Below are 227,864 nucleotides of genomic sequence, written 5' to 3' on the forward strand. Positions count from 1 at the left end.
TTCTCTGCCTCCCCATCCTACCACTCCTAAAACACCGAGAAAACAGAAAACCATCACCCACAGAGTTCACAGGATTCTTGGGGCCACAAATAATAATCCACTCGAGCTAAAACTGCTGCTTGCACATAGAAAAATCAATACTCTGCATGTGCAAGTCCTCATGGCACTGAAGTAGGTCATTCCCATGGCACTGCCAGGGAATGCTCCAGCCCTCCCCTCTATCCCAGGGGATACCAAAGGAAGGGATCAGCTCTACCTGGGTGCAACTGCAGCACAGCTCAGCAGACAACACAGTCCTCCCAGCCTCATTCAATAAGTTAAAAGCCCACCACGCCTGCAACTCCCAAACCCAGTAGATAACCCTGTAGCAATGACCAAGCAGAGAGCAGGTGCTGAACATCTGCCTCCCTCGGACAAAACCCCTGCGAGCGAGCAGAGGCAGAAATAAGCGCTTTCCCTCTGAGCATCCCCTCAGCATCCCTTCCCCAGAGCCCCAGCTTGGACCCTCACTCCCCCTCCACCCCGGAACAGGTTTATTTTCGGGCGCAGAACACTCACGCAGGCTCTGGCAAGCGCATCTCCCCGTGCTCAGCCCCAGATCCGCCGGAGGAGCGGGCATCGCCTCCCGCCCCGCCGGCTGCCAGCGGCAGCACCCAGCAGGGCAGCGGGCAGGCACTGGGTGCCCGGCAGAGCTGGGCGCCCCGAGCACTGACCCCCCAGGAATGTGGAGGGAGGCGGCAGCGCCTCAGAGCCAGCCTCAATCCCAGCTTTGTCCAGTGGCATTCCAGCAGCCTCCAACCTGCCTTAACCCCGTGGCTGCCCCCAAAGCACAAGGGGGGCAGAGATCTGCCCACTGCAGGGCAACCCCGCGTGGGACATCAGGTGTGTCATTGCTCTGGGCACTGGGGAAGATGCATCCCTGCAAGGGCATGGCAAAGGGGATGACCAGCAGAGACCTTGGCTCAGATGCTGGAGCACATACAGAGCAGACAGGGGGTGTTTGCCAGGGAAGAGATTTATCTAGGAAATTATCCCATCAAGTCTCAGTGAACCAGAAGGTAAATCGGTTCTTGAGATCTAATCCCAAAAAAGTCAAAGATGCCCTTGTTGTCCCCCACGTGCTCCAGCACAGTGTTGGGTACCAGCAGATGTTCATGCCAGCCTGGACCAAGTGCAAATAGTTTCTTTTTGCCAGAAAGCTCTGGGCTGGCTTCTTGTGTCCCCCACAGTCCTGACGCCCAGAATTTTTATCATGCTCTCTTCCACCTACAGGGAGGGAAAGAAAAGCTCCCAGTATCTCTCCCTCTCTTCCCCTCCTTCCTTGCCTGCACATCTGACGGGTGCTGTCCCTCCCTGTGGGACCAGCACAGCCAGCTCCTCTCCTCACCACCTCTCGGCTCCAACAGATGGGAGAGCAGCTGCCAGACTGGAGGAGGGGGCTTCAGTGAGGCCGGGACACCGCTAAGAATGGGCTGTCTGCAGCCTGCCAAGAGCTTTCAGGACTAGCATGGACAAGAGAGGGAGGCTCTTTCCTAGGTGGTAACAGCAGAACCTTCAAACGAGGTGGACTGTCATTAACACTGCTCCGACTCCTGCTCCCCTTCTCTCTCCCAGCAAATCCCAAAGGGCTCTGATCCCCTCACAGAGGCTTGGGCTGCTCAGGCAGGTCAGGAAAGACATTTCCCTGCTCACCTTGTTCTACCCCTCTCCCTCCCCACTTCATTTGCTGGGCTGTTTATCAACCACCCGTGCACTGGCCCAGCGGCAGCGTTGTAACAGCCACCCTGGGGCCAATAAACCCTGACTCAGCCACCAAGAGCCTGCCCCCTGCCTCATTCTTGCATGCTGGAGCCTCTCCAGAGACAGCTCTGCCTTCCTCCCGCAGCTCCCTGAGGCTGGAGGGATCGAGGCTGATGGTCAGCCACAGTAGGGAGAAACGTCAGGCTCAGCCTTTGCTTTTCATGCTCAGCCTTTGCTTTTCATGCTGGAAGCACACCGAAAAAGGAAAAGGCAGAGCTGGGACCTCACTTGTCCTGGGAAGAACACTGCCAGTGCCCAAAGGAACCTTTGGCACTGTCCATCAGTCTCCAGTCAGGTGAGAGGTACCCTGGGACCAGCAGCTACAGGCAAAGAGGGATCCACAGCCTGGCAGAGCCAAGGCAGCATTTCCCCACCCTAAAGGTGCTAAACCAGCTCCTGACAGCTCAGTGAGAGTGCAGGCAGCTTTGCAGACAGTTTCCAGCACACCTTTCTGCTCTTCACTCTGCTCTGCTATTTACCCGAGGTCCCCAGACCTTCCTTCCCCTCTGGTGAGGAACCTGGCCTGAGGCTCAGAGACCCTGGGGCAAGGAGGAGGGAGACCAAGATCTGTCCCTCAAGAGAACGAGATTAGAAAGAGGTCAGACTCCTTCTCTGCCTTACAGCATCCACCAGGGGCTTATTTCCAAGCTCTTCTCTGCAACCAGGAAGAGCAGAAACCTACATTTTCACCAAAAGCTGACATTCTTCCAAGTTTCCAGGGAAAAAAAAACCAAAAAACAACCAAATACACAAGAGCTGTTAACAGTAGCCTCTCGCTCTTTATTGTGAAAGAGGCTTGAAATCCAGCCCTGCAGGTTGTCTCTCCTCCCCTGCTTTGGGAAACACGTTGCAGCCGGAGCGCTGGAGGAGAGCGCCCGCTCTCATTAAGTGCAGCCGACGGCGGGGCTGGGGCTGGCAGCCTTCCCTGCCACCAGAGAGCCTGGTGTGCCCCACAGAAATCTGCAACCTCTGCCAAAAGCTGCCACGAGAAAGACTCCCAGAGCCCAGCTCTTACCTGAGACAGCGGGCGGGCAGTGCTGCTGTGCTGCGCCTGGTCCGGGATGTGCCACTCAGGACATCGCGGGAGGACGTAGAGCCATTCCTGCATCACCAGGGGCTGCATTAGAACTGATGGTCATGGGGATGGAGCACCTGAAAAGCAGCGTTAGAGTCCCTGGGTCAGCTTGCACCTCCTCATGGAGCTGACCCCCTTCCCAGCTGCCCGGAGCGCTGCTGCCACGGCAGCTGGAGACTAAAAGGAAGCATTTTTAATTTAATATACTTCTACTGGTGTTGCAATCTTGTTTCATCTAAACATCCAACTCTTTTTTTGCACCTGGTTATGCAATTTGCTGTATTGACATGCTGTTAGTAAGTCCCACAGACTATAGTGTATTTTTGGAAAGGGTTGGGTTTCTTGAACGGTAGGAGATGCCCATGGTTTAAAGGGAGGGAGAGGGGCTATCACTGTCATGACCACTGTGCTAGCTTTGGTTGAGATAACATTCATGTTCTTCCTAGCAGGTGGTACAGCATGGTTTTTAATCCAGAACAACTTATGTTTAGGCAGAACAGACATATCCCCATAACAGACAACATTTTCAAACATATTTTTTCCTTTTCTATTCAGAAGGGAAATTGCCTAGAGCCCCAGCCTCATGTATCTCATACTGTGAGCTAGCTTTTTATGAGTTTTTACTCATTATGAGCTATAAAATTCCCTTCATTATCCCCATTTTTTGAACTGTATGACCTGTAAAGCCAGTTAGCAGTGGCCCCTTGACTATTCTATAGATCAGAAATGCGACCTCTGGTCACAGTGCTGCTGGGTTTTGTTGTTTGGACTCTAAATGAGCTAAAATAGGGATTTATCTCACTGCCAGCACCATCTCGGCTTTACAGAAAGCCATGAGAAATAAAGCTCAGAGAAAACTTGGTGAGTGCTTTCCTACTTTTAGAAGGTAAAAGAATCACCTGCTCCAGCAGCCAGAGCTCACGTCTGTGTGGAGATGAGGCTGCTTTCAGGGGAATGAATGATGCTGATGGAAGAAGGTTGTTGGCTCCTTCACACCCAGCTCAGCTGGACAGCTGGGAATCTTCCTGCTTGGTCCTGGCAGGGCAGGAGCAGGCAGCACATCCTGCACTGACAGCAGCCACACTGGACAGACGGCTGAGGAGAAATCCCCCCGGCCCTGCGCACGCTGCCCGTCTCTGACACTTTCACATCCCTCACGCCCCTGCCTGAGCTTTCACTGCCTCTCTCCCCTCCATTACACACATTAAGAGAAGAGATTATCCTGTTATGACTTTTTTTTTTAATCTCTTAACGATTTTTACAGCCATAATTCTCTCCCTTTCCAGCAGAACAGCCTGTGCTGAGCTCTCCAGCATGCTGACAATCCAAGGTCTTGTCCTCTCCCTCTCCTGCCCATGAGCACCAATGAACACTGCAGGCTGTGCATCCCTGCTCCTTTCCCCATGCAGGCAGGGGATTATAAGGGGATTATGAGACCCACATTAATAATTAGGAATTTCAGGGTCTTCAAAGCCCCCCAGCCCCCTGGGGCAAATTCACCTTACCCAACTCCAAGAGTATAGGAGATTTCTGACAGAAGGTAACACCACCTCCTCTTCCTCCAGTGCTTGTGCCATTTGGTCTCTGTTCTTCTAAATGACCTCTGAATGACACAATCTAGCAGAGCTACAATTCCCAGGGTGGGAAAAGGTATTTTTCCTCAAAGCCTCTAACAGAGGAATGCCACTGAGCTCTTCCCCAGGACTGGGAAATCCATGGCTTTTGCCAGTGAGGCTCTGTGGTGTCTCACTGGAGCTGCCATCCTGAGGCCTGGGTTTTTCTGCAGCACAGGGCAGTGAAACTGCAGTGATGTGTGCTGGCCAGACGAGTTCAGCCAGCCCTCCAACACCACACACAGGGGCTCTCTGCTCCCAGTCCTCCCAGCACAGCCTGGCCCCTTGTTCCTGCCACCAGCACTGCAGAACAGGAGCAGTACTGGGAAGGTGACGAGCTCTGCTGTGACTGTGTTTTCTCAGTGACAGATCTGCACGCACTTGCAGGTGCGGTTCTGAGACAGGGGTGGGTAACCCCTGCCCTGCAGGTCCCCATGTGCAGGACGTGGAGGGTTTCCAGGCTCCCTGCCAGCATCATGGAAACAAGAACAGCCATTGCTGCACCTCCTGAGTGCTGGGCTCCTTCAACTCCTCCAGGGATGACAAGGCCCATCAGGTCACAGATGGCACAGGGAACTAAAGCCTGTCCAAGGCAGCAGTCACACAACAAGCTGAGTGCCAAGCAAAGGGCAGTACCCAGTCACGTCCTGCCACGAACACCAGTGCAGGGTGGAGGGCAGTGGCTCAGCCGCCCCTTGCCACTCTGCAAGAGCAAAGACAAAGCCCAGAGGTGGAGAACCCAGATAACGTGGAACTAACTGAGCTGCACAGCAGCCAGCACAAAGGAGGACATTCAGGGGGAGAGAGAGACAACCAGATGGAGAGGCACGTCTGCAGGCAAGCCAACAGCTCCGTATGACCCCTTGCCAAATTCCCTGCTATTGCTGGAACCAGGAAAGGAGAAATGCTCTTGATCTGCTCTGCTTCTCTGCTGAAGCACACAAAACAGCTCCAGTTGTGGCACTTCTACTTTAGTGCTTCCACACAGCTCTGTGTCTGGGCGCTGCACCATGTGGAGTAGAGATTCTGTGGATGCTTCCTGGCTAAATTCCTATTGCCTGATGCCTGCGCCTGTCAAGAGCCAAACCTGTGATCCACTTTGCCTCTCCCACACCACCATTCAGCTTCTGCACTCTGCTTTAGGTTGGTGCTGGAGACCCAGCAAACGACAGCCAAGGTTCAACACCACACAAATCAGATTTAAAGTGCTGACAACAAAAGCTGATCATCCCCACAGCCTACTCCAAACCTCTACTGGAAAAGGAGTTGAGAGATCCTCCCTTGGAGGACTCGGGGAACAAAGTGGTCAGGCTGTTCAAACAGATATAAAGTGAGCTTGGTCCCCTGGGCACACTTCTGTGCAAGCAGAACAATCATCAAGGCCCAGGTGAGCAGAAGCAGGTGAGAATTTCCACAGGTGGACACCACAAGAAGCAGTTGTAGAGTCACCATGGAGCAGGACTGGGGCACTCCCCTCACACAGTGGAGACAGCAAGGAGGGAAACCTCTTCCACTGGTGCCTCTCACCTGGTCTTTGCTGGAGGTCCCACAGAGGTGGTCAGAGCAGTTCTCAGAAGGATCAGGTACAACCTCGTTGCCTTGCACTGTTTTGCATCCTCCCACATGAAAAGCACCCAACACTTGCCTCTGCTCCCAGTACACCCTAAGAAATGAAGCAGTGCATGTTCCACAGTGCCGTGTTACAGCTTCCAAACACTTTAGTACCCAAGCCACTACCACAGTTGAGACGTTGATAATCCTCTAGTTGAAAAATAAGAAAGCCAAAAATCTTGATATTACATTTCAACGGCCGAATGCTTGGGCATTAGGGTGTATTAAAACCAAAATAATTCCCTTTTCCCTCTTCCTACATGAGCTGTACCTGTTACAAATTCAGCACTGGAGAGCATGTCCCACTCCCTGCTCTCCAGGCAGTCCGACAAAGGCAGCTGGAATGGCCTTTGCTCAACCAGTTCTGCTTCAGCTCTGTCACCCAACTCTCTGCTCCACTCAAGGATCTCTGTGCTCTCTCTGCCTTACAGACCTGCTGCAGCAGCATCCCTGGCTGGCAGGAGAGGCTCTGTCCCAGCTCCTGCAGCACCTCTTCTCCATCCCAGCCAAAAGGAAGGTGACAGCTTACCACCAGCACACATGGTGCACAGTATTCTGCAATTTTGCTGCATTTGCTTAAAATCCTCCTGATACAAACCCATATCCAAACTCTCCCCAGCATCAAGGGAATTCACACTGCAGATGATCTCCATGGCTAAAAGCAACCCCCAGGATCAGGAACCTGTCACAGGAAGCAGAGTGTAATGTCAGGTGTTGAATTTCCAGCTCTCTACCACATATAACAGCAGCAAGTACAGCATATAGGTCAAGAGGTCTCTCAATCACACAATTTATGCTTTGAATTGCTAATTCCCTCCAAAACATTCTTTCCTGAAACTTTCCACTTCAGATCTTGGCCTATAAGGAAAAAAATATGGGAACATCTTGAGGCAAGGCAGCTCAGCTCAGCTTTTATTCCATGAGGAGAGTGGAAATACAAACATGTTCCCTGCTGCTGGAAATGTTAATGACTTTGTTGTTGTTTAACTTACTGTACAGAGAAGTAATAACATTTCAGCTCAGCATGTTCAGCGTCCTTTAAGGGGAAAGGTGGGAGGCTTGTGGATATTTCAGAGTTCAGCTCCCATGTAGATGCTAACAAAGGCAGTATTCCCAGGCTGTCAGACAGCAGGACTCCCTCGACAGCTTAACAACACATCCTGTTTCAGCAAAAATTGTTTTCTGCACTTGTAAGTAAATAATTTAAGCCTGAGATCAAGGGCCAGACGACCTACTTCCCAGGACCCCACTGGTCAAGGTCTGGTGAGAGAGAGGAAACCTTTGTCCTGCTGGGATCAACATAAAAACAACACAGTTCCCTCTCAGAGCGTGGGCCCTTAATCTCCATCTCTTTACAAACCAGGAATAGATACCCAAACACACTCCCACAAAAAAATCATCCCAGCATTCTCCTGGTTGTTATATGCTCCTGTGTACCACAAAAGGGGACTATCAGCAATCTTCCACATGTGGGAGCATTTTCAACCCCATCAAGTGAGGGCTAAAAAATCCCAGATGCCAAAGGTGCCACCGGGCTTCATGCTGCTCTTCAACCAAAGAACCTGGTTCCCTTTTTTAATTAAAATGAAGGGTGCTTCAATTAAGCACCTGTCCATAAGAAGTAACATAAAACCTCTGTTGTACCTGGTAGTGAGCAAGCAGCACAGAAGATGTGTTACTCACTGAGGGTGGGCCAAGTGGGGACTCTCACACCTAATGAGCTGCTTTCTTAAATGGCCACTTGGACTCTGAGCTCATAACCAAAACGTTATTTTCATTCAGTGGATAAACAGGTGCCACACATCTTAATAAAGAAGCAGCATCCCTTCCCCTGGCTCACTCACTCTCCATTTTCCCAAGCAACAGAACATACACATTCACACAATCTCAAACAGAAAAATTTCACCAGTTGGCTTTGCACTAGGAAACTGTGATGATGATGTCCCCACCTCACCAGGTGAGTGTGGGTGTATGCCCACAACATGGTCATGCAAAACTGACTACCCCTCTCTCTGCTCAAAAATAACTTACGGGAATTTTTTAAGGACGATTGAAAAACCTAAATTTCTTTTGCATGTCATTTCAGGCTCCCAGCTGGGTTTTAAGTTGCTCCCTCCAAAGCTCACTTTTCCTAGGAACTCTTCCCATCTCTTAGCAGATTAAAGTACTGAAATAATGACTCAAGCAGGCAGAGGACCCAGCTGTGAGCCCACAGCCCTGCTGTGCTGGACACAGAGAAGCTGCTGCCTGATAGACCTGGCAGACAGAAGGAGCAGGAGAAGGGGAAGCAGCAACTTCTCAAAAGGGACAGCAGGGTAGGGGGGAAATCACTTGCTTAATGACTGAAAGAAGGTCACACCAAGCATAAAAATTGAACCCGCTTCTTCAGCAACTTGGCTCCAGTAGCCCTGAAAACTGCTGATTTAAACCAGTAAAAACCTCAAGTCTTGTCTTTGTCTTTCTCCTCTAAACACCTGAACTTTCCCTTCCTGGCTGCTGAAGGCAGGAGACAAGTTTTGCTGCATTGTGAAAAGCACATCACCCATTTGCCACGCTGTGTAACTGATCAACAACAGTGGGAAGAGCACACCCACACTCAGTTATGATGGCCAAGGCAATTCTGTTGACTCCTGGCTTCCTTGGCACTCTGCTTCTCATTCTCACTGTAAAGCTGGCACCTGTTTCTCTAAAATGAATACTCTGCCTTGCCCCCAAGGTTGTCTTTATAATAAACTCCCTGCCAAAGCACAAGGTTCTCTGGCCTTCTGAGGCCATGAATTTTATGACCAGGCTGTGTGCCCCATGAAGCCACATTTCCTTTCCCTGCTTGAGATGTCTCAGAGTGATCTTATTCTTATGCAAAGGGAAACAGCAAAGGAAAATGGGATGGAGCTATTTTGGCTCAATTCTGAAAAGATTGGTTTCATATTTATATACCTATAAAAATGAGGGGTTTTTGAAGACTGAATTCTTTCTGGTCAGTATGTCTTATTTCATGAGACTTATAATTCCTCTTTCATGCTTTTATCATAGACATCCAAGCTAGAGTGGAAGCCTTGAATATATTTCTCAAAACATTATTATATTCAGAAATTCACCATATGTCTCCAGAACTCAGGGCTTTTGCTTGAGCCCATTCATCATTCATTTAATCCCTTCCCTGTCTCACTTTGGTTAGTTTTGCAAAGAGCCACTCCAACCTGAGCAGCCCCATTCACAGCTACAGTCCCAGCCAGTTTTAGAGAGCAGCACTGATCTGCCTCAGGTATTAACCCAGAGACAGGGTCCTCCCCTCAGCTCCTCCAGCTGACAGACAGGACCTGAACACAGCATCACATCACAGCACCCACTCCAACGCTTCCCCTCCCAGCACTCCGGGCACCCACATTCCTGGACACTGCTACAAAATGAGACTATGGTCCAGGTCCTTTCCAGAGTGCCACCACGTCCTTGCTGTCTCCAGAGCCCTGCCCAGCCAACTCCCACAGCAGCAGAGAAAGCAGCTTTCAGCACGGGGAGCTGGCAGGGGATGGTGTGAGATGGCACCAGAGCCACGGCGGGCACACGAGCCACGCATGGGTGCCAGGAGAACAGAAACTCTCCCGGCACAACTGAACCTTGTGGCTGGGACCTCACACAGCTTCCTCAACAAGAGCCCTGTGGTCGGGCAGGAAAGGCCATTAAAGAGAATAATCAAGCAAGAACTCTCACGGATCCAGACAGAGGTGAGCAGCAGCAGGAGAGGTGTGAGGGACCCTGGATTTAGGGCACATGGAAAACAAACTGACAAAAAAATCGACTAGACTTTTTCTTCTCCAACACTAAAACCCAAAATACAAACAAACATTGGTTTCTCCCGGAGAAAGCATGGTATTTAAGGGCGTGGGAGTAATTGCTCCACACCCCTGTCACTGCACATGGGCAATCTCAGCATTGAGACCCCACAAATACAACGCTGGCACATCCACCAGTGGACCTCCACAGCTGTGTGATGCTGTGCTGGAGGGAAGGCTGAAGGAAACAGGCTGGACTGGAGACCTGTAAAAATCTGTGGCACTAAATCTTGAGGAACCACAGCCCAGGCTGTCCTGTCTGGCAGGGAGAGGGAGGCAGAGTGCTGAGCCCTGGGGAGCAGGAAAGGTCCTGTGCTTCCTGCAGGCGATTCTGCAGTCGGTCAGGGCTGCCTGCATCCAAGGGAAGGTCAGTGGTGGCAACAGAAGACCTTGAGAGCCGAGGAGGAACGATGAGTGAAAGGGGTTGGGGAGAAGCTGGGGGAGGGGAGGGCAGACACATAAAGGAGCAAGGCTGGACCGTGTAAGGTAGTGAATGAAAAGGGCAGACCTGGGAATGTGGGCTGATCCTTGCTTACTACGTGAGGAATATTTGGGTCCCTGCCTTGCCCCGCTGCCTAATCCTCCCAGGAAGATGCTAGAAGGCCACCACGCACCCTGCCCGGAGCAGCCCTTCAGCCCAGGCGGAAACACTGCCAGGGTTAATAAGCCTTCAATGTGCAAAGCATCAGAGCCGGTGAAACCGGGATGTTGTCTGCCTCGGGAATCCGCATCCCGAACTGGTCCCTAGCCTCTCCCTTGTGGAAATGGTCTTGGCAACCTCTCTTGCTCTCACCCTGACACCCCTTCTTTTCTTCTCTGCAAGTTTCCTCACCCGCACATGCATGGGCAGCGCTGCTGCGAAGGGACACACACACGCACACCCCCAAAGAGCGCATTTCCGAGCTTAGCCATCTGTCCAAATTCTCCCGTTTTTCCAGCCCAGCCAGGATCTGAGTGGGAAACAAATTTTGTCATGGCCTACCTTCCGAGTCCGCCAGGTCTGAGACGCAGGGGCAGCGGGCTTCGGGAGCAATGAGAGGGGCTGTGTGTGTGAATCAGCAGAGGAGTCCCTGTGACAGGGATGCATGCTGAGGCTGAGCACCGCTGCCGCACGCTGCCTCTCCTCCTCCACCGCCCCGGCTGCTGTGTTGCTATGCAATCACATCACCACGAGCAGCATCTCGCCGAGCCTCCAAAGAGACACCCTTGACTCGGCAAAACACAGCGGGGAACAAGGACGAGCCCACCGAGTGCCCGGCCCTGTGGAGATCTCGGCCGGCGATCGATCCGGAGGAGGGGAGGGAGAAGAGTGGAGATGCAAAGACAGGCACGCACGGGAGGAGGAGGAGACAAAATACACATGGAAAGGGGGAAAGAAAAGGGAGGAGGGGAGAGGTACAAACACACAGAAAGCGCCGTGGTCTGACCTCTGGAGACCTGACACGAGCTGCTGGGCTCAGACACGCTTCCCACTCCTCGCCGACATCTCCCACCGCCTCTCGGGGCTGGCGTCTCTCATTTTAGGTTAGATATGGCCACGCGTGTGCTGGAAAATGCCAGACACATTCGCCTCCTTCCTTACCCAAATTGTGGTTATCTGACACAAGATTTTATAATTTAAGAATAGCCCATTTTAAAATTAAAGGAGCAAAAATAGGATTATCGCTTAATTTTGGATGTGCTTCCTATTCTTCTTAGAAAAGAAAAAGAAGTAAAGGAAGGAGCCAATTCTCCAGGCTGGGGAGATCTTTTAAATGTCAGGGTATCTTGTCTCAGCTCACAAGAAACAAGGATTTGAGCTGCTAGCTTGGATGAGGACACAAACAGACACAGAGTTGGGATTTTGGTCCATAGATAAGAGTTTAGAGTTCTTCAGATCATTCCACCCAAGGATTTCAAACCGCTCAAGTCACCACTGATGTTATTCTCATACAACACAAAAAGAAACAGAATTAAATTACTTGGTAAGAAAGAGGATTCAAATCTAATCCCAGCTCTGTGTTTTAAGCACTAGACTGTGTCAGCCTCTCCATGGGAAAATTAAAACTCGGGAAATATAATTTTCCTGGTCCTTGTCAGAACAATCTTTAATGAGCCTTACAGCCCTTTTTTCCCCAGAGTTGACAGACTAAAGATGTTAATTTTCTGCTCATACAGTCATGTTATCCAGAAATATCAGTGCTGTTTGTAAACATTTTCCATTTTCATACATTTATTCCCCATCTCAGGTGTATCCTAAAATGCAGCTTCACTTGGCTCACTCAGACCCAGCTGTGTAACAGCTTCACAAATCCACTACATTCCTGAAAAATCACTTCTGGCCAAGCCAGCAATGGAAATAACAGCTGGCAAACTCCCTGCAGCATCACAAGGCTTCCTGTGAGCTGAGGGACGATGGTCAGGAAATGGTGCTGCCCAGAGGGACAGGACCCAACCTGCTCCAGGGCTGTGCCCAGCAGGGTGGGAAGCCCACAGCCACCTGTCAGCCAGTTTGGGCACCTTACAGAGCAAAACTTTAGTACCACACCATGGGGATGTGAGCAGATCAAAAGCTTTTCCAGGCCACCTGTTTAAACCTGGAGAAGTTTTAAAACTCAAAATATAGCTGATCTTGTGTAAAATATGTTTGAGAGAGTCCTCAAGAAACCAGTGAGCTCCTTGTGATGGTACCAGCTAGAACCTGCAGCAGGTGGGCTGCTGACCCTAATGAAGTTCTCCCTTCCTCCTGGATGGGTGCACCAGGAGTCAGGAGCAGAGCAAAGTGGGGCACAGAAAACTCATGGAACTACACTGAAAGATTTTTAAATAGCAGCCTCCATATCGTTGGTTCCAAAAGGAGCAACACTGAACACTTCCAGTACCGACCCAAGAATACTTATTCACTCCACACCTTCTGCTCTTAAAAGCTTCTTCAGTAGCTTCTGCTTCCACAACAGCTGTACTGGTGTAACAAAATCCCTCCTGGAAAGCTCTATTTAGACAAAAAAAAACCAACCCAGATATGGATCAGAAGACAAAAATGAGCAGAGACTGTGCTGGGCTATTTTTGTGCACACACACAAATAATAAGTCCTGGGTTAAATTAGGAGAGTGAGGGGGGAAATAACAACAGAGTCTGTCCAGGCAACTCCAAAGCCACCATTCTCCAGAGAGACATGGCCAAATCGATGGCAGCATGTGTCTGTCACCACCAGCATCTGTCAGGGACATGGCAACATGGATAAACATATCAAGCCAAGTTACACATTCACACAAGACGGACATCAGCACAGAGATGTGAACAGACAGCATGAACCACAAAAACAAGGTGCTTTGCAGTACAAGCATCCTAAATTATTGATTGTTTAAGGACAGCAAAATGCACTAGAGAAAAAAAAAATCTCTTGTGTCAGTTTAGTTTAAATTATGAGGCAAAGCAGAATTTCTGCTGGGAGAGTTGCTTCCAGGGCTGGGAACATCTTCCCAAGTCTCCCAATACTTTCTGTTTTAAGGATATAATTAGGGCAAAGAGAAGAGGAATTCAGAACTCAAAAGGGAATGAGAGAGACCAGCTCGGATGTGTCATAATCGCAGTTTTCACATAAGCACTACAACTTTTTAAAGTGTATGGGAAGGTTTTTGAGCTGAGAGGCTAAATTTGGTGTGCTATGAGTTCTGAAGAGAATTTAAGCCAAAAAAAATCTCCCAAGGAACTCCAAGAGCTGAGCTTCCAGAAGATACAGTGGAACCTACCTCATGTCTTCCCCCTAATAAAACATTTCAGGCATTTTATGTTTTATGAAACAGCAAATATGTACCTTGTAAGGAAAACTAACAATGTCCACCCACCCAACAGGGTGGCACAGTGCTAAATACAGTGTACAATCATACAATAGGTAAAAATTAAGACAGGTTTTATAAGGCTTGAACATAAAATTGACATATATATATAGAGAGAGACTGACAGTATTTTTAGTTTGAAAATTTTAAAAGCTAGAAATAAGGGCTGTGTCTGCTTTCAGGCTAAATTGTTTCACATTCTCCATATACAAAGCCATTATTAATCACTTGTAAACTGGAACATCCATCACACTAATTATTCTTGCATTACCAACCAAATAAAAACATTAACTAAAATTCTGGCATTCACATTTTCAACACAAAACTTCAGGGTTCAATATAATGAAAGGCTATTACTTTTATATTTTTCTTCCCATAAGTTCCTATCAATTAACTTTATCTTCTAAAATAGTCCTTGTCACAGGGAATTGGTTCCCAAAATGTGCAGTTGCTCTTCCCTCCTTTGAAACATCAAATCTCCTGAAAGAAAAGGAACATCCCCTAGTACAGAAGGGGAAGTATTGCTATCATCCTTTGGAAACTTTGGTACATTCTTTCCCTTTTGGAGTAAAGCTCAAATTTATCAATTCATCCCAATTAAAGTATTTTAGAGAATGATGCTTTACCCAGGAACAGAATGTAGACTTATCCTTGTTAAAAGGAGAATACAGGCAGACACCAAGAAGAGGAGCACTTTCCCTGGAGCCATACACCCACAGCCCTTCCGGATCCATCTGCTGAAGAAGAGTTTGGTGAAAGGCTTGTGAGACAGGACAAGGTCCCTTATGGCTTGAGGAAATGAAGTTTCTCCCCAAGAGCCTACAAATCCCTGTTTTCCTGAGACATGGGGCTCCCTCCTCCAGGTTTCCTCCTAATTAAAGCATCAGACAGGGCTGGGTTCTCTCACAGCTGTCCACATCCAAAGAGCTGTAGCTCTGTTTTGATGCAGGATCATGGATCTCAGTGGTTGTGCTGTGCCTACCTGTGAAGGGGAAGCCATAGGAACAGATCTTGCACAAAGGGACAGACCTGCCCATCAATTCCAGTACATTAGACAGGCCAGCAGGCTTGGGAGCAGAGCATAAAGAGCCTTTCTTCAACAAGAAGGAACAAAACTAGAATTAGGGCCCTAAGAAAAGAATTTAGTTGACTGGATATTGTACCATCCTGGGGGGCTTTTTTGTTTGTTTTGTTTAAATAACTGATATAAAATAAATAACGATACCTCTTTTGCTAGCATCAATAAGCACAAAAACCTTCCCAGAGCAGATTCTATCCTGCTGAAAGCATTTAGAAAAACAGCAGGGTACTTTCTAAACACATGGTACCTGGGGTGAGAGAGAAGAATGGGCAGAGAACTGATACAGGCAGACAGCTGTCATGCACTCAGAAACAGAATGAATCCCCCTTTTCATTTGTTCCCACACAGGCACTGAAACAATCCCCCCAAATGAGAAATAGAGGCTAAAGGGGAGAGAGGAAATCTTTTCAGAGCAGCAAGAAAAAGAAAAAAAAAGAAAGAGGGGTGGGTATCAAAACAGCGTAAAAGAATTTGGGGGAAGAGATGGAGAAAGAAAAGAGAAAAGAGAAAATGGTAGAAAAGAAAGCAAAACCATGCAGGAGAAGAGGGTAAGGCAGACAAGGCAGTTTTCAGGGGCTGTTTTGTTCTTCAAAAGCTGTCAACACGTTTACAACGTGCTTTCCACCCCCCCTCCTTATTTACTGGGCCGTGCACACAAAGGAGCAGGAAAGCAATCACACAGGAGCTGCTGAAGATTCACTTTGACACAGAACAGAGGTGCCCTAAGAGAAAGGAAACTGCTTAGTGATCCGTGTACAGCAAACCATGATGGGGATGTTACAGGCCTAGAGACTCTGGAGAGAGGGCTGGGAGGAAACCTGCAGAGAGCAGCCTCTTCCTGCAGAGATCACACTCACAGGCAGCACAGACACTGGAGCAGAGCGAGTCAAACTGCACGGGGAGACAGCTGCACATAAAAAGATCCGTTCACAGGAGAAGCTTATCCCTGAATTCTTCAAAGAGCCCAAAGGATTTGGGCAGAGAGTAAAATTTTTCAAAGTATTTGTTGCAATTTGCAACCTAAATCCAGTGCCTGAAGCTCAGGAGCTCAGCCACGTTACAGTGACTTAAATATCCCATGACTGAGGCTGTGCTGGAACAGCCCATCCTGTGTCACGTTTCTGGCAGGTACCACAGCTTGCCTGATGCATGTTCACTCATTAAACTGCAGAACGGGATCACGCCTCAGCCTACAGATTTCTAAACATTGCCAAGGTTAAAATGGTATTTAGTGCCTGTGTAGGTACCTGCAGCTTTTTTTTTTTTTTTTTTGAAGATCAACTGTTTCAGTTTCTACATTTGTGCAAGGGCGAGCCTGCAGATTAAAGCCTTTTAAAAAAAAAAAATCTTACCCTCTGTTATGCAGACGTTTTACTCCTACAAGGCAGGAAGCTGAGGGGCAGAGGCATCCTCACAAGATACACACCTTGCAGAACGTTATTTATGTACTTCAACACCTCCCTTGCCAACTCTAATTACCTGGACAGGTCTAACAAGTCTACATACAGTTCTTGGGAATCCTGTGCCCAAAACCACATCACCAAATGCTAAGGACATAAAAGGCATTCTTGGTCAAAAGCAGGGTTTGGTGAAATCCAACCTTCATCTGACCATAATTGTTGCTTCCATTTTAAAAAGCAGAGCTGTAATGAGGGAAACCCATCAGTACAACATAAATCATCTTTCCTGGAAGAAAATACCTGAAGACTTTGTTCTTTCTAGATATTCATCATCCAGAGCAAGCTTTTTACCAATATCTGTTGGTTTTCATCCAGACTAGATGCATCCTCTGACTAAAGAGCACATAAAGAGCTCCCTCACACACTCATTCAGGAGCCACAGAGCTACAAATCAGCCCAGTGTGCATTATTAATGACAAGTTATCAGAAGATCTAGGACAACAGCCAGGCAGGAGTTTCACTGTGCTGTGATTCTGTGGAGAAAATGAACCCTTTGCCAGGTCAGATGCCACAGTTTCCCTTGTTCCTGTCTCCCCTGTGCACAGATTTGTGATAAGCCATTTTGTCACAGCAGCCAGGAGGTGATTACCCTGCCCTAGAGGGCTTACAACTGAGCTTTGCCTAAAAGACAAAGGCAACCAAGTGAGGAGACACTGGGTAGAGGCACAAACATCTTAAACATTATAGAAAAACAGGCAAAGTGAATTTTGTTTTGGTAGCAGTTAAATGCTATTAGAAGAGTTCAGGAGCACCCATATTGGCAGTTGTTAGAGCTGCAGCACAAGCCTCACAGATTCAATTTTCTGAGTGGTTACAGCTGTACCACCTTCTAAATCCTTGGGTCCTGATTTATTCATGGCATTAGGAATGCAAAATGCAAGCAGAGGGAAGTAGGCCAACAAAAGAATAGAAAGCAGGGATACAGAGGAACCAGTTTCTTCATTCCAGCTGAAAACAGGTTGAAATTATTAACTCTTTCAGAACAAGCTCTCTCAGAAAGGGCAATAGACTCTGATGCACGAAGATGCACAAATGAGTGTCCCACCACAAAATAAAAATGATGAAAAGAAACACGAAGCAAACATGGCTTCAAAAGAAGAATTTGGATTAACTCTAGCCTAAGGCATTTGGATTTTCAGATGCAGAATGCTCACTGTGTCTGACAAGGAGGGGTTAATGGCTTTGGTTGTGTGAACTGGGGACCAGATGTTCAGCTGGTGCAACTCAACACAGATCCATTAGAAATTAGTGGAGCTGTGCCTGCTTACCCCAGACAGGATTCTGGCCCAGTACTTTGAAATCCTATTTAATACCCACTCAGAGATTGTTCCAAAGGGAGAGGCCTCACTTTTTGAAATCAGCTAAAAGGCTACTAGCAATGCTCCAGGATGTGGTTAAACTGAAATGGCCACTGCCATGGCCTCCTTATGATATTACAAAACCCCTACATCAAAAGCCTATAGAAGCCTTGTGACAACTAACACCACAGCACAAAAAACAAAAGTTGTTTTTGTTACAGTTTCATAGTGTCCACCTACCTTACAATGGGCAGAAACAGGCACGAGAGGTAAATCATTCATTTGTCACTTACCAGGACATGGATGGGTCTTGACTATGTCCATTTTAGTCCTCAGAGCAGCTGTGGTCAGCCAAGTCTTTGAGCATATGCTTTTAACAGATAATGGTCTGCAAAATTTGCTGTGATGACTCAAATGCAAAGAGCAAGCAGGAAAATAAAAAGATAAGAAAATAGAAAAGGTAGAGTAGGACATTCCTCCCTAAAAGGGCCATTCTTCCACTCAAGTGCAATGCTAGTCAGAGAGAGGGGGGGAAAAAAAAAGAGAAGAAAAATGTCCAAATGTCAAAAAAGACAAGTTACCAGAGCATAAAGAGGCTAAAAGTTATCTCTAGTGCCCAGTAACACAAGGCACATCTTTGCTGCATGGGATAGATTTTAAACAGGCATCTTGTCCAACAACAACAACAAAAAAAGAAAGAAAAAAAAAAAAAAAAGCTGAGATTAAAATCAAGTCATCTGTCCTATTGATGTAGTTCTACAAGTGCCCAGCCTGTGCACTTGAATGTCAAAACTGTGCACAGTCTGCTTAAATACTTTCACAACACAGAGTATAATAAAAGACCTGTGATGCTGCAAGTCTTCCATAAAACAATTCTGTGTTTTCTCAACCAAACACCAACCCCAAGGGAAAACTGATCTCAGGGACCAGTAACTGTAAAATATTCAGTATATCCTAAAGGATTCTGCTATAAGCTCCTTTAAATTCATTTACACACATCACACAAACTCTTTAAGAACCTGGGCATCTTTCACAAGTGAAATGAAGCCTCTGGCAGCACCTGCCAGTGTGACAGGAATGCCAGAGAGCTCTGCACCTTCCACAAACTCCAAACAGCACCCAGGCAAGAGGAAGCCTTGTCTTCCTGGCTATTGCTCCTTTGAGATGCTCTGCACCTGCTCCTTTCCTGTCAGTGGGCCCAGGTAATCACTCCAGCCTTGCTGCTGTACAGCATCCCAGGGTGGCAGTGCAAGTCTGGTCAGCAGCTGAAGAAATCTGCATGGTCTAAGGACAAAGGTAAGGATGAAGCTGTCCTTAGGGACTGCAGCACACAGGCTTTCCAGCATAAGTGGAAATGACATTTCCAACACCAATAACATTTTGAACCTTGTGAAGCTTTGTAGGGAAATTGTAAAACTCATTATATGTTAGGGTCACCTCTTGAAACATATCCACTTGGAGGAATTTTATATTTAATTTAATAGAGTTTCTCCTGTTGAAAAAATATAATCAGGGTTTTGAAGATCTGTTTCTTTTGACAAAAATTAGCAAGCAGCACGTATTCTACTTGGGATAACACAGATGAATGAGAAGGGCAATACTTTAGACATATTAACCAGATGTACTTGAGCTGAGAACTGTGGTACTCAAGCAGTCTGATTTTGAGGGGATGAAGAAAGCAAACATCTTTAGTGGCTCCAGTTGCTCTCAGGACTGATTCCTTTACTGAACCAAAGTACAGCTTCACAATGCAAAATTCAATATAATCTAACCCAATTCTCAAATGGTTACAACCTTGTTGTACAGCAGAGAAATACAGTTCATTCAAATTTTGGAAACTTCAGCTTCTCTCAACTTCTACTCAGACTTAAAATGAAATGACAGCAGAAGATTCATTTTGTAGAAGAGTTTTTTCAAAACAACACATTAGAAACGTTTTAAAGAATATAAATTATACATATGTACACAAAATATACAACACCTACAGAGCTAAAAACACAAAAAGGAAAGCTACATTTGCACTTATCAATATAGAAAATGGTGAGCTGGTGGCAACACTGTAAAAGTGCTCGAATCAATAAACCATCAACTGAACACCGAATTTTCCAGCTGCACTAGGACATCATCATAACCAAAGTTAGCAAAAAGTCTGTTCTGTAAGCCCCAAAATGAAAATTAATTTCAGGAAGGTCCGCTTGGTCAGCCTGTTAAAAGTCAGTATATAGAGGGTACAACAGGGGATTGGGAAACTCACATTGCTCCAATCCAATACACACACACACCCTGAAAGGCTGGTTAAGTTGTTTCTCATTATGTGCTGCTGAAGAAGGCAAAGCAGGTCGGGGTCAACATTACCTATAAATGAAGCACCACTACTTGCTGCAATTTTGAGATGGAAAATGTTTGTTTCTCAATCAAAACAGATACTCCAACAGGGAAACACTTAGGGTGAAAAAGGTGGATGTTACATAACACAGAGCTCATCAGCCTCAGACCAGAGAAGTTTAGCAGGGACAAGAGGGGGTTCAGTGTTAGTGAACCAAGCCAGCCTAAACACTCCTTCTGTGCCTTCACTTTCACAAGAGAGATGTCAGTACAAGAGTGCAGGTAAGAGTAATTGCTCTGTTTCTTTCCTCTGAGGAAGGAAGAATTAGTGACACAGTCCTGTAGAGTCTGTTAGTCTGCTCCAGATGACAGAAGAATTCCAGTGAGTCCCAGGGTCACACTTCCACACTTGCTGCTTTGCTGTGAGAGGCCTGGGAAACACGACGGATGCTGCTCTCAATAAAGACCTTCAGCCCCTTCAAACCTTGGGAGTAGAGATATTCCAGATACCAGTCCCACCTCTTCCCCTGTAAACCAGAAAAAAAGAGTCAGATGTGCAGAACAAAGCTTTACCTTTCTTAAGCCAATTTGAAAAGGTCTGCAAACCCTGCCTTCCTGTGGGACATCCACATGTTGTGTGACATCTGTAACTACCCACAGGTGTACAGGCTCATCTGCTGTTCTCAAATGCCCACAATTACACAATTCACATTCTTAGACTGAATCACGATCTTTCTTTAATACTGAAGGTTTTGATAAATCCCAGTTCCAGAAAGAGCAAAGTCTATTGGATCAATGGAGTATGTCAGGAACTAAATGAACATGGATATTAAAGCCTTCCTTCCATCACTAGTGGTGATTCCTCCAGGTCAGGGTTGAAGTACACCGTGATACAGGAAAGGATACCAACTGCCACTCTATTTGCTCAGTGGAGGATTCCTGTTCAAAGCTGTAACAAAGCTACACATCTGTCTCAGAAATATAATATGAAGCAGAATTTGCATTATCTGAGAGCTTTAAGCGCATCAAAAACGTAACTTTTTCTGGAGCCTGCAGAGAGCAATAAACAGCCCTGTCCTGACACTGCACTGAGTCATGGAGGAAATACATAAAATCTCAAATCACTAGCCACAGATATATAACTTCTCAGGTGTTGATGTCCTCGTGTTTGGCCGTGTTAAGAGACTGAACCAAAGCCTACAGCTGGAATTTTTCCCCTTCCAAAATTTTTCTACAATTGTGAGTTTGGTGAATATTATAACTTCATCGTCTTCAACACAGCTGCTGAAAATTGCCTGCTTTATTTACTAAACCAAGAAATCTTACCTTAATTAATTTGAAGTTGAAGGTGGTATCATCAGGACAAATCTTAAGGAAAGGGAATAAAACAATAAAACAATAAAAAGTATGTCCAGAGTTGCTGGGTCTCTGCTAAGTCCCCCCCTAAATAAGGAATTGCAGGCATGCAAAGAAATTCAGATTTTTAATCCTGCTTCAGAGGGGGCTTCCAGCATCAAACTCTGTGCATAAGTGGCAAGGCAACATCTGGACCCTCTTGCCCTGTGCTGCAGCATTACAGGATTGCAACAGGGAATATTCACAGGTATCTTTACCATTGTCTCTCTACAGTGTAAAAGATTCATTTTCAAAACATTCACAACGATGAGAAAGAGCAAGAAGAGAGAACTGACACCGAGGTCAGTGCTTGTGTTCCCCCAGTGCTGCAGAGCAGTGCCCTCTGGTGCTCAGCACTGCTGAGGAAAACGTGTCCCTGCAGCTCAACATCATTTCCTCCTGCCTTAAAACACATTTGTCATAGCTGCTAAGCAAAATCTCTCCTAGTTCTACAGTAGGAAGAGAATGCAAGAATTCCCCACTAGAAGGTTTGGGTTTTTTTTTTTTTTTAAGGGATTTTGAGGTTGGGTGGGTTTTGGTTTCGTTTTGGTTTCGTTTTATGGTTGTTGGTTTGTAGTTTGGGGTTTATTTAAATGTCCAAACCTACAAAGAATTAGGAATCTGTGTCAGGGAAGGTTTAGGTTGGATATTAGGAAAAGGTTCTTCCCACCGAGGGCAACTGGGCACTGGAACAGGCTCCTCAGGGAAGTGGTCACAGCACGAAGCCAGACAGAATGTAAGAAGTGTTTGGAAAACACTCTCAGGCACTGGGTGGGATTCTTGGGCTGTCCTGCAGAGGCAGGAGTGGGACTCTATGACTTTTGTGGGTCCCTTCCACTGCAGGGTATTCCATGACTCTAAGAAGCCTCAGAACAAAAATTATGTGGACAAAAGATATGAGATATATACAACTTCTTTTCCTTGGTCTAACAAAACCAAAATAGCCTCCTTCAGCAAAGACAAAATCTGAGTTTAATCAGCAGGAAGACACAAACTAGCTAGATTTAGGACACTGAGCACATAACAAAGGCAAATTTGTCAAGCGTTCCTAACCAGCATTCTTTGCTTCAACTTCTCAGGTGCCCCTTGCTGCATTCCAGGAGTCACACCTACGCTTGCCTCGAGCTTGCCAGCATTTCTCACAGCAAACTGGCATCTTTGTGCAGCCCTTGGACAGCCTGGTTTCTTGGAGCAGCACACACATGTTGGGACAGTAACAGCTCTGGCAAACTGCTCCCTCCACTCTTCAGCAGCTGCACTGAACACTTGAGGGCACCCACAGTTCAAGAGAATTCCTGGCAGAACTCACAGCAGATAATGCAAGACAGCACCACGTTATCTTACCTCTGTACTTGAAGCAGCTACTTGTATTTCTATTTTAATAAGCCAAAAAAGCTACCACAAGAGCCAGAAAGCACTGCTAACAAATTCTAACATGAACCATATATTTCTTGAGAGTTTAAATATTTAGATCACACTGCCTATTTTGTGGGGCAGAACGCACCTCTGGTAAGCTTTTACTGAAGTGTCATTTATTTCATTAATTAGTTATTTTAGTTCTATCTCAAAATTACCAAAGTACAAATTTCACATCCAAAACTGCTACATTCATACATTCAACTGCTTTCATACCACACAAAGACTCTTCAAATTGTGCCATTAATCTGACACAAACACAGAATGCCACAGCAGCTTTTGAAAGTTCAGTTGCATCTACAAGTCAGCTAAGACAGAGACACTTCTCTAGAGAAACAGAGAAGACAGAACATCTGGTGCCATGAAAAACCCAAATCTTGGCCTGCATCATTACCTGCTGCAGGAATTGAATAGAGTAGCCCATCATGGCTGGATGATTGACAATGTTAAAGCTGGTTTTTAATTCCTTCACTGCAGTTTTCCTCAGCAGTTCATCATCCATACGAAGACCTTGAGGATGAATATCCTTCTCAAATACACTGGATGTCCACAGACATCCCACCATAGCTATTATGTACTGGTTGTACTCTTGGTATGTCTGGCTACTGAACTTGAACTGCAGTATTTTCTGAGGGGGAAAAAAAAAAAAAAATCAATAAATAACATCCTCAAAGCAACTGTGTGCTCCCTCCAGTCCTTAAGAGATGGTCATTAGAACACCTTCCCTCCACTCAGCCCAATTCCTTGCTGAAGTCTGTTCTAGCACATAACAGATGTGTCCACAATACCTTTTTACTCAGCTCATTTTCTTTTGCAGCCACCAAGTTGGTTCGATATCTGGGAAAAAAAAAAAAAAAAGAAAAAGTTAGAGGCCTGTAAATTTTTACTATATGCCTGTGTTGAAAAAAGCTGGAGGAATGTATCAAGAAAACTTATTTCCACCATGAGAAAGATCATCAAACTTTATTGTTTAAAGGAGAGAGACATGAAAAAGAATTCAAAGGGACTTTATCACTTGGCAGAGTAGGGACACATCTAATAAGATTAGTCTCTTAAATGATTCACACATGACCAGTTTGCCTGGGACAGTCACCTTCACAAATGCAACACACAAGAATGGACAACCAGCCTTAAAATCAGCAGAGAAATGCAGTGTGTTTTTAAGAAAGGAGACTTTCATTCACTAAGCAAAGAAACAGAAGCCACTGGAAGTGGAAGTAATGCAACTTGACAGTTGTTCTATATAATAAGCACTAGCTCCTCTTATTTCCTAGAGACCTTCCTGTCATGTTAATTACCCTGCAGATTCCTTAGAGAAGAAGCCACATGGAGAGCCCTGCACCAGCTGTCAGCTATTGGCTATTTTTCTCCTCAGATGCAGCCACTGGAACTAACAAGGCCAAGAAGTGCAGCTTTGGTGGTGGATCCTGCAGAGCAATAAACAGTGCTGTCTTTGGCCTTGCCAGCAGCACAAGGCAGTCCCAAATTCCTGGAGTGTGGAGGTGGAAGAAGTGTTTCCTACTCAGCACATGACAGAATTTGTAAGGTAAAGCTCAAGCGTAGTAGCCTAAGTATAGGAGTGAGAAGTTTCATAGTTACTACTGTTAATTCCAGCTGGCTGACTTTAGTTCTCTCAAAGCAATAGAGGAACTTCCTCCTTCACCCATCAAAGATATGGAAATAACACCCAGGAAAGAGGTCAGAATCCCGCTATTTTGGATAACAGATTGAAAAAAAAAAAAAAAAAATAGTAGGAACTATAGCTATAAAATCCTTTATCATGAAAGCTGGACACAAGTGGAATTTTCACCTTTGCCTTGCACAGCAAGAAGTAGATTCCAGGTTTTTACAACAAAGTAATTTCATTTCCAAATGACTGAACGAGAAGACAAGGAGTCCCTGCAGCCCACACCTGTTGTAGTACCTGTACATAATGTGGCAGAGCTGATTCAAGTTGACAGAATCCATGGTGAGCAGTGCTGGGTAGAAAACCCCAGCAGGAGGCATTATCAGCAAAGGCAGGTTGTACTTCAGGTACATGTCACACACCTGCAGGAATGAAGCACATCCAGGCTGATTATCACTGCCAAAGTAATGATTCTTACAAACTCTCAAGGAGGTAAGAGCAACAGAGAGCATGACACTGCATTCCAGCCATATCCATCAACTTCATCCAAAAGGAAGGCCAGGGTGTCTTATGCAACTGTTGTTACCCATTAGTTTTGTGCATTTTTAATGGACAATTCAGTTACAAATAAATTCCAGAACTATCATTGCTTTTTAACTACTCCCAATCTAAATTGTAGGAGCTGTTGCTGCTGTTACAGCATGGCTGGAGCTCACAGTAAGCACAACTACAGAGAGGACATGAGGAAGCTGGAGAATAGACTTAAGGCTATCTGATGCTGTTTAGCTTGCCTACAGCACAAACTAGGAAAAAAAACCCACATTTTTAAGGAAACATTTAAGAAAAGAAAAAAGATTTGTTGTTTGAAATTGAACGATCATTGTTCTTTTCTTTAAGTCAGCATTAAAAAAGCATGTTACAGCCTCCTGTTACTTCTCCTTCCTCAGTTCACCTCTGACTTAAGAGCAACCACTTTCTAGCAGCATATTTAGTACTGCCTATGGATGCAACAACAGCAGCCTTCACCTGTAGATCTACCAAGTATTTGGAATATTCTTGCATTTAATCACAAAGTTCTGTAAATTAGAATGAGGAAGATGTTTTTATGCTCTAGCTTAAAAAATGCAAACAGCCTTAGGAGTACTTCAAAAGGAAGACAAAAGGACTGGGATACACACAATGCCATAGAAATCCAGAATGAAGTAGAGCAAAAACGTGGAATTGTTTTCCAGACGCAGAGCAGCAGTAGAGATCCGTCCCACAAAGTGGACCAGTTCAGCCACCACGTTCACTAGCCCAGAGAGGGTGGTGTTCCTGCAGCAATGACATGGCACAACATTACAGATAGCTCTTTGCAAACAGCAACATGGAAAATGGCAAAACAAAACTGAAGTTTATGCTTTTGCCCCATCAAACACTCAGCAACAGACACTTGTTCTTCAATACATTGTTATCAGCACCAGTATAAACACCCAGCTGTCAGTGTTATGAGGATTTTGGATTCTGGGCATTTCAATTTCCACTGTCAGAAATACTTCTAAAAAAAGACACAGAACAGGACTGACAAGGTAGCTTACAATATAGCAGAATCATAATAGCATTATTAACCTTCTGGCCAGTCTTTATGCTGGGTGTTAGGGCTAGAATATATATCCAAGTACACTGGCGAGCAATGCACAGAACGTGGTTTGCATTTTTTAAAGACAAACTTACAAAGAAGAAAACTCCAAATCCTCTTGAATCACATTGCAATTTAACCAGTTCTGCAACAGCTCTTTCAGGCTCTCAAGAACACTGCACTGCAATAGGCAAAAAGAAATCAGGTTGGTGACAATTTATGCAAGCAAATAATTCTAAACAAGAATACCTTGAGAACTGGCAACGAGAGGCAGCAGGAGTTTCTCATGAGCAGTGATGTAGTTGCATGTCCCCTAGAACTGAATGTATGTGTTATATAGAACTGAATGTATGTGTTGTCTCTTTCCTGAAGAAAGTGAATTTCAAGTAATGAGTGAAGTCAAAACTACAATAAGACAAATGAACTATTGTGTTGTGTGCTATCAGTTCTTTTTATCTCCAGTGCCCCAGCTTAATTCCAGTCAAAAAAGAAAGAAGATATCTTAAAGGCACCAATTTCCTAAAGAAGTTAAACTGTAAGTATGTATTTTACCCTGTTTGGGCACAGACTTCTCAAAAAGAAGTTCCCTACAGAGTCCCTCAGACTGCTACACCTAACACAAGTACAGATAGCAGTAGAAGATAGAAGATAGAAGTAAACAGCCATTGTATTCCTTAAATTACCTTAAAGTAAATGGATGATGTGAAAAAGAGCTGTGCCAGGGGATCATAGAGATATGACTTAATATCTGAAACAAATGAGAAAGCAGCATGGTATCAGTGCACAAATTCTATGCCCTGAGATATCCCCACTGTCCAACCTCACCCAAAGGATCTGCAGCACCTACCAGAGACACTGCTGAGGGGGATCCAACTCACGAGACTGAGGACTTCTGACTGGCAGCAGGAGCCATCCCAGAGAGGAAGGGTCTTATAAAGGAACTCTTCACAGGCAGAAAAGCCCTCCTGCAAAGCAGAAGAGAAACATTCAAAAATTCATCTGACTGCAACTTGCCAGCTCACATCACTCTCAAGAAAGAGAGAGGCTTACGCCTCCTTCCTGCCATACAACTTGCCAGGACATTCAAATTATCATTCTTAGATTATTTTTCCTGCAGAAAACAAGGCCATTTCCATAATATTGACTTGCCATAGGTAAAGGTAATTTTATTAATTGAGTCACTGTCTCAGAAATACTACAGGAAACAGGCAAGCTCCAGAAGTTCTTTACAGGAAGACTTTGTGAAATCCTTGGCTTCCACAAAACGTGCACTTACTTGCAAGAAACATTCTGCCTTGTAGATAGTTTTCAGGAAGCTCTTGAATTCTTCTTTAGATGGGTTATCAACCACACACCAGGTGCATTCTGAACAGGAAAGAATACTGCACTTGAATACGAGCACAGCAAGAACAAGCACAATGAGAAACCAAATTCAGTTCTCCTCCAGTGGCTGTTTTAGCACCAGTAACTGTAGTTCTCCTCCAGTAGCTGTTATCACCATAAATCTGAATAGCAAAGTACCATTACTGAAAAGTGAAAAGCCTCAGACATCCTTTACCCCTCTACCTCACAAGATAATACTAAAGTTCCTACCTTCCTGGAGCATCTGGCCCATCCAATAGTAGAGCCTCAGGTAAACAGATTCATCTTTCACACAGTTCATGTAGTGAAGCAATAAGGGGTTTGTTAGCACTGAACCCATCCGGGAAGGAAACTGCAAGAAAAAAAGAAAAGAAAAGAATCATTCAGTACTTACATCAATAAACTGCCAGAGGATCTCATGTCCAATCTTTTTACCAGCAACAAGACCATTTCCAGGACTCATCCACCATCCTCAGCTAGGACTAGATGCTGTTAGAATTAGATAGCCCACACACTACTCACGTATAAACAGGGTGTAGAGGAATGTCCTTTGATCTCCCAAAACATTCACCAAGACCTTCCTGAAACTCACCTCTAGACAGTGAATATTTTGTAGGAGCTGAGGGAATGTCCGCAGCTGCTCCACTGGAAACGACTCATTTGAGTTGTACAAATTAACACGGTTCTTATCCTTGTCCTCTTCTAAATTATTTGTGTTTGTGCTGCTTGCAGGTATAACCAACTGGGCATTCCATTTCTGTAGAAAAGAAACACAAAGGATTAGCAATGACTCAGCTTCCAATGCAGTTGGGTGCACTCATCAACAGCGTTCCCAGAAAGACCCAATTTTACAAAAAAGTTATCCAGGCTTTCATTAAAATAGATTGCAGCATTTCTTTACAGCTACCCCACCTTCCCAGTGCTGAAATAAAGCCAGAATCTCATTATTTGCCAACATTCATAATGAAAACCACTACTTGGCACCTTCTAGGGTGTGTCTCAGACCCATAACGTACCCTTTTTCGTGACTGAGGTTGACATATGCCTAAAAACACTGTCTGGGAGAGGGGAGAGGTCCCCTGGTTTCTTTGCCTTACTGCAGTGATTGCTGCTTTCCACGGGCCATCTGAATTCTTGAAGTAAGTCTGGAAACAGAAATCAGACATTCATGCAAGAAGCCAAGCTAAGAAAAAGCAACAGAAAGATCAGTTTCTATTCTGATAAATGTCACCACAGACACTCAACCCTGCTTGACAGATGTAAATTCTTCAACAGATAACTGTGCAGCACAATGCAAAGTATAAGCGTATAGAACAATATAAAGTCACAAGCAGATTGAAGCAAAACAAATTTTATTTTATCGAAACTCAACTTCCCTGCACATAAATTAAACGTCTGTTCTAAAAAAACAACAAAAATTCAAACTTTTAAGGCTATCCCATTGAAAGAAAATTTTGTTGCACAATTTAGGTCTCACCTGCTGCTCTTTTCTGTTATCTATCTGGTTCTGCTACATGTTTCTACGTGGTCAAAAGGCTGAGCACACACATAGGCCTCTCTAAAAGGGGAGTCATTTTTTGCTGTTCCTTGCAGCTCTGACAAATCAGTTTCCTACATTTTCTATCTGCTTTTTCTCTCTCCTATGACACAGACTTTCCAAGTGCAAAGCTACTTACTGACTCCCATTGTCATTTTTACTTCAGAATATCAGCAGTTAGAACAATGCCTTGACAAATTAGTTTGTTTCCTGCAGAACTTAATATTGTGTGAAACAAGTCAAATCCAGCAAAAAAAGGATTAAAGTAATCCTCATAAAATAAAGGTAGATGTCATTCCATACCAAATCATCTCATTATGCTGAAGAGGAAACAAAACAAAGGCAAGGAATCCTCATCCAAACGTGATTTTACTCAGTGAAAAGAGGAAATAGAATTAATCTTCACCAGTAAATCCTGCTATAGCTTAAATAGAAAGCTCCAAATACTGTAGTAAATCCTGGTTTCAAATTGACTAAATCTAATTCCTTACCTTCATTTTCCCAGGAAGGGTTATGGTCACCAGTTCTGGGCAGAAAAGTTTGTAAAGGGATAGTAGAGCTTGCAGATGAGACTGCATTCCCTGTCAAATAACAAGAGAGAAAACATGTGGGGTATGTTTTTAATATAGAAACTGAATACTGTATTTCAGAACAAAAAACCCCAGTGATCAGTAAAAGCTAAATTTCTACAGCTGTATGTCACCAAGTAACCACAGATAAACTGAAAGTGACAGAAACAACAGAAACTGGGACAATGAAATAACCATAGGAAGAGGAATGAAGACCTTTCTGCAGTCATAACTAATCAAAAGGAATTTAACAATCAAAGTATAAAAAAATAGTCTTCTGCTGTCTAAAAAACAGCAATTTTTTTTTCTTAAAAAGGAGCAAGGTCCTCTACAATCTTACATTTTTCAGTCATTTTTGGTACCACTTGAAAAAGGATGATGAATAGAAAATTAAAGGCTGTAACAGATAAATGAAGCTGCCCCTTGCTTCAGAGATTTCACCATACCTGGTCACAAAACATCGAGCTTTGTGCATATCATTGCATGTGCTCACAAAACACGCATGAAAATTAGGGATGCACATGCAAGAGAGAAACTTTAATGCTAGAGACTAAAACCTACAATTCCAAGTCCAGCCACTCTTCTCCACTGTGTAAGGACACCAGTCTTACAAAGTGCATTATTAACCATAGTTCAAACTACAAGATCTGAAATCAACTCACCATTTTTGCTTGGAGGTTAAGCAGTCTCCTAATCCGAAAAGGCTTGACTGGAAATACAATTAAGAATATAAAGGATTTAAAAAACACCATGTCAGACATTTAAGCAAAAATTATGTAAGTAACATTTCTATTATAAAGTCATGACAAAGCAAGCAGAACCAATAATTCTTATTTCTAGGGTAATAGAGAGGTTTCCAATTCAGCAAGTGTTACACAAAATTTTGCCTGAACTACCACTCATGCTTCCTTTGCCTTAAAAGCACAATATTGGCTAACCATTGTATTAGCTGCATTGGAAGAAAAGGCAGTACCAGCAAACAGAAGCAGAAACAAGATGGTATTTCAGCTCACACAGATGAGACTCACCATTTTCTCTCCTGGTCAGCAGGTAGAGCAGGTGGCAGACGTAGGGGCACTGCAAAGCAAAGGCAGCAATGAGCTCTCCTGCTGCTGCAGACACACAGGCAGGACACACAAAAAGCAGCACAAGAGACAGTCCCAAATATCAACTTCATTTAAAATTTATCTGCACTGTGAGCAGTCCTGACAGTAACCAAGCTATTTAATTAACTTGGATCATTTCTTTTGGAATGTGGTCTAGAAATCACAAGAGTCAGCAGTGAAAGTGCAATTACATTTTCAAAAGGAAAGGCATCTTTGAACTAATATACTTTTTTAGAGCTTCTAACTGCAGCTGACGCTGTAAAGGATCTTAAATTAGTTTCAAACCAACTCTGGTGCACTTTCCAACTGACCCATCATCCCTGAAAAAGCTATTTTAAACATTAAGAATTTAAATCCAGTTTTATGGAAAGATTATAACTAAAATTAATCAAAACCCATTAAAAACATTACAAGAAATATAACTCAGAACTTTGGGAACTTGTCTTGACCACAAAATATCCTAAGCTGAAAGAATATTAACAATTTAATACCTAACATGACTGCCAAGATCATCTTAATATGCACTGAATCCAAACACTTCAAAATTCCTGGATTTTACAGCTGCCATATGGCAGAAATTGCCTGAATGCTTGTTCTCTTTCAAGCTGTATTTCAAATCAGTTAAGTAGAATAGCAATTAGTTTCTCACCCTTAAATAAACACTGCTCCAAAAAGTTTTTTTTTTCTTTTTGCCCAAGGTATACAAGTCACTTTCTGCCGAGGAGCAGGAGACTTTAGCTGCTGATATCTGAAAATCCCAGAGACTGCTGCACCACTGTTTTTCTTGGGAATTTAGATAGACTGTAGGGTCACACTCTCTGTGAGACAGCATAGCAATTCTTTGAAGCATGTTTAAGCAAACAGACCACAGCAACCTTACCTTATTTGCCTGTTTATGGATCTAAATTACCCAGCAATCTTATAATGCAAAGTGAAAATATAAGAAAAGAAATTTCAGCCATCATAAAATGGTTTCTAAACAACACCTACTCCAGACTAATTCTAGCATTAATATGCATACTACTAATGAACATTTAGGTTTATTTTGTCAGTTCCATATGTTCTTCATGTCTCCTTACCATCTTCTCATCTTGCAGGAAGAAGAAGAAGATACCATAGAGGGCATGAAGTTGTTCCTTGCAATCAATGAAGTCAAACATTGTGATCAGCCACCTTAAAAAAAGCAGCTGCAAACAGGAAAAAAAACCATGTTACATTAAGTGATGGGCAAAAGCAAGGCAGAGGAATCAGAAGCCAGCTCCAGAGACACAATCAGTAAGGATACACACCATTCTCAAGGATGACTAGAGAGCTACAGGCAAACAGTTCAGGGGCAATTCAGATGAAGAAAGTCTGCCAAGGGATTCCACTGGTAAACAACTGGCCCCACCACTACTGCTGGCAACTGGGTTTTGGTTTCTATAACCATGGGACCCTGTTTGTGTATCAGTGGTGATTGGGAGAGGGAATCCAATGAATTGGGCACATGTGGGCTCAGCCTGGAGAAAAGGAGGCTCAGGGGGGACCTTCTCACTCTTTACAACTCCCTGAAAGGAAGCTGAAGTGAGGTGGGGGTCGGTCTCTTCTCCAAAGTAATAAAGTGATAGGTCAAGAAGAAACAAGCTATAAAAGTTGTGCCAAGGAGGTTGAGATTGGATATCAGGACAAATTTCATCACTGAAAGGGCTGTCAAGCACTGGAACAGCCTGCTCAGGGAAGCGGTCAAATCACCATCCCTGGAAGGATTTAAAAGATGTACAGATGTGGCTCTTGGGGACATGGTTGGCTTGGCAGCATTTGGTTAATGGTTGGATTCTGTGGTCATAATCTTTTCCAATCTAAATGATTCTATCACATAAACCTTTAAGCAGACCATGTGAACATGAAAAAGACTCTTTTGCTAACGTTAAGTCACGTCACCACAACCAAGGTGCACATAACCTAAGGGATACCTCACTGAAGGATGCCTCACATAGCAGAAGTATTTCACAGAAATGTAGGTGGAGACACCATTCCTGAGGAGTTCAAAGGTACAAGACAAGCAGGAACCAAATCTCCACTGACACTTATAAGGTGTATCTTGGTTCCCATTGCCATTCCAGCAATGGGCATCTCTGCCAATCTTGGTAAATGACAGTATCTTGTGTAAGACCTTGTACATTAAAACCTCAGGATTTTTGATTCCTCAACCTAACCTGTTCTTATGGCTCCTGTGCAGAAGCAATAACTACTGTAAACACTTACTAAGTTACCTGGATGTTGCCTGAGCATTTGCTGACACAGAGCCAAGACACAGCCTTAACTACAGAACATTCTGGTATCACTGAGGCAGGAATCAGGCTCTTCAATAAACGAGTATTCACCGTATCAGCTGGAAAAAAAACCAATTCAAATAAGGTGGTGCTCATGTACTAGGTTCTTCAATGTTGTTTTGCAGCTTAGGTCAAAATTCCCTCTGGAAAAAATTATTTAGAGCTTCCTTGCTCAAAGTAACAGTGTATAAGAATATAGTAAGGACTTACTTATACCTCAAAATGATGACAAATAATTCATTCCAGCTCAACAAAAGAAAATGGAAACTACACCAAAGAGCGCCAGAAAAATTAATTTTATGCTACAGTACCCACCAGTACCATAAACACATTATCTCAGCAGGTTTGATTAGAGGGGAAAGACACGTTCACAGAAGATACACCAGCAGTATACAAATGCTGTACCAAATTTGCCACTGAGCACCACGTTCAGCAGTATCTCAAACCCTTCAGGGGGCAGCCCTTGTTTCAGGGCAGTGCTTTCCACAGCATCCAGGTGTTTCTGCAGAACACTGTTCTTCAGCACAACATGGTCTTGAACTAGGAAAAACAAACAGGGCAAGAAGAGGATGAAATAACTTCTGAACAGAAATTAACTTACAGCTTATCTGAACTGTCCCTTCATATACTCCTTTTCTTGACATAGTAACAAAGCAGAAAAACTTTTAAGACATTAAAGAAACATTACATAGCTCAGGGATTAAAGAGGGAAAACAGAAGTAAAAGTCTTCTAAAATTATTAATATTTTAATAAGACATATGTAAAGAGACTTCTTACAAGAGCATGTAGTGACAGGACAAGAGGAATGGCTTCAGACTGAAGGAGGTTTAGATGGGATATTGGGATAAAATTGTTTACTGTGAGGGTGATGAGGCCCTGCCACAGGTTGCCCAGAGAAGCTGTGGCTGCCCCATCCCTAAAAGTATTCAAGGCCAGGCTGGATGGGGCCCTCAGTAACTTGATCTACTGGAAGGTGTCCCTGCCCATGGCAGGGGGGTTTTGTCCTTCCAAACCAAACCATTCTATGCTATTCCTTTTTCTTTACATAGTAGTAACAGAAAACTTCTAAGACATTAAAGAAATAATACATAGCTCAGGCATTAAAGAGGGACAACAGGTGTGAATTAGAGTTTCTTTTTTAATTAAGAATGTAGTTATTATCTTCTCAATCCGAGACAGCCACCCTAAAAATGCTCTTACCTGTCTCCAAGTAGCTCAAAGCTTGCTCTAGAGACACTTCCTGGCTATCATATTTCTGATCATTAGCAGATTGATGACTCTGCAAAGGTTTTTCAGAGTCAATTCTCCCTCCTTTTCGCCACGCAGAGAGATCAGTTTGGCTTTTACGGCGAATGTGCAGAGGCTGCTTTGGGGTTTTGTGACTCTGTCTTCGCTGCATCTTTTCAGACTCCCAGCTGAGACTGGAGAATTTTACTCATTTGTCATGTGAGAGCCAATCCTTCATTAGGCAAGAAAAGAGATCAGCTGAGGAACATCCAAGAGCTGGTTCCCTGCAAGGAAAAAAACCATTTATTTTCCTGACAAGAAGATTTTAGAGGCATCCTGCATAACACAAGAGTAAATTCAGAAGAAATAATTTAGAGCTGACTGCTCCCCAAAAGATCAGACAAGATCCTCAAAGATGCACAGACATCAGTGTATCAAAACTTTCATCTTACATTGAAAAAGAAAGAAAAAAATTCCCAAGTACATATTAACACAAGCTCCTTTCAAGTTAAAAATTATCTGATACAATCTTATACAGCCTTTTGGGAAAAAAAAAAAAATCAACATAACCAGAAACTTAGCAAAACACAATCAGGTTTTCTTCTGAGTTAATTTTGTACATTATTATTTTCCTTACTTGTATTGTGTACGCCAATATAACCAGTCAACAAGCCATGATTCTCTGCAAGGTTATGTACAGATGTTAGAGGATCATAACACTTTTCTTCCTAATTTCACAACAATTAGATTCTTCTGCAGCCTTCCAACTAACCAGCTAGGATTGGAAAAATTAAGCAATTTTGGTAAATTTCCAAATGAGGCACAAGAGCTACCAACAGTGCCAAACTGCACAGCTCTGGGTGAAATACAGCCATAAAAAGTGGGATATTCTCTTCAATATGCTGGAGAGATCAACCTTTTACCTACAAAATAGGAAACTTTGCTACAATTTCCTGGACTTGGTAGAGTGTGCACCCCTGTCCCTGGATTGCTGGAGCCTATCTTTCCTGACACAATAAACCAGAATGATTTTCAATTCATACTCCCTCTCCAGCTCTCATTTCCTCATGAGGTTAGAATCATCACTATCTCCTTATAGCTTTGTTTGTCATTTTCCTGTGCAGCAAAGCTCGGTGACCACACTCTGGAGTACAGCAACAGCTTTCTCTCAGCTTCCTCAGCACCTTCTCTACATGTGTTTTGCTTTCTTTTGTCCTGCAGGAGTTCTACCAGAAAGGTTTGGGGAAGAACAGAGCAGCAGTACCAGGCCGGAAGGGCAGTTTTGGCTGACAGCGAGCCCAGCCCTGCGCAGCCCCTCGGTGCCGACACGGGAGCGTGGCACCAGCGCCCCTCACCCTCCGGCCCACTCATCCCTTCCCCTGCAGCCCCCACCTGGGGCGACTCCCCCAGGGCCGCCCGGTGCACCGCGTGGGGACCGATGGGGCGACACCTTCCCAGCCCAGCACAGCGACCCCGGTGCCCTCAGAGCACCGGAGGGGCCCCCCGGCCCTCAGCAGCGCGCCGGGCCGGGGGAAGGGAGGAGTCACTGACCACCCCTACCCACGGCCACTGACCCTCCCGCTGCCCTGGGCACTGACCATTCCAGGGCAACTGGCCCTCCTGCTTGCCTAGGGCTCTCCGCTGACTATCCCACGGACGCTGACCCTCCACGGCCGCTTCCCGCCAGCTCCAACCGTCCCCGCGTTCAAACCCCGCCGCCACCGCCCCGCGCATGCGCGCTGGCCGCAGCCGCCCCTCCCGCCCTCATCCGCGCATGCGCAGCGCCGCCACCGCGCGCCGCGGGCGGGAACGATGGCGGTACTTCCGCCCTTCCTGCGCCGGGCGCCTCTGAGCATGCGCGGCGCGTGAGGGGCGGGAATTGCGCGTGCGGGGGAGCTCTGCCTCCCCTCAGGTGTGTCCGCGGCGGAACGTCAGGCTAAGATTACGTTTTAAAAAATGAGAGAGGGGGGAAAAAAGGCACATATAAAGCGAGGCACTAACCCCGAGGCTCTACACAGTGGTGCCTGGATGAGGGCGACCGAAATGAAATTCGCGGCGTGGAGATAAGATAGAAAAGCGCATGGGGGAAAAAACAGAAAGAAGGCATTTAAAAAAAAAAAAAAAAAAAAAAAGAGTGAATTGTGAATTAGGATCGAGACCTTGCAAAAGGAGTGGATCTGTTCTTGTCACTTCTAGCGAGCACAGATGGCTGGAAGCGTCCAAAAATAGCTGCTTAATGCTGGGGGGGCAGTGATAGAGGTCAGCCCGCTAAGATAAATACAGAATTCTTGTTACTGGGCTCCAAGATGAGTTGTCTCGCTCGGTAACAAAGAACACGCAGCCACCGCTGCGGGTCAGTTGTTCATATCCCTGCAAATGTGAAAAAAGGGGATTTTGGAGTATTCACTGAACAGTGTGAAGCTTTTACAGACCTAGGCTTTGCTCCGTGAGATGCTTTATTATTGTCATCTCCACAAGCCTCAGTGGGGAATGTTACAAAAGATAAACGCAACAATCGTTCCCAAAGGCTTCCTGGGCTGGATGCACAGGTGAAAGGGCTGCAGCAGTCCAGTTGTGGTGTGGGTTTGTAGGAAATACACATGGTGTGGGTTTGAGTTGGTGGTGATTTTATTTGGTTTTGAATTAAAACACAATTAGTAACTCCAGCTGGGGCATGGTGGTTAAAGTGTCTTTCAGAAAGTAAAGGAAATTCTGTATATATATTTTGGATGACCTGGAGCTAGTCTTTGAAGATGAGATTGTCTAACAGAGGTGGCCTGTTGGTTCCTTTGCTCAGGGTGCACATCGGATAAGAGACCATCTGGAGCTCTGCGAGGAGGCTTTTTCAGCATATTTATTTATATTTTTATATATATTTATATAGGGCTGCATCTGTTTTAGCAGCAAACATCAGGAGAAAACTGCTTATGAACATCCATCATCAATTTCTGTAGATAAAATGCTGACAGTTTACTGGAGTTAACTTTTCTCACTGCTGCGTTGAACTGTAGCAGAAATTTATTTGAGACTCTTTCAGTAAAATACCCAAATGTCTCTTTTAAATATCTGTGGCTATTAATATATAACCAAGTAGAGTTTATCTGACTTCCACTCTGCATCATCTTGTCTCTCAAATTGCCTGACATGATTCTGCCCATTTTAGGTGGAGTGTTTGACCAAAGGAAAGTGTTTTCAGACACGTCTCTCAAATAAGAAATTTGTTTCTGTAGAGACATTTTTCTCCAAATTTCAAAAATTTTATTTTTGTGAATAGTTAAAAAAAAAAAAAAGAAGAAAAACTGAAAACAGACAAACATTAAGAAAACCAGACAAATAATTCAAAGGTAACACATGCTCCTTATGACACTCTAAGGTTTCAGATACAACACAGGGATTCAGGCTCTGGTAACAGGACTTATCCCAGCTCACTGAGGCTGTATGTGGGATGAGCAGTGAGGTACCTGCAACTGTACCCTCATCTACCAGAAATAAACAACAATTCTATAAAGTCACAGTAGCTGTGGGGGGAAAAAAAAGGAACCTGCAAGGAACTGGGGAGCATGATGCTACTTGCCAACATCGGAGAGATATTTTGGAGATCTTTGGGCAGTTCCACTCCCCTTCCCCTCTCCAGGGACCCTTACTCTCTGCCAAGAAGGGTAAAGAGATGCCACTGCCTCGTGTGAAGCAGACAAAAAACTGTTTTCAGGCCATTGTCCCAGTTTTGGAGCCTCAGCACGAAAATCAAGGAAGATGTAAACAGAGCATCCCATGTTTTCTCTGGATAACCATTCCATAGAAAGGACTGGGCACGGAGGCAGCAAAGCCCAAGGAATCCCTCTCTCCAACACAAGAAACAGCAGGTTTTTTGGTAACAGGGTCCCTTTTACCCCTTGCCCATGGAATGGGAAATGCAGATGTGTGTGTGGGGCTGCACAGGCCAGCACAGGGACACTGCTCGTGTCCTGCCCAGCCACTGTTCCAGGCAGCAGCAGTGCACCAAGGCTGGCTCTGCTACCGTGGGGCTCAGGGCTGGTGCTCAGGGGCCGATGTCCCCGCTGCAGCAGTGCCAGCGTGGCCTGACTGCCCACCCAGGTCTCTGCCCAGGGTCTCAGGCTGGTTTTGCAGCTCCTGCTGAGGCCAGCACTGCTCCAGCCAGGTTGCTGACTGCCTCCAAGCTGTCCCTGTGGAAGCTAGCTTGTGTTTTTCTACATTACAGGGCAGCAGCAAAAGCAAGACTACAGTGTAGACATACCTTGTATCTCTCAGACCCCAAGTGCAACTTTATTGAGACAGACAAAAAAAAAATGCAAGTAGGTAAATAAAAACCAAATTTTCTGGGTGATTTTGGAGAGAGCTGCCTCGAGGGTCCGTGTTTCCTCACATGCACTCAACTAGGATACCTTCATTTTGCCTTTCTCGGGAGCTGCTTCATGGATGAGTGGCTGCTCATCCCCGTTCACCGACAGCATCCTCTTCTCGGGCGGCAGCTCCTCGGGCTGGCGGGCAATCAGCAGGCGGCAGGTGAGCAGGATCCCAAAGACCAGGGCGTGGGCATAACGCTTGAGGGGGTCCCCCACGAGCTGGTGGAAAAAGAGCACAGCCAGCACGAGGAGGAGGAGGAGGAAGTTGGCCACGTCTTTGGGGCGACCAGGCACCAGTGTCATGACAATGCCGCACGCCACTTCCAGGGCGCCGATGCTCTTGCGGAGGAGGATGGAGCTGACTCCCATCTTCTTGAGCATGGGCAGGGCCCGCACGTAGCTTTTGTATGCTCGTTTCTGGAAACAAGCAGCCAAGGACATCATGTGAGAAAGTGAAGGCAAAGGTGACTTCCATTGAAACAGATTGATGTGCAACACGACCTAAAAATCATTTCAATCATCACAGACCCCTCTGGCACAATACCCAATCTGTAAAGCTTCTGTTCGGGGGGATATTAAAGCATCAATCTGCAATTCCCCCTTTATAAGCTGTTGTCTCCTCGCTGGAAAAGAGTTTTGCAACCTCGCATCCGTCTTTGGAACTACAACCAGGCCAGATGTACCTTACCCTGAAATCTGAGGTTCTGGTTGCTAGAATTAGCAGTGCAGAACCATGTTGTTAAAACAAACAAACAAACCTCTCTCTAAGAGTAGCTTGTCCTTTAAAATAATACACCAAATTGCAAAGCCAAGGCACGGGAGGTAAATACAAGTCTCTTTCTGCCCCAAAGCAACTTGCAATATCCCAGAACAACTTACTGTAGTGTTTATGGGCAGTGCAGTCTTAGGGTGGGACTGTACATCAAAGCTGAGATTCACCAGTCCTATCCTGTGCTTACATACCTTTATAATCCTTTCTTTCCTCAGGTGACAGCAAGCTGACATCTGACATTATTTGCTCCCTCGTTTATGCTGGATTTGGAAGCAGTGTCAGTTGCAAGACTCAGCCTGCTTACACAGCTGCCTCATTTTTGGGGGGAAAGAAACAACCTTTGTCCTTACACACATCCAGGTTCTTGCATTTGAACATTAGGTGCTGGTGGCCTTACTGTTTTGTTTGGGTTTTTTTTTTCTTTTTTCCTTTTGCATTCAAGTATTTCCTTTTATATATGTATATTTTAATAAGGCTCCTAGTTATGTGACACACTGAAATTATTTCCACTTACACTTGAGTATAATATCCCTGAAGACATTCATGCCATGGTGTTCTCTGTTTTCTAATCAGTATGGGGGAAATGGAAGCCAAGTCTCAGGTGCAGGATTGTTCAGCTCTCACAGGCACTGATCAGACTGTGGATTTACTTCCATACGGTTTTGGAAACCTACATTACAGACATACAGAACTTTCCCACGTCTCTGTAGATTTTGATGCTTCCTTCTGAGAGGATCTGATGCTTCACACGTGGTTAAAAAATATCCAGCACTGTCATTTTTGCTACAAAGTAATTGAAGATCTCACAACACATTTACTCCAAGTGTTTGTATTGTAAGGATGTATTTTAAACCATCGGTGACTAAAAGCTCAGAGCAGAGTATTTTTAAACAGTTGTGAAAAATACAACATTTTAAAGAAATGTACTATAAGTATATCCTAGAGTACTCTGGTATTTTAGGTATTTTAATAGACAATCTTAGGTGGTTTTTGCTGAATGAAAAACTACAAGTTTGGTGTTTTCAGTAGATAACAGAGGTTCTCTGTTTCCTGGGGGCAAAAAGCCACCCTTACGGATTAGCAAGGTCAGGTTTTTCCTAATTGTCTGCATGACCTGACAGACCACTACAGTATGTAGCACAGAAAGGCAGGAGAGCCCAGCGAGCCATGAATATGTAACAATATGGACTATGAAGAATAATGGTGCTGTGCAATACCTGCTTTCTTCTGATAAAACCAGAGATCCTACCTGCCTGTAGACCTGACTCTTGGTAAAGCAGAAAGGGACACAGAAGTGAAATATTTTACAGAGCAAGCATTTTGCAATGCTCCTAAAGTCTCTGTGCTTTTTTTGTTTTTTTCTGTAGCAGAAGCTGAAGAGCTTTGTTTTCTAGGGGTTTTACCTCATGTGTCTTCTGCCCCTGAGTTACTTCTTGGGGATTTTCCTCTCTGAGATCCCTGTGCTGGGCTGCAGACTAGGCACTGCAATTCAGTTGTTATTTGAGAGCTAAGGAAAAGCAGCTGGGCAGGTGGAGCAAAGGGAGAGAACAGAATGTGCTGGAAACTTCCAGCACTATTTTTTTAGGGGCACAAAAATTATACCAATCTTTTCAACCACCACAATAAATAACTGGGGAGGCAGTAAGTGGGGGGGGGGGGTAAGAGAATAAATAAAAACAGATGAGGAAGCAAAATGTGGCAGCCAGTCCCCCATCTGCCTGCAGCTCGCAGCTGGCAAAGCCCTGCAGCAGGGCCGGCCCTGAACAGAGAGGAGCATAAACCAGTTCACCAGGTGAGAAATGCACACAGTGACTTCTCCGTCCTCTCCTCACCCCTTTCCTTTTAGGCAGGAGCGGGAGAGGCTCATTTCCCAGGCCAAAGAGAATAAGAAGAAGACTACTAATAATACCTTCCTCTGCCAGCTAAGAATCTCAGAGCATTTCACAATCATTAATTAATCCCTGCACAAGTCTGGTGAGGTGGGGACAGTCAGTATCATTATCCTTGCTTTAAAGCATAGAATTTTGAGGATGAACATCTGCCAAGGCAGGCATGTGTTTTCCTACCCCCCATCCAGTGGATAGGTTTCCCCTTGGGGATCAGCTTGTTCCTGCCTGCTGCATATCTGGTACTTCTGCAGGCCTTGGTTTTAGAGATCCTTGTGTTCCCCATCTCTTGCAGGCTGTGTGTGCTGTGCTACCCCATCCTCCCTGCCTCCCATCCTCATCCACCAAGAGGTTTCTCCATGGATAGGCTCAGCTGCCGGGATATCCTGGGCACTGCGTATTATTGGCTTCTCTCCATGTCTATCAAGTAAAGAGTCAGATAAGCTTCTTCCCTCTCCTGCCCCTCTCTCGGGGCTCCAGGGCAGTTACCCCCTGTGTCCCCCACCGCTCCTGCCGCAAGGCAGGAGAGCCCTAAAGCACCTCCTTCCGTGCTGCCCGACTCACCATCTCATTGTAGGCATCCCTGCTGAGCCGGGGGGTCAGTTTGATGGTCCCCATAAAGACGAAGAAGAGCCCCAGGGCCACCGAGAGGGCGACGATGGTGATGGTCCTGGGAGATGCCATAGAGCCGCAGGGATCCGGTCCTAGCGAGGCCTTGTGGCTCTGGCTGCCAGCCCGGGCGGGAGGGAGTCCGTCACCATTGAAGGCTGTAGGAATAAAGCTGCAGAGGCAGGAGGATGACAGCAGGAGGGGATTCAGCCTCCTCCACTCAGCAACCCCTGGGTCCTAAAGCCCTGCAGCCAGAGCCAGGCAGCTCCAGCACCGGACTGCAAGAGGAGCTCATCGTTTCCTTGCGTGTTCCGTAAATCGCCCACAGGAAGCCGAAACGGAGTCAATTCTAGGGATGTGGGATGGCAGCCAAAGGCAGAGCACAGTTGCTCATTAGTGGGAAAACAAGGACATGTTAGCAGAGGGCACAGGAGTAACGTGCTGTGGAGGAGAAATGGGCAAGGGTCTCTTGTACACAGAGAGCTTTCAGTTTCAGATATTCAGATGCTCGTACATAGCAAACAACATATTGCTTCATTTATTTGTGCCGGGAAAGAAAAAGAAATGTTTTGTCCCTGTGGCTCTCCTGGAACCTGATGCTCAAAAAGGAAGATGAAGCCACTTGTGTCACCCACCCCCACTGCAGATAAAACATATCCTGTATGTTGAGCTCTCCAGAGGCTAGTGGAAAGGTTTTATGATCCTCTATTAGTTTCTGATTTAAAGTCATTGTCTGCCATGCAATTAATGTGACAAATTTCCTTTTGACCAAAACCTAGAAGAAATCTACTCAGATCTCACGGTGAGAAACCAAGGTATAATTACACAAAAAAGAACAGCTGGAATACTGCATCCTTTGGTATAAAATGAAAACAAGAGGCTGCAACAGTGTGTGAAAACCTACACCCATGGGATAGTGCAAGGGTAACACTTCCTATGCCTGTCAGGAATCTCATCATCACTCCCTTTATGGTGTAGTAATTCTCAAGTCCTAAACACATGTATTTTGAGGCCCCATGGCTTGAGAACTGGCTGTTGTTATTATTCAAATCTCGGGACTGGAATTGAAAGTCTGAAAAATACAGGCAACTCTCCCAGTTTCCTTGGGAGTTTATTAGCCTTGATTCGAAACATTCTGAGACTCACACAACACAAGGGAACTCTGCTCACTCAGACTCCCCGTTACAGCAGCTCCATCTCTGGAAGAGCTGGAGGAATATAACAACACTGTGAGAAGGACAGGACACATACAAAACAGAAGAAAAACTTTAATTAGCTGTTGCAGAACATCCTGAAGAGGAAAAATATTGCAGCTGACATTTTCACAGGGCACTTCATATTTAGGCATCAGCAATCATTAGTGGAGAAGGGGGAGACAGGTGTGGAAAGAGAGACACTGTTCTCTTCATTTCATTTTATAGAAAAATCTCATTGCCGAAGCTGGTGCCTCCTCCGGGCAGGGATCCCAACAAAGGAATCCCTGGGCTTTCTTACTCTTCCATCCTAAATCTCCCACCCCTTGCACAACAGTTCTGACCAGTGGAGAATTAGAGTCTGGTGTCTTCTCATTGTTCATTGGTTTGTGCAGAAAGCACCCACCCCCAGCCAGCGATGAAGTCCCGTGTCCTTTGTTAGGCACAAGGTCAGCGCCCATTCACGGCTCCTTGCCTGGGGCTCCAGCGATTTCCCTCTATCCAGGGCACAATTTGCAGCTGGAACACCGAGCTACTGGCCCTGGGCATATTCCTCAACACAGGGAGAGTATTTTCCAGGCTGCTTTAACCAGCAGCCCAAGGTTTGCAGGGGAAGGAAGGGTGATGAAATGCTACAGAGAACCTTTTCACCCCAGAAATCCAAGTAGTTCTTTACAGAACAGTGTTGCTAGGCAACCCAAAGTAAGAGAAAAACCAAAATTTTTTGTTTTTATACAACTTTCCAGGAAATAAGTTAAAAACCTAACTACATTGGCTCTTCAGGACAGCAGGAGGTTGCTTCCCAGGCTCTCAGAGCTCATACCCGCCTCCTTGTCAGCGGGTGAATAGCAGCACCAGCTCACAATGCACAGTGTGAGGAAACATGTCAAAAGGAACAGCCAACACGGGGGCAAATGGTTCCCCTGCCAGCTTCTTCCGTGGGTCAGGTGGGCAGCACAGCCTGTGGAAAGCAAAGAGCATCCTTTAGACCAGAAGCAGAAGCCTTCCCACCACTGGTACCACAATCCAAGGGGGATCTGCAAAGGAGGTATCCTGTGTTTGACTAACAGAGTCTGCAGCTGACACTGGCTGAGGTGTGGAACCATCAATATTGAATCCCAAACCAGCTCTGACAAGCTGAACAGTCAGTGGCAAGTTTAAAGCTCCCTTTCTCACAAGCCATCCCAGCTGAAAGACACTCAGTTTTCGGTTTTGCACTGCCTTCATGGCTACCTGCAGACAGATTTATCACCTGGGTCTACCCCAGATAAAGGCTGACCAGATAAAGCTACATGATTAACCCCTAAGCAGGTGACAAATCCCCTTGGCTTCGCTTTCTTGGCTAGGGGCCAACCTTCCTGCAGTGAACCCAATGGACTCTGTATCCCACATCCAGATGGGCTTGTTTTTGGAGAAGGATGCACAGTGTCATTGTGCTACATTTGCATTATTTGCTATTCCTCACTGATGCCTTGTCTGGACTTAACAGGGTCTGTCACTAAGGTCAGTAAAAAGGAGGAGAGTGCTCACTCGAGGAAGTTCCTCATGGCTTCACCCTCTGGCTTGCAGGAGATGTAGAGCAGCCTGCGGATGGACCTGCAGTTCCGGATGGCTCGTACAACCCTGTCATCTGCAAAAACAGACACCCTGCTTTCCCAAGGACCCACCAGCACCTGAGCTCTCCAGAAGGAATGGCTGCACAGCATCACAGAACTGCACTGAACTGTCAAAGATACAGATGCATATTTTGCCATGTCCTGTCTCAGATGCAGTCTCTCAGGAGGCCAAGGGTGTGACCCACACCGCTGACAGCTTAGCCAATTTGGCCGGTAGGGAAGAGCAATGGGAGAAGTCCCTCTGCTTCCCATGGGGATGGAGGATGAGAGAAAAAAATTTAAGCAAAGGCACATAAAACCTTCCACACACACTTGTGAGAGTGCATCTGGGCACCAGCACCAGTGTGTGACTTCCCAGTATACACTGGAGGGAGTCCAGGGGAGACCACTGAGACAGTATGAGGGCTGGGTTATTCAGCCTGGGGAAGAGAAGGTAAGCAAGGATCCATTTGCTATCTTCAGGGACCTCATGGGAGATTACTGACAACTGAGAATCTTCTCAGAGGGGCATGAGAAGGGGATGAGAAGCAATAGATGTATGGCAGCAAGGAAAAATTCTGATTAAATATTTTAGGGAAAACATTTTGAGGAGAGGGGAGACACCCTTGGACACATTCAAACCTCAGCTAGGCTTTATAGCCCTTTGCAACTTTATAAAACTCTGAAGTTGGCCTTGCTATAGTTGGGAGATTGCACCACAGACCTCCAGAGGTCCCTTCTCTCCTAAATAATTGTGTAAGCTTGTGAAAGATGGAAAGAAAATTAGGAAAAAAAAAGAGAAAGCATGATGAAGGCACTGAAAACAGCAGGCTCTATGGGATTTTAGCTGCTGTCAGCAACAAGAAACTAGAGACTAAGCAAGGAAAGGGTTTGGAGCCAGCATAACAGGTCTCACAGAACTTATTCAAAACTCTCTGTTTACAAGATGAAAATAAATAGCATTTTCTCTCACGTAGGCCAGCCTGAGAGGGGTTCACCACAGCAACAAGCGGTTGGGCATCCTCCCACGATCCCAGGAGTTGTGGCAACACAGCCTCTGCCTTTCCACTGTGAAACTCACAGTTTGAGATCCTGTGAAACAAAAATGCAACCACGTGAACTGAGTCTCACCAAGAGTTAGGTATAACGTGAACCACCCTTTGCTGTGTGGAGGTAACTGCTTAGGGTCCCTCTGCTCACTTCTACTCCGATTTTTCAGCATTTAGTTTGAAACTTTTTGCCACAGCAGTTTGAACTCACCATTGAATGCTGCATTCCACTCAGCATCCTCTATTGCCTTCTCCACCACCTCAACAACAATAACCTTGGACACTTGGTGAGCCAGAGAGAGAGCAATTGTACCTGGAAACACGGGAAACAAAAATACTCCATACACTCATGCTGAAGAAACAGGCCTTTACCTAGTGAGGATCAGCTCTGGAATGCAAAGCTGTGGGAGCCCAGGAACCCACCTGTTCCACAGCAGATGTCAAGGAGGACGGTGTCCCCAGTAGCCTGGCAGAGCTCCCTGACTGCCTGGTACAGAACTTCTGCTCCAGCCGTGTTGACCTGGTAAAAGGCATCTGGAGAGATGCAGAACTTCAGGCCAAGCAGTTCTTCAAAGATGTGCGGTGCTCCATGGAGGAGCTGGAAGGAGGACTGCTCGTGGGAGCAGCGGGTCATGGTGCTGGCAAATCACACAAAAAAAAAGCTGTTAGAAGGCAGCAGAGAGGAGCTGGTTTCCATTCCCAGGGTGCTCATGGGCAGCAAAGGATGGTTCTTCCCCTCAGCAACTTTTACTTCATGTGAGCCTTTCAACAAGATTAAAGAATTTTGATTCTTTTTAAGAGATCTGTGACTTGCACAGCCTAAATGTCATTAAAAGGATCAAAGTGACTTAGCAGAAGGCAGCATTCCTCAGGCCTATTCCCCCTATTTTGCCATTTACGTGATTTACTGTCTTGGGATAGTCACTGGAAGTTTTTTCTTTAGTTTCCCAGACTCGTAATTCCCATGAGGTAGAGCCACAGTGTCTTCAAATATTTCAAGTCTGGAAAAATAAAAGATGAGGCCATATAAAGCCACATCTTCAGGAAAGATCCAAACATCTGTCATTCTCTTCCAGCACTCCCTGAACTGGTGGAATTTGAATTTGGTCAGGGAGGGGGTAGAAGAAGGAGGTGGCTTTGTTTCCACTCATTCCCCCATCGAGGCAGTTACCTCTCTTGGAAATAAAGTGAAGTCAAGGCACAGACTGCTCCAGGCCCACACATGAAGAACTCCTTCAGCAATGCTTTCTGAGTAGCCAGTGCCTCCTGTCAAGAGTGAGGAAGGAAAAGTAACCTGATTAGACCCCTCTCCCCAGCAATACACCCAGCAGGCCAGATGTCTGCTGTGCCTCTTGCCCTGTCCCCCACGTGCTCACCTGGCCCAGCTCCTGGGGGTGGAAGGTGATGATGGCCATGGTGTGGCCACAGCTGGCGGTGCGAACCACGAGCTCCCGCCAGTGTCCTCCTTCATGGAAGAGGATGCAGGAGTCCAGGGGGGAGCGACAGATGAACTCCTCATAGCACTGAGCCGAGGGGAAATGGCACCTTTAGTACCATGAAGACAACTGCCCTGCTCTTGGCCCCCCAGACAGGCAGCCCTTCCACCACTGTGATCTGCTTTTTCTGTTTGATTTCAATACACTGAGTGAAAGCTCCTTCCAGGCTCTTGAAAGAGAACACATTTCAATAATTTCAATTTGCAGTTCTTATGTATTTTAATAGACCAGCAGGAAATAATTGTCACTTGATTAACTTCTTTACTCAGGACAGTTTAGGGGCTGCAATATTAACATGTGAGTTTTTATAAAAGTATTTATCCACCAACTAGAATCAGGCATGAAACTTTTCAGAACATAAAAATCGACTTGAAAACACAGCATAATTAAAATTACAGTGTTCTCCCAATTAAGACTGATTGGAGTCTCTCTATTCCACAGTCAAGGGACAGACATGACATTTATTTACCTGGGCTACTTGTTTATGTTTTGAGGGTATGTTCTCCACATGGTTGGCTTTCACACAGACAATATTTCTTTCTGGAGAGAGATGGACAGGTATTTAATTGCTCTGGTTCAGGGCACATAAACCATCTGACATGACAAACTGTGGACCTTTCCCTTGTGGACCTAAAGATTGGTCTTTCCATATTTTTACTAACACCCACTCCCCTGGATGGATGTTATGGATTTTAAAGTCTAAAGGTGTGGTTTGAGGGATTATCCTTTTGAACTGCAAATCTTCAAGGGTCCTTGCAATTGTGTTGACATATTCTTTAACACTCATTCCCCTAATTCATAGGTAGCAGTTTCATTTTGGGCGTTCAAAAAGGGTAACCCAATGTCCTGGGTTGTGGTGTATTCTGTTACCATTCCCATCAGCCGTTGAAATCAGGTGGGGCAGTGTTTCCTTGCCTCCTCCCCCCAGACTATCTTGCTGTTAATTGCCCATCATTGTCCTGCTGCATGACTCATAGGTAACTCCCTCTGGACTATCTTCTGTTAATGAGCCTAATCAACACTTGGCCTCATGACTCATTACCCCATTGTGAGATGCTCCACCCAGAGGGAGGAACCAAGCATCCCATCGTGGATATAAGCTGAGGCTGAACACCAGAGACAATGCCTTTCCACTGGATTTCCAGAGGACAGGAGCTACACAGCCACCACTGGAACTTCTGAGGAGGAGCAGACCCTTCTTTTTCTACAGGATCACCACTTCGGGAGGACTGCAGCCACCACCCTGACTAACAGGGACTCAGGTTGTATCCTAACTCTGTCAGTTTAACCCAGTGTTATCTGCTTTTATTGTTTTTTTCTTTCCCCCTCCTTTTATTTCCCTATTAAATTGTTATTCTGACTTGGTGTCTCCCACTAGTTTGTTTTCAAACTAGTACACCCAAACTATAGGAAAAGGGTTCATGAAGGATGTCTGGACTTCAGGCAGCTCTCTTGAAAGCTGTTTATTGCGTAGGCCAAGTCCCAGCATTTCAGGGAGTGGGTATCCAGAGCCAGCCCCACAGCTGCCAGCCACAGCTTGTAGGCATAACTGAAGCCGCTTTCTGTTCAAGAGAGCATTGTACACCTTTCTTTGTTGAGTATCCCAAGACATAACAACCAACAAGCACCATACACAACACCTTGACATTTGCCTATAGTCTATCTTAGCTACTACCACCACCATACCATACATATCCTATAGAACCCCAGAGTCACCACCATCCACTCACAAGAGCAAGCAAGCTACAATTCAAGCTCACAATGGAACACTCTCAGACCTCTCTTCTTCCTGCCACATCAACATTCCTTGTCTGCCTGCCATAGCTCTCTTCCTGGCAAAAACATGTTTTCTATTTACTTCTGCTCTTCCTGGGACCCACCCACCTGGTGAAAAACATGTCCTTATTTGCAGTCACATACCTCTGTCCTAACCACAAAAATCTCCTTCCAACTCATCTCCAACCTTTGTCCTCTCACCCATTCAGTGATCAATGTTTCAGCAAACATCTTCCACTCTACATCAAAACCTGCTTCCATTTCTGTCCCATCCTCAGGCTCCACACTCAGAGATCTCTCCGCCAAGCCCACACATCTGTGAAACTTTCTTACCAAACTTTCATCTTCAACACCAACCATCATTTCGTAAGGTGACACTCTCAGGTCTGACCTGGTTGTGTCTGAACTCTCAATAAAGCCAGAGGTTGGCATTTTACCCATGACATTTGAGTTTCAATTATTAATTCAGTTAAGGTTCTCTTTAAAGTTTGTTTCATCCTCTCTACCCGTCCTGAACTCTGTGGGTGCCATGGGGTATGGAGCTGTCATTTTATTCTTAAGGCTAGAGTTAGTTGCTGTAAAACTTTTGATGTAAAGTGTGTCTATCTTAGTAATCATTCCATACCTAGGAATAATTTATTCTAAGAGGGTTTTACATTCTACACTGGCTGTGGCTCTGACACTGGGAACAGCTTCCACCCAATGGGGAAGATGGTCTGTTATTACTAACATGAATTTCCACCTCTGCACTTGGGGGAGTTCAGTAAAGTCCACTTGGATACTTTGCAATGGTCGGAGAGCCAACTCACGACCTCCTGAAGTTGTTTTTCTCATCACCTTCTTATTTACTTTTTGGCAAACCATACATCTTTCAGTTATTTGTTTAGCCAACCCATAAATTCCAATGCACCCATAATTCCTTAGAAAGTGATCACACAAAGCCTTAGTACCCCAATGAGTTTTTTGATGCACGTTTTCTAATATTTTTCTGGTGAGTGACTTATGAAGTAACTGCCTTCCGTCAGGAAGTTTCCATTTTCCACATTCGTCTTGGCTTTCCCCCCCTCTTACTTAATTCTTTCTCCTCTGTTTCACTGAATTTTGGAGTCTCCAATTTTTCGCTCTTTCTGGTCAAAATTAACACAACCCTTTTTATCTCATTCTCTGCAGCATCCTCAGCCTCCCCGATCTGCCAAACTCCCTCCTCCCATCTCTGAGGCCATCCCCCCTGCTGTCCCCCCATATGTACCACAGCTCTCTCTTCAGGCAATTCCAATGCCTCTAAAACCTCCAAAACAAGTCTCCCATGCATCAGCCCCTCTCCCTCTGAACCAAGCAATCCCCTTTCTTCCCAGATTTTCCCAAAGGCGTGCACCCCTCCAAAAGTGTACCTTGAATCAGTGGATGTATTTCCTTTCTTGTGTGCTAAATATTCCAGTGTGCATAGTCCCCCCATCAATTAAAGCCTACCCTGACATTCTTTTTCCTTGGACACATCTGGAAGAACCGTCTACAGCTATTATTTCCTTCGGAAAGGGCTCGTTCCTCGAGCTGGAACTTTGGTGTTTTGCTTCTCCTTTCAGAGGAGCAGCAGAATCGGTCGGTGCCAGGGGAACGGTGCAGGCGAGGGAGGGAGGGGGGGGTAGGAGGTGGGGATCCTCTCGGAGGCCGATTCCTCCAGGAGCGGGGGAGCAAAGGCGGAGGCTGCTGCCGGCACCGCCAAGGGCAGAGCAGCTCTTGGGGCCGGTACCAGAGGCTGGCGTGGAGCCTCTGCACGGGTCCGCAGCAGCCACGGCGCCAGGAGGCCGAGCTGCCGGTGAGCCCAGCGCGGCCCGCGGGGCCGAAGCCGGGTTCAATGGAGCCGCGGCAGAGAACGCAGCGGGGGCAGGGGCTGCTGGAACGGCCGCGGACATCGGGAGCGGGGCCGGGGCCGGGGCGGGGCTGGGGCGGGCCCCAAAAGCGGCGGGGTGGGCTGGTGTGGAGCGGAGAGCCGGGCTAGGGACGGGCACAGGGACACCGAAAGCGGCGGGCTGGGCTGGTGTGGAGCGGAGAGCCGGGCTGGGGACGGGCACAGGGACACCGAAAGCGGCGGGCTGGGCTGGGCTGGTGTGGAGCGGAGAGCCGGGCTGGGGACGGGCACAGGGACACCGAAAGCGGCGGGGTGGGCTGGTGTGGAGCGGAGAGCCGGGCTGGGGACGGGCACAGGGACACCGAAAGCGGCGGGCTGGGCTGGGCTGGTGTGGAGCGGAGAGCCGGGCTGGGGACGGGCACAGGGACACCGAAAGCGGCGGGGTGGGCTGGTGTGGAGCGGAGAGCCGGGCTAGGGACGGGCACAGGGACACCGAAAGCAGTGGGCTGGGCTGGTGTGGAGCGGAGAGCCGGGCTAGGGACGGGCACAGGGACACCGAAAGCGGCGGGCTGGGCTACCGCTGGAGCCGCAGGGGCTGCAGGGGGCGGCGGGAACAGCGGGGCTACCGGCGGAGCCGCCGCCGCCGGGACCAGCGCTGGAGCCGCGGGCGGTGCCTGAGAGCCGGCACAGGCGCGACCTCGGGCTCCGGGAGCGGCGCTGCGGCTGCGAGCGGCGCCACAGGAGCCTGGGCTTGGGGCGAGGCAGGCGGGAATGGAGGGGCCGATGCTGCCAGGGGCTCCCAGCCCTTCTCTTTCTTGCTTTCCCTTTGCTCCTTTCCTTGGGTCTCGGACAACTTTAAAATTCTTATCCCTTCAGGCTCTATGCTTTTCATCCAGCATGAAGCGTACTTGCTTTCTTCTGTGTTAACGAGTTCTTTTGAATTTACAAATCCTTGTAAAGCCTGACAGACCCAGACTTCAAGAGCCATGTCTGGGCCAGAAGACACGGTCGGATCTTATTTCCTTCTCGGCCCAACCAAACATACAAAACTGGATCATTTTGACTTTGCTCTTTTCCTTTTGTTATAAATGTACTGTGATGTTGGCTTTTCGCGTGTTCCATAATTGTTATGAATGGATTGTGATGTTGTTTTTTTCATGTTCCTTAATGTGAGAAAAGCTTTGCCTGGGTTCTGTAATGTAATGCTGTAGAATGTCTGTAGTTGGGGTGCTCAGTTTGGGAAGGATGGGGGGGGGTCTTCACATTCCTGGAAAATCTTATCAGAAGAAAAAAAAACCCCGAAACCAGACGGAATGGAGCCAAGGAAAAAGATAAGGCTGATAAGTGGATACTCAGCAATTCCAAAGAATTAATGAATGATGCATGATGGTGATGAATAAAAACACGCCATGTACTTTTAAAGCCGATCTTTTGGATGTACAGGTGCGCCTTTCGCTCTCTGCCGAAGCACCCGGCCGTACCGCCCTTTGTGCTGTTCTCTCCTAATTTTATTAAACTTTTATTAAACTGTCCCTTTTCTTCAACTTTCCTTCAAATTCTCCAAAGTGAAGCTCGTTTTGGCAGCTGCGCGTGCGCGGATCAGTGCGCATGCGCGGGAGGGAATACATCACCGCTGATCCCTCCGCGGGCAGGACCGCATCACAAATAGTCCCTCCTGGCGGATCACTCCGCGCCGGGACGCATCACCGCTGATTCTTCCGCGGGCAGGACCGCATCACAAATAGTCCCTCCTGGCGGATCACTCCGCCTGCGCATGCGCATCACCGCTGATCCCTCTGTTCTGAACGGGATTGTGATGTTGGTTTTTTGCACGTTCCATCGTTGTTAGGAATGGATTGTGATGTTGGTTTTTTCACGGTCCTTAATGTGAGAGAAGCTTTGCCTGGGTTCTGTAATGTAATGCTGTAGAATGTCTGCAGTTTGGGTGCTCAGTTTGGGAAGGATGGGGGGGGGTCTTCACATTCCTGGAAAATTTTATCAGAAGAACCCGAAACCAGACGGAATGGAGCTAAGGAAAAATATAAGACTGATAAGATGATACTCAGCAACTTAAAAGACTTAATGAATGATGCATGATGGTGATGAATAAAAATAAGCGATGTACTTTTAAAGCCGATCTTTTGGATGTACAGGTGCGCCTTTGGCTCTCTGCCGGAGCACCCGGCCGTGCCGCCCTTTGTGCTGTTGTCTCCTAATTGTCCCTTTTCTTAAACTTCCCTTCAAATTTTACAAATAGCGAGCCTCGTGTTTCACAATTCGGTGCCCGTACGGGGATAAAGGCTCAGCTCTGGGATCTCCCGGGGAACCCAGAGCAGGGGGTGCCCCCGCCTCGCTTTGTGCTTCCCGGCGGGGTCAGGGGCGTTTGCAGTCAAACACCCGGAGGGCAAGAGAGGAGACAAAGCAACAAGAAAGGAAAGAAAAGGCTCCCTGAGGTACCGCGGTAATTAAACACGTAAAATCTTGTGCACCAAGACTCCGAGAAAGGTGAGTATTTTTTCTTACCTCTTTTTGGGGGGATAAGGGGGATGAAAGTGTGTGCGTGAGACGCGGGCTGGTTACCCCAGAGCTGCGAAGCGAGTGTGGAGCCTCTGAGGCTGCGGCTCTGCTCTGCCGCGAGGGAAGCAGTCAGTAAAGAGGCGAAGCCAAAGATAAAAGGAGAGAAGCCCCGGTTTAACTGGGACGGGCTTTCAGGGAAGCGACGGGAGCGGCGGGGCCGCCCCCCGCAAGCCGGAAGCAGCGCTGCTCCGGGCGCGCAGTGCGCAGGCGCGGGGCCAGAAGCGACCAACGGCAGGCGGCGGCGCGGCGGTGACGTCACAGGGGCTGTGAGGGCGGCGGGCGGAAGGGGCGCGGGGAGAGCCGGGCGGTGCTGGCGGGGCAGGGACCGGGCTGTTATAAATAAAGTATATAATCCGTGCTGTTATGTAGAAAACTGAAATGTAATAAAACCATGCAGAGACAGAGTTTTAAATCCCTCCCCGCCCTCCTCCCCCCCCCCCCCCACCAACCTGGCTGAGAGGAAAATTTCACAACACTAAAGCAGTTGAACAAGAAGTTTTTTTAAGCACAGATGTAATCCATAGGTGAGGATTCCACCCCAGGTGGGGTTGGATCTTATCACCGGGACAGTAACACTATGATGACTTGATCACTATCTTCTGATATCTACATCTCAGCTGATAAGGAATTGGACATTCCTGGAACTAAAAATAACTGTTCCAGGAACCAGAGATGGCCCATCCATCATCCAGGATGGACAGATAATCAGACCCAGGAAAGGCTTTGTGCAGCCCAACTTCGGGACAAGAAAACATCATGAATATGCTAAATTGCGAGAAGAATAAAATTAATTCGGACTCTGCCAAAAAAATGTATAAGAAGGGACCAGCTGAAGCAGCATTTGTGAACTTGGGAGGTCTGATGCGATAGAGGTCAGATCTATGCGTGTTCACCCAGCTCCGACCCCGGGCTTGCTGCTGCTTTTCTCGATCGTGGTTTTTGAGACCGATATTTTGGTCACATAATAAATGTTATTTCTTTATAAATTTTGATTGGGCAATTCTGTTTATCTTACGGGCGGTGCTGGGGAGGGCTGAGCTTTCACTTCGACTGCTGGGACACGGGTAGCCAAGTGTCTCAGCAACCGCGTGGCTGCGCTGGGCTGGCCTGGGAGAGACTGCAAGCTCAGTGCCACCTGGCACCGAGCCTGCCCGATGGGATGCTCAGGAATGCCGAGAGAGCAGGAGGGAAGTCCGGCTGCCGTGTCACCTGGGCTCGCAGCGTGGGTGCATTTGGGTACATGCGGTCATACGGACAGGAGTGCAAGAACAGCCTCTCCCAGCCTCCAGGCCGTGACTCCAGCAGATGCTCAGGGAAAAGCAAGGAGCAGGCAAGCACACGTGGTCCCATGCTCACTTAATCTCTCCATCACGAAATATTTGAAGCGCTGGAGATTTCCCGGGTCAGACGTGGTTTATCTAGACGCCAAGGGTTCTCTTGTCCAAGTGTTCACCTGTCACCCTTTGATGTCACCTAAAATTCCATTCCTAAAAGGATGTGCTGCCACACGTCCTTGGCCAGGAGGCTCACCCACCCACCTGCTACCATTTGGGAGAACTGCTCTTGTGTGAACCTGGCTGCTGCCGTTACCCCCAACAGCTCCAGAGCCTGGTACGCTCCCCGCCCGCTCCCGCTCCCGCTCCCGGTCCCGCTCCCGCTCCTCGTCCCGGTGGGACCGGAGCAGGAGCAGGAGCGCAGGTCCTCCCGTCCGCAAGGGGGCGCAACACAGTTTAGGCCAGCTGCGTGCCCGGGGCGGTGCTCTCCGTGTTTGGCCACGCCCCGTGGGCGGGACCCGCGTCGTGTGGCCACGCCCATCGCGGGCAGTGACGTCCGGGACGCGCTGTCTGCAGTGGCCGCGCTCTCGCCACGCCCCACTGGTCACGAGACGCCGGCGCGGGCGCTGATTGGTCGGCGGCGCGGGGCGGGGCGGGCGCTGATTGGGCGGCGGAGCGCGACCCGGCGCGGCCCCTCAGTTCCGTGCTGGGCCCGCGATGCTGTCGGCGGGCGGCGGCTCCGGCCCCGCCGGGGCGGGCGGCTCCGGGCCGGGGCTCGGCGGGGACGGCGATTTCCTGTCGCGGTACCGGCTGGTGTCGGCCAAGCTGCGGCGGCGGTTCCTGCGGAAGCCGAACGTGGCGGAGGCGGCGGAGCAGTTCGCGGCGCTGGCGCGGGAGCTGCGCGCCCAGGAGAGCCTGCCCTACGCCGCCTGGTGCCAGCTGGCAGTGGCGCGCTGCGCCCAGAGCCTGTTCCACGGCCCTGCCGAGGCGGCCGCGCTGGCCGAGGCCGCGCGGCTCTTCCTGCGCCAGGAGCGGGACCTGCGGCAGCGCCTGGGGTTGCGCGGTGGCTTCGGCGAGCACGTGGCGGCGGCGCAGAGCTGCGGGGCCTTCGCCGCCCGCCTGCACCTGGAGCGGGGGCAGCCCGCGCTGGCGGCCGGGCCGTGCCTGGAGCTGGCGGCGGCGCTCCGCGACACGGGACAGCCCGCCCACGCCGCCGCGCCCCTGCAGCGGGCGGCGGAGCTGCTGACGGCCGGGCGGCTGCCGCTGCAGGCTCTGCGCTGCCTGGCCGAGCGCGCGTCCTGCCTGCTGCTGGCCCGCGACTACGCCGGGGCGCTGGCCACGCTGACGCGGGCGCAGGCGCTGGCCGGGGCCGGGCTGGGTGGTGCGGCCGGGGCCGGGGCTGCGGCCGGCGGCGCCTTCCTGGATGTGCTGGCGCGGTGTGAGGTGTCGCGGGTGCTGCTGCTGCTCCTGCTGCAGCCGCCGCCCGCCAAGCTGCTGCCCGAGCACGCCCGCACGCTGGAGCAGTACTGCTGGGAGGCGCCCGACGGCGGACCGGGCACCGGCAGCGGGAGCGGCACCGGGACGGGCGGGGGCCTGCCGCCAGCCGCCAGCTACCTGCCGGCCGAGCTGTTCCTGCTGCTGCAGTCGGCAGTGCTGGCGTGCCAGGAGAAGGACGCGGAGGCGCTGAAGGCGCTGCAGGCCGAGCTGTGGCCGCTGCTGAGCGCCGAACAGAACCATCTGCTGCACCTGGTGCTGCAGGAGATGCTGAGCCCTGCCGGACAGGGGCTCTGAGCGCCACCGCCCGCAGGGACAGGTCGGACTGGTCGCTTCAGGTGGTGCCAGCACAGACTCTATTCCGTTATTTATTTTTAATACGAGTTCTGTAACACAATGAAGTAATGGTTGATGAGAGAATATGTTCATCTACACGTTTGCCTTGTGTCACAGTAAACTACTCACTGTATGTACTGGAAGTTGTCATGCTTGAAAAAAGTGTAACTTTAAAGAAGAAAGGCCGTTTCAGGGCAGAAGGAAGCTGTTCATTAAAAGACTGGCTGCAATTTGCATGTGTTGGAGGATTTGGGTATCTAGGAATCAAATGTTGTTACAGTTGCTTTTTCTAAACAAAAAAAACCCAAACCAAACCACCAAAAAGAAACCCACATAAAAATAAGATTTAAATTTTTCCCCTTCCTGAAAACAACAGACACTGCAGCCAACACGAGGCCTTGAGTTTTGTGGTGGACAAAAGGAGTTGTTGGTCACTGACCTGCAAGTGATTCCCGGGGTGATGGTGGCCTGACTCCAGTCTCTGTAGCAGCTGCTAACCTAGAGAACTGAGCCTGCACGATGGCAAATCCACTGCAGCTGAGGGAATTTGAGGATCAAATTAGTGGTGAAGGTGGTGAAGTTATAGGAGTTATTGGAATGTGGACTATTTGCTTAATTCTCAGCTCTTATCCGTCTGCTCTTGGGCACTTCTGTCTCTTGCTTTCTGCTTCTTGAGGCCTTTAGGTGAAGGCAGCTGGTCTTTAGATGACAAAAGACCCTGCTGTCTTTGGTGCACTCAGCTGTTGGGTATAGGCCTTGCTAAATTCCAGCAGTGCTAAGATACAACCTCAAGCAGGGCAGGCTTTATCCTGGAAGCGGGAAACACCCTGAGAGTGCACATGTTGAGTGAATAAAGAGCAATTCTAGTGCACCCAGCGAATGGTCAATGAAACAAACTCTCAGCCAGCACTTCCAGAAACCCTGCAGAGGCTGAGGTTTTCCTGTTGGTACACCTGGGAGAGAAGCCAGAGTTAAGAGGTAATTCTGTTAAGCAGTGGTATTACATCTGATTTTAACATTTGGATCTGGAAGCAGCAGTTTTTTTCAAATGTTTTTCAAGTGTTTTTCACCTTCCACACTTAAATAATGAAGAACTTGCCGTTTTCCTCTCTGAAACACAAACAGGGAAGCTGCTAATTTTAGAAGCCTTAATTACCACAAGCCTCTTTTTGATAAGGTCAAATAGTAGTCGAGACAGGCTCGGATCCAAACTGGATATTATTTCATGGCTAAATTAGCCGTGAACGTGCCAGGCCTGGAAGCAAAACTAAAAACCCATGCGGCGAAATCACATACGCCCTTGTCCTTTTAAAATCCCAACAGATGAAAACTCTTTACTAGAACTGTAACTAGACGACGGTGCCAAGGATGGGTGGTACCGGGGGCGGTCCGAAGGCGGCTGCCGGGCGGCGGAAGGGGCGGGCGGGCGGTGCCGGTGACGCGGCGGCGCGGGGCGCGTCGGGACGGGGCGGGCGCTGCGCTCCGAGCGGCGGGGACAGCACGCGGCGCGGCCATGGCGGACGGGGACGGTGCGCAGCGGTGGGGACCGGCGGGGGCGCGGGGAGGGCTCGGGGCCGGCGTGGCCCCGCTCGGGGAAGGGTCTGCAGGCGGCTTTGCCCCCTCCCTCCCCCCGGGCCTTTGCCCCTCTCCCCTCCCGGCCCTGCCGCGCTCCCGGCGCTCACTCCTGGCGTGTCGCTCCCGCAGGTTCCAGCGTGAAGAAGCGGCGGAAGAAGGAGAAGCGGGCGCTTGCGGATGATGATGTAGCGGTGAGCGCGGGGGGGTGGCTCGGGGGGCTCCTTCAGCCCCAGACGTGGGGACGCGCTCCGGGGGCCGTGTGCAGGGTTGGGACGGGCTCCGGGGGCCGTGGGCAGGGTTGGGACGGGCTCCCCCATCACTATCCATGGGGACGGGCTCCCCCATCACTATCCGTGGGGACGCGCTCCGGGGGCCGTGGGCAGGGCTGGGACGGGCTCCGGGGGCCGTGGGCAGGGCTGGGATGGGCTCCCCCATCTCTGCCCGTGGGGACGCGCTCCGGGGGCCGTGGGCAGGGTTGGGACGGGCTCCGGGGGCCGTGGGCAGGGTTGGGACGGGCTCCCCTCGCCCCATCCCCGGCGGGAGCGCGCCCGCCCCGCGTGGCGGCAGCGGAGCCTCCCCGGCCACGTGGAGAAGGCGCGTGTGGGGCGGCGGGAGCGCGGCCCGCCGGGTTCCCCCTCTCTGATCGAGCTGAACTTCACCCCCCGCCAGGACATTCAGCACACCGAGGACTTTCTCATCAAGCCCGAGTCGCGGGTGGCGCAGCTGGACACGTCGCAGTGGCCCTTGCTGCTGAAGGTAGGGCGGCTTCTGCTCAACCTCGTGGCCCGTCCGTGTTCCCGCTCCTTTTGTCCTCTCCCCCTGGAGCTGTTACCGTCTGTGTAAGCCCGACTCGTGGGCAGCAGCACACGTGGTGCTCTGCATGCAGAAATCGTGTTACAAAGTCTCTCCAGCAGTAACATTTAAGTTTTGTACGTTTCCCGTGCTTTGTCGAGATCCCGCCATATTTTTTAGTTTTTTTACTTGGGTCTGCCCATGGCCTGTAATCTGTGTAGATTTCCAGGTTGCTTCTGCTGAGTTTCTGGGGCATATTGGATTTATCCTGCACTGTAAATGTGTATATTGTGCTGCTTTCCCATCTCCTTCAGTCCAGGATTTCTATTTTTCTCTATTTTTGTAAAATTTTATCGTGGTTTCATTGTTGGGCCATTTTCATTTTGGAAGCGGCTCTATCACTTAAATGTACAAATCAGACCTGGTGTGCCTGGGGGAATGTACTGCAGCACAGCAACACTGAAATCAAGGGAGCTTAAGAAGACATGTAACTTCTGCTTGGATTTTGTAGAACTTTGACAAGTTAAATGTGAGGACAGCACACTACACACCTCTTCCTTCCGGTGCTAATCCCCTGAAGAGAGAGATTTCTGACTATGTTAGGTGAGTGCAATACAGGCCCAGAGTGGTTTATTTTTCTTGCACAGTTAATACCTTTAAAATATTTTCTGTCTGGGTTCCCCTTGTACCTTTCTGCTTGACTCAGTGCCTTGCCATAATCAGTAAATATTTAAGTAGGACCCACTGATCTCTCCCTGTAAAGTTTTCTTTATTCTGGGCTTGCTGCAGGTCTGTGGATGAACATGCAAACCACCTGAGGAATTCTCTGGGGTTTTTGGAAAAGTCCCTTGGCCTGCTGGGCTTTGAAACTGCTCGGAGCTTGTAGAGTTTGGGGGGTTTTAAGTGCAGAGTAGTGTTAAGCAGGCGGGGGAGAAGAGAATTCCTTGATTATATCACCTGTTGTGCGTGGAGCAGATCACTCTGGGCTCACCGAGAGCTGTGTATCGGGCTGTATAGAAATACATTTCTCTGCAGCCCTGACAAGTATTTCAAAGGTGCTGCACTGTTGCTGTGCTTGCCCTGGTGCTTAGCTCCCATTCCCTGCCATTTTGCACTATAGGTCTGGCTTTATTAACCTCGACAAACCCTCCAACCCATCCTCTCACGAGGTGGTTGCGTGGATCCGGCGCATCCTGCGAGTGGAGAAGACGGGGCACAGTGGCACCCTGGACCCCAAGGTGACTGGGTGCCTCATTGTGTGCATCGAGAGGGCCACACGGCTGGTCAAATCTCAGCAGAGTGCAGGTGTGTTTGTTGCCCAGGACCATTTACAGTGACTAGGGATGTGTGAAATGCTTTTGGAGACAAAATGGAGATTTCTAAAACTTAAAAAAGTCTATCTTAAGTCTTCAGTGCCATGACCTTAAGGGTTGCATGTTACTCCAAGCCCCTGAGGACACATCCATGTTGTCTCAGGTGGTTTTTTCTTTGCTCCTCTGTGCTTGGGCTGTTATAAGTCAGTGAAAACACTTCTGACATGGTTTTATGTACCAGTTGAACTTAGGGCCTCAGCCTCTAGCAGTCCAGAGAAGAAATAAACATCGTTTAGATTTATTTCCCTGGAAGAAAAACCAACTCTGTAATAAACCATGCCCATTTCCTAGAAGAGGTGGTTGTTAGGATTTCAGGTGTCTGGGGACGTGTGGCTGTGAAGCAGGGTGGACCTTGAGGTCAACAGCAAATGCAAGTGGCCGCTCCTGACTGCTCTTGTCATTCTTTCAGGCAAAGAGTATGTGGGAATTGTTCGGCTGCACAATGCCATTGAAAGTGAGGCTCAGCTGGCCAGGGTAAGTCTCAGGTGCTCTTAGCCATGCTGGCATCTGGCATGCAGAGTGCTGGGCACTGGTGGGAGATGAGGGGCCAGGAATGGAGCTCAGGTGTGCTGTGTGTGAGGTGATGACACAGTTTATCCATTCTCTGAGTGCAGTGGAGCTGCCCTCCTGCAGCACCCCAGCTCCTGTTCTAGGGTCTGGGTGCTGTGCGGCCTCCAGACATCCTGCAGCGTCCCAGTGTCCTACTGGGGGCTGCTGTGGTGTGTGGCTGGCTGCCTGCAGGAGGGGAGCAGTGCTGGCAGGGTTGGAGCCCCTCCTCGGGGGGGGTTCCATCCTCACTGGGACGAGGGATGGTGTCTGATCACATGCTGCCATCTGATGGCAAAATCCTGGCTGTGCTCACTGCCATCTTGACCTCATCACTGGCTTGGATTTGCTTTATTAAATATGGCATCACCAAATCAGGATAAACCTTGTGGTTTCTCACTCTTGGAAGTGGTCACAGTTGCTGGAGACTCCAAGGTGCTCCTGCATTAGGGCACAGGTGTGAACTCTTTCTTCTCCTTCCTCCCTCAGGCCATAGAAACCCTGACAGGTGCCCTGTTTCAGCGGCCACCCCTCATTGCTGCTGTCAAACGACAACTCAGAGTCAGAACCATCTACGAGAGCAAGCTGGTGGAGTATGACCCTGAGAGAAGATTAGGTAAAACAGGGCTTTCCTGCCTTATTCCTATAAAGCTGAAAACTGATTAGATTTTCTATGAAATGGGCTTTTTTTGGCAGATGTCTTAAGACCTCAATCCTCCCATTATCCAGCAGTAACTGCTTCATGCATTGCTTTGGTGTGCTGGGGAGCAAACCCCATCTTTTTTTTGTACTGCTGCACCCTTTGTGGAAGAGCCAAATGATGTCAATTAGATGGCATTAGCTCTCAGGGCAAAGATGACCTTCATCTATCACCCCATGCTGATGGCTCTGGGAAGGGCTGGGCATACAGCTTCTCGTGAAGGATGTGGTTTATTTTCTGCTTAAAAACTCTCTATCCTGTCGTGCCTTTCAGGTATCTTCTGGGTGAGCTGTGAAGCAGGCACGTACATCCGGACACTCTGCGTTCACCTGGGGTTGCTGCTGGGCGTGGGGGGCCAGATGCAAGAGCTCCGCAGAGTCCGCTCAGGCATCCTGGGAGAGATGGTACAGTGGCACCTCAGACTATAACCAGCCCATTTGAAATTGTCAGGATGGCAAGAGTTCCTTGGGACTTTGTGAGTTTTGCAGTGTTAGTAGGAGGTTTAGGCTCTGGGAGGAGTTTTGTGAATAGCCCCCAAACAGTGTGAGCTCTTGCCGTAGATGGTCTGTAACCAAAGTGTTGAGTTCAGTTCAGGATGTTGCTCCTGTTCTGGTAATTAAACTTTGGAACAGTGAGTGACTGGGAAGTGCACTGTGGTGGCTGAAAGTTTGTTTTCTGTCACCTGTGTTTCTCAGCCTACAGACCCCAGCATCCCACAAGTTCAGGAGTGTGAAGTGACTGCTTGGCGTCAGCACAGCTCAGGGAACATGGTTCATTGGAATGAGCCTAGAAGATGCAGTGTTGTGTTATCTTGGACACTTGTACAGTCTTTTCACCCTGGTCATTGACAGATCCTGCTGCTGGTCCAAACTCCAGAATGAATTTCTATTTTTGCAGAGCAGCAGTGTCAGAGTGCAAGTGCTTCCCCACCCATCTGTGCTCTTAGCACAGCTGTAATCACTGGGTCATTTGTGAATTCCAGGTGTTGGGTGCTCACAGCTGCTTCAGAATTTACTCCATGTCATGGATTGAAGAGCTGGTTAATTTACACTTCTGCTCACTAACCTTTGTCTAGGAGTCCCAGGAACTTAAGTTAGGTCATATTTAAAAGTTTCGTGTGGACAGACCTTAGACCCTAGATCCAAGTGCTGTCTGAGATGAGGAGGGTGGAGGTCTGGTAGTCCAAGTCAGGCTGACCTCAGGCCGGTGATGGAAAGTATTCTTGCCTCTTCTATGTTGTATTTTTATGCTTGTGATTGCCATCTGTTTTTACTCCCTTTTTCAAACACTATTTGCTGCTGGACTTTAGCTGGTCTCTTGTGTGTGTTCCAAGTTGGTGGCTGGTGGGAGAGTTTAGGGCGGTTTTGTCTTTGCAGGACAACATGGTGACCATGCACGACGTGCTGGACGCCCAGTGGCAGTATGACAACAACAAGGACGACAGCTACCTGCGAAGGGTCATCCTGCCCCTGGAGAAGCTGCTGACCTCACACAAGAGGCTCGTCATGAAAGACAGCGCGGTGAGTTCCTGAGGCAGTGCTGGGGGACAGACAGACACTGCAAAGTGTCCTCCTGACTTGTACAGCTGATGGAATATACAGGGGATCAGGAACCATGTGATATCTGGTGCTGTCCTGATGGTGACTTGTGTAGGATCTCATATGGGCTGCTGCCACATCACCACGAAGATGCAAGAGCCATGAATTCAGTGACAGAGAATCTGCTCTCCTCACTTGGGGAGGATGCTGAGATCTGCCTCTCCCATTCTTTGCTGTGATAGGGGCTTTGCTTTCTTCTTCCAGAGCTCCCAAATTTTATATAGTGGACAAAAATGAATAGATACTTAGGGATGATATTGCTGGGATGGTAATGGCAGTGGGAAGCTAAAAATTAGAGGCACTTCATACTTTAATTCTTGTAATAGCTTCTCAGCCCTCCCATTCCCTACATTTCCAGGTTAATGCCATTTGCTATGGAGCCAAGATCATGCTGCCTGGTGTTCTGCGGTATGAGGATGGTATTGAGCTTAACCAGGAGATTGTTGTCATCACCACAAAAGGAGAAGCCATCTGCCTAGGTATGAAATGCCTCCTTCTCCTTGTGCCCAGCTACCTGCAGAAACAACAGACTGTGTGACAGTAAAGTCACAACACAAATGAGTCCCCATGCACAGAAGGTTTAATTAGTGCTTCCTGATGGGGAACGTGGGCCCAAGGCAGCTGGCTTTGGGCAGGATGTTAAGAAGCAGTGGCTGCATCAGTCCTGGGCAAGCTGTGAGGGGTTCAGCAGCTGTGTGATGCTCAGGTGTCTGTGTGTGAGGTGATGACACAGTTTATCCATTCTCTGAGTGCAGTGGAGCTGCCCTCCTGCAGCACCCCAGCTCCTGTTCTAGGGTCTGGGTGCTGTGTGGCCTCCAGACATCCTGCAGTGTCCCAGTGTCCTACTGGGGGCTGTTGTGGTGTGTGGCTGGCTGCCTGCAGGAGGGGAGCAGTGCTGGCAGGGTTGGAGCCCCTCCTCGGGGGGGTTCCATCCTCACTGGGACGAGGGATGGTGTCTGATCACATGCTGCCACCAGGCACATCACACCTGCTGGTAGATCAGTGCAAAGGGACTCCAGCCCAGTTCTAACCAGGGTCTTCAGAGCAGCTGTGTGGCAGTGCCAGTGAGTCCTTGGGGTGGCATTGGTGGGGGGTGTTGGTCTTCTTTGTGTGGACAGAGGCAGAATAGGCTGTCAAAGTTCTGCTCTTCAAGAGTTGCTGACCTCCCTGCCTGCTTCTGCAGCCATTGCCTTGATGACCACAGCAGTCATTTCTACGTGTGACCATGGCATCGTGGCAAAGATCAAGAGAGTGATCATGGAGAGAGATACATATCCCCGGAAATGGGGGCTGGGTCCCAAGGTAAGTGCTGTGGGCATGGGGTCACTCCCAGGGCAGTGGTGGGAGCCCAGCTGTTGGGATGTGGGACTCTGGGACCCTTGGGCAGAGCTGTGCCTGTGTCTTCTTCAGGGCCTTGGTGTAATTCTGCTGTGGCCTCCTGGAGCCACGATGGTGGCAATTCCCAGTGATGGGGCTTTGGCAGCCCAGTGCTGGTGGGAGTGAGGCTTTCCCTCCCAAAAGAGCCTGGGGGCCACTGCTGGTGTTCAGGCATGGGCTCCTCAGGTCTGTACAGCACCAGCCCTCCTTTGGTAAAGAGCCAAATGATGTGAAGTGGATGGCATTAGCACTCTGTGCAAAGATGACCTTCATCCATCACCCCATGCTGATGGCTCTAGAGGGGCTGGACAAGGAGCTTCTTTTCCTTCTGCTGCAGCACTGCTTAAATCCACACTGTGAGACACTAACCTGTGCCTGAAGGACAGGAGCAGTGGGAACACCTATTGTTGGGTTCCTTTCTCACCTCAGGCATGTGGTAGTAGCTTAACTACAGCCAGGCTGGCCTGATGCAGGTTGGACTCAAAACCCAGTGTCAAGTTGCTGTGGCTCATTCCATTCCTGTGGTTCAGGTGGAAGTTATGGGGATGCCTGCACCTTTGTCTCACAGCAAAGGTGGGGTAATACAGGGCAGTTTGAGCATTTTGGAGTCCTTTGCAAAATCTTGCAAACAAGTGGTTCAGCTCAAATGCTGCAGGTTGTTAAGCTGGAAAAGCCCAGTCAAAGATCCAAGGTCCATGATGTGCAGTTGTATTACTGTTGCTTTGACTCCCCCCTCAAATTAGCCCTTATTTACTGATAAAGATGCCTCTTGTCTGAGATTTAGGCTGCTGTGCAGGGGATGTTTTGTCTCATTTGTTTTAAGGTCCTTGGAACAGTGGTAGATAGGTTAAGGCTGTAGTTGTTGGCTTGGCTTGTTCCTGGATTCCCTCCTCCTATCTTGAGGGAGGATTTTTCCTGCCTGGAGCTGCAGTTTGACTTGTTGCACTTTGCTTTCAGGCCAGTCAGAAGAAGATGATGATCCAGAAAGGTCTGCTGGACAAGCATGGAAAGCCCAATGAGAGCACACCAGAGTCCTGGAAGAAGGAGTATGTGGATTACAGGTGGGTACTGGGTGTGTGACTCCCACAGGGTTGTTCAGAGGGGAGCACTGTGCAGCAAGGGCTGGGCTGGATGCTGCTGTTTGTGCATGGATCATGCTAGGCTTGGCCCAAAGCTGTCTGGACCTGTGGGATGCAGTTGGGTTTCTTGGAGTGTGTTGCTGTTGGGCAATGTTGGAAGGAAAGGCCCTGAGCAGACAGTTATCCCTTTTTAGCCTGTTGTGGTTTTAGAGGGAGTCAGTCTGCTAAATCAAATGGGGGAGGCCGTGCTGTTGCCCAGCCCAGCTGGCCCTGGTGCAGGCTGCAGGTCTCCCCCACACCAATGTCCCCACCCAGCTCCTGGGGTGGGCTACAGGGGACAGGAATTTCTACCTGTCCAGAGCAGCTGAGGCAACAACTGTCCTGTGCAACCTGGGGTTGTTTTCTTTCAGGGACACTTCCAGGAAAGAAGCAGCTGCTGATCACCGAGCTGTCTCAGAGGTGGACAGGGCTGCAAAAGTGAGTTTTGCCAGTGCTCTCTGGCTCTTACTCGATGCCCCTGCTATTCCCATGATCTGCCCACACTTTGCACCTGCCTTTTGGTCCAATGAGGATTTTTAGTCCAGGGTCTTCCATGCCCTTTGTTAGGCACAAGGTCAGTCCCCATTCATGCCTCCTTGCCTGGAGCTCCAGCCATTTCCCACCAGGCCAATTTGCAACTCAAACACCAGGCTGTACCAGCCCTGGGCATATTCTTCTTCAACACAGCACAAGAAAATATACTGTATGGAGCCACAACAGAGATTTGTTGTGCCAGAGAACCTTTTTGGAGACTACAGAGAGTTGCAGAAGTGTCCATGGTAGAGTTGCAGCTAAAATTCCCTAATTCAGGGCTTTTGCATGCCTTTGGAAAGGTGCAGTGGTGTTTTAAACTTAATATTTGGAGTACAGGAAACACTGAAAAATACAGGGGACAGTTCTGGCAGAAGCAAATCCTAGACAGTGTATGCTGGACTGAACCACTTACAGTCTGCAGGTCACCCTGCCTGCTCAAAGCATTGTTAAATGAAGTTGTATTGAATCAGGCCATCAGTTTTCCCCTCAGCTGAGCTCTTTTGGAAGGTGTTGGTATGTCTGACAGTGTGTTCCCCTAACAGAGGAAGCGAGACTCAGAGAGTGAAAGTGATGAAGCTGTGACCCCACCGTCCCCTGCCACCCCACCACCAGAGGAGCTGAGCAAAAAGGAAAAGAAAAAGAAGAAGAAAGAGAAGAAGGCCAAAGAGGCAGCTGAGAGTGGGGGAGAACAAATAGAAGTGGTATGTAATTGCATACTGCCAGGGTATAGTCCAAACACGGGAGAGATTGCTGTCTGTCCCTAATTAACTCCAGGATTAATGCATCAGCAGCCTGCTGCTCCCTGCAGCAGAGGAGGAGGTATTAGAGGTGCATTTTAAACTGAGCTGGCTGAGGGTGGTGGGAGATAGGGCAGGTGCCCTAGGACACTTTTGGTGGGTTCCTGCCAGGCCACCTCTGTGCCCTGGTGCCCTGTCGTGGGTCCCTGTGGGAGGATGGTGCTGGCATTCAGTCTGTGCTGGAGTGACGTGTGCTGGTGGTGAAGGAGCACTGCAGCCATGGGGAGGGAGCCTGCCCTGCTCCTGGGGTGGAGCTGTTCCTCCTGAAACGAGCAGTGGGGGTGGGATTCCTTTCTGATGGCTTCCTGACCTGTCCAACCTCTCCACAGACCAGTCAGACCAGCACCAAGAAGAAAAAGAAGAAACAAAAGGAGGTAGAAGAGAGCTCGGAGTAAACAACTGGATCTGTCCAAAGCAGGCAACCTCATCAATAAGGAGGGAGGAGTTCTAGGCCTTGAGAGGAGGAGGACTGGCTGTGTGGCAGAGGAGCCAGCAAGTTCCAAGTTCTTTTCTGCTGTTTATATGAGTGGGTGTTTGACCTGCTCAGGTGCCCCTCTTCATCCTGTTTTAAGGGTTGCCAGAGGAGCGGGGTGCCTCACTGTCCCTGCACTGGATTGATCTCTAAAGCTGAGCACCATGATGCCAACAGAAGTGGTATCTTCAGGGAGACTAGCTTCTGGCTCTTCTTTGGTCTCTGTTTTCACCTAGAGAGGGTGGAATCATCTTTCTGCCCCCTCATGTACTGCCTCTTTCTTCCTCTTCTCACAAGGCTGAAGCTGTTACCTGGCAGTTAAAGAATGCTGCCTGGAGGAGTGGCTTTGTCACAGCCCATGTGAATGGGTTTGCATGGGGACAGTCAGATCAGTTATTTTTGAGGGACTGTGTTTTGTTTTAACCTGGCCACACACTTGGCTTGACCTTCGGTTAAATGAGAACAAATAGTCCACCCAGATTATTCTTCACTCCTTTTTTTCTCCCTATATCATAAAAGGATTAGAAAATTTCATTCCTCCTTTTTGCTTTATAGCACAAGGACATGCCTGTTCATGGTGTGCTGATCCCCGGTGCCCCAGTGACCAGGGCAGTGTGTCCCTCTGGCTGGCTCCCTGCTCTTTTCTACCCGTTTGTTGGAATGGCACTGCAGAGCTTTTGGTTGCCTTGCCTGGTTCTGATGCCCAGTGTACTCTGAAAGTGGGGATGTGGCTTGGGGGGGCACAAGGTGACCAGGAGGTGACCAGCCAACACGTTTTTCATGCTGCTGGGACTGGAATCCTTGTGAGGAAAAGCTTGCTCAGAGGCAGCTCTGCCAAGGGGCATTGGGTGTGGGCTTAAACGGTTTCAGATAGATTTGTTGCTAACTTCCTTATCTGGAATGACTTGCTGGGGGCAGAAGGTCTCTCCTCTGTCACAGGGGTAGTGCTGAGCCAGGATTTAGCTCCTTTTAATGGTGAAGGACCCCAGGCTGTTTTGTTCTGAGTTCCATCCCTGCAGAGATTCTGTTAACTGTTGGTTTAACCTCGTGCATTGCTTTTGTCTTAACAGTCTATCCTCCCCTCCAGTGCTGGAGATACATGCAGGCAGTGGGGACAGCAGCTGGTGGGTGTTAGAACCTGAGCAGGAAAAAAAAAAAGGTCCATTTTTATTTACTCTTTTTTACAAAAAAGAAATAAAACTTCTGGTTTTGAACAGGTGATTTTCTTGCTTCTCCTGAAAGGTCAGTGCTGTTCATGGGGCAGGGGGGCAGCTTTTACCACGTGCCCAGCATCTGTGCTCCTCTCCTGAAGACTCTGCTGGTGCAGAGAAATGGTCATGTTGCTGAGGACCATCACTAGAAGGGCCTTTGGCGTTGCTTTGTCAGTGCCCAGCCCGAGAGGTAAAACACCAGCCACAGCAATGTTTCAGCGCACATTTATTGCTGCTCATTGTTTCCCTGCAGTGGATCAGAACGAAGGTCCCTATTGCACATAGATTTTTATTTTTGGCATCCTTAAAAAAAATTGCACAAGACTTTTTAACCACCTTCCCCTTGCCCCTATAGCTGACTGAACACACAAATGACATTTTTCACCTACATGGTGGACGTGGTTTGCCCAGGAGCCACGGTGATACTTCCCAGACATGGTGCTGTGGGGCTTGTGAGTCAGTACAAACCCCATGGTGAGCATGGCTTGCATCATTGCATACAGTGTGTGAGACACCCTAGACTGGAAAACATGCCTGGATGATCACTGTAGACACTTTTCTACTGCATGCAACAGATAGTTGTGGCTGGAGGTAATTTACCCCTTGAAGAGTCCCTCTGGGGTTTGGTCTGTGGGACTGGCTCAGCTGCTGCCCTGTTTCTCTGGCCAGGCAGTAACAATCCAAGCTGCACGGTGAGAATTCCAATAACAGTGAGTTTTTACACCTATGGCTGCACAGGGTCAATGAGAAAACTCCAGCCTGGGAACACCAGGTGAGGCCTGCCTGTGGGTGCTCCGTGCCACATTCAGCATCTTCCCCATTCATGAGAGGAAACCCTTGGATGCAGGGGCTCTGGTGTGCTCTGGGAGAAGCCTCATGGACAGCAGGAAGGGTTTTGAGTTTGGTGCACTCCTGCCATGTCAGGAGACATCTGCCTGGAAAGCCCCTGTGCTGCCACTTCCCTTGGGACTGCTGCAGGGCAGATCAGCTGGGTGCTACAGCAGGACTGTGCTTTCCCTTGCCCGGGGAGGGCAGGGAGCTGTGCTCTGAGCTAACCTGGGCTCTGCTGTAGCCACTGCCCTGCCCTGCAGTGCCACGGGAGGTGGCCGGCACCCAGGCAGCCTCTGTTGCCAGGAGAGGAGCTGTGGGCACCCTGTGTGTGTGTGAACCAGACCGTGTCGGTGGAGCAGCAGAGGAGGGAGTTGTGCTGGGCTCTGTGGGGCAGGGGAAGCTGAGGAGGTGTTTCCCAGTGGCTGCAGGATGGTTGATGGGAAGCGGCTGGGCTTGGGTGCCCTCTCAGTAGACCCAGGAGATGGGCACCCACTGTGGAGAGCTGCAGGCCTGCTCGAAGGCTTCCTGCAGCAGCTGGAGGCTCTCTTCCACGCTGTTGTTGACCAGGGACAGGTCGAAGTAGTGTGCATACCGGCTCCGGATGCTCTCCGAGTCCTTGCGGAGCTGCTGCAGAGCCTCCGACTGCAAGGAACAGGACGGTGCTCAGGAGAGGAACTTCACAGCCCGCCCCAACCTGGAAACACCCTCCCAGCACCGAAACAACTCGAGGGGTTGTGAAGTATCAGAGCACAGAGAATCCTTAGAGCTTGTCTGATGGGCCAGGAAGTGTTGTGTGATCTCTGGGCTTGTGTCTGGGGTTTTTGCTGGACTCCATGTGGTGCTGGGAGCATCAGGTTACCTGCTAGACTGAGGCCAGACCTGCTGGGTCTTGTATTTATCTTTAAAATGCTCTGTGGCAGGTCCCAGGGAGAAGATTCACAAGCAGCAGGCTGCTCAGTGCTCTGCTGGGCACTGTCACCAGCTCCAGGCTGGGTTGGAGGTGGGATCCCTGCAGCATCCTCCCTGCCCACTGGCTTTTGACCAGAACAGTACCAGCTGGCACAGCTTTACCAGCCTCTCCACTGGTTTTGGCTGGGTTTTTAGTGCTGTACTTTGATACTAAAAGCAAAGCTGCCCCTCCCCTCCTGCCAGTGTGGCTGGGCTGCGCACCTTGTAGGAGCATCCCAGGGGTGCATCCCCTGGGCAGCTCTGCCCCTGGCAGTGAGGTCCAGACCACTTCCACGTATTTCCCTAATGGAGCCTGAATGACAGGCAGCTTCTGTGCCTGGGGAGGAGGGATAGCTTGGGGTGCAGTGCTTGCTGAGCTCTGCTCTGTGCAGATATTAATAGACCTAAAATGGGTATTATTAGATTATATTAATGATCATATCTATTATATAATTATATCTATTATCAATAGGTTAAATAGTCCTAAAAATACATTAATAGACCCAAATCAGACCAGTCTTTATGTCCTTCCCTTCTCTTTTGTTAGACCATCTGGGTATATATCACAGTAGTGACACCTTTAGTGGTCAGCACTAAAAACATACTACAGATGGCACAGCAATATTTGCAATACCACACCCTCCCTCAGGGCACAGCAGGCTTCTGGCTTTAAGGTGTTCAGTTCAACACTGACAAACTTTAAATATAATTATTACCCTAGGGGCAAAAAAAAAAAAAAATAGTGCTTAGCTACCTTCATCTTGAAAGAGTTACAGAAAATATTCATCTATTTGCATAAAATTAATTTTTCCTACATTGTGGATGAAGCCAGCAGCTGTTGGGGGTGGAGAGGGGAGGGCAAGGAGCAGTTTTTGCTCACGTGAGCTCTGCGGGGTCACATTAGCTCTGCCGCATCCCTCTCCTCAGAGTGAGCCGAGCTGCAGGGTTATATTTAGTGCCTGGCAGCAGGGCTGGCCCTGCCCACTGCAGCAGGATGTGATTCCTCTCTGGATGGAGGCAGCTGTGGGTGACAGAGAGTGGCCCTTTCTGCTCTGAGACCTGTCCCCTTTCCCCCCTCCCCAGCCTGCTGCATTAGGAACTTAACGTGCTTCTAAATACCTGCACAACACTTGCTCTGAAGGTTGCATAAATATCCTCTCTGCAATCTGTAGCTTAAGCCATACAAACACAAATTTAATAGATCGGGAGAGGTGCCCTTGTTGCCATTGAAGGCAGGAGGAGCACAGCTGTGGGTCTTTTTGTTGGCCTCTGTCTTCCCAATTCCCTGCCAGACTGGGAGGCAGGACAGGGTAGGCAGCATCCCTGCATCCGGGGGGCTTCCTGGGAAGCGGTAGCCTGTGGCTGCCACTTGGCACCGAGTGAGTTAACTGTGCTATCAGTGCTGCTTTCATCCTCACGTTAAAGGGATCAGCATCCTAATGAGGCAAAGAATGAAAGGAGCAGTTGTTTGAGTGTCTATTTGCATAGCTGATGGCAGGATAAATGGTCCTGCTCCGGGTGCTGGGCTGTGCTCCCCACTGCGATTATGATGCTGGGATGAGGGTTGCTGAGTCTACAGCTGCAGGAACTGGCAATGCCTGTTTCTCAGGTCTGGGCTGAGTTCCGGACCACCAAAAGCAAAGCAGACAGGAATATGCTGAAGGGGAGAGCCCTGGGTGGCTGCAGCAGGCTCTGCCATGGGCAAAGAAGCCCAGCCAGAGGGGGACAGAAGGGGACACCCTGCCACTCACCTCCTCTGCCTTGTCTGTTGGGGCAATGAAGACAATGAACGGGGAGAGCTCGGCCGTGCGGACGATCTTGAGAGTCTGTGGAGAGAGGGGTGCAGTTAGGCAGGGACCAGGCACAGCTGGCTGGCTGCTGTCCCCCCATGCTGCCCCCAGCCAGGCTGGCACGGTGCCTGTGATGCAGTGGGGGCTGAAGGAGACACCCTTTACTGGGGACATGAGCTCACTGGGTGGGCTCCTGGAAAAGGGTCCCTGCAACCCACTCCCACAACAGCCCGGCCGTGGCCTTGCTGTCACAGCCAGGTGTGTGCTGTGACAGGGAACATCCTCACTGTACCCACGAAATGCCACCCCAGGGCTTGCTGGCTTTTTCCTTTGGGAAGAGAAGGCAGGGACAGGTACAGCCAGCACCCAGGCAGTTCAATCTGTGGCAGCCCCTGTCCACCCACCCCTCCCCCTGCTCCTCCCCACCTGGGGCTCGATGTCCAAAATGGCGACTTTGTCCTGCTGGTGGATCTTGTGCACTGTTTCAAACTTGGTGCCAAACATGTTTCCCTGGTAGCTTCCAAACTCCAAGAACTCATTGGCTGAGATGTCCCGGGTCATCTCCTCAGTGGAGACAAAGTAATAGTCCTTCCCATCCACCTCATTCTTCTTCTGGGGGCGTGTAGTGTCTGGGGAGGGAGGGAGAGGGTGAGTGCTGGCCCCCAGAAGGAGAGTGGAATAGAGTGGAGCCAGCATCAAGCCTAAGCTGGACTAATCCCCTGTTAACTGCTTCCTGCTTTGGACAAGTAAGGACCTCAGCCAGCTGGGGACAGGCACTGGATGAGAAGAATGAGGTGTCTGTGTGTGGGTGGCAGCAGCCCTGCAGCCTTTGTGGGTAAAGGTGGGTGCATGTGGGACAGCAGGCAGGGAGGCCTTGCATGTGGGGACCTCTGACTTCAGGGGCTTGGTGGTGCTGGAGGAACATCTCCTCACCTCCCACCTGCTGTCAGAAGGTGCTGGATCAAAGAGGTGAGAGGAAATGCATCCCATGCTATGCCCTCCACCTGGCTGGGTACTTACATGGAGGTGGGTACATGAACTTCTCTGGGTTGTTGCTGAGCAGAGCATTCTTGATATGGCTACGGCCCACACCACTGGCCCCTGGAGAGAGAGAGAGATGGACACTAGAGCTGAGCTCAGAGCAGCCTCTTGGGAGATGCTGGGGCCCCTCCACAGCTCTGGGTCTGACAAAAGGTGCAGAGCTTGGCAGGGCCCTGCAGAAGATGCGCTTTCTGGGCTGGTCTGTGGTGTTATCCAGCCCTGGAAGAGGCTCTTCATGTCCTGGGAATGCTCACCTCCAGCCTCAGCTGGAGACAGGACTGCTGCCTGCAGAGCAGCCAGCCTGCCTGGACTTGGTGGGCTGCCCATGTCCGTGGAGTCCACCACCAAGTGCTCAGTCCCCATAGCATGGGAGTGCTTGCTTTGGTGCAACTGCACACACCAGAGCTGCTTTGAATAGAGATTTTCCATGAAGATACTCAGGAGCTGCAAACACGTGCTTCAACTGCCCCAGCACTGCAGCACAGATGCCAGGCCATGCACAATGCTGCATGGAGGGGCTCAGCCTGTGGGATGACTGCTGCAGGCTGAAGAAGTGCTCCCCAGACCTTACTAGGTCTTGAAGGGCCGCAGTGCCCCAGCCCCCATGCAGTTCTGGTTCCCACCACACAGCCCCTGTGTGCAGAGGATGCCTGGCACAGGACCTACCAATGAGCACCAGAGTCTTCCTCTTGAAGGCAGGCAGCCTCACCACCTCCTCATAGGAAACGACATCCAGCTGGTCAAAAACTGGGGTGGAGGAGAAACGAGACAGAGGGGTCAGAACTGGCTTGGCCACACCAGCACAAGCATGTGTGTGTGTATCAGACCAAAGCCAGGTCCTTGGGCAAAAGGGCAGGAGTAGTCAGGACTGGGCTAGAGCTCATCCACGTTTGGCTGCTTGGGAAAAAGAGCAGCAGCAACATCAAGCAGAATGTGAGGGGCAGAGTGGATGCTGGGGAGCTGCCAACAAAGCCAGGGCTGCTTTTGCTCATTAATTCTGCTCAGGACAGTAGGACCTGGGAGCTGAGGTGGAGAAGCAGCAGGATGCTGCAGGGAGCTTGCTGCTGGGGGAGCTTTATATATCTGGGTGATTTACAGCCTTGTTTGTTGCTGTTTGGAGCTGCAGGCTGGGCCAGGAGCCAGCAGTCCCCAGGCACCCAGCTCTTTGCTCAGTTTAGCATGGGGTGTTTGCATGGGTGGCTGAGGGGCAGTTCCCTGCCCCACCAGGGACAGGACTTGGCAGCTGTGGGAGCAGTTCAGGCTGCTCCTTAATTGCTGAGCTGCAGCACTGCCACTGCCTGCCCTGTGTTCAGCAGCTTGGGGGGTTTGAGGCTGGGGAGCCTGACCTCACAGGGCTGGGAGTGCAAGGAATTGTCACCAAGGGGAGAGCACAGGAGCTTAGTGCTGAGCCAGCCTCGTGCACATGGGGACACAGCTGTGGCCACATGAGGGGTACAAAGACTGGAGAAGGGACTCGAAAGAAGTGACAGCTATGGGGTATCCTGAGGTTCCACTGCTGACACAGCTGTGCCCTCTGGTTGACTCCCATGGAGGACAGACCCAGCCCTGCCCAGAGGCAGGAAAGATGACCAGGGCTGGGGATGGAGCCCACTGCCCTGCTCACACTTACTTGAGCTGTGCTTGGCCAGGTATTTATCTTTGCACTTCTTCTTCTTCCCAAAGGGGCTGCAGCTTGGGGATTCACTCTGGGTGGGCTGGGTGACGCTTGCCACACGCCTACCAAGAGAGGAGGACACCACCATGGCCCAGCTGTCACCCCAAGCCCTGGGACAGCAGCAGGATTGTCCCTCAGACATGCAAGGCTGGCTGCTGGGACAGAAAAGGCTCACCCTGCAGCACATGAAGGGGATATTTGCCTCCTTGTCCCAGCAGTGACGCTGGTGTTACCCAACTCAAACTCCTGATAGCACATGGTCACTGCTCCCGCCTCCACTCCCAGGTCCAGCCCTTCTGGCCACATCCAAAGACCTACCACTCCTGCAGCTCTGGAGAAGGGATGAGTCCTGCTGACTCAGTGCAGGAACCCTCCACCCGGCCCTGCCACCAGTTGCTGTCATCCTTGTTTATGATCTGAATCACATCACCGATCTGAAACTTCAGTCCTGCTTCCTTGCAGGGGATCAAGTTGTCTTTCTTGGGGTCGTAGTCAAACTGTGCCCTCATGAACATCTGCAAAAGAGAGAGCAGACCAGAGTCAGCAAGGCCATGCAGGGTGGCCAAGTTTGGCCCCCACATTGCATTCCCCAGCAGTGACTGCAGAGATGGCCCCAGGCACACAGCCCCTGCTCCTTCCCAGGCCCCACAGGGCTGTGTGGCGAGAAAGGAGATGCACAAAGCTTAGGGGGAAAAGTCTTGGGAATGGAATTGTAGTGAGATGTGCTGGTGAGTGGATGAGGGAAGGAGGATGGCATCTTGGCCCTACTGGGAGCTGGTGACAGGGCTGCTGCCTCTAAGCAGACCCACACACCCACAGCTGCTGTTCAAACCCTGCCATGGGGCCTCCCTGCAGTGCCCTGGGTGCTGCACAGTGCTGGTGAGTTCAGCTAGCCACAGAGGAGTCCCACTGACATGGTGCACAACTGGCGTCTGCAGTGGGGTGAGCACAGGGGTGACGTCGCAACAAGGACCCCAGGGAAGGCCATGGCTCAACCTCAGCTGCTCTGTGCTGCCTTTTCCCAGAACTGGGCACTCCCTGCATGGCACGAGGCCTTCAGGGAGCCAAGGATGCAGTGCTGTATCCATCCCTGCCTTGGTCTGTCCCAGTCCCTTCGGCATCAGCTACTCTCACAAAGTTACAATTCATCATAGCTGCAACTGGAAACGAGCTGCTGCTGCTGCTGCTTCCCAGGCCACTGTGCATCCTCCTGAGGCTGGAGAAGCCCTGAAGACCAAGAAAGTTGGCTTTCCCTGTCCCTTCTGCTTGCTCAGCTCTTTGAGAAGGAGTCTACAGCACCCACTCCCACCAGGACCCTGTCAGGACTGGAGTGGAAGCAAAGCCAGGCAGAGAATGGAGGATTAGGAGTGAAAGGCAGAGTTTAGGGAACCCTGAGCAGGACCCTAGCAAGTTCATTACCCTAGAAACACAGCATGTATCAAGGGGGCAAAGGGTTTCACATGGGGTGATGCCTGTCCTTCCCTCAGATGTGACAGGCAGGGCCTGGAAACTCATCCTCCCTGGGCAGAGCAGACTATGCTGTCTTTGTTCCACATTAAAACAATTTCCCACAGTTCGTCCTCCCTCAGCTGTGCTGCTGGAGGCACAGAGCCATCAGGACACAAGCATGGCTCCCTTTCATTGCCAGAAAAGAGCATATGGATCAAGCTGGGACATGAGAGCACTCACGAAAAAATGAAATTAGGAAAAACAATGAGAGCGAAATCTCCTTTCAGGATGAGGACTGCTGCTTGCTTTGAAAGCACTCTCTGGCACCAGGAAGCTGATCACCCACACAAACATACGAGTGATACACAGCAGGCACTGCCCAGAGCTCTCTGCTCCTGCAGCATTGATGGTCCAAGCCAGGCCATTTTGGAAATACCCACCCTACACCAGTTAGGAGTTGGCATCAGACAGCTCCACACCTCACCCACAGCTGCACAGGGCTCTTTGCCTGCCTGCTGCCAGCCCCTCTCTAGGGCTCAGCTGCTGAGCAGGCTCCAGCATGAGAAGTCCTGGTCTTTTAAAGTCAAAAGGCTGCAGGGAATATGCTGGAGGGGACCTCAAGAGCCTTGAACGCTCTGTGCCTCCTCTCATTAAGACCCTCCCAAGCAGACCTGCTCCAAGAGACACTCGGCCTCTCTGGGGCAAGCCAGGGTAGGGGAAAATCATGATGCCAGGATTTTACACCAGTCCCTAAAATAAAGGTGACCATGGGGATCCAGGAGTGGAAACACAGTCCACTCTTGGTGGTGGTACTGCAACCAACAGAGCAGCTGTGGCTCTGAGAAGCAGACAGCACCACTGCCCTGGGCACAGCAGGAGGAAGTACAACTGTTGCTGGGACAGTCTGTCCCTGTGTCTTTCCCTAAGCCTGTGGCCAGCCTCAGGTGAACCAGAAACTGCATTCTGTTCCTCTGGGGTAGCTTTTCCCCTGGCACTGAGCTGGCTGACTGAGCTGGCTGGGTCAGCACAGGGAGGGCAGATAAGACAGCAGGGAAGGACAGACATGGCCCAGTGTTTAATAAACACACATGCAAAGCTGGTCGAGCAGGACTGGGGACAGCATTGACTGAGCAAGAAGCAGAGCCACCAACACTTGCCACCATGTTCAGAACTTCAGCTTCTCTGAGTAAAGAATGACATGTGCTCCCTCAGCCCATGCCAGCCCCATCCAGCCCCCACCCTCTGCCTCTGAACTCCTCTCCTTCCCCTGCCTGGCCATGACAGGGGGTCTGCACTGGGGTTTGCTCCTGCACCAAGACAAGACAGCAAACCAGCTACCACGCCCTGAAGCCTTGGCAGAGGACACAGCCCTCCCCACTACTCTATTTCGGCCACAGCAGGACTTCAAAGGCAAAGCCACGCAGGTGTCACCCCCTGGTGACACAGCATGGCCTCCCCACCCTGGCAGTGACAGCAGGTGCAAGGAGCTGCCTTCCTTCCCCCCACTGCTTCCTTCCTCCCACGCTGTGCACCCGGACCGACGTCATCCTCACTGGGGCTGGTGCACCCAGCATCGGTGAGAGCAGGGACCACAGAGCTGGGGGCTGGCCCTGGTAACAGGAACATGGCTCTGAAGGAGACCCTCACGTGCTCCCTGGTGGGCACCTGCCACTGCTGTCCCATCCCCAAACACCACTGGTGGCTCAGACATCCCAGCCCCGTGTTACCACACACGCTTTGGGTAAACACATCCACACAGGCCCAACATATGGTTGTTTGCAGTGATGTAAGCACAGGACAGGTCCCTCCAGCAGCTCAGACAAGGTGCCAAGGCAGCCACCCCCCCTTGCCCTGACACCCCTGGCTGAGCACAGCTCTCTCCCCAGCACTGGTCCTGTATGGTTTGCTCTGGTCCCACCCTGCCCCACAGCCACATCCCAGCACTGCCCGTGGGTCCAGAGGCTGCACTTACCTGAAGAGCAGGGAGGCGGCTTTGCTGGTTGGGAATGACTTTTAATGAGACCATCCCCTTGGTTTCTTTCTAGTGAACAAAGGGGAGAAAGAAGAGTTGGAGGAGGCAGTGTCTGGAGGCAGCTCAACAGCAGCAACCTGTGCAGAGAGGTGCTGAGTGCCAGCACCTGCAAAGGCAGGGCTCCTGCGTGCTCCCCACCGTGCTGAGGGACACCACAGCCTGGTCAGAAACAGCTCTGCTTGGCTTTGCCATACTTGTCACATTCCCATGGGGGACACCAGCACCCTCACAAGGGTCTGGCTGTGGGCACTGCTAAGCACCACCAGAATGAACATGGAGATCTGCATCATCTCCACCCTGGCTGCTCCAGTGAGGAGCCTGGAAGGAGAGGCTGATTCTTCCAGGTCCTCTCCATGCTGGCTTGTTGCTCTGGCCCTCCTGGTGGCATTAGAGCACAGCACTCTCTTGCCTGCCACAGGCCAGTGCACTGTTGCCTCACTTGCATCACAAGATCCACATGGTCCCATGGGGACAACCACATGTGGAGGCCTGGAGGGACCACCTGGGCCAACCACCCTTCTCAGGAAGCAAAACCAAAGACAAGCTCCTCCTTGGTCCCGCTGTCTGGAGCAGGGACATCCTGTGGCACTTTGGCAAGGCCAAGCCTCCTGCTTAGGACCCTCAAGCAGCAGTAGCACCTCCCTCCAACAAGGTGCCATATGTTGGGCATGGATCAGGATCAGTGTGTGAACCCAGAGCAGGTTGGAGGCCCTGTGCAAAGCTGTCTCTGGCAAGGGCCAGACAGGATCACCATGACCTCAGCAGCAGGCAAATGGCACAAACATGACATGCATGTGTGGCTCAGGTCTGCAAGAGCAGTGCTGGAGCTGCACACCAACCTTGGCAAACAGAGGTGGTTTCCAAGCCCCACACAGGATCAGCACATGTCAGGGACCCAGTCAACAGCCTTCACTGCTGCTCCAGGAGGCCACAAACAAGCAGCAAGCACAGACCCCACCGGGGCTGCATGCAGGGTGCCTTCTGCCACATCACACTGCCATATGCAGGCAGCTGTGTGCTGGCCCTGGTGTGTGGGAGGGGGTGAATGCTCACAGCATGCAGGCCAATGGGGTCCTGACACACACAGATACCTACCAGCATCTTCTGCAGCTGGTCAACTGAGTGGTTGCTCGCACTCTGCCCATTGATTTCTATGATTTCATCACCCACGTGAAGGGAGCCTGCCAGCAACGTGAGAAATAAGAATATGCAGAAAAGGGACAAACCCAACTTACACAGCTCCATCAGCCTCCTGGGCAAGCTGTGGCCAGGACACTGCAGTGTTTGCGTGGCAGTGCTTCTGGAACCACACGTGCCATCGAAGCACATGGGAGTACAGCACAAGGGGAATGAATTCTTCCCCCTCCACCCAATACACACACTCAGCCAGTCTGAAAATCAGGCTGCTTTCCATTGTGTGGAAAGTGCTTTGGACTGGTCAAAGCACCTGGATCAGTGTTTCAAACCCAACCCCAAGTACCTCTCCCAAAGCCAATGACAAGCTCCTTACAGGGCCCTTAACACAAGCATTCCTGGATTTGTGTGGTTTCAGTTTATATACCCAGGCAGATTACAGCCTCAGATACACTGCTAAAAATCAGGCTCCAGTAGTGTTATTGGAAAGGCTCCTGTCTTATTTTGGCAGTTGTAAGCACAGACTTCCCACTTGGATCCAAGGCTGGAAAAGCAGACTCTTCTAAGCAGAGAACATCTCGTATCCACGCCTCCCTGGCAAGACCCAAACCCAGAAAATAGCACCTATTTATTTCTTTTGGCACCTTATTTTGGTCTGCAGAGCCAATCTACAGGATGCCTGTTCCACCTGTGCACTTTAGGAATGGGAAGAGCTTCCCCCACAGTCCCCAGGGTACGATCCATCTCTTCTTACAGTGACCCCACCATGAGACAGAGACAGATGATCTCCAGTTCCTTTTTGGGAGAGCCCTTCCCCCAACCCTTTATTTATCCCTAAAGCCTCCAGTGTATTAACATGACAATCATGCAGAGAGACCAGTGAGTTCCAAGCTCCTGACACATCCCTAGAGGAGGAACAGGCACAGATGTCCATGTCACAGGGGAAAGCCAGCACTGCTGAGGACCTGCCTTAGTGCTGCATGGGAAGAAACCACCTGCAGACATGCACTGCTTCTACAAGCCTTGTTACCTTGTCTGTGAATCATGCCCCCATGGAAGATCCTGGCCACCATGCAGCTCTGCTTGTCATTTTGCTTCAGCGTGATTCCCTGGAAGACAGGAAAATCCATGACTGCTCGCTAGAGGGGAGAGCTCTCCTGCCCTCAGCAAAGTCCACTCCAGGCCCATGTCCCCAGTGGGCTGTGCAGTGGCTGGGGGGAAGACCCTGCTAGGCCAACTCAGGCTGCTGCAGCTCCTCTTGGCACCATTAACACCATCCTCTGTGGGGCTCGCTTTGGGTGCCCGGGCAGAAGGCAGAGTCCAGCAACTTTTTCCCATGGCCGAGATCTCCAGTGATCTGTTTCCCTCAAGGCCAGCCTGCTGGCACAGCTCAACCTGCCCTCCACCCCCCGGGTGCCATCCAGCTTTGGGGCCTTGCCAGTTCTCACCATGGGCTCCTCGGTGACCTTCTCGAACTGCACAAGGCGGATCTTGCGCACCTCGCGGCTGCTGCTGTGCGAGGGGCTGCCCAGGGTCGCTGAGCCGTTGGTATAAATGTCCTCAGTCATGGCGTTTGGGGACTGAGTCATGGCCTGTCGGGGCAAAACAGAGACCACGGTTTAGGGGCTCCACCTGGGAATGTTGGATCCCTGCTGCGGGGCTGAGCTACTCAAATGTGTTAAGGTGCCTGCGGCGCAGGTGGAGCACAGGGGAGGAGAAGATGCTAAGGGCAAGAAAAGGAAAGGAGCAGAAGAGCTTGAGCCTTGGAGATGTGGATGTGGGTTTAATCTGCAGTTTTCCAGCCTGGGAAACACAGGATGTAAGAAAACTTTGGAAAAGCTACAGGTAGCAGAAGCCAAGAGTCCACAGCTGATCTTCTGAAGCAAAGAGTCACAAATGCTCCTTGTGTGTCACAGCAGCACTTGGCTCACAGACAGCTTGCTGCAGAGCATAAAGCCCAGGACATCCTCACCAAGTGAACGGAACAGTTTGGGACTCACCCCTGAGAATTGGAGCCAGGCTTTGCTCTTGCTCAGTTTGCAAGTTCAACCTTTCCTGACCTACATCAGTGGGCAACTGTACAGTGCAGAGCCATGTACACAACATCCAGGCACTGAAGGCAGTGTGCTCCCAAGCCAGCCAGAAACATCCCATTCTCCTTCCCAGCTCCCAGCTACAGGTGCTTTCATGCTGGTTTGCACTGGGATGCCAAGCAGGGACTTTCAGCCCTGAGGAAACCTCTGTTCTTGGTTTCCAGCACATGCTGGCACCAGGGCAGATGGAGAGTGCATGGGGTCCTATACAAAGACCTCCAAACCCATCCTGCCTGGTGAGCTTCTCTCTCCCAGCCCAAGAAAGCCTGCTACAGTCCTGTTAAATCTCTCAGACGTGCTGGGCAATGTCTCCACAGAGCTCACAAATGTGCCTGTTCAGCCCCAAGTGCAGTGGACTTTCCTCAAGCCTCTCCCAAATCAGTGCTGGCCCAGCAAAACTCAGGCCAGCTTCGATCTGCAGCCCTTGCCCGCCCTGTTGGCACAAATTCCCATGCCAGCCCATGATGCAAAACAAACTCTGCTGGCTGACCCACTCCACACCAGACTCCCAGCTTTGCTGCCCAGTTTGCAGCCTGCACCCTCCCTCCCAGCAGTGCCTGAGCTGAGAGCCACAGCGAGCAAATCTGCAGGGACACCCAGCAAGATCCTCACTGGCTTCAGTCCTGCATCAGTGTCGTGGCCATCCCCAGACAGGCAGAGCCAACACCTCTCCCCACCACAGCCTGACTCCATGTCAGGAGCTGGGAAATATCAGCCTGACCCCCCTGCCCCAGCTCGCTCTCACCCACCCCAGGCCCCCGGCCTGGAGCAGAGGAGAAGCTGCAGCCCCACACTGCCAGGTGGGGAGGCAGATCTGGTGAGGCCAGGGGAAGGCTCTTGAAGAGTATCTGCTACTGGGCTGCAGCCACAACACTAAACCACAATAAAATGAGCTTTGGTAGGGATGTGCTGGAGTGCTGCTGGCTGAGATAGTGATCCAGCTCTGTGTGATGGCAGAAAGGAGGGAGGGAGCCAAAGAAAGGGGCAGCAGAGTCAGGACTAACAAGGACAGCAGGAAAGGTCCTGGCAGAGAGGGACAGACCAGGCACGGTCACTGTCACAGCCCCCAGAAAGGGCACTGGTGGGGCTGGGCCAGGGAGGGAAGGGCTCAGGGAGCTGTGTGCCCATGATGCAGGGATTTATTTTTAAGCCAACTACTTCCAAAAGTGCCAACCAACCTCCTCCTCAAAAGGCAACCACGTGGGCTCCAGCTGCCAACGGCTTAAACACGGAGAAGAAGGCTGAATCCCAGCCCAGAACAGCACCCAGGCCATGGACTGGCAAGATGGAAGGAAGAACAACTTGCATCCATTTCCCTCAGCCTGGCTTGCCAGCCCTAGCAGGGCATGATGCTACCACACCCTTTGCAGTACATAGGAACATATCCAGCAGTGTGCATGCCTAGAGCTGTCCCCCTCTGCCAAACCAGCAGGTGCAAGGAGGAACAGGAGGACAAGGACCTTCTCCAGCCTGACCAGAGGCCAAAGTGCCCATGGGGTGGTTGGAGTCAGCACAGATTATACTTATCTTGGTCATGCCTTGGGAAAGTATTAAACCATGCAATTCCTGGCTTCAAACCTCTATGCTCAGCACAGCCCGATGACCCAGGACACAGCACAGTCTGCTCCAGGGACTGGAAGTTCCCATCCTCACCATCCCATCAGCTGAGCCTCCTGACCCCGACCTTTGCTCTTTGCTGAGAGCTGGAGAAAACACCCAGCTCTCGATGCTGACGCAGCACCAGTGTCGCCCTGGTGACTCCCGGAGAACAAGCTCTGTCACCAGAGACTGGCTGCTGTGCCTGGGGATGGCCACCAGTCACTTGATGGCAACTCTGAATGCAGAAGAGTTTTCCAACAACTCTCTCTGCCCAGAGCCATGCTGGAATGGTGTGGGCTGTTTTGCTGATGGCACTGGGCAGCCAGCAGGTCTGGACGGGAAAATGCCTGGTTCATGAGGACAACCAGGACCCTCGGGGAGGCAGATTCAGCCCTGATGTTGGCACCCAGAAACAGGAGATGTGTGTGGCTGTCATGCCCCACGCACATGAGCCGGCTGGCCCGATCGCCTTGCACTCTCCTGGCAGCTGCCATGCTCTTGGCTGGCTTGGCCCAGCATCTGTGACCTTAAGAGCCTTTTGAGTCATGCTGGTGACTGGCCAGACTCTGCTCCTTGTGCACTGCTCCACAGGAAACATCTGGGAGTGCTGCTGAGAGCCAGCTCGTGGCCACCAGCCACTGCCAGCTCTGCACAGCCCCGGGCTCTGTCGCTGCCAGGGTCTGTGCTGGGGCAGAGGTGGGGCAAGGAGGTTGGGGGGCTGAGCTGTGCAATAGGGGTGCAGGACAGCCCAGCACCCAGCAGCCCTGTGTGCCTTGCAGCTGCCTGACGAGGATACAAATCCCCCTGCACAAATCCTGCTCCAGTGGCAATGCACACAAGAGCCACCAGCTCCATGGGTCAGATGTGCCCCACAGCCCCCTGCCTGCATTTTCCTCAAGAGCCCAGATTTCTGCCCCATATCCTGGGGCAGAGGGAAGTGTACCAGTTCCTCGGGCAGCGTTTACCAACAAGGAATGCAGTGAGGATCCCAGGACTTGGCATCCTGTCCCCCAGTGGGGTCAGCACTGTCTGCAGGGGTTGCTGCTGCTGCTGCACTCGCCCCACCAGGCTGCATGCCATGGGTAAATCAAACATTAACTGGGCAGCTTGTTTGCAGGAGGCTGAAGCAGCACTTGAGGGAAGCAGCACTTGAGGAAAGCAGCACTACAGTGCAAAGGGCACGTTCAGAGATTTGGTTCCTGGGCTCTCCTTGCTGCTCTAACCAAGAGACTTCAGTATCAGGTAGCCTTGGAAAAACAGGGCTGCCTGGCAAGTATGTGGAGAAAAGTGCTGCTGTTTTTGCCAAGCGGGTCCCCAAAGTGCAGCAGCTTGGATGCAAGAAGGAACCCTGGAGCCAGGTTTCTCTGGGATTGCCCTCTTGGCTGGCAGGAAGACACACTCTTCTCACACTGTGAGGACCAAAATCCCAGCTCCCTCCATGAATCATCACCCCTCACATTATAATCACCATGGGTGCATGCAGGGACCTTGGGGCATTGCTTGGTGCAGAGATGTCCTGACCCAGCAATATCTCCTCCCACCCTCGAGTGCTCCAGCCTTGCCTCCCTCCCCATCCAGGATCTGTCCATCTCAGTCTTGTACAGCTTAAAAAATATAGCAACATGTAAAAAAAGCAAAGTAGCAAAAAATTGAGCCTGGGAGCTGCTTTAGGGCTGCTCCAGCAGCCTGGAGAGCAACAGCCATGTGGGCATTTAAAAGTAATTCATTCTGCCAGGGGCTACTGACTTCCCAAGTCTGCCTGCACAACCACAGGAACAATCTCACCTAAACCCCCTTCCAGCAATAGGATTGAAGTTAAAAAAAAAAAAGGATCAAACCAACAAACATTTAAACCAAAAAGGATTTACACTGCTGACACTGGGAAAAGGCCCAGCAACACCAACAGGTCTCTGTGGGAAGGGGAAAAGAGAAATAGGAGGGATGCAAAATGGTTGTGGCAGCCAGAAGGTGCTGCCAGCTCTGTGTGCCCTCACGCTGACTCCAGATCACAGAGTGCCGCAATGGAGATGGGCCAGATTTTCAAGGGAGCACAGTCAGTTTTGCTGAGGCACCACCTTCCCACCAGAAAAGGCTGATGCAGCCTTCCAGATGTGTTTATGAAGCTGGTCACCTCTGAGGGACAGCCAGTGGAACCACAACACTGACAGAAGGAGGAGCTGCCCTGCCACTCCATCCCAGCTTCCAGAACAAGCCCTGCAAAACAGCTTTTTCCCTGTAGCTGCTACACACAGCAACACAGCCAAATACATTTGAGATTAAAAAGTTTGAACCAGCCCTCCCCACTTCATCAGTCAAAGCCAGAAGTTTAGGTCGGCTTTCAACCGAGTTTTACCTGTGGTCAGTTCAGGATTTGGTCCCTGGGGGATTGTGGCCTCAGTCTGCTTTGGAGCTGCTGCCAGCTGGATGCTGAGAAATGCTGCCCAGAGGCAAGTGCAGAGTCCCCTCTGTTCCTTCTGCACCCTCAAGATCAGCTCTCCCCAGAAGTACCCTCCTTCTCTCCATCAAACTCCCAAAGGTCACATTCGCTGCCCATTTTACAGCTGGGGAACTGAGTCACAGATGATAAAGGGACAAGCCCAAGGACATCCTGCCAACCAGGAGCACAGCTGGGAATAAAGCCCACACCTTTTTGGTAAATCTGTACTTGTCAGTCAGGAGATATGGCAAAGATATGCAGGCACTTGGCGAGGCTCAAGGGAAGAGTTGCCTGGGATTGTTTTCTAGCAATAACATGGCTTCCACTTGCCATGATTTGCATGCCCTGCCACCACGTGAGGAACATAGGACAGCAGCTCCCAGCACGTGGCTCTGCCAGATAAAATGCAGAAGAGAAACCTCCAAGCCACCCTGTTTGACTCCAGAGCAGGAGCAGCCAGGCAGACCCAGCACCCCGCCCAAGAGCTGCTGCTGGGCAATGTCCGGGTGTCCCACGGAGGGGCCACAGCCACTGTGGGCCAGCACCATCTCTGCGTATCCATGACACAGAGATGGGCATGTGGGCAACTGGCAAGCTCAGGACACTGTTGGATGCCAGCCCTACAGAGCTCCTTTTAAAAGGATCTCAGTAGATCTCAGATCACAGATCTCAGTTCACCATCTCTCCCTTTATCCCTACTGAAATAAATACACCGTAATACCAGGAAGCTGTAGGGCAGCTCCTACATTTTCCATGCTCTGCTGCTGTCGGCAATTTATCCTTGCTCTGTTTGCAGCCTGGATCTTGCAGGCAGAGGGATGGGAGAGCTCCTCTCAGCAGCTGCCTGGTCCGGACACTCTGCTTTAATTTTTTTTTACGACTGTTTTTTTCAAAGCACCCTGCCAGGGTTAAACCATACAAAGCAGATGAGCCACTGGTGTGAGACAGATCTGACAAGCCTCTTCTGCATGTTTAAGTGTCCAACAGGATGGGCCAAGGACAGCACTTCAGGGAAATTTCCTCCCTGCTCTCTCTCAGAGGCTCCCCACAGCTGCAAGGAAACCTTAGCCCAGGCACGTTATGCCATGGCTTCACCAAGGATGCCTGTTCAAAGCTGAAAATCTCTGCCGGGAGAAAAGCACCAGCTGTTTAACACTGGCAACTCTTGACCTTCTCCTGGTTGCACCCAAGCTACCCCAAGCAACACTAAATGAGGAAGGAGCCCACCCAGCAGAACCAAGAGGGCTGGTACAGGCTGCTCTCCTTCTGTTGGAGGTGGGTGCATGTGGCCATCGGCTCATTCCCTGTCCTGGGGTAGCCATGAGAAGGGCTGCTTGCATCCTCCTTCCCTGGGGAAGAGACCCCCACCCTCCTCCAGCCCATGCTGTGGACCTGGAGGTTGCTCAGCAGCTGAATCAGCTCATGTGACAGAGCAGTTCCAGTTCAGACCAGCTACAACTTTGCAGCAAAACAAGCACAACCTCTTCCGTGGCAGGATGCTGGAGCCTTCCTCCCCTGCACCCAGCCCCTTCTGCTCTGCCGGCTATGCTGGCTGACCACTCCCCGGAGACACCCCACGTCCCCAGCGAGCATCCCTGCTCCCGGGGTGCTGGGGACCAGCAACGCCACGCACAGGGCGCGCACCTGGCTGCCCACGGCGGGGTCTCTGCCCCTGGGACCCTGCTCGCCCCTGCATGTGCGGGAGGGCCGGGATGCAGCGGGACCCCCGGGGGACCCGTGCCGGGCCTGAGCCGGGCGCAGGGTGCTGGGCTAAGGGCCCGCAGGCAGCGAGGCACGCCGGGGCTCCCTGCTGGGGCTCGGCGGGGCCGAGGCCGGGAGCGGGATGGGTCCGGGGACGGGGGGCAGGCGGAGACGCGGGGTCCGGGCGCGCACCGGGCCGCTCACCTCGGGCTTGGGCCGGTTCTGCAGGAGGTGCTCCAGATAGAGGTCGGAGAGCGCCGTCCTCATGCTGCCGCCGCCGGCGCTGCGCCCCGACTTGAGGGTCATCGCGGCGGCAGCTGCGGCCGGTCCCGCTGGCCCCGGCAGCGCTGAGCCCCCGGCCCGGCCCGGCTCCGGCACCGCCGCCGGCTCCCCGCACGCTCCGCCCGTGTGCGGAGGGGGCCGGCGGCGGGCGGGCGGAGCCAGGCGGCGGGGGCGGGCCGGGGCCGGGCCGGGGGCTCAGCGGGGCTGCCCGGCTGCAGCGGGGCAGAGGAGCCGGCGGGGCCGCGGCCTGGGTGGTGCCGGCGCTGGGAGGGTCGGGCAGGGCCTCCCCGCCGCCGCTCAGCCTCGCCTCGCTGCTTTTCCCCCGGGGCAGTGCCCCCATGGCGTCGGTGCCGTGCCAGCCCCTCGCCCGTGCCTGCCTCTGGTCGTGCCGAGCACTCAGATGACAGAGTATGCTGAGTTGGAATGGACCCGCAAGGTTCATCGAGGCCAGCTCCGGGCCCTGCACAGAACATCCCCAAGAGTCACACCATGTGCCCGAGAGACCTGTCCATCTGCTCCGTGAGCTCTGTCAGGCTGGTGCTGTGACCACTGCCCTGGGGAGCCCGTTCCAATGCCCGACCACCCCTCTGGGTGAAGAACCTGTCCCTCACATGCAACCTAAACCTCCCCTGACAACTTCAGCCATTCCCTCGGGTCCTGTCATGGGTCACCACAGAGAAGGGATCAGTGTCTGCCCCTCCTCTTCCCCTCATGAGCAAGTTGTAGTGTGCAACGAGGTCTGTCCTCAGTCTGTTCTCCAGGCTGGACAGACCAAGTGACCTCAACTGCTCCTCTCAAGGCCCTTCATCTTCATTTCCCTCATTTGGACACTGGGCAGAGGCCCAGCAAGGACATGGGGAGCGCCTCTCCAAAGCGCACTGGTGCCTAGCTGGCTCTCACAAACCAGTGGTCATTCCTGGGCTCCACCAGGGTGCAGAGCTCCAGAGTTCCTCCAAGGCAAGGAGACCCAGGGATTTCTCTGCACTGCAGCAAGGACAGCCCTCTTCTTGAGCTGTTCTGGGTCTTCCACCTCCTTCAGCTTCCATGGGTGGCATGGCACATCCCTGCATTTGTGAGCTGTGCGTGGTGCAAAGGGCTTCTGTCAAACCTTTTCTGTCCTTGCTGTATGTCTTACTGATGAGAGGGTCCAGGTGAAGCCTGAGCTTTATTTGGGGATGTAAAGTTAATTCTGCTGGATTATTCTTTCAGAAAACTATTGAAAGGGTTTTGCATACCATCCCTGAGATCCTGGAGGTTTAGAGGTTTCCTTGTACCAGACTCACTGCTGCTAGGTGAGTTCCCCAAGCTGAGTCGGTCGAAAGGTACCCTAAGAAATACAAGGAGAAGAAGGGTGCAAACTCCTAGAGAAAGGAAACAGGAAACAGAGCGGGGGGGGGGGGGGGGGAAGGGGGGGAAGAAAGAAGGAAAATCCATCTCATTCTGACAGCAAGTTTCTCCTGTGTTGTGGGAACAAAACTGTTCTTGGCTATAAGAGCCCAGAATGCTGTGAGATGCAGGGAAAAGGAGGTGTGGGAGCTGCAGGCACTGACGCAACTGGCTCCAGCAAACTACTCTAACACTACCAGGAACAAAGAGTCCCAGAAGCACAGCCTGGACTGGGAGTGCTCTTCCCATCAGTCCCATTCCTGTGACAGCTGTTGCACATTTATGTGGGATCACCTGCCTGGAGTCCTGCATCATCCAGACATAGCTCCACTTCTTGCCCTACCCTCAGCCTCACACTACCCATCTGGGGCCTTGGGCTTTGTTGAAGGAATTACCCCACCTGCCAGGATTTATGCCACCATCAGCAGGGCTTGGGACTGCTTGAAGAAGACAAGTTGCCAATCCACTGACTATATAGGTTGTTTATTTATCTGAACTGTAGAACAGCTTGAGCTGAATGCCTCCAAAGAGGAACAATCCAAGTTCCCCACCCCTCACATGACAGTTCTGACCACTAGTAATGTTAGGATCTGGGGTATTCCCGTTCTTTATTGGGTTCTCTCACTGTCTCTAGGTGGGCTGTTCCTTCTCCTATCTCTAAGACTGCTGTGTCAGCTGACCTAATGATGGTAGCAGCCTTCCTTGCTTCCTTATCTTCCAGCTCAAACCAGCTCTGGGGCCCCCTTTTACTTAACTTGGTAAAAGTTCAGCCTATCTGGGTGGAAGTTCACAACTTGTGGTCTAAGGCTTCATCAAATTTAGCTCCTGATGCTAAGCGAGTTCTGTGTACCAAGCACATAACAGGCTTGCAGTGTTAGGAGATTAGGGGAGTCAATACCAGGAGCAGAAGAAAGACAGCTAAGAGGGCCATGTTTTGCACCTGTGCCTGGTGGAACCTGTGGCCCAGACTTTGTCAGCAGGGTTCCCTGGACAGCCTGATTAGGATGAAAAAATAATGGACTAGAAAAGTCACAGGGTGCCTGACTGTGTTCAGCCCCAGCAGATGTGCCCGCCAGGCTGGAGAATGCTGCTTGGAGCCTCATCTCCCCCAGCCCTGCCCAGCTGACCAAGAAGGGTCTGCAGAGCACTTTGTAGCATCCTTACCCAACAGCTGAAGCAGCTGAAGCAGCCTGTGAGGAGGAGAGGGGAAATATGGATGCACACTGGGGTTGGTGGGGCATGGCTTTGAGAGGTGCTGCCCTGAGCACACCCCGGGGCAGGGCCCCTTGGTGCCAGGCTTCTCTCACACTCACAGGCTAGAAACAGGCTGGTAGCAACATGGAGTAGGAGGCAAGAGATACAGAGAGCAGAGACAAGCCCCGAAGTTAATCATGGAACATGTAGTAGGAGGGAGAAGTATGACAAGAGACACCTGACAGACAGAAAAAGGATGTCTAAGTCTGTTCATTCCCTCTTGGTTACATATGGGAAAACTGAGGTGGAGGAGGTGGTGAGCAGCTTGGTCCAAGCTCCATGGCTGAGGGGGGATTTAAGCTGTGATTGCCCAAGTCTGCTTTGCTCCCCATTGGCCATGGTCCCTGCTCAGATGCTCTCTTCAGCCTGCTGTTGCCTGTTTCTGTTATGTGCTGGCAGCTTTTTCTGAGAATGGTGCCCACCTGCACAGCTGCAATATCTGCAAACACTCCCCACATCTGACTCTGGTGGGGGAACACACCAAGAGCTCTCCATCCAGCATGAGAGAAGAGAGATTCAGAAACCTCCCTGGCCAGTGGCTTATCTAGATGGGGCTCAGCACTGAAACGTCACGCACTTTGGCTTGCAAATTAACCTCTGCTTGGGCTGTAATAGAAAGAGACAGCCAGGATGTGTTTTGGCTTCCTGGAGACACCAGAAAGCTGTGTGATCACCAGATCACCCAGCCCAGGGCAACCCTGGCAGCTGAGCCATGAAAGACAAAAGATCCCTGGGGTCCAGGAGGATTCAGCCAGGCAGCCTGTGCTGCAGCAGGGCTCTTTGCAGGGTGGTGACTAGGCAGGGCATCTCCTGACTGAAAGGCAGAGGCCTTCATGTTGGTCAAGCCCTTTCCCTGCACAGAAATGTCTGTGGCTGGGGGAGGATGTGATGCATTTCAGATCTGCGTTGTGCTGTGAGGAAACAGCGTCTGGTCTCCGTTCCTCACAAGATAAATGTCAAGACATGCTTCCAGTAATGGATGCCAGAACTTGGCAGGCTCAGACACGTGTGCCTGCCTGCCCACTAGTGCTCTTGCTCAGCACAGTCCCCTCCCTGCTTCCTGCCTGGCTGGAGAACATCCTGGAGTTGCCTGGGGCTGGTAGGTGAAGGCTGCTGGGTCGCCTGCAGAGATTTCAGCTGTGCTTCCTCTTTGAAAATAATCCAGAGTGGGCTCTTGTGCACAGAGCTTTTCCTCGGATCTAACCCTGTGTCACCAGACAAATGTGCCACAACATGGCAGCCTCTTTCTGGAGGGAAGATGAGCCTGAGCATCCACTGGTACAGACCCTGAAGGGTATTTGTGCTTCAGCTGGTCAGGCCAAGCCTGGACATGGGCAGAGGGTGCATTGATACCCCTTACCCAAGGGTATCAATATGGGGGACTGGGCCAGATCCTCAGCATGTGTGTGTCTCTGTCTACAGTCCAGCTGCCCTTTGGGTCTGAGATTATGTCTCTGCTCTGTTCTTTTTGCCATCAGGGCCTTCATATGTGCTCCTCTGTGCTGGTGGCCCAGTGACTGCAGCCAAGCTGTCCTCGTGCAGCATTGACCACTGAGCTCAGGAGAGATGGAGTTACCTTGGAGCTGAGGAAGGATGCCTTGAGAAGGGCATGGGGTGGCAGGATTTGTCCTTCTAGGCTGAGGGCTACTCTGCCTCAGGCAAGGGTGTTCCCTTTGAGGAGCTCATGGCTCCTATCCCTTTCTTCAGGCCAGTGCTTGCCAGGCAGCCTCTCCTCACCTCTGTGCTTGGTTATTGTCAGAATGCAATTAAGCCAAAGGGTGATTGCATCTCCTGCTTGGGCTGTAATGTAATCACTGCTGGGGCCACGGCAAAGGCTCCCTGAACAGCAGCCTGGAATGTGGCAGATGTGTGGGGCTTTTTCAAGCTGTTATTTGAAACTCCAGTTTCTGATCTCCCCTGGGTGTGGGTTCCCAGATAGGTCACAGCACTGGGGTGATCTGCAGCGCATCCCTGCTTCCTCCAGACAAAGGATGTGCAGAGGAGCATCTGTGTGCACCCTTAAGCCCAGTGCAGCTGATGGCAGGAAGGAGCTGGATGGCTCAGAGCAGCCCTCCCTCACACAGCCACCCTGCTCATGGCACAGCCCCAGTGTCCCCACCACAGCTGTGCCCTGTGCTGCTGGCAGAGCTGCTGCAGGCTACGTCTCATACAGGTGTGAGCAGAGACTGCCCGACTCTGATGGGATGCCCTGGAGGTTCACAAGGCAATCCCTGGATGTTGCTGGGCTGCTGCAGCCATCCTGCCCATCCCACTGTCACCCAGCTGACTCCTGCCATTCTCCAACACTTCCTCATAACCCTACTTTCCCCACCACGCCGGCTGCCAGAGGCTCTGTGGGGCGACCCAGCTCCCCCATCACAGAGGGAGGACTCACTGCCCTGAGCGTGGGATGGCACAGGCTCTGGTGAGCTGCTGTGTAAGAGAAGTGCTGCCCAACAAGGATGACCCTACACCTTCCCCGCAGCCCTCCAGGTGCCCCCCACCCTTGTGAGGCGGCTGTTGTTGTGGAAGGTCCCCACTCCATGAGAGGAATGAGGCAGGAGCCAGTGTCACCCTGCTCATCGTCATTCCTGGGAGGGGAAACATCTGCCACTGTGTGGGGTGGGTGCCAGGGAAGGGGAAAGCCACAGGTGTCAGGAAGATGGCTCTGGCCCATGGCACACCTTGCTGGGGGTTATGTCAAGGTGGCAGCTCATCCACCAGTCAATGTCCCACCAGGGTCCCTGGGAGCCACAGGCACCCACAGAACTCCTCCTGTGGAGAACAAGGAGGGCTTGCTCAATGCAGCAACAGCAAGCAGGGTGATGTCACGCAGCCACAGCAGCAGCAGCACCGTGGAAAGGAGACGAAGGGAAACGCAGGACCAAAACCCAGTGCTGAGTCAGGTTGAGCAAGAGTCGCCTCCCTCCAGCCTCCAATCCCCACCGATTGTGAAATGGACACTGGGGCCTGGAGCAGGGCCTCCACCCTCCATCCTTATCTTTGCTCTTCCTCCTCCAGGACTGTGCCCATGGCAGCAGGAACTTGTGCAAAACCAGGCTGAGAAGCTCTGGGGCTAATTAATTACTAGCTGCTGGTAATGCTGGCTGGGCCCCTGGGGACTCCAAGGCTAGAGCAGAAGAGAAAGTGCAGAGAGATACTGGAAAATTACTGTTTAATTCTTCATCATTACATCTGAGTATACAGCATCTGGTAGATGAGAGACAGGAAAAGGCAGATAACAACCCAGCCACTGCGAAGCTCTGCAGCCCTTCTCTTCCCCAGCAGCAGGCGCAGCCAGGCCCCTGGAGGGATGGCTCCTGCCTTGGGGAGGGTTCAGTGCCCAGTGGGATGTGAGTCCTTGGGCTGGCACTGCGTCTTCCTGGCCCTGCAGCCATCAGTACTCCTGCTGAGTGTCGCAGCCAAGGAACTCTATTCGCAGGGCAATGTGGTTGTGCCACTGGCGGGGGTGTATCCTCACAAAGCGGGCAAAGAGAGGGGACTCCAGGGTATTCGTCACTGTGCTCTGATGGTCTTGGTTTGCCTTGAAAATCTGGAGAGGAGAGAGAAACCAGGGATGCGCTTTCCTCTGCTGGCACAGTGAGGACAGGATCAACCCAGACAAACACCCCTTGGAATGCTTTAAGGAAGGAAAAAGCACAGCCTGGCTCACTGCTCTTGGAAAGAAATCCTGTGAACATGTTTGCTGCCAAGGGCTGTGCTTGCTGCCCTGGGGGTGGCCGTGGGCTCTGGCCATGGAGCAGCTCTGCCTACCTTCTCCTTGCCATTTTGCAGGACCGGGCTCCAGCGCACGCCATCCTGGCTGATGGACACAGCAAACTCCTTCACAAACATCTGGGTGAAGAGAGCTTTGGCACCTTGGGTTATGATTGCAGTCACCTTCTTGGTTACTTCGAAGTCCACCTGCAGCCACTCTCTGGGGCTGTTGCTCTGGGGAAGGACAGAGTGCCTTCAACCCTCCAGCAGCAATGAGAAAGACACACTCACTGCAGCTGAAGCCAAGCTGGCCCTGCACTTCCCTGTGCTTCACCTGCCCTACCAGGCATCTGGTGGGAGCTGCTGGGTGCTAAAGCAGTGTGGCAGTGGGTGGGCAGCTCGCACAGTGCCTGTGGCTGCACACGCTTCCCACATAGCCCTGACCAGGACATCCCTGCTTGGATCCCAGCTGCCTGCCTGGTATCTCCTTGCACCTTTGGCTACCTTTGGCCTCCAGGCATTGGTCCTGCCCTGAAGGTTCAGGCGGGCCAGGGCGGGTGTCCAGCTGGAGAAGATGTTGGCACTGTAGGAGGATGCAGAGATGTGCTGGTCAGGAATCCTCCTGTTCTCCATTCCTAAGGGCATGGAGCAGCCTGGAAGAGAGGAGCAATGCTTGTCATGGGGTAGAACAGACCCATCATGGAGATGCCTTCTGCCTGCTCACTGCTCCAGCTGCCCTCGATGCCTTTTCCCTGGTTACAGGTTCTCCTGTCCCTTGCTGCAGTGTCATGGTCCCTGTACTGCTTGGGGCCCCTGTGTGCAGCATGGCTCTGGCCAAACTATTCCCACCTTCTTTTCCCCCTCGAGATTTTATCTAAGAGGAATGTGAAGAATTTATGTTGTAAGGAGACATCAGAAGAACTTGTCTCCAGGGAAAGGACAAGAATACCTGGCAGGGAGACACCCTGCATATGTATGATCAGGTGTGCCTGTGCACAGCAGCTTCAGAGCCAGCTGGCAGGTTTGGGGCATGGGCTGACAGCACATCCACTGCTGCTTTCAGCTGCTGCAGAGCAGGTGTGCAAAGCCAGAGAAAGGATCCCAGGGTACCATTTCCTCAGGTTGCACTGTTGATCAGAGCCATCTCACCTTCAACTGGCAAAACCAGAGTAAAAGCCAATGGCATCTGTCTCTGCTTGTTCCCTGCTCCCACAGGCTGAGGCAGCAGCTCCCCATTTATCATCTTAGCTGCTGCTGGAAGTTTCCTGTGCTTCAGTAAAAAAGTGATGGGGAGAGCTGACCCCAGGCTCTCCCTCTGGTACTGTTATCTCTAAGACCACAATGAGACTTTCCAGCTTTGCTCCCTCAACACCTCAGTGCCATCTCCAACTCCCTCCTTCCCTCTCCGAAAGTGCCTGGGAGTCCTGGCACGCATGGAGCTGGCACTTAGCACCCCAGCAGATCAGAGCCCAGTTTGGGTGCTCGGTATCTGTGGGTGGGACGCACTGTTGAGGTCGCAGCCGAGGAGCTCCATGCGCAGCGTTGGCCGGATGTTGTAGTGGGTGGGGTGGACGCGGAGGTACCGGGCTACTATCGGGGGGTTGAACCGGTTTTCTTTCACCCCAGTTGCATCCACATTCCCAAAAAACAGCTGCAGGAAAAAGGAGGGAAAGAATTGTTGTACCAGTGGAAAGAGAGATAGACAGGACAAGGATTACTGGGGAGAAAATGTTCCTGTCTGGCACTTCTGTATCTTATCACTATCCTTACAAAAATGGCAGCTCAGGAGAATGATTTGAGATGTGATTCAGGCCAAAGAAGTGTGAGTGGGCCACTGAGAAAGAGAAAAAGAAACTTAGTGTCTGTGCAAATTAACTTGGTTTTATATTTTCGCCAAACAAGGGTGAGAAAAAGAAGGAAACAAAAGTCAGTCCTCAAACATTTGAACCTGGGAAAAGTTGTAGCCACAGCTGGTACAATGGAGGCTTTTCTGGATACTGTTCTCCCAGTGGATTGATCAGCTTATGCATATTTAGGTTGTGGGTTTTTTCTAGTGACTATAGATTCTCCAAATCATCTGCGTCTGCACATTATTTTTAGAAAGGCAAATTTGCCTTTGGGGTCAAAAAAGATGTACAGGTAAAATCTTATGCCTAGCTCTAAGTAAAATGCAACATAACATTAAGAGGTGGCTCTCACAGCCACCTGGGATGGTGGAAAGAGGTAGCTGAGACAATTCAAAATGAGACAGATGGACACAGACAGCAAGTCCCTTGCAGATCTGTGATTCAGTCACTGGGCACTGAATGGTCTCTGTTCCTGCCCTAATCCCAGGGGCTCAGGAGATCTCTGCCTTGTGTACAGAGCTCCCCAGCCCTCATCACCCCAGGACACCCCCTTCTGGGAGGGCACTCTCCTCAAGACCCTTCACCTTACCATCTGGGTGCTCGTGGCATTTCCCTTGTATGTCTTCCACCTTCGCCCATCAAGGCTGTAGAACACAACAAACTGGGAGATGTAGAAGCTGGAGAACTTTTGTCGGGCCCCTTGGGTTTTTATGCCATGAATAATCGTGGGATGCAAAAGATCCACCTGAGGATGAAAGCCAGGAATTCACTTCTGATGGAAAACCCAAGCCATGCTCAGGAAATGCCCTGTGAACTCGTGAACTCACTTCCTCGTGACATAATTGAGCACTGGTTATGAAAGTAATTAAAACAGTTGTTCATAAGAGTGCAAGTCAGGCAACAGCTGGGAGAGGGCAGGGGAAAGCTGTTGGAGAGGTGACCTCTGCTTCCTTGGTCTTTGGGAGATTTTTGCACAATGCAGTGCTGCAGCTGGACCATCAAGTGATTCTTCTGCTGCACTGAGGATGGGTATGGGGGTCAGGCCAGCAGCAGCCTGACCAGAGCAGCTGCCATTAGGATCTTAGTGCTCCCCTCTCAGAGGGAAGAGGGAAACAGCAGATGTGGTGGGGAAGCACTGCCCATCCATGAGCCCTTCTGCACGAGCATGACCTTGCAATGCCCCCAGTGGTGCCTCCAGACACAAGGCCCCTCTTACCTGGATCCAGGCGTTGCTGCGGTCAGTGCTCCAAGCATTGATGGAGCCACTGTTGTCCAGCCTGGCCAGATAAGGAGCCCACTGCCCTGCAAGGAGAAAGCACAGACACGAGGGTGCTGCTGGCCCTTGGTGCTGCCTAAGGTGGATCCACAGGACTGGGCCTGAGGATCACCCTGGGGTTTAGAAGTCACACACAGGGTGGCAGAGCACTGGCACGGTGGGCCAGCCATGTGGGGAGGCTCCAGGTCCTGAGTAGGATGCTGACAGGGGCATGGATGAAGGACTCTACCAGAGGCCCAGTGCAGCAGAACTTGGGGCAGGCAAACACATGAGTTTCGCTGGCTGAAGCTGCCCCGACCCCACCTGCCCTCCAGCTACTCACCATACTGCCCGGAGGCTGTGATCTGAGAGTCTGCAATGCTGCCTGAAGCCATACCCAGGGCATTCCGGCAGTCTGCAGGGAACAGGGGAGGGCAAAAAACAGGGAGAGTTGGTTAGATAACAAAAGTCTAGGCTGGGTAGCAGCCTTCAGGCTCAGGGAGGTTTTCAAGCCTCCAGGCTTGTTTCTCTCACACCAAGGGATGGGTTTCAGAGGCTTCCACATCCATCCCTGAATTTTAGGGGTGCTGGAAGTCCTTGCTTCCACCCCCCATGTCAAAAGCAGAGAGTTTCCAGCATCAGACACAGCAGCCTCTTGCCAAACTCCTTTCCCTGAGTCCATGACCTCTCATTCCCATGTCCTAATGTCCCAGCAGTGCTGACAAGTGTCTCCTTCTTATACCCATATCTTGCTCCTGGGCCTTTTTGTTGCTGGCCAGCATCTTTTGAAAACAAATATCACATTGCTAAAGGAAAGTCTACCTGACACCCCTGTCTCTCTTTGTCTCTCTTCTGAGAGCACAGGGATGTTTGTCTCTTATAATAACCATTATTATTAGCGACTTGTCACACCTTGGCATCTCCACTGTGTGTCAAATGCTCCTGGGGAAAATGCAAATTTGAAATCTCAAGCAGATATTTAACTTACGGCAATGTTTTCTGGCTGACATTTAATATTCTTTTAGAAACAGGAGAGAGACTGTCACAGTGTGATAAAATACTGCTCTCCCATTCCACTTCCCCAATGTTTACTCATGGTCAGTTAGAAACGTTCTGGGGTGGAAACAGAGGTTTACTGTGGATTTTGCAGTTGCTCTTGGAGCTATTTCTATCAGACCAACCTGTAGTCAGGCAGCATCACTCACTGCCTCCTGTCATCGCTCTGTGCCTCAGTTTACCTCCTGACATATGGCTAGGCAGCTGGGCACTGTACCTTACTGACAGCATGGGCAGGGACCAGCCCATGCATGCACTTGCTTGGGTAAGTGCATTTTATGGAAGGTCCAGGGACCCTCAGATTTGGAAAACAAGAGCTCTTGGAGTAAATATTTGCAGGCCAATGAAGCTGGTCTCCCAGCCTTCACCCCAGCTGTGTCCCTGACTCTGTATTCTCTTCTGGGCTGTGCAGGGTGGCAAGGGCTGGAGTAGTGACCTTCATTCAGAGTGAAAACCCAAAAGATCCCATTTGGGTCACCCCAAGAGAAATGCTGAGAGATCTGGGGGAGGAAGCTCAAATACACGCTGGTTGTGGCTGTGGCCCAGGTGTGTCAGGGCACAAAGAGATCACTCACTCAGGTCATACACGAGGAAGAGGGCACTCATCCCAGCCTGCTGGTGCTCTCCCACTTTGCACTCCACCCTCCAGATCCCAGCGTGTGAGGGCCACATCTCCACTGTCCCGAAGACACCTGGCCAGGAACAGAGGGCAGAGCAGAGAGGAGTTACTGCCTGTAATGGGATGCCACTGTGCCAAGTGCTGTGCAACCACAGGCACAGAATATTCCAGATCCACTCCCCTCTGTGGTATTCCTCCACAGGAACTTCCTAAGGGCACAAACATGAAGCCCTGGCAGAGGGGGTGCACAGTGCCTGCGCTGCATCTCACCAGGATAAAGGTTGTAGACTCCCATGCGATACTCCTGGCTAGTCCGGACGTTGAACAGCTGCCCATGGAAGTGGACAGAGTGGATGTCCTCAGTGCTGCCCATGTTCAGGAGGTGCCATCGGACCCGTTGCTGCTGGGCCATCACCAGCCCGGGCAGGGTGTCACTCACATAGCCGTTGATGGCTGGGAAAGGCAGGTGTCAGGAGGAGCTCGAGGCTCTGGGGTATTTCCATCCTGGTATAGGTTGTGGGATGGAAAGGGCAAGGGCAAGGGTCCTCACCATGGAACGAATGGTTTCTCTTAAAGTCAGGGTTGTCCTGCTGGATCTGGCAGGGAAGGCGGCAGTTCCTCTTCACGTTCTCCGGGAAGTACCAGCTTTTGGTCTCGTCAAAGATGGTGAAGAGCAGGGAGAACTCCTGCACAGCCAGCTGCCTCCTGGAAATGTAGCTCAGCACCCCATGGTTGCAGATGATCAGTGGCCCAATGAGGCCTGAGTGCAGGTCCTTCTCCTGCCAGGGAGCCAGGAAATAAGGGTTTGCCTCCGAGCAGGAGGCAGCGCTGACGCCGGCAAGAGGCCCAGCAGAGAGAAAAGCGGTGAACCCATGTGCGTCCCTGGCCTGGCTTCCACTCTGGGCCACGTGCAGGGAGGGAAGGACATGTTGGGTTCATTGGGGCATCCCCACTCTGCCCTGAGCTAGGAAAGGCTGAGCAGCAAGTGTTTGCATGTGCTTTCAAGAGACGTGGTGTCTGTCTGTCTGACTGTCTGACAGTCCCTACTGCATTGGACCCAGGGGCCAAATCCAGCCAGATTGGGCAGAGGGGTAAGGAACCACAAAATGCTGATTTCCTGCAAGTGTCATAAGCTGGAACAACTGGGGGAAGTGGGGGGAAAGGGAAGGGAAGGGAAGGGAAGGGAAGGGAAGGGAAGGGAAGGGAAGGGAAGGGAAGGGAAGGGAAGGGAAGGGAAGGGAAGGGAAGGGAAGGGAAGGGATGTGTTCATCATTGTATTAGACACCTGAGAATCTACACAGCCCCAGGCTGCTTTCAGCACAACACCACAGGAAATTCCTTGACCTCACAGCCAGGACCCAGGCATGCTGCCCACCTCTCCTTCCTGGGATGCCCCATGGAGGCTCCCACCTACCAGGTCCACGTTGGAGAAATAAGCCCAGGCCTTGCAGTCGAACTCCTGCATGGTGGGTGCCATCTGGGGCAGGACTTTCCAGGAGTATTTGCGGTGGCCACCGGGAGGCACCGCCCCGCCCTGCGGCGTTGTGCCCTGTATCTCCTCGTAGGCTGTCAGTGTGGAGTGGAAGGAGAAGGGTCGTGAGGCCAGGTTCTTGAACGTCACCTGCCCGAGAGGGAAAGCAAAGTGGAATGTGGAAGGGAGCGATGCTGACAGTGCTCTGGACCCTGGTGGTGGGTCCAGCCAGCTGGTGGGAAGGATGTCCCTGGTTCCCAGACCTCCAGCTGGTCTCCCTGCAGTGGCCAACCCCTGCTGAACCACAAGCTGTGGCTGTGCAGTGCAATCTCTGGTGGAAAGCACATCCTGGGTTCATGTCAGCAGGATGAGGCCCTTTTCCTGCTCAGTAGAAGCAAGGTCAGTTACACTACTGCCTCTGGAGCCCAAAGGTGCTCAATCCATCCTGGCGAAGATTTCTGTGAAAACTGGGCAACTTCTCCAGGGACACAAGTCCTGAGCCTTTCACGTTCTTCTCAGGTGGGTGTTGAAGGACCTTTGGTGGTGTGGAAAGCTGAAGCCTGCCCTCATACAGAGCACCTAAAAGAGCTGTACTGAGCCCTGCTTAGCTCACTAGCCTTTTTGCAATCCCTTGACCCAAAAGACTCCCCATGGAGCCCAGGAGCTGATCAGGCCATGCTGTTGCAGGGGTTGGGTCTGTCTCAGGTCCAGGGCTTTGCATCTGAACACTCTGAGGTTCCTGCTGGCCTATTCCTCCAGCCACTGAGGTCCCTCTGAATGGTGGCTCTGCCTCCCAGTCTGGTGCCATTCACATGCCAACAGGGTAGCTCCTGCCCCCAAGCCCTGAGGGTTAACCCATGGGCACTGCAGAGCCTGCAGCCCACCTCAGCACTCCCTCTGGCTGAACTCCAACAACAACGGGGGGATTTATGGTTTTACATTAAATGGGAGCTTTCTACTCACCATGATGACATCTTGAACTTCTGCCCTGATGTAGGGCCCGAGGATGCCCAGGTGTTCATCCAGCTCTCTCCGCTGCACCGGCTGCGTGAAAGAATCATCCAAGTACTCTCGGAAAACCACCTTGCGGTACTGCCAGGAATGCTTCCTCCTGCTTCTTTGGGGGTCCCTGGGGGGGGGATGCCAGTTAGGTAAGTGTCCCATAGTGAGAGCAGCCATGGCAGGGTTGTTACAGGACAAGGGGATACAGAGCCAGAGGATCCCTGACGCACTTGCAAGGAAGCTCAAAGTTTCTGGAGGTTCAAACCCCACCAGGGTAGAGGGGAGAAGCTGGGAGCATCCTTCCCCTGGGCTGCTCAGCTGGGTTGTACCAGCACAGAACCGTGATCCTGCCTGCCAGGACATGCCATCTTGTACATCATGCCATGCTGTGCAGTGCAGGAGGAATACATGCAGGACAATCACACTTACGTTGCTTTTAGGAAGTGCTGGGGTCTCTGGTCCCCATATTCCCACATCACCTCCACTGCTGCAATGAAGTATTGCCGTATCTCCCCCTGGAAGGAGCGCGGGTCGTGCTCCTCTTCCCCATAGATGTCAAAATCCTCCATGGTCTGCTCTGTGTCACTGTACTCATCATAGTCTGGGTTGGCAGTCTTTGAGGGGCTGGAATGTGTCCCGTTGTTCAGGGCCTGTTCCTCCCTGTGTCCTTGAATGTGGCTCCTCTCCCCAGATGTGCTGTTCCTTTTCCCATCCTCTTTGGGCTCTCCTAGGCCCTGGCCCTCTCTCTTCCCTGTTTCTCTGAGGACATCTTCCCTGCCGAGCACCTGACATCCATGAGGAGTATCTTGCACATACTGTGATGGTTTTTCAGTGCTGTTGTTGTTGTGAGGGGGACTTGGAGACAGTGAACAGTTCTCTCTGATGGTGGATTTCAGAGGCATTTCTTCTGGGCTTTGTGCAGACATTCTCCCAAGCACATAGTCCTCTGTGGCATTGGCCTTGGGCTGCTGAGGCTCAGGACTGAACCGACCCAGCTGCTCCACAGCGTTCGTCTCCTCCTCCATCTGGCTTCTCCCCAGAGCTTGCTCGCTCCCAGGAGCCCCCCACACCACAGCTCTGCCTGGCTGCAGCTCGGCCAAAGCTGGGCTCTGCAAGCCCCTGGTGTTCACCACAGCCCCCAGGGAGACTGGGTCCCAGTTTGAGGCCAGGTCTGCAGCCCCAGCAGTGACCTGCCTTTCCGAGCTGCTCGCTGCTGCTGCTGCTGGTCTTGTCCCCAGTGCTCCCTGTGTGGGGAGGGAGCGTGTGCTGCGCTGAGCTTCCTCACTGCTGCCCTGTACACCCCTGTCTGTGCTCAGCCTCCCCTCAGGATACATCTCATCAGCCTGTACAGCATCCCTGCCTGGGTGCAGCCTCCTCTCAACCATGTTGGATTTTTCTTCCAGGCTTTGCAGGGCCACCATCACTTCAGGCAAGGTGTTGCTTGATACCAAGGACCTCTTTTTGAAGCGAGTGATGCAAAAAGGGGAATGAGGTCTACACGCCTTTGGGGCTTCCTTATTCACTGCTGTCTCAAGGGGCTGGCTGGCCAGGTCCTGCTCTGCTGTCTTACCATCAGAGAGGGGCTTCCTGCTGCTGGTGTTAGGAAGATCCAAACCTCTGCTCTCCAGTGACCTGGCTTCTTTACGTTTCCAGTCAGGGCCACTCAGGCTTCTGGCTGTAACTCTGTGTCTCGGGAACTGCTCAGAGCTCTTTAAGAAACCATTTGGGAATGGCCTGGTGTCATTGGTCACAACATTCAATTCAGAAAAGGCAATACTGTCCAGCTCTGCTAATTCCTTAGCATCCTGAAACACTTCTTTCAAGATTACTTCATCCCTCTCTTCTGTCATTATGTAGCTGGATGGCTCAAGGTCATTGGTGTCTGCAAAGGTGCTGTCTAGAAGGCTGGTGCCTTTGGCAAGTCCAGTGGCTTGTTCTGTGCCACTTTTTGCAGGCAAGGAGTTATTCTCATCTATGAAGATTTCTCCTTGTACAGGTTTGTCTGACAAAGAAACATTTTGCTCTTCAAAAGTTTTGTAAAAGCCTTGTGAAACCACTTTGTGAGGCCTTGTTTCCAGCCTAGCATCTAGGTCATTTGATGAATAATTGCTCTCTATGGCGTGACTGTGAACCACAGCATGAGAAGTCCTATTACCTTCTGTCTCATCTGGAGATGCAGAAGGATTGTTCAATGTGGAGGAAGAGTTGTGATCAATACTTAAAGAAGGTGCTGTACTGATTTTCCCCTCTGACTCATACAGGTTAAAGGATATTTTATCAGCCCCTTTTAGCAACGTGTCCTCATTATCCTGTGAAGACACATCTTGAAGCACCAGGCTGTGCTCCAGATCATTCTGGTGAATTGAGCTCCTGTTCTCCTGAAGAGGGGCTTTGCCAGCAGCATAAGCAATGGAGTCCCACAAGCTTGTTGCATGAATAGTTGTCTTTTGAGGCTCTGCTTCCAGGTTCTCTATCCTACCACCAGAGTGGACTGTCATTCCTTTCACTGGCCCCTGCACCTCTGGGATTTTTGTCACTTTCATTCCTGCCAGAGAATCTCCTGGAGCTGCCGGGGTTTGGTGCAGCCATTGCTGATCATCTTCTGAGCTCACAGTACCATGGACACTCTCCAGGTGTTCTCCATGTGGGATTGCTCCAAACCCTTCATCCTGGCTGATGATTTTTGATAATTCTTCGTCTTCCAGGAAGGACTCATAGGACACTGGCTCATCGTTTGTCTCTGGCAGAGAAGACATGGAAATATCATGTGGATTTGGTATTTTTCCTAAAAATGTTGATGCGCCATTGGAAGAGGGATCAGAAATCCTGCTGTTGTTCAGGACAGCCCCATGTTCTGTCAGGCACAATCTTGTCTTCTCTGTCTCGTTTCTGGAAGAGGTGATGTTGTTCAGTTGCTCATTCACACACGACCTCTTTCTTTTAGAGAAGCCCCTGGGTTGGAATTCAAAGGCAACCTCCTCCCCATCAGAATACACATAATCTTCCCCATCAGGGTATTGCTCATACTGGCACTTCAAGACTGTGAACTTGGCATGCATCCCTCGGTCTCTGAAATCAGGATTTAGGCACCCCAGCATCCAGACACCTGTCTCAAGAGAGGGCAAAAGGACACCATGAGCCCACTTCAGTGGGAAATTGGAAGAGATGTCATTCCCATGGTGCTCCCTTGCTAATGCAACCTATATTTTGTGGTTCATGGTAGTGATTCCATGCTTTCATAGTCCCTAGAGTGTCTTACAGCCAGACCCACAGTGTTGTTGACAACATCAGAGCCTGGCATGCACCATCAACAGGGCTGGTGTTTCCTGGCAGAGGAAGCTGCTACACACACCTGTGAGGCCCCAAGTATGGCTTGGTGAGAGCAGTTAATGCAGTGAGAACCCACAGAGCCTCCAGCAGCAGCAATCACCATAAGCCACCTCCAAAGACATCCTGGTGCTGTCAAACACACCTCTCTCCCAAAGACAGTCACCACATCTCTCCCACTGAAGGAGAAAGAAAGGAAAGGCTGCCTCTCACATCCCCAGCCAGTGTGTTTGCTCCCAGCAGCGAGGGTGAGATGTGTGATTTCTGGGCTCTGCTGCTGGAGGGAGCTGCCACCTGCTGCCGGCTGAGCTGCTGCTCTGAGCAGCAGGCAGGAATCCAAGCTCAAACGGATGTGAGGCTTGGCTGGGTTGTAGAAAGCTTCCTGGGATGTCTAGAAACGCTGACAGCCTGGCTCAGGGTGCAGTGCTCATGACCATTATATCACAACCACAGGGTAAATCCTGTGTCTCCTCTATGAGTGAGGAAATGGTTTGACAGCACTGCTTTTTTTATGGAAAAAGTGCTGAGTGGGAGGAAATATAACTGAACTCTGAAGCAAATCTTTTCTAGGACTTCTCTCTGGCTGCGGTTTCTGTCCTTGCAAAAGTCTGGATATAAATGGCATGACCAGCAGCTGAACCCACATCAGGGACAGCACTGCCACTCCCCTTGACCTCCGAGCTTGGAGCCAAGATTGCAAATGTCCACCAGGCTCATGTTACTGCAGCCAGCTTACTGGTTTGGCAGCATGTGTGACCTTAACACACCCTACTAATGAAGTAAAATACAGTAATTCAATTTATTCGATTTAAGCTTTGAAAGATGTAACCACTGCTTCTCACTTTGCTGTTCCAGCAGGCTGTGCATCCCTTTGCTCTCAGAGCTGTCAAAAGGAATTGGGCACCAGAGAACTGGCTGGAGGTGCTCACTGATCTCTGCTGGGCTGCCAAGACCATGGTTTACAGAATAGCCCATGTTACTAACCTGGCTTTTCCAAACTCATGATGACTGTTTCTCCAGAAAATGGGAAAAGAGTGAGCACGTCCTCAAAGACCATGTTGCGCTTGAAGGTGTTTCCAGAGAAGAAGATGGAGAGGAAATCTGTTTGGGCCCCAACACTCAGGACATACCAGTACACAACGTCGTTCAGGCAGAGTTTTGTTTGGAGGTTGTCAAATACAAAGCCATTAATAGCTGGAAGAGGGCAGGGGTGAAACATTTCAAGACCAAATTCTCCCCATGGCTGCTGAGCTGCTGCATATCCCCTGCTCCTTCCCTGGGGCAGGGATGAGCCTGTGTCTGCTGGGGCTTTGCAGGGAGCCCCTGGCTGAGTACTCACTGTGCATCACATTGGAGGCATAAAACTGGGGGTCCTGGGTATCCACATGGGCTGCATCAGAGCAGAACCTCTTGATGTTCTCCTCCAGGTACCAGCTGTGGTTCTCATCAAAGACCGAAAACAGCACCAACTTCATGTTGTCTGACATTATCTGGAAAAGAGAGGGAAGAAATGATTCCTGGTCTGATCAGAGCACCCCTGGTACCCAGGGTAGCAGTCAGGTCTCAGTCTGGGTGCATGGAGAAGGTTACTGCTATTTCACAGGAGTTAAGGTGCAGATTTGGGGAAAAGAGAGCATGCAAGGGCAGGTGGGGAAGGCAGAGGCATTAGGACTGCTGGTAGGTTTGAAGAAAACAGGACAGACAAACTTGGTTTTACCTAAATATTTCACTCACCACAGTTACTCCAGCCTTTCAGCCTAGAAGCTGAGGCAGCAAAGACCCACCTGATTTCCCCTCTGATCCATGGACTTCTTGGAGCAGATGAGGAGGGGCCCAATCAGGCCTGAGGCTGTGTCTCGGACTGGATCGATGGAGCTGTAGTAGAAACGGGTGAGGCAGCGAGGATCTGCCTGTGTGGGGCCATCCTCAGTGGTGAGAATCCAGCTGTAGGTGAATGACTGCCCAGGGGGGATAGGAATATCCTTCACATCTTTCTCTGGCAACACACAACCCAAGAGCAGACCAGTTATATCTGGGCTCTTCCCACAAGGGATGATCCCACTTTTTAAAAGAGCTCAGAAAGGTTTCCTGACCACACAAGCTGCAGAGGGAACCACCCATGCCCATGCCAGGATCCTGGTGGGATGTGGGACAGCCTTGCACAAGTCATGGTCCAGGGAGTACAATAACAAGGGGTGAAAGCAGTTCTGGGGAAGAAATCTGGGGAAAAAAAACAACCCCAGAGCAAAACCTACAAATCTGCAAGAGGGAGTGTCTAAATAATGATGAACCCTCACATGAATGCAGGCCAGAGGGAGCCCAGGGAATGAGGGCTGTAAATAAACTGCAAACACAGGCAGGATCACCAGGATGGTTCCTGCCTCATCAGAAAGCAGAGGCCTCCAGGATGGACCAACTAACATGGTCCCAGCTCCCTGGTTGTGAATGCCCCTTCTCCCAGTCATGACTGGGGCCTTCCCTAAAGACAGGGTTATATGGCACCAATGGGAACATGAAAATGGAATCATCATAATACCTGGAACTGCAGAGCATAGGTGCTTGCATGATTGGACAACCGGTCTTACCACAAGCTGCAGAAAACTCTCCTGGCCTAGAAAAAGGCAGTGGCCAGGTGATATCCCAAGTTCTCATAGCCTACCTTACCTTTTGAGGGTCTCATGGCATGGTAGGGCCTGACGCTGGTGAGGCCATGAGGGTAGATGTTGTAGGGTCGTCTGGCCAGATTCCTGAACACAATCTGAAATGAGGACAGGCAGCAAGAATGTTTGGTGCTTTCTGATCACTGTAAACCCTTGAAGCTGCTCTCAGTGTCCTTGCAGAAAAGGAAACACTGGACAGCAGTGCCCTGGGGTTGGCTACCTGCCACTGATCAACAGGAGGGACGTAGATATGTCTGGGACCACAAAGTCACAATACAAAAACTACAACTTCTCTGTGATGAGTCTCTACTGTCCATTAATCTGGGAGGTGTCTGTTTTAAGGAGGGCATGAAAATATCAGATTTATTAAAGAGAAAGTTGCTGTCTTTAGTCTTACTTTACATATGAGTCAGAAGAGGTCCATCAATCCAGGCCTCAGAGGACCAGGACATTAAGTATGCACAGCAGTCAAGAGTTTTAAAGTGCTCCCCACTTCACTGCATGAAGCCCTTCCTTTATTTCTCTAAATAGCTCTGTCACATGCCCACAGCTGCACAGGGAAGCCCAGGGAGGGAGCAGAAACGTGAAGCTGCTGGAAACCATCCCATTCCTCCCAGCTGCAAAGAAGTCAAGTGGTCAGGAGAGGCACTTCAGGAGACAAAAGCGAAAGTCCCCAGTGCTGTGAGGTAACAGCGAACAGATGGAGACGAGCAGAGGATGACAGGACACCCCTGCCTCAGAGGAAGGTGCTGGATGTCATGTGTCATGTATTAACTCACACAGTTCCTAAGACACCTGCAATGAAGTCAAATCAGAGGGACTGGGCCATATCCTGTGCATCTCACTGAGAGTATTTACCTTAAGCTGCCAGTAACATCTGCCTTTCTGGTGAACTTTGGACATTGCCAAACATGAGAGGGCACCTCAATGACTTCTGTCAGACCTTAGCCACAAACCAAGAGCTGTTAGTAGGAACCGCACCAAGCTATGAACTTGCCCCTTACACTGGAAAGAGACATTTCTCTTACCTTAAACTGATCTCCAACCTCCCCCTTGATGACAGGCCCCAGGATTCCCTTGTCCTGTTGGTTGGACACCTTGCGCTTCTTGAAGGCTGCATCCTCATATTCCACAAACACCACTTTCTTATACTTTGAACCAATCCGCTGCGGGCCAGGCTCCAGGTACAGCCTTGTCATGTTTCTGCAGACAAAGGCAGAGAAAGAGCAAATGGCCACATGCAGGACACTGTGAGAAACAGAGCAAGACCTTCCATCATCCAAGGACCTGGCTGATGGCTGAGAACGTCAGCAGGAGTTGTTGTCTGCTCAGAAGGGACGGATTCCAGAGGCCTTGGTGACAGAGAGACAGATGCCCTGCAGACAAATGTCTCTGCAGGGCATTTGGTAAAATGGAGCAAAGCCGGGTCCTGCCTTCCCATGGCCTCCCCAAGACCATCCTTGTCCTGCATCCATACTGTCAGTCTTAATAAGGAAGAACAAAACTGTCCAGGCTGTGCGGAATGAAAATCAGTTTCTGGGGAAAAGGGGAAGAGCTGGCAGGGCTGCCTTGAGGAGCAGGTCATGAGCACTTGTGCCCACTCTCACCTGTCCAGAGACACTGGCTTCACAGGCGCATAGTCCCAGTCCATTTCCTCAGCTGCAATGTAGTAAGTCCAGGTCACAGGCCTGTCTTTGGCAAAAGAGCGCACTTGGATCACGTGGTAAGTTTCCTCATCTTCCTCAGGGTAATCCATGTCCTCTGGCTCGTTTGACAGCTTCCCCATCTTCAGCAGGCGTTGCTCAGGACACTCCTCCACCTTCACAAAGGCCTCCATGCCAGCTGGGTTCAGACAAGCCAGGCAGAAAGAGTCACATTGATGAGCCAGTACAGGCAGGCACTCCCCCAGGCCCTGCCTGGGAGAAATATTCTCCACTACTGTTCCCATCAAATGGGCCAACATGGATCAACCCATGCCCTCTGGTATGGGCCAGACTGCAGGTGGATGCAACACTAGGGAGCAGGAGGGGCCTTGGAGCTGCAGCACTGCACAGAACCCTGAGCCCAGGCCATCCCCTGAACTGCTTTTCCCCCGAGCTCTTGGAGAATAAGGTTACCTTGCTGATGGGACGGTATCTGGCAGAACATCCGAAACCAGCCAGCTGTTCCTGGCATGGTCTGGGCTGTGAGATATGTGGCAGGGGAGATTTCTAGGCTGCTGAGACGGTGGCTTCTCACCAGGAATGTGTGGCCTTCAAAGAAGATGGAGTGGACTTCTGGCCCAGAGCCCAACCCAATCACATGCCAGTGGACCTGCTTCTTGAGGCAGAGTGTGAGACCTGCCAGGAGACAAGGAAAGCACCCAGGAGTCAGCACTGTGTCCAACCCATGTCCCCACTCTTGGTGCCATAGACTCAGAGTCTGACACATGCTGGTAGAGTCCCATGCCCCACAAGATGCTGGCTTCAAGCTGGAGAAATCACACATGAATGTGGACTGTCTGAGCAAAACAGAGGCACAGGTCACATCATCCCCCTGAGACAAGACTAGATTTACAGACTTGGGGGACTTTGGGAGGGTTGCTGGTAGGAGCTCCCAGTGGGACGCAGTGGCAAAAGAGAGAGATGTGCTCCTTGACTCTGTAAATAGAGAAACTGGGCACTGAAAAAAGGAGAATCATCTGTCTGATCACAACACTGGAAAGCCTGATACTAAAACATTGAATCTGGAGCAGAGTTCCAGCACGTCCTCAGCAGTAGCTGAAATACCACAAAGGGCAGAGAGGGGTCACCAGGATTATTTGAGTGCTGGAGAAAATTCCTTCCTCAGAAACACTCGAAGAGCTCAGTGTGCTTAGGAAATGGGAAAGCACTTGACTGCATTGTAAAAATATTTTCCTGAGGAGAAACTGATATGTGCTGAAGGGCTCTGTAATCTAGCAGGGAAGTGAATAACAAGTTCCTGGAAGCTGAAGACAAACAAAGTAAAATACAGAATCAAGCGCTTGTTTTTGGCACTGAGTGCAGAGGTGACTGGAACAGATCCCAGGGGCCTGGGAGGAAACTGGGTGGAGGTTCCATCCTGAGGCCCTCAGCTCTCCATTTTCAGCTCTCCATCAGACACCTCTCAGGCCAGGTCCTGCATCTAGGGAGGGAGATGCTGAGTGGAGGTGGATAACTTCTCCAGGGAAAACCCACTGTGCAGACACAGTGGTTGACCATGAGGTTTCCTCAGTTCTTAAGCTCTATGAACCCATCAGGACAGGGAATTTAGGGGAGTTCTGCTTTTGCCTTTCACTGGAGACTGGCCAGACACAAGTGGGAGGTTTTAGGATGTGGTTCACCAAACCTGCTGGTGGTAATGACTCTCCTGACAGTGCTTCCCAGTTTGCCTTGGAGATTCCTCACTCTTGGGCAGCTCTGGATCTTTTCCCAAGAGAACACCAGAAAATAGCAACTTTTGTGTTTGCTGAGACCAAACACAGCCTTTTCTTTTGCCCTTCTGAAGAAGAGAAGTCTGAGAGAAGACCTTATCACTCTAGAACTACATGGAAGGAGGCTGTAATGAAGTGGGGGGTCAGTCTCTTCTCCCAAGCAGCAAGGGAGGAAGTAGCAACAGTGCTGTAGAAACAAGAGGAAACAGCCTCAAATTGCACCAGGGAAGTTTATGTCAGATATTGGGAAAAATTTCTTTGCTGAAAGGGCTGTCAAACACTGGAACAGGCTCCCCAGGTACTCAAAACACTTGTATATGTGACACTCAGGGACATGGCTTAGTGGTAGACTTGGCAGTGTTAAGTTTACAGCTGGACTTGATGATCTTAGGGGTCTTTTCCAACTTAAATGATTCCATGGTTCTATTCCCAAAATCCTATAAAGGTGTTTTAGTGAGAGGTAAATGCTACCTCCAGCCTTGTTCACAGGGCTACGAAAGAAAAAATTCTGCTACCAGCACTATTCCTGGAGACCTCCAATGAACCCAGCTGCACTTGGCAACACAGAGAGCTGGAAACAGATCCTGCCCTGCTGTAAATGGGCAAGGCAGATCAATGAGCTGAGATGTAGTAGTCCCTCAGGGGTGAACACAGCCTAACAGTTCCATCACCTGGAAACTCCTCTTGATCTCTTTTCTCACATCCCTTCACGAGTTTACAGACCTGGCTCCACCCCTAGCAGCTCCCATACCCCCCATCCCTGTCCCTGTCCCACCAGGACTCACCAGGCAGTGAGCCATTGATGTAGCCATTGATGGTGTGCAGCTCTGTCCTGTTGTGAGCCTGGGGCTGAGCAGCTGCTGGGGAACCCTGCTCAGAGTACCAGCTTTTTCCTGTGGACAGAGGAGGGAGCAGTCAGCTTTCACTTGAGAGCATTTCAAAGCAAGAGTAAACCTTCCCAGGGAGGTTGGATGTGTGGTGCCTGTGGAAATCCAGGGCACACCTGCCCATGGCTCTGCATAGGCGTGGGGGTGACCACCACACATGACAGGGAATGACTCCCCTCTTCAGCCTGTGTGATGGGAACAAGGCCACGGCATGGAATGGCAGAGCTGGAGGGGCTGCAAGCTCCCTGAACCTGGGGAAGAGAAGGAGGGGCAGTACTGCACCAGGAGCACATTGGATGTAGAGGCTGTACATAGCTCAAATCCTTGGGAGGGGGTGTGGGTGCTGAGCAGCTGTGCTCACACCATGGCCAAAGCAAACATCCTGGACCAGGCTGAACACAGGGGCTGACACCTGTCAGTCAGTAATTACCTTCATCAAACACTGCGAAGAGCAGCACAAACTCTTTCTGCGGGCCCTCATTCCCATCACTTGCCAGGGTCCCTGCAAGATGCAATAAGATGGATTTCTTTGAAGGTCAGCAAGCACCACCCAGAGAATTCCCTTTGTGCTCTTCAAGAACTGATAAACCAAGGCCAGGCTGTGGTTTGCTTTTGTCACGTCTCACAATTGCAACAGCCCTGCTTCCAACCTTGCAGTCCCCAAAAGTCCACGGCTGAGAGGCAGCTGCCCCCAGAAGGCATCAAAAGGTCAGTTTGTACTGCCTTCCCTTAGACTTCACTCAGTGGAGAAATTACTCCTGGTGAGTCACTGGAGCCTGCAGACAGTGCTCAGTCATTTCCAGTGACTATAGGGGGGTCTGGACAACTACCTCCAGGATATGTCTCAGCCAGGGATGACCAAACTTGCCCCAGTCACACCTCCTTGTACCTTGTGCCATCAGGATTTCAGGACTGAACCCCAGGAGCACTTCCATTGAGCACAGCTTACTAACTCCACTGCCATGCTCAGCCTCAGGAAGGCATCTGTGATTATTCTGCTTTTCAATTAATGGTTGCATGTTGTCTGTCCCCACCCTGTGCTGTCCTTACCAGGTCGGCACACGAGCAGGGCTCCAATCAAACCAGAGTTGATGTCCTTCACACTGTTGGTGTTGGAGGAGTAGGAGTGGGTCAGGCACTCTGCATCGTCATCCGTCGGGCCCTGGTTTTCCTGGATTTCCCAGACATATGTATGTGTCTTCCCAGGATCCACCCTGTCCCCCTCCTTCTCTGACTGGCTGGTCTCATCCTCATACCCTGCTCCTAAAACCAAAGAAATGGCCAGATGTCACTAAAGGTTCATCCCCAGCACACTGTGGGTACAGAAACGCGCCTTCCTCCAACCCAGAACACAGCCCCTCTCCATCCCAGGGGAGCGAGTCCCACAGGCAGTGACAGGTCTCAGGGCAGTAGCAGAGCTGTCCCAGACTCACTTGTTGGGCTGTGCACCCACCACCTGCCCTGAGGCTGGACAGAAGATTCTTCCTTGCCCTAAGTATCCAACCTTAGGTTTAACCTGTGTATCACCTCTGTAACAGATACAGATTTGCTCTGCGCTGTTTGCTCAGCTCATTTCTGAGCTGGGCACAGTCATGTTGCTCCCCCAGGCTAGGCCATCTCTGTGACCATCTGTCCTTGCAGAGGGACATGAATAGCAGGGTGAGGGAGGGACACACACCTGGCAGGCAGGTGGCAGAGCAGGAGGTGCTACACAAGGACTTGCAGCACCTGAGTTGCCCAACTCACCTTCTGACGCCTTCCAGTAGGACACCCCGACAGCATGGAGGCTGTACGGGCGGGAGGCCAGGTTTTTGAATGTGATGACCACTGTGTCATAGACTTCTGCTCGGATGGTGGGGCCCAGAAGACCTGAAGGGGATAAGACAACAAGGTCAGGCAGCTGGGGTCAGGTAGCTCACACCCTGCCAGGAGCCCCAAAGGGTCCTGACTTTCCTCCTGCACAGTTTGTGGCTGTCCCTCATGCAGCACGGCAGCATCAACTGCATCAGCTCCAGCAAGGCTCTCTGCCTCCCCAGGAGCTCTGCCATGCCGGGATCCACCCAGGTGCTTTCCTGCTCCTGGCTGAAGAGCAGCCAGCACCCAACACAGGAGGAGTTTGATGTCTTGTCGAGGATTTCTAGAGCTCCCCACACGGAAGGTGCTTCTTACCCATCCACGCTGGCTTGAGCTTGGGCTGTATGAATGAGCCATCAGGGTACTCCACGAAAACAGCTTTCCTGTACCGGGGAGGGACACCAGCTGGGGGGGGACGTGGGCGTGCATGCCCCGAAATGCTGCAGGAGGAAGGAAAAGCCAAGGCTGATTGCACAGACCCATCCATGCACAGGCAACAACCATCCTCTTCCTCCCCTTCCCACCAGCTTGCTTCCTGGAGCCCCAGGGATTGCTCACCCTGCTGTGTCCTTTGGATTTCCTGACAGCTCCCAGGTATGAGTGGGAATGTTTTGCTCAGCATACAGATGACAACAGGGCATGATTAGTGTTGTGGTGTTAGTCATGGTGGAAGAAGACACAAGGCCATACCCAGCTGCAGCTGGGACAGGGCACAGCAGCAGGCATTGCTGTCAGTCTCCTGCCTCATGCCTTGTCCAGCTTCATGTTCCCCTGGCAGCAGAGACACAGAGCACTGGCAGTGCCATGGTGAGCTCTGCCCTGCAGCCACCCCAACCCCAGCACCTTCAGGTGTGGCAAACACATCACATCATGTGTAACCCTCCCCAGCTCCCCCCAGGAAAGAGACTGTAGGGCTGCTGGCAGGTCGTGGCAGTTTGCTTTGTGTCTGAGCAATGGCCCCACATTTGTTTCTTTTCTGCCCAAAATGGGATTTACACTTCACAGCAGGAAGATAAAGGAGCCTTGAATGTATTTCACACCCCACTTGTCTCTGCTGGCCACTTTCTATCTGTAAGAAGCTTAACAAATTCATTTTCCAAGAAGGAATCCAGCACATTTATCAGGATAACACAGGGATGATTTTCTTCAAGGATTTTAGAGGCTGACTTGTCAGCCCCAGGACTAAGACCATTTCCAGTAACCAGACAGACTGTTTCCAGCCTTGTTTTGTTTGGAGCAAAAGCCAGGTGGTATTTTCTTCCACTTAAGAAGCAGGGAAGGTTGCTCTCCTGCTCTGACTAAGCCTTCATTCGAGCAGCGTTTCTCTTTGCAACTCTTCCTCAAGTGGAAGAGGAAGGAGACAGAGTGACTCAAATTTGGGAAAAGCAATGCACACTCACCCCCACAACACTGGCTGGAAGCCACCTGCAGCTGGAGGATGCTGTGGGGAGAGCAAGGTCCACTCTCCTCGGGGGCAGAGCAGGATGGGAGCCCATGAAAACCCCACAGGTACCCAGCTCCTGTCTCTCCCACCACAGCCATAACCCCACGTCCAGGCTGGCAGGAAGCTCCCAGCAGACATGGCCCCGGTGAGCAGTGCCACTGCATTCAGCTGACTTTGCCCAATGAACCACTGTCATTCCTGGCAGTGGGGTGAGCCCCAGCTTTGCTCTCCAGGGTGTCCCCACACTGGGAGGTAGATGAGCTGCAGGGCTGCTGGCACTCGGCTGTCCACTATCAGCAAGCTGTGCCTTAATCTCTAGCTCACAGAAAGCCCAGATTTGAGAATGCAGCCCTTAGATATGAGTATCTGGTCCTGCTAATTCTGAAGTAAACAAGGCAGAAATCCTCTGGAGCCAGGGGGATTTTGCTGGCATGCAGGGGCATGGCCAGGAGGGGACTTAGTGACAACAGAGCTCAGTGCCGGGTCCCAGTGCTAGCAGAGCAGAGCCCACAGGAGACAAGAAGGCGGTGTTCAGCCCAGGGATGTCTGATGAAAGTGCTTCTGGCCAGTCCTCTGTACTTGGGGTCCCCGTGAACTTCCTTCCCCCAGGGCAACTGAAGCTGAGGCAGGCCGATAAGTTTCTGGCACCTTGGATCAGCATTGTTAGCCACACTATCTGTTCATCTCTTGGAGCTGCGAGACATCCTGCACTGCCAAAGCACTCAGACATGGGCTGCTGCTACGTGTCCACTAGCCCCAAGTCAGAGCTGAGATCCCTGGGGCCATTGCAGGATGTGCTGGTCCTGGCTCTGACCCTTCTGGTGGGGCTGTGTTTGGAAGGAAGAGAAACTGAAATCATGGGGAAGGTGTGAGCAGCTCTGATCCGGTGTGTTGTAGCCCATTAATTTGACAGAGCTTTCTACAAACATGCCAGAGAAACCCCTGGATACGTACAAGGGGTTTGGAGATCCTGCCTGGAGATGCACCTTTGGGAGCTGCCATGAGATGCTGGTACCCTGAAGGAGAATGTGTGAAGCAGAAGGCACCACACACACATAGGTCAGAGACAACCCAGCTCCAGGGGCAGCTCTGCCTGCCATGCTTTCCTGGCTCCTTCTCCCAAGCCTGGCTGTTTTCCTGTGCCTTCCTCTGTTGCACGGAACTGGGCTGAAGTTGCAGGGCCATGGGAAAGGCATCATCATTCAGCTGGGAACAGCCAGGACAAGCAAGCCCTGGTACTCATCACAGCTTCTCCAGGAGCTGCGCTGCCCAGGAGTTCTCTGCCTCTCCAGGCTGGAGCACACCAGTCCCTCTGAGAAAGCCAACGTTGTCTTCCCCCATTTTAGAGAAGGACAAGTGACCTCACACTGCCTGCCAATGCCCCGCTCATCCCCAGGCACAGTCAGGTCCCTGAGTCACTCCAGGGTCAGAAATAGTGCCCATAAAACCAGTGCTGAAATGGAAAGCCACAGGGTTGAATTAACAGTGAGTGAAGTCATCATCTCTACTGTAGCCTAATGGATCTGAGGGCAACATCAGTGAAAGTAGGACAGGGGGGATTAGTAAAATGGGGGTGCTGGATGCAATTTTCCTACTGAAGTAACCAAAAGAGGAAAACCCAACATAACTGAGATACGGTGACTACAGCAGCTAGTCAGGCTGACCTGGGTCATCCCTAGAGCCTGACTTCCAGGGTCTGACCACAGCTCCCTGCTGCTCAAGCCACTGTGAGGCTGAGATGGGGTCATGGGCTGATATTGCCTCAGCAGAAAGTCTGGGGAAGGGGATATGGAAACAGGGCAGAGGGAATGGGCACGTCTTGATCCACAGGGGCTGCAGCCATCCAGCTCCACTCTCCATGCCAACCTCAGAACATTCACGACCATGCACATCCAAGCCAGCTGTGTCTTCGGGCAACACCAACCTGATGCCTGAGCAATGCAACTCCCATTTTGCCTTCCTACTCCAAAGTACACGGGCAAAACCACCATGCCTTCCTCCTTTTTGTCACTGTGCATGAACACCATTCTTTGCCCAAACACTACAAATTATTTTCATTTCCTTAAGGAAAAATTTCAGCTCCGGCAATGTAATGTACACAAAGATATCAATAACTAAAAGTGGATTTTACCAGGGGCAGACACAGTGGAAAGCCTTTGCTGCTCTGAATTATGTCAAGGGGCACAGCCAACTTTCCTCTGCAGTGCCCAGGGGGTCACAGGTGCTCATCCCCCCTCATATTTCCCCAAAGCCCCCAGGATGCAGAGCAGAAGAGAAAACACAGGCTGGAAAATCATGGCTCCTAGCACAGACTTTAAAGGGTCATAGGCAAGTGGCATTAAGGTAAAACAGTGCAGAACAGTGGTGCAGAGCAGGTATGCATCTCTCTCTCAATTCCACCTGTCTCTCATCAGGGGTTGTAATCCCTGTGACTCCCCATCACACCACCCCTTCCCAGCTGTACCAGCAGCTCAGGGCACCCACCTTGCCCGGTTGCCCCCATGTACCTGCCTGCCTGGAGCCAAGCTCACAGTGCCACATGCTCCGGTGGGAGAACACCCAGGGCATGGTTCTAGAATTGCAATAAGAAGAGCTTTACCCTGCAGGGGCTTGCAGCACGGACAGCAGGTCGCTGTGTGTGTAGTCCCAGGCGGTTTCCACTGCAGCGATGTAGTATCTTCTCACTTTGCTGATGCCCTCCTCAACCAGGCAGAAGAGCAGGAGGCTGAACAGGGCTCCCACCAGCACCATGCCTCCTGGCTGTGAGCAGCTCTGACTTCAGGTGGAAAAGTGAAAAGGAAGGAATGAGAAGGGAAAGAGGAAAGAAAAGCCTTTATCTTCTCATCCAGCTGTTGTAATCCACCGGAGATGATGATTTAAAGTCAGCACCCACAGACTCACTGAGAGCGCTGCAGAGTTTCTCAAAGGTATCAGGAGAGGAATTGCTTGAGCAGGTCTGTGCAAAGAGCAGCGTGTGAACGATGGACTCTCCTGCTCTTCCTCTGGCAGTGGCAGGAGGAGAGGAAAAAACAAAAGGAAAGGGAGGGCAAGCACCGCAGTAAGTTCCGCTGCAGGACCCAGCTGGCTCAGTGTCCTGGCTCCTGTCTGGGAGCAAGATGAGGAAAGGGAGGGTTGCAGAGGCAGCAGAATTTAGGTGTGGTCTTTGTCTGGTCTCACCTTCTGTGTCACCTCTGAGAAGGAGAGCGGGTTGCCAAGGATGCAGATATATACATGTGAGGTTATCCGTCCCCAGGATGCCTGCACCCCAAACAGTGATGACTTGGCCACACAACCTTGCCTCAAGCCACATGGGAGGGAGTGGGTTGGGATGATCCCTGGAGTCCCCTTCCCACCAGCTGCTCCTCTTCCAGGGTCCTGCAGTACAGCTCAGAAAAGATGCACTGAAACATTTTTGCAATTTTTTTTTGTTTTACTCACCAATTTTCAGTATCTCTTTTTAAAAGCCCGTGAAATCCCCCTCCCCCCATCAATGCACACACGTGTGCTCAGGCACACACATTGCCACGTGGTTCTCCCTTGGCTCATGAAGGCAGGAAGATGAGGAAGAACGCCCTGCATGGTCCCAGCATCCACTGGATGAGTGAGGTGGGGAAATGTCCCATAAATTATGTTACAGGGCAGCAAGAGTGCAACGGGAGCAGTGACCCCTTTGGTGACAGTCCCAGTGTGTGCAAAAGCATCCTTGTGACAGGTCTTGGTGACTGGGAAACAGAGGGAGGCAGTGGAGATGGTGGAGGGATGGACTTTTGGGGGTCTGTGACACGAATCCTCAGCAGAGGGCAGAAAGTGATTCCCCCACACCACCTACCTTGCTCCTGGGGAGGCAAAGACTGAGTGAAAAACATTTTCTCCAGCTTGTGCACCCACAGTTGGCTCCATGACTAGCCTGGGGCTCTTTTCTTTGTGAGCAACAACTCACCTCACTTTTTCCAGCAAGTATTTTGGGGCAAAGCAAGTGGTGCGTCACATTTGGGGATGCCTCAGGGTGCTTTGCATCCTGCCCTGCTGCAGTGAAGCAGAAGAGTACTCAATACTGGAGGGAAGAGAGTTTTCTGGGAGAGATACAGGAGATCTGGGCTGTGCTTCAGGCACCAGTGTCCCCTGCAGCATGGGTGTGACTTTATTCTAGTCATCCCACCCAGGAATCTCCTGGTGGTGTGAGACAGAATCACAGAATCACACAGAATGAACTAGGTTGGAAAAGACCTTTGAGATCATCAAGTCCAGTCCTGCCTGGAGCTCATCTGCCCATCCCCAAGGGCACTGTCCTCCTGTGCAAATGCGATGGGAAAGCCACGACAGGCTCCTGCCATGGAGACTCCCAGAGAAACATATTTTGCCAGGGCCAAGGACCCACATGCGCACAGAAAGTGCTGGTTGTTTCCCTGAATTGTGCAGTTCCCAGAACAATAACGGACCGGAGCAGATAAAAATTACTCAGAATCATTTGAACCATGTCTAATCTCTTCTGAAACTTTTTGTGTGTGTGTGAGAAAGAATGAGTGATTCTTGACAGCTTCTCAGGAATGCTATCTCAGAAGCAGCAGCCATGCAGAGGGCACTCTCCCTTCCCAGCACCAGGACAAGAGCTGTGCCACACGGCGCAGATCTGGAGGACTGGGCAGGGCCCCTTTCATCAGCACTTCCAAGCTACTGCATCCCAGCAGTGATGGAGCAAAGAGGGGCTGCAGCCCCGTGCAGCTCTCAGATGGGCAAACTCCCAGACAGAGACCCCCAAGGAACAGCAGTGCAGCAGGGCTGATGCCATCAACACCCCTGAGTATCCAGAAAATCCATCCCTGATGGATCTACCCTAGCATCAGAGTAGAAATACTGGCACAGAGGAGGTCCCAAAATTAAGCCTGCTTTCCTCTGCTGGGTTTCCCTGCAGTAAGTGGGTCAGTGGAGCGTTTCTCCTTTCTCTCTTGTTCCTCACATGTCTGAATGAGTCAGGCAGCAGAAGCACTCGCTGGAAGCTCCTGTGGGCTGGTGAGCTCAGCCTGTCCACGGAGGCTGGAAGGTTGTGGTGGTGACAGGAGGGAGACAAAGCCTTTGAGATGGGGAATGGTGTTTTATGCCTGTGCCTCCAAAGCTGAACAGGGCTGCTCACCACGAAGGCACCCGGCAGGGAGCCCCAGGGGGGCTGTGGGCTGCTGAGGTGTTCCTGCTGGGTTCTGTCCTTGCACCCACCACCCCTGTGCCACCCACTGCACCAGGCTGTGCCTGACCCCACAGCACAGGAGCCCCCAGCCCTGCAGCACCTCTGCTCAGGGCAGGGGAGACAAAACCAGGGATATGTGCTGCATGGGGATGGAAGCCTGCCATGTACCAGACCTGCAGGAGACCCCAGTGCCACCTGACCCTGGTGTTCAGATTGGATTTCTAGGGCCCAACTTGCCTCTAGCCATCCCCTCGGCAGCCACAATTTTTCCTTCCATGCTCAGGGAAGTGCTGTCCTACCACTTTGGTCTGAATGCGTACACACTGCTCCAGACAGTTCCCCCTAATCACGACAGCGCAGGAAACACGTGGGATATTGCTGCAGTTCCAAACACATCCTGACCTACGTGCAAGTGGCAACGAGGTGCTGGGATGTTTATCAGTGGGATGTCCTGACCAGCGCAGAGTGCTGCTGTTAGTTCCTAGAAGAGTGTTTGTTCCCCATCCGTCCCACGCTGCCTGCGCTCCTGCTCTCACTCACACACTGCTTTCCATGAACCCCAAAGGAGGGTCAAGTCTCCTCCGTCACAATTTCTCCACGAGGATTTTTTTTTTTTTTTTTTTTTTGGCTTGTTGTGTCTCAGGTTTTCCATCCTTGCTACGCCCTGGTCAGCTGCCATCCCCAGCTGGGAAGTAGGTGGCTTTTGTTCTACAGGAGCTCAAGTGAGTAATGGCCCAGAAATCAGAGGTGTCATTATTTCAGGGGAAACAGTAAAATGTGTTCCTACCAGGCAGCCTATCCAGCCTGCCCAAATCGGTTCTGGGCCAGACGCACAGCAGACCACAGCTGGGTGAACGCAGTGCAGCAGGACCCCCATGCTGCTTCCACCACACCTGAGCCCGCGTGCCAGGGTGCTCAGCTGCCCAGAAAGCTGGCAGGTTTGGGGTCTTTTCAGCAAATGGCAAAAAGCACAGTTTCTGCCCAGTGACAGCTCGCGGCCAAGCAAGAGCTCCCGCGTCAGAGGAAGCAAACCACCATGGGCTTTAGGAAGCTCTTAGGATACCCTCGGAAGCCGTCTGTCCTTCCCTGGATGCCACTGGTGCAGTGCTGCTGCACACACCCGACCCGGCCAGGGGGAAGCGGGGACGCCGGGGCTGAAGGGCCCCGAGGAGCCGCTCCGGGGCGGGCGATGCTGCTGCAGCAGCACAGGAGACCTTTCGGAGGGAGCACCGAGGGCACCGGCGGGGCGCAGCCGAGCCCGGGCCGCGCTGCACCCACGCGCGCTCCCGCTCCTCCTTGCGCCCCTCTCCCTTCGGGCCCCTCTTCCTTCCTGCCCCTCTCCCCACCTGCCCGTCCCCGCCCCCCTCCTCGTGTCTGCCCATCTCTCCGCCCCCTGCCCCGTGCCCGCCCGTCTCTCCTCCATTCCCTCTCCCCTCCATTCCCTCTCCCCTCCGTTTCCTCTCTCCCGTCCCTCTCCCCTCACAACCCTCTCGCGCCCTCCCGGTGACGCGCACGCCGTGCCCGCGCCTGCGCGGAGCGCAGCGGCGTCATGGCGGTGCCGGGCGGAGGTGGGCCGGGCCGGGCCGGGTTGGCCGGGGATGGCTCGGGGCGCGGGTCTGTCCCCCTCGGGGTACGGGTCTGTCCCCCTCGGGGTGCGGGTCCCCGGCCCCCACAGCTCGGCCTCCCCCATGCAGAGCGCGGCCTGCGCCCTGCGCGGTGTCGTTCCCTTTGCACCGTGCGGCGGCCGCTGCCGGGGCCTGACCCCGCTTGAGGGCCCGAGGGGGCGGTTCCGGACACGGGTCCCCAGCCCCGGCCTCTCTGCGAGGGGCGTCACCGAGGGGGTGAGGGGTCCCGGAGGCCCTGGGAGGGGGCTGAGGGACCTGGGAATTCCCGGAGACCTGGGGGAGTGCCAGTCCCCGTGAGCTGTGTGGCTGGGCAGGGCTGCTGTGCCTCTGGGGAGGCACCGAGCAGCTGCAGGGGGCTGTGGTACGGTAGTCCCAGCACTGAGCCTCTCCAGGTGCCTGCAGGTGCGAAGGACGACACATTCAACGTGCTGGACCTGGCGGAGTACACCAAGAACCGGCCCTGGTGGCGCAAGATCTTCGCCCCCAACTCGGGGTCGAGCGCTGAGAAATACAATGTGGCCACGCAGCTGGTGATCGGAGGGGTCACGGGATGGTAAGATGTGCCGGGGTTGCCCTTCCTGCTCGTGGCAGGCACTGGCTGGGTCTTTGCACACTGACAGGTGCAGGGTGCTCATGTGGCAGTCATTCAGAGAAGGCAGATGCTCAGCCTGCTGTCCCCTGGCATGGTCTGCTGAGTTGTGGGAGGTCTTAAATGCTGTCTCTAACCTGGAGAAGTGAGACTGTCTCCAAGGGAAGAAAATTGCACCAGTATTTAATTATTTTCAACTTCTGGCAAAAAGTGGTGCTGTTGAATTAGGACAGGCAGATAGGAATGCTCTGAAACAAGGATGCCTTCTACACTGGAGGTGGATGTGCTTCAGGCATCTGCATTAAAAACCTCCTGGGATCGCAGTTCCCAGGGTTTCATGTCATTTGTAGCTGGGACTGAGTGTGGCTCTACTTGCAACTTCATTCCCACAGCATCGTTTGAGTTGAAAACTTTGTGTAATCACTGCTTTGCTTCTTACAATGCCCCTCATCTTCACCTGGCACCGGGGTAATTATTTAACAGTGTATGACAGAGCTTTGTCTTCTCATAGAAGTGTGACCTGGCCACCTCTCTCTTGTATCTTCACTAAGTGTATTCAGAAATGGGTAAAGGCAGGTTGCTGTGTTGTTTGCAATGCTCATAAGGAAACCATGTTCCAAGTAAAGTGTGGTTTGGGTGGCACAACTCACCAGCGCTTTGCTGCATGACTGAGCAATGGGGGGTGCTGGCTGCACTTCTGGTGGCTGCAGGAATGTCTTTCATGTTTAAAGCAGGTAACCTATTTTGGAGACCAGTATAGCCTTAGATCACTGCTGTGTGCTTGTTCCATCATTCTTCTCTTCTGAGAAATGAAAAGGTAAAGGAAGCAGTTGTTTACTGCTTGTTTTACAAATAAGTAGGAAAGAAGCTTGTGATTTGCTCCCCATGCTCTATCATGGAGCAGCACGTGTGCTCCCTGATTTCACCTCAGGGATGATACCAGTTAAACAACACCACCAAAACCTAAAATCACTTGTTGATTTTTGTGAAATCACAGGTTTCTGGTTACTCTTTTGGGAGAAGGATGAGGTTGAAGAGATAAGAATCAAACTGAAAAAGGCTGGAATGTGACAGCACAAAGTGAAAGGCTATAAAGCATCAGTTTTGGCTGGGTGCAAATCCTCTCTGGTTGCACTCTTCTGCTGTTCGTCAGGCTGTCTCCAGTCTTGGATAACTCCTGCCAAAGGCAGCCTTGCCTGTGAGAAACATAATGAGGGCTGTGTGTGGTGTTTCATTCTCCTGACTGGATCCTGGTTGCTTTGTAGGTGTACTGGATTCATCTTCCAGAAGGTTGGAAAGCTGGCAGCGACAGCAGTGGGAGGTGGCTTTTTCCTGCTTCAGGTGTGTATGAACAGCAGCCCAGGCTTTCTGGGAACTGTGCTGCTGGGGACAAAGGTCTCTCTAGGAACCACTGCCTGTTGGGACATGTGGGGTCAGTCCCCCCCTCCGCCAGGCGCTTTGTGTGGCTGCGAATGTCAGAGGTGTGTGTTCTCCAGGGCACATGGATGCAACAGCAAAGCAGGGTCAGTGTGCATAAACTCCAGGAGTGCCAGTGCAGATCCACTGAGGATCTGCTACCAAAGGCCAGGCCAGAGGCACAGGAGAGCTGTTACTTCAGGGGCACCTGAGTGGAGCATGAGACAGCCTTCAGCTGCAGTGAACCTTGCTGCTGCTGCAGGACTGGCTAACATACTGAATCCTGTGCCTGTGGACATAGTGTCCCTGGAAGAACAGCCCTGGATGTCAACAAGCATTTATCCATATCTGTGATATGTTTCCTGCCAACCTGGCTTCCTGAGGAGTCCAACCAGCACAGATGGGGCTTGCTGTAAAGCACTGGGAAGAGGAGAGAAAGCAGAGATGTCTCTCTATCCTCTACCACTTGTCCTGGTTTCCAGGAGCCCTGGCACTGAGGAAAGCTGCTTGGGTGTGGACATGTAGCTGGTGCATCCTGCAGCAGGTAGAGCACCTCTCAGGCCTTGTTCAGCTCTCAGCTGTTTGCTCCTCAGGCAGACAGGTCTTGTGTGTGACTCATTCTCCCTCGCTCTCCTGGTTCTGCTTGTTCTGCTGAAAGTGAAAAGCTTGCTCTGGGCAGAGGGAGTTCCACAGCTGAATCACCCTGAGCAGATAAAATAGTTTGAGAGGAATGGGCTATTAATAGCTTCGTCCACCCACAGCAGCAGGAGAACTGCAGGGAGTCCCAGCAATATCCATGGCAGTTGTGAGGGGGGAGGTGATGCCAGCTTTACATTAGGGAAGAGAGGCTGAAGCAGGCTAAGCTGCAGTGTGTGCCCAGCTGTTGGGGGATTACTGTGGGAGACAGATGTTGCAGAACAGTTGACACAGCTCCAGGGGTGGTGTTCTGTCCAGTTTCTAAACCAGTGTGCCTGCTGGACTATTGTGTGGGAGCTGGCTCTGGTCAGGGAAGGTGGGTGGGCAAGGGGGTGTTTTTAGCCATGGTCATGCAGGATTTGACTGCAGGAACTTTTTTCCTAATCTTCAAAACTCTAGATTGCAAACCACACGGGATACATCAAGGTGGACTGGAATCTAGTACAACGGGACGTGAACAAAGCCAAGCAGCAGCTGAAATTTCACAGCAGTGGTAATAAAATGCCTCCAGAAGTGAAAAGCAGAGCGGATGAGGTGAGACAGCTCTCCCAGGGCATGTGCTGGAGGGACAGCAGAAAACAGGATTGACTCCTGTGCTGTTGTGGATCTTCCATAGTGCAAATACAAGGAGGGAATTCTTGCATGACAGCAAAATTGGAGAGATGGCAAAAACTGTGGATGTTGTCTACCTAGATTTTAGGAAGATACTGTTCTCTCTCAGCATTCTCGTGGAGGAGCTGGCTGCTCATGGCTGAGCAGGGTGAAAAATTGGCTGTGTCCTGGTAGGGAGGGGAGGTCATTAGGTAGGAAGCTTTCCCAAATCCAAGCAGTGGCATCTCTCTGAGCATTACTTGCCTCGAGGAAAACCTGAGGGATTTCTTCTTAGCAGGGAGGGTCAGTGGGTGGCCTGATGTTGTTGAACATTTTTGTCTCTTCTCGCCCCTGCTTAGGTGATCATATTTCTGAAGAAGAATGTTATCCTGACTGGAGGGTTTGCCGGAGGATTCCTGCTTGGAATGGCATCCTAGAAGCTGCACTCTCATGCCCAACCTCCCCTCCCCTCCTCTGCTGCTGTTATCTCTCACTTAGAAGTCAAAGGATGTTGCCAACAGACTCAGTCCCATCTGCTCACAGGTTCCAGCCCTTATTTCTTACAATGCTGCTTCTGATTTCCACCTTTTTCTTCTGTCTGGGCTGTTAAGAGTGCTGGGGTTGGTCTGAAAGCTTACAACTCCCAGTGTATCGTTACAATTTCCCACCAAATATGCCCAGTCTCAAATTTTCTGATGAGTTTCAATGTCATAAAAATGTAGTGGCGGAGAAACCTCTTAAGTGTGCTTCTTCCAGGTGCCCAGGACTGTTACATGTACTTTTGTCTGCCAGTTTATGTGTACAACAGCTGTCAGCTCTTCACCACGATTTAGCTTTCAGTATTCCTGCCCTGGCACCTGGAAAACCTCTGCTTCCCTCTGCACAGAGGTAGTCTGTGCAATCCAAAATATGGTTGACTGTCATGGGATGGATACAGAAGTGTCAAAGGACAGTCTGAGCTGTGTCCAGGACAGGTGAATATGGATTTTCCTGCCCTCCCCCTGCTGTTGCACTGCACATAGATGGCCATTTGGCTTTCTCTTTGCTGGTATCCTTCCCCGTATTGGAATTGCAGCACTGGCACTGCTGATGGAAACTGAGCACTGAGGCTGACTCTCCAGGCCCTTTCCTCATCATATGTTCTGAAAGTCACCAAGTTCTGTGCTGTAGAACCACCTGACTGCTCAGCCTTTGAGACTCTCTCCTGCTTCCAGCAGGCCTGACCTGGCTGTGTCAGATGGGGGCATTTCAGCTGTGCCACTTATGGTCAATCACCCTGGGCGTCTGATGGGGGTTTCCATGTCTGCTATGACCATCTCTGGTCACTTTGGCATTGGTGATGCTCTCTAAGCTGTAACCATGTGGAACAGGACTGTCGACAGGAAATGCATCCCTGCTTAGGGTACATTGTACTGGTCCACGTCCCTGTTGCCAGCTCTACTGGAGAAGGGGGATGGTGTGAAATCTGGAGTGCAGTCCTTTACGTGGCTCTGAAGAGCACAAATTCCTTCTCCCTGGTCTCTGCAAGCAAGCAACTGAAATGACAAAACTCTTGTGAAAACCAGACTGTGCTCTTGTGAGAATGTTTCATTTGCATACTTCTGCCTCGGTTATGTTCCTTCCTTTTCATGTTTGCCATTTCCACAAGAAAAGCTGCTTGCTTAATTCCATCAGCTGCAGCCCTGCTCCTGCAGGTGATGAGGCAGCCCAGGTGCAGAGCTCAGCTGTTTTTGGACAGTCTGACTCAATGCAGTACAAACAAACATCCCCCAGAGGTGTTCTGTGAGATAGAGACTTGCCTGACAACGTGGTGATGTCCTCCAGCAAGTTTAGGTAGGAGTTCTTGCCCAGGATGTGGGGTTTTATGTGAAAGTGAGCTCATCCTTCAATAGAAGATGTGGTAGGGAACAATGACACTCCTGGGTGGGTGGTTTGCAGCACCTGGCTCAGCAGCTGCACCCCATTTCCAGTGCTGTGCAATGGCTTTGTGATCTGCTGCTCTCAGTATGGCTGGAAATGGGATCTTCCCCTGGGAGCTGCTGGCAGAGCTGAAATGGTGGGTTCTTGCACCAGAGGGTTTGGAATGAGCACTTGGCAGTTGTCAATTTTGTTCCAGCTCTGTTGATTGAAGTGTCAGTGTAGCATCACATTGATTAAGCTGAGGTTTTTCTCACCTTCAGGATCTGAAAAGAGGCTGCAGGTAATCAAGAGACAGAAGTGGCTGTCTTTGCTCCTGTCCTGCCATACGTGGCCAAGGAGAATGAAGGAGCAGCTGGGCTCACATCCTTTTAACAATGGCCTTCCTAAAGGCCATCCTGGACTGCAGGACTGATGGGATGCAGCAAATAGGTCTTCAATAAATCGGTGTTTGGCAGTGGAGTGACAGATGATGGTGGTGGTTTTTTGGGATTTGGTTTGTTTTCCTGTAGGATCTACAGAAATGAACATGCATAAATTGATACAGTGGTCTTGCAGGGTATCTCTTTTTCCTGGAGGACAACAGCATTTCTGCTGTTTGGCTGGGTGGGCTGTGTAACACAACTTCTTCTGAGATGCACTGATCTCCACAAAGCTTTCTCCAACGACAAAGCTCAAAGCAAATCATTAACAGACCTTAGGGATGGTTTTCAGGCTCAAGTAAGTCACTAATTCTGCCCAGCTCTAGGTGGGGTGGGTTCTGCTCAAGTGCTGGTTTGCTGCTAGAGAGAGAAATGGCCCAGAGAGGGAGCTAAAATGCCTGTATTGCTGCTGGAAGGGGAAACAAGTAACAGATTCATGTTGAGTTTCATGTGAATGTAGGCAGGGAATGGACAAGGACATCGCAATGTGGCAAATCTTTCTGCTGTGCTGGTGTTTGGTTCGTGGCTGGCAGTGTTTGATGCTGTGGGTCAACACTGGAAGCTTTGATGCTGAATCAGCCTCTGTGGGGAGGCATTTTCATTGCTGCAGGTGCCAAGATGAGGTGTCCCTTCCCCTCCCCACTCCTGCTCCTTTTTGTCTTGTTTCAACAACTTCTGACATCTGTTACACTATGAGAAGATTTCAAACACATTAGGCTTTTAAAGTGGTTTTATATATTGTATGTAAATGCTTGTTGAAGTGGTATTTTATTAAACAGTTTTGCTTTAAATGCTTCTCTGTGTGAGGTCTCTTGGCATCCTGGGAACCAGCCTGTTCCTGTCTCACTGTGACTGAGGGGAGCACCTACAGCCAGACCAGCAGCAGGTAGCACTTGGGGACATGGGTTAGTGGTCAGCTTGGCAGTACTGGGAGAATGGTTCAACTCAAGGATCTTAAAGGTCTTTTCCAACCTAAAAGATTCTATGAGGGCACCACAGCCTCCCCTCCCCTCAGGTAACCTGGGCTGATCATCCTAGCACCAATCACCCATATTCCCAAGAAGAGGGATGCTTCTAGGGCAGGAGGTGGGTCTGTTGCCAGTCTGGGTTGCATCTGCAGAGCAACTGCAAATGGGCACAGAGACAAGGCTATTTCTTTTTCATAGGTGCAACAGAAGCCTAAATATATATTTTTTATTATCTCTTAGTGAATTTGTTTCCACTGTTCCTGCTCAGATAGGGCAAAAGAGAAAAATGAGCTACTTGTCAGTGTTTGAGGTGGTTCACAACATTGTCATCACTTTTCCCTGATTTGAAGGACACTAAACCCCCGTGTTTGTTTTAAGGGTTTTTTTCTTGAGGGGGGGGGGGAAGCAGTGGGAGGGGAAGACAAGCCCTAAATTACACTGATCTTCAGCCCCAGTTATAAAAATATCAAGCAGCTTCTATTTAAACATGATGATCTCACGTGTCCCTGAGCTGTGAATGGCAGCCAAGCCGCCCAGTTTGCAGCTCAACAACCAACCAAACGGAGACCACAGTTTGTTCCAGTTGTTTATTTTGTACCATGTTATTTCAGAGCAGTGAATACAGATGGTTTGCTCTTCTAGGCTTCAATACACACAACTATTGTGCCTAGACCTCAGTGGTCTGTTTATAGAAGCTCTATTTCATAAGTAAGTTGTACTTGCTCACAGCACGAAAGTCCTTTACGGCTAGATCTAATGACAGAGTTAGGGCTAGTGGGTTGGGAGCCTGATATTTGGGTGCCTGGACTCCTGCTACAGGGGACAGCAAGACAGGCAGCTCTGAAGGGTGGTGCAGGAACCTGTCTATGAGCTCTTCCTACAGGTCACAGGAAATTCTGCTGCATGGCCGAGAGCTTCTGGAAAGGCATCTCTCCTGGGGTCCAGACACAGCCGGCTTGGGAGTGAGTCTGGAATGCTGTGTGGAAAATAACTGCCTACAACTGCTTGTTCAGTAAGCAGCACCTAAGTCAGTTCTTGGATCTAGCCCAGGGCTCTGTGACAGGCCTTTGGGTATCAGCAGGTTTAACTAGACTTGGATTCAAAGCATATTGCTTAAAGGTGTTCAATTAGACATAAATTTATAAATTTTGTATCAACAGTCAGATCTTTCAAATGAATATTGCTTTTTTAAAAAAATATCCTATCCCTGTAGCAATCCCTGAAATAATGTTCCTGTAACATCTTTGTCATGCAAATAGCAGCGTGTAGGCAATTCAAATATAAAATAAACAGCTCTGTCCAGTGGAAAACGGAGGCACTTAGGCAAAGTGACTTGTAGTCACTCATGATCTATGCAAGACTTAGGAACAATCATCAGACCTGATTCCCATTCTTGAGCTTGAACCACTGGACAGGCAAGTGTTGGTTGGAACTACTGCATGGTGGCAGCAATACCTTTGTTGTGTCAAGATGGGTTTGTTTCATGTTTAAACTCACTCTTCTGAGCTCATTTCCTGTACCTCTCGCTCCAGAAGCCAGCATAACTTGGTTCCAATTCTCCATTTTTAGAGCAAGGATGGATTAGAGTAAGGTAAGCATCCTAAAAACATCAAGTTGACATTTCACAGGTGTGATGCAGAGGCAACATAGATAATGTGTTCGTACAGAAAATAAAGTTTGTTAACCAGGCCATCTGTTGGTACTGTGTTTTACTTTTTGGTGTGCCAAACGGTGTGTTCTAGGAGCAATCTGGCTTTTCTGAAAGTCTAAAGAAGGCTTGAAAAAACACACACGAGCTCTTCAAGTGAGTCCATGCTCCAGCACCTGCTGGAGCTGCATTGTGTTACTGAGGTGGTGGGGAAATTCCTTCTGAAGCCAACTTAACCTTTTCTCTCTCCCTTTCTTCTCTCTCAAACCCTGAACAACAGATGGATCTGCCCTTGGTGTACCGGGCGCAGCATTTCCGCATCTCCTGAAGCACAGCTTCACACTTGGACTCCATGTAGTTGTTCGCTGGAAAATAAGAAGGAGACACCAGGTCTGCGGAGAGGAATAGGCTTTGTTCCCTGAGGGAACACATCTACCCCACCTCTTCAGCTGCTTACAAGCATTCCATCCTTTTCTCTGTTCATAAAAATCTCTCTTTAGTTCAGAGCAAAGGCTCTCGGAGAGGAGCCCTGCAGGAAGAGACAGAGTCTGGTTTGAGTTCAGAACCACCTGTCTGTCTGTCCAGAAGCAAAGGGCATACAGAGCCACCTGCTCTGCCTTGGATGAGCTCTGCAACCACTACACAGTTACACTCACAGCAGCACTGACTTTTAAAAGATTAAAAGAAGCAACAGCAGCATAATGTGAGACACACAGCACCCATGGAGAGCCCAGAAAGCAGCAATGAACGCCTTCTGGTTAATGAGCAAACCACACTGCTGTGATCACTGGACTATGAATTCCCAGAGATCACCCCTGAGAAAAAGGTTATGGTGATTGCTGCAAGCTGGCAGCCCAGGAGGCGTGGCAGGCCCTTGGAGAGGAGAGCTGATCTCTTTCTGCCATAGCCTGCAGCTGATGAGTGCTCCGAGGCTCTCTTAACTGTCCCTCTACCTTCGCAGCTTTGTTTCTAAAACTGTGGCTACATACAGGCACTCCCTGTTATCTGTCAAGGGTGCATTCCTGAAAGTCACACACAGATAGGAAAACACAAAAGAGATTTACAGTGGGCATTCAGTCTCACAGAGGAAGCAGCAAGATCTTTTGGAACAATGACTTTTGAGAAGTCAGCATCTCCCAAAGGTCTGGCTCCCACCCTCTGTCCTACGCACTGGGTGCAGTGATTGTGCATTCCTAAGTTAAGGCTCTGAACTTTAATTTTTACAGGGGAAAATTGCTTTGCTCTCTGTCAACTCAGCTGCTTCATCTGTGCACATCAGACAACGCCACAGCACAATACATGAACAGCAGCACTCCAAAATGACAGCTCGAGCAGCGGTGACAGAGAAGTGTACGTGCAGCAAAGAGCTTCTCTGCCAACACATAACCATTCAGATCAACACTGTACACAAACCTACACAGGCAAAACACTTGGAAAAACCTCCATGAATGTTATAAAAAGAACATTGTCTCGGATGGGACCAAAACAGGGTCAACCATAAGCTTTTAAGTGCAGTAATACAGGGAGAGAAGGCAGTCCTTTGTGGGAGAATGCTCCAAACCATGAAGAGAGTAAAAGGTAGTCTCTAACAAATGCTGGGGATATGAAGACCATCTCATACCTCGAGGACACATCACCTACGCTGTTCCTGACAGACTTCTGTCTGACCTGCTCTTAAAACACCCCTGGAGCAGCTCTGCAGTCTTCTCATACAATCCACCTACTCCTTCACTAAACCACGCTGTAAGAGAGCTTATTATAATGTCTAGCTCTCCCTGCCCACAGCTGAGTCCCAAAAATACACCTGGGATCTCACTGCCAGCATGGAGAACACTCCAAGCACATTACTGTTACTAATGCTCTATTTTATACTAATGATGTCTCATTATTTACAATTAAGCACAAAGCAATTCTATTAAAATCAGACGTTACAATTTTGTTCGTTTTGCAACCAGGCAATGCTAATGTGCTCCGTTCCTTCTCAAGGTGAAAGGACAACAAGGTTAAGTTAAAAGAATTAAGTTCCACCAAAAATCAAGACACCAAAGACAAAATGACACTCAGTACCTTGCAAGCATTTCTGTATTTCACAGGCTTGTTTCTGGCAGGGATCCTTCCGGGACATGTTCAGGAACTAAAATGATAGGAAAATGTTACTGTAAATCAAGGTGCTTCTCAGGGGGTGGGGGAAAGACAATGTCCTACAGCCACATCCTTCAAGAGCTCCCAATTTCCCCCACTGTCACCATTCAGAAAACATCTGCTGCTGCTTGCAGGTGCCTGCCAACAAACACAAGAACACTCTGTGTCTGGCTAAAAGATGATGATGAGGACAATGAATATGGGAAATTTTATGCCACTAAGTTTTCTTTTCTCTAGTCAAAATGTGTCCTTTTCCACTTGGATGTACAAAGATTCCAGAAAATATTCAAATTAACATGGCTGACTAAATTTTAACAGTTTTCTATCTCTAGACTTTATACTAAGACACATATTTATGTGAAATCCACCTCTGTGAGCTTTACACAATCAAGGATGTGGTCCTAAGTCAGGAAACTGCATCTGGAGAAGGCATTTAAAAAAACGATCAACCAAACAACTCAGTTGTGTACATCCCATCAAGCCAACAAAGAGGGCTTTTTCCATTTTGTTTCAGGAGAAAGTCTCTTGGAAATCCTCTCCCTCTGTCCAAAGAACCCCTCAACCAGATTGGAGGACAGCTCCATCTTCAAATGTTCAATGTTCAAATCCATAGGAAACAGGATTTCAGACACTCAGTTTGACTTCTCTGCAGCTGTGACACCTGTAACTGTGTCAGAGTAAGATCAAAAGCCAAGCAAAAGCTGGTGGTACCAGTAGTTGAACGGGAGACCTCTAAGGAAAGCACCATTGTCACCGAAAGTGGTGGTGAGACTGAACCCTCTGAGCCACAGTTCAGCCTCTGCTCAGAGCTGGGAGCTGCTGCCTTTCCAGTTTCTGACAAGTCACCAGCCCACAGCACTTCCCAGTATCACTAGAACATTATTTGCAGCATCCTGGCCAAACTCCACTTGGGGCAATTGCATTCTGCCTACCTAGAACTCGCCCTGATGTTTCACTTGGTCACAATACTCCTCTTCACTGCCTGTCCTAAACTCTTGTGTGATGTTGCTGTGTGTTGTTTTTAACTGCTTCCACCTCAAAGGTGGCTGCATTTCAGTGGAGAGAGAACCTTTTATTGTACAAAACAGACAATGGCATCTTCCTAGAGCCACTGCTCCTGAAAGACAAAAATTCATATTAAAGAAAGACTGGGAGTAAACAGCGCACAGTACAAAGCAGGGGTAATGTCTGCACATACCAGATTAATCCCCAGGCACGAGTTTAAGCAGCAGTTCTTCAACACCACCGAGCTGTAAGCGACAAGGAAAAGTTCAATACGTCTACAGTTACTGTGGTTGAGCTAATGGACTTCAACAAAATAACAGTCCTTTGCCGTCCCTCAAGGATCTCAAATGACTTCACAAACAGGCATGACTATGGTCTATTGTTGCCACCATCCTTACCATGAGATGGTGCTCTATCTCCCAAACGCGAGAGTTACTATCCCTGTACTGCTCACCCTGGGACAGCTGCCACATGTGAGGCAGCCGGGATGGGGGGAGCTGGCTGGGTCGCAGCGCCTCACCCAGGGGAACCTGAACTCTTTGGATCCGAGCCCTCAGCATACCTTCCTCCTGGGGGAAAGTAACAAACAGAGCAGGCAGTTACTGGCAGTGCAGTAGAGGCACCTGAAACAGCAATGCTACAACCACGGGGAAGCTCAAAGCACACACTTGCCTCTTCTGCAGTCACGAGCCAGGTTTTGCGGTGCTCATCGCAGTAAACCCCCACGCGCCGCACCCAGAGCCGCACGGGAGGAGCGCCAGCCTCCCCTCCCTCTGCCATCCCTCAGGCGCTTCCGCAGCTCAGGTGGACGGCATCGGCCCGCGGGGTGCACACGTGGCCTCTTTAGCTCTGAGCACATCCACGGAGAGAGCTCCCGGACCTGGCAGACAGGTGGTGTCTGACTCGCTGGAGGAGATGCTACGTGCGGAAATGTCCCTAAAAGTCAGCTCGGGAGGCTGAGGTGGTGCCTAAGCCAACGGAAGCGTCAGGCCGAGTCGTACACTGGGACACGCGTGCTGGGTGGCATTGGTAAGGCATTCTGGGGCAAAAGGTGCTATTGGTGCGAAGTTAAACCCTGTGAGTACTGGCTTTGCTCATTCCACTAACAGTCCTATTAACAGTCTTTGTGTAAAACGGGAGGGGGGGAAAAAAGAGGTGGTCTAAATCCCAAAAGCAAAACTCGTGACCAGGAGTGAGGTGAGCTTAACAGGAACGAAGATCACTCTGGAGACAAAGCACGGAACTCGGTGTGCAGGACTCTCATCTTTGGAGCTCGCAGAGCTGTCGGGTTGCAGGGTCCTGTGTCTCATCTCTCAGGGATGGCAGCACTGTCCGTTCACACACAAACCCCTCGGGAGCAGCTCTCAGGACTGCGTCGCTCGGCTTTTGGCTGGTCACAGAGAGCCACCAACACGGGCGGAGGAGCTTGGGGCACTGAGGTGGTTCCTGCTACTGTAACTTTTGTTTAACAGCACGTTTATCTGTGTGCAGGTTAGACCAAGCTGAGCCATTAGCAAATGGAGGTCAGGGGAAATGATTCTCTTTGAACCCTAGAAGAGGTAATCAAAATGGTACAGACAGTCTTCATCCTTCATCTAGGTGTAAAGTAGAACAAAGTTAAGCTGTAACACAAACAACATCCTCCTGCTATGAAGCAGATGCAATATTCCTTATCCCAGTGAAACACAGTGGTCTTCTGAAAACTTGTAAGGTTATAAGGCATATTTCAAACAGGAGCAAGAAAATCTGGGTACAAAATAAAGGAGGGAAAGTCAGGGAGAGAAAAAAAAAATTGTTATACATTGGGGTGCATATATAACAGAAAATACTCTTCCATGATGCTTTCCATATCTCCCATCAGTGTTTCTCTACCTTTTTGAGCCAAAGGAGCACTCAGCCTTTTTGAGAACAAAACACCAACCACGGATCAGCCTGAACAGCAGCGTCACAAAGAAAACTTTGAATGTTCTTTTATTACTTCTTTTTTTCTCCCATTCTGTTTGTTTCCTTGCTTGATGTGCAGGGATGTCTACGTGCCCTATACAAAGCACCACTGTTCTGACAGCCATCCTGTGATGAGGGACAGGCATTCCAAGGAATGCCCCACCAGCTGGATTGCTGGCATTTAGAGGAATGTGACAGCAGTCTGACAAGGCTCACAAGGCCTTCAGGAATTAGGGTTAAAGGGACATTTCTGCAATTCTTTTCCTTTCTGCTTTACCCTAAGCCACTTAACAAATTTAAGCCCCTTTGTGGAAATCACTCTGCCCAACAGTGAAATGCAGCAATTGCCACTGCTCGTTTTCAGTCAGCTGAACGTAATCACCCCAGGTGGAATTCGGCCAGGATACTCTCCTACTCTGCAGTAAACTGCAAAAAGTTCCATCATGACCAGAAATGCCCAAGAACTTGCTTTTATTACACTCAAAGCTGGAATTTCTACAGCTCATCATGCCCAGAACCAGAAGGCTCAAGCCTGGCTCCAGTAATAGAAAATATGTCTCAGTAAGTGAACTGTGTTTCCTACTGTAAGTAAACTCTCCTGGAAGGTCTCCTATCCAAACACTGACCTGGTTCAGCCTGGCTGAACTACAGGTAGGCAGACTAAAGCACAACATGCACATTTGTGTTCATGGTGTGTGGAGATGGCAGTGATGACAGATCCAGACAACAGAACAAGGTCTCGTGCAGAGGACACTGTGCAGAATGGGCAGAGGTTAATGTGTGTGTTCACCCTTTGCCCCACTGATTTGTCCCAAGCTTCCCCAGAACTGCAAAGTTCAAAGGCTCAGTCTGGCCTGTGGAGGTGCCCAGTTAGTGCCACATGGAAAACCCTGAGGTCAGGCAAAACCGTCGATTGGGTTTGAGGTGGGACAGGAATTGGGTTTGAGGTGGGACAGGTCTGTCTGCAGCACCCAAACACACCAAAGAAACTGGAGATTCCACAAGCACACGCTCAGACAGTGCACCTGAGAACATACACAGTGTCTGTTTGTGCAGCTTTGATCAGAAAGCAAAAACAAAGCCTGAAGGAAGACATGGGTGGGAGGAGAAGAGAGCTTACTTATATTTTAAATAAGTTTTAAACCCTGGTTCTTACGCTGCTTGCTTCAAAACCTATTAAAAAACCCACCACAACCAACAAAACCCCCAACAGCTTAAATTTGCAGGATTGCAGCATCATCCTTTGAGACTTTAACATTGCCACCAAAATAACTGTAGAAGGCTGAGCTGTTCAAAGTGTTGTTTTGGGGAGATTCAAATCCCAATCCCCACAGTCAGGAATAATACTGGTAGATGTTCTGTCCATCTTAGCATCAATCTTAGAAGTTTAATGCAGTTCTGGGACCTGGATGGATTTCTGAGCCATAATACATGGATAAATGTGAAAATGGCCAGGAGGAGGAATGCAGCTTGTAGTGACAACAATTTATTTGGTTTTAAATTGGGTACATTAAAATATTTTATGGAAACAGTGACAGAAATTACTCCAGATGCTGCTTGGACCACCCCGGAGCTGGAGCTCAGTGAGCTGAACAAACTCCACCCTTTATCACCTTCTCTTCTAAAAAGCAACCGGGAGTTCAGCTGCCATTTAGGCACCAAGAAAAAGCACTGCTGAGGCTCAGCAGTGCTGTGCTGACAGTTACAGCCCCTAGAGCAAGGCTGGCCAGCCTGGCCTTCTCTTGGGGCATGAGAGCTGCCTGCACGCCTCAGAGCTACGAGGGTGCTGAGCCTTCCTGAAAAACCCAGCCCGGCTCTGGCAACAACTCGGGATCTGATGATCTGGTGACTTAGGGGCATGTGGAGACACTCTAAAGCTTCTTCTTGGGGGTTTGGACTCTACTCTGCCTGGAGCAAGCCCCTCTGACTCCACGCTCCGCTCTGCCCGACCTACTGAGGGGTAGCAGATGCTCACCGACCAGCCGGGCTGTCCAGCAGCGTGGGGAGGGCAGACCGAGCTTTGGTGGGATCTAAAAAAACAGGAAGACAAAAAGATGGACATAATGCGGAGGGAGCCACGCAGAAGGGCGGGGAGGGCGAGGGAAGGGATGCAGGAGCCGGGCCGAGGAGCGGGAGCGGGGGGCAGTGTGGCCAAGCCGGGCAGGAAGGGCTGGAGGAGAGGGGGTGTGGTACGGGCGTGGGACCGGACCGACCATGGCGGGCCGGGCGGCGCGGCCGCAGCGGCGGGAGGAGGGCGCAGCACATCGCCACGGCCACCGCGTCCCCCCCCGGGCCGGGCGGCGGGGCTGGGCGGGCGGCCCTGGGCGTGAGGCGGCCGCGGGCGGGCGGGCCCGCCATGACCTACCTGCACCCGCGCCGTGACCGCCGCGCCGCGTGCGCCGCGCAAAGCCTTCCCCCGCCCCCCGGACCCGCCGCCTCCCCGCGTCTGCCCGCAGGCCCCGGAGGCCGGACCCCGGGTCGAGCCGAGTCGGGTTAAGCCGGATCAGGCCGGGCCGTCCCGTTCAGGCCCGGCCCTACCACCCCCCGCCGGCCCGCCGCGGACATCGGCCGCCGCGCAGAACAGCGGCGGAACCCCGGCGCTGCCGCTCCCGTGGGCGGCACGGCCCTTCCGCCGCGCCGCACAGCTCGCCTCGGCGGAGGCCGCGCCGATTGGCTGAGAGGGCCCGCGAGCGCCGCTGCTATTGGTCCATCCGCTGAGGGGGCGGGGCGAGAGGAGCAGGCGGGCGGGGAAGGCAAGATGGCGGTGCAGGCGGTGCACTTGGAGGCGGATGCGTTCCTTGTGTGCCTGAACCACGCGCTGAGCACCGAGAAGGAGGAGGTCATGGGGCTCTGCATCGGAGAGGTACCGCCCGCGGAGGGGCGGCCCCGGGGAGGGGCGGGTGGTGGGGCTGCCTATGGGGGTTGTGGCCTGCGCGAGGCCGTGGGATGGCGGGGCGCGGGCTGTGACCGCCGGCATCGCGCACGGAGCGGCCCCGGCACCCCTCTCGTCTGCGGCCCCAGCAGCCGCCAGCGCGTAGGTCAGCTCCTGTGAGAGTCGAAGTTCAGAGCCAGGAAAGCTTCCCGTCCCCATGTCCCGGCGTGCTCCGGTGCACACCTGTGCCTTGGGATGCTCAGAGCAGCCGGCCGTGCCCTGCGGGGGATTGTTTCTTTAGCAGAGGACTGACTGATTTCCCCTCTGTATCGTTAGGTTGACACCAGCCGAATCGTCCACATCCATTCTGTGATAATCCTGCGCCGCTCTGACAAGAGGAAGGACCGCGTGGAGATCTCACCAGAGCAGCTTTCAGCTGCTTCCACTGAAGCAGAGATATCCTTTAGCAGAGACAGCAGCAGGCTCGCCAGTGCTTTACCTCAGAGCTCTTTTCAGGTGCTGTGTTTTACACCTGTAGCTGCCTTGAAGCCATCAGCTGCTCCCTCCTGCAGCTGCCCGGCTGGGAGGGCTGTGCTGGCAGTTGCCTTTCTCTGGAGTCTTTGTTGGTTCCAGCACCTGCAGTGGAATTGTGTTATAAATTTTTGATCGTTGTTTTGTATTTGGTCACAGGTAAAACTGCAGTGTGTTTGTGGAGGGGGGTGGCAGTTCAGCAGGGAGGCTGAGTGGAAGGTGAGAGGTCAGCAAGGCTCCAGGTGCTGCACTGGGGAGCCTCTTCTCTACACACACTCAGGGATGCTGGTTTGAACAGCTGCTGAAGTGTTGCTTGTTGCCACATGCAAACAGAATCGAGTTTGCTTCTGCAGCAGTGACTCCTGATGGTGCTGGGGAAGAGGCTCCCATCAGCTCTCTGCACTGTGTCATCACCCCTCCAAAGGGATCTGGAATTCTGCTGACTCGTAAGAAACTTATAAAACTCTGCTGTTTTTCCTTGTATGTACAGCTCTTCCCTTTGTCTCTTGGTTCCCAAAGCTCCTTGACTCCCACACAGGTTGGCTGAAATGACAGGACGTCCCATGAGGGTGGTGGGCTGGTACCACTCCCACCCCCACATCACTGTCTGGCCCTCACACGTCGGTAAGAGCAGCCCTGAGCTGGGCTCTGGGTGAAACTCCCAGCTCTTGATCCTGGGACTCAGTCACTGGAGTTCCAGAGCTGCACTTTTAAAACAGTTCTGAGTCTGAAACATACCTTGGTAGGACCAGATTGTCTGGGTGGGCTTCAGGGGCCCCTGCCAGTGTAGCCCCATTCCTTTGTGTGCTCTCCAAGGACTCAAACATGACTCAGGAGTCACAAATCAGCTACTGCTGTTCTTCCAGATAGATAAAATAGACTTTGAGTGTGGGGAATAGCAAAAAAGCTGTGGGAATCCTGGGCCTGCTGTGACGATTTCTGACATCTGTGAATGTTAATGCATAGCTGAAAACTTTCATAGAAGAAGTACATGAGTATCTTATACGTGTTGGACTTTATGGTGACCTGTGGCACCAGGCTGGCTGTGAGATAATTTCTGGTTTTGTGAGCTCACCTTCTATTTTTAAGATTTGCTATTTAATTATATTATAAATTGGATCAAGTTTTTTATTTAAACTTTAATCACCCAGAGTAAGGATGTAAACATAAAGTTTGTGACATTTGTTCCCAAATTTTAGATCACCCTTTAAAAGATGGCAAATTATTTCCCACTCCTGCAGGTGAGCAGGGCAGGTCTCACTGTCATTTCTGTGCCTGCAGATGTCCGCACTCAGGCCATGTATCAGATGATGGACCAAGGGTTTGTAGGGCTGATCTTTTCCTGCTTCATTGAGGACAAGAACACCAAGGTAGGCAACTTAAAAATGGCAACAAACCCTCCAGGTGCTCATGAGAAACATCAGGGCAGAGCTGAAGTCCTTGGGTGCAGCCTGCAAGAAGGGCAGAGCTCTGCTGGGAGCACATGGAAAGCACAGTGGGAATGGTGGTGGTTGGATTGTGATCCCAAGGACAGGAGAACAAGTGACAGTTCCTCTGTGCTGCCCCACAGCCTGGCTGTCCAGGAGGGCTGCAGCAGCAGCTGCAGAGTGTGTGCACTGAGATGGGGCAGGGCTCTTCCCTCAGGTATCCAGCCCAGCCCACAGCTCTGCCCCTCTGTGCTCCAGCCTCTCCAGGAGGGGTGGCTGTCGTGTGAGATAAGCTGACAGTCAGGTCTAGGCTGTCCAGGCAGCTGCTGCTTGAGAGTTTTTCATCACTAAAGGGTTTATCAGTATATGCTTTAAGCAGCTCCAGCAAGCAAATCACAGCAAAACATCTGGAATTCTATTTGAAAGCATATTGTGCTTCCTAAAGGAATGTGGGGTTTTAGATGTCTTTTGCCTTTGGAATCTGACTTTCTGCTGTCTCTCTTAGACAGGCAGAATTCTCTATACCTGTTTCCAGTCTATTCAGGCCCAGAAGAGCTCAGAGTGAGTACAGCAGAAGATTATTATGTCCAGTTGTATTTTGTCTTGTCTGTCCTTTCTCTGGGTTGTCTCTAATCAGTGGCTTCTCAATTGTGAGGAGTAAATGTAGAGAGATGCCTGCACAGGGTCTCCTGACTTCTGGTCCTGCAGGCTGCTGGAAGAGAATCTAAAGACTAGGAGTGATTCATTTAGCCTAGATAATTTATTATGTTCAGATTTGCTGAGGTTAGGGTGGGGATTTGTGCTGCAATTTGTTGCGTAGCAGCCCCACCTTTTTGCTTCCAGCTCTGGAGGTCGAGCCCTCAGGTTTGCACCTTACAATTAAAATTCAAGACAAGTATGTGGATATAAGATGCTTCCCTTTGCCTGTCAGTTCAGGCATGTGTTCCCAAAAGTGGATGTGCAGCACTGCCAGGCCTTGGACAGACTGTTGGAAGGTTGTAGAAGTAATTTTTTTGTTTGCTTCTTTTAATGATATCTCATACCTTTTTAGATATGAAAGGATTGAAATTCCCATTCATGTTGTCCCCCATGAAACCATTGGGAAAGTGTGTCTGGAATCAGCTGTGGAGCTGCCCAAGATCCTTTGCCAAGAAGAGCAGGATGCCTACAGGAGAATTCACAGGTAACAGCCCTGGGACTCTGCCCCTCTCCAAGGCTGTCTTTGCTGACCTGTTCTATTGTTGCTGTACTTAGAGTACCAAAGCCTTGGCAAAGATGTAGAAATTAGGAAGGATTAGCAGCTCACGTGCCTCTGTAGAACTTTCTGAAGTCTGTAGAACCTGAGCCTGGAGTTATCAGCAGAATTCTGGGGTTGTGTGATCACAGGTTGTTATCCTTGTGAATGTGCATAGCTTCAGCAAGTGAAGAGGTTTAGGTGTACCTGTGGTCTGCTCTGTGATTCCTGGGCAGCTGGTTTTACTGCCTGGGTTTAATACACAATTCCCTGCTGTCTTGTTTCTAACCTGCTTTCTTTTCCTTCCCTTAGCCTCACACATCTCGACTCTGTAACCAAGATCCATAATGGCTCAGGTAAGGATTCCTTGCATGTGATAATCCAGGGTGCTGCTCCCAGAATCAAAACGGTGAAGTCTTGTTACATAGGAACAGAATTGTAACTAGATACTTAAAATGAAAATGTCAAAGGCTGTAAAACACCCTAATCTTGGGGTTCATGAATGTTATATCCTTCAGGCTTTGTAGAATTGGTTAAAATGACAAAAGACTTTGGGATTGTTTGGGGTTTGGTTTGTTTAGGTTATTTTTTCTGTTGGAACAGGAAAGGGGATTTGGGATTTGTTGAGTGTTAAAGTAGTGTCTGGCTGCCCTGTATGTACACTTCCATCTCCTGGCACTTTATATGTGTTACATGGGTGTGACATCTTTCCTTCTGCCAGTGTGATGGGGTGAGTCCTAATCCCACTTCTGTTCTTAAATTATTACCCATTGTCCATTCTCACACGTTTAGGAAATGAGGCACTCTATGATGCTTCTAAATTTAGACATTAATTAGCACCAGTGATGAGCTGTGTGCAGGTTTTCACTGTAGGTCTGTCATCCCTGCCTGGGTCAGACTGAAATGGTGTTTCCATGTTGCAAGCTGCGGGTTCTGACCTTCCTGTGGAGATGTGTCGTTGCCATGGCCAGGATGGTGGAAGGTTTCCTTGGCTGTCTGTTGGCTTTGGGGGGTGTTGTAGCACCGAGTCTTTTGTGTGGTGCCCTGGCATGATGTGTTGTTGCTCTTTGCAGTGTTCACAAAGAACCTCTGCAGCCAAATGTCTGCCATCAGTGGGCCCCTGCTGCAGTGGCTGGAGGACAGACTGGAACAGAACAAACAGCGCGTGCAGGAGCTGCAGCAGGAGAAAGAGCAGCTGCTGGAGGAACTCGCTGCTTTAGAGTGAGGAGGAAATGCAGACCCTTCAGGAAAAAGACATGAAAAAATCTTCAAGAACTACTCCAGGCTGAAGGGTGGCCCTACATTGCCCCTCAGTGAAGGTCCTGGCTGTGCCTCTTCTCTTGGAGCACATCTCCAGGATCAGGACTCTACCTGCCCCAGCTTGGTGCAAAGCAGTGCTGTGTCTGCAGGTGCTGCACTTGTGGATCAGTGGTGGGGCTGGGCAGCACCTGAAGACTCCTGTTTTGGAGAGCACACACCTAGGGAACATGTTGTTTCTCCCTCTGTATTTTGACAGAAGTCCTACTGCTTTACACGTATTCCAGGAGCCTGGAACAGGAGGGTCAGAGGGGAAAAGTGTGTCCCTGCTGTCATATCTGATGCTGCCAACTTCTGCCTTCTCTTAGTAGCTTCAGTTGACCATGGTCTTATATCTAGTAATGTTTTGGATCACTGGTCATTCATCCAGGCAGGTAAGAGGTGGGAGGGAAGCTTGGGAACAGACCTGGAAGATCTTTGACATAGGATCTGTGTTCAGCATACATCAAACCAAATAAAGAATTCCAAAGCTAGAGCTGTTGGGAGTAGAAATGAAATTAATGCTACAAAGTGCATTTTTTGGTCAGTCTGTAGTCTCTTACTCCATGGAATGTTGGTGTGTGCCCAGCACTGAGGTTCTGTACAAAATGAATTATTTCTGCTGGCACAGTGAGAGGACTGTGCTTCCTTCCCAGAGGGAAGAAGGTTAAGATGCTGGGCAGAGAACTGGCAGATACACAAGCCTGACATTCTTACATGCTGAACTGCAGAAATTTCTTAAGACTGGAACAAAATAGCTGTTGTTGAACTAATCCCTTTAAATGTTCTTGGTGTTGCATTTCACAGTATCCCCCATCATGTACATCCTCGTCTGTGTTCTGTCTTGTGAATCTGTCTCATGTGAGCAAAGGATGGGACAGTGACAGAGCTGAGGAAGGCACTCCCTGTCAGTGACAGTCAATATTGATGAGCAGCTGTAAAGTGCTGTCAAGATGTGGAAGCCCCATAACCCCATTCCTTTGTCATACTTTTCAATCTTTCTGCATTTCTACTGGCAAATCCCCTAAGAGTAGAACTTCCTTGAAGTATATTGCTCACCACTGTTTTGTTTTTCCTTGGAAGTGCTGTGAACAGTAATTAATCAGTTTTTGAACGGTCACTGGTTTCGTGCTGTTTTTGCTATTGGTTTTCTAGTTCAAATGCTCCTTTACCTTGCTTCTGGAGAAGGGAGGGTGGTGTCTTAGTGCCCCCAGGCTTGATGAGGGCTCCTGGGATATGACCCAGCAGCTCTGGGCCTCCTGGAATGGGGATCCTTGGATTGTAATCCCAGTGACAAAAAGACATTAAGGACGGTGCTGAACCACAGCCTGGCTCTCCAGCCAGGAGAGCAGGGCTGGTACCAGGGTTCTGTATTCCCACACAACCATGATTAAATTGAAACAAAGCAGCCTGGTTTTATTGCAAGAGTTAGTATCAAACTGGCATTTATTGATTATCAAAATTATTAATCACCTGAGCAATTTGCTTACAGAACACACAAGCACTGTAACACACATTCAGTTGCATTTTCCATGAAAGACTTAAACCACTGACAAAACCACCTCATTCTGTGGGGGAAAGTGTTTAAATCTGCTTTCCCCAACCTGACCTTCTGCATCTATTTTAGTTTCTATGAAATCTCAATGACAGAGGTACACTACATTCAATCAAAGAGCTTCAATCTTACTGAGGGCTAAAGGGCTTTGGAGAAACTCACACATTCTCTTAATGGATTTAAGGCACCATCTACCCACCACTTAATTGTAACAAAAACAGCCAAGGATCTCTCAGGAAACTACATGGGAGAATATCTGAACCCATGTTGAAGCCCAACTCAGGTATGCCCCTTTTCCTGCCTTGGAGTCATTCAGAGTCAGAGGACTTGGGCTGGTGGGCCTGGACTTTCTTGCCTCTGGCAATCTCAGCCAGAGATGCAGCAGTTCTTCAGCACACACAGAGTCTACAGCTTATCAGCTGCCCAGAAGAAACAGTAAATCACTGGAGTCACTGAAGACATGCTACATGTGAGTGCTGCTCAGAACTTCTACTATTCTCAATACAAAATTTAAGTGGCACCAAGAAAGGAGGTATACTGAGATATTAAAAGGAATCTTCCAGTTTGGTTTTCAAAGCAAAATCAGCACTGAGTTTTTTCATGACCTCTGCATGACTCAGCCCATGCTGCTCTCTCTTAGCAAGTCCATAGTTTTCCTTCACATACTTAGCAAAGGGTGTGAGCTGTGTCCTGGCAGGGGTGCCCCCCTTGCCCGGGGGCTGCCTGAGGACCAGCTGCCCCCTGCAGAAGGCGCACACGAACCGCGCCGTGTCCAGGGACCGTGAGTGCCGCCCGATCCTGAAAGGCAAACACAAGGACTTTGATTCCACAGAACTCCTTTCTCTTCTGCTGAGGTCAGATTTCTAAAGGCACTATTTTAGAACAGAGAACAGTACATCACATGGTGGTACAATCAAATCTATATTACACTTCGCTACCCTAGAACCTTTTCCGCTGTTTTTTCATCTTGGTTCCTTTCTCTGTAGTTCTACTCTTAGCCTAGAGTATGAAGTGCTACAACATTTCCAAATACCTCCACAACTCATGTATCAACCCCCTCATGAAGTTTCTCTTCAAAGACATCACTAAAAAAAAAATCTTCTCAATGCTCTGTTGCATCTAAGCAACTACTGACTGCATAGGCCTAATAAACACCCCAGGGTACGTCAGGTGTTTCTTTCCAGTACTTCTGGGAGTCACACATATGATCCTGAGGTAAAAAAAATGCCATAAATGGTGCCATTATTACAGGTCATGTCCTAGTATCAATCCTTCCCATCACAGTGCTGCTCACATCTATGAGCATAATTTAAAGTCATCAGGACACAGACCCCAGGAAGCTTCCTCTGATAGTTTTTTCTAGTATCTAATCACTGTCAAATATTCTGTGCCCAGTTTTTACAGGGATTTGTTCCTTGAAATCTTAGGTATGTATCTCTTGCTGCTTCCCAAAGACCTTCCCTCATCACCAATGGTCCTCAGACAACACTTCTGTCTGTCCTGACCTCTGAATTAGAACTGAAACTACCTGGAAACAAACATGTGGACTCACATAGTGACGTTCTGCGGGCTCTGGAAAACATCAGAGTATCCAAATTGCTTTAGAGCTTCAGAGACCCCTGATTTTTAGACACAGGACACTGCCAAGTTAAGAAGTTAATACACAGTCGTATGCAAGATGAAAACTTTACTCACGTAGCTTTGCACCGAACACACTCGTAGGTGAATTTGTAATTAATCTCATAGCTGTGGCATCGTGTCACCACCGGCAGTTCTGGATGGATTACAGCTGATTTGTTGGCATAGAATCTCCAGAATCGCCCGTGTCCGTCCCGAACGCCGTTGATGAGCCAGGTGGCTGCATGGCAAACCTCGTGGATCAGCGTGTCCCGAAGGCGATCTTGAGGTAACAAAGACAAAGGTCAGTCAGGTGTGGGGAAGAACATGCTCACCCTTTGGTCACCACTTCAAGACCTCTGTCTCTCATTCTGTACTAAGATGCAAGAGTTATTTTGGAGGTTAGAACTACCAATGTCTTGATAAGATAAAATGCTCTAAAACAAGGTTTTATTTAGTGCATTTCCAGATTTATGATCAGCCCAGTTCTGCATCCTAGTTACTCCCCCACACACCTAATCTGGTTGGTAAAGCTGCCCCATCCCTGGAAGTGTTCAAGGCCAGGCTGGACAGGACTTGGAGAAACCTGGTCTAGTGGAAGGTGTCCCTGCCCATGGCACGGAGTTGATGCAAGATTGTCTTTAAGATCCCTTTCAATCCAAACCATTTTATGATTCATTTTCCCATATTGGGAGGGGATGAGAGAGAAGTAACAGTTACAGTACCACATAATAGAACTGAATTTGGCACTGACCTGTCTTTATTCCAGCTTTAAATACTACCAACAAGGTGGCTAGCTGTGATGGAAGAAGTCAGATTTTAAACTGCCATTATAACACAGAATTAGAGTAATACGATGTCTGTAGGTCTTCAAATCATTAAGAAATATAAACAAAGTATTGCAGTTAGTGTGACTTACATCTCTGTTCTCACATTTTGTACATTTGCCCAGCCTCTTAAAAGGGCTGTGGAATGTGGATAAATCCATACATGTGTTTATTTATTTATATAAGATAATAGAAAATTTCAAAGCAGGCTCCAGTTCCAGATCTCTTAGGCATCAGATTCATGTTTTTATCTCTAGAACTTGCTTCCTCAAAGGAGAATCAACACAGCCTTTCTTTGACCTACCTGCAGAGTCACAGACTTTCTCAGAGAGTTCAATGCGAGCGTAACGCTTCCCTTCAGGGCCTTCTCTCTTCCCCGTTACACAATACCCCGCTGTTTTTCTCATTTTCTTATTCCAGATTATTACCATGTCCTCTGGTAACTGAAAAACAAAACAGCACATGTAATCTGCCCACTCCTCCCTCTCTTATCTTCTGACCCTCTGACTCCCCTTGTATTTTACTACATCCAGTCGAGGATGTCTCTGTTGGTGCTCTTAACACTTAAGATGCCAACTCCCCCTCCTGTGGCTTCTTATTCCCACCATCAGTTTTCCTGTAACCAGTAAGGGGAGTTTCATAATGCAGGATGAGACAGAAAGTCCTTAGTTCCTCTATTCTACCTCCGAATACCTCCAGGTACAGGGCTGAAGCATTGGGCAGTAAGATATTTCGCTTCAGCAATAGTGAGTTTGTTCAGCTCAGTTTTGTGTAAAATCATGACCTCAGCCTATCCTTGGTCAGCTCAACAGTATTTTCTCATTTGCATGAAAACACTTTCCTTCCTGGGGAAAATCCCATTGGAATTACTGAGGGCAGCATCCTTCTTTTCAAGGATATTTCTCCCCAGAGAAGGGTCCCCAATATCCCAGATGATGATCCCAGGTCAAGACAGCAGTTCTCTGAAATTGAACCTTAAATTTGAAACACAACTTGTAGCTTTATGTTCACCCTAAACTGTTATTCGAAGGATCACCATGTTTTTAATCTGTTCCACAAAGGCAGACATGAACATGCAATAGGAAGGAAGAAAGATTACGTGCAGCATTTCCATTACAGCTGGGAAAGCAAAGCCAAAACTGCTGCATCATGGTGGTAACAAACTCCTTTCGAAGAAATTGCTTGGACTAATTCAAACATAAGCCATTGCTATACAGCTTAACTTCTACAAAGTGAAAGAGGGTAAAGAGCAATTACATCAAACAGGGAGGAGCAACATATTAACAAGTGTTTAGGGATGGTAGTTCTTGTTTTGAAACCAACCTTTTGCTCAAAGATGGTACTATTAAACAGCCTGTAGAGCTTCTGTGCCAGCTCCTCTTTATTCTTCTTGAAATACTTCACATAGTGGGAAGCTGGATTTGAAAGATCTTGCAAGAAACAATCAGGCACTGAGCATACCCTGAGCCTGCAAGAAAAGCCATTAAGGCACTTACTGAAGTACAGAGAGACATGGAAAAACACACGGAAAAATAATGGCCACTTGAGAGCCAATAAAGATCTCAGGGATGCTTCAAGTGGCATAAACCTCTCATGACTCTTTTCACCAGCTTGCCCTTATGAGGCCCACGACTATCCTCTTATCCCTCTGAGAGCATGAAGGGGCAGAGCTGTCGCAACAGTCCTGCAATTACTTCATTAATTCACAAAATTAGATTATGAGGACTCCTGAGTAGGAAAATAGGGTGGCTCAGGCTTTGTGACACAGTGAGCCACAACTATACCGAAATTCAATCAATATATCAACAGCCCTAATATGATCAACACAATAAAGGTGTCTTTTCAGAAACAGCCAAAGATGGTCCAGGAATGCTCAGGAATTCCTTCAAGGAGGAATTCAAATCCACCAGGATTGCTAACTCAAATGCTGCACCATTCTGACAAAGAAACACCTTTGAAGATATCAATTTATAGGTTTGGTATTGTATGCACCATTATAAAATGACTAAAGGAAACAGCACATGGCTAAAAAGCAAAATAAGGGCAGCAATTAGAAATGAAAAACGCATTCTTTTGAAAAGCCTAAGCTGCATCCACATGTAGAAAAAGACACATGAATTCTCAAAGTTATAATGATACTGATGCCTTTTCCTGGTCTTAAAATCAAGAGGCATACACAGTTAGAAGGGGAAAAGGGATTTTACCTTGGTATTTATACTTAAGGATCCTTAGGTGTACACATCCAGGTCATAATGCATCGAGATGTACCCCACCGAGTCTTTCCCTGTGTCTCTGTGTCTCTCTTCTTCCGTGTGTGTGTGTGTGTTCATCCCCCCCAACATTGGGTATAACATTATAGGTTTTACTAATTAGCAGATCTATCAAAGATTCCCCAGTGAGAGGTTCAAGTGAGCTCCCCTCCCCAAGGAGCCTTCCCCTGGATGGTTCTATCTTGGTTTACAGAATGTGTTCTGGAGAGGACCTTGGGCTCTGGGGCACACTGATCCCCAGCTACGAAGCTTCTAAAATGTTGAGTCTCTTAGCTTAACAAACAAGTCCAAGAATGTAGGCAAAAAGCACTAGGAATACAGAAGCTGTAAAAAAGGTATAACGGGTATAACAGGGGTAAAAAGAAAAAGCAAAAATCTTCATGGCATCAATACAAGTAAAAAAAAAAAATCAATACACTCTCATTAAAAGGTATGAATTACTAATAGATTCAGTTTTGATATCTCTTCAGAGGAAAGCAGCTGGATATATACAATCTGTAGAGCCACCACACGTTAGAAACATGCTGTACCAAGACAAGGAATAGCAAGAGAGGTAACATTTGCAAAGAAGACGACATTTGTCAGATTTATTTGTCACCAATTCCTTTAGGCAGAGACCAGTTTATATTCTCCCTGTCGTACTGAAGACTGAAAACTCTGGTTTCCAGCTACTCAACCATTAACAAATGCTGAATTAGTACAAGTTTCTAGGTAGCAGAGGAATCACATCATCCTAGGCAAAATGCTTAGCATCTCTCTGTCCATCTACAGTTGTCCTAGGACACAGGAACAATGGAGAAACACTCACCTTTTCTCTGTCTTTGCTGACTGTGAGCAACTGACTGATTCACTCCTAGGAATTCTTGCAGGAGTTGTTTTCATGGAAGGTGTTTCTTGAAGTGAAATGGATTTTGGCTTTGGTGCCTTGACTCCCTCCCCTTCCACAGGCTGTGCACCTTTGCAGGGTGGCTTGATGTTTTCTAGTTCAACAGAAAGAGTCACAGGATTACACAGCATACATTAAATAAAAAAGATGACAGAATCATTAGAAACCACCAGTTTGCTTTCAGAATAATTTTAAAACTAAAAAGCACCTACAATGACAAAAAACAAGAACAGTGTAAAACTTACATCTTGATAGCACAAACTGGCTTTTCTGAATGCTCACAGGAGTAATTTTGGATTGCACCAAAATCCTTTGCAAGGTACTGAGCTGCACCTCAGAGGTCCACACCACACAAATGGACAGAACCAGGCAATCACCACTGCAAGTTAGCTAAGGGCTGCTCACCTGTTGTGCTTGGCTGATAGACAGTTTTACTTGTGCTTAAGACTGGTTTTTGGGGTAGACTTCGCTTCTTTATCCGTTCCATTAAAGATCCAAAACTGTCATCTGAGCTATCTGATTCCAGCCCTGTACTGTGTCCTAGTGCCACACCTGGCAATTTATTTTCTGTATTTTCACAGCTTCTTTCTTTCCTTCTAACAAGTAAATCTGGACTGCCTTTGAAAACTGACTCTTTCCGATTTTGTGGAGGTGGAAGATTTATGCACTTCTGACTCTCTTTCAAGTCTTTCACTCCCTTTTTTTGGTGGTTATGCCATGGACTTTCTACAAAGACAGAATCCTCAGTGTCACTTGAAGTGTCAGGATACTGCAACTCTTGGCAGCAAGTGTTTCTCTTTCCAGGAGTCATCAGCTTTTTTGGGGTCCGGAGATCTTTCTGTGCTGCAATTCAAAAGAAAGACCTTTAAGTTTTGGGAGTTGCATTTAGGAGACCTGCCTTTGTCTTAACACAAAAGAAATCCCTTAAAAGATAGGAAAACACAAAGAACAGTAAGGTATCTTCTAATTTTATTATGCCCTGCCCATTTACCATCTTACTACATGAAAAATCACTGAAAGTGGCTTGCCAACAAACATTCCTTCTGACCTCTCAGATTTGTCCCATGAAGATCAAGAGATCATGTCAGATCGATAGCTGACTTTTTCTTTTTTTTAATGCTTCTGGTCCACTTTGTTTTACCCACTTCCCCTCCAGACACCATTCCATCAGCTTTTCACAGTCTGCAGCTGGCACACAGGGTTTTTTCAGGGTTGACATTCACACCAGATGGAAGAGATCCTACCCTTTTTGAGCAGGGGTCAGTTCTCCCAAAACTTTATGAGCTCAGCAATGAATGCTACCTTCCCACTCATTAAAAAGTCTGCTTCATATTTGCTGTTGGATGATTGCTTACCACTCTTTGTTGTGCTCTTTTTCACTTTCAAGTCCAAGAAGAAATCATCCGAGTCATCAATGAAGTCTTTCAAACTGTAAAAAAATAGGCAAATGGTGTGGAATAAAGGTAGGAGTAAGCAGAAAAATAGAGCAGTAAATCTGCCTTCCTAAAACAGCAATCCAAAAAAAGCCACCCAATACAACATTATCAGCTGCTCTCAGCAAATGTCACCAACTGCATCTGTGAATAGGAATGGCAAGAGCATGTGCACCTCCAAATATCCCATTTTACATTTGCCCTGAACATGACTGAGGATGTAACAGTTCTGTCTGCACTCTCTCCTATACAGGCCAATGAATCAATACAATTTTAGATTGTTTTTCTATATGCTGATCAGAAATATGATACAGAAAACTAAAATATGAACACAGAAAACTCATTAATGACAGCACCCACCTTGCATCTGCCTTTTTAGATACAGATTTGGGAGTTTTCATTTTAGCTAAAACTGAAACAAAAGAAGATTAATTAAGAACAAGGTTCTATTTCTCTTGTTAAGCATTTTTAAAAGTTTGCAACTAGCAAAAATTTGGTCTACAAAATTTTCCAAAAACAAGCATAATTATATCTATGTATAATTCCAGCTCTCAATTCCTCAAAGCTGGCAGCAGTCTTCTAGTCTCTGGAGACTAAGAATGAAGCGAGTGACAGGGAACAGACAAAACTGAGGCAACAAGAAAAACAGAATGCAAGGCACAAAGAGTGAAAACTGAGACAATTCAAGAATACTCCCTGTGGCACAGACACCAAGACTGCACTGCAAGGAGAGAAACTGTCATCTGAGCTATCTGATTCCAGCCCTGTACTGTGTCCTAGTGCCACACCTGGCAATTTATTTTCTGTATTTTCACAGCTTCTTTCTTTCCTTCTAACAAGTAAATCTGGACTGCCTTTGAAAACTGACTCTTTCCGACTTTGTGGAGGTGAAAGATTTATGCACTCCTGACTCTCTTTCAAGTCTTTCACTCCCTTTTTTTGGTGGTTATGCCATGGACTTTCTACAAAGATAGAAGCCTCAGTGTCACTTGAGTGACACTTCATTGTCACTACTTTGCAACACAAGCAATGAAAGAAAATAACGTGCAAAAACGCTTCACTAGAATTAGACAGAAATGTGTCCTTTTCATACTCCTTCATAACACAAACTAACGTGTCGTTACTTACACATTTCAAATTCATCATCACTGCTGGAAGAGAAGTACAGGGCATTGCTGCAAAGATGAAATGCAGAACTTTGGTCACAAGAGGATCTGCATCTTCAATGGTCTGAAACACCCGTGAACACCAAGAACCAAATATGCACTGGGAAAAACACTGAAAGTCCCAAATAGGCTGAACTATTTTAATTCTTTATAAAAAGCTCATTTCTTATCTTACATGCGGTCTGTGATATGACAGAGAAGTGCATTATAGTAAGCCCAAAACCTCAAACCATGCACGGATGAGTAAGAAGCTGTTTTTGCATGAAGTGCACTTTAATATAGCTGCCATGAATATTTAGCAGAACGCAGCAGCTGCCATAAAGCTATTTCAAGAGGCAGAATGGAGGCATTACCACCTGGACTGCTATGTCCATGCAAATGTAGAGGCAGCCCACAATACCCTTACCAAGTTATTTCATTTTATGAGAACACGAACCAAACATTAGCAACTTCAAAAACACGTTATGCAGCTGCTTAAAAAGCCAGGAAGACAGCTTTTTTAAATGGACGTCATTTAAACCTTAAAGACTGCAATTCTGAAACATGCTGATACCTACCAATTACCATAAAACAAATGAGGGCGTAATCTAAAATTATAAATATATACATGTAATATATGCTAGCTATAATGTAGCACATTATGTAGTTATATTCACACATGTATTATATGTGTGTGTGCACTAGATATAAATACATAGATACAGATTTTAAAAACTCTCTATATAATATTTTAATAAAAACACGTCAGCACACACGGGCTGGGGCGCTGTTTCCCCCGGCGCCCCCTCACCTGCCGCCCCGCCAGCCCTGGCTCCCCGCAGCGCCTCTGCCGGGGCTCGTCCCGCCCTCAGCCGACGCCCCGCTCGCTGCCCGCCGTGTCCCGGCGCCGCTGCCCGCCCGGTGCCGCCATTCCCGGTCGGGGGGCGCCGGGGCCGGGGCCGGGCCGGGGCCGAGCGCGGGGCCCGCCCGCGCCGCCGCTCCCGCCATGGCGCTCGAGCGGCCCCCGCGCTTCCGGAGCGCCGCGCATGCGCACCCGGGCGGCGCCGGCGGCGCGCAAACTCCGCTGTGGCCAATTCCAAGCGAAAACGCCCATTTCTGGCCCAAACAGCCGCTCAAAACGTGACGCAAAGGAAGAGGAAAGGACAGCAAGGCTTTTTCCTTCTGACAGCAGGACAAAACGTGAAACACGGGTCAAATCAGTCAAACTGGCAAACCAAAGCTTTATTTTTTTTTTTTTAAAGTCTTTGCTACAGTACCTAGGACTGCATCCCTATACATAATTAACAATCATTCCTGAAAGATCTGTATTTGGCACCAGTTTGTGTTTACCTCAAACACTTGTGGGGAGGATTAATTTCAAATCAAATTTGGTTTTTCAACAGAATAGGAGCTGCCATCATGAAGCCAATTAGCTGAGTTATTGGAGAAGCTTAAAAAACAAAACAAAACAAAAAAAACCCCGAAGTCCTTATCTTAACCAACACATTACAGAGAGCTCCAAAACAGAGGTCAAACATTAAAAGGCTGATATAGGCTCAAGTGGTTTATAAAACCTATAAAAAAAGACTACACCAGCACATATGCCCCTTCAGTCCACACAGTTTAGAAATTAACACAGGGAGCAACTCGCTAGCTGGAAATCTTGTCATGGGAGAACCACATATATACCAACAGGAGTACCCAAAATCAAATGTTAAAACGCTCCAATTCCCAATCCACATAAAAGGAGAGAGGTTTGTAGGAAGATTAAATCAATCCATGATATCATAAATTGGTTGGGCAGTTCAAACTTTCCCCAGCAACCACTTTGTCACTCACACACACAGGCTCACATGTACACGGCTCAATCCCATTCAAATTCCTCATGGAATAAAAGGATCCCAGGCTCTATTGAGTCTTTCCCTATCATGCAAGAAATAGGTCTGGCTGTGCTTTAATCACCATCATGTATTACTTCAGCCACAGAGTACCAGGCAGATTAAGTAGAAATGCACAGTTTTTAGCTCATCTTCTCTGCACAAGTGTTGGAGAGGCTCAGTTCCTGGAGAGTTCCTGGTGGGCACACCCAGTCTCTCTTCATGCAGACTCGCTGGCCTCCACTGGTTTGATCATGTGGTCCGGTTTGTTGCCCGCAGCGTAGTGATCCCACATCTGGAGGTACAGCCGCTCCAGGTCCATCGTGTACTGCTTCGTGTTGAACAAAGGGCTGGATATTCTCTGCTTCCAGACTTTGCCACGGATTTTTTTCAGGCTACAAAAGAGAGTTAAAGCAGTCATGAGACACTCCAAACGCTACATAATACTGTTTACCTTTGAAACCTGCTGTTTTCAGCTAACCCAGAACTGCCCGTACAACTGTTTCAAAAACACCTGCCCCCCACCTCCACCAAATTCCTGTTCTATCTCATCATTTCTGATACAGACCAGTATGACCACTTCAATTCAGAAGAGCTGCAACATTAACTTGCTGCATTGTCTGTAGTGCAGTAACACTTCCCAGCATGATTTTCACTTGAAGTGACAAACTGCTTAATCTTCACTTTAAAAATGAACAAAATGGGAACTATATTGCACTTTTGCACATAAGCAGTTTCTTCAGAATTTTCATTCAATTGGGAGTGCTGCTAAGTTACCATAAAAGCAGAAGCTGAATTAACTGCAACACAAGACACCTCTAGAAGAGGACTGCCCAGCTATTTTAAATATAAAGTATCTGCAGGATTAAAACTACTGATGTCTCAGCACTGTGCCCAAATAGAGTACTCTACATTCTTGATGTTCCCACATTAGAGTCCCAAGTCTGCTTACTATTCCAGGTCAGTTCCCAGTTTCACAGCAATATCCTCATACTCCTGTCTGCTTTTTGCAATCAGCTCAAGACAACCCAGGCAAGTGAGCTGTGAGGCAGCAACTCGTGAGGCAAGAGTCTCGCCTGAAGAAAAGAAAATAAAAGGCAAATCAAAACCAACAAAAACAACCAGGAATGAGTTTATCAAGACACTTATCACACACTAGGAGTTACCTTCCTTCTGCCTCCACAAGGAGCAAAGTTTGATGTGTTTGCTGTTACTAAAAAGTTACTAACATTCCAACGCATGTGTCCAGTGTAGGTTCCCTGCTGCATTACCTGGCATAGTGACCATTGGCGTTCCAGCCCAGAGCACGTCCATGCCAGTTGTGTGCCCATTGCAAAGGGGAGTGTCCAGACAAACATCAGCCAACTGCCCTCTCCTCACATGCTCTTCTTTGGGGGCAACAGGTGAAAAGATGATTCGGTTTTGGGCAAGACCCAAGTTCTGTGCGTACTGCTGGATATTGGGCTCTCCTACAGCTGGGAAACGTAGCAGCCACAGCACACTGTTGGGAACTCTTTTTAAGATCTGTAACAAAAATAAAGAGCAAATACAGAAAGTCCAGAGAGGAACATTTATTTTTCTGAAGAAGAAATTGCCACATACTAAAATTAAGTGGAAGCCATCATCATTCAGTACTTTGAGGTATAGAGCAGAAATTCAACAGATCATCATTATGAATGAGATCACCAGGATTGTATTTCTAATCCCACTGAAAGAGACAGCAACTCTGAGCAACACTTCACAGAGCAGTTCTTAAGAGAGTAAGTCTTGAAATTAATGGTCTCATTTGTTTATAGGCCCATACTATGGAATATAAAAAATTAACCCCCAAGTAGTTCTCAGCAATACACTGTAAGCTGGAACTTGATACAGATTTATCAATCTATCAACTGCCAAGGCCAATTGTAACTCAATTGCAGAGACTAAGGAAAGCCAGAATTATTTCACAATGGAGAACCAGCATACTTAGGCTGTCCAAAACATAAATTTTCACTGGCTAGATGCACAGGTATCATCTGAAACACATCTAAAACACTCTATATTCTGCTAACACTAAGCCCTGCACATGAGCACTGTAAGGATTCCAACGGCTCAATGTCAGCATTTTCCACAGAGAAGTTAAAACTTAACTTGCATGAAGTTTTAGCTAACCTGAACAGCTATGCCTGAAGTCTGACCCTTAGATTTCCTACTGGATACAGATACTCACATTAGCCCACATCTGCAAGGTGGAAGGATCAATCTTATACAGCTGGTTGAAGTTACAGTACACAACAGCATCCTCTGGTAAGCCGTACTGAGAACGGGTAGTAACAATTATAGTCCGTGGAACTTCTTCACCAGTTGCTGCTTTGTTGTTAATCTAAAGGGGGGAAAAAAAAAGCTACTGAAACACTGAAACTGCAGGAAACAAGACTATGCCCTGTGGAAATGTCCTGAGACACATTTGTTAGCATAACAAATTACTGTAAGCATATCTTTGGTTTTATGATACAAAACAAAATTGTCTACTTACCCACCGCAAGAATTTAACTGGTATGTGTACCCGCTTGTGGATGCCACAATGTTGCAACCACCAAGGCAAAAAACACTGGGCATTTTCATGCCCTTCCTATATCTCCCCGAAATTCCAAGTAACTGGAATAATTGGAAAGAAGAATCATATAAAGAGGCATTACACATGGAATCCTATCCTCCTTAAGGTCACTTAATTTCCTCGAGACCAAAAATAAAATTAAAACTGAAAGACAGAATAAAAAGGTATTTAGAAAGCAAAGATGGGGTTTGGCTTGTTTGGAATTTTGTGGTTTATTTTTGGGTGGGTTTTTTGTGTGTGCTTTTTTTTTTTTTTTTAAGAGAGAATACAGTAAGCACAGAACAGATAATCAATAGATGCAGACTCAGATTTAACTGATAAGACTGTAAGGAACCAGTTGACAAGGAAAATAATGAAAATAATAAAAATTAGATTAGAAGAGTTAATTATGAACTTTTAAAAAAAATGAATCTTAAAGCATTCACAAAGAATAAGAATATGCTAATAAAAAGCAGCAGAGGATGAAGTTGGGATAATCAAGATACCATGCAAGAGTCCTGAGGATTAGTAAAATGGAAGCAGGATTTTCAATTTTTTTTTTTAATAATGACATGCAATAATGGGATCAAAACTAAACAGACAGAGCAACACAGCTACTTAGAGCCTTCTTCCTTACATATGTATTTTTACATACCTACGGGTTTAAAATTTAGACAGTGGCATTGCAGCCAGCCACTGATGACACACTTGATGTGAATGACAATGACTCGCTGTCACTGACTGTTAGAAGATGCACAACAGCTCTAAAGAAGTTGGTAAACATGCTACTTATTTAGGTCACCGAGACCTCAAAAAACACAATGCTCAGTTCTTGTCGACCTATGCCCAAAAGTAGCTGATCTCAGCACAAAGAAGTGCTATATTAGTGTCACTGAACGATAGAAATCCTGTTTTAGAAGTGCACAGACAGAGCTTAGGAGTGTTTCATCTCAGTGGTGGAGCGTTAAGACAAGAATTCTCTATGATTCTCAGATGACAACTTCAGAAAAAAACAGCCTGACGGACCAAACTAAGAGGAACTATTACCAACTCAAAGAAAAGTCTCAGTTGTGAACAAAAGAACTCCAAAATAAAACAAGGTATGAGATTATGAAGAGAGCAGTGGCAATAAAAGATATCAAAATGATGTAAAAGAGGTTCCCGAGGGACTGTAAACTGAGTAAAACTCACAAGATAATGAGTTATGCCAATGTCAGAATATGGCATTTCTGAAAGGGAAAAACTGTTCTGCAGTGGAAGAAGAGTTAAACACCACCAGTAACTGTCACTAAAATCCCATGGATTGTTAAGCCCTGAGAGGTGGTAATACAACGCATAATTCTGAAAGATGTAAGGAGACGAATAAATGTTGAAATACAGTGGAGTAACTTTGCCTCTATTCTATTACTCAGCAATTTTTTTTCCCAACAGAAAAACACAACTGACACTGAATAACAGGTCACAAATCTCAGTAGGCTGCAGGCAGTAAGGAAATCTTGCCTTCAAATTCAGAACAAACAAATATCTTCTTTATGCAACAAGAATGAATTTCTTTGGACTTTAGATACCTCTAGATACAATTCCTCTATCTTTGGGGGGGGGAAGATCATCTTCCATTACATCTGTGGCTTACAATGAGCTTCCTTCAATATGACAACTAAATGAATCAACATGACAGAAAACACATTTGCTTGGAGGCTTTTCTTCGTTATGTTAAAACATACATATATAACATAAAGCCCAAGAGAACAGTGTCCTGAAGTGCCTCACCTGAGTAGTGGCTAATCCATTACTGATGTTGAATCCATTGATAGTAATCTGAATTTGTCCACGATTAATCATCTCAATCACAGCCTCTGCAATGGTGTTCATAGGGATGACTGGCATGCTGAGGGCGGCATTGCCATCGGCATTGTCACAGCTGTCGGGACACTTCATCTGAGACAAATCACACAGGCATCAGAGGGAGTACTACCTTCAGTCCCCAGGACTGTACACAGACAAGAGCAGCTCTCACCTTAACAATCTTGACATCAGGAAGGCTGTCAAGGAATGCCTTCAAGTCAATGCCATTCAAAACAATCCTGTTATCATAAATATGACCATTGGACTTGAAATCAATGACTGCTTTTTTCTGTAAAAAAAAAAAAAAGATTTCAAGAAGTTACAAGATCACTTACCAATACTATACTAAGTGCCATTTCATAAAGACACCTATGGAAAACACCTACTTTTCTTGCCCCATCTTCCAACATACCTTCAGATGGGGGAACATGTTGGCGTGGTCTCCGATAAAGAAAGTGTTTGGCATGTAAGCTAATTTCTCTGAATACTGCTCAGCCACCTCAACTGGGGAAGTTTCTTTATCTGTGATGATATAATCCATGAACAATGCCCCACTGGTTCCAGGATACCCTAGCCACATTGCCTAAAAAACAAGAAAGCAAGGTTTTGCCACATACAGGTTCAAGTTCCCTCTTCTGCTTTACCAACTGAAGATCGACCCCTAACTCCAAACTTTCACTACAAGACAGTGAACAGCTCAAAGATATTCTAAAATTGATGTCTCAAGCAAATTTTCCCCACTATGTGCAGCTTTAAGCCAGAACACTAACCAGTGATTACAGCTTCTCTGACCTGAGACAACTCCTGTAGTCTAGACTGATTCTAATTATGGTTCCTCTCATTCTCTTTCCATAGGCATTTTAGAAAATCTAGTCAAAAAATCCCCCCAAAAAACTCTGACATTGATTCTGGCTTACTAAGAGCCTTCTGACTTGGTTACCTGAATAGGTGCTGGTCTCAGGGCAAACAATTCATTTCGGGCTCCCTTGGTGTAGCCATTCATATTAATGAGAATGTGAATCCCATCCTGATGGATGCGGTCTGCTGCTTTTCCATTACATGGTATCTAAGAATAAATAAATACATAAATACAAGTTCTTTGTGTTTTCAGTCCTCCAGTAATAAATGTGGTTAGTTATCAGTGTAACAACGGATAGATGCCAACTGCATAATTTAATTTAAGTGAAACTTAAATCTTGTTATGCCTGGTTTTACAGAAGTCTTAGTCCTCAATGCAGCACTTAACTTCAGTAGCAGTAAAACAAAAGCTAAAGGCTAGAAACTGAGGTTATACAAACCAGAACAGCCTCCCCCACACCCACTCCTCTAAGGCTAATTAGTAATCAAAGCTCACATGGGTCAAGTGGCACATTCACAAACTAAGGTAGTACAGAAAATCAAACAGAAGATCAAGAATAAGCCAATTAACTACTCCTAAGGATTTTGTCTTGACTTCTGTGTATACTGAAATCCTGGTCAGTTTTCACACTGAACCTAAAGCAAGCCTAAATGTTGCAGTTGTGACATCTTGATTTCTCCATGACATTTAAGTATGACTTATCTTGAGATCTAATGTGAGAGTTAATAAATAATGATAATGTTACTTTTTAGTAAGCAGAGATCACAAGATAACCACCACATCCCAGGTAAGGCCTAACATCAATACATCTACAAATTTCAAAATTCTCAAGACTAACATCAACCTAATTCAAGAAATGATTTTAAGTAAGAATCTCAAACTACAGGCTCATCTCCTCCTTCTTCATTTAGAAAAATCTAGGTTTGCTAAAAGGTCAAAGCATAAAACAAGCTCACCTGAGATAAGTCAATGAAATGATTTGCTTCAGCCATCACTTTTACACGGAAGTTTGTCCCATCATCAGGACTCAGAGCATAACAGAATACCTAGAATATGAAGCACCAAAAACTGAGTATCTATGACAACTTGCCCATAAAATAACTGTGCAATATTGCAATTTTTAATTACATCTAGTTTCACACAAACCATATTAATTTATGTGGCATTTACCAGCTGAGAAAGAAGCAAAAAAAAAGGCACTGGGCCATTTTTTGACACATTTGAACCAGGCCTATTTCTGGTGCCAGAGTATGGCACTGCATACTGCAGAGACATATATCCAACGTTCTCATGAGTGCAAGGCAAAGTAATTTAACAGAAGATTTGCATAAGAATTAAATTCTCTAAGAATGCCTTCTACAAGTCACCTTTGACTTTGTAATTAGTGAGAATCATAACTATCAATCAGGCTGACCAGACAAGCTAAGCCTCAGGGAAGCTTTTTAACAGTGACTAGTTCTCCTGATGCCTTTTCCTGGTCTTAAAATCAAGAGTCATACACGGTTAGAAGGAGAAAAGGGATTTTACCTTGGTATTTATTTTAAGGATCCTTAGGTGCACACATCCAGGTCATATGCATCGAAATGCACACCCCACAAAAGATCTGGTATAACATTACAGGTCTTACTAATTAGCAGATCTATCAAAGATTCCCCAATGAGAGGCTCAAGTGAGCCCCCCTCCCCAAGGAACCTTCCCCTGGATGGTTCTATCTTGGTTTACAGAATGTGTTCTGGAGAGGACCTTGGGCTCTGGGGCACACTGATCCCCAGCTACGAAGCTTCTAAAATGTTGAGTCTCTCAGCTTGACAAACAAGTCCAAGAATGTAGGCAAAAAGCACTAAGAATGCAGAAGTTGTAAAAAAGGTATAACAGGGGTATAAAAGAAAAGGCAAAAAATCTTCATGGCATCACTCCCAGTTAGGAAACTGAAAGTGTATCTGAAAACAACACTTCATCCTGGGAAAGTAGGATGACTCGGACTGAAGAACTCTTCAACCCATAAAAAAACAAACCCAAGAAGCAAAGATTTGCTCTTTCCTTGTTTAATTGCTTGCACCAAGAAGTGCCACTTACAGCCTTATTTAAAGCTTTAAGTATGCCATTTATATTTTTACCTCAAATTTGTCTGGGTTATGCATGCCTGGAATTGACTGCATTAGGTGTGAGGTTGGATGGTTTCCAAAGTCAGAGCTCACATAGCCAATACGAAGTCGACCTTCACTGGCCTTCAGATCCTTGGGGTGCTCATATGGTGGCTTGTGAAGAACATTAATCTGCCAAGAAAACACGTGAGTGTTTACAAACTCAGGAACTAAAATCTAAACAAAAGGGAAAAAAAACTCCTAGGAGTTTGCAAAATTAACCTTATCCCACATTCAAGCAAGCAGTCATGGACATATGTTATTCCAAACCTGCATTCTACGTATTCCACTGCAGCCAAGTGCAGTGCCCACACACTGTGTCACAAGATGTGATGTGTCTCTGCTCTCAGACAAATACAGACATCACTACTGCATTTCTGTTTTTCTAACAGTTTCAATATCCCACCCCTGATCATTAAATATACTGACACCATTAGTTAACCAGACCCTGCCACCAGCTGACAGCACATTTTCACTTATAACTGGCAACCTGCACAAGTAGTCTGTGTCAAAACTCACGAAGCACTAACAGCTGTGAACATTACATCCTATCTCTTTATATGTCAGTGACTCAGAAAGCCTACAAAGGCTAATACTGAGAATCTGAGTATTTGATTCTGAGCAGAAACAGGCAAAGCCCCAAAGAACTTCAATCACAACTGGCCTGTATAGAACTTCCTACCTTGTCCAAACAGAGATTTCCATGTCTCTCAGCAATTGCCTTCCTAAAACTGTGAGAAAGGGGATACAGCATGCTATGATGTGGGTGTACAGAAGGCAGTCTGTTTTTCTCCAGCTGATCAGCTACAATGCTAACCAGCTTCTTCATTCTTTCATCATAGTCTGTCCAGTCACAGACAATCTAAAAAAAAAGGAAAAACAAAGATTAGGACAACAGCTTCCTTCAACCTGTATCAGTTATTTCACAGCTTGAGATTAATGTTTCTTCCAAAAATGGAAGTGAGAACTTCTGTAATTACTGTTGACAACTGTATAATCTTATCTTCTCATTTAAATCTAACTCTTTACATTTTAATTAGTAATCTGCTACATAGGAATCCTGAGAATTACAATCAAAGCCTCATCTTCCTCACCTGCAAACAGTGGGCCAAGTTACAATAGGCATCTGGGAAATCAGGTTTCAGTTTCAGAGCAGTACGGTAAGAGGCAATAGCTTCTGGTATATTCCCTGAATCCTGTGAAGACACAGAAATGAGTCAGCAGGTAAAAATATCCTCAGGGTAACTACTCACAGTGCCCCACCACACTCTTATAAGAGTGAATCATTTGCATGTGCTACCTTGTGAATCGAGGCCAGATTGCTGTGGGCATCAGCAAAAGCTGGGTTTATCTGAATGGCACGGGTGTAGCACTGCAGAGCTCCTTGAACATCCTGCATCTCCTTCAAAGTGTTTCCCATATTAGAATAAGCATCTGCAAATGTGGGGCTGATTCTGAAAAATAAAGATAATATGTCATGAACAAGAAAAGCTCCTCCTCCAACGAGAAGACACACTCAAATCCAGACTTTTCCACTTGAGCAACTATGCAAATTAAAACACATGACTAAATCACCTTCTGTACAAATCTAGGCACTTTCCTGTTAGGAAAGGCTGGGACCCTTACAGAGAGTATCCATTTACCTAATAGCCTCTTTGTAATGCATCAGAGCTTCCTGTAACTTTCCCTGCTGTTGCAGAACACTTGCTAAGTTTGAATGCGCTGCAGCAAACTCTGGAAACACCTGGAAGAAAAAGAAACTGACTCTGTCTCAAATGTCACAAGCAGACCACAGCACAAATACTTGTGCATTTATTACTGTATTTTCTTACTTTTTTTTATAGAGAGGAGGAAAAAACCTAGGTCCTATTAGAAATTCCCAACCCGAACCACCCACCTCTCCCTCCCACTTTACTGTACCTCAAGAGCCTTCCGGTAAAGACGGACAGCTTCCTCAATATTGCCCTGCTCCCGCTTGATGTTTGCCAGATTGTTGAGAGAATCTGCATGAGTGGGACAAAGTCGAAGGGCTGTGTTGTAGCATTCTTCTGCTTCTACCACCTTGAAAAAAAGGGACACTGTTAATATAGTAACATTTATTGTAAAAGCACTGTTTAGGAGAAGTCATTATACAATCATTTTTAAAAGGTTCAAGATGGAGATTTCCTGAATTATTCTCCCTTTTAAGTAAGTGAGGTTAACATCCATCTTAATAAAAGTGGCGACTGCTGGTGTCTATTAAAAAAGCATTCAGTGTAATTCTAAGAAGGAAAGAAGTGCTCCTTACACTGCCTTTCTCTTTCAAGGCATTGGCCAAGTTGCAGTAGGCATCAGGGAAGTGGGGCTGGAGCTCAATGGCCCTCCTGTAGGTGTCTATAGCCAGGTCTATCAGGCCCTGCTCATAGTACACACAGGCAAGGTTGCCGTGCACAACTGCATGATTTGGGCTCAAACTCAAGGCTCGCAGATAAGCTGCCACAGCTCTGAAAAAAAAAGAGGGAAGGTAAACAATCATCCAGAGAACAGGAATTACTCACCTTGCTTGGTACAGTGTTTAGTGAACAGTATTAGGTCTGCTGGAAAACAAGCAAAGCTTTCAGCTACTTTTTTTAAACACTCATCATTACTAGGAAAAACACCTTTTTTTCCTTACTCCATTTTTTGCCAATTTATTATTCCATTTTAACAAGATAAACAGTATTATCTTACGTCTTTATTCTCTCCAGTAACCAATCATGATTTACTTAAGACTCCAATCATCACTTTGTTCAAAAGTGAAATCTTTAATTACGTGCTCCTATAGCACTATACAAATGGCTGATGTATTCAAATCCAGTTTCTAGGAAAATCATAACAATATACATAGTAAGTAATGTTTAAAAGGTGATTCAAGATCTGAAATTATGAAAAAACATGCCTCTGGTCCACTAATTCATGGTTAAATTAGATATCACTGAATCATTTAGACTGTGTGCAATGCAGGTAATTAACCTGTTCCTTGCAAGTTTTTATTAAATTTGGGGCCACAAACCACAGCTATCAGAAATTATAAACCAATTAACAGATGCAATATGGTACACTGCATACAAACAACACAGCCTGGATCTTTTCCCAGAAACAAAAGATTCACTTATCAGATTAGAGGTCTCAGAACACATTAGCTCAACAAGACAGCAGCACTATTGCAACCCAAGGCAATAACATGAGGGGGACATGTCACAAATACAGACTATTCAATCGAATGTTTAGCTGAATTCCAGCATTTTAGTTTGTCTCACACAGAAGGAAAATTTTAGAAGAGACACACTTGCAAATTATGCTCTGAATCACATAATGAAAACAAAGAATTCATGTATTCAGGCCTTTCTCGTGCATCTTATTTTCACCCTCCCCAGCCTTAATTTCAAATCTATTTTCATCAGAAACTCTCATTTTTGACAGTGCATTGTACAAGAAAGCAATATGAAAGAATACATTTCACTGTAATTTTTTATTTTTATTTAAACAGACCAGCAGCCTGGTCTGTCTGCACTTCAAAGCCACTTGCTTGCTCACCTTACAGCTGAAGTCTTTGCTACCCCTGTCCATAGACTTTACAGAAGGAACATAATCTGTACCTTGATACACCTGCCGAGCCACAGAGACCAACAGTATTGATCTGCTTACCTGTCAAATATCCTTGCCTCCTTCAGAACATTTCCCAGATTGATGTAAGCATCCAAAAAATTTGGGTCAAGTGTTACAGCCTGAAAATATTTTTGAAGTAAAAGTTTTGAGCATTTAACACAAAAACATTATCTATGAAACTGAGTTGTTTGATGCTTTTTTGAAATTTGATAACTATAATCTGTAAGCTTTTAAGACTTTATCAATAACCTAGTAATGAAGGAAAACTTACATAAACCAATCAAAGAGCAAAATTATTTATCTGTAGAAATGACAGCACGTACTACCTTCAAATTGATTTGTCTGCTTACCTATTCAGTTGCAACTACTGCAGGATGAAGTGCTAAGCATTTATTTCACATTAGGCTGATCATACTTCACACCCCTGTCTACTGATGCTACGTTGTCTTTAGCTCGTTTTTAAGAGGAGAAACCCTAAAAAACCTTATCTGTACCCTTTATCTACTGCAAAGTGAGACAGAATTTTAAAACTTTACCAGTGCAGAAAAACAGAGACTGTGCACAAGAACAAGGAAAGAGCAAATACATCACATGTGCAGGGAAAATTCAGTAGCCATTTAACTAGAACGTCTTCACTCCCTTCAAAACTAATAAAATGCAAAAAACCACTTAAGAAACTGATGAAGTTACAGAAGCTGCAGTACAAAGCTACATGTGAGTATCTGACAAGCCCCACAGTCTTACAGTCTCATGGGAACTATTAATTCCAAATTAAAATACTTCATCTATCACGAACTAGACACAGATCCCCCCCCAAAAAAAATCTTGAGCAGCTAGACTTTTTTCTGTAGATTTAAAGCTATGAATTTCAGAAAGAAACTGTTGCCACATCTTAAATCCAACTTTAGAAATGAGTACAAAATTAATTATGGTGCCAGTTAGATACTAATTGGAAGGAATCAAACAACTAGTTAATGACACTAATCTAGAGAAGTCTGTACAGTGGTGAAAAATAACCCTGGAGAAGAGGAATTAATGTGTCACCTAAAACTGTTCTTCTCAGATACTCAAAGGACAGTAATACCTGAAACAAAAGTCACAATGAAAAATGATTTTAAGGACCAAGTTGATTCTCTCACACATAAAACATGCAAAACATTATCATCTCATCAGACTTTAAAAAAATTTAGTCCGAAAAAGGGCTGAAGAAAAATTTAATTAATTTTTTCGTATTTGACATGTGTCAAGTCCTAGGGCAGTTCTAAGTGTCTGTCTGTAGCAGCATACAGGCAGTTTGAAACACCAGCAAGTTTAAAAAAACAATTAACATGAACTGTTAACTAAGAGGATTATACGAAGTTCTCCACTATCAAAATATTTCTATCACCTGCAAGCACACAACTGCATGTACATACAAATCTAGCAGTGAAGCTGACTCCCTTAGGTAGTTACCTTTTCAAAGTGATGAATTGCAAGCCAAATTTCTCCTTGGGCATTGAAAACACAGCCAAGATTACTCCAAGCCACTGCAAAGTTTGGTTGAGTCTCAATTGCTTTTAAGTAACAGGCCTTGGAATAGTTAAAGAAGAGAGATACAAGGGAAGGGGAATATTTGTAAAAAGAAAAAAATGAGAAAAAAAAATTGTTAGTATGCCTTCTCTAACCAGCCAAAAGTGACCCTGCAGTATAGGCTAGCTTGCGCCAAAACTAATGCGCTGCAAACTGTTGTTGATCCTGCGCCAGCGCAAACCAAAACCCAGGTGCAAGCCCACCATTTTTCAGTTATGCTGGTAACAGTTTAACATTCCTTCAGACACCAAATCACCACAGAAATCATCTTAGAAACAATTCAAGTAGTTTACCAGAAACATATGCCGCCTCCAAGTGCGTAAAAATCAAAAAATTACCGTGCAAAAACAACTTCGCTCTGAAACAAAATTTTCCAATATTCTAAATCAGATAGAAATTACTTTAAAAAAAAAAAAAAAAACCCCAAACCAAAAAAGCTACAGAAAAAGATGAAGCCATTCCTCAGTTTTAAGAGTGCTTGGCAAATGAGATGACACACCCCATCTGTATCTTGTTTGCTGGTTTCTTCAAATACAATTCAACCTCTCCTGCAGCTTCAAAACCTCAAATGACAGGATTGCATGAAGGTTTAGGTCCCTGTAATGCAAGCGCAAGAAATCGCTGCGCATCCTACCCAGCACGGCGCCACGCTATCGCTGCGAACTGCTTGGCTCTAGTGATTGCCCCAAGGTGCAGTGAACGGCCAACCAGAATCATTAATCTACCAGACAGGCCCACACAAAACTCGCATGTTAAATTTGATGTCTGGACTCTGTAAATGCATTACAACCCAATTTTATCCAAAAGGCTGCAGCCTGGAGCTCGGGCAGTCGCCCGATCAGAGATTAATCATCGAGTCAACCGTTCACGGGGGCTTTAATCGCACGCAATGCGCGTTACCGCTGCGCAGCCTTTGCGCTACTGCAGGATCACAGCGCATCATCAGAAGAGCAGAACGCTGCAATCCAAACAAAGAAGAAAAAAGGAAAAAAATGAACAACCAGAAGAGTTAGAAGCTTTTACTATTAACTATCTCCAATTATTTCTTTAAAAAATATTTTAATTTACTTTTACTTTATTTCTTTGAAAGAATTTGTGGCTAATAGTATAAAATATTCTTACATTACTTGCTTGTAATTAAATATTTTAAGCTGTTTCTGAAGCCACAAGACAGAAGATTCAGGCATGGAGGCAAATGGTTTTGCTGTGGCAGTTACAAACCCGTTACCATATTTCTCATCATGTGACTTTTCGGTGCGTTCCTTGCTGGAAGAGGAGGAGGAGGTGTGTGTCTGCCCTAGATCCAGGCCTCGAGCTCCCTTCAGCGAGGCACCTTACGCATGGAATAGGAGGTTTCACCCACCTGAAACCTTCTAAATACAATATCAGTGGTGAAAAACCAAAAACAAGAGAGAAAATAAAACAAGATCATTAGTAAGAGTTCAACAAAGCAATTGCATTTTTTTGGATATGTCTTAACACATGGGAATGAGGATAATCTGTCTGTAACAAGGGAGACATGCAGAAGGGAGAGGGTTAATCGGGCAATTGCATACAGCAGGGACTTTTTTTTTTTTTTGGAAGAAAGGCTCTGAAATATCTACAAAGAAATTAAATTTTAGTTCAAACTGTAAGGAATCTGCTGGCTTGATCTTTCAAATGGACTGATAACCAAAGAAACACATTGCAATTTACTCAAGATGTTTTTCCTCGTTTATTAAGTTCTCACAAAACGGAATAACACTTTCAAACTAGGTGTCTCCAGAGCTCTGAAACAAAGAAGTCAGCAACCTAAGGCAGGCGCAGTGTCTTGGCCTATACCAGTCACACTAAAGCTGCAGTGAAGTGCAATTCATGTTAGCTGTCCGCTTGGTGGGCTGAGAACCAAGTGTCTCAAAGACTGTTTAACTCCGAATGCCGCTATACAATGTTTTCAACCTGGATCCGACCAAATCAATCAGGCTGCCCTAGGGTGGTACACACATCCAAGTTGTTATGAGAAATCAAACAATATTGAATTTTGAACCTGCAGTCCCCATTACCCCATAAAGATGCCCACCCTCCCCAAATGGTGCTGCAGCCAAACAGACAGCTACGCTGTTCATACACTCCACTTCTGAGCATGCGCGTGGGGCTTGGAGCGACAGCCGTGGAGTCCAGAGTGGTTCTGATTTCTCCACACTCCTCACCCCTGCAGCGCGGACGCGTAAGGTGGCTTGTAACAAGACAATTTCTTTCTGCAATCCAAATTTTAACATGCCAAGAATTTTAAACTCATCTTGGCTTTCGAATTCTCAGTTTAGGAAACGCAAGACTGCTAGAAGCCACCTTTCCACTACAGCAAGTTTTCTTTTGATCAGTTCATTTACCAAACAAACCAGCTTTGTCCTTCCGATTTCTTTATTTTGGGGGAGGGGAGAGGGAAGACATGATGAAAAGATATTGGGGGATGGGGGTGGGGGGGTGGTGTGTGTCGCATACTGCAGCTATTATTTACTAGCCTTTCTTCCACTATCAAGGGAAGGGAAAAGTTAAAAGAATAAAAATCTTTAAAAGCCAATATTACAAGGTAACATTTGGATAAGTTTCTTCTCCACTTACAAGCCACAAAGGACTTTAGAAGAGCAGCCTTTTCAATAGCACCTGCATCGTACAGGGATCTCGAGCTAACCACAGGCTCTCTGCTTGGCACCAGCAGGCAAGCCTCAGATCTGAAGGATTGTTACTTATTTCCAGATGAAAGCATGATGGAGCCCCTGCCCAATACTTCAGAATGGTATCAGATAGTCTAGTTCAGCAGCAAGGCTCGGTAACTTTCCATTTCTTGACTTAAACCAACTTTTTAAACATGGACATGCCATATCTTGCCCTGCAACTACTCTGGGGTGTTTCAGTGCCTTCAGTTTTCAGAAGTTTCTCGGACTGGCTGTAGATCAACGCAGATTTGAAGACTTGGTGCAAAGTTCAAGTTTTCAAAACACTGACGTTTACATGTATTCTACCCAACACCTACCTTGGCTTCTTCCAAGCGACCCAGGGCTTTGAGCAGGTTCCCCAGGTCACTACGAACACAGTACAAGTCCTGAAAAAATCAAAATCACACCATCATCTTCAGGATTTCAAATGCTCCACAGGTCTTCACAGAGTACTTGCAAGGGAATAACCCAGTCCTCTAAAGCTTAGTTTAGATTCTTAGTAGATACATCACAAATGTAAATTATTTTTCTTGACCTAGCATTACAGACAACAGATAATCTGACCAAATTTAGTACTGTAATGAACAACTGTATAGAATTAAAAAGAAGTCATATTTCATACAACTCCTATTATACAGAAATAGAAAACTGAAAACAAACACCCCCCAGCAGCTTAAGTCCTTTTGCCATGTGTAAGCATTTCAAGCCCCATTTTTTTTTTCCAAACCATTGCTCCAAACCTGTACTCTTAAGATACACTATTGCCATTATGGCTTTTAAACAGATATATAAAGTGATTTTGCTGCCTGTATCCCTAAAGAAGTTTTTCTCCCCGTTTTGCCCACTAATCCATCCATTTCCAACAGCTTTACCACACATTCTTGTTCTTTAATTTGTTTGAAATGAAAGCACAGTCTGCAACTGCATTATCTAGCAGTAAAGACCACAGAGAATGGAGACATTTTGTCAACACTAATGAAAGGATTTACTAACCTAAACAAAACTCAACCCCTGTAAAAAATCCCACCATCTCACATTATTCTAACCAGTGCATCCACTAGTCACCCCAAGACACATATTAAGTTAGACAAGTTCACACTGGCTGAAGAACACAGAGAAATAAGATTCTGGGCACTTGTTGGACTGGGTTTGCTTTTGCTTTTCCTACAGAAAAAGGATTTATGCACACAAGACTGATGCTGCACTTTAAGTATTTTTTATCAAAATGTTTGACCAAAGATGCAGGCAAATACCTTCATCATGCTGAGCAATACTACACAAATTTAATGAGCATGATGCAAAACAAACAGAGGACAGCAGTCTGATACAATGTTTACTAAAAAGTCAATATGACAAAAATCCAAACACCAGATCGATTAATCTTATAGGAGTCACTTATAGACAGTTTCAGCCTATAAAACCTAAACTGATGCTTCTGTAAACCAGTCCACAGTGGAAATCTAACCCAGTCTACAGCAGAATTCTAACCAAGGCAACACTCAGCACCATGAAATTTCTAACTTCATGATAAATACCTGGTGATTTTTCAAGATTTCACATTCAAGTCTAAGCACTGATTCTCTCACTGTAATACTACGTTAAAGCACACAAAGCTAAATACGAGGCCATTCACTGAAGCTTCTGCCCTCAGAAAAAAAAACCAAACAAACCCTTGCTATTCTTTGATCTAAACAGTTAAGTATGTTACATATACAGAAAAGCAAACAACCAGCAGCCCTTACTGCAATATACAACTTTTTGTTACAGAAGCCTTTCCAAGATCCTTAAAAATAGTAATAACTACTTCATTAAGTTTATAGCATACAGGTTGAAAGGGTTATCTTTTATTCATTCTGTGAAAGCTCCTACTTTTGTGTCCTGGGGCAGTAATAAAGAATGGACTTTTATAAAATACAGCATTACTTACAGGGTTGTACTGAAGGGCAGACACATATGCCTGTACTGCTCCTTCCATATCACCTGCAGCTACGAGTGCAGCAGCCAAATTTATATATCCATCAATGAAATCTGGTTTGAGGCGCAGTGCATGTCTGTAATGTTCAATTGCTTCCTGCAGCTGTCCACGCTCCTTGTACACATTGCCTAGATTCGAATAGGCTTCGGCCAACAGTGGATTCTGTTTGATTGCCAAAGTGCTGAAGTGAGCAGACCTGGAGAGAACAGACAAGTTAGCAAATAAAAAACCACAGCCCAAAAACAACCAAACAAAAAAAAAACCCACCCTCAACACCCAGTGTTTGCCTGTTTATCTAGTTACTCTAATGAACATTCATGCTTAAGTGAACCAGACATACAGCCAATAAATCTGGACTTACAGAGCTGTCTTTTATGTTTATGCTCCCACCTTAAACTCTGATCTCCCTCGTTCCCATTTTAGGTTGTACTGAAGAAAGACAGGTCTCATTTACAGTCAGAAGGGTTCAAGTTGCCTCACCAAACCTGAGCGCAACACACTTGGAAAAAACACTACAGGAATCCCTCTTCCCACATCTGTACACTTTAAGCAATGTTCCACTTGATATTCTTTTCAAGAAGCAGGACATGGCTTACATGTAAAATTCTGTTGTATCCTCATCCATTTTATTTTCCCCTATCTGAACTACTACAACTTCAATCAGAAGACTATATAAAACAAATCTCAGTCAAATGCTCTTACTTCCTTCACCAGCAAACATGAATTTACAGCTAGAAAAAGTGACGTTCAAAATGCTAGAGGCACAGAAAGCAAGATCAGGAACAGGCAAGCAGAAAGAACATAAAAACAACTTTCAGAGCAGAAAACTCCTTTAACTAAACATGCTGCTGTGCAGGAAACAGTCTTGTAACTTTAAATAAAAAAAAAAACAAAACCACCTTGGACTGTAGGTGGAATGAACATTACACATGTAAATCCTGCCAGTACACACCAATGTGCCTGATGCTCCAATGTTAATAGGTACAATATTAAAATAATAATTAGAATAATGGCAAGGCCTCCTGTTTGTTGTAAAGCTGATGAGTCCAATTTGTATTTCTCTTACCCCAGCAAAATCCCAGAGGGAAGAAACCTACCTGTCCAGTCGGCGACACTGGAAGTGAATGGACGACAGTAACAAAAGCACACCAGTGTTATCAGGCTCCTGTCTCCAGAGCTGCATGCAGTGTCTCTCTGCTGCTTCAAAGTCTCCTGCCTGATACTCACGATGAGCCAACTCCGCTAACCCTTGGAAGGAAAGCATACGTTTCGTTGGTTCTGGAGAATCACCAAAACATTTAAAGGGGGAAAACAAAAAGTTAGATGATGGGAACAAAACAAAACCAAAACAAAACAAAACAATGAAAACAAATGTACACAACTAATGGATGAAAATGTTTGAAATTATATGAAACACTACAGCAGGTGACAGTTGGGACTCTAAGATCTTATCTGTACTAGTCCTTGACTCCATCAGCTAACAGTAACAAAAATGCAGACTGTAACGACTGTGAATATTTGTAAGTCAGTCATTTTCTATTATTCTGAGACTCCTGTCATGATATATTTTGGTTCCTAACAGTGGAAGTGCTGCTAACAGAACAATGACTCTCCTCACCCTCCCCCACGACTGAAAATCCTACGCTTTGCTATGCTAAAAAAAAGTTCTAATAATTTAATAGGGAAATGAAGGACAGGAGACAAAGACTTCAAAGGACTTGAACAAAATAAAGTTTTGCTGTACAAGTAGTGAAAGCCCTTAAAAAAAAGGCAAAAAAAGCACAATGGGTAACATTCCTTGAATCCTGCATACTCCTACATTTTCTTTGAGGAGTCAAAATTCCTTCACAGAAAAAAAAAAAAAGGTCTTGGAACAACAATATCTGATGAGAGACAAACACACACTTCAAAGATTATGCAACTGGCCTACAGGAGGAACCATTAAACACACAGGGTACAGGAAAGAAGTTACTGCTCCTGGAGGCTTAGCTGGAACAGGAGTGACAAAATGGTTTTAGTATTTAATACCCAACTGTGGAGAATGAAAAACTTAAATAAAACACCACCTGTTTTACATAAAACAACTGGAAGTAAGAAAAGTAAGTAAAATTTCTTACAAACTAATAAACAAGTGCAGCTTGGAAAAAACCTACAACCATTCATACTGGAAAGAAGTGCTGGCCTTCAAATTATGCCTTTATACCAAAGACTCTTACTATTAAAAGGTTTGATTACCTCGAGTATCTCTCATCTTTCCTCCTGTACTTTGCAGTCCCTTAATTCCATTCATTAAACACTTCCCACCTTATCCCACAGAGTTTTAAAATTCTGAATTTAAATGAAACAGATAAACCTTTCCTAACAGAAGAAACCACCTCAACAGCTGAGCCTACATTTTTGGACTGGAGTAGTACAAAAGTCCAGAGACTCTCATGCTTTTCTGAGAACTTTAAAGGTGATGAAAAAAAAAAAATCATAAAGACGTTAAGTACAGATTTACTACCTCGTGCTAATTTTACAAAATTGGGATTGATGGAAGTTATTTAAATTGTTTTCAAATGTGGGTTTTTAGTACCAGTAGGTTTTAATACAAGACTACAAGTGCTCTAAGTACAGTAATTTTTCCAGACAGTACATTGTCTCTGTCAGTGCTATAAACTGTTTTACAGTAAACTGGAACTACCAAAGCCACTCATTTTCAGGTAATTACCAAATTAGTAACCAAGTATCTTCATCCAGATTAGATTCCTGTTTTTCAAACCCTGACTATGGGCAAAATGGACTTCGGGATCTGGTTAAACCTACCGGCAAAGATAAAAAGGTACAACCTTTATTCAACATGAGAATGTTGAACTGTGGCTGAAAACCACACCGTTTACAAATGGTGCTGATGGTAATACTGGAGCACCAGCAGACTGCTCCTCACTTGGCCCTTCTGGCCAAGTTTGGAACAGGGTTTAAGAGGGTTAGCCCTTCTGGCGGTCAGCACATTTCCAAGTTCTGCTGATGGCACAAACAGAGAAACCAGACAGAGGAAGAGCACGCCTCATGAAGTGGATTTCCTCTTCAAACGCATTTCAACTGTTTTAGTAAATTTCAAAGCTAAAAAAACCAAAAAAGCACACTGAAACAAAACAACCCAAAAGTTTACACTTCAATACTTGTGACTGCTGGGAAGTAGGCTTTCAGCCATGATCTAAATGCTACATTTTGCCTATTTAAAGCAAGAAGTCAAACTGAAGTTACAAATTCCAGGGCAAGAGAGCAGGCGGTGCAGATTTCACACCTGGGAATGAGAACTACTACCAAAAGCAACAAAAGAAGAAACACTGACATTTTCTCTCATTTACCAAGTGTCTCTGTTTACAAAACAACCCACCCTTTGGCTCCAGAGATAAGGCAAACTCAGTATAAAACTGCCAGTCATCTACCTCCAAGCATTTATTTTATAAATGATTCTGATAAAGTTCAGTGAAAAGCAGGAAGTGGACAGGCACATCACAAAGTTCAGAACGAGCAAAACTTCTAATACAAAGTTGGCTGGAAGTTATGCAGTGCAAAATATCCGTAAGATAGCCCATGGATGGATGCTCACTGAATCAATGTGTAAAGAAAATAACTGCAGTGAGGACTCACAGCCAGGAAAATCCCGTATCCAGTCTTGCATAAATGAATTTCTGTACCTAGGCTAACTTGTGCTGCAGGCTTTGATTATGACCTTGGAAAAAGTCTAGTATGTGCTGTGACAATGACCTTCCCTGAGGCTTCTAGACAATACAAGCAAAACAAAAAGCTGCACAGAACCATCAGAAACGTGCCCAAGGCCATTTCCCTCCCCCACCCGCCCAATACCATCCTAAACACTTGCAATACACTCATGCTCAACCCTGCGTTCAGATCAGTCTAGGTCCAGACAGGAGCAGTGGTTACCTCCAGCTGGGAGGTGCTGGATGAGCACAGGACTCTCTCCCAGCGTGCACGTGGCTCTTTTTACCTCCAGGGATCCAAGAGGATGCTGCAGCCTCGCTGACCAGACACAGTTTTAGCTGAGAAGGTACGAAACACCGTACTGCAGCATCACTACAGTTTCTCTTTAGATCCCTATCTCTGCACTGCTATCCCATCTTTCTCCGAAAGTCCTCTTTTTCCTTCTGTTTTTCCCAGACATCGTTTCAGCTCTTCCTGCCCCTCCGGTTACAGAAAGCCCCAAAATCTAAGGGATAAAGCTGCGTTGTCCTTTCATCCTTTCAGTTAGCATAACACTTTTTTTTTTTTTACTCTCCAAAAAGTCAGATTTCTCCTCCATTCCTCAAGTTCTGGACCTGCAAACTAGATTTAGGGCAGGATCTTCCGTGATGCAACACGCTATCAGACTGTTCAGAAAAGCGTTTTAGTGCTCGGCTGTGCCACACAATCGGTTTGGGTTGGAAGGGACCTTAAAGACAATCTCGTTTCAATTCCACGGCCATGGGAAGGGACACCTTCCATTCGACCAGACTGCTGAAAAAAAAAGTCCTAAGTGCAGCGAGCGATTCCGGGCAAACCAACACATATTTTGGGTCAGGCTTTTACCCTACTTCGCCCTCTAACGCAGTCACCTGATAGTCCGATAAATATAGCAGCGAGCCCGCCGCACTCACACCTTCCTGCGCCTCCCCGGTAGCGGCCCGGGGGCTGCCCACGGGCAGCGCCCACCGGAGCGCACCCAGGGCCGCGCTCGGGCCCGGGGCGCACAGACCCCACAAAGGCGGCGGGGGCACCCCCGCCCTGCTCCTTCTGGAAACTTCCGCCGGGCGCGGGCCCGGAGAGCGGGGAGCAGCCCCGGGGGCGAGGGCTCGGCCCGGCCCCCACTGTCCCCGGCCAGCCCGTCCCCGGGGGCGCCGCAGCGCACGGTACCTGTGCTGTCCGCCACGTTCCCCACGGAGGTCGCCATCGGGACAGGGGCCGGGGAGTCTGTGGCGGCGACAGCAGAAGATGCGCTCGGGCCGGGCCGGGCCGAGCTGCCCGCGATCGCGGCGCGCTGAAGCGGCGCTCCCGAAATGGCGGCGGCGGCGGCAGTACCGAATGGCCGCGGCCGGAACTATCCCCGCGGAAAAGAGTCCGGGCGGCGCCGGGCAGCGCTGTCACACGGCGGGCGGAGGGACCCGTTGGAATCGTCGTACTACAACCCCAAAGGTTATCCTTCCGCGCGCAGCGCTGCGCCAAAGGCGGCGGGACTGCGCATGCGCCGCCACCTCCCGCTACTCCCGCACGTGGCCCCGCGGAAGCGGCGCTCACCGGGACAGCGGAGCTCAAACACTGGGACATCGGAGCTCAAACACCGGGACAGTGGAGCTCAAACACCGGGACAGTGGAGCTCAAACACCGGCACAGCGGAGCTCAAACACTGGGACATCGGAGCTCAAACACCGGCACAGTGGAGCTCAAACACCGGGACACCGGAGCTCAAACACCGGGACACCGGAGCTCAAACACCGGCACAGCGGAGCTCAAACACTGGGACATCGGAGCTCAAACACCGGGACACCGGAGCTCAAACACCGGGACACCGGAGCTCAAACACCGGCACAGCGGAGCTCAAACACTGGGACATCGGAGCTCACCGGGAGAGCGGAGGTCAAACACCGGTACATCGGAGCTCAAACACTGGGTCAGCGGAGCTCACCGGGAGAGCGGAGCTCAAACACCGGCACAGCAGAGCTCAAACACTGGGACATCAGGGCTCACCGGCACAGCGGAGCTCACCGGGGCGGGCAGCACAGCTCAAACACCGGGGCATCGGAGCTCAAACACCGGGACAGCGGAGCTCAGTCACAGGGCACCGGCGCCCTCCGGGCACCAGCGCTCACCGTGTACCTGCACTCATTCACCGGGCTCCGGGCGCGCCGATGTACAGAGAAACAGCAGCACAGGCGTCTGTATCCCCACTCCTGCTCTATTTCCATGAGCTCCGTCAGCCACACGCCAGGACTCCATACGGAACCCCGGGGTCTGCACAAAGCTGCCCCGGGGCACTGAAAATTAGCAGTCTCCGGTGAATCGTGCACCTTCCTAAAGGCTCACATTACCAAATTCTGGTTTCTGGAAGTAATTGCAACTTAAAGAAAAAGGAGGGCAGCTGTTTCTGAAGTATTGGTAATAATTAGGCAGTTCCCAAAACCACTTAAGGGTGAGACATCAGACACTGTAGTTGTGGTCCCAGAGAAAAAGTTCCCCTTTATGAAATGAAAATTGCCTTACAGTTGTTTATCAACACCAAGTATTTCATTGTGAGCAAGTGTTTTTTCCTGACAGACATGCATGTATCTAAACAAGCCAGTATTTCTGAGGAATTACTTTACATCTATAAAGACTGAAGAACAAACCATACAAAACTGTATTGGGATTCTGGAGCCAGTACAGGCTACAACGAGCCAAGGCTTCAGCAGGACATGCTTGTCTAAAGCTCATTTTTCACCATTTACTCATTCATATAACATGTTTTATAATCAATTAAAATACTATATATAAAAAAAAATCATCTTGTTAACACAGTCCACATTACACAGTTCCTTATGCCAAACTGGGACAAGAGAAGTTCAAGAGCCAAGAGTGGCCCAGGATGACCATCATCTCAGGGAAGGGAGTTCATTCATCTGAGTCCAGGTCACTGTCTCCTGCAATGGAGTGAAAGTCCTCGCTGTCCTCCTCATCCTCAGACAGATGGACCTGACTTAACACACTTGGCCCAGAGCGCTGCTGTTCTTCCTCCTCCTCCTCTTCTGAGATCTCATACCCTCCAATGCTGCTGAAACTTGTGTCTCTTGTGTTGGACTTTGGGTCTGGTTCTTCGTAGCTGCCATAACTAGAAGAAAAAAAGAGAGTAATTTCAAATGAGCTGCTGATACCAACAATTCTGTATTTAGCTGCTGTAAGGATTGGCTTGAAGTTCTGTGAGCACTAGGAACCACTGTGCACTTCAATTCTGTCACTGGCCAGGTTTTTAAAATAAAATTTTTAAAACACCCAGTTCTTCAATGAAACAATTCCATTATCTCTACCCCACTCTGATACACTCAGGGCAGGAAAAACAGACTGCTCCAACACCTTCTGTCACCTTCTCTGCTGACAGAAAGTGCAGGACTGTTTTCAGCCCATTCTCATCTTCTCTAGCACTTCCTGCTGACTCTTGTCAAGGTCCTGGGCTGGACTGACCATTGCCTGCCAGCACAACCTATCAGCTCTGATGTCTGTGATTTATTAGGCAAATATCAATAATGGCACTAAAGAACTGAATTCCACAAGTAGAAGAACGGAGAATCAAATACTTATACTCTACAGAATGTCCAGAGAAGGGAGAGTAGGTTGCTGTTCTCTCGAATGCAAAAAAATAAAGTTGATAGTGTTGTACTTTTAATTTTCTAATAATGGAATGCCTTCCAAAATACAGAATATCATATTCCTATACTTTTGGACTTCAACTAAGCAGTTGCAAGTCAGGACATGCTTGTTCTTAGAGGGGGAAAAAAAAGTTAATCTTCAAAATCATTTTTGAACTTCAAAGACATCTTGTAGTTTGAGACAGCTTGTAAAAACCTTTATTTGTCCTGCCATCAAAAACCACTATGTACAGGAAATAATCTAACTTAAAAAAAAGAACTGGGTGTTTTGTTTTTTTTTAATTTAACTGATATTTTTATTAGTGAAAATCTTAACAGCAACCCCAAATTTCTGTCAGTAAGAATAAATGGTAATTATGGTTGCAACAGTAAGAACAGTCACAAGATAACTTTAAGAAAAATGTGAGATATTCTTCAGGTTTTTATGATGAACACTTCAAAAATCTTTAAGAGAAGGGATTTTAACAGGATTCTCAGCTCTAATTACCTGATATTGCTGTCCTCCATAACATGAGATGTCTCCCCACCGTCTCCTTCATAGGACATCATGCTTTCTTCATTGTCCATGCCCATCCGTGTGTTCTCTTGAAGAACATGAGGTTGTTTGGGTCTCACTGCATTGGGCTCCACATCTGAGTCACTGCCACTCTCACTCAGCTGGATAGCTGTGAATGAACCAATGTTTGGTCGCAAACTGACACGTTTGTTCTGTCACTTACATACCCACTGTCTGTGTTTAAAGGCTGCAGTATTGACTGTAAGGAAAGTTTACAAAGTTGTGTCTCCACAAGGCAGCAGAAAAGGTATCTGGGAGGTGATACCACCTGCTAAGTGCCCGATTCTGATGTCATTCCAAAGCAATCTCATTACCACCATTACTCAAAAAGGCCTTATGTCTTGTCTACTCTGAAAAATTCCCCTTCTTCTCCCCCTAATAATTTTCAGGAGTCACTAAATACCACTATGAGCTTTTCTGCATTGTAGTAAAACCTAGACACAGTCTGAATAACCTCTGTACACCTCTTCCAGTTCTTGATAACATTGTTTTGACATTAACATTTTACATTTAACATTGATAACCCTATATCATATCAAAATAAAATGCTGTGCTTATACTAGACTGCCTATTCCTGGCTCTGCATACCAAATCATACTCAGTGTTTTCAGAACCATTTGCAGTTTCACTTTATGAAATACAGTCAACAAGATCTTCTCTTAACTCTGCTTTCTTTTGTGTCTGTACTTACAGCATTCCTATTCCACTTTTGTTTTCAGTTCCATTTGTGTTCACCCAGTTTCCTCATCTTGCCCCTTTGTTCTCTACTGCATGTTTTTGTGATGGAAGCATGAGATCAGCTGGGTTAATGAACAACCAGAAAAGGACACTTACACGAGAAAGGATTATCTCCCTCTTCATCACTCCCATCATCATCATCCTCTCCATCAGACATAAGCAGGTCTTCATAGAGGACACTGGCCTGGGGCTGCTGGGCTGATCCTTCTTCTTCATCAGCAAGGTCACCATCTGCATCTTCTACTTCCTGCGTCATACAAACAGGGATGGTGAAGATCCATCCAGCAGCATGCTGCAACTTCTATCACAGATTTCCCACCCTGTCCACACTGAAGCATTCCCTCATTTCACAGTGCTAACATTTCCAAACTGCATTTCAGAGTCTGTCTCAGGGCAGCAGACGCAGCAGACAACCCTGAGAGTCAGCACACACAGTGACTGAGATTTCTGTAACTATACTCACTGGGGCTGGAGTTTTAGGCTTCCCATCATCATCCTCATCAAAGCCTTCAATATCTACGTCAGAGTCTTCCTCGCCCAGCCGACCTCGCCCCTGGCGCATCTGGACAGGAACACAAACAGCAATGGCACTGAGGAAGGCACTACTGGACATCACTCAGGGGGTGTAAGGGACACCTGGGCCACAGAGGTGGGTGTGGGAGTACAGGAAGGGAAAGACAGAAAGGAAAATACATGTGCATCACTCTCAGAAGCAAGGATCCTTTTTCTCTTTATTGCAAGATCAGACAGCAGTCTCCACACACTTCTACCTGATGTGCTCATCCTTGAGCTGGGAATCTCCAGCCCTACAGCACCAGAGTTCTGTGTTAACTAGTTATTTCTGGAAAATAGCACTAGGTCATAAAAAAGTGCTTATTTTCATAATATATTTTAAAACCATACAGCATTTTCCACCAAGTCTATTCTTGTCCTTCTCTTCCTGTTCTTCCCCCAGTCCCCATGAGTCCAAGATAAAGAGGACATGCAGATTCTGTCCCCAAACCTATAAATTTCTATAGAAATCTTGAAGACTTCCAAATCTAGAAGGCATTCACAAAGCTACAAATGGCTACCATACTAGACAGAACTATTCATAACCAATCTCTGTTTGCATTGTTCAGAATAGCTCTCACCAGTCTTTCTGGTACCACCTTCAGTCTTGTGGCTCCTCACATTCTTCATTCTCCTGGTAATTTATTTTCATGATCCTATTACTGCATCTCCTTCTGCTATTCTCTCTTCTTCAACTTTTTTTTTTTTGTTTAATACAGAATAATGACTAAGGAAAAATATTCTGTAGTTACTGTAACACTTATAGTGATTTAATACCTTTAACCTGCTTTTTTTTTTTTCCTTTTACAACTATAAGGTATCTGCAGTGGCAACTATCTCTTCCAAGCTCCTAATTGTCACTGGATGCGACCATAATAATCTAATATAATAATCCAATTATGATCTTCTGAATCTGTATAATATCCTTCACCATTTCCCTACTCAGAATTAACAAGGGACTGCATATTAACCCTCTGTAGCATGAGTCACCAGGTTTCTACTTCCAGAAGTAGTGAAGCAAACAAATATCTGGCCTTAGGCAGATTCTTTTGCAGCTTTTAATTCTCTATTCTTTGTTTTGCAGTGTTTCAATTCCCAGTGCTCTTTATATTTTTTTCCTTTTCCCTCAGAGCAGTCAGAATGAAAGAAGTATCATCACTTTTTGAAGATATTCCCTTCTCTGCTAGGAAAACCTGATCTTTGTCACCTGTTTCCCACAAAGTCATTGCCTCCTTTTAGTAATTTGCTCATACAAGACAACTCCCCAACCAGATGAGAAAATGGAGGATTCTGACCTGAGTTCCTCGCTTCCCTGTGGTAGTGATGGGAGTGTCCATAGCAGACAAATTGCTTTCATCTTGATAGAATGAAGCACCATGGGACACACTGAGGGAAGTGCTGGTATCAAACAAATCTGGTGGCTAAAGTATAGGTGGAAACAGGAGACAGAACATTCTCAGGCACTGAACTGAGACTGGAACAGTATCTTGAGAGGCAAGACTGGGATTTCAGGACTAAATGCAAAATGCATCTTTTTGGCACGGTGTTTATATTATTACACACTGATTAATCAAAATGAGCTAATTATCCATAAAGAACAAACATGGTAAATGCAATGGCTCACAACCTCAGGTTTAAAGTTTGCCAAATAGCAGATTTTAAAGTAGAAGTCAGTACCTCTATACAGTGTTATTCTACAGAGGCCAAAATCATAAATGGGCTTCAAAAGGATTCAATAAATTTGTAGAGAATAGACCTCTCTGCAGCTCATGAATACAATGATCCAGGTGCAACACCAGTTTAAGGTGCCTGAACAGCCAATTTCCAGAAGAGAGGGCTTGCTGAAAAAATAATCATTGCATGTTTGCATCCACCTACTTCTGTTCCCTGCCAGAGACAGGAGACTTGATTACATCAACCTTTGGTCTGACTCAGCATGGCCCTTTTCATTTACTTCCTACAATGGGAACGATGTTGCAGCCCCAAATGCTCCAATCAGAACTGGGTGAAGTCTCTCACATATGAAATAGCAAAGCTTCAGCTTCCAATCAATCCTATGTAAATCACTGGCTCAACCCCTAAAGCTGACACAAGCAAGAAAAAATGGGGATTGGGACAAAGTGTTCCAAAAGCCAACCTGCAGTTTGCATGCAGATTTACCTCTGAAGAGCTAAGGAGGAACTTCATATTAAGATTTTGATAAAATTCCCTTATAATACACAGTTCATAGATCATGACAATACTGAAAGTCTTAAGAACAGCAGCAGTAATTCTTAAATTAGGGAAAAAAGGCTTCATAAGAATTTAAACAGATGTGTAAAGCACAGACAACTCTCAGCTGTATTTGCTTTTTATATCCTGGAGTCCAACCACTGAAGACCCATATGGGGAGATAAATGTTGGCTGTCACAACTGCATTTAAAATAAAGGGAACTAAAGCCAAGCAATCTCCACCAGACCTGCCACCTGTGACAAGTTTGGGAGTGTGGGAAGTGGGACTGTACCTCCAGCCAAGAAGCAGAGGGAAAGGGTGGCCTTCAGGTGACAAGTTCAAGGGAGAAGCTCAGAGAGCTCTCTTCTCTTACCAAGGATAGCTCCCTGCTCAGGCCTCTTTTCCTCTCTTCTGATCACCAACTTGGAATAAAATCAGACCAGGTAATACTGCTCTTGGGAAGGAAACCATCAGATAAGAGAATGGCATTTTTGTCCCTCACTCTCTGATGTATTGGGATCACCACTGATTCCATTTAATTCTTGAAATAAGTCAACAAGTAGTTTCAATAACTCATCTCCAAAGACTCTCTCGCAGCCCAATACTTCCTATGGGTAGAGTCTTTTTCCATGATACTCAATTTCAGTATTCCCACCCTGTTGAATTTGATCATCATTTCTAGCAAACACTTTCCACTTTCCTAAAATGCTACATTTTGGGATTTTTTGTTGGGAGAGTTGCATGGGAGGGTGTTAAATATTGCCCCAAACCCGTTTGTGTCCTGCTATCCTGGCTCAGCCATACAGTCTTTGTATACTTCTTGCCTAAACAAATTTTAAACTCATTTTTCTCTTAAAAATAATCTTTATAAGATCTTAAATTGTAGCTGAACTTCAAGCCCTTCTTTTCTGCTCTGATTTTGCTAAAATTAAATGCAACTTTCCAGATGTAATTACATCACATTTGCACAGAATCGAAAAATTATTGGTCTACAATTAGGATGAACAACTGCAAAGAAAGCTTTGGTTTGTCTTCCTATACCATACCATACCATTTGCATTTGATCATTCAATTATCAACACAGAGATCTTTCCCAGGGCCTATGAACTTTTCCAAATAAACAAAACTTTTCCAAATAAACATCTCAGACAGTAGGATGACATTCCCTGCTTTCTTAGGCAAATTCCAAAGATAATTTTAGTTTTCATGAATTAACTTGTCATTCCTGGTGAAAGTTTTTTACTGATGTTTTTAAAAATAACCAAACAACCCAAAGTAAGAAGAATTATTTAAAAAAAAAAAGTCTAAGTAGCTTATAAATCTTTGCCAAACTGTAAACACTGAAAAAGCAGCCCAGCATAATTGTGCTGCCAACTTGCTCTGTAACACATAGAAAATACCTAACCCACACAATTGTCTGCTATAAAATAATGATAAAGGTTAAAAGATGTTATTTTCCACTAGAACTGGAACAAAGAGATGTAAAGAATCCCAGCAATGAGGGCACAGCTGGACTTTGCTGACCATATCAGGCAGTTTCTTCACTACAGCAATGAGCCTTTCCAACAATACCACTACCAAACAGCTCCCTGGATTCCTCTCAGCACTACATCCATGTTTTGTCTTCATGCTCTCCTTACCTGTCCACTGCTGGTCTTCTGAGGGTTTCCAAATGTTACACTTGCACAGTCCTCAAACTTCCAACCAACACTCAGCTGTACCTGACTGTACACAGCTCATCTTCAGACCAGTTTTACAATTTGCTTGGGAAATGTCTCTCTTTGTCTTAGGTATCTCACTCTCTGAAGCATCAGAACTGCTTCTCATATTTATTCTTAAAAAATAAGTGTTAGCACACCATCCAACAAGATACTCCACTAAAAGACAAACTGCAGACAGATGGAGAACACTAAACAAGGAAGAACCTCGGGATCGAACACTCAGGAGATTGAAACTAAAACAAAGAAAGTGGAAGCTTTGCTTGGTCACTTGCCTGTGGAGTGTAGGGACCAGGGGTCATAGGATCAAGACTTTCCAGATCTGCCTCCTCCAGTGCTGCTTCCTTAGCAGTAGAGATGTCCCTCTCGAGTTGAGTCAGGTGCTCATCATACTAAGAACAAAAAAGCTTGCTAAGGTTGCAGAATAGAAGATTCAAACTGTAAATATTCCAGTAAAGTTGTCCACATACCTCAGCTAAAGTCTGGTAACAGATGTTTACAATCTCCTGGGCTGTTTTTGTGTACTGGCTGTCTGACCCTGTAGTAAGAAACAAACCTCTTTATACATTCTGATGTTTGTTCAATTCCAGTTGCTGAGACAGCCAGACATGTTTTGGTTACACAGGCCCCTAAATCCCCACACCTTCTGATGTAAGGAGAAATACAAAGCAGGGCTCCCATTCAGCTAAAATAGCACAACCAGTTTGTTCCAGCACTAAAAGTATGATTTAGGACACAGAAGGTTGGACCCTGTCTGTCTCAAGGAAATTCCCAGAAACAAATCACTGGATCAGAGATGTTTACTGAGCAAGAAGAACATCCTCCCCAAATGTAACTGCCCCATCCTGCACCAGATGGTAATAAAGCTTTGTGTGACAGTGAAATCGTCACTGTTTAAGCATCTCTTTTCTCAGGAAAGGAAAACAATCATCAAGTTCATGATTCACAGCCTTGGGCTTCAACACACTTTGGCTGTACAGGTGCCCAGATGAATTAATTTAAGTACCAAAGGTAGCTGAAGCCTTATTTCCACCACCTACCATTGTATTTAATGCTGTTGGCAAGGATGAGGTTAACATCATCCAGGAAAGTCTCCCTGTTCTGGTATTTGTGCTTGGAGATATTCTGGAAGAGAATTGTCACCCAGTAAGTGAGCAAGTCTAAACACCTCTCAAGAAGCTGCTCAGTTCAAGCAACACACCTTGCGGATGGTCTCCAGATCCATTGGATTTGCAATCACCTTGTAATAGTCAGGCACAAACTTTTTATTAACTGGATGGTGAAATGGCCAAGACTGGAAAAAAAAGAAAACAGACAGGTTCAGAAAGCTTCTGTGTAGAATTTTCTACAGTTTGAGCTACAAATGTCATAAAACAAGTCTCCAGAACTGATTAACACTCCAAATGTATTTAAGGTATTTACAACAAGACCTCTTGTCTCCAATCATTTAGGTTCAGGAGGGACACAGAGAAAAGATCTACCAGTTGGGTTTTTAACTAGGCCTGTTGATATCTGTTTGACAGTAGGAACATATAATACAAACTAATAATTTTACAGAAGGCTTTTCTATTTAATATCACTGTTTTCTCCACAACAAGATCAGCACATTTTGCACATCACACACACAGTCACTCAAGCTACGTACATCTGGAACTGCCATCATCTTTTGAGTCACAATGTTATCCAAAATGAAGGAAAAGGCCACTTGATCATCATCATCCAGGAGAGGATTAATTGCTTTTTCTAATCGAGCCAGTTTATCTTCCTTCTGCAATACAAGTAGGGAACATCAGCGGCTGACCCTAGACTAATAACTGTACTACCATGATACTCTGTCCCAGAGAGACTCCCATGCACCTTTTTATGGAAACACTTGTAAATAACAGGGGGTAATAGCCAAGATACAAGCCTCTAGACAAGATAAAGTAACTAGAGTAAGAAACAAGCATCTGCTTTTTTCAGAAAAACTCCCACGGGAACTGTTTCAAATGGTAAAAATTCAAATGCCTTCAGGGGTGGGAGGAAGAGTTCCCTTAATCTTCTACTACTCTCCCTAAAACAGGGTGTTTAGCCTACGCACATCCTATATCCTCAAAGTCTTCAACCACCCCAACCATCCCTCCTCCCCTCCGTTCTGACCACAACTCATTCACAAGACTTGCCTCTTTCAGCTTTTCATCACACAGGTCCAGCATGGACTGGGATATCTGTGTCAGTGAGTGCTTTGGCCCTGCAAACACACACAGCAAGTGCAGCCTGATTAAAAAGGCCCATGTCACAATATGATTTATCTTTGCTCCTAAAGCATCACTGATTGTATTTCTAGCAGAGCTGGGAGTATACACTCAAGTATATTCTCAATACACACAATTATTCAAGTTCAGCATGGATTTTATATGAGAAAAAGTTGTTTGTAGCAAACATTCCCACTTCTGGCATACATTCTGTTAAAGTTTGGAAACCCTTTGGAAAGCAGCTGTGCCTGTGGAAGACTGGCCTCCAAGCCCTCCACCTCTGCCAAATATTCACAGTACAAGTCATGAAATTTCTGTTTCCTTCACTAAGTCCAGTGAGTGAAGCAGAACTGCTAAGGAAGACAAGATGGACATTTAAGGAATATTCAAAAACCCACAGCTTTAAATAATTTCAGGATTCCTCAGACATGGAAACAAGCATTTGCAAGAGAACTATGAAAAAAAAGTCCTATTTATTAGGATAAATCAGTGATTAACTGTCAAAATAATAAAGGAAGCAGCAAAGACACAAACCCAGTGCTGTCAGTGTCATCCTCAATGCTGCACAGCTTAGAGAGACTCAGTGCAGCTGGGAGGTTTTTTTGTCAAATTAATATATTTTGGACAAAGACTCTTCTATCAGCAGTCAGAATAAAGCTGACCCCCAATGAATCAGCAGTTTCCCCCAGCAGATACTTGCTCTACTACAGAATCTATGCTTTAATTTTCAACTAGCTTTCTTTCATTTTTTTTAAAACTAGTTTCCTGACCTTCCCAAAGGGGGAAAAAAATTCATTGTGACTAAGAATCAAAACATGCAAAATCATGACAGCAAACTCTACCCCAAGTTGCATGCTCCAAGGCACTGGCTTCAATAGGTGTGAACTATTCCTATTTGCATTGAAAGATTCATTCAAGAAAGCATAATAATGTAATCTATTGAAAATAATACTTTGCTTAGCTATGAAGGAGATAGACAGGACTTGAAACATGCAGAAGTCTTCAGTCACTGACAGACCCATCACTGAACTTCAACTACCACATCACAGTCATCATTTAGCTGTTGCTACATGCTGGAATTCACTCCTTTCTTATTTATGAGTTAGTTCTTTAACATTAAAACAATCTTTCAGGTATATCTGGAAAAATACATGTTCACTATTACCACCTGGCAGTGAATTTATTCTGCTTTTACGTTGCTTTTGTTGACTCTAGAATTTCCAAAGCTCATCCATGCACAATGTATTAGCAGAAACAGGATTTCCCTGCACTTTTACCATTGTATGTGGCACTGTTCTTCACAATGAGCTCCAGGTGTTCCCTGAACTCCTCCCGGGATGGGTACTGCCGCTTACGGACGTTTTCACGCAGGGTCTGTAAATCCATGGGCCGGGTAATGATCTTATAATAATCTTTGACAACTTTTGGATTTACAGGCGTGTGGAAGGGGTATGTCTGAGGAGGAAAAGAAACAAATGATTATCAGCACAGTACTGGCACAGCTAATCTCAGTTTAACCTCCAGTTAAATAGGCACTAATGTATAAAACTTTTACACAATCAGTTCCTTAACTGCATCAGGGAAAATAGAATAAGCTCTACTCCACAATGGCTATCACTTTCTTCTACACAGTATTCTTTAATACCATTATAAGAAGGAAAACCTCACAGAGAATTCTCAGACGGTATTTTTGATTGCAGCACAAAAGTCAAGAAACTGAACTTTAAAAATTCTCATTTCAACTCAAATCTTCCATTTAATCTTTTGATTTTGCAAGTTTCTGGCAAAGTCTGGTCAGAAAAGAGTGAAGTACAGATCTTCTCCAATGCCACATATATAAAAGCATTATACACTGCTACATTTCATGCATCCTGTGCTGGTTTTGTTGAAAAAAAAATTTTTTTTTAAATCACATACCAGCTTTGAAAATGTATCCATAGAAAACTAGCCAACATCTGGTGTCTACAACACATAACCTACTTCAACAATGCTTAAGATGCAGGATTGGGTGTCATAGCTTAAACTTACATTGGGAAGATCCCTGATGTCATTGATGATGCCCTCCAAGATGGATGACAGCGTCACCATGGGATCTGTTCTCCGCCGGTGGATGGATTTATGGGGACGCTGAAGAAATGAGAGGCAGAAAAATTAAGGCAGTTTCAAGATGCAAAACATTTATTCACAGAAATTCTAGACAATTTAGCTTATTAATTTTCTGGGCAAGTATGAGGAGGTTGCACAGGAGCAGTTAAAGGCCTGGCCAGTTGGCACAAACAGAAATGGAGATGCTACAATCAGCTCAGTAACACCATCACTCACATTCAGATAATCACAGTGCACCGTCGTCCCTACACGACGCTTCTTCTTCGGAGGAAGCTGCTGCTTAGGAAACTTCAGGACCAGGGATTTCCTGCGGACCTCATCCGCACTAGGCACAAACAAAAAAGCACAATACTTCCTCCAGCCCTCACATGAATCAAAGACCATTTGTCCCCCAGTACTGGCTTTGGTTCCATTGGTCATAATACCAAATGCACAATTGAAATACTGTAAAATAACAGTTTATGTAAAGCCCTGTCACTTTATTCCTGTGGCTAACATACATATGAGTTTCTGCATTAGGCTCTACATTGTTTCTTCTTATTATCCCTGCCAGTATCTCTGCTTTTTCCCTTACCTCTCAATCAGTTGTTTTCCCAGAACAATTTTCGTTCCTTCTACTTTGATGAGTTCTTCATTGTCATTGTGAATGACTGTTTTTTCCAGCTCTTCCTCCTGCTCCTCTGTCATTGCAACAGGATTAGAAGGTGGGGCATTTGTTTGGTAGTAAAGAGGGCAGAACTTATTAGTCCTCATGTGCCCGATTGCACCACATGCTCCACATTTTAGCTGCAAAAAGAGAAGGTGACAAACCAGAATTCACATATGGGCTCCTAGTTTTGAGTCAAAGCATCACCCAAATCCCCCAGTGAGATCTTTAGTACATCACTAGAACACAAAACTCCTCCAGTAGCCAAAATCTGGATGGATATGCTTACTTTCAAGTCTGGACGCTCCTTCATTTTCTTGGGCTTCTTTTCTGGAGGGCCCTTGAGCTTCTCTTTTTCTTGATTCCGCTTTAGCCGCCGCAATTGTTCCTGGATCCTGCGGCGCTCCTTCCGCATCTCCTCACGGTGCTGCTCGTCAAACAGAGCAAACTTCCGTCTGGGTGGGGGAAATAAAAATACAGAAGCTTTCCAGCCTAGTTCATGATTTTCCAGGTACTCTTCTAGCAGGTCAATCACTGCACAAAGTTTGTGACAGCCTCCGAACGGACAGCCATTAAATCTCTCTTTCCCTCCACAATTACAGTGCTGGGCTTCTACACTCAATTCTCCATTTCTTCATACTGTCAGTGGAATGAAATAAGCCCACAGGCAAAGTTAAAAGGGAGACAAGAGAGATCACGAAGGCCTTACATGAACTCCTCATCCTTGGTGGTCCGGATGCGGCAGTAGGCGTCGATGACCGCGGGCTTCCGCACGGTCTCACACCTCACGTATTCCTTCCCATCCTCGTCCCTGAACGTGCGATAGATCTTGAGGCGGCGGCCGGTGGCAGAGGAGTTCAGGCTGGTCACAGAGGCGGTGTCATCATCCTTGTGAGAGGTTGCTGAGGCTGCTGAAGCTGTTGCCACAAGAAAATGCTTGATTTGCTTCTAATTTTTTCCACACTCTAGAAATATCATCGTTTAAATACAGCAGATACTTTCGGCTTAAAAACTTCCAACACACAAGTTCAGGAAAACCTAAGCAATAGAAGTCTTTCCCTTGCTTGTTCATGTTGTTTTATCATGACATGAAATCAAGCTAAATCAAAGATATTGAATTATCCACATGGATTATAAACTTAGAAGGAACAGCTACAGTCAACAAGACCCACAGGTGAACTGCATTCTGGCCCTGAAGATGGATTAGTTACAGTGGTTTTCATCACAAATATGGTTATCTGGCAAAAACTGAGGGTCAAAAATTATCCAGTTTTCCAAGGAGTGTTCCAACCAGTGTGTCAAGTGACCACAGAATCTTTCCAGCACCATTCATAATTCAGGTCGAGAGGTTTTGTATGAGGTAACACTGGATATCTTTCCATGAGGCAATAATCATCAAAAATCTTCCACATATCCCTTATAAATTATTCCAGTAACTATTTATTAGTGATTTATTCCCAATTTGAGAATAGATGGCAACAATAACGTTGACCCAGATGCAGAGCTCAGCTTTGCTCACACATGTTCAACAAGTAGCAGTGGTCATGGGCACCTTCATGAAACTCATTCACAGGTCAAACGTTTTACCTGGGACATGTCAAGTCCTCTGTTGGAATGCACTTAAAATAAGCACATCTCCAGGAGATCCAAATCTGGCAGCTGCCCAGTTTACCTCCAAGCACGCTGCCACAGCACACAGTGTAACAGACACTGCTATCAGCCTGCAGACTGTGCCTGCTTCACACACAGAGCTGCATGTACACAGAAGATCCAACTACAGAACCAAAAGCTCGTTCCAGGAACTGTATGTGAAAATATCTTGACAAAAGTACTGAAAAAACAGCTTCCCCTGACCCACCCCCACTCAAAATTAAAAAAAAAAAAAAAAAAAAAAAAAAAAAAGAAAGAAACTTAAGCAGGGAGCAGCAGTGACTATCTAAAGAAATACCAGAGTAAGTTTATAGTTCAAAATAAACAAAAGATATGAGGCAAAGAATACACCTCACATGCACTTTCAGCCAGTAAGTGCTCAAGAGAAGGAAGAACCCCCAGAGAGGGAAAAGCCCCAGATAAGCATGTTTATACATTCTCCCTGGAAGGAATCCACACCCTCCTGAGAGGCCAGATCAGCATACTTTGCAGCCTGACACAAAGTCCTGCATCCCTTCCCAGGCCTAAGTTCTGTTGGTTGCGGTTACTTACACAGCCCCTTTTTGTCTCTCCTGTCCTTTTTGCCTCTGTCTTTGTCATTGCCACTGTCTTCTCCCAGGAGCATCCTTTGCAATTCCTTCCGTTCCTGCTCTTCTCTTTCCCGAGAGAGCTGAGAACTAGTTTTCTTGTTCTGTAACATATTCTCAATATTCTTTCCCATCTCTTCAAAGTCACTGTCTTCAGCTGAACTGCTATCTGTGTCTGTTGACAGGATCTCAGTGGATTCCAGAACCCTGAAATAGGAGGCATCTTGAAAGTCAGTGAATGTTGCCCTCCCAAATTAAAAAAAAAAAATCAGCCTGTTACCTTCCCAGAAATACAAAGGTAAAAATGACACACAGGTTTGAGAATTAATGATACAAATCACTACTGCAACAATGGGCATAATATATTCCCTTCTCAGCCTTCCTTTTAGTCCCTATGTCTAAAAAACCAACTGTTCCAACACCTTCTTCTCCAAAAAGTTGATCTCTTCTTAATCAACAGTACTTTATTTCCTCACCACTCTTAGGTCTCAGGCCAGAACAAGGAATAATACATGACTTCTTCTGGCAGTTCTGAAGAATAGGACATAGAATCGGCAGTTGCTACCCAAGAGAGAGAGGGCAAACTGCTCACAAGAGTTTGAAAAAAAAAATAGAAAAGAAAGGAAATAAGGTGGTGAGCTGCTGATGTGTGGAACTACAGAACATCTCATGTCATGACTCTGCAACACATTCTGCCTTTCCAAAAGGTTTGTGACAGCAAAGACACTAAACCTGAGGCTTTCTATTACCAGCCAAAGGCCTCTTTCTTAGTGCTGTATTTCATGGGCCCAACAAGTTGAATCAACATCTACACCACCACATATCAGTGAGCCCCAGGCATGCACAGTGCTGGACTTTTGAGGTGGGGACGGGGTGGGGTTCAAGGCTGTGAACATCAGATAAGAACGTACTTATTTTGTAAATCAAAGATGCGCTGACACTCTTCTTTGTATCTCTCCTGATGTTCTGCCACAGAGAACCGAGAGCCACGGGCAAATTTGCTCATAGGCCCTTCCCCTGAGCGTGCCTGCTCTGTGGACATCGTACGGACCACATCAATCACCTCCCACCGGGACAGCTTCTTTATCTGGAAAGAGGAAAACAAAGAGTGGTTTTAGAGACACACAGCTGAGGTAGCTGGCTATGGATCTCAATTCCTCTCCACACAAGGTCAAAGTAGAAATTTATACGTCCCTTCCACTATCAGCTGCTAAATCCATTAGTGAAGTCTGCAGCCTGCTCTGGGCTCATGCTCACCTCCTCCTCAGGGACACCAAATTTCCGCAGAAGCTGTTTGGCATTTTTCAGGGAAAGTCGGCGCAGATCCGCGTCTGTGCCAGTCACTGTCTTCTTCACTGGCTGAGGCTCTTTATCGTCCTGTTCAGAGGAAGATTTGGCCTATTAATGTCATAAGAGTCTTCCGTAGGCTCATCTGATATTTTCTCTTGCTTATGTCCCATATTTACTCCACTTCTCCCACATGACCTCCCAGCTATTGCTCCTTGGGAGCTATACCTTCTGCTGGGTTGGTTTGTTTGGAATCTTGACATAGGAAAATCCTTCGCCACAACCAGTGGGATCTGCAACACCAGTCACTTCTAGGAGGCACTTGCCCTTCATAGCAGCAATAAAGGCTCGTGTGGTGTTCCAGGGAGCCGTGCGCACCTGCCAGCGAGAAGAGAAACACTCATAAACCTGTTCCATTCCAACCTTTTACTTTGGGATTCTTCCAGTCATAATGAGAACTTTTCATACTGACACAATGAGGGTGAATTCCAGTTCTTGATCCTTCAGCTGCCCTGATAACACTTCAATGAATAACCAAAGTGCTAAGTAACTCACAAAAGGCATTTAAAGTAAAAAAAAGCCTAGTCCTGAAAGGACCTGCAAAAACAATCACCAAAGACACGTATGAGCTGGCAGCAAATTTCCAGGGAAGTTGTGAGAATATTTGAACCTGAATCCCTCTTTAAATATGTCTTTTAAATATAAAGACCTCATTTTTTCTCTTGACATTCAAATTTATATATTGGTGTATACACTCATGCATCACTCTGATGGTACCTCATCATCAATCTTCATTTGGAAATCCTCTTCATTCTCCTCTTCTGGAGCAAAAAAGGATTTCTCCCCATAACCTGCATCCTGCAGAGAAATATAAGGGAAAAAATGAGAAGCTGAAGTCTTAAAAAGGTTACTGAAGAGAGAACTAGAACTGTCTCTGTGGAGACTTGTCATGCTGAAGAAGCAAACTTCCACAGAAAATTGTCTGCAAGATTCACTGTGACCCACAGTAGCACAGATGTCAAACTGCCCAGTATTTTGACAAACTCCATAACTAAACAGTGCACTCAACTTCAAAAAAATAGTCAGTGTCTCTTACAGCCACCTGCTGGTTACTTTCTGCTGTTGAGCTCCAGGTATAAACACAAGCCCTTTCTTGTACCTTCCCTTTGGTACTTTTGAGCACAGCTAATTCAATAGCCAGATAATAGCTGGTAAGAATACAGTGTCTCTCTCTTTAAAACTTAACTCCCTTTTATGCAGCAGCAAACTTAGCAAGTGGCACAATAGTTAGGGACCTAATTTGCATACTTCATAGCAAAATCAGCTTTAGGCAGAAGGAGTTACCTAGGCTCACCCCTCACAAGGTGTCAGTAGTTTGCCTTGGAGCCAACCAGGATTTACCTTGAGCCGCTGCTCGGCCGCAATCATGCTGTAATAGGCACAGCACTGCTCTGGGGACACCATGGCTCTGATCTCCTCCTCTGTTGGCAACCTGAAATCCGGCTTTAAAACCCACCAGTTGGAGTCCATCCCTGAAAAATGCACAAGACAAACACTGAGTAGTTTCCCACACGTGCTGGATGCCATCACAGTCCCAGCTTCCACTTGCACGTAGTTGATTGTAAAACACAACACAGCCACACACAGAGGGAAGGGAATGTGTTTGTGTCGGTGTCTTCAATGAGCAAATCACTGCCCAAAGGGTTATTAAAAATGCCTAATCTGTAGTCACTTCTCACCATCAAGCACACTTGTACCAAAAGAAAGCACCCACTTTGAAAAACTGGAACGAAAAAGCCCTGTCACATTACATTTCAGTTCTACAAGCAGATGTTTTCAAGAATGGTTTATCAGGAGGAGACGTTCCCTCCTTCTGCTCTGTTTGGAGCTACAAGAGCAGCAAGGAATGGCTGACCACCCAATAAAACCCGTCACTACCTGTGCGTTTGAAGTCAGCACAGAGCTTCAGCCGCTTCCGGATGCTGCTCTCGGAGTGGGAGGGAAAGGCCTTCTTGATGTCCTCCATGCGGATCCTCCGGGGACGGTCTCTGCTCTTCCAGAAGAGGCGGTAGATAAAAACCTACAAAACAAGACCCATTTGTTCAAAGAAAGAATAAACAAACTTGCAAAGACAGTACAGATAATGTTTCTGGTGACTGCTTCAGACTTCCTACTTGAAAACCGTTGTTTCTCGTAAATTTACTCAGTAAAGTTTTCCAAGCCACTTGTCTGCTTCAGGTTCAGCTATTTTTGAGAATGAGATGTGGAAAAAACATTTGTCTTGAAATTTTGTTTTATCACATTAGGAATGTTCATGCTTTGGCACAGAAATTCTGTGAACAGCAGGGATTTTCCTACTCTGCAAATACCTCTGGAGTTAACATTTTGAGTTAGATTGACAGTAAATTACTAGAAATTATGTCCAAAATCTGAACTTGGGGATAATTACTAAATGCTTATGGTCAGTCCCAAAGCTTAATCACCACAAGATCTGGAAAATTAAGAAAGACCTATGGAGCAACTCTGTGTGATAGGACTGTGATAAGATTCCTTTACTGTCTCTTAGTGAAATCCATCTGTCCTTTACACAGCACAACCATTTCAAAAATCACTCTAATTTCTTCAGTTTCATACAGTTATATACAATCTTGTAACCTTTTATTTGGTTAAAAAGCCTTTATCATTTACTTATCAGATAGGATGCAATTAAAACAGAAGAGATATGTTATAAACCAAAATGAGCTGCTTGGTTAACATCCAACTCCTGCAGTGCTCTCACCTCACAAGAAAACAATCAATCAAAAAAAAAAGGGAGTCACAGCAGGACAATGAGATTCTCAAATCAAGACTGTCTACCTGAGGCCCAAGCTTATTCCATGGGCTTTCTCCTAAGATCCCCAAATAGTCTTTTATCACATACCTGCAGGAAATCCCTGATATGTGTGTTAGCTCGTTTAGAGTTGGGACCAGGTACTTCATAGAGTGGGCACTCCTGCCCAACTACAAAAATATCCACTAATTCTCGAATGTAGTAGCCTTGTCGTGTGCGGATGATCAGGAAATCTGTTTCAGGCATCTTATGTAAATAGATGGGGGCCCGGAAGAGATTGTTCTCAAATGCCTGTTAAGAGAAACAGGTCCAAGTTCGACAGTCAAGTTTTGATCAAATCTTCTGTGATTCAATCTACAAAAACGATCTTTAAAAAACCCAACATCCCAAGGTTCATTGCAATGGTACACCATCACTTGTATCATGTAGATGTGATACACATGTAGATGTGCAGGGAATAGTCAAGGATGAAGAACAAAAGCTTAAGAAACACTGAACAAATGCAGAGATTGAAGGGCTCTTTGGACATTGGAGGTGCTTTAGGACCTTTAAGGAGGTACTTGCAAAAAAAGACAGAAAGAACACATCTCCAAAAGAGCACAATATCCACAGAAACCAGCCTAACACACAATTAGCATTATTAGTTCTGTGATGAATCTCTAGTATCAACCTTCACCTTACCTTTTTCCTGTGGTACAGAATGGAAGAATTATTGCTGCAGCAAGAGCAGCTAGCATTAACTGAAATCCATTTATATTTACATTTATGAACTGTGAACCAGCTAGTCCTTGTAATATTCTTAATTCCTCTCCCCACATCAAATGTATGCACTTTAACAACAGAGAGAGGCTCATAAAAGCATAAATCTGTACACCTGACTAGTAACTAGCATCCAAGAATCAGAAGTGCAGTCCTCAGAAAGTACACAAAAGGTCCTGGATCATGATAAATCCATGTTTTCTATCCCCTCCAACACCTATTTACTGAGCTGCCCAGCATTCAAGCAGCTTTGGTTTTCCCCTCAGTCCTCTCTAACACTATTTCTAATGCCGTTACTAAGCAAAACAGCAAAGACTCACTACCTGCAATTCCTACAATTCCTACAACAATTTTGAAAAGCATACAACAGAGATTTTTTTTTTTTTAAAGAAAGCTAAGAACTGAATTACTATAAACTGGAAATGAAAAGGAATCTGGGTTTATTTTAGAAGCTGAGCATTATTAGTGATTAAATAAATAGGGCTTGTAATAGGCACTCTGCCTATTAGTCCACATCTAACTTATCTGTCTCTTAAATGTAGAAACCTCGTTTCTCACCTGGAGTAACTGGCCTGGATGCAGAGAACCCAGGAACGGAGAAGTGTGACAATAAACAGTCTCTCCATATTTACAGTCTGGAGCTCCTGGATCTTTACCAGGTTTCTGGAAGGTGCAATGAAGGTGCTGTTAGCTCTCAGCAAGAGGCAGAGGGAAATCACTGTCCAACAGCAGAATCTGCACACTCACCCTTTTGTAGTAATTTTTAATCTTTGTTGCCATGCCAACCTGCATCATCAGAGGGGCGTTCTCCTCACTGTACTCAGCAAGGATGAGATCTCCATCCTTGCCAGTGAGGTCCTGTGGTGTGCGCATGAAGAACATCTCCCCCCCGCCAGAGGCCTGGCGCTCCTGCTCCCTCATCTGCGCCGGGCACAAGGGACAGTGTCAGGAGAACAGCTCAGCAAACAGCCCAGGCACATCCAAAGGCTGACAGCAATAACTGTACCTTGGCTTTCTTCTTGATGTGCTTCAGCAGAGGCTGCACAGCGTGGGGCCCAGGCTGGGACAAGGCACCAAAGGAATATTTCTTCAGGGGAGGCCGATGGAATTGCCGGAGTTTCATGGGACCCATGTGGGTGGGAAAGAATGGCTGGCGGAGCTCCACTGCTGGGATAGAGTGCTGATACAGAACAGAATCCGTGTTAACAGGGACATGCACCACCTCAAAAGCAAGACCATCCTCTTATCCTGTTAAACCCTACATAAGAGAGCCCAGGGATATTTTTAGGTCTCCCAGCAGTACCAGAAGTGCATTGAAATTTGCTTGTCATCATAAATGTTGCCTTTTGACAGAAAAGTGCTTACTTTCATATAAAGATCTTTCCTTTGTGTACAGAGATTACTTCAATTTTACTATTTCAAATGGTACCCAATGATGGGATCTTTTTAGTAACCAGGAACTACATGTAAAGCCATTATCCCTATCGGTGGGAGAGAAATTAATTTGGAATTACACACAATTTTCCCATTAGAGAAGATTCCGGAGTCAGATGAGGTTTTAGAAGTCACTGAATTCCACAACGAAGGAAGAAAAAAAACATCACCTCCTCACCTAGGGCTAGTGAGCAGTAATTCAAATTCATCAGTAACTAAATTAATTTTATAATATTCAGACTAAGACACACAGTAGCAGCGGAAGTACAACCTGCACCTCTTTCTCCCCTTCCACTATTGGTTTACAAAGAATAACACATAACAAGACACCAAACAAAAGCATGGTGAGTAGGATACAGCAAGATCAAGCAACTAAACCTCAGTTTGATCAGGCAATCAATAAAAGTTAGTTCAAATTCCTAATTTTAATTGAACATTAAAAATATCTCTCATGAACATTTAACTGACCTGCTGTAATCTCAATTCTGTTTTTCTACAAATCCTAAGTCCTACCCTCAGCTATAAACCTCCTACAAAGACACTTTAGCTCTTCCTCTCACCACAGTGAACACTATTGTGACTACCTGGATGATGTTGCCTCCAAAGGTTCCTCGAAGTCCCTGCTGTTTGGGGTAGTAAAACTCATCATTGGAGAGGTTCCAGGGATCCTTCACCTCTGGCTGAGACATGTTCTAATTCAATTTTAAACACAGCGAGAGAGGTGTCAAAAAAATAAAAACTCACTCGTTCTTCATCATTCCTAACCCCGGAGACAATGCTAAAGCTTATGCTGACCTGCTGTGGTTCTTCCTTGATGACACCTGTTTTTCCCAACAGGATTCGACTCTTCTTTAGAGAAGACTCTTTCTTGTTCTCCTTGGATGGAGAGTTCAAAGTCATCTCTTCCTTTTCATCAGGAATTTCTAAAAGCACAAGTTTACATCCCTACCTTCCCTCTTCAAACCAACATGCATGCAAGTCAAATTAAGACTGTCACTCCTAAAACACATCAAGGGTCAGATTAATCATGTTAAATTTAACTTTCAAGGCATTAATTTTTGCTTTCCTGGCAGTGCATTTAACTTGGAAGTTGAATGTGTACACCACACAAATAAAGGTTATTAGCATTGCCACCTCCTGCTTAGGCCTTTGACTTGCAAATTAAGTATTGCCCCAGTCCATTTATTTCCATTACAGAGTGATTATAAACCCTTGCTTTCATTTCCCCTGGTCTTTTCTCATTCGAGTCAAAATTTTGGATGCCATAAACATACCTAGAATTATGTTTTCATCATTTGGATCAAGTGTTAAGACAGGGGGATCCAAGTAGGTTTCCATTGCCTGGTCATCCCAGATGATATTGTCTTCCCAACGGCCATACACTAACTCTTCATTATCAATTGGGAAAATGGAGTACCAGGGCTTGTCTTCATCCAGGGAAACTGCAACAACCATAAAGTAGAACCCTCGAGAATTTTATACACAGCCTTGGCAGAAAACTATTTCAGATCTCACCCCCACATCTCATTCCCTCAACCTTCCCCATCTTTCAGGCTTCCTGAGGCAGGACCTCTAAAAGGCAAAAGAAAACTGATCTCGAAAGCAAAGAGGAAGTAGAGCCCCAAGTCTGAGCTTTACCAACACTCAGAGATTTTGCTCTACTGAAACACAAGGCTCCAAAAAGCTGCAGAGCAAACAAGCAGCCCTTCTACCATAGAAATGTGTGTCACATGCACCTATTCATGGCCATTACCTTGCTGTTCAGGGGCCTTTTCCTTGCACTTTGCTATGCCCAGGACTCCTGCTACATTGGGTTTCTGCACTAGAGGAATTGGTGAATTGAGCAAAGAGCCACTGCGGTTCAAACCTAGAGAAAAGGAAAACAAAAGTAAGGTCAGCTTGAGTGGGAGGGTCAGGGACACTGCAGTGCCTTGAACCAGAACTGGGGGGGGTCACACAGAGAGTGAATTTCATCCTGATGGACCTACTACTCATATCCCAAAGAGTGACATAAGTCATTAGAACTGAGAAAACTTAAACACATTTCAGTCAGAGCTGACGGCTGGAGTCTGCAGCCTCTTCAAAGAATCTCCAATTCACCCACGCAATGCCTCAGTGTCTTGTACTCACAGTTGAACATTAAAGGATTGACACTAGTACCCAATAAAGATCTGACACTCCCATTGGTGTTTCCTTGTAGAAGCAGGATAAGATATAACAGACAACAAACATCCGTTCTACACGAGCAATTTCAATTTAAAATGCATCTGTATCTAAAAGAAGTCTGAGGCTTGTAAGAATTGTTACTTTCTATCTAGAAAAAACAAAGTACCATTTTTAGTTGAGGAGAAACTTCTGAAGACTTTTACATAATTCTTCCAATTAAAAACAAAAGTAAACAAAATTCCACTAGCCTATAAAAAGAGGAAATCCTAAGGGCAGCTTTGCTTGATATTAATGTAGATGGATCCAGCATCTGGTATTCCCCATGCAGAGAAGAAAGCCAGAGCTGGGATGGGGTTTTTTTTAACAGAAATGACCTACTCTGTTTTTGGAAAGATACTAAGTCTCAGAATTCTCAGTGGAGCTGTGATTTTGCCAAAAAGCATTCCCTGACAGGGAGAATTCTACATTTGAGACACGCAACTGTACATGTACAATTGAACTAAATGCTGCAGTTGAACATGTAATGAGTCAGCTCAACTACAGCAAGTAAAACTGGTGTCAGACCCCTGATCACCTTGTTGGGCATTGTATGCAGTGGCATTTCTGGTCATGCTGGATGGCAGCCAGCCCGCCAAGCTCGCACGCTGCGTCTTAGTCCCTTTGTGCTTGACATCCTCCCCATTCCAGATGACATCATCCTCCCACTGGAGCTGTGTCACCATGAGGAAGTGCTCATCAGCTAGCAGGTCATCCTTCTCCTTCGTCAATTCTGCATCCTGGAAGGGCATAATAATTGTTGGAAGACCTGACTTGAAAGACATCCTTTCAAGCTAAAGGAGGAAAACTCAAAGTCTCATTTTGCACGGTGCACAACAATCCACCAGCCCATCACCAGACTCTCATTGTGCAGCAATCCCCACATCCATCTCCACACTTTGCCCCTCTCACCCCCTCATCTGTGTGTCCTTCAGCCTCCTGCTCGTTCTTCTCCTTCAGCTTGAAGCCATAATCGAACCCGCTGCCGTCTTCGGGGATGCCCAGCATGTCGTACCAGAGCTGGGCAGGGCCGTAGCGCCACTCGGCCACCTTGGGCTTCGTGTCTGTCACTTTGTCTATGTCACCAGTCGACTGGGAAAATTTCGACTCCACAGGTGCCATCATGGTAATCTGAAGCACAGCAAAGGAGGGAATGGTTACACTGGTGGTTTATCTAAGCGTCAGTAAGAGGTCTCCTCCTTCCAAGTTTCCCAGCTTATTCTTGTAGAAGAAAAGCATTTCTAAGAAGTTCTTTTCCATACTTACTAGCTGCCTCAAGAATGTTCTGTAATTAGACTTCCAAGAACACAGGGTTTCTTGATACAAAGAGGGTAAGCTCTCCTATTGATCCTGTACCATGGATGCAGCCTGCTCAGTAAGAAGCAATCACCTGAAGTCACTGACTAGTATTTGGAGAAGAGCTGCTGCCCAGCTGGAATATAAGCCAACTCTGTTCTCCACTTTTCTTTTGAGGGAAAAGCTCCTTCCTCTAAAAGTCGCTGTCCAATCCACTACTACCCCCAGCACTAGCTGGTGACCCTCTCTAAGTCTCAGATATCCCACCTCATCATCTGAAAGGCACTGCTCAGGAGGGGGAGGAGCAGCAAACTCATACTCCCAAGGAGATTTTCCTTCCACTCCACTCTCAACCACAACTTCACCCTCCTGTATCTGCACTTCCTGTGCCAACTCCCGATGCTTCTTCTTGCGTTTCCTCCGGGCACTTCTCCAGACCGACGGAACGTTCTTCCCAGGGCCAAAGAGACGCAGGAAACGCAGCACCTGGAACAGGAGAAAACAAGAGGATCAGATTAAAAAAGACACCGTGCAATGCTTGCCCTCACCTGAAGCACTGAAAGAGAGAACCCTGAAATTCAGAAGCTTGGCCTGCGGTACAACCCCAGTTCCCAATCCAATCAACAATCTCTTGGTTACACTTGAAAAAAAAAGAGTTTCTGACCCTTCTGTTTGATGGATCCTTCCCTCTCAAAAGGATACATTCTTAATTTCAGACAAAAAGAAAGTCAGAGGGAAGAAAGACTGCCTTTACATATTGGACATGTGGTTAGAAACCGCCTGGAAATAACTGATTTTCATTCTGAACGATCCACATTCTTCAGAAAGACAGATGGAGGTTGAAGAAGAGTTCATAAAATTATCAGCAAAAGAGACAAGCTAAAAGAGAGTTATATAGAGATTTCTTAAGCAAACAGATAAATAATACAGTCCAGAAATAACACAGTTCTTTTTACTTCCATTATAATGTAGTTCCCCAGTACTGCATACCTCCAAAACCTGCACTAAGGGTAAAGATAAATTTTCTCTTCTATTCCTTCTATGGTTATGATTGCTGGTTTTTAGGCACTTACAATTTTTTTCTTCTAAGAACTCTTTTAATCAGGTAAAACATTGTTTCTAAATTAACTGGCATACTTAGGAAACAGGAACCAAAAATTAGCAGGTACACCCTATTAATGTTCCCTGTTAATCTGTTACACTGGTCCCCAAAGGAAATGATGTTTATATGACCACTCTGTCCACTTCTGCCTATATCCATGTAAACCTTCTTCCCCAAACTCCCAGAAATCCCTTCTGAACTCTTTATCCAGTTCCAATGACCTGTCATGAAGGGCAAAGGTCTCAGACAGAGTTAAGCTTCTAACAGTTTAAATGGACACAAAAGTCTGCTTCTGCACTTGCTATTTTAGGAGGTGTCACCCAAAAATACAATGCTATATTAATATGCACATCAACCCATCCTCATAGCAAAATCTACAGGACTTTGCCAGCTCTAGTGCTTAATCATGGAAAGTGCTCAGCATTAACTGCTTGCACTGATTTCTGCACCCACTGGGCACATCCAATACTGAGCCAGTCTCTGACATTACGTGTTGAGCATCAAAGAAATGAACACACCAACTGATACACAGGAAACACCAAGTTTGCAAAAGCCTAGAAAACATTGAGAAGGGAAACTTCTGTGCTAGAGCCTCACCTAGATTACCAATAGACAGTGGTTAGCTAAATCATTAAAACATGACATTTAATTATGCAAATTGTTCAGCTCCTTACACGAACCCTCTGAGGCAAACATAAAACCAAGTTATCCTTGTTCACAACCATCTGTTTGGCAACTATAAGCTCATCTTCATTGTCCTTCTCCTCCTACCTTTACTCTCTTCTTGACAGCTTTAAAACTTCCAAAATAATTATTGAAATACCTAAACTGCATTTTCTATTTGGGAACACTTAGGAGAGAATTGTAGTGAATTCACTTTGTGCAAAACCCAACCATTCTTGGAACCAACTTGCTTTGAGGTGATTTCTAATTTATACTCAGAGCAGTTTCAAGGGAGAATTAAGTAAAGATACAGATCACAAACTGTTTCAGGAAAAGCACACCAAGTTCAGAATAGCATGAAAGGAGGAACAAATATTTACCAGAAAATCCAGAAAGCAGACAGATAAGCACTGGTTTTTAATCATCTTGCAAAAGTATCAAATTAACAGGCCTGTGCTATGGTCTTACAGAAAAGCAAAACATTCACACCCTGATCTATAGGACACTTTTTAAGAGATTACTGCAAATGGCAGGAAAAGTATTAGCTAAAAAGCAATCTGGAAACAGCAGCACAAGGAAACTAAAGAAAGTATTAAGTGAGCAAGAACATCTATGTGATTGCTTAGTACATACCCTTAAATACTGTACAATGCATATTTAGAGGGCTTACATGACACACATCTCTTCCACGTATCTCTTACAATACCTTGCCAGGTCGAAATTCTGGGAAGAGCTCTGTAACACTTGGCAACTGTTTGGTAGCATCTCGCTGCATGATTCCTGCAAGAGGAAGTGTGAGTTTGCCTTCCTTGGATTCTGCCTGCCTGGCTTCTTGAGGTCCCATCTCTGACTCAGAATCAGAGCTGCTGCTGAAATCCACCTTGTCGGAGGCAGCAGAGGAAGGAGCAATGATGGAGGGCAAAATGATACCGTCTCCATCTTCAGATACTACAATAGAACAAGCACCTCATAAACAAACAAGTCTCCTCCCTCTCCCCTAGCACAACCCCATAGTGCCACATTTACTGTTTATACCAAGTTATGCAAAAATTAAGCCTGTGCAGGTGTTCTGAGTACCATTCTGGTTTAACCTTTCATTTTATCCTAAGCGTTCCAGGTGAATTCCCCAGCCACAACTGAGAGGATGAGATAAAAAAGCAGTTTCATTGTCAATATGGGTATTTCAACAGTCACTGGAAATACAACACTCCACCCTAGATTTCAGGCAATCCTGCAACATCACAAACACTCACCTTCAGATGCAGCCTGCAGACCGAGTTTTGGTGACGCGTGGTGCCGTGGAACTGCTACACAGCAGCGTTTGCTTCCTTCAGACATTCACATTGCCAGAGAGAAGAAGAAAGTCCTCACTCACCAGTGGCAGCTGCATCCTTTTCATCTTCTTTTTTTCCAGGTACTGGAGGTGGTGGTGGTGGCGGCATCAGTTTGGAATCGATGTCTTCACAGTCAGCATCATAATCATCCTCATCTTCATCTAACCAGGCAGGAGACAAGACCAAGTGTTAAGCAGATCATTAAACAAAACCAGGCACCCTTTCCATTTATTCTATCTCAAACCTGATGGCATAGACACCATTCTCATCTTGTAACTAGATGAAAACTCTTACCAGTTCAGCTTCCTGCAGAAACTCATTTGCAAGATGTAAATTTAAAAAACAGTGGGAAGGAAGGACAAAGACAAACTGACAGAAAGATGACTGAAGCACTTAAAATCTATGTGTACATATACGTTCTGCTATGATCTCCTTTTATTCACAATTTGCCTATGTGTTTATATATTCTGCTATCACATCCTTTTATTCACACTTTGTAGAACAAATAAAGCTGCTAGAGAAGTAAGAAAAATGTGGGTTAAAAAGTCCAAACCACCTTTATATCCCACTAACCACAATAAGTCACCAGAAGGGTTAAGTGTAAGACACCTTTAAAGAATATGCCAAGATTTAGCATTTACACCAGCAGCTATTCAAATGGAAAAGCTGCTTATTTTTGAAAACATATTCTAGGCCAGACAGAGATACCAACAAAAGAACCAAGGTGTCTTCTGCAGAAAGCCTTTTAAAAAAAAATCAAGATAGAACAGGAGAGAGATATTAAGACTGAAGTGACTACGATAAGGAACTGATTCCTTAAAAGAGGAAGACAGCAAGCAGTGGCTTCATCCAGTGAAGACAATTTCACAAAAGCTTATATTGGCCTCCTGAAGCAAGGAGTGAAAAGGCACAATGCCCCAGAACATCTCCTACAGGCAGAGCTGTAATGCTGATCCCCTTTACCTGGCCTTCGAGCCGGCTGCAGGCTGCCCATCGCCTGCTTGTACCGACGGCTCTCATCTTCTGCCACTTCAGTGATGTCTGAATAATCAACAGCATCCTCTGTGCTCTTAACCCAGCCTAGGAAGAAAAGAAAGCTTGTCACACAAAACTTTATCCTAATTTATATTAGTAACTGCAGACTTCACTAAGTACTTATGAATCCTTTGCTATGTTTCCTTTATTTAGAGGAACAAAACTATCTGATTAATATCTCCCACCAGAGTACTTTTCCCCTCATTCTAATCAAAAGCTCTCATAGCACTGAATGTTCCCTAAAAGACTGGTAAACAACCAACTTTAGCACAAGGAACACCTATCACTTACTCACTGAAACTGTTCAACAAGTTCAGAAATAAAAGTAAGAGATATTATAATACTGTGTGCTAAGTACGCTTCTTTAATCCAAACACAGACTGAACTTATTCATGGAGAAACAAGAAAAAAAAAAAACTTTAAAAAATTAAAGGGAACAAGTGCAAAATTTATCAGGAACTACTGTGGGATTCTGTTTGGCAAGATGGAGAAGGGAAGGCCTTTGACAGAGGGTCTCTGACCAGGGAACACCGCGCTATCCCCTGCAGACCCTGACAGCCCAGGTGCATTTTGTTCTCTCCGGCAAGAGCTGGGAGCCTGCAGCCCCTCTGCCACCCAAGCACAGCTATCCCAGCGCCAAACCTTCCTCGTCCAGGTGCGCTCCCTCGCTCTCGGCGCTCTCCTCCTCGCTGGCCGTGATCTCGGTGATGAGGTTGCCCAGCCCCAGCACGCCCAGCCCGGCCAGGTGCTTCTTGGATTCCTGGGGAGACCAGAGCTGGGAGGCTCCGACCGCCGGGCCGGGCCGAGCCCCTCGGGCGCCTGCTGGGTCCTGTCCCGGAGCCCGTCCCGAGCATCCCCCAGGACACCCCGGGACATCCGGAGACACCCTGGCTCATCCCGGCACACGCCGAGCACCCCGGTACATCCCGGCTTCACCCCGGCACACCCGGGCCGGCCGCGGACATCCCAGCACACACCAGGTCACCCCGAACAACGCCGGTACATCCCGGCTCGCCTCAAGCACCCCGGTTCACGCCGTCCCTCTGCCCGCGGTGCCTTCCCGGAGCGATACGGCCCTACCTTGTCGAGGACGCTGTCCCCTTCCAGCTGCCCCGCCTCATTGATGTTGCCGAAGAGGAACCCGGCCAGGGAGAAGGGCTCGGCGCGGCCGCCGTCCGCCTCCTCCTCGCTCTCCGAGTCCGACATCTCCGCAGCGGCCCCGACGCGGACACCGAGCCCGACCCGGAGCCGGAAGCGGCGGCGGGAGCGGCCCCGGGCCCGGCGCCCGCCCACAGCGCCCCCGCGCGGCCCCGCCCCGCGGCGCAGCAAGGAAGCGCAGACGCTCCGCCCTTCCCAAAAATTCCTTTATTGCCTCGAGGAATCGGGGTCTGGCTTTCCACAGGAAAGAGCTGCCTTGAGCACAGGTGCGGTACAAACAGCAGGGCGAGTTAATGCGACAGCCAGAGAGGTGAGGAAAGGTTTATTACAATGTAATTATGCATAATTTATTTTTTTAAAAAAAGAAAAAAAAATTCCTTTAAAACTGTTAGATGTAATACAAATCATTTTATAGCATAAAATCAAGTTGCCAGTGTATGTATCAGTACCACACTTCAGAGTCTTGGGCTTCCACTGCTGATGGGTGGTCCTTGCTGCCCACTCTGGGAGTCGGGACCCCCCTGAGATCCATCCACTCTCGGGATCAGCCCAAGCAGCACCAAGGTTTCTACAGAGTGAGGTTTAGCACCCGGAGACAAAGCACAGGGAGGTTCTTCTAGTTTAAATTTCATAGAAATAGCTAGAGCTGTAAACTGAAGAAAGCATTTCCACATCTAAGCACATCTCATTAACATCCTTTGGACACAAAATTCCTGAACTGCTCAGCTTCAGCTGTATTTAAAAAAAAAAAAAAACAAGTAGTTCAGAAATCATTCACAAAGCAAAGGTTAACATCTGTGTCTTCACAGTGAGTCTCTTCTGTGAATTAAGATACACACATTGCATCTCTATTCAGTAACAAACCAAAGGACCTTGAACAGTTCAGGAAACCCACACAGCTTAACTGGGTTTTCTGACCTCCCAAAACAAGACAAAATCCAGCCACGGGATTATGTGAAGTCTGTATTTGTCAACTGCCCACAAAAGAAAAATAAAGCTTGGGAGAAACAGAACTGATTGTAAACTGAAGCACTGGACTACTTACAATAAAAGGCACCAAGAATTTTAGGGGGAAGAAAAGGAAGGAAAACCACAAAAGGAGAATGCCCACTGAATGGAGAAGCTCGTTGGATTTGTCCTGAAGCTCATCCTCGTGAAAAACAGAGGCTGGAGGAAACCAGCTACAAGCCAGGACTTTTACTCCTGTCAGAAGGTGATAGAAATACAAAGCATCTAAATAACTAGGTACTCCAAAGCCAGTAAAAAGTCTCTGATGGTTCAAAGTTCCCTCTCTGCTCATTTTCATCACTGTTGCGTTATTCTCCTCAGTACTGTTGTGCAATCCATTTATTAAGTAATCTAAGTGGGGATAAGGTGTTCTGGCATAATGTAATCAACAGTGTAACCAAATCAAAGAAATTGATTAAGCAGTTGAATTTTATCTCACTGTACTCTCTTCCAGTTCACACCAGGATGGCTGCTTGTGAGCCTACAGAAATGGAGGGGCAGGGGTTGTGCAATAATACTTGCTCACAAGATTTCTCCTCCACAAAATGCTTGTAATCCAGTTAGGAATAACCACAAAAGACACAGGATTAAAAGATTTCAGCATGTAAAAAAGTAAAAACTTTTAAAAACAGTAGTAGCTTCAGTACAAAACTGCAAATATATGTAGCAAAAAAAAAAAAAAAAGTAGACTTTCAATTTCAGGCACTTCTTAAGACTAGTTCAAACATATCACAGACTTTTTAAAGTACATTTCTGAATAAAGCAAAGGTTATGGGCTTGCACCGGGGTCACTAGACAGTTGATTTAGGTCTGACCAGCATTAAAACAAACCATGTGCACTGGCTTAAATAAATACATTTTAAACATGATAAAGTCTATTTACTCAGTTACTGAAATTTACCTACAGAAAATAATCTTGAATTACAAGGCACAGAGTTAATTGCTGCCTGCAAGTCCAGCCTACACTACAGGCCTACAGCTAAAGCAAAGGCAGAACGTGGTAAGTAGAGGTTATCTCAGTGAATTCTCTACACCCTCACAGCCTTCAGGGCACTACAGTGGGAACCACATCTGGAACAGCACTTCCTCTGCAAGTGCAAGAGACACAAAGACACTCCAGGCAATGGCACTTGGTGAAGAAAAATATGCAGAGTCTGTAGGCTTCTGCAAACATCCTGCAGAACGGGTGTTTTGGTACTGCCTGTGCTCAGCGTTTGGAACCCTGTGTTGGTTCACTAACCACAGGTACCAGGGTTTGGATTAACTGCAGTTTATAATCTGTGGGTTGCAATTGGCTAAAGCAGCACCAAAATGAGAACATCTCAGATTAAAAAAACTGCAGTTAGTGTCAGCATCAGTTACACCAGCTGAAGAAAGGCACATCCTCTTCAAATAGTGGAATTAGGGCACAAATACGAACATTTCTATCCAAATAGTGGAATTAGGGCACAAATACGAACGTTTCTATCCACCTGGTATTTTTGCCAGCATCAGATAAAGCAAGGTCAAATTAACACAAGATCCCTAATAACCTTGTTGATTTTTTTTTCTGTTATCTTGCTAAAATGAGGCACTTTTTTTTCTGACCAGGGTATCTACACCAGTGCAGTTTTGCATGTGTGGGAATCACAAGAAAGCAAGTTCTGAATGACCAATTGAGGCTGCAGCCAGACAAAGACAGCACTGTCAACTTCAGACAACAAAGCCCAGTCCAGCACCAGTGGTTTCACACAAAGTATCTTTGAAGCATGCTGCTTTCATACCACGGAGCTGGAAGGTTGAGTCTAAGGAAGGGCTCATGCGCTCACTCCTCAGCTGGTCCCGGAACCACACATAAAGAACAGTGCACATCCTGAAAATAAAAGCCAGCTGCCACTTACTAGAGCTGCTAAAGAAGGTTAAAAAGTATGTAAATAGAATTTCAGTTAAAGAGTTTATAATAACTGAGCATCCAGGAGAGGAAAAAGCTGCCCAGGTAATCCTATCCAGTGACTGGCTAACCATGACAGACTGAACTGAAAACAGGAAGAAGCACGGGTTCCTGTAAACAGAATCTCCACATTTTCTGTCAGTCTTCTCACAGAAAAACAACGAAGGAATTTGCCATAAAAATCTCAGATGGTGGCCCCAAGAACGTTAAGAATTGAAGCAATTAACTCCTCAAGAGTGAACAGGCTGCTGTCAAGTCTCTGGGATTCCTCAAAGGGATTACACTGAAAATCTCATTTTGATCATCCCAAATACCTCAGTCAGCCTGAGAAGGTAACTGTAAAAACTTTATTCTCGGGGTGCAAAATCTCTTGGGACAGTGAAAAAAAATCTAAGTTTAGAAGATTAATGGAAGACTTGGATCTAAACTACTCTTCCACTTCTCCACCTCAAAACTATGAAAAGCACTCATTTGAGTGAGTCATCATTATTCTAAGTACCTTACATAAGGAGAAATCAGCTCCTGCTTCTATTAATAAATCATTGCAGGTATTCCCTAGGTCTTGCTCATTGCATTAACCATGCCTTATGCTAACTCTTCATACAATCAATCATGGTTCACTATAAGGTGAATCTCACTAATATTTCAGGCATTTTTGCAAGTAAACAAATTGTTTTCAAGCTTTAAATTGACAAAACAACTGGACAGCCAGACTTCTGTTTGTAAAACAAATTCAATCAGTAAATAAAGGATGGGAAAAGCAGCAGCTACATTTAAAGCAAAGAATTTGTGCTTTTCAGCAAATCTAGTAACTGATAGCTATCTAGTAAAGAAGTGGCTTCAAAGATGTCTCCTCTTTTATTTTCCTCCACTAAAATAATCAAGTGATCCCTGGAGAAGCTGGAGACTGGAACTTTAGAAATAAAGTAGGTATTTGACCTCTCAGTTGGAAAAAAAACCTTTTCTGTTTCAGTTTCCCTGAAGCAGTAAGACTGCAAGAATATTCATTGTATAAACCATTTCTGCTTAGAGCTGTTAGTGCAAGATGCAAATCTTCAATTTAACTCGTTAAAAAGCCCTCCAAGATTCTAGTCAACTTCCAACATCCATCACCCAAGGCGACTACAGTAAGACACATTTTCTTGTGTTCTTCTTTGTCACAGGATACAGAACTGCACGGACAGCTTCAGCAAACACCTCCCGAACACCCTCCTGATTCAATGCAGAGCACTCCAAATATTTGACTGCTCCAATTTGTTTAGCCAGTGAAGTCCCCTGCTGCGGGGTAGTGGGAGCCAAGCTCTGCTCTTTCAACTTTTTAACCGTTTCCAGGTCACTTCTCAAGTCTCTCTTCGTGCCCACTAAAAGGATGGGAACATTTGGACAGTGGTGAGAAACTTCAGGGTGCCATTTGTGCCTCACATTTGCATAGGAGGAGGGGCTGCCAATGGAGAAACAGATGATGAAGACGTTAGTTTGGGGATAGGAGAGCGTGCGCAGGCGGTCGTACTCCTCCTGGCCCGCAGTGTCCCAGAGATTCAGGCTGACTGTCCGGCCATCCACAGTCATCTGGGCACTGTAGTTGTCAAACACAGTAGGGATGTACTCTTCTGGGAAGGCATTGGTGGTGTAGCTGATGAGGAGACAAGTTTTTCCCACCGCGCCATCTCCGACAACCACGCACTTTATAGTCTGCATTCTTCACCCAGAAACAGAGTCCTGCACAAAGCAAGAAGAGAGGAGTTAGGCAAAGCACACTCAGTGGTGGGCATTTTAAACAGAAGCTTTACCAAGTGTTTCTAATGTAGCTGACCATTTCTTATCACATTCAGCGTCTCAAGCCATTCTGAAGAGCTCGGGGCTAGAAAGACAATAGTGAAATGGAGATGCAATGAGTTGAGAGCTAAGTGACAATTGGCTGCATTCCAACCATGTAAGTACAAATTAGCCAAATTCCCACAGTCTTGCCTTACTGCCAGACTGTTTCCCACAGGCAAAAGGAGAAGTCCTTAGAGGCACCTGCAAGTGGAAAGGGATTGTGACCCAGTAACAAGATACTCCATGGTTTGTAGGTTCACACATCCACCTCTGTACACATAAACACACTCCAACACTCACACTTGTCTACCCAGTCCACTGCCTAAACCGTTTACCACAAAGAAAGGTCCAAAAGTTATAAATAACATCAAGACATTAATTTCTGGGCTGCACTGCTACTGTTTACAATAATAATTCACTACACTCAGATCAATCAGTCCTGAACAAACTACATTATTTAGAGGACACCAGATAAAAGGTTCAGAAAGTAGCACGTTCAAGAAAAGCTGTTCTTTGAAATATAACTGGCCATAGGAACCAGTGACAGATTAGAATCCATAAAGAATTTTTCTAAAGAAGCCAAGAACAGATTACTCTCACTAATCACTGACAGAACAAGCAGGACTTAATAGGCTTGAGCTACTTGGTGTCCTCTAAATAATGAGCATGAGAAAAATACATGCCCTAAAAGATCAGCAGTCAAACAGCTCTCCTGGGAATTGTTATGCAGGAGATACTTGATGCTTAGAGGTTTTTCATATTCCTTTCCTGATATGTGAAGAGTAGGTTTGACAGTCAAACTGATACAGTCTAAAACACAATTAATTTTAAACTGTCATCACATGAGCAGCAAGAAGTTTGAAAATAGCATGGAACTAACTACAAGCAGTCATTTGTTGTACATTTCTTGTGTGCTGGAGCTTCCACTGCTAGCCTGAACAAGAAGAAACTTGCATCTGCCTTCTCACCCAAATGCCTTTGAGGTACTATCAGTAATCCTCAATTTGCAACCAGCAGAAAATACCTGCTTCAAACAGAAGAGAATAGTGGGAAGAACTTTTTAGCAGGGACTGTTACGATAGAACATGGGGTAACGGCTTTAAACTAGGAAAAGACTGATTTAGATTAGATAGAAGGTAGAATTTATTTACAGTGAGGGTGGGGAAACACTGGCACAGGCTGCCCAGAGAAACTGTGGCTGCCCCATCCCTGGAAACATTCAAGGCCAGGCTGCCTGAAGCCCTGAGCAATCTGATCTTGTTGAAGATGTCCCCGCTCACTGCAGGGTGGTTGAAAGGTTCCTTCCAACCTAAACTATTTTGATTGCATATTCCAGAAAGATCTCAGCTCCAACACCATCAAAGTAGCAAAGGGAATATAGGAAAATAAGCAACTTCCTCTTCAAGACCACCCAAACAAATCAACAATTCATTCCCATTTAAGTCTCAGCTTTGCCCTTTTAGACAAAGTCTTTATCTGTATCCACATTCTCACTGGGAGCACACATGATTCTTCTGAACTAAGTGAAAACAGGCTACCCGGAGCTTTGGCACAAAGCTGCAACAGGCTACTGGAGTGACACTGACTGGTCACTACGACACACAGTGCCTAAGGAAGTATCAATGTATGTACACAGACACTACAGAAACCCCAGTGGTTGCACATGGTGGGAATGAAGCACCTTATGCTGCTATTGCTGCCAAAGCCTGGACTGCAGCACACAGGGCAGGTTTTAAAGCCCATTCCTGCACTTACATCAAACCCCTGAAGTACCAGAACATGCTGTGCCACAAACCCTAGTGGTGACCAACACCACTGCTTCCAGAGCAAAGGTTTTTTCCCAAATGAACTATCTGTGCAACAGATAACTCATTTCAATCAGTCAGTAGCAAGTGACATCACACAGCAGAACTAAGTCAGCAACAAAAGTCTCATGACTCAAGAACGAGATACACAAAGCCTTTTACATGCCCAACTCCCAGTTTCTAAAATAAAAAAAATTGCAAACACTTGCAAACAGATCTCTCTTTAAAACCCAAACAAGCTCCTCCAAGGACTTACACCTCTTAAATCTCTATGCACTTCAGTCCAGAGCTCTGCACAGAATGAGAGGGTGTCCCCAAAGTGCACCCCAGCCTGCACATGACCGGCACTGGCTGGAGGTCATCACACCAGCACTGTCAGGCAGCACAAGCAGCTTCCTAAATGGATCAACTCCAAGGCCAGTGTATCCCAGACCATCCACAGCTAACACAACCTGATTCAAAATGTCTAATGAAACTGTGTTACTCAAAGATTACTTTGTTGGGGTTTTATTTAAGAGCTCATTACAGTTTCAATTCGGAAATCGCTAATAAAGTAACAAAAAAAGCCTGAAATATGAATGCTCTTTTCACAGCACTAATACCTTGAATTACCTCACTAAAGCTCGGCTTTTAGAAGAGCAACATTTGCAATGGGAAATAACTCCATGCAAAGCTGCCAAAGCATTGGGCAAAGTATTAACTACACAAACACAACTAAAGAGCTTGTAGGCTTTTAAGTATGATTCTCTGAAGGGCCCCTTTAAAGGAGGTTGTCTGAGCTGAAAGGAATCGTGTGTGGCATATGCAATACAGAAAAACAAACACACACCAGGATACACATTATTTGTATTGAAACACAAAATTTAGATAAATTATCAAAAAAAATAAAGAGTAGAAAGAAGCTACCCGACTCCAGAAAACTATCTTGTGAACAAGGGTAGTTTGGTTAAAGATTTATATATGGAAGACAAAGAGTTTTTTAATTTGAGTCACAACCAAGCCAACTAATATTACCTCTATCAGGTCTTTTCTACTAAATCCATGTACTGCTTTCTTTATAATGTATGAAGTCTCTATTTAGTTTTTCTTGTAAACAATTTACCCAGCAATAAAACTCTCATAAGACAGTAAAAAGCTGGGGTTCAAATTTGCATGGAAAATTCTTCTTATTTCTAAAGCACTCTTGAAGTTGGCACTGGATGCTATCTAAATATAAATATATATTGAAAAAAATCCCCATACTCCAAAAACAAAATTACCAACAAACATTACCAAGAGGAAGAAAATTGGTTTAGGGTTTGTTTGGGGTTTTTTCGGTGACTTCCAAAAGAATTTTTGGGGAAACTTTAGAAATAAATACTCCACATACAACAAGTAAAAAGAATTGAAAAAGAGAAAAATACAGATTAACATATGAACACATCAAAAAAAAAACCAATTTAGAAACAGAAAGCTGGGCACAAGGTTCAAAGCCAAGTTGAAAGGTTACGCAGCAAGAGAAACAAGTGAACGGAAAATCCAAAGTAGTGAGAGGTAATCCAGGTTGTTTAGTCCTGCCAGAGAAAGGACTTTTATTACAGTTGAGGTTCTAGCAGTTGCAGCAGAATGGGAATAATTTTCAAAATTAAATAATGATTTTTTTAAAAGCAACAACAACAACAAAAAAACCAAAACCAAACCAAAAAAAACCACCAAAAAAACCCACCCAAGAAACCTCACCAAATCACCCCACGCAGAAGTGTTGCGCAAAAATATGCAGATAAGAGTTATTTCTATCTTGTCCATCAATTACTTTGAATTAGAAAACTGGCATTCCCTGTTGGGGTAAGTTTCCTTCTCTGAAGATGCTAAGTCTGACTTCACTGCCTGCACACCTGGCACTTCCTCTGGAATGTGCAAGATTTCAATCAACATGTCAAGACATCATCTGAGGAGCTGCTCCTGTTCTGACCTAATTAAGCATTTTCTGGTATCATTAACGTGGACAGTTGGCTCTCCTGACGAACATTTGTTGGGGTAATTCATTACTTGGAACACTCACACAGAGTAACTTCATGTTGCATCAAAATTTTTTTGTGGGAGAGAAACAACTTCTAGATCTTCACTTTGAAGGGAAGTTCCCTGTCTGCTGAGCGAGGGAGAATACAGTGACAGAAAACAGACAGAAAACAGGAACCTGAATTCTTCTGTAGCTTTCTAGATTTATGCTTTTTATACTTCCTGCACTTCTAAAAACTCTTTGCAGAACTACTTCTTAGCAGGATATGCCTCTGCCTTTGCTCTGTTAACATCAGATGCCTCTTTGTTAGGCGGATTTTAACTTCGATATTGCTCTTTGATAAACTCACTCTCACTGAGCTTGTCAGGTCTTTCACTTCTCTCTTTACAGTTTAGATAGGGGCCCATTTTGGCCAAAATTGAGCAGAAAATTCTCTAGGAGTTCAGCTGAAATCAGCTGTACTGAGCTGTGTCGTTCTGCTCAGCCATCACATTTCATCAAGCCCTCACTGTTCTGGAGAACCAGATCCTGCTTCACCAGGGGCAGGCAGAAGTTAAGAAATCTAAATGATTTAATTGCTCATCTTTCAGTAATAAAAACTAGATCAGAGACGATTCACTCTGTCTGCCTGAAACGTGAAGTCAGGCAGGAACTTTCAACAAAGGACTGGGTGGATTGGGCAGTTCTAAATATATCACACCATCCTCACCCATGCAAAGGAGTTAATTCACATGTGCAGCTTACCCACCAGGCCTAGCAGGGAAGAGAAAGGGGCTCTCAGCAATTTAATCAAGACTCTGTTACTATCCCACAACAGCTCAGCTTACTCGCCATTGTTTTAGGCAAGTGCCAAAGGAGTGGAGAAGTGCCAGGCTTTCAGAATTTGTGCCAAGAAAGAGCAGGAAAAGTTAAATAGGAGACCTCATCCCTCCTATCCTTCAGCCACGAATGACCTACTTGGACTTCTCAGTGCCTCTCAAAGTTTTCACACCACCTTCTGTCCTGCCATTTACCTGCAAGAGAAACAAATCTGCAACAGTCTGAGTGGCAGCAGAGGGAGGAAAAAATCCACAAGGGAAGGCAGATTTCAGCAGCACAGCGGGAACTGTGCAATCCACCACTCGAGCTCCACATGAACAGAACTGAGGAAGCTTGCTCTCCGCAGAGCTCTTTGCCTATAAATTCAGCTCCCAAGCACATAACAGGAGTGTAATTCTCACTGATTGTTCCTTCAGTGTCAATGGTAGAATGCCCTTCATGCCTTTTAAAGCAAAAAGTTATTTCTAGGAAATAGAAGAAACCCCTCAAAACCTTTCAAATAATATTTTTAAAACCTCGACCTCTGTCAAATTAGGCTGAAATTGGTTTATTGATTTAAAGATTTTTTTTTTAATGGATGAAACACACATAAGCAATATTTCTTAGGAAACTACAGTGAAAATAAAGTCTTCTGCATGAGGTATTTGGGCAACTCAACCACACAAACCTCTTACTACAGGCACTCATCCTCCAAATTTTATAGGAGAGTAGTGATATTAGTGACCAAACATCAAAGACCTTAAATTCTATGAATCCAAGATATTGAATGGATAATTAGTATTTCCAAAGGACATGAGCTCATGAAACAGATGCACAGCTGATGAAACAACACTCTGACAAGGTGCAGCTGCACAGCCCACAGGAACCAAAACCCAAGACTTCAGTAGATATTCGAATCCAAATTCATGTGTATGAATGTGACATATATCCTGCCATAATCAAAAGCTGCAGAGTATTAAACTTGGATTTTCCTCCTGCAACCACATGCAGAGGCATGGATTCATCAAGACAGGGACCCTTCACCATGTATTTGAACACAAGTGACCCTCTGATGGTGAACACAGTAAAGGTGTAAGAACAGGAGCCAGGGCTGCAGGGTTCTGTGCCCACACCCACTACCTCACCTCCTGGGTGACACAAGCAACTTGCACAGGTCCTGGGACTCACAGTCAGTTCATAAAAAGTTAATAACCATGTCCTTCCCACCTTCCATAGATTCTGACAAGGCCTTAGTCACTACTGTTGGCCAAAAGAAACGAACAGTACCTCAGACATAAGGTTTTGTGGAGAGGTGTGTTAAGCACGTCGGAGGATGAATGAGAAATCCACTGTAAGCATCCTTGATTCCTATTTAGGGTAAAAAGAAAAAAAAAACAAACCTGTTAGTATGTCTTCCTATCATTTTTGTCACCTGGCATTCGCTGGCACTCTCAGTTGTAACAAAGCCACTGTTGTGTCTGAAGGGCAACGTTACACCAGGAAAATCTAAGCTTCTTTCCGTGAGGAAAAAAAGCCCCTCCACACTTTTCATTGGATTGTGCTTCTCTGATTCCTCCTCCTCCACCCCCAAATTTCACTGGGGGGGGGGGGGGGGGCACCAGGGCGAAGATTTAATAAAAAATAAAAGCACAAACAAGAATAAACAAAGAAAAAACCAAACAAAACCTGACCGAAAACAAAACCAAAACAAAATCAAACAAAAACCCCCAAAGGAAAACAGAAAAACCCAAAACACAGACACCAAAACAAACAAACAAAGAAACCCCCAAACAAAAACAAACAAAAATGCACTTAATCAATACCAGTTTTTTCAAAAGTACCTTTAAAGAGAGTTTTGGTATGACTAAGACAGGAGTTAATGCGTGCACTCAGTGTGTATTTTATCATGGCTTGTACACTACAATACTGCAACAATTGCCAAATCTCATTTGCATCAAGTATTGCAATTCTAAAATGTGAGCAAAAGTTAACAGAGTCATGGAGTCTCTCAGCAGTTCGTCGGATTTACACATTCAGGCAGGTAAAGTAAAAAATTATTCCCTGTAAAGGTATGAATCTTTTTGTGACACCAGATTGTGTGAAAATACCTTGGTCCCCAAAAGAATCTCAGCCTCACCACGTAAGCAAATCAAACCACACATTCAGCTTCCCCCCTACTAATTGCAAACCGCATATTTTATTGTTTTTCCAGGATCTGTGTAAAGTTCCTTTTTTGAAAAATATTTTAAAACCCTGTGAAATGGAAATATTAATCTAAAATGCCAAATATGTCTCATAATCTTTTAAGCTCCATGTAGAAAAACTGCTGTTCTGGTGAACAGTGGCAAACGGGCTCCAAAGTATGCCTTGGAGTGATGTATTTTACATGTTACAAGGAAGAGAACGTGAGCTTTTTAAAAATCAAAAAATAAGCTTGGGGCAAAGAGCTAATGATGCTGCCACAAAAACTACTGCGCCCCAGCCCAGGACGCACGTTGCAAGCATAAGGTATACATAAAGAACATTTAAATTAAAGAATGTAAAGCTTTTTTATACCTCAGAGTAATTATGGTGGGAATCACAAGTGTTTATAAAGAGTAAACAGATACCGATTACTCACTGGTTCTTGGAAAAAAAAAACAAAAAACAATAAAACCAGAAAACGACAGAGGAGAAAAAAACAGAGAGAAGTTCAGAACAAATGAAAAGCAGCATTGCTTCTCGGGATTTGAGATTAAGCAGGAACTCAGTGCAGGTTGTTATAAAACCGAAAGGCACTCCAGAAGAGAACCATTGAGCTGATGAAGGGGAGCTCCGCGGCTGCTGCTAAATGAGACAATACCTGGGACTCCTGGCATCTTTTAGGTCACCACCTCGCACTACTCTTCCTGAGACAGCACTTTGCCAGTTTTTAGAGAGCACATCCAACCTTTCTACCCTAACGTATCTTTCACTCTCCGCAGTGAAACAAGAGACCTTTCCAAAGGCTACCTCGTCCTGTGCCAGCTTTTTATGACACTCGCTGGGAGCAGAGGTCGCCTTAAATTTGTCGCGGTGCTCCTGATAGAGATTAGCATCAGCCTGCCGTTAGAACAGCCCGGCCCAACCTTGGCACACTGCGGGAGGGGGGAAAGCGCGACCTGCCCTGCCACGGGCCCATTCCCGCTTTCCGCACATCCCCGGAGCGGAGAAAGGCTCGGTTCAAACCCTTCCCCAGCATCCCTGGGCCCCCCGACGAGCACATTCACCTCGGCACACACCGCCCAGTGCAGACGCCGGGGCGCGCATCCCGCTTCCCAAAACGCTCTGGACACGGAGGAGCCAGCACGGCCACGCGGCTGCGGCCGAGGAGCCCCCGGTCCTCCCGAGCCGCCCTTCCCTGCCCCGGAGCCGGCCGCGTCCCGGCGGGACAGGTGCCGCAACAGCCTCCCCCGGGAAGGGACCCGCGGCGCCGGGGCCGGCAGAGGCCGCGGGCCGCGCCCCGCTGTCAGCGCGAGCGGCGGGGCCGGGCGCGGAGGATGTTCCGGCACCGCCGGGCGGGAACACACGCGGCCACGCGCGGGGCCCGCCGGGGCCGCTCCCCCGCCGCCCGCCCCGCGGGCTCCCCGGGCCCCTCCGCTCCTCCGCCCGCCCCCGCGCCCCGGAGCCGCCTCCCCGCGCTCACCTCCGGCGCGGCCCCGCGGCCGCCGCTGCTCCCCGCGCGCCCGCGGACCCTCGACCCGGCCGCGCCCCGCGCCCGCCGCCGCCCGCCGCGCGCACGCGCCCTGCGCGCCGCCGCTCCCGCAGGAGCCGCCAGGGGGCGCCGCCGCGGGCGGTGAGGGGCGGGCGGAGCGCGGGGAGCGGCGGCCCCGGCCCCGGCCCCGAGCGGAGCGGAGCGGGGCATCTCCTCGGCCCGGCCCGGGGGCTGCGGCCGCGCTGTAGTGCTCCGATGCTCCCATCCAGCCCCGCCATCCGCCCCGCTGCCCGGCGCCGGCAGCAAGATCTTGCAGATGCTGAATTAGTTGTTTTGTAATTACGCGTTGTCCGAATATAGCTTGAGCGAGGGGGTTTGGTCTGGTTTTGGATGGTTTCTCAGTTGATTCACTTCAATATCCATGAGCAGAAATACGCACGCGTGTCTCTGTGTACGGCCACAATCGCGTAACATGCATCCTTAATAATGACAACATATCCTTAACAAAGATAATGCAAGGAAAAGGAAAGAATGGCAAAACTGAGTGATTGCTTTTGCTTTCTCTACACAAGACCGTGCAATTAAGTGGCTCTGTGGCAGAAGATGGTCGGGTTTTTCACACGGGTGAACGCTCCGCTCCCGTTCCCGGCGCTGTGCCGCGGCACACAGCGCAGCGCCCGCGGACATCCCCCGCCTCCGCAGCCTCCGCCCGGCCCGGGGCGCGTTCGGCATCGCCCGCCGGTCCTGCCGGCGGTCTCACGCCTGTAAGGGGCTTTGCAGGGGACGCCACGGCTCCGCTGGAACTGCCGGCGGCGGTGACGTTCCCGTGTCCGCAGTCACCATCTCCCGACAAAGAGCCACAGGGCCCGGCTTCCCCAGCGCCGGGAGAGGGAGAGGGTAAGAGCTTACACTCAGCTCAACCCGGGGCTCAGCAACCCTCAAGAGGGGCAGGGATGGCGGTGTCCACCCTCAGAAATGCCAGGGTCAGGCACGGTGCCGGGCTCTGAACACCCAGTCCCCCGGGACACCGAAGGTGCAGGCACGGGGACTCCTCCTGTTGTCCTGCCCCAGCCAGGTACAGGAGAGGAAGTGACAGAAGGCAGGGTTTGGCCCGCTGATGTTTCTTAAGCGCCCGTCACGGATTTCAGAGGACAACCTTTGCTCTGGGTGTTTATTAACCGTCCCTTCTGACCCGGGGAGAGGCCTTGCTACAGCCTGCACACGGTTCTGGACTAGGTCTGCTCCTCTGGAGCTGGTGCCAAGGTGCCCAGCAGCTCAGGAACCAGCACTGCTCAGCTGCTGAAGCACTCGGCCGTCAGTTACTCGGTGTTATCATATCCGGTGTTCCCATCTCCAACTCTTCGTCTTCCTCCTCGGACCAACTCAAGCTGTCATCAGAGTCCTCATCCTGCACAGCCCCAGGTTCGTCTGTGTTTGCAGCTTCCTTCTCTTGCTCACCACAGGACTGCAATTTGCTTTGGGGGAGCTCCAGCCTGGCCCAGGAGCCAGGGCTGGCTTTGCAAAGAGTGATCTCCACCTTGGCGGGGACCATGCTCACAAAGCTCTTCTCTACGTCAATGGTCTGGAGAGAGGGAAAGGGGCAGTGAGCTGGGCAGGGGAGGGCAGGCAGCACACGCTCAGCCTTTCCCTTACTGGCAAAACCCTGCCAGAGGAGAAATCTCCTCCTGTGCCAGGAGAAGTCTGGGCTGCAGCTGAGCTGAGCTTCACACTGTTATGTCAGAGCAGCACCACAGTGCTTGTAGAGAGCTCAGGAGAGCTCAGCTCGCCTCAGCCACAGGCGCAGCTGCGGCTCAGCCTCTCCCCAGCAGCGAGCTGTGCTGAGACACAGCCATACCCACACCTGTCAGCTCCCTGCTGCCTGCAGGCACAGGCAACACACACCACAAATACAGACAAGAAATGCACATGCAAATTCCTGAGCCTCACTGCTGCTCCCCAGCCAGCAGGCAGCTGAAAAATCAGAGTCTCACTGCTCAGACCGCAGCCTGCCCGCAACTCACAGCAAGACTGTGGGGGAGACGGGGACCTGCTGGGCCAAAGAACATTTGGGGCAGCCTGGGACCAAATTCAGAACACCTACCGAGCTGGCAGTGACCTCCAGCTCTGACCTTAGCCCTGGATCAATCAGTGCAGCCACCTCATCCTCCTCACAAGCCCTAAGGCATTTCCCAGCAGAGATGGCTATAAATGCCTGCATCTGTACAACTCGGCCCAGGATGAAGAGCACAGGCTGCCTCACAGCACTGCAGCCCAGCCCCACACAGACTGCTGGAACAGGGAAATCAAAGCAAACAGGATCTTACCCCCCAGAGCTCCAGTTCTGCCCGGAAAATCTTATTCCCTTCAAAGATGACATGAGCCTCAAGCTGAAAGATCAACAGAAAATTATCTGAGACGGTAGTGCAGCTCTGCCAGAGCTCTTCCCCCAGATAGTGCAGCTGCCTTTCAGCACCATATTGCATCCCACATCCTGGCTCCAGTATAATGGTGATCCCCTCAGCACCTGGCAATGTTTCATCCCTTTCAGGGCATGACAGGTTCACCTCTGTCATGGGTCAAGGGATTCAAGGCCAGCAAATCCACCCATTGAGGCTGAAAGCCAGAGTTGCCAGGCAGATGCAGCAGTGAAGCCATCAGGCTCTCAGCTCAGGGATGGCAGGTTGGCAGTGCCAGCCCTGCCTGTAGCAACAGACCAAAGAGGCCATCAAAGAGCCCCAGGCACCCAGCTGGCTCCTGGCTCTTCAAATTCAGGTGGTGCCTTGAGGGTGTCCATCCCCACCCCACTCACCACGGTGCGATTGGCCTTCACGCTGCTGAGGGCAGGCAGGGGGTTCTTGGCATAGACTGTCACCACCACCTGGCTGCTGGTTTGGTGCCAGTCCTGCCGGCACAGCACCGCCTTCTTGTCCTGCCGAGGAGAGGAGCCCATCACGGCACAGCTGGGGCTCAGGCACCATCAAACAGAGGGGATGTCTGAGCCAGAGGATGCTCCCTTGCACATCTCCTTTGTGCTGGCTGGCACCAGCTAAGCAAGAGCAAACCCTGCCTTTTGTGCAGGTTTTTGAGGGGAGATAGTTCAGGCAAAGGTGGGCAGCCCCTGCCATGCTGTCCCATGCAACATGGGACATCAGTGCTTGAGGTTCCTCCAGGACACGTTAAGGTCAGAGACATCCCCTTCTAGTTCCAGAGTCACTCTGCTATGCCCAAGCTCCTAAGTGCTGTGCACAGTCAGGGAACTCAGCCTGGAGGGCAATGCAGAGGCTGTTGCTGGACATGGATGATGCCACCATGCTACATTTGGGAGTCAGATGAGCCCCAGCTGGCCATGTTTCACCTTTGTCCACCTTGTCAGCACCACAGGCACTGACAGGCCTGTGTCCCCACCAGGCTCATTTCTGACCATCACCAGGAGACAAACCCCCTGCAGCCCTTCCACACTGCCAGCCAAAGAAATGCTCCAGGAGGAGTCCTGGCCCCAGACTTAGGTGACAATTAGTACAAAACATCTGCATCACAGCATCACAGATCCTTCACTGCAGCCTCCTTTACATTCAGGATATGTTTTCTGCTCCAGGACAAAGAATGGATTGGGCTCAGAGAGTGTTGCTGGGAGCAGTGCTGACTCAGAGGAACACAGTACACTTTCAGGGTTATCCTGGGCTCTTTTGATGCAACTTTCCCAGCTCAAGCCTGTTTCCAGTCAAGAACTTTCCTAGGGAAAATTACACACACAGAGTACTGAGAATTGGGACCTTCTCACTGCTGCCCTACCACAACACCCTGTTGGTATAAGGATGAGATCCCTCCTGAGAAGCAGCTGCATAGGGAAAGCTTCATTAAAGCCAAATTTCAGTTATCTGCAATCATCTGTCAAAGCCTTTGGGGTTTTTTGCAGAACTTTTCCTGTGCTCAGCCACCTGTCTCTATGTGGCAGCCTGAAATGCTGGCTATGCTGTGTCCAGGGCCAGGTCCTGCCTCGTTCAGTTTCCCATTGTACATCTGCCCATTGGGTGTGAGAGCTGACACATCTTGTGAATGCAGAGCAGCATCGTAAAGGGCAGATGGGTGAAGATTAGGCATTCAAACCCTGTGCAGTCATCTGTCAGTAATTATGAATATTAATACAATTAAATGCAGACACCTGTGTGAATGCAGAGCAAGGGAAGGAACACTCTCAAATGCCAACAATGCCAATTGCTCACATGAGTTGCCTCTGCTGAGAGCCCCCTTACCTTCTTTTCTGTCCAGCAGTGACACCCACGGCTGCAGCCTGGCTGCTCCATGAAGGCACTGAAGTCCGTGGTTTTGATTCCACAGCAGCTCCAGTACTTCATCCTGAGGAGAGCAGGGTGACCTGAGTGGGGAGCGCACACAGGAGCAGGAGAGGGGACCACAGCAGGGTGGGGGGGAGAGGGGCTCGTAACCAAGAGCTCCCCCTGCCCACCTGTCCCCTTGAGGGGTGTCACCCACAACTGCAGTGGCCATGCTGCTGGGGCCACACAGCCTTGCCATGTCGCATTTTCAGCCCTTGGCAGGGTCAGCTTGCTCTCTGGAAAAGGATGGTTTCTTACCCCTCATGGAAGACAGGAACACCAGGATGAAACGTACAAACCTCTGTGTTACTCTCCGGGCCTTGGTAGATCTGTGGAGAAGGAAGCAGAGGAAAGTTCTGTGTCTCTGGCACAGACGTCCACTCATCAATGCCCATCCATGTAGAGGGCACAGCACAATGCCCAACATCACCCTTTTTCTGGGTCCAGCATCTGTGAAGACTCACTCTGGGACCCATGCCCAGCCAGCAGCCCAGCACTCGTCCCTGCTCCTTGCTGGCAGGGCAGCCACCCCAACCTTGCTGTGACCACAGTGTCACCCTGTGACCCCGTCAGCAGCCCTTCTGCACCCTTCTCTCAAACACAGCCTGCTCCCAGCCCAGGGCTTGGTAACACAAGGACAGTGGGCAAGTTTAGACACCACAGAAACTCACTCTGAAGTGCAGGAGGTCTTTTGTCATTCCTGTCCTTTCCCCTCCTTCCCAGAGCATGTCAGTCTTATGTCCTCATCTACCTCCTGCCTTTTGCTCCCTGCCTGCTCCGTCGCTCCTGCTTTCCTAGCAGTTCAATCCCTCAATCCCTCCCACTCATCCTCGAGGCAGGCAGCGTTCCACAAGGCAGCCTCGGGCAAGAGGCAAAGTGGGCTGTGCTGCATCAGTTCAATGCAGGTGGGAATTTTTCCACATGCATTTTGCCTGTATGTCCAATCCTGAATATGTGCTCTTTTTCACTGCAAGCAATCAGCAGCAGTGAAACACAGATGTACCACCAGTCCAGAAGCCTCTTGCAGGAAAGTGGCTGGGAGGTGACAGAGGTGGCTGCTCCCAGGGTGGGATGAAAATGCGGAGCAGGTGGGCACTGCCACCTTCCACCTGCCTGATACCTTGCCCTGCTCCTGGGCCTGTGATGATCCTGGCCACAAGGCACAGGCTGGGCAAAGAGGGAACCCTGCCAGGTACTCACCACCTTGCAGGCTGCATTCTTGCACATGGTGCCAGCTCTCACCTGGGCAGCCTCCTCACCTGCGAGAGCAACACAACTTCACCCAGGAAAAACACTGCCATGCCTGCCCCCAAATCCTGCCCCAGCCCTCTGCCAGCTCCCCAGCTGACCACAAATCATCCCAATGTGCCTCCAAGATGCAGTTTTGCAGGTGGCTGAACACGCAGCACACACTGACTGCACTGAGCCTGTTATGCAAAACCCCGTGCTGAACTTGCTGTGTGCAACCCCAGTGCCATCCATCAGCTTGTCCCCTACCTGTACAACTGCTCTGCAGTGTCTCATCCTTGGAGGACAGGTTCAGTTTCTCCAGTGCCTGCTCCAGAGACCTGGATACTTTAATTGGCAGCAGTTGTCTTGGCTCATCAGAGCTGGGAAACAGCAGCAGCAAAGGCCGAGTGGGTTTTTCTGTGATTTAAGTGTCATTGCCTCTCCTGAGAGAGCAGCAGGGCAGGACAAATGTAGAAGTGACAGGGCAACACTGTTAGCTGAGCTTATCTCACCTTGGTCTTTCCCGCAGCATCTTCTCAGCTGATTTTGGTCCTTGGATGATATGCTCCTCCACTGGTTTGGCCTTTGGCTCATCTGAGGTCTTCCCTTGGTTGAAAGGCTCAGGGGGCTTCTCCTTGCTGTGAAACCCCTTTGTGCATCCCTGAACAGCAGAGACAAGCCTGATGACTGCTTTGTCCTCCTCAGCCTGGTGGCTGCTCCCAAACCCTGTGAGTTTTCATGATGTGGTGGCTCAGTGTCCTGCAGAGATGGGTTCTGACCTTGCACTTTGGGAGTAGCGCTCTTATTTGGAGGCTCCTTGGAAGCAAATCCCTGGCTGCAGGGCAGAAGGGACATCCCTGACACAGGACAGGAATGGGACAGGACTGGGCAGGGGCCAGAAGGAGAGGATGGAGGAACAGTGGGTGCATTTGGGCTGGCAGGTCGCTCACCTTTATGGAGAGGAACTCAGAGAAGTCCGTTGTGCGTTTCTTGCAACAAGACCAGCCCTAAACACCAGGACATGACAGGCTGGTCAGGTGTGGGCAATCCTGCGGGGCACAAGGTCACTCCCTGCAGCTGCAGCCCCAGCTCCTGCCCCACTCACCTTCAGGGCATCGTGGAAGATGGGGACACCTGGGTGATACAGGCAGGAGTCTGAAAAGGGAAAACCAGGCAAAAGCTTTCAGGAGAAGTAATCCTGCCCACGAGCCACCTGCGACCGCCAGCAGCTCCGGAGCCAGCTCCTGCCATATGGGCTGCCTGCGCTGGGCTTGGCAGCTCGGCTGCAGCACGGCAGCCGAGGCCACACTCCGGGAAAGCAGCACACATTCCCCTTCCCTCTGGCGCACACGAGCCCACTCACCCTCGGCGTTGTGCTCGGGATCAAACCTCTGCCCGCAGCCCTTGTTGTAGCACAGCAATGCCATAGCTCAGGCGTACACGCAGTATCCTTCACTCCTTCCACAGAAATCCCATCAGTTTATCCCTGCCCGGGATCTCTGCTCCGCTTTCCCACTTGCAGCCCAGGCGCCGGGAGGTGGCTTTGCCTATCTTTGGAGGCAGCTGTGGGAGGTGGCTGGTAACCGGAGACCGGGCTAAAGATGGACAGGGCAGCTGGTGGGGCTTGGCGCCGCTGTTATCTCCACAGGCATTCCTGTGCTGGCCCTGTGCCCAGCAGAGGGAATGGGCACTGCAGGGTGGCCCCGCGCCCGGGGTGTGCAGAGGTCCTGTCCCAGTGCCTGCCATCCTGCCAGCATCCGTCACGGAGGCATCGGCATCCCCCAGTGCTCACACGGGCGACTCGACCAACCGTGCTCAGCTTCTGTAGCATGTACGGAAGCAGCTGAGAGATCCCTGAAACTGAAGGGGAGAGAATTCCCAGAATCACAGGGCAAAACTCATGCTGATCCGTCCCAGCCCCAGAAGGCACAAGCACCTGCTAAACAGAGGCACCAGCAGACCAAGGTTGTGCATGTGGACAAGACATCTTTTGATGCTGCTTTTTGTGCAGCTCAGGAGTAACACAGTGGTTGAGGGAAGGTTCTTAGCCAGACGTGAGAAGCAGGATACAGTGATTATGTGGGTGATTACTATTAGATTTATGGCTAATACAGTTTTTAAATATTGCCAGTGCAGTATCTAAATAACAACTCTACCATCCATTACAAAATATGGTGCTATATGGGAGTGGTCCCTCCCATTGAGTCACAAGCTTCAGTGAGACCCACTCACTTTCTAAACTTCTCAGAGAAGTCTTGGTGTGGTTCAGTCCACTTAGTCTCAGATTTGGTTAGAGTCTATGCCTATTTGGTTACAGTCTAAAGTATTTTAATATTGGCAGGTTTGGCTAGAAACATACAGATTTACAGTCTTTGGCCTTGCAGGATTCACAATTACAAAGCACTAAGGCACCTTTGGAGCTACTTTAGGATTTTATCTCTATATTTGACCAGATCTTACAACTTTTCACTATTCCTCCAAAAGTGAGTATTCTGTGTGTTCCCTGTATTCTAGATGGACGTACCCTGCAGGTGTCCCCAAGGTGGGGGGAGGGAAGAGGGGGGGAGGCATGACAAACAGCACCCAGAAGCTGCCTGCGACCTTGGGAGAGCAGTTTGCATGGTTGGCCCAGACTCCAGCAGCATTTTATACCCCTTTGCAGGTTGATGTGCACCACAGTCAATCACAAAGAGCTCAGCTCCCCCGTCTCTGGA

The 227,864-nt window shown here is 47.9% G+C and overlaps 15 protein-coding genes across 29 annotated transcripts; 4 read left to right on the forward strand and 11 right to left on the reverse strand.

Moving 5' to 3' along the window:
- Positions 1–19,416: 19,416 nt before the first annotated feature.
- Positions 19,417–35,810, reverse strand: CENPI (centromere protein I). 2 transcript variants are annotated; one of them, XM_082289671.1, is made up of 21 exons: positions 35,684–35,810; positions 34,059–34,369; positions 33,263–33,397; positions 32,798–32,916; positions 31,625–31,732; positions 30,468–30,516; positions 30,102–30,148; positions 29,362–29,451; positions 28,350–28,478; positions 27,926–28,090; positions 27,565–27,685; positions 27,248–27,336; positions 26,819–26,936; positions 26,655–26,719; positions 26,067–26,152; positions 25,532–25,667; positions 24,651–24,775; positions 23,515–23,563; positions 23,121–23,354; positions 21,242–21,283; positions 19,417–20,442 (listed from the first exon to the last, which is right to left on the reverse strand). In XM_082289671.1, the coding sequence occupies exons 2-21, from the start codon at positions 34,255–34,257 to the stop codon at positions 20,311–20,313; spliced, it is 2,238 nt and encodes a 745-aa protein (XP_082145797.1). In that variant the 5' UTR covers positions 34,258–34,369; positions 35,684–35,810; the 3' UTR covers positions 19,417–20,310. The 2 variants fall into 2 exon arrangements, with proteins under 2 accessions (XP_082145797.1, XP_082145798.1); XM_082289672.1 differs by lacking the exons at positions 34,059–34,369; positions 35,684–35,810 and having other exon boundaries at positions 32,790–32,916; positions 33,263–33,394.
- A 2,459-nt stretch (positions 35,811–38,269) lies between these two features.
- Positions 38,270–41,906, reverse strand: TMEM35A (transmembrane protein 35A). The gene is made up of 2 exons (XM_082289356.1): positions 41,672–41,906; positions 38,270–38,866 (listed from the first exon to the last, which is right to left on the reverse strand). Exons 1-2 carry the CDS (start codon positions 41,789–41,791, stop codon positions 38,480–38,482), a joined length of 507 nt encoding a protein of 168 aa, XP_082145482.1. The 5' UTR covers positions 41,792–41,906; the 3' UTR covers positions 38,270–38,479.
- Positions 41,907–43,391: 1,485 nt separating this feature from the next.
- TRMT2B (tRNA methyltransferase 2 homolog B) lies at positions 43,392–49,188 on the reverse strand (the record flags this gene model as incomplete). The annotated part of the gene is made up of 10 exons (XM_082289718.1): positions 43,392–43,870; positions 44,440–44,539; positions 45,478–45,596; positions 45,749–45,866; positions 45,977–46,191; positions 46,725–46,819; positions 46,930–47,076; positions 47,519–47,589; positions 48,930–48,933; positions 49,027–49,188. 10 exons carry the CDS (start codon positions 49,186–49,188, stop codon positions 43,744–43,746), a joined length of 1,158 nt encoding a protein of 385 aa, XP_082145844.1. The 3' UTR covers positions 43,392–43,743.
- A 6,054-nt stretch (positions 49,189–55,242) lies between these two features.
- Positions 55,243–56,585, forward strand: LOC309577310 (40-kDa huntingtin-associated protein-like; the record flags this gene model as incomplete). Its single annotated transcript, XM_082289232.1, has 1 exon — positions 55,243–56,585. The coding sequence occupies one exon, from the start codon at positions 55,243–55,245 to the stop codon at positions 56,314–56,316; it is 1,074 nt and encodes a 357-aa protein (XP_082145358.1). The 3' UTR covers positions 56,317–56,585.
- A 1,243-nt stretch (positions 56,586–57,828) lies between these two features.
- Positions 57,829–68,540, forward strand: DKC1 (dyskerin pseudouridine synthase 1). The gene is made up of 15 exons (XM_082289505.1): positions 57,829–57,884; positions 58,060–58,121; positions 58,600–58,686; positions 59,234–59,325; positions 59,843–60,027; positions 60,505–60,569; positions 61,131–61,257; positions 61,615–61,745; positions 62,718–62,861; positions 63,298–63,418; positions 64,123–64,241; positions 65,274–65,377; positions 65,806–65,872; positions 66,511–66,669; positions 67,095–68,540. Exons 1-15 carry the CDS (start codon positions 57,869–57,871, stop codon positions 67,158–67,160), a joined length of 1,545 nt encoding a protein of 514 aa, XP_082145631.1. The 5' UTR covers positions 57,829–57,868; the 3' UTR covers positions 67,161–68,540.
- A 117-nt stretch (positions 68,541–68,657) lies between these two features.
- MPP1 (MAGUK p55 scaffold protein 1) lies at positions 68,658–87,591 on the reverse strand. The gene is made up of 12 exons (XM_082289506.1): positions 87,383–87,591; positions 80,797–80,940; positions 80,379–80,457; positions 79,310–79,395; positions 78,155–78,223; positions 75,052–75,248; positions 74,689–74,795; positions 73,725–73,805; positions 73,038–73,118; positions 72,444–72,646; positions 71,979–72,053; positions 68,658–69,921 (listed from the first exon to the last, which is right to left on the reverse strand). Exons 1-12 carry the CDS (start codon positions 87,482–87,484, stop codon positions 69,745–69,747), a joined length of 1,401 nt encoding a protein of 466 aa, XP_082145632.1. The 5' UTR covers positions 87,485–87,591; the 3' UTR covers positions 68,658–69,744.
- A 5,696-nt stretch (positions 87,592–93,287) lies between these two features.
- On the reverse strand, positions 93,288–117,971 carry F8 (coagulation factor VIII). Of its 2 annotated transcripts, none has more exons than XM_082289219.1 (27): positions 117,850–117,971; positions 117,272–117,448; positions 113,544–113,668; positions 113,121–113,243; positions 112,425–112,637; positions 111,805–111,876; positions 111,273–111,380; positions 109,172–109,393; positions 108,662–108,896; positions 108,083–108,257; positions 107,059–107,152; positions 106,179–106,390; positions 105,734–105,884; positions 105,379–105,588; positions 101,497–104,173; positions 101,029–101,194; positions 100,009–100,215; positions 99,145–99,373; positions 98,865–99,047; positions 98,551–98,667; positions 97,263–97,334; positions 96,881–96,966; positions 96,254–96,409; positions 95,324–95,468; positions 94,322–94,470; positions 93,875–94,051; positions 93,288–93,653 (listed from the first exon to the last, which is right to left on the reverse strand). In XM_082289219.1, the coding sequence occupies exons 2-27, from the start codon at positions 117,421–117,423 to the stop codon at positions 93,498–93,500; spliced, it is 6,612 nt and encodes a 2,203-aa protein (XP_082145345.1). In that variant the 5' UTR covers positions 117,424–117,448; positions 117,850–117,971; the 3' UTR covers positions 93,288–93,497. The 2 variants fall into 2 exon arrangements, with proteins under 2 accessions (XP_082145345.1, XP_082145344.1); XM_082289218.1 differs by lacking the exon at positions 117,850–117,971 and adding an exon at positions 117,574–117,756.
- Positions 117,972–121,286: 3,315 nt separating this feature from the next.
- On the forward strand, positions 121,287–127,905 carry FUNDC2 (FUN14 domain containing 2). Its single transcript, XM_082289540.1, has 5 exons — positions 121,287–121,422; positions 121,882–122,032; positions 123,334–123,409; positions 124,580–124,714; positions 125,131–127,905. The coding sequence occupies exons 1-5, from the start codon at positions 121,404–121,406 to the stop codon at positions 125,206–125,208; spliced, it is 459 nt and encodes a 152-aa protein (XP_082145666.1). The 5' UTR covers positions 121,287–121,403; the 3' UTR covers positions 125,209–127,905.
- A 745-nt stretch (positions 127,906–128,650) lies between these two features.
- Positions 128,651–137,421, reverse strand: LOC309577480 (cx9C motif-containing protein 4-like). 6 transcript variants are annotated; one of them, XR_014226766.1, is made up of 7 exons: positions 137,183–137,280; positions 136,793–136,847; positions 133,546–134,468; positions 133,272–133,442; positions 133,067–133,118; positions 131,794–131,860; positions 130,047–130,091 (listed from the first exon to the last, which is right to left on the reverse strand). XR_014226766.1 is itself a non-coding variant. In XM_082289541.1 (6 exons), the coding sequence occupies exons 3-5, from the start codon at positions 133,651–133,653 to the stop codon at positions 133,071–133,073; spliced, it is 327 nt and encodes a 108-aa protein (XP_082145667.1). In that variant the 5' UTR covers positions 133,654–134,468; positions 136,793–136,847; positions 137,183–137,280; the 3' UTR covers positions 132,808–132,985; positions 133,067–133,070. The 6 variants fall into 6 exon arrangements, 5 of the variants coding, with proteins under 5 accessions (XP_082145669.1, XP_082145668.1, XP_082145671.1 ...); XM_082289541.1 differs by lacking the exons at positions 130,047–130,091; positions 131,794–131,860 and adding an exon at positions 132,808–132,985; XM_082289543.1 differs by lacking the exons at positions 133,067–133,118; positions 133,272–133,442; positions 133,546–134,468; positions 137,183–137,280 and adding an exon at positions 137,290–137,421 and having other exon boundaries at positions 128,651–130,091.
- Positions 137,422–137,556: 135 nt separating this feature from the next.
- BRCC3 (BRCA1/BRCA2-containing complex subunit 3) lies at positions 137,557–143,134 on the forward strand. Of its 2 annotated transcripts, XR_014226757.1 has the most exons (9): positions 137,557–137,680; positions 138,026–138,145; positions 138,757–138,844; positions 139,502–139,590; positions 140,153–140,208; positions 140,699–140,830; positions 141,194–141,237; positions 141,955–142,290; positions 142,398–143,134. XR_014226757.1 is itself a non-coding variant. In XM_082289304.1 (8 exons), exons 1-8 carry the CDS (start codon positions 137,576–137,578, stop codon positions 142,104–142,106), a joined length of 786 nt encoding a protein of 261 aa, XP_082145430.1. In that variant the 5' UTR covers positions 137,557–137,575; the 3' UTR covers positions 142,107–143,133. The 2 variants fall into 2 exon arrangements, 1 of the variants encoding a protein (XP_082145430.1); XM_082289304.1 differs by having other exon boundaries at positions 141,955–143,133.
- A 487-nt stretch (positions 143,135–143,621) lies between these two features.
- GCNA (germ cell nuclear acidic peptidase) lies at positions 143,622–152,922 on the reverse strand. 2 transcript variants are annotated; one of them, XM_082289417.1, is made up of 11 exons: positions 152,722–152,922; positions 152,489–152,518; positions 151,894–151,940; positions 151,126–151,177; positions 150,688–150,761; positions 149,738–150,175; positions 149,255–149,426; positions 147,500–147,644; positions 146,481–146,619; positions 145,428–145,632; positions 143,622–144,530 (listed from the first exon to the last, which is right to left on the reverse strand). In XM_082289417.1, the coding sequence occupies exons 1-11, from the start codon at positions 152,916–152,918 to the stop codon at positions 144,278–144,280; spliced, it is 1,752 nt and encodes a 583-aa protein (XP_082145543.1). In that variant the 5' UTR covers positions 152,919–152,922; the 3' UTR covers positions 143,622–144,277. The 2 variants fall into 2 exon arrangements, with proteins under 2 accessions (XP_082145543.1, XP_082145544.1); XM_082289418.1 differs by lacking the exon at positions 152,489–152,518.
- A 205-nt stretch (positions 152,923–153,127) lies between these two features.
- On the reverse strand, positions 153,128–176,190 carry OGT (O-linked N-acetylglucosamine (GlcNAc) transferase). Of its 3 annotated transcripts, none has more exons than XM_082289510.1 (22): positions 175,974–176,185; positions 172,175–172,355; positions 171,030–171,273; positions 169,420–169,488; positions 166,290–166,406; positions 164,877–164,956; positions 163,498–163,693; positions 163,131–163,271; positions 162,854–162,954; positions 162,511–162,664; positions 162,305–162,406; positions 161,893–162,072; positions 161,184–161,342; positions 160,023–160,112; positions 159,148–159,273; positions 158,620–158,790; positions 158,380–158,496; positions 158,133–158,300; positions 155,997–156,149; positions 155,059–155,311; positions 154,740–154,863; positions 153,128–154,182 (listed from the first exon to the last, which is right to left on the reverse strand). In XM_082289510.1, the coding sequence occupies exons 1-22, from the start codon at positions 176,008–176,010 to the stop codon at positions 154,008–154,010; spliced, it is 3,138 nt and encodes a 1,045-aa protein (XP_082145636.1). In that variant the 5' UTR covers positions 176,011–176,185; the 3' UTR covers positions 153,128–154,007. The 3 variants fall into 3 exon arrangements, 2 of the variants coding, with proteins under 2 accessions (XP_082145636.1, XP_082145637.1); XM_082289511.1 differs by having other exon boundaries at positions 172,175–172,325; positions 175,974–176,184; XR_014226764.1 differs by lacking the exons at positions 153,128–154,182; positions 154,740–154,863 and adding an exon at positions 156,303–156,424 and having other exon boundaries at positions 155,170–155,311; positions 175,974–176,190.
- A 1,129-nt stretch (positions 176,191–177,319) lies between these two features.
- On the reverse strand, positions 177,320–206,628 carry TAF1 (TATA-box binding protein associated factor 1). 4 transcript variants are annotated; one of them, XM_082289514.1, is made up of 40 exons: positions 206,478–206,628; positions 206,040–206,157; positions 205,326–205,442; positions 204,404–204,523; positions 203,735–203,808; positions 201,531–201,749; positions 200,880–201,098; positions 200,506–200,707; positions 199,519–199,632; positions 199,040–199,207; positions 198,561–198,688; positions 198,350–198,457; positions 197,338–197,511; positions 197,079–197,252; positions 196,890–196,994; positions 195,663–195,863; positions 194,681–194,822; positions 194,144–194,274; positions 193,520–193,600; positions 192,971–193,120; positions 192,713–192,832; positions 192,367–192,542; positions 191,421–191,662; positions 189,928–190,135; positions 189,508–189,673; positions 189,147–189,358; positions 188,789–188,897; positions 188,495–188,593; positions 187,744–187,921; positions 186,395–186,462; positions 185,878–186,000; positions 185,434–185,526; positions 185,273–185,357; positions 184,703–184,770; positions 184,508–184,624; positions 181,598–181,723; positions 180,214–180,312; positions 179,847–179,997; positions 178,944–179,121; positions 177,320–177,921 (listed from the first exon to the last, which is right to left on the reverse strand). In XM_082289514.1, the coding sequence occupies exons 1-40, from the start codon at positions 206,601–206,603 to the stop codon at positions 177,705–177,707; spliced, it is 5,706 nt and encodes a 1,901-aa protein (XP_082145640.1). In that variant the 5' UTR covers positions 206,604–206,628; the 3' UTR covers positions 177,320–177,704. The 4 variants fall into 4 exon arrangements, with proteins under 4 accessions (XP_082145640.1, XP_082145638.1, XP_082145641.1 ...); XM_082289512.1 differs by having other exon boundaries at positions 203,735–203,976; XM_082289515.1 differs by lacking the exon at positions 181,598–181,723.
- Positions 206,629–206,896: 268 nt separating this feature from the next.
- On the reverse strand, positions 206,897–219,667 carry LOC309577504 (rho-related GTP-binding protein RhoG-like). The gene is made up of 3 exons (XM_082289599.1): positions 219,578–219,667; positions 217,201–217,281; positions 206,897–211,212 (listed from the first exon to the last, which is right to left on the reverse strand). Exon 3 carries the CDS (start codon positions 211,189–211,191, stop codon positions 210,616–210,618), a length of 576 nt encoding a protein of 191 aa, XP_082145725.1. The 5' UTR covers positions 211,192–211,212; positions 217,201–217,281; positions 219,578–219,667; the 3' UTR covers positions 206,897–210,615.
- Positions 219,668–220,743: 1,076 nt separating this feature from the next.
- On the reverse strand, positions 220,744–226,692 carry ITGB1BP2 (integrin subunit beta 1 binding protein 2). The gene is made up of 11 exons (XM_082289406.1): positions 226,514–226,692; positions 226,256–226,305; positions 226,101–226,157; positions 225,663–225,811; positions 225,418–225,530; positions 225,121–225,179; positions 224,179–224,249; positions 223,840–223,942; positions 222,396–222,515; positions 221,911–221,973; positions 220,744–221,168 (listed from the first exon to the last, which is right to left on the reverse strand). Exons 1-11 carry the CDS (start codon positions 226,575–226,577, stop codon positions 220,902–220,904), a joined length of 1,116 nt encoding a protein of 371 aa, XP_082145532.1. The 5' UTR covers positions 226,578–226,692; the 3' UTR covers positions 220,744–220,901.
- Positions 226,693–227,864: the final 1,172 nt, after the last annotated feature.

This window comes from Coloeus monedula, assembly GCF_965178545.1.
Source record: "Coloeus monedula genome assembly, chromosome: 12".
Classification (NCBI taxonomy): Eukaryota; Metazoa; Chordata; class Aves; order Passeriformes; family Corvidae; genus Coloeus; species Coloeus monedula.

Coding starts and splice junctions, on each gene's coding strand:
- F8 (XM_082289219.1), bottom strand. CDS start 117,423: ATGGTGCTGGTGGGAGCCCTGTTCAGCCTCCTGCTCTTCTGCCTGGTT. Junction 107,153..108,082: donor AGGTTGGAGATCAGTTTAAG/GTAAGAGAAATG, acceptor TCCTCATTTCAG/ATTGTGTTCAGGAATCTGGC. Junction 96,410..96,880: donor GCAGCAACGCCTGGATCCAG/GTAAGAGGGGCC, acceptor TTTCATCCTCAG/GTGGATCTTTTGCATCCCAC.
- LOC309577504 (XM_082289599.1), bottom strand. CDS start 211,191: ATGCAGACTATAAAGTGCGTGGTTGTCGGAGATGGCGCGGTGGGAAAA.
- LOC309577480 (XM_082289541.1), bottom strand. CDS start 133,653: ATGGCAGAGGGAGGGGAGGCTGGCGCTCCTCCCGTGCGGCTCTGGGTG. Junction 133,443..133,545: donor GGCTCGTGACTGCAGAAGAG/GCAAGTGTGTGC, acceptor ACTTTCCCCCAG/GAGGAAGGTATGCTGAGGGC. Junction 133,119..133,271: donor AGATAGAGCACCATCTCATG/GTAAGGATGGTG, acceptor TGTCGCTTACAG/CTCGGTGGTGTTGAAGAACT.
- FUNDC2 (XM_082289540.1), top strand. Junction 122,033..123,333: donor ATCGGAGGGGTCACGGGATG/GTAAGATGTGCC, acceptor GTTGCTTTGTAG/GTGTACTGGATTCATCTTCC. Junction 124,715..125,130: donor TGAAAAGCAGAGCGGATGAG/GTGAGACAGCTC, acceptor GCCCCTGCTTAG/GTGATCATATTTCTGAAGAA.
- GCNA (XM_082289417.1), bottom strand. CDS start 152,918: ATGGCGGGAGCGGCGGCGCGGGCGGGCCCCGCGCTCGGCCCCGGCCCG. Junction 152,519..152,721: donor CAGGGCTGGCGGGGCGGCAG/GTGAGGGGGCGC, acceptor TTATAATTTTAG/ATTACGCCCTCATTTGTTTT. Junction 150,176..150,687: donor AAAGAGCACAACAAAGAGTG/GTAAGCAATCAT, acceptor TTTGAATTGCAG/CACAGAAAGATCTCCGGACC.
- BRCC3 (XM_082289304.1), top strand. CDS start 137,576: ATGGCGGTGCAGGCGGTGCACTTGGAGGCGGATGCGTTCCTTGTGTGC. Junction 138,146..138,756: donor CTGCTTCCACTGAAGCAGAG/ATATCCTTTAGC, acceptor TGACTCCCACAC/AGGTTGGCTGAAATGACAGG. Junction 140,831..141,193: donor GCCTACAGGAGAATTCACAG/GTAACAGCCCTG, acceptor TCCTTCCCTTAG/CCTCACACATCTCGACTCTG.
- MPP1 (XM_082289506.1), bottom strand. CDS start 87,484: ATGACCCTCAAGTCGGGGCGCAGCGCCGGCGGCGGCAGCATGAGGACG. Junction 74,796..75,051: donor TCTCCAGAGCTGCAGGAGTG/GTAGGTCTTTGG, acceptor CTCTCTTGGTAG/GCGTGTGGCAAGCGTCACCC. Junction 73,806..74,688: donor CCTGGCCAAGCACAGCTCAA/GTAAGTGTGAGC, acceptor CCTCCACCCCAG/TTTTTGACCAGCTGGATGTC.
- CENPI (XM_082289671.1), bottom strand. CDS start 34,257: ATGCAGCGAAGACAGAGTCACAAAACCCCAAAGCAGCCTCTGCACATT. Junction 27,686..27,925: donor AAAATATTCACTGTCTAGAG/GTGAGTTTCAGG, acceptor TTTTTCTTGCAG/TTTCCTTCCCGGATGGGTTC. Junction 26,937..27,247: donor AGGCAGAATGTTTCTTGCAA/GTAAGTGCACGT, acceptor TCTGCTTTGCAG/GAGGGCTTTTCTGCCTGTGA.
- OGT (XM_082289510.1), bottom strand. CDS start 176,010: ATGGCGACCTCCGTGGGGAACGTGGCGGACAGCACAG. Junction 164,957..166,289: donor CAATTCATCACTTTGAAAAG/GTAACTACCTAA, acceptor AAATATTTTCAG/GCTGTAACACTTGACCCAAA. Junction 161,343..161,892: donor GAAATCTCTGTTTGGACAAG/GTAGGAAGTTCT, acceptor TTTTCTTGGCAG/ATTAATGTTCTTCACAAGCC.
- TMEM35A (XM_082289356.1), bottom strand. CDS start 41,791: ATGGCATCTCCCAGGACCATCACCATCGTCGCCCTCTCGGTGGCCCTG. Junction 38,867..41,671: donor GGGATGCCTACAATGAGATG/GTGAGTCGGGCA, acceptor GCTTGTTTCCAG/AAACGAGCATACAAAAGCTA.
- TAF1 (XM_082289512.1), bottom strand. CDS start 206,603: ATGTCGGACTCGGAGAGCGAGGAGGAGGCGGACGGCGGCCGCGCCGAG. Junction 198,458..198,560: donor TCAAGGAAGAACCACAGCAG/GTCAGCATAAGC, acceptor AAATTGAATTAG/AACATGTCTCAGCCAGAGGT. Junction 197,253..197,337: donor ACATCAAGAAGAAAGCCAAG/GTACAGTTATTG, acceptor TGCCCGGCGCAG/ATGAGGGAGCAGGAGCGCCA.
- DKC1 (XM_082289505.1), top strand. Junction 60,570..61,130: donor GTGAGGCTCAGCTGGCCAGG/GTAAGTCTCAGG, acceptor TTCCTCCCTCAG/GCCATAGAAACCCTGACAGG. Junction 63,419..64,122: donor AGGAGAAGCCATCTGCCTAG/GTATGAAATGCC, acceptor CTGCTTCTGCAG/CCATTGCCTTGATGACCACA.
- ITGB1BP2 (XM_082289406.1), bottom strand. CDS start 226,577: ATGGCATTGCTGTGCTACAACAAGGGCTGCGGGCAGAGGTTTGATCCC. Junction 225,812..226,100: donor CTGAGTTCCTCTCCATAAAG/GTGAGCGACCTG, acceptor TCTGCTGTTCAG/GGATGCACAAAGGGGTTTCA. Junction 224,250..225,120: donor AGAATGCAGCCTGCAAGGTG/GTGAGTACCTGG, acceptor CCTTCTCCACAG/ATCTACCAAGGCCCGGAGAG.